The sequence below is a fragment of the Ceratotherium simum genome, chromosome 39, assembly GCF_057802395.1.
Source record: "Ceratotherium simum simum isolate JZ-2026a chromosome 39, ASM5780239v1, whole genome shotgun sequence".
NCBI lineage: Eukaryota > Metazoa > Chordata > Mammalia > Perissodactyla > Rhinocerotidae > Ceratotherium > Ceratotherium simum.
Window position 1 is genome coordinate 6,684,094 of NC_141938.1, and position 269,259 is coordinate 6,953,352.

The 269,259-nt window shown below is 40.5% G+C and overlaps 6 protein-coding genes and 1 long non-coding RNA gene across 18 annotated transcripts in view; 6 read left to right on the forward strand and 1 right to left on the reverse strand.

Moving 5' to 3' along the window:
• Positions 1 to 6,260, forward strand: part of ZNF846 (zinc finger protein 846) — a 12,517-nt gene extending 6,257 nt beyond the window's left edge. For all 3 annotated transcript variants that reach the window (XM_087425497.1, XM_087425496.1, XM_087425498.1), the window contains 2 exons: positions 3,414 to 3,496; positions 3,999 to 6,260. In XM_087425497.1, coding sequence (XP_087281623.1) covers positions 3,414 to 3,496; positions 3,999 to 5,111 — 1,196 coding nt within the window. In that variant the 3' untranslated portion in view covers positions 5,112 to 6,260. The remainder of the gene's footprint in view (positions 1 to 3,413; positions 3,497 to 3,998) is intronic.
• A 22,759-nt stretch (positions 6,261 to 29,019) lies between these two features.
• On the forward strand, positions 29,020 to 111,112 carry LOC101401550 (uncharacterized). 7 transcript variants are annotated; one of them, XM_087425504.1, is made up of 8 exons: positions 88,666 to 88,736; positions 88,966 to 89,053; positions 100,146 to 100,294; positions 105,560 to 105,648; positions 106,285 to 106,411; positions 107,025 to 107,108; positions 107,886 to 107,968; positions 108,454 to 111,112. In XM_087425504.1, exons 4-8 carry the CDS (start codon positions 105,616 to 105,618, stop codon positions 110,320 to 110,322), a joined length of 2,196 nt encoding a protein of 731 aa, XP_087281630.1. In that variant the 5' UTR covers positions 88,666 to 88,736; positions 88,966 to 89,053; positions 100,146 to 100,294; positions 105,560 to 105,615; the 3' UTR covers positions 110,323 to 111,112. The 7 variants fall into 7 exon arrangements, with proteins under 7 accessions (XP_087281634.1, XP_087281630.1, XP_087281631.1 ...); XM_087425505.1 differs by lacking the exon at positions 100,146 to 100,294 and adding an exon at positions 103,711 to 103,807; XM_087425508.1 differs by lacking the exons at positions 88,666 to 88,736; positions 100,146 to 100,294 and adding an exon at positions 29,020 to 29,118.
• On the forward strand, positions 29,127 to 50,826 carry LOC101401804 (uncharacterized). Of its 3 annotated transcripts, XM_087425499.1 has the most exons (5): positions 29,127 to 29,380; positions 43,537 to 43,625; positions 44,240 to 44,366; positions 45,560 to 45,648; positions 46,128 to 50,826. In XM_087425499.1, exons 2-5 carry the CDS (start codon positions 43,593 to 43,595, stop codon positions 48,237 to 48,239), a joined length of 2,361 nt encoding a protein of 786 aa, XP_087281625.1. In that variant the 5' UTR covers positions 29,127 to 29,380; positions 43,537 to 43,592; the 3' UTR covers positions 48,240 to 50,826. The 3 variants fall into 3 exon arrangements, with proteins under 3 accessions (XP_087281625.1, XP_087281627.1, XP_087281626.1); XM_087425501.1 differs by lacking the exons at positions 29,127 to 29,380; positions 44,240 to 44,366 and having other exon boundaries at positions 43,579 to 43,625; XM_087425500.1 differs by lacking the exons at positions 29,127 to 29,380; positions 43,537 to 43,625; positions 44,240 to 44,366 and adding an exon at positions 44,373 to 45,052.
• Positions 55,405 to 66,717, forward strand: LOC147912135 (uncharacterized). 2 transcript variants are annotated; one of them, XR_015550193.1, is made up of 4 exons: positions 55,405 to 59,173; positions 60,073 to 60,151; positions 60,641 to 60,732; positions 62,914 to 66,717. It is a non-coding gene; the product is annotated as an uncharacterized LOC147912135 (long non-coding RNA). The 2 variants fall into 2 exon arrangements; XR_015550192.1 differs by having other exon boundaries at positions 55,409 to 60,151.
• A 33,132-nt stretch (positions 111,113 to 144,244) lies between the features above and the next one.
• On the reverse strand, positions 144,245 to 145,189 carry LOC101405046 (olfactory receptor 7D4-like). Its single transcript, XM_004442605.3, has one exon. It carries the CDS (start codon positions 145,181 to 145,183, stop codon positions 144,245 to 144,247), a length of 939 nt encoding a protein of 312 aa, XP_004442662.1. The 5' UTR covers positions 145,184 to 145,189.
• Positions 145,190 to 155,821: 10,632 nt separating this feature from the next.
• Positions 155,822 to 188,812, forward strand: LOC101401286 (uncharacterized). The gene is given in 9 exon segments (XM_087425279.1): positions 155,822 to 156,096; positions 175,058 to 175,163; positions 175,336 to 175,410; positions 176,029 to 176,156; positions 176,727 to 176,809; positions 177,320 to 177,402; positions 178,223 to 178,770; positions 178,858 to 179,397; positions 179,399 to 188,812. Coding segments are annotated over 8 exon segments (2,493 nt in total). The 5' UTR covers positions 155,822 to 156,096; positions 175,058 to 175,124; the 3' UTR covers positions 180,396 to 188,812.
• A 30,670-nt stretch (positions 188,813 to 219,482) lies between these two features.
• LOC101401015 (uncharacterized) lies at positions 219,483 to 243,938 on the forward strand. Its single transcript, XM_014796910.2, has 7 exons — positions 219,483 to 219,538; positions 219,768 to 219,852; positions 238,460 to 238,544; positions 239,157 to 239,283; positions 239,889 to 239,969; positions 240,477 to 240,559; positions 241,030 to 243,938. Exons 3-7 carry the CDS (start codon positions 238,512 to 238,514, stop codon positions 242,371 to 242,373), a joined length of 1,668 nt encoding a protein of 555 aa, XP_014652396.2. The 5' UTR covers positions 219,483 to 219,538; positions 219,768 to 219,852; positions 238,460 to 238,511; the 3' UTR covers positions 242,374 to 243,938.
• The last annotated feature ends 25,321 nt before the right edge of the window (positions 243,939 to 269,259 follow it).

The window sequence follows — 269,259 nt, forward strand, 5'->3', positions numbered from 1 at the left end:
GAGGCCGTACCATATTACATTCCCATCAGCAATTTAGAAGAGTTCCAGTTACTCCACATCCTTGCCAACACTTATTTTCTTTTTTTTTTTGGTGAGGAAGATTGGCCGTGACTAACATCTGTGCCCATCTTTCTCTATTTTGTATGTGGGATGCTGCCACAGCATGGCTTGATGAGCGTTGCGTATGTCCATGCCCGGGATCCGAACCCATGAATCCTGTGCCACCAAACCAGAGCATGCGTAGTTAACCACTATGCCACCAGGCTGTCCCCTCTTTTTTATTTATTTATTTATTTATTTATTTATTTATTTATTTTTCCCCCAAAGCCCCAGTGGATAGTTGTATGTCATAGCTGCACATCCTTCTAGTTGCTGTATGTGGGATGCTGCCTCAGCATGGCCGGAGAAGTGGTGCATCGGTGTGTGCCCAGGATCCGAACTCGGGCTGCCAGCAGCGGAGCGCACGCACTTAACCACTAAGCCACCGGGCCGGCCCTGTTTTTTTTAAATACTAACACTTCTAGCAGATATGAAGTGGTATCTTATTGTGGTTTTGATTTGCATTTCCCTAAAACAAATGATGTTGAGCATCTTTTCATGTGCTTGTTGGCTATTTCTGTATCTTCTTTGGAAAAATGCTGATTCAAGTCCTTTGCCCATTTTTTACATTGGGTTGTTTGTCTTCTTGTTGTTGAAGTGTAGGAGTTCTTTATGTACTTTTAATAGTGGACTCTTATCAGATACATGATTTGCCAAATTTTCCTCCCACTCTTTAGGTTGTCCTTTCACTTTTTTAAAATAGTGTTCTTTGATGCACAAACATTTTTAATTTTGATGACATCCAGTTTATCTATTGTTTTCTTGGGTGCTTTTGGTGTCATATCTAAGAATAATAAGATTCCATCTAATATCTAATAATATTTCTATCTAATAAGATAGAAATATTGGATATTGTCAAATCCAAGGTCATGAAGATTTACCCCCATGTTTTTGTCTAAATGTTTTATAGTTTTAGCTTTTATGTTAGGTTTTTCTCATTTTGAGTTAATTTGTGTATATGGGGTGAAGTAGCTTTCTTTTTTTTTTTTTTTGTGAGGAAGATCAGCCCTAAGCTAACATCCATGCCAATCCTCCTCTTTTTGCTGAGGAAGACTGGCCCTGGGCTAACATCCATGCCCATCTTCCTCTACTTTATGTGTGACCCTGCCACAGCATGACCTGATGAGCGGTGCGTCGGTGCGCTCCCGGGATCTGAACCCGGCCACCAGCAGCAGAGTGCACGCACTTAACCGCTATGCCACGGGGCTGGCCCCTGAAGTAGCTTTCTTATTTGATTCTTTTGCATGTGGATATCTAGCTATCCCAGCATTATGTGTTGAAGAGACAATAGTTATGGCATGCTTGTTGACAGTCTGTTGATCCTAGATGTACGGGTTTATTTCTAGATGCTCAGTTCTAGTCCATTCGTGTATATGTCTGTCCTGTTCCACATGTTTAATATTGTACTTTTCAGCTCCAGAATTTTATTTGGTTCTTTTTGTACTTTCTATCTTTTTTATTGATAATCTCTCTTTGGTGAGACATCATTCTCCTGGTTTCGTTTAGTTCTTTGTCCATGGTTTCCATGAGCTCTTTGGGTGTGTTTAAACAAATTGTTTTAAGTCTTTATCTAGTAAGTCCAATGCCTTGGCTTTCAGGGACAGTTTCTATTAATTTTTTTCCTTGTTCCTTAGAGTTTTATTTTAAAATGTAAATTTTAGATATAATAATGTGGCAATAGTAAAATCTGATTCTCCTCTCTCCCTGGGCTTTGCTGTTGCTCCCTGTCATGGATTGCTGATGTCTGTTGAGTGACTTTTGTCAATTATTTTTGTATATTCTGCATTCTTTTTAGTGTAGCCCCTGAAATCTGTGTTTTGTTAGCTTGGTGGTCACCTTTGAGTGACAGAAATTCCTTCAATGTCTGGAGCCAAGGAAAGAAAATAAAATACTCTCTTTTAGTATTTGTCAGTTGGCTGTGGACTGGGCTACTCCTTCAGTGCTTAGCCAGGCTGTTTACAACTTTTTCTTTTTTTTATTTTTTATATAATTTTATCTTTTTTTAAATTTAATTTGATTAATTAATTTATTTTTTTGTGAGGAAGGTCAGCCCTATGCTAACATCTGTCAATCCTCCTCTTTTTGCTGAGGAAGACTGGCCCTGGGCTAACATCCGTGCCCATCTTCCTCCACTTTATGTGGGACGCCGCCACAGTATGGCTTGACAAGCGGTGCGTTGGTGCATGCCCGGGATCCAAACCTGCGAACCCCGGACTGCTGCAGCAGAGCGCACGCACTTAACCGCTTGCACCACTGGGCTGGCCCCTACAACTTTTTCTTAGCCTTTCTTTCCTGCTTGAGTGGATGCTGAAGGAAAACTGGGCAGATGAAAGCTTTCGGTCCTCTGGCCTGTCTGAGCATGCTTGTGGACTTCTTGATTCCCCGGTCAGTGCTTGAGTTTTTAAAAGCCCTTATTCGGGGCTGGCCTCATGGTGTAGCGGTTAAGTGCGCTCACTCCACTGCTGGCGGCCTGGGTTCGGATCCTGGGTGCGCACCGATGCACCAACGCACCGCTTGTCAAGCCATGCTGTGGTGGCATCCCCATATAAAGTGAAGGAAGATGGGCACGGATGTTAGCCCAGGGCCAGTCTTCCTCAGCAAAAAGAGGAGGATTGGCATGAATGTTAGCTCAGGGCTGATATTCCTCACACACAAAAAAATAAAAAAAAATAAAAGCCCTTATTCACTTGCATATAACATTCCCCACTTGTTCCTTCCAAGACTTTTCAGTCTGTCTACTGTTTGTCGCAACCATTTTCCCCCTTCCTCAGGCTGCTGTGGCCAATACTTCCCCTGTATATGCTTTCAGCAGATGCTACCTGGGGTGCTGCCTCACTCCTGGGAACTCTGAGTTGGTGAAATTAAGGGAAGCCCTTGCACTGATACTTGAGGAAGCTGCCAGGCAGATCGAAACACACAATGGGCAGTTCTTTGAGAACAAGGTCCATATTGCTCCTTCTGACACTAGCAATTTGCTCAAGTAGTACATCCTGCCATCTCTCGTGGCTGCAGCTGATCTGGAAAGTGTGGATGGTAGGCAGAAAGTTAAAATGCCACAGCACTCTCTTGGTGAAATACAGCCTCTTCTTTCTTCCTTAAGTGTTCCCTTGGTTGTACGTTTTTGACTAGATTCCAAATTCTGCAAGAGTTGATTCTGATAGTTTTTGTAAGCTTATTAGTTGTTTTCTGGTGTGCAAGAGCACTAGAGTCCCCTATCTACCATATCTTGTGATGTCATTCTCTGTGCCATATGCTTTGAAACAATTTTATCTCCAAATTTTCCCCCAAACTCAAATTTTTCCACTTTATTTCAGAATTGGATTTGCAAGTGAAAACCAAAGTTTCCACACACCTTCAAGATATTTCTGTGGAAAAAACGTCAAATGGAATGCAATTGGTAAGATCTCCAAGAAGCAATTTTGTTCCTCCACATCAGGACTAGAAACCTAAAATCCATGAGAATTATATGAGATAAATGCTATGTACCTACAGCAGAAAGCAGAGTCTATGAAGAGATTCTGAATATCAAGAAGTTGAGGAGTATTCTAAACTTACTTCAAACCTGTTTCTCCTCAGAGATCTCACAAATGAATGTCCACACATGTGTAACTCTGATATCCAGTTTTTGAAACACAATTTAGTCTAAATGATTATCAGAAAAAAATCTCTTAAGATGCTTTGTAAGGGTGGAGAATATAGTACAGGGTCCTGGCCTTATAGCCAGCTTATTCAACTCAAAATTCAACTCAAAAACAGGGCAGAAACTCTGTACACTTAATGGAAATGGAAAAAAATTCAGTTATGGTAATGTTTCTAATGCGTAACAGTTGTGATGGGGGGAAATTCTATTTTTATAATGAATGTGAAAAAGTCTTTAATTAGCATTTATATCTTAACAGGAGAGAAGCAGTTCTGGAGTGGAACAATATGGCTCTAACCTGTGTGGAAAAATATTTGGTGAACACTCGTTTCTTATGGTTCACCTTAGACAGAAAACTTCTAAGGATAATCAGAATAGAAAAGCCTTCAAAAAAAACTTTATTCCTACTTTGTTCAAGGAAATCCATGTTGGGGAGAGACCTTCTGAGTGTGTTCAAGATGAAAAAGCCTCCGGTCAGCTTTCAGATCTTACTGGGCACAAGAAAACTCAGACACCAGGGAAACTTTGTGAACGCAAAGATTGTCGGAGAACTTTTGTTGATCAGTCATCCCTTAAGGTACATACAAGCCACCACACTGGCGAAAAACCATATGAATGTAAAGAATGTGGGAAAGCCTTCACTCATTCCTCATACCTTGCAGACCATATAAGAATTCACAGTGGAAACAAGCCCTATGTATGTATGGAATGTGGGAAAGCCTTTACTCGATCCACAGGACTTATTTTACACATACGAATTCACACTGGAGAAAAACCTTACGAATGTAAGGAATGTGGAAAAGCCTTTATTCATTCTTCTTATCTTACAAAACACATAAGAATTCACAGTGGAGAGAAGCCATATCTCTGTAAGGAGTGTGGGAAAAGTTTTACTCGTTCCTCAGGGCTTGTCTTACACATGCGAACACACACTGGAGAAAAACCCTACATCTGTAAGGAATGTGGGAAAGCCTTTAATAATTCTTCAATGCTTAATCAACACCTAAGAACACATACTGGAGAGAAGCCATATGAATGCAAGCAATGTGGGAAAGCCTTCACTCAGTCTTCAGGCCTTACTACACATTTAAGAACTCACACTGGAGAAAAGGCGTATGAATGTAAAGAATGTGGGAAAGCCTTTGCCCGTTCCACAAACCTTAATATGCACATGCGAACGCACACTGGAGAAAAGCCGTATAAATGTCAAGAATGTGGGAAAACCTTTAGATACTCCACATGCCTTAATATTCACATGAGAACTCACACTGGAGAGAAACCATACAAATGTAAGGAATGTGAGAAAACTTTCACTCAATCTTCAGCACTTGCTAAACATCTGAGAACTAAGGCATGTGAAAAAAACCTGTAAATGATCTCAGACCTTAGTATTCACATCTAAACTCATCTGGATAAAGACCTTATGAAATTAAAGAATGTGAGAAGGCTTTACTCAATTTTCATCCTTACATGATATGTGAGAACATACCCCAGGGGAGAATTCGCATTTGTATAAGGTATATGGGAGAGCAGTAATTGTTCATAGCTTACAGAATGTGTAAGAACTCACACTTGAGAGAAAAACCTTCTGGTTGTAAGGCATGTGGGTAAGCCTTTTTGTTTTTGTTGTCCTAAGTTTGATTTTATGCATCTGAAGTTACTGCAAAAGCCATGTGAAGGTAAGAATGAGATACAGCCTTAAAATATTTCACATGTTTTAATAGCACATGATAACTTACACTGGGGAAAAACCATCTGTATGTAGGGAATGTGGTAAAATCTTTACTTATTGTTGAGGGCTTACTATCCACATAAGACATTGTACTGGCATAAAACTCTATGAATGTAAAGGATATAGGAAGACCTATACTTGCTTCTCCTATCTTATAAGAACTTAACATTTAAGAACTCACAGTGGAGAGATGCTCTATAGATATAAGAAATCTGAGAAAGCCTTCAGAGATTCCTGACAGCTTTGTGTGCAAGAAGACTCACGAATGTAAGAAATGGTAAAAAGTGGTCAGGTGTTAATAAGCCATGCAGTGGAGAGAAACCCTAGGAAGGTAAGGTATGTGGGAAAGCTTTACTTCCGGCTCATCCATTAATATTTTTTGATAATCTCACAGAGGCAAAAAATTATGAATGTTAGAAATATGAGAATACCTTGTATGTATGTGTGTGTGTGCACATGTGTGTGTATTTTGGTTTTCAACCTTTAGTAAAAATGATACTTCACACTGGAGAGAAATTGTGATTGTAGGGTCCATGGGAAATGGTGTACCCATTTTACAAATCTTACTCTACATGTGAAAACCCACCCTGGAAAGAAGCCATATGAATGTAAAAATGCAGGAATGATTTTTGGTAAATATACATCCCTTCAGAGACTCATAAAATACGCACTGGAGGGCTAAACTATGAATGTGAGGAATTTTGGAAAGCTTTCAGGAACTTTCTTCGTTTATTGTATCCAAGAGAATCCATACTAGAGGAGAAATTTAAATAAATGACATGAAAATGAGATTACCCTTCTGTGTGTCTTATTCTCATAAAAGTGCCTGACTCCTGAATTTTTTTTTTTTTTTTGTGAGGAAGATCAGCCCTGTGCTAACATGTGCCAATCCTCCTCTTTTTCCTGAGGAAGACTGGCCCTGGGCTAACATCTGTGTCCATCTTCCTCCACTTTATATGGGAAGCCTCCACAGCATGGCTTGCCAAGCGGTGCGTCAGTGCACGCCCAGGATCCAAACTGGCAAACCGTGGGCCGCCGCAGCGGAGCACGAGCACTTAACTGCTTGCACCACTGGGCCAGCCCCTGACTCCTGAATTTTATGTGGTGGTTTTGTTGTCATAAAGTTTCATTGCTTTTCCAGTGACTGTAAGTAGAATTTCTGCTATGTTATACTCATTTCATATAATGGTGTTTTCATCATGGCTCAGCTCTGAAGACTTCCTCATCTACATTATAATGTCTTCACTGAGTTATGAGATATTTGGAAGTTTGGTCAGCAAGGTGAGGGCATTTTATAATGATTTTTGGGTACTGCTTTCTAATGTATTTGCAAGTGGGTTGTAAAATGGACTCTTTATGATATTCTTTTGTGTTATTTATAGGAAATTCTCTCTGGCCTTGTATGGCAAGTAGTATCTAGCTGTCTCTTCAATATTCCTTGTCCTCTGGTCCCTTATAAATAGAATCCAGACTATCTTCAAGCAGGTAGTTAAAAAACATTCCATTTATCAGTTTTCCTTGGACTTATGGGAGAGTATATTCATAGTCCTGGCTAATAAGAAGTAGGCGGAAGTCATTGATGTGGATTCAGAGAAGGCTGTTAAAAAGGAGACAGTCTCTTATGGCCTTTTCTCTAATTATTGCCCTTCATCCTTCCCCCTTCCTTCCTGGAAATCAGATATATTCCTGGAATTTGGATGATTAAATTCTGTGCTATGAGGACAAAGGCCACAGACAAATATGGTTTGGCTAAAAAACACAGGGACAGTGTCCCCCGTGGTCTCTTTGCACCAGCCATTAGACTGCTTGTTTGAAGACTTCTTGGTTCATGAGAAAAATCATCTCCTTGTCAGGCTGAGCACTTAACGTTTGATGTCATCAGGGTATAGATGGCACTTAATGCCATTCTACTAGATGATTTCACCAGAGGATTGGCAAGCCCTAGGACTCCTCTAGCTTTAGCAGTTGGGGTCATGGGAGGAAGTAGCAAATATATTGAGAATTAATGACCCAGGAAATAGATGGTGCTCCTTAAATGGAACAATTCTTCTCTTACTCTGGTGGATAAACAAGTCTGAGGTAAATAAGGTCCTTCGTTGACAGGCCATCAGAAGCGTCATTGACTCTCTGTCTCCTGAGCATTTCAACCCTCGGCAGACACTCACTCATTTGATTCCATATTTGGATAGACCCTTCCCACTGGTCAGTAGCTAGGTGTAGCCTGCCCCAGGCCCCTCCTCAAAAACCATGGCTTCCGAAAAGTTTAAATGATACTTTAAGTGCACATCTCTCTGTTGCTTGCTTTTACTGTTAAAATTCACTCCCAGATGTAGTAGGATAGAAAGGATCCCATCCACGGAGACCACGGCTCAATGTTTAATGAAGAAGGAACATTTTCTTCTTGCTTCCCCTAAGACACATGGTGGGGTTCTCAGCTCACGTGAGGTTGTAAATCTCCAGGTCAGTGTACTTGGGCTCTCTTGAGTGCTGCTATCAGCATGCTGAGAGCATCCTCCTGAAAACCAAATTATCACAGAATCAGGATTTCAACGTCATTGTTCTCGTGGATGTAACCCCCAGCCCCTCTGAAGTTGATGGGGACACCCTAGAAGGGGGGGGGCACTGGTCACAGCGTCACAGCAGGGGCCACTCAGGACCACCAGGAGCTTATCAGCTAAATACCAAAAAAGAAAAAAACAACCCACAAAACAGTCATCTCAGGATCAGACAGGAGACAAAAGGAAAGAAAAAAAGTAAAAAGGCTATGGATTTAGGTGACTACAAGCATCTCTCCCTCCCCAAAAGGAAACTTGAAGTCTTATGTATGAAGAAAATGCCAGGGGTAGCAAACATAAAGCTAGTCTTAGATTACTGATTTAAAAATGACAATGACAAACCCTAGATACCGGGGAAGAAGACCAAGATTAACTACATAAATTATATACATATGTATCTGCGTTTATATGATGTATAGATGTAAAATACTTTAATATAGATGCATAATAAATTACTACATTGTATATATTGTAAATTAAAAGAGAGATCCATGGTTGACCAAAATGGAAATCCAAAATTTACATACAGTCATGTGCAACATAATGACATTTTGTTCAAGGATGGACCGCATACCCAATGGTGCTCTCATAAGATTAGTAGCATATAGCCTAGGTGTGTAGTTGGCTATGCCATCTAGCTTTGTGTAAGTACACTCTATGATGTCACAATGGCAAAGTCACCTAATGATGCATTTCTCAGAATGTACCCCCATCGTTAAGTGATGTATGACTGTACTTCTTTTTTCTGCCTCTAAAATGAAATGCATAGCTCATTATTTTTCAGACTTTCTTCTTTCCTATTATGTAATCATTTCAGGCTTTGACTATCCTTATACTGATGTAGCTGAATCTCCAACAAATTTTGGTTAAGTGCGTTTTTTTTCGCTTTTCAATTATAAATATCTAATTTCTACTAGTTTGTCCTTTGACAGGTGGGTTGTTTCAAAATGTTTCTTTCTTTCTTTTTTTTTTTTTTGAGGAAGAGCAGCCCTGAGCTAACGTCCATGCCAATCCTCTTTCTGCTGAAGAAGACAGGCCCTGAGCTAACATCCATGCCCATCTTCCTCCACTTTATGTGGGATTCCGCCACAGCATGGCCTGATAAGCGGAGCATTGGTGCATGCCCGGGATCCGAACCCAGGCCGCCAGCAGTGGAGCGCATGCACTTAACTGCTACGCCAGGGGCCGGCCCTCAAAATGTGTTTCTAGATTTCCAACATATGGTGTTTTTATTATTGATTGCTACCTGAATTGCATTCTGTTTAGGGAATTATATTGACCTGTGGAAATGTTTGTGCTATGCTTTCTGGGCCTGTTTGTGTTCAATTTTCATAAGTGTCCCATGTGAGCTTGAAAAGAATGTGTATTTTATCCTTGTAGTCAGCAGTGCGCTCTGTGTCTATAGGTCCAGCTTGTACATTGTTTTGCTGAAGTCTTTGATGGCTATTGAATGTTTGTTCCTCTGCACTATCTATTGCAGAGAGTGGTGTATTAAAATATTCTACTCCAATGGTGGCTTTTGTAATTCTCCTTTCATTTGGTCCATTTTTGTTTGCTATATTTTGAAGGCTGTGTTATTAAGTGCATACCATTTTAGAGTTGCTATAGTTTTTTTCATGAATTGAAACTTTGAAAAATTATCTGTAACCTCTTTAAGTGTGAGAATGTGCATTCCACTAAAATCTGTTTTGTCAGACTTTTATGTAGCTATATCATATTGTTTTCCTTTTATTTCTCAATGTTACTGTATCATTATTTTTTAAATGTCTTTAAAAGCATCATAGAGGTGATTTTAAAATCATGACTTTTAATATACTTCCCATGTTGAAATAAAATTAGGCATCCAGAGAGGTTGTAAAAATAGGACAGTGTGTTCCTGTATATCTTTCCCTGAGCTACCCTAGGGTTAACATTTTAGGTAACCATAGTATAATTATTGAAACCCAGAAATTATCATTGATAAAATACTATTAACTAGTTGACAGACCTCATTCAAATTTCACATTTTCTCTTGTCCTTTATGTGGGCTAGGATTCAATTCAGATTCTTACATTGCATGAATCTTGATATTTATAAAATCCACACTAATAATACTTACCACTGATGGAAGCATTTAGTCCATTTATAAGTAATGTAAGTGTAATAAGTTTGGATTTCATGTAGTCATGTTATTTTATGTTTTCCATTTGTCTTATTTTTTTCTTTCTTTGAATTGAACTTATCAGCTGATTTAAACTTACTACAAATTTACAGTGATCAAAACATTATGTTACTGGCTTAAGAACAGACATATAAATTAATGGAATAGAATTGGGATTCCAGAAGTAAGCCCTCACATATATACTCAATTGAGTTCTGAGAAGGGTGCCAGGAGAATTCAGTGGGGAAGAAAATAATCTTTTCCTCAAATGGTACTGGGACAACTGTATATCCACATACAATAGAAAACAGTTGGACCCTTACCTTACACCATATACAAAAATTAATTCAAAATGGACCAAAGACCTAAATGTAAGACCAAAAACTATAAAACTGCTAAATAAAAAATAGGAGAGGGGCCAGCCCTGTGGCTGAGTGGTTAAAGTTTCACACACTCTGCTTCAGTGGCCCAGGTTCACTGGTTTGGATCCCGGGTGTGGACCTACATCACTCACCAGCCATGCTGTGGTGGCATCCCACATACAAAAAATAGAGGAAGGTTGGCACAGTTGTGAGCTGAGGGCTGATCTTGCTCAAGCAAAAAAAAAAAAAAAGATTGGTGTGAGTGACGTCAGTATCATGGTGGAATGAGCTTCCCCCATTGAACTCTCCCCCTCTAAGACACAACAGAAAGGACATTCATATTCCAACAAAAGCTATTCACGCTACACAGGTGACGTCTGAGGCACCCAGGCAACTGTACACCCAAGGACGGAGGTGCTGGAATCCCCAGAGGAAGTGGAAGGAGGTAAGAAGAGCTCCTTTCCTTCCCCAAGGACTGCAACCCAGAGACAGACCACGTGGCTCTCAGCAGAGGGGGAGGGGCAGCTTGCCACATGAAAACTGGCACTCTCCAAGACCCCTCACAGCCCGAGGGGATCCCCATACAGAGGGAGCAGAACTGTTGCGAGGGTAGTTTCGACAAGCTAGCCCCTCAGGAGAGCAGAGAGCAACAGCGAGGTGAGAAACCTCTGAGATAGGGGAGGCAAAAGTAAGCGCCCCTCCCCCACTCGGCCCACCTGACTGGTGCTTCAGCACAGCGGTGCTTCAGCTCAGCCCTGTCCCCAGATGCAGTGGCCTCTAGGCACTTGGGCCCGACCAGCAGCGAGGTGAGCCTGTGTCCCCGCACCAGAGGCAGTGGCAGCTTAGGCCCACCATGCCACAGCCCCAGCTGCTCTGGCTGGACAAAGCCATGGCCCCAGCTCCTTTGGCTGGACTTTGCCCCACCCCCAGCTCCTTCAGCGTGACCGCCCCCCCCCACTCCTGGCTCCAGTGGCTTCGGCTTGGTCTGTGCTCCAGTCTCAGCTGTTCCCATGCTCCAGCTGTTCCCATGCTCCCCCCCAGCAGCCTCCACTCAGCCACGCCTCAGATCAGCCAGGGGCTGACGAGAGTGTCTGCGGATTGAGGTGGGGCAGAATACACAGCCCTTGACCCCCACCCAGTGGCAGCAAGAGGAAACTGTGACCATATATTTTCACTATGAGGAAAAGTAAGCCAACACCAACAGGCACCATGCAAAGATATATAAAATCTCCAGACCAAAAGGAAAATGACAAGCACCCAGAAGTCAACCCAGAAAGCACAGAAATGTATAACCTTAACAACAGAGAATTGAAAATAGCCATCATAAAAAAGCTTAATGAAACACAAGAAAACACAGACAGACAATTCAATGAAATCAGGAGTTTCTTCACAAAAGAGATTGAAACTAAAAAAAAACCAATCAGAAATCTTAGAGATGAAAAACACAGTAGAGGAGATAAAGACACATCTGGAAGCCTTAAGCATCAGAGCTGACAATATGGAGGAAAGAATTAGCAATATTGAGGACAACAATGCAGAAATGCTCCATACGGAGGAGGAAAGAGAACTAAGACTAAAAAGAAATGAAGAAACTCTCCGAGAAATATCCAATTCAATTAGGAAATCCAATATAAGGATTATAGGTATTCCAGAGGGAGAAGAGAGGGAAAAAGGAGCAGAGAACTTGTTCAAAGAAATAATATCTGAGAACTTCCCAAACCTGGGGAAGGAGCTGGAAAGACCAGTGAATGAAATCAATAGATCTCCTAAATATATCAACACGAAAAGACCCTCTCCAAGGCATATAGTAGTAAATCTGGCAAAAGTCGATGACAAAAAATATTAAGGGCAGCTAGACAAAAAAAAAAAATAATAATAACATACAAAGTATTTCCTATCAGGGTCTCAGCCGATTTCTCAACAGAAACTCTACAGGCTAGGAGAGAGTGCAACGATATATTCAAAATTCTAAAGGACAAAAACTTTCAGCCAAGAATACTCTATCTGCAAAAATATAGTTCAGATATGATGGAGAAATAACTATCCCAGATAAACAAAAGCTAAGGGAGTTCGTTGCCACAAGACCCCCACTACAAGAAGTGCTCAAGAAGGCCCTCATCCCTCAGGCCGGCCCTGTGGCTTAGCAGTTAAGTGCACGCACTCTGCTGCTGGTGGCCTGGGTTCGGATGCCAGGCGCGCACCGACGCACTGCTTCTCTGGCCATGCTGAGGCCGCGTCCCACATACAGCAACTAGAAGGATGTGCAGCTATGACATACAACTATCTACTGGGGCTTTGGGGGAAAAAAATAAATAAAAATTAAAAAAAAAAAAAGAAGGCCCGCATCCCTGAGGAAAAAAAGAGAAAGGGGATTCAAAGTTTTGAACAAGGGGGAAAATAGGTCTACAAAACCAGAAAAATTGCAGTCATCTATCAAAATAGATTAGCAAACACTTAAATATAAAGCCAAAGATCAAGGGAAGGTAAGCACCAAGCATAAATATAACCTCATCATGTTAAACACGAACTCACAACACAAGAAGGAATAAGATGTGACAACAATAACTTAGAAGGGGAAGAGGAAAGGGGTCAAATCGACTTAGTCTAAGGGAATAAGAGGCCATCAAAAAATGGACTATCACATCCACGACATTTTTTATACAAACCTCATGGTAACCACTAACCAAATAATCAGAAAAGAGTCACACACAATAAAGAAAGAGAAAGCTAAGAGAACCCCCATACAGAACTACCAAACTAAATTGGTAGTCTGAAACACACGGGATGAGAAACAAAAGAAATGCAAAAGAACCAGAAAAAGAGTGATAAAATAACAACAAGCCCCCATATATCAATAATTACCCTAAATGTAAATGGACTGAACTCTCCAATCAAAAGACACAGAGTGGTGAGATGGATTAAAAAACAAGACCCAACAATATGCTGCCTCCAGGAAATACATCTCAGCTCTAAAGACAAACACAGGCTCAGAGTGAAAGGATGGAAGACAATACTCCAAGCTAATGGCAAACAAAAGAAAGCAGGTGTTGCCATACTTAGACAAAGTTGACTTCAAGATAAAACAGGTAATGAGAGACAAAGAGGGGCATTATATAATGATAAAAGGGACACTCCACCAAGAAGACATATCACTTTTAAATATATATGCACCCAATACAGGAGTACCAAGGTACATAAAGCAACTATTAACAAACCTAAAAGGAGATATTAACAACAACACAATAATAGTAGGGGATCTTAACACCGCACTCTCATCAATGGACAGATCATCCAGACAGGAAATAAATAAGGAAATAATGGACCTAAATGAAAAACTAGATGAGATGGACTTAATAGATATATACAGAGCACTCCATCCAAACACAGCAATATTACACATTCTTCTCAAGCGTGCATGGAACATTCTCAAGAATAGACCATATGTTGGGAAACAAGGTATGCTTAAATAAATTTAAGCAGATTGAAATAATAACAAGCATCTTTTCAGACCATAATGCCATAAAGTTGGAAATCAACTACAAGGAAAAAACCGAGAAAGTGACAAAGCTGTGGAGACTCAACAACATGCTACTAAACCACCAATGGATCATTGATGAAATTAAAGGAGAAATCAAAGCATACCTGGAGACAAATGAAAATGAAAACACACCATACCAACTCATTTGGGATGCAAGCAACGTGGTCCTGAGAGGGAAACTCATAGCAATACAGGCCCACCTTAACAAACAAGAAAAAGCCCAAATAAGCAACCTCACACAACGCCTAACAGAGTTATAAAAAGAGGAACAAACAAAGTCTAAAGTTAGCAGAAGGAGGGAAACAATAAAAATCAGAGCAGAAATAAATGAAATTGAAATTAAAAAACCAGTAGAAAGGATCAATGAAACAAAGAGCTGGTTCTTTGAGAAGATAAACAAAATTGACAAACCCTTAGCCAGACTCACCATGAAAAAAAGAGAGAAGGCTCAAATAAATAAAATTAGAAATGAAAAAGGAGACATTACAACAGACACCAGAGAAATACAAAGGATTATAAGAGAATACTATGAAAAACTATATTCCAACAAATTGGACAATCTAGAAGAAATGGATAAATTCCTAGACTCATACAACCTCCCAAAACTGAATCAAGAAGAAATAGAGAACCTGAATAGACCAATCACAAGTAAAGAGATTGAAACAGTAATCAAAAACCTCCCAAAAAATAAAAGTCCAGGACCAGATGGCTTCTCTGGAGAACTTTACCAAACATTTAAAGAAAAATACCTATCCTTCTCAAACTATTCCAAAAAATAGAGGAAGATGGAACACTTCCCAACACATGCTACGAGGCCAACATCACCCTGATACCAAAGCCAGGCAAAGACGATACTAAGAAGGAAAACTACAGGCCAATATCCCTGATGAACATAAATGCAAAAATCTTCAACAAAATATTGGCAAACCGAATACAACAATACATTAAAAAGATCATACACCATGATCAAGTGGGATTTATACCAGGGACACAGGGATGGTTCAACATCTGCAAATCAATCAATGTGATACACCACATTAACAAAACGAGGAATAAAAACCATATGATCATCTCAATAGATGCAGAGAAGGCTTTTGACAAGATCCAACATCCATTTATGATAAAAACTCTCAACAAAATGGGTATAGAAGGAAAGTACCTTAACATAATAAAGGCCATATATGACAAACCCACAGCCAACATCATACTCAATGGGGAAAAACTGAAAGCCATCTTTCTGAAAACAGGGACAAGACAAGGGTGCCCACTCTCGCCACTCTTATTCAACACAGTACTGGAAGTTATGGCCAGACCCATTAGGCAAGAAAAGGGAATAAAAGAAATCCAAATAGGCAACGAAGAAGTGAAACTCTCACTGTTTGCAGATGACATGATCTTATATATAGAAAACCCTAAAGAATCCATTGCAAAACTATTAGAAATAATCAACAACTACAGCCAAGTGGCAGGGTACAAAATCAACTTACAGAAATCAGTTGCATTTCTATATACCAACAATGAACTAACAGAAAGAGAACTCAAGAAGACAATCCCATCTACAATTGCAACAAAAAGAATAAAATATCTAGGAGTAAATTTAACCAAGGAAGCGAAAGACCTACACAATGAAAACTATTAGACGTTATTAAGCAAAATCAATGATGACATAAGGAAATGGAAAAATATTCCATGCACTTGGATTAGAAGCATAAACATAGTTAAAATGTCCATACTACCTAAAGCAATCTACAGATTCAATGCAATCCCAATCAGAATCCCAAGGACATTCTTCACAGAAATAGAACAAAGAATACTAACATTCATATGGGGCAAGAAAAGACCCCGTATAGCTAAAGCAATCCTGAAAAAGAAGATCAAGGCTGGAGTCATCACAATCCCTGACTTCAAAACATACTACAAAACGATAGTAATTAAAACAGCATGGTACTGGTACAAAAACAGACACACAGATCAATGGAACAGAATTGCAAGTCCCAAAATAAAACCTCATATCTATGGGCAGCTAATCTTTGACAAAGGAGCTAAGGACATACAGTGGAGAAAGGAAAGTCTCTTCAATAAGTGGTGCTGGCAAAACTGGACAGCCACTTGCAAAAGAATGAAAGTGGACCATCTTCTTTTGCCATACACAAAAATTAACTCAAAATGTTTCAAAGACCTGAAGGTGAGACCTGAAACTATAAAATGCCTGGAGAAAAATATAGGTAGTACACTACTCGTCATCAACCATAAAGGGATCTTTTTGAATTCCATGTCTACTCAGACAAGGGAAACAAAAGAAAAAATAAACAACTGGGACTTCATCCGATTAAAGAGCTTCTGCAAGGCAAATGAAACCAGGATCAAAATGAATAGGGAACCCACTAGCTGGGAAAAATATTTGCAAACCATATATCTGACAAGGGATTAATCTCCATAATATATAAGGAACTCACACAACTGAATAACAAAAAACCAAAACCCAATCAAAAAATTGGCAGAGGAAATGAACAGACACTTCTCCAAAGAAGTTATATAGATGGCCAATAGGCACATGAAAAGATGCTCAACATCACTAATCATCAGGGAAATGCAAATGAAAACAACACTAAGATATCATCTTACACCCGTTAGATGGCTATAATCACCAAGACAAAAAGCAACAAATGCTGGAGAGGCTGTGGAGAAATGGGAACCCTAATCCACTGCTGGTGGGAATGCAAACTGGTGCAGCCTCTATGGAAAACAGTATGGAGATTCCTCAAAAATTAAAAATAGAAATACCTTATGATCCAGCTATCCCACTACTGGGTATCTATCCAACGAACCTGAAATCAACAATCCAAAGAGGCTTATGCACCCCTATGTTCATCATAGCATTCTTCACAATAGCCAAGACATGGAAGCAACCCTAGTGTCCCTCAACTGATGATTGGATAAAGAAGATGTGGTGTATATATATATATATATATATATATATATATATATATATATATATATATATACACCATGGAACACTACTCAGCCATAAAAAAAGACAAAGTCGTCCCATTTGCAACAACATGGATGGACGTGGAGGGTATTATATTAAGTGAAATAAGCCAGAAAGAGAAAGACAAACAGTGCATGATTTCACTCATAGGTGGAAGATAAACCAACACACGGACAGATAGAACTGTTTGGTGGTTACCAGGGGCTAGGGGGGTGGGGGGTGGACACAAGTGGTGGAGGGATGCACTTATATGGTGACTGATAAAAATTAATGTACAACAAAAATTTCACAATAAAAAAAAGTAACTCAAAAAAAAAGGAAGATTGGCAACAGATGTGAGTGCAGGGTGAATCTTCCTCAGGCAAAATAAAATAAAATAAAATAAAGGGTGGGAGTAGCTTCATGACATTGCATTTGGCAATGGCAGCTTAGATGTGATACCTAAAGCAACCAAAAAAAAAAAAAAGTAGATAAATGGGAGTCATCAAAATTAAGAGCTTTTGTACTTTAAAGGACACTCATCAACATTAAATACTTTTGTAATCCAAAGGACACATTCTACTCAAGAAAGTGGAAGACAACCGTGGAATGGGAGAAATAGTTGCAATTCATATACGTGATAAGGAACTTATATACAGAACACATAAAGAACTCTCACAACTCAACAATAAAAAGACAAGTAACCTAATTTTAAAATGAAGAAAAGATTTGAACAGATATTTCTCCATAGAAAGCATAGAAATGGTCATAAGCACACGAAAAGATGCTTCACATCAGTCATTAGGGAAATGCAAATTATATTCATAATAAGATATCAATTCACATCACTGGATAGTTACAATGTAAAAGAAAGACAATAACAAGTGTTAGCAAGGATGTGGAGAAATTGGAACCCTCATATGTTGGTGGTGGGATTGTAAATGATGCAGCCACTTTGGGAAACAGTCTGGTAGTTCTAAATGTTGAACATATAGTTGCTATATGTCCCGGCAACTCCACTCGTAGGTGGAAGTTAATTGATAGTTAATTTTATGTGTCAACTTGACTGTATCACAGAATGTCTAGATATCTGGGAATACATTATTTCTGGGTGCAACTGTGAGGGTGTTTTGGAAGGAGAGTAGCATTGAATCAGTAGACTCAGTAAAGCGGATTGCCCTCTCCAATGTGGGTGGGCATTATCTAATCTGATTTAGGGCCTGAATAGGACAAAAAGGTGGAGGCAAGTTGAATTCTTTCTCTGCCTCACTGTTGAGCTGGGATAATGTTCCCATGCCCTTGGTGCTCCTAGTTCTCAGGACCTGAGACATGGAATGGAATTGATGCCATATCTCTCTAGCTTTCAGGCCTTTGAACTGTACCACTGGGTTTCCTGAGTCTCCAATTTGGGGACAGCAGATCACAGGACTTTTCAGCCTCCATAGTTGCATGAGTCAGTTCCTTAAAATAAATTTCATTATATATATATATGTTTTTAATGAATTTCATTATATTATTTTTATATGTATAAATGATCTTTCTCATCTTACAATATGGTCCAGGGCTATATGTTCTGTTTCTCTGGAGGACTCTGACTAATACAATACCCAAGGGAAATGAAAATATGTCTGCACAAAAAGATACACATGAATTTTCATAGCAGCGTTACTCATAGTATCCACAAAGTAGACACAACCCAAATGTCCATCAACAGACGAATAGACAAATAAAATGCAGTGTATCCATACAACGGACTATCATTCAGCAATAAAAAGGAATGATGTATGCTACAATACAAAAGAACCTAGAAAAATATAGTAAGTGAAAAGAAACCATTAACAAAAGGTTGTATGATTTCATTTACATGAAATGTTTTGAAAACAAATCTATATATAGAGAAAGTAAATTCATGAAAGCTTAGATGTTGAACGAGTAGGAAAATGGGGTTATGACAGTCAAAGGGTACTTTTGCAGTAATGAAGTGGTTGTAAAATAGTGATGGTTGCATAACTCTATGAACATACTACAAAACATTGAATGGTATAGTTTTAAATGGGGAAATTGTATGGCATGTGAATTACTTTTCAATATAGTTCCAAAACACAAACAAAAGGGAAAATCATGAGAGTAGCACACCATTAGGAGCAGAGAACATTTAATGTCTCTCAAGCACCTAGAGCAATAAGATGCAAGAAACATGAGGTACCATTATATTTTAACTACTAAATATTAAAACTTAATATAAAACTATTTTTTTAAAAATTTTATTTATTTATTTTTTCCCCCAAAGCCCCAGTAGATAGTCGTATGTCATAGCTGCACATCCTTCTAGTTGCTGTATGTGGGACCCAGCCTCAGGATGGACGGAGAAGCGGTGCCTCGGTGCGCGCCCGGGATCCGAACCTGGGCCTCCGGGATCCGAACCTGGGCCTCCAGCATCGCAGCGCACGCACTCAACCACCAAGCCACGGGGCCGGCCCAATATAAAACTATTGTAACCAAAAGAGTGTGCTGTGGGCATGATACCGGCTCAAGAAAAGGTTGACATGAGGGAAGCCATATTGTAGAAAAGAAAAACTCTATTGTAACTTTGACTGACCTCTGACAGACTAACCCAGCTGGATATGCAACCTCCAGGAAATCTAACTGCTCTGTAGATTTTACGGCCCTTGCTTGTGCATGTGCCTCCCAGCTGCGAGAAGATGATAACTTTGTTTTTTTGAGTTCCTTAGGAATGTGATGACTTCTGAACAGAGAATCTATGCTGATAGCCATCATCAGTGAAAACTGAAAGATCTGGTGTGGCACTCCCAGTCTGTAACACCAGAAGGTCAACATTCCTAACCCCCTCCCCAATAACCCAATGGCCTATATAACTGCTGTAAGATATCGTGCCCCCTTAAGATGGTTCTTTTGGACATGAGTCAGCCATTTTCTCTCTTGCTAGCAAACTGTAATAAAGTCCTTTTTCTCCTACCACCTTGCCTCTTGACTGTTGGCATGTCTTGAAGGGAGCAGAAGGCCCAACGTTGGGCGGTAACAATTTGGCACTCCAGATAGGACGTTAAGTCCTGCTTGTGGCCAGCCAACCTCGGACAGGCGGCCTGTTGGGTGAGTCCCTAGTGGCTGCTGAGGCTCTCTTTGTCTCGGGGATCTGCCCTACCTGCTCTCCCGTGCCAACGCTGGCTGCTTCCTAACGCTGATGTGGTAGGAAGAGAAATGGCTACATCTGGTGAGCCGACGGGCTCACATCTGGAGTAGGGTGAGTCACCTTGGGGGTCCACCACCGAGAACTTTCCTTCCCCTACATCTGGGATCCTCTCTTTGAAAAGGGGGACCATCTGGTAAATAGGGTGCCCTGCCAGAGTGGGAAGAAGAATAGGACTTCACCCAGAATCTAGGAACCAGTGTCTAGTTTGTCTGTGTCTGTAAAGAGCTCCAGGATCAGGCATCTTTTGGATTTGGGTGAGTGACCTTGTTGAAATGGGCTTGTGCCTAAAATTGTCTAATATTTTGTCAGGATTGTGGGTTAGAGGCCCCACTGGTGAGATTTGGTTGCTGGGTTAAAGTCCCAAGGCTAGGATTGTTGGAGACAATAAAAAGTTTACAGCCACTGGGGCACTCAAAAGGATCGGGTTAGACTACTGAACTCTGGGGTAGGGTCCCAGAGTACCCTGGGTTAGAGTCCCAGAGATTGGATTTCTGTATCTGTTCATATTTGTCTATGTTTGACTGTGTTATTTGTTAAAATTGGCTGCTTGGGGACTGAGTTTCTTGGTGACTGTAACAAACTGCCTTTTAGACTAATCTTATGAGGGTCTTCTGACTCCGAGGAAAAGAGGCACTGTTCCTGCTGGTCCTTTGGGCCTTTCCCAGGTGACTGGGGACTTTATAGAGGTGTCAGGGTGTCTGCCCATGATGTGCAATGGCCTCATAGGGACCCCTCCTGAAGAACATATCTTACCTCATTGTTCATGGTGAGGCAATCGGCAGTGGCAGCTCGTCCGGGGCTTAAATCAGCTGCACTTTGTGGGTGCCAGGACACATAAGGGAATGAGCTGACCCCTAGGTTATTCTTAGGGGAGCTGCTCCCACTAGCTCACTATCAGACCTTGTTTGTTGCGGCCACCTTGATAAAGCCCCCCCCCCCAAAAGGGAGATAACTGTAAACAGCTGGCTAGATAACCTGGGACAATTTAAAATTACAATGGCCACTTTGGGCTCTTTTTGAGCCTCGAAACCAAGGAACAAGGAAAAATCTTTAATCTTTAATGAGTTGAGGGCTCCACCTTTCCACTAAAAGTTTCCAAAAGTTGTAGATGTTTACAGAGAACAGCATAATCTTACCAAGCTTGTTTTGTGTCCTAAGAGCTTGGCTTGGTAATTGTCAGGTTGTGGGGGGATCCCAAAATACTGTCAGATGAAAATAGGGTGCAGCTCATTTTGCAGTCAGAGATAGTAGGACAGAAATGCTGGTTGCACTCCTGTTTGTGGCTAAGAGTCCTACGAAACTGCCATCAGCATCAGGGGAATTACATTGGCTATTTGAAGAAAGCCTTGGTTGGGCCTTCATTGTAAGGGTCTTGATTTTAGGGATGCTTTAAATTTTCACAATCTGATTCTAGCTGCAGCATACATATACTTTTGACCAGTCGTGTCTAAATTCTGAAACAATGGGAAACACTAATTCGATCCCCACCTGAAACCCCTTAGGCTGTATTCTCCTGAATTGGGCGACTTTCAGCTACAGGTAAGTAGTAGAAGCTACTGAATATTCATTGGTTTATTGATCCTTCTCCTCCCAGAGATGGTTGCTATTTTCCCTTGTTTCTGTTTTTTCGTGTCATTTGTCATAAAGGAAAACCCGTAGAGCAAGATGCAGGCAGCTCCACAAGCCTGTTGTCTGGGCAGGCCCGCAGTAGACTTTGCCGTAGGGTCCACCTGTGGAGTATGTGCATAAGGTGGAAGCTATTGCTAACAGGGCAACTTGGAAACCAAAAGAGCCGCAATATTGGTGGGCAAGGGTCAAGCAGTTAAAAGCCATTAGGGTGCTTGCCACCTCCAGAAGTCTCCCGTGAAATGATAAGTTGGGTCACAAATGGGGTAGATAACCCAGGTCCCCAGCCAACTTCAAGAAAATGTCTGGGGGGCTGGCCCCATGGCTTAGTGCACCACTTGTCCGGCCATGCTGAGGCGGCATCCCACATACAGCAACTAGAAGGATGTGCAACTATGACATACAACTATCTACTGGGGCTTTGGGGAGAAAAAGGGAAAAAAAGGAGAAGGATTGGCAATAGATGTTAGCTCAGGGCTGGTCTTCCTCAGCAAAAAGAAAGAAAGAAAGAAAATGTCCATGCAACGACAAGGCACCCTGTAAAGCCCAGAGTCCCAAACCCTGCAGCACCTCCCCGCTAGGTATTAGTCTGGCTCCAAGAGACCCAAAGCATAGCGAAAGCTGTTAATGTGCATATAAGATGAGGGTTTTTTTTCTTCCTCTTTTTGTCTTGTTCTATGTCTTGAGAACTTGGCTTTGTGTTCTCTTTGGTCACGAGGGTTCCCAGTCCATTGGGGACCTTTGTTGTCTCAATCTTTGTTGTTTGTTGGTGCGCTACCCCCTGTGCAGCGAAGGCCTTTGCTTTTTTGTGTGTGTGTGTGAGGAAGATCAGCCCTGAGCTAACATCCATGCCAATCCTCCTCTTTTTGCTGAGGAAGATTGGCCCTGGGCTAACATCCATGCCTATCTTCCTCTACTTTATATGGGACGCCGTCACAGCATGGCCTGACAAGCAGTAAGTTGGTGCGTGTCTGGGATCCGAACGTGGGCCACCAGCAGCGGAGCACGTGCACTTAACCGCTATGCCACAGGGCCGACCCCAGCCTTTGCTTCCTTGAGCTGTTTTTTTTTGGAGTGAACTTTCTGGATCTTATGAGGGCTACTCCTTTTGCACTCTCTTTTGGGGACGCCTCGTGTCCATAGTTAAGCCATAAATGCTTGTAGATATTGGGATATTAAAAACTGGCAAGGCAGATATCCCCCAGAAACTCCATCTTGGGGAAAAATTGAGTGGCTTCTCTGTGCCTTTATGATGTAGCTGGACAGGTAGATCAACCTATAATGTCTTTTCAGTTACAACCCAATTTCTGAGAAATTAAGAGCAATTGTCCTTAAAAAAAATCCTTGTAAGACTGGAAAAGCAGCTCTAGAGGCAGTCCAGATTCCACCCAATTCCTTTATCTCAGAAAGGATTATCGCCTCGCCCCTCTCTGGGAAGTATTATCTAGCTCATCACCAATTTCTAAGACTGAAGGAAAAAAATAAAGAGTAAAAAGGCCAAAAACAAAACAGCCACAGGAGTGCGCCTGGCAAAAAAAATCTAGCATCTCGAGTGTCTTCTCCACAAATATTGGTAAAAAGGCTTAGAACAAAAATTTGAATTCATAATTGGGGGGCCTGGTACCTGACTCACGGCAGTAACAGCTGTGCAGTCTCTGTGTATGTGTCTACATGTATGTTACCTATGTGTGATATTTTACCTCCGGATGGTATGGTCAAAATTAAGAGCTCTATTCAATTAACTTGAAGTAAGCGCTTACAAAAATTATTTCTCAATACAATTCATCCAAATGTCTTTCAAGTTAACATGATATAAATTAATCTTTGGTAAATTAAAGCTGGTTTAAGTTTGTTTGTTTGACAATTGTTGAAAACAAATGATTTAGGTAGATAAAAATAAGTAAGAGTTTTTGGGTACAATAATTATGTTTTGTGGTCTGCATACTTGGGAAAAACAGCTTCCAAAATTCCTTTTGGTAGCTTAAAACTTGAGAGTTTTTGATAAAAGTTCGTTGAGTATCTGGGTCATTTTCAAATAAGGTAAAATACTAAAACATTATTGCTAAACATATCTAAGTTTATCTACTTTTGGCTTATTACAGAAAACTAGAAGGTGTTTTGGGTCTATTAGTAAACATGTCTTGTGTTTTATTAAAAGATTGTAGTATAAAGTAACATGTTTCCAGAAATTATGAAAAGTGTTACCAATAATTTGCCAAGAAATAAATTTGCCAAGCCACAGAATGCTACTATAAAAGAAAGTTTATAACTGCTTACTTAGTTTTTACTTAGAAGTCAAAGTCTAAAAGGGTTAAAAAAAATTCTAATTAATATATGTGATTAAAGTTACTAAAAATGAATAAGGAAAACAGTTCTGTATACAAAGAAAGTAAGATGTGTATAGTAAAGAAGGTACCAAGAATGAAAATATTTTGTTTGGTTGGTTAAGAAAGATAAATTTATCCCAAAGTACTAGAAGCGAAGAAAGGAAGACATGGGACAAATTCTGAATGTAAAAAGAAAGTTATAGAAGGTTTGTGGAAGAGGAGTTCTGGAAAAAGTTTTATGCATGGTCAAGTTGGCTGAGATTAAAGTAAATCCAATTAAGTAAATGAGTTTTAATATCAGAAGTAAGCTGGTACAAAATTAAAATTTGGTCTTCTTTCTCTTTTTTTTTTTTTTTTTTGTGAGAGAGATCAGCCCTGAGCTAACATCTGTGCCAATCCTCCTCTTTTTGCTGAGGAAGACTGGCTCTGAACTAACATCTATTGCCAATCCTCCTCCTTTTTTTCTTCCCCAAAGCCCCAGTAGATAGTTGTATGTCATAGCTGCACATCCTTCCAGTTGCTGCATGTGGGATGTGGCCTCAGCATGGCCAGAGAAGTGGTGTGTCGGTGCGCGCCCGGGATCCGAACCCGGGCCGCCAGCAGCGGAGAGCGTGCACTTAACCGCTAAGCCACCAGGCCAGCCCCGGTCTTCTTTCTCTTAAAAGGATAATTTTCTTGAACTTGATGAAGAGGTTATAAGAGATTTTTCTTTACCTTCGAGTAAGTCTACCTAAAAGACAGAAAAACAGTGTTGAAATAACCTCCTATGTTTAAAAGGACGGGAGTCTCTCTAGTAAGGCTTTTTTGGACAAGCTCCCCAAAATTCATATCTGAAGTAAAGTCTTTCAGGCCAGCCCCGTGGCTTAGCCGTTAAGTGCGCGCTCCGCTGCTGGCGGCCCGGGTTCGGATCCTAGGCGCACACCGATGCACCGCTTCTCCAGCCATGCTGAGGCCGTGTCCCACATACAGCAACTAGAAGGATGTGCAGCTATGACATACAACTATCTACTGGGGCTTTGGGGAGAAAAATAAATAAATAAAATTATGAAATAAAGTCTTTCTTTTGACTTTTTCTTTGAGAATTTTCAAAGGGCCCCTGGAACATCTCAAAGAAATTTGCTCTCTTCCTATAAGGAGGAAGATACTAAACTTATTAGGCTTATTCAGTATGTTAAATTACATGGGAAACATTGTCAAATAAGTGATGATAAACCTTCTTAGGTGATATTGTGTTGGTGAATGTTATTGATATAGATGCTTTGAAATTGTATATAACACCACTGAAATTCTGATCTGTCCTGGTTATCAGTCTGGTTCTGGTTATTGAAGTATTGTATGTTACAAAATTAACCAAATTTCTTTGTCAATTGCCATTTTGGGGTCTTGTTGTTTACAGACAGTTATTGTTTGATGCTTTTGCAAAATATGTTTCATCTTCAGAGACATTTATGGAAAGGACTCTGGTGCTTACTTTAGAATACAGGTTTCTGATAAACTTTCAGATTATAAAACTGAACTGGGTAAGAAATAACAGAACTCCAACAGAGAAAGTGCAGACTTCCTGAAACTGCTAACAGACGATTAAGATCAAGAATCAATTGGGCCAGGGCCGGCCCCGTGGCTTAGGGGTTAAGTGCGCGCGCTCCGCTACTGGCGGCCCGGGTTCGGATCCTGGGTGCGCACCAACGCACTGCTTCTCCCGCCATGCTGAGGCCACGTCCCACATACAGCAACTAGAAGGATGTGCAGCTGTGGCATACAACTATCTACTGGGGCTTTGGGGGAAAAATAAATAAATAAAATTTAAAAAAAAGTAAGAATCAATTACACTGGACTGAATGAACTGATGGGGATGATTATAATTTTTATGACTTTTGTTTGAAATATGCTGATTTTTTTAATTTTTTTTTTTTTTTTGTGAGGAAGATCAGCCCTGAGTTAACATCTGTGCTAATCCTCCTCTTTTTGCTGAGGAAGACCGGCTCTGAGCTAACATCTATTGCCAACCCTCCTCCTTTTTTTTCCCCCAAAGACCCAGTAGATAGTTGTATGTCATAGTTACACATCCTTCTAGTTGCTGTATGTGGGACTAGGCCTCAGCATGGCCAGAGAAGCAGTGTGTTGGTGCGCGCCCGGGATCTGAACCCGGGCCGCCAGTAGCAGAGCGCGCACACTTAACCGCTAAGCCACGGGGCCGGCCCTAATGTTTTGTTTTTTTAGATTTAAGGAAAACTTTTTGTCTTTTCTCCTGAGATAGCTATGACTTATGGCAATTTGGTAAATTACACCTTTGTAAGCAGAATTGAAACATTTATCTTTTTCCCTACCTGATCCCTCTAGGATTTGGAAAGTCTTAGTAAGTGAGTATTGTTTTCATGGCAAGATAGTTATTTGCATAAGTTCAATAAGAATCTGTTCTCCTTATAACAGGACACAATTGGAAACATTGATTGTATTACCAAAGCTTTGACTGGAATGTGACAAGACAGCTTCTGAGAGACAAAGATTGGACTTTATGGAACAAAGCCACATGGAAGTATTGGCCTGGTACCTTATGTTCAGTGTTCCAAGCAGCATTTACTGGATAAGTAAGGAATGTCACTTATCTGGCAGGTGCAAGGAACCTCTAAATATTTGGGGGGACCTCGAGAAGAGAGGAATTCACCCAAATCTGTAGGTATTGCCGGCAAAGGCTGATGACAAAGTCCTTGGCTTGGCTTTCCTGGCCTTGAGAGGCCTTTAAAGTTCAATGTGAGATTCCTATAAAGAGTTCCAGCAAAGCAGATTTAATCAATGGCTATTCTTGCTGTACTTATGTAAATAATTGGGCCAAGTTTATTTTCTTTTGCAAACCAGTTAGTTTCAATTTGGCTATCTTTGATAAAATGAGGGTGATTTTAGAGAGAAAAATATATGTTTCAATAGAAGCTATAGTACACATTCACGGATATTAGGTTTTAGTTCTGATAATTGTCTTTGAGGTTTCTGTTTTATATCCATTAACTACACTGGATCCTGAATTCTTCTAGTCTCTTGAAATATCTGGGTACAAATCTCCAAACTAATGTTTTCAATTTTTTCCATCATTTTCACTTGGAATCACTGAGAACTGAACCTGCCCTTTTTCCTGAAGCCTTGCAAATTGAAGCTGGTGGACTTGAGATAAACTTGAGAGATTCATGTCTGTTGCTAATGTAAGCCACTCCAAAAGGTATCTGAATACCCGATGACATCATCAGGGACATTTAAGCTGCAAAAGATGCTTTGGCGCTGACATCTAGAAATTTTCTTGACTTGCTGTCCCCTGGACTCAGAAACTGGTTTATAATTTGCTCCCACCATTAACTTTGTTTTTCTTTTTGTCTTATTAATTACCTGGTTGCTTGCTTCCGCAATGTAAGCCTAAATTTGGGAGCCCACCTGCATCACTGTCTTACTAAGAGACTCGTTCAATAAGATGAAACAACAGGACATCCCTCAAGATTGAGGGGCTAAACAGCAAAGGGGGGGACTTGATACTGGCCCCACGTTGGGCGGTAACAGGCATAAGTAAATATTACTGGCACAGGAGAGTCTAGAAACTGATACAGGTATATATAGGAATTTACTGTTTAATCTGGAATTTCAGATCAGTAGATCAAGGATAGTTTATCATAAACGATACCATAACAATTGACCATCTTACCGCAGGAAAAAAAAATTGCATCCACTACTGCACACCACATGCCAAAATACACTCTTTGAGGATTAAAGATTAAAATGCCATTAAAAATAAAAACTTTTAGAGGAAAATTAGGAAATCTGTGTGTAATCTAGAATTTGAAGAGAATTTTTGAGGGCAGGCAGTAAACCCAGAAATTATTTTTTGAAAAAGACTTTCATGGCTACATAAAAATCAAGTATTTTGTACAGCAACACATGCAACATTGACGTAGCAAAATAGCTATCAATTCAAGAGATGCATAAAACACATTTAATAATGCACAGGAACAATTCTTGGTAAAATGTGCTAGTAAATTAGGATTTTAAAAGATCTCTGTTATGTCCACAAAGGCCACCCAGTGAACCCTACAACCGAATTTACGATTACTGGAGAAACTTGAGAACCATTCCTGAGTTAAGAAAGCCTGGTATCAGTGCTATTTCACAATTTAGTATGGGAGGCCACAGACCGCGGTAAGATAGGAAAAATAAAAAACGGAAATACATATTTGAAGAAGAAAAACATAAAACTTACAGAAAAATGTCATTACACTGAAAACGCAAAGGAATCAATGATTACAGTTTATCGCAGTGTCCAACATAAATAAAAGGAAATAAGGGGAATAAAGGTTAAATTCGGAATTGGCTGAATGGTGGAGATAGACCATGTCAGGGACTGGCAGCCATATTATTACGGGAGAATCATTGTCAGGGCTCTAGGAACTTGGAGAGGACGGCAGAAAGGCTTTTGACGAGCACCGGGCGACCTGAGGCCCCGCCGCCAGCCTCTGCCTGCCGACGTCTAAACCTGGCGCCGGGCCTGGTCCTCCAACCCCGCCTCCGGGCATGGACCCCGCCCTCCGCCCGTAGCCCCGCCCACTGACCTGCTTCCATCCACAACCTGGTCGACAGGGCCGGTTTCCGTCCCCCGCCCCCGCGCGGAGCAGACCCCAGGGGCATCCGCACCCACGTGGAGAGAACTGCAATTTCTCTGCCTGAAACGGTCGGACGTGATTGGCAGCCCGAGCCCTGGAGCCCCGCCCTTTACCTCCGGAGGCAGGAAGCGGAAGTGGCGTCACCGATTCGCGCGGCCTTTTTGTCTCGTGACCTCGCGCCTCGTGGAGCTGTCGCGTCGGTCCTGTTGCGGTGACCCCGTTCCTCGTGAGGCCCGCGTGCAGGGAGCGCCCTGGGAGGCAGGAGGACGCTAAAGGACAGGTGTCGCCGGGACCCCGAGGGGCCTCCTTAGAGAGGCCGGGCCCCTCCGCTCGCGTCCGCCCGGCCGCTGTGCCGCGCGGAGCCGGGGCGGGAAGGGCGCGTGTGCGGGGGGTTTTCATCCCCTGGGCTCCCCTGTTCAGAAGCCTCCGAAGTAACCTCGGGACTTTTCTCCGGAAGGAGAAGAATTTCCGCTGCTCGAGTCGCGTTGCTCAGGCCCCGCGCGCTCCGGTTCTCACGGCCCTGGCGACCCCGTCGTGTTCCCGTGAGTCCGGGGGAAAGTTGGCTCAGGGGCCTCTTCTGCTTTTCCTGTGCAAACGAATGTGGCTTCTGAGAATCTGCCTTTGTCTTTGCTTGTTCTTTATTTTTGAACGTTACATAAAGGCGAAAGGGAAGATAGTTTCTCAGGTGTGTAAACCTAAAAGTAAAGGGCCAGTATGAGAGGCAGAGAGGCGTTTATTTGGGGCTCGTGGAACTGCAATTCCGGGAGCAGAGATTCAGGTAGAAACCCCCATAGTGTCCGCTAGGGAGGAAAAGGGGCTTTTAAAGAAGGGGGTTTGCGTTACACAGAATGTTAATTGGCGTTGGCGGCGGGAAGCTCCTCTTGGCTAAACGTAGTTCATCGCTGAGGCAGCTGGTGGGAGGCAGAAGTCCGTCACTGGGGGGGGCTGCAGGTTTCTCCAGGGTCCTCAGTTCAGAGTTCCTGTTCTGCTCCACGAGGCCTCGCGTGACACCCGTTTCCTTAATGGCTTCCCAGCGCCATTTTAAAGCCCTTAGACGTGAGTGACTCCGTTGTTTCACATTTCACAGATGTCAGGGGTTTGCATATTTCTGTATATAAATATAAACGTATGTGGACCAGAAGTCTTTCTCCCAAAGAAAAGCAAGAATACTCAGCTATCTTGTTACCTGAATTTCCTAGACCCGTGCATCCCCACAGGACTTCAAAACGGGCCTCCAGGAGAAAAAGATGGGGACTTTGTGACACTAGTTCTAGAATAAATGAGTTTTCCATTAACAGGAATTTGCACTGTTTTTTTTTTCTGTATTTTTCTTTTGTAAAATTTTTTTGTGTGTGAGGAAGATTAGCCCTGAGCTGACATCTTTCGCTAATCCTCCTCTTTTTGCTGAGGAAGACTGGCCCTGGGCTAACATCCGTGCCCATCTGCTTCTGCTTTATATGGGACGCCACCACAGCATGGCTTGAGAAGCAGTACGTGGGTGCGCGCCTGGGATCCGAACCTGCGAATGCTGGGCCGCCTACTGCGAGCGCTTAACTGCCACGCCGCCAACCCGGCCCCTCGTAAAATGTTAAATCTACAGAAAATGTGAACATCTGGTACAATGATTGTTTTTTGTAGTAGATTCACCCATTTGTAGGATTTTGCAAGTTTACTCTCCATAGATAAATAAAAACATTTTATGGTGAACTATTTGAGGGTAAGTTAGTTAAAAATAAATTGCATTCATGGTACTTGATCTTTAAAGACTTGGTAATGTGACTCCTAAACACAAGGACATTGTCCTTCTAAAACCACAATACTGTTATTCCACCCAAGAGAATTAAAAGTAATGATGTCTAGGGCTGGCCCGGTGGCGCAAGCGGTTAAGTGCGCGTGCTCTGCTGCTGTGGCCCGGGGTTTGACGGTTGGAACCCTCGGAACCGTGGGCCCGCACCGACCCACCGCTTGTCAAGCCATGTGTGGTGGCGTCCCATATAAAGTAGAGGAAGATGGGCATGGATGTTAGCCCAGGGCCAGTCTTCCTCAGCAAAAAGAGGAGCATTCGCAGATGTTAGCTCAGGGCTGATCTTCCTCGCAAAAAAAAAAAAAATGAAAAAATAGAAGTAATGGTGTCATATCTACTCTGTGTAAAAACTAAACTTATCCACTTTGTTTCAAAAAACGTTTTTGTGTCTAGGACCCTATCAAGATTTATATATGGCACTTTTTAATTTCTTTTATTCTTTTTTTTTTTTTTTTTAATTTATTTTTTCCCCCAAAACCTCAGTAGATAGTTGTATGTCATAGATGCACATTCTTCTAGTTGCTGTACGTGGGACGTGGCCCCAGCATGGCCGGAGAAGCGGTGCGTCCATGCGCGCCCGGAATCCGAACCCGGGCCACCAGCAGCAGAGCACGCGCACTTAACCACTAAGCCACAGGGCTGGCCCCACTTTTATTCTTTTTAGTAATAGATCAGTTGACATTGTTTGTCCCATTATGTCGACTTTTAGAAAAGACACAAGTGTTCTTTTGGAAAGTCACATAGTGTGATGTTTCTGATTTTATTTTCACAGTGTGTTTAAATATTTCCTCTGTTTCTTGCCAACTGGTGATTGGGTCTGGAGCAGAGGTTGGCAAACATCTTGTCTGAAAGGTCCAGACAGTAAGTACTTGATGCTTTGCAGGCCATAAGGTGTCAGAATTACTCAGCTCTGCCTTTGTAGTGGGCAAGCAGACACAGACCTAAGTAAGCAAATGGGCATAGCTGTGTTCCAACAAAGTTTTATTTACACCAATAGGCCTGTGACCAAAGTGCCAACTCCTGGTGTAGAGGCTTCAAAAGATCATTTAAAAAAATGTTGTAGGTGATGTGTGCATCAAATTGCATTCCATCAGGAAGATGGAAATGTATGCCATCCCTCAGTTAGTGATGCCCACTTTGATTACTTGCTTACGGTAGTGATCACCAGAGCACTCTGTTTTAAAGGTAGGCTTTTCCTTGTGAATAAAAAAGTCCTGTATGGGGTGATATTTTGATACTCAGAATATGTTGTTCCCAGCAAGCTTCCTAACAATTGTTTTAGCACCTGTTAATCACCTACAGTGAGTAAACTTCTGTTTGTGTGGGTATATTTTCAGGATAAGTTTCTCACGTTGGTTTTCTAGTCAAATGCAAATGTAGATTTCCTTTTGCTGGGTATTATAAGTTTCCTTCCATAGGTCTTGTCCCATTCGAAGTTTCTGAATCAACTTTTTTTTTTTTTTTGGTGAGGAAGACTAGCCCTGAGCTAACATCCGATGCCAATCCTCTTCTTTTTTGCTGAGGAGGATTGGCCCTGGGCTAACATCTGCCAATCCTCTTTTTGCTGAGGAAGACTGGCCCTGGGCTAACATCCGTGCCCATCTTCCTCCACTTTATATGGGACTTTGCCACAGCATGGCTTGACAAGCGGTGCATTGGTGCGCGCCCGGGATCTGAACCGGCGAACCCCGGGCAGCTGAAGCGGAGCGCGCACTTGACCACTGTGCCACTGGGCCGGCCCCTGAATCAACTTTTTAAAAACATATCTAAAAATTATGGAGAAACATAAGGAACAATTTTTAATTTTAACTGAAAAAGCACTTGTTTTCAAAAAGAATATCCCATCCACTGTCATTCTGAGTAAAAATGCACAAATACTTTTTCAAACATACCGTGTTTGAGTTTATATTATATTGTGTGTGGACATTTTGTGTGAGTCTTCTTTGATTTTATGTTGTAATTCTATTTTTTTGGTTCTGTTATTTGTGTGTACAATACCATGACATTTTTGTGGGGAATGGCAGTTGCCTGAGAATCCGCAAATGGTCATTGAATTCATTTAATGAGCTAGGAACAGTGCAGGGACAGGGAAACAGAGGCCATCAAAATGGACATAGTACTGCCCCTGTGGGGCTTCCAGTCTGTTTGGGAGTACAGATCTTAAATGAATAGTGGCAGGTTTGTGATATGGGCGTCAGAATGGCTTAATATGAGGTGGTGATATGTATCGGGAGGGGTTGATATTTAAGTTGTGAAGCAAAGCCTGAGTGGGATTGACCTGGTCAGGTCTTTGAGCTGTTGTGAGGATTTGTAAAGTGGGTGAGAACATTTCAGGTGAAGGGAACTAGATGAGCAAAATCCAGCATAGTTGAGACCTTGGTGTATTTCTTAACCGGAGGAAAGAGTGTTGGCAGAAGCAGAACAGACAGAGTGGAGGGAGATAGAGTGGAGAGCAGGGACAGGACCAGGGGAGTGAGGTGCTCTGGACAATATTCTAAGGCATGGGAACTTCTGAGATGTTTTAGCAGGAGAGTGACTTGAATCCATTTACAACTTAAATAGAACCCACTAACTCCTGCTTTGGGAATGGACTTCAGGAAACATGAGCGTGAAGGCGTGGAATCAAGATAGAATTTTATGATGAATAAGTTTTAAAACATGATCATGGAACCTAGATGTGGATGATTGTTATGAAAAAGAAAATAAAGGAAATGACTTGAGAGTTTTGTAGAACATACAAGTGAAAGAAGCCAGACATTTTGAAACTTGACGTTTTCATTTACTGGAGATTGTACCCTCACTTAATGAATGTTTGAATGCTTGATTAGTCCTTAGTGAAAAAATTCACCCCAGGGCTGTTATTAGGAAACTTGTAAACTATTGGAGGAGGCAAACATCTCTCCAAGAAAATAAATGTAAGGTTACAGATTGATTAGGGTTCTGGAACTAAAGTAGAGACAGTATTATTTTCTTTGTCACTATATTTGAGTAGGTGAAGGTAAGAGAGTTGATAAATATTTAAGTCATAAATGGAAAAGGCATAGGAGTTAGCCTAGTTGGAAGGGGTGGGAGTAGGAGATGGGGAAAGGGTTCTGTATTTGGTTGATTACATTTCTAGGGTGAGAGGGGAGAGCATCAAGGGTTACTCCCAGATTTGACAGTAGAGACCTTTTATTTGGTTGGGGAAAATGCTGAAGGAGGATTCTAATCTTCCGTGTATACCTAACAGGAAAAATAAGTGACATCTGTTCAAAGGATGTGAACCAAGAGAAAATAGGAGAAAGTATGAAAGTGTTTTAATTTTACGAATAGCAAATTCATTCAAGGAATTAATCAGAATCAGTAATTCACTTAACGTTATTATCAGTCTTAGGACGTGTTTATGTTAATAAACATATAGTGGTTTTGTCCACCTGGAGGTTCCTTCTCCTACCCAGATTAGGCCTTTGATTCCCTGGTGGAACATCCGGAGTAACCCATCCTGTTTGACATTTATAGACATTGATGCATTTAAGGGGCTAGAATCACTCCACCGGTAAAGGACAAGAAGACTCCCGTGACAATGCAGGTTGCCAGAAAGCACTGAAGGCTCCATGTGTCTTGGTAATATGCATGTTACCCTCTCTGTTTGCCACCTGGGTGTCCCAATGAGCTAGCTGTGCCATAGTGAGACAGTTCATGAGGGTTCTGAGGATGAAGTTGGTGAGGATGTGTAGATTCTGTGAATGCCTTTCCTCTTGGCAAGGAGCTCAGCTCATTGCTCAGGTATAAAAGCTCGACTAAACGTGTCTCCAAATCTTCTCTTTACTCGTTTGTCCCCAGGGGTCCTTGTTCTTCTCAATTGTTTGTGAGTCTGCGTGAAATCAGAAGACAGAAGTCACACTTCAATTTAAACAAGTATAACGTAAAGATGTAAGGAGAATTGTAACAGATATCCTAGAGTTGATGTAGAGTCCCTAAGGAAAGCCAAACTTGTAGGGGTGCCCTCTCCCCAAGGCTGGACTTAAGACCTTGTTGGAGAAGGTATCAGGCAGCCCATTGGATGGTGAAGCAGTTCCCTAGGTTGCCAGGACCAGAGCTGGTCAGCAGTCCCTGGGCAGGCAGTAAGCAATCCTCTGGATGCAGACAAGTCTTGGCTGGTGGGTAGACCGGGAGAGGGAATTGGGTGACACTGTCCTTGCAAGACCTCGAGCACTAAGTATCCATATAAGGAGGCCATGGGAAACAACTGACGGGTGTGCAGAGAAGCCAAGGCTGGTGGATGAGGGCACAGAAGAAGACAGTGTTCCTCCCACCTTTACAGTCTTAGAGCAATTAAATATATTTCTGAAAAGTGGGGTATATTGTGTTATGAACATTATTTAGCTATAATCTAGGAACACATGAAGAGTGGTGTGAAGGATCTGTGTTGTCTGTTGATCACCAACCAGTGGTGCCTTCAGTGAGCCAGGCTCTGTGCCACTCTTTGTACTGGCAAATGTTGGCAACCAGACATAAGGCTGCCCATGAAATGCAAAACAACCTCTTCAAAACAAGCTGATCCTGATGTCAGACAGCAGTGTCCAAAAGCAGTAGTACAGCTACAGAGGTCATTGTGATAAAAGGTTGTGTTTCAGGGCCGGCCCCATGGCATAGTGGTTAAGTTCGGTGGCGCTTTGGTCCAGCGGCCTGGGTTTGCTGGCCCAGATCCTGGGCATGGACCTGCACTACTTGTCAGTCATGCTATGGCAGTGACCCACATACAAAATAGAGGAAGACTGGCTAGGAATGTTATCTCAGGGTGAGTCTTCCTTACCAAAAAAAAAGTGTTTCTCCAAAAATTTAAATGTATATCCATGGGCCGGCCCCATGGCTTTGCGGTTAAGTGCGTGCGTTCCGCTGCTGGTGGCCCGGGGGTGGATCCTGGGCGTGCACTGACGCACTGCTTCTCCGGCCATGCTGAGGCCGCGTCCCACATACAGCAACTAGAAGAATATGCAGCTATGACATACAACTATCTACTGGGGCTTTGGGGGGGGGAATAAATAAAATCTTTAAAAAAAATGTATACCCACTCAATAATTGTTGCAAATATATAAAACTCTATTGACAATCAGAAGAAGAAATAGACAAACCAAGAATTCTAGTGGGAAGTTTTAATGTATTTTGCCCATATCGTTTCTTTTTTGTCTTTTTTTTTTTAAATATTTATTTATTTATTTAGAGTGTGTGTGTGTGTGTGTGTGTGTGTGTGTGTGTGTGTGTGTGTGAGAGTGAGAGGAAGATGAGCCCTGAGCTATCATCCATGCCAATCCTCCTCTTTTTGCTGAGGAAGACTGGCCCTGAGCTAACATCGTGCCCGTCTTCCTCCACTTTATTTGGGACACCGCCACAGTGTGGCCTGACAAGCGGTGTGTGGGTGCACGCCCGGGATCCAAACCTGGGCCGCCAGTAGCAGAGCGTGCGCACCTAACCGCTACACCATGGGGCTGGCCCCTTTGCCCATATTGTTAAACTAAAGAATAGAAAAAAAATAATTTGCGACGTACTGTGGAAATGCTATGTGAATTGTCTAATGTACCTATACAGAATAGCGTGTCTAGTAACTGATTGAACTCAGAAATTGCTTGTGGGAGCAAGGGAGTGGAAAGAGCAAGAAGGCTTTTTAGGGAGGTAACTATGTTGTGTATCTTGTTTTGGCTGGTTTTTACAAGTGTATGCAACTGTCAAACTCATCCAGGAACTGCTTAAGCTCTGTGTATTTAAGTGTCCGTTAATTATATCTCAATTAGGAAATGAAAGTTGAAACATTCTGTGTAGGCACTTACTGACTAAACACGTTGGTGCTTCTATGTAGCACAAGGACCCCCAGTTTGCGACCTCTGGTAGTAAGGACAGTTGTACTGTGAGGCTACACACATGGTTTTGTAACCATGTGTGTTTCTGAGTTTTAGTCTTCTGAACTGTAGAATAAGGACTGTGGGATTGTGAGGGTGATATTGGTTCAAAGATAATGAATTGTGGAACTTTCAGTGGTTGAGACCAGGCAAAAATCATTTTGTAGATCAGCATTTCGCCGTCTGCTCTTTGATTTATGAAAGTTATTATTTTTTTTTAATTGAGGTCACATTGGTTTATAATGTATCCATTTCAATTTTACATCATATTTCCAATTTTGTACAGACTGCATTGTGTTCACCACCAAAAGTCTAGTTGTCATCCATCACCTTACACATGGGCCCCTTACTCCTTTTGCCTTCCCCACCCCCTTTCCCTCTAGTAACCACCAGTCTGTTCTCCAAGTGTATTTGTTTGATTATCTTCCGCATGTAAGTGAAGTCATACGGTCATTGTCTTGGGCCGGCCCCGTGGTGCAGCGTTTAAGTGCACACGCTCTGCTGCTGGCGGCCCGGGTTCAGATCCCAGGCACGCACCGATGCACCGCTTGTCAGGCCATGCTGTGGTGGCATCCCACATAACGTGGAGGAAGATGGGCATGGATGTTAGCTCAGGGCCAGTCTTCCTCAGCAAAAAAGAGGAGGAGGATTGGCATGGATGTTAGCTCAGGGCTGATCTTCCTCAAAAAAAAAAAAAGTGGGGCTGGCCCCATGGCGTAGCGGTTATGTGCGCACGTTCTGCTGCTGGCGGCCTGGGTTTGGATCCCTGGCGTGCACCAACGCACTGCTTGTCAGGCCATGCTGTGGCGGCATCCCACATAAAATGGAGGAAGATGGTCATGGATGTTAGCTCAGGGCCAGTCTTCCTCAGCAAAAAAAGAAGATTGGCATGGATGTTAGCTCAGGGCCAGTCTTCCTCACAAAAAAAAAGGAAAAAAAAATGAAGTCATACGGTGATTGTCTTTCCATCTGACTCATTTCACTTAGCATGATACCCTCCACCTAGGTCCATCCACCTAGTCGCAAATGGCAAGATTTTGTCTTTTTTTATGGCTGAGAAATATTCCATTGTATATATAACACATCTTCTTTATCCATTCATCAGTTGATGGGCAGTTGGGTTGCTTCCAAGCTGTGGCTGTTGGAATAATGCTGTGATGAATATAGGTGTGCATGTATGTTTTTGAATTAGTGATTTTATGTTTGGATAAATACCCAGTAGTGGAATAGCTGGATCATATGGTATTTCTGTTTTTACTTTTTTGAGAAATCTCCATACTGTTTTCCATGGTGGCTGCACCAGTTTGCAATCCCTCCAGCAATGTATGAGGGTTTCCTTTTCTCTACATTCTCTCCAACACTTATTTGTTAACTATACCCATTCTGATGGACGTGGGGTGATAATGTCATTATAGTTTTGATTTACATTTCCCTAATAATTAGTGATGTTGAACATCTTTTCATGTGCCTGTTGGCCATCTGGATATCTGTGGAAAAATATGTGTTCATATCCTCTTCCTGCTTTTCAATTGGATGTTTGTTTTTATCTTGTTTACTTGTATGAGTTCTTTGTGTATGTTGAATATTAACCCCTTATCAGATATATGATTTGCAAATATCTTCTCCCAAGTGGTAGGTTGTCTTTTCATTTTGTGGATGGTTTCTTTTGCCATGCAGAGTTTTTTTAGTCTGGTGTCATCCCACTTGTTTATTTTTTCTTTTGATTCCCTTGCCTGAGGAGATATGATATTCAAAGTAATTCCTTTGTATGTCAAAGAGCTTACTCCCTATGTTTTCTTTTAGGAGTTTTATGGTTTCAGGTCTTACAATTCAATTTTTTGATCTACTTTGAGTTAATTTTTGTGTATGGTGTAAGATAATGGTCTACTTTCATTCTTTTTTTGTGTGGCTCTCCAGTTTTCCCCACATCATTTATTGAAGAGACTTTCCTTTCTCTGTTGTATGTTCTTTGCTCCTTTGTTGAGGATTAGCTGTCCATAGATGTGTGGTTTTATTTTAGGGCTCTCACTTCTATTCCATTGATCTGTGTGTCTGGTTTTTTGCCAGTACCATGCTGGTTTGATTACTATAGCTTTGTAGTATATTTTGAATTCAGGGCATGTGATACCTCCAACTTTGTTCCTTTTTCTCAGGATTGCTTTGGCTGTTTGTCGGCTTTTCTTGTTTCATGTAAATTTTAGCATTCTTTGTTCTATTTCCATGAAGAATGTCATTGGGATTCTGATTGGGATTTACATTGAATCTGTAGATTGGTTTAGGTAATACGGATGTTTTAACTATGTGAACTTTTTATGTGTGTCTATTCTGTGTATTTATCACCTTGCTCAAAGCTTTGGATACCTCTGTCTTTTTGTTCAGGAAGGAGGGCATTTTTCAACATTTTTTTAAGGCAAGTCTAGTGGCAAACTCCCTCAGCTTTTGTCTGTCTGGGATAGCCATTATTTTTCTTTCATATGTGAAGGACAACCTTGCTGGAGAGAGTATTCTTGGCTGACAGTGTGTGTCTTTGAATATTTTGAACATGTCATTTCACTCTTTCTTAGCCTGTAGAGTTTCTGCTGAGAAATCCACTGATGACCTAATGGGGCTTCCTAAATTATTTTCTTTTCTATGGCCTCCCTTAATATTCTTTCTTTGTCATTGACTTTTGGTACTTTTTTTTTTTTTTTTTGAGGAAGATCAGCCCTGAGCTAACATCCATGCTAATCCTCCTCTTTTTGCTGAGGAAGACCGGCTCTGAGCTAACATCTATTGCCAATGCTCCTCCTTTTTTTTCCCCCAAAGCCCCAGTAGATAGTTGCATGTCATAGTTGCACATCCTTCTAGTTGCTGTATGTGGGACGTGGCCTCAGCATGGCGGAGAAGCGGTGCATTGATGCGCGCCCAGGATCTGAACCCGGGCCGCCAGTAGCGGAGCGCGCGCACTTAACCGCTAAGCCACAGGGCCAGCCCGACTTTTGATGCTTTTAATATAATGTGTCTTGGAGGAGGTCTTTTTGTATTGAGACAATTAAGTGTTTTCTTAGCTTCCTGTCTTTGTATATCCAGTTCCTTCCCCGGGTTTGGGAAGTTCTCAGCTCTTTTCTCTTTAAATAAGCTATCTACTCCTTTCTCCCTCTCTTCTCCTTTTGGGATACCCATTATTCTTATTTTGCTTTTCCCAGTTGAGTCAAATATTTCTCATACAATTGCTCCATATTTAAAAAGTCTTAGTTCTCTTTCCTCTTCCATCTGAAACTTTCCTAGATTTCTATCTTTGAGCTCAGTAATTCTCTCTTCCATATCGTCTGCTCCATTTCCAATGCTTTCTACTTTATTCTTAATCTTGTTTGTTGTGTTCTTCAGATGCAAAATTTCTGAGTTTGTTTTTTTTTTTTTTTAGAGTTTCAGTCTCTTTGGTGAAGTTGATTAATTTTGTTAATTAATTTTATTCCTGTGCCCAGTGAACTGTCTTTCTGAGTATTTTTGTAACCTGTTGAGTGTATTCATGATAGGTATTTTGAACTTTATGTCAGTTAGTTCACGGTCTTTTGTGACTACAAGTTTGATTTCTAGAGAAATGTCGTTTTCTTTTTGTGTGTGTGTGTGTGAGGAAGATCAGCCCTGAGGTAACATTCATGCCAATCCTCCTCTTTTTGCTGAGGAAGGCCGGCTCTGAGCTAACATCTATTGCCAGTCCTCCTCCTTTTTTGCCCCAAAGCCCCAGTAGATAGTTGTGTGTCATAGATGCACATTCTTCTAGTTGCTGTATGTGGGACATGGCCTCAGCATGGCCGGAGAAGCGGTGCTGCGCCCGGGATCCGAACCTGGGCTGCCAGTAGCGGAGCACGCACACTTAACCGCTAAGCCACTGGGCCGGCCCTCATTTTCTTTTTATGGTATTGAGTGTCTGTAGTTTTTCACAGTGCTTCATGAGTTGTTCCTCTGCTGCTGCATTTGGGTAGCAAACACCTTTCTTCCTTTTTTTTTTTAATTGATGTCTTAATAGTTTATAACATACTGAAATTTTAGTTGTACGTTATTATTTGTCCGTCATCATATACATGCCTCCCTTTACCCCTTGTGCCCCCGCCCCCAACCCCTTTGCCCCTGGTAACCACCAAACAGTTCTCTTTGTGTGTTGGTTTATATTCCACATGTGAGTGAAATCATGCGGTGGCAAACACCTTTATTACTTGGGTAAGGCTTTGCTTATTTTGATTCTGAGCTACTTCTGGTTGTGTTTGAGAGCCTGAGCTTTCCACCTCCACTGTCTTATCAGAGGAGTTGTCACTGTCCTCCTTGTGCTCCTTGTGCCTCTGAGGTTGCTGGTACCTTGCTGCTTACAATACTGCTGCAGTTGTGGGTGTCACGCCCAAGATCACCAGGGTGCAAGCACCTCTGCTGCCTCTGGGGTTGCCTAGGTCATGGGTTCCACCATTGTGGTGGGGGTATTGGGGAGAGTGCGGTGAGGGCCAGGGTCATGGGAATCTCTGTGACATCCGGGTGCCTGCAGGCACCACTGCTATGGGTGGGGGGGCTGAAGTTGCGGGCACTTCTAAAGCTGGAAGGCATGGGGCTCATGCACCCTGTTGTTGCTGTTGCTTGCAGGCTCTCTGTGGGCTCATGCACTGCTGCTGTGTGTGCCCTCTGCACTGTTGCTCCTGAGTTATCTGCGGGTGTGGCAGTGTGCTTCTGGGGATGCTTGGTTTGTGAGTTTTGCTGCTGCTGCTGAGTGGTACAAGGTCATAGGTGGCACTGCCACTGCCACAAGGGGAGGGTTCCGTAGGTCATGAGCACTGCTGTGGCTTTCTTATTTTCTGGTTTCTAGTGCTTATGCAGTTCCTGGAATCTCAGGTCACTGGCACTGCCACTGTTACCTGGGGCCCAGGGTATTGTATGCAACACTCATTGCTGGCAGGACTATTGTTGGGTGCATTCCTGTTGGGGTCTGAGTCACAGGCACGACTGTGGCTCTTGCAGCCTCTGGTCTCAGGTGCTGGTGGGAATCCTGGAATTTCAGGTTATGGGCTACACCACTGCTGCTGGGTGGCAGGGTCTTGGATGCAGCCCCTGCTGCTGGCCGGACCAGTGTCGGAAGGTGCTGCCACCAGGGTCGGTGGAGGGGGCTCATTTTCAGGTATCATTGAAATTTCTGGAGCCTCTGATGGTGGGCCTGCAGTGACTCCTGGTGCCTCTGGAGCATGAGCTGCCTGAATTCCTCTGGTTTCTGTTCATAAGTGTTACCTCAGTTCCTGGCGCCTCTAGTTGGAGGTGTGGCCATAGTCCCTGGAACTTCCTATCTTGGGAGCTGCCACTGCTGCTTCCCTGGTTCTACACGTCTGAGAAGTGCAGTCAACCCACTTTCAGATGTGTAGATGTGTGGATCTCTCAGGCATTTTAGTGTGCTGTGCAGAGTCATTTGTTGGTATGGATGTCCTATTGGTTATTTAGAGAGAAGGGACAAAGGGAACAACTCACTCTACCATGACACTGACATCACTCTAAAGTTTGTTGATTTTTAACAAAAAAAAGTTAGCCTTCATATACTACACAATTAAACATGAAGAAAGTCTGGAAGAAATGAATAAATCTAAAAGTCTTATGGCTAGGAAATGGAACTGGTAAGTAAAATGAAAAGGTGGTTATCTGAAAAGACACATAAAATAGACAAGTGTTGGGCAAAGTATGATATGGCACTGCCCCTTTCCCAAGGCAAAGTGACAGCACAGACCTGTTGATTTGAGTGTTTCCAACTAAGACCTGTGGGGCCTTCCCAGTACTTTAATGTATTCTGAGTTCTTTTGAAAAACCATTGATGTACTTTTTCTCATCTTTTAGAGTCAGATGTGGAAGACGTAATCATTATTTCCTTCCATTTTCTTATTCAGGAACCAGTTGAGTATATGTGCTGTCTGTGTGTGTCTGTAGGACACCCTTTATTTTCTCACCTGCTCTGTTGTTTTCTCATATCAGTTATGAATTGGTATGTCAGTTATTACTTTATTGTCTATATTCTCCAGTAAGAGTGTTGGATCTTTAATGCCTAGGACATTTTTTTTATATGAGTGCTCTCAACTGAGTGCCTAGTCCAGGACATAAATTCTTTATTATTTACTGTGAGAATAAAAGTGTAAGGCAGGAATAATAACTTAAAAGGAGGCCCAGAGCTTCAAACTTCTTCAGTATCCATCAGGGAAGCTCAAGAATGTTGACCAAATGAAATGCATCATTTTTCTTCCCTGCATATGTGCAGTACCAGTCTTGACCAGTGCTGTCCAGTGGAATTGTAGATCATGTATATAGTGAAAATACTTAAGCATGTAAGTAATATAAAAACATTGTGATAGTTTACATTATTTTGTACATTCAAAGCATTCTAAATTTACTGCACACTAAAATTTTTATCATACATTCTTGATTTGTATTCAGAAAATTTAAAGGTGAAAGACTAGTTTCCAATACTGAAGTTGTTCAAAATATATAAGTGAGTTATAAGATTCCAGTGAGACCTCTGGTGCAGATGGTCCTCAGTAAATGGCAATTGATGTTACTGATACTCTTGGTATAGAGAATACTGTTTTAGTAGCTTTGAGGTTCATACTTCAAAACACAGAGTCCTTTGGTCTGGACCTGAGCAGTCATGCTGGTTGTTTGTGTAGGGGAAGCTTAAGTGAGCCAGAGAATGCTGTTCTCTATGTCAGCTTCCTGGTATATTCATCAATTTTGTTGCCTTAACAAATGAAGAGTCAGGTTCCTCAGGGCTTAAGTTTCCTTCCCTGTAAGATGAAACAGTTATGTTTTTTCTCATGGGCAGCGTGACTCACAATTCCACTTTGTGGCTTCAGATGAGACAGAACTCCTCTGACATTTGATGGCAGTAGTGTGTATTTGTGTGAGATTTCTTGAGTTGCAGGGATATTTGAGAATTTCAAGCTAGAATGGACTGACTTCCAGGCCTTTGAATGTGAGAATTATGGTCATCTCTGGGTCCTCATGCCTTCTTTCTTTCCCCCAGGTCTTCTTTCTAAGGACCCTTTCTGCCTTCCTGAGGAAAAGATACAGGCAGAAAGGATGGTGACGGAGTGTTTGACAAATTGTTCTCAGGTAATTTGAAAGTGTATCCTTCTACAAAATGACATAGCACACCCATCGGATAGACACATTTCTTTCTAGGTACACCTGTTGCCAGGGCTTCTTAAGGAAATCAAGCTAGTCAAGGACTGAGTCCCTCTTGAATTCCCACCCAACACGGAGCCTCTCATTGGTTCATGTAAATAATCTCAGTATTGCGATAATTACCTTCTACTGTTGTTTCATGATGGCAATCACAAATTTCTTTGTTTTGCTGCCTGCTCTGTCATGGTAACAAAGATGAAAGTGGGTATTTCTCACGGAATTTATTCATTGATTGCCTTTTTCAGGTGCCTACAATTTGCTTAGGACTGTGCTGCCAGGGGGAATTAAGATGAGAAAAGCTTTTAGTCTAGTTCTTGTGAGATAAGTTTGTGTTTTAGAGGTTCACTTCAAGCCATAACTGGAGGATATCAACCGTGAGTGAATGTAGACAGAGAGCAGAGTACACAGGAGCATTGCACCCTGGGGGAGATGATGAGAGACCTTGAAACCCTCTTTTGCTGTTGGGTCTCCCATCTGCATTTCCTGGTGGACACTGGCGAAGATGTTACTTTACTGAAGCCAGCTTGTATGTGATGGTTTAGGACTCAGTTAACTTTGCTGATGTGGCTGTGCACTTCACCCGAGAGGAGTGGACTTTACTGGACCCACCTCAGAAAAATCTATACAGAGATGTGATGCTGGAGAACTACAAGAACCTGAACACAGTAGGTAAGGCTGCCATCATTCCTGTAGCCTCTTAAGGAACAGATATATATGATGTATTTACCGTGTTCCAGGATTGGTGACTGCACATAATGGAAACTAAGAGATACAAGTCTCGACACTAATGGGTTTTAACCTAGTGTGGTTTCTGTAAAATTGTAGTTCTAGGAATAATGCCATCCCCATAGCTCTCTTAGAAATGTGTATTCTCAGACTCTACCTTTGACACAGTGAATGAAACTCTAGCCTTATCCCCAGACATCTCTATTTTAATGAAAACAGTGGACATGATTCTGATGGACAACACAGTTTGACAACCACTGTTGTAGTGATTTCTCCATGAGAATGAACATGTGTTTTTGCATTTACTTTATTTCCTGTTTCAACAAATGTCTTAATACTTTTTAATGTATGTGTATATCTGAACATGGGTTTCAGGGACCAGAGACAACCAATTCTTTGATATACAGAAAGAGAGCATATTTGCATTTTTATCTCTTTTAAAATAATGTTACTGTGTTCAGTAGAAATATAGGAGTTGATTCATGGGAACATTAGTCATCTTGTGCAGAGGCCTTTTCTGTGTATATATCTTTGCCTGTGAACAGAGTATCAATTGTTCAAACCCAATCTGATCTCTTGGTTGGAACAAGAAGAAGAGTTGAGTACAGTAGAGAGAGGAGTCTTTGAAGGTGAGTGAGTGTGAAGAACTTCCCTGGTCAGTGAAAATTTCAGTATGTTTGGAATGACAATGAGGAAACTTTAAGACATGCTTTCTCTAGAAGGCTGAGGTCATTGGTCTCTGATGCTTTGGGATATCATCACCTTCTCATACATTCTTACTTTACATTTACTTACAATTTCCTATGAACTGAGAAAAAAACCTGTTCTGTGTCTGTGTTGAGTTAATCATTTGGTGTTTGTTGTTTGTCCAGAACTTGCCAACATTCTTTCCCTGATAATATTGTCTCTTTTCCTATCATATTTAATTTTCATAGAATCATTTTAATCAACTGCTGAATTTTTGACTATACATCCTTATCATTGCAAAATTTTTGACATAGCGAAGCTCCTCTCATCTGTCTTGCCTTTTATTTACTATGTTTAACTTAGAAATAATACAAATGAGCCTTACTGTTTTTAACTCCTTTAATGTACATTTCTTTCTGTAAATTCCTACATATTTTATTCTTTTTTAGTTTTAGAATGGGAAACTCCACTTAAAACCAAAGACTCAGCAATGCAGCAGGACACTTTTTGGGAAAAGGCATCCAATAGGATAGAAATGGTAAGTTTGAAAAGACGTATTTCTTATTTCCACATTTAGAAAAGATTGGGATTTTCATCAGATAGAACCTGTGTGCAAGTGATAGATGGATGGGATGAGTGGCATTCACCCAAGAGAGAGCCGTGGTTCTGGAGAGGTAGTCTGAAAATGTTGAGTTTGGGAATATTTTAAACCTAGCTTGAAAGTTGTTGCCTCAGAATTCCCACAAGGACTCATTCTCAATTATATAACTTGCTGTTGAGTTTCTAAACAACTCCATGAAACTGTACAGGAATCTTTGAAGATTAGAGTTTATGGCATATCATTCTGGCAGAAAAATTCCATATTTAAGTTGAAAGAAATGAGCATGGTAGGAAGTGTATGAATGTAATAGAAATGGTAAAAATCATCATCATGATGATGTTTCTGTTTTGAGATGGGTAGGATAAATTAATGAATTTGAGAAATATTTGAATTCTCATTCTTTCATTCATCAATAGGAAAGAATCCACAATGGTTGGGAGCTCTATGATTGTGAGCAATGTGGGAAAGTCTTCAGTGAACGTTCATGCATTAAGACACACAGGAGAACTCAAAATGGAGTGAATACTTATGAGGATAATCAGCATGAAAAATGCTTCCTTGCTCTGCACAAGAAAACATCCACTGGAGAGAAACTTTCTGGGTCTAATCAGTGGGGAAAAGCCATCAGCCTGACTCCAGATGTTGTGTATTGGAAAACTAGCATGCAGGAGAAAACCATTGAATTCAGTGACAGTGGGAAAGCCTTTGTTCATCAGTCTTACTTTCAGGCACAAACGAGAACTCATAATGGTGAAAAACTTTCTGAATGGAAGGAATGTGGGAGATCTATTCATTCCACAAGCCTTGGTGTGTGTGCACAAACTCACACTGGAAACAGTCTTTATGATTGTAAGGAATGGGGAAAATCTTTTAAAGGAACGTCATTCCTTAATGCTTATGATCAAATTCACACTGGAATAAAACTCTCTATGTGTAAAGAATGTGGGAAAGGCTTTAAACGTTCTGTACATCTTAGTGTTTACTTGGGAAGTCACAATGGAGAGAAACCCTATGAGTGTAAGGACTGCGGGAAAGCCTTCACTCGATTCTCAGGCCTTACTGGACATACAAAAACTCACACTGGAGAGAATCCTTTGAAATGTGATACATGTGGGATAGCCTTTGCTACTTCCTCAAAACTTACTAACCATTTGAGAACTCATATTGGAAAGAAGCCTTTTGAGTGTAGTATATGTGAAAAACGATTTACAAGTTCTTCATACTTAATCATTCACAAGCGTACTCATACTGGAGAGAAACCCTGTAAATGCGAGGAATGTGGGAAAGGCTTTAGTTGTTTTCTGTACCTTAAACGTCACCAGCAGACTCACACTGGAGAGAAACCCTATGAATGTAAGGAATGTGGGAAAGCCTTCACTCAATCCTCAGGCCTTATTAACCACAGAAAAACTCACACTGGACAGAAGCCTTTTAAATGTGATACATGTGGGAAAGCCTTTGCTGCTTCCTCAAAGCTCAGTTACCATTTGAGAACTCACAGTGGAGAGAAGCCTTTTGAATGTAATGTATGTGAAAAAAGATTTACAAGGTCTTTGTACTTAATCATTCACAAGCGTACTCACACTGGAGAGAAACCTTATAAATGCAAGGAATGTGGGAAAGGCTTTAGTTGTCGTCTGTACCTTAAACGTCACCAGCAAACTCACACTGGAGAGAAACCCTATGAATGTAAGGAATGTGGGAAAGCTTTCAGTCGATCCTCAGGCCTTGTTGACCACATAAAAACGCACAGTGGAAAGAAGCCTTTTAAATGTGACACATGTGGGAAAGCCTTTACTGCTTCCTCAAATCTAAGTTACCATTTGAGAACTCACAGTGGAGAGAAGGCTTTTGAGTGTAATATATGTAAAAAAAGATTTACAACTTCTTCATACTTAATCATTCATAAGCGTGCTCATACTGGAGAGAAACCTTATAAGTGCAAGGAGTGTGGGAAAGGCTTTAGTTGTCTTGTGGGTCTTAAATGTCACAAGCGAACTCACAGTGGTGAGAAACCCTATGAGTGTAAAGAATGTGGGAAAGCCTTCACTCAATCCTCAAGCCTTCTTCACCACATAAATACTCACAGTGGAGAGAAGCCTTTTAAATGTGACACATGTGGGAAAACCTTTACTGCTTCCTCAAATCTCAGGTACCATTTGAGAACTCACAGTGGAGAGAAGCCTTTTGAGTGTAATATATGTGAAAAAAGATTTACAAGTTCTTCATACTTAATCATTCACAAGCGTACTCACACTGGAGAGAAACCCTATAAATGCAAGGAATGTGGGAAAGGCTTTAGTTGTCTTCTGTACCTTAAATGTCACCAGCGAACTCACACAGGAGAGAAACCCTATGAATGTAAAGAATGTGGGAAAGCCTTCACTCAATCCTCAGGCCTTCTTCACCACATAAATACTCACAGTGGAGAGAAGCCTTTTAAATGTGACACATGTGGGAAAGCCTTTGCTACTTCCTCAAAACTGAGTAGCCATTCTAGAATTCACACTGGAGAGAAGCCCTTTTAAGTGCAGTGTATGTGGGAAAAGATTTACCAGTTCTTTGTACTGAATCATTTGCAAGCATGCTCACACTGGAGAGAAACCCTATGAATGTAAGGAATTGGATAAAGCCTTCACTCAATCCTCACGCCTTATTGACCACATAAAACTCAGATTGAATTGAAGCCTTTTAAAAGTGACATGTGCAAAAGCCTTTGATACTTTTTCACGTCTTAATAAACATTTTAGAACTCACAGTATATAGAAGCCTATTGAGTGTAATATGTTGGAAAACATTGACCAGTTCTTTGTATTATCATTCACAAGCTTAAACTAAAGAGAAACCTTAAAAATGGAAGGAATGTGGAAAAGTCTTCAATTTTCCCACTTCTTTCAGTGTTATTAAAGAACTCACCTGGAGAGAAGTCCTCTTGATGTAAGGAATGTGGTAAAGCCCTCAGTAGTCCCAATTCACTTCAAAGACATGAAAGGCCCACAATACGGAGATGCTCTCCAAATGTAGGGAACAAGGGAAAGCCATCAGAATATCCTCACAAACCAACACATAAAGACTGACAGTGAAGCCATACTATTAATAAATATGGAAAGCACTTCCATAGTTCTTTAGTGAAATATGTATCTTTCATATATAAGAGATCTTGCAGTGGAGAGAGATCCAAGTGATGTAAGATGTGTGGAAAAATTGTTCTGCTAATGTTCACTTGTGATCTCACTGTGGAGAAAAACTTGATGAATGTAAAAAATGTTGTAGAGTCATCATCATTTTCCATTTGATTCTTTCTCATCTGTAATAAACATGGGGTGATTCACAGTCAAGTGAAACTGAATATAGGAAATACGGGAAGTGCTACCCTGAGTGTGAATCTTAGGATCTTCCGAGATACATAGCCTTCTAGGTGGTTCTATAGCTCACTTTTCAGCCTTCGTTATTAGGCCCTGATCATTCCTGCGCACAATATGTTTTTCTTTCCAGTGATAGGGCAGTCTAGTTGCTACACCTTCCATGTTGCAGCCTGTTTAAAAGTGGGTCTACAGAATTCACACTTAATTCTCTCCTTACCACCTGGATCCTCTTAATGGATTGACATGGACTTACGTTGTGAAGACAGCGAATGCTTGACTGTGTACAGTGCTCACCAAACTCATTTCAAGTGAGTCACACCAGCCAATGTGGTGGTTAAAATACATCTTCATAAATTTTGTAAAATTACCTTGTTCCTCTCACACCTGATGCTTTCAGATAAAACGTCAGTTTGAAGCATGGGATCAGTGGGGAGAAAAGTGAGATTACACCTATGATGTGTAACACCCTGATTTAATGACCTTTATGGGTGAACAACATCTCTACCACCTGCGGAGGACCTTTAACCTCAAGCCCATACAGGATGATGGTGAGAATAATGGATGCTCTCTTTCACACCATACCCCACAACGCAGCCTGGGGAAACAGTGATATTTGTCTGAGTCAACTGACAGCTGTTGCTGGTGATATGATCTGCTTGTGTTTGTCATTTTATCTGTGGGCTGTGAAAATAGAAAAACTCATGTGTATGTAGCTGGTCCAGAGAATCGGCTGTGCTTGATGCCCTCACTGTGGGATCCTGAATATGAACCTTGGGTGTGGACACAGATCAGCACAATATGGTTTCAGCTTCAGTGATACAAATTCACATAGTTTGGATGCTCAAGCAGCCTTGTCAAGTATAGCCATTAGGTGTGCTGCTGCTTAATGACACTTCCTGAGATGTCATCAAAGCATTGTATGAATATCTAAATAAAGCTTAACAATAAATCCTGAACAAGAATTCTCTGCACGTTTGTGTTACATGTTTGTATGTGGAGGAACATGTCATGTTGTGGTTCACTTTTGGGTGTGTACATTGTTATTTAGCCCATCTGTTGCGTCTTTAATTACTGGCAACACCACCAAAGATCAGCAGATTAGTTTTAACCTTTTATGTACAGTATAAAGGTCATAGATTGGCCTTAGATGATTTCCTAATTGTCTGAAAGGAGACAAGACCTCTGGGCCCTATCAGAATTTGCCACCATTGCCTGAGTCTAGCCCCTTGTGGGTAGTGTCTGAGGTCACTCCTGCAGATTGGCCTCATTTTGCTGCTGGCACTCCTAGTGACAGCATCCTCAATAATTGCTGTACAAGAGAAATGGAGCTCATTTGGTCCCAGCTTTTGTTGGTCAATGGCTGACAAAGTGGCATGTTCATGTGAACAAACTCCAAAAGCCAAGATGATGTGAGCCATGTATGCTATCACACGGTGAGCCTTTAAAATATTCTCAGTGAAAAGAAGCTTTTGGTAAAAGATTGTATGATTTTATTTATGTGCAGTGTCTAGACAATGTGAATCTTAGAGACAGGAGATTCTGTTCACCTAGAAATTGAGAGAAGGGAAATGGGGGATTTGATAGGCAAAGGCTGCTTTTGAAGTGATAACATGGTTCTAAAATTATGATTTTACACACGTCTGTGTATTTACTAAACATTGAATTGTATTGTTTTAAATGGACGAATTGTATATGAATTATATCTCAATAAATCTGTTCCAAGAAACAAAAGAGAAAATTATGATATACCTACACTATTGGGTAGTTAATGAGCATAATGAATTAAATGTCTGTGAAGCATCTAGCGTGGTAACATGCAGCAAACATTAGCTACCATTGTATTTTTGCCACTAAGCATTAAAACTTAAAGCTTATAATCAAAGGGTATGCTATGGGCATAAGGAAATATATTACTGGGCAGAAGAGTCTAGATATGAGTACAGGTATTTATAGGAATTTATTGTTTAATGAGGGTGTAATTACAAATCAGTGGGTCAAGGATAGTTTATCAATAAGTACCAGTATAGGGGCCGGCCCCATGGAGTAGCGGTTACGTGTGTGCACTCCGCTGCTGGCGGCCCGGGTTTGGATCCTGGGTATGCACTGACGCACTGCTTGTCCAGCCATGCTGTGGCAGCGTCCCACATAAAGTGGAGGTAGATGAGCCACGGATGTTAGCTCCGGGCCAGTCTTCCTCAGCAAAAAAAAAAAAAAAAAGTACCAGTACAGTAATTGGCCTTCTTTTGGAGGAAGCAAAATTGGATCCAGTACCCAGCACCATATGTCAAAATACGTTGGATGTGGAATAAAGAGTTAAATGTCTTTAAAATAGTAAATTTAAGGAGAAAATTATGGAATCTCCATATAATGTAGAGTTTGAAGAGATGTTTTAAGGCAAGGTGGGAAATCCAGAAACTATTTTACAAAATGGTGTCCTTTGAGTATATAAATATTTAAAGATTTTATTTATTTTATTTTTTCCCCCCAAAGCCCCAGTAGATAGTTGTATGTCATAGCTGCACATCCTTCTAGTTGCTGTATGTGGGACTCGGCCTCAGGATGGACGGAGAAGTGGTGCCTCGATGCGCACCCGGGATCCGAACCCGGGCCACCAGCATTGCAGCGCGCGCACTTAACCACCAAGCCACAGGGCCGGCCCAGAGTATATAAATATTTAATAGTTTGTACAGCAACAGATGAAACATTAACATAGCAAAATAGTTATCAATTCCATAGATGGCATAAAATACATTGGATAACGTCCTTAAAGAAGCCTTCATAAAATGTGTTTGTAAATCATGATTTAAGAAGATCTTTATTAACTTAGCCACAGCCACGCATTGAAATCCACAGCGAACATGGTTACTAGAGAAGCTTTAGAATCATTTCCAAGTGATGAATTTCTGGTATTGGTCCTATTTCATGACATAGTATGGAAGGCTCTGGACCATAGGGTAAAATCAGAAAAATGAAAACAAATATTTGAAAAATATTTGAAAAAGCTGAGAGATTTATAGGAAATGTCATCACATTAAAAACGCAAAGGAATCAATAGGCTTTAGCATGGTGTCCAAGGTAAATCAAAAGAAATAATGGGAAATAAAGACCTAAGGATAGGATTCATTGAGTGGAAGAAATAGACTACTTCATGGATTGTCAGGCACATCATTAGGGGGAATCATAAGGGCTCTAGGAAGGGGAGGCGAAGCAGGTAGAAAAGCTTTTGATGAACATTCTCACCACTTACCACGACCCCGGGTATGTGCCCTTCCCTCTGCCCGTTGCCCTCCTACAGGCCTGGTTTTAGCCTCAATATTATCTCAGGCTGTTTCTGCCTCCAGCCCCCGCGCTGAGCGAACCCCAGCCCATCTCCACCCAGGTGGTGGTTAAGTACAATCTCAGTCTGAAGTGATCTATCTTGGGTGACAGCCTGAGCCACAGAGCTCCACCCCTTCCGACCCCAGGGAGGAAGCGGAAGTGTGGTCACGTGTTCATTGGGGCTTTTCGCCTGCTTGCTCCCAGTGTCTTGGATACTTTGACCTTGGTGGTGGTCCAGCGCAGCCTGGCTTTGGTGATGCCAGTGCGAAGAGGAGGATATGGGGCTTGAAGGAGGGAGTCCAAGGGCGTGTTTGGTCCAGGCTGCCAAGGGGCCTGCTTAGAGAGTCTTGACGTGCACCGCTCTCTTTTGCTGGGGCCTCCCAGCACTGCCAGGCCCCAGGGCCAGTTGGGGCATTCAGTCCTCGAAAAGATTTGAGTTGAGAAGTGCTGTGAGTGTGCGTTCCCGAGGGCTCTTCATCCACTGTGCTTCCCTCTTCAAAAGCCCCCAAAGCAACCTTTGTGACTTGTCTCCAGAAGGAAAAGAATTTGCACTGTTGGAGTGACGTTGACTCAGCTCCCACATCCTCTGGTCCTCACGAATCTGGCAATTATGGCCTATTTTGGGGATCAGTGGGTGAATGTTGGTTCCAGAGGGCCTCTTTTTCCTTCTATGTATATGCAGAAGAATGTTTCTTCTGGGAATTTAGTTTTGTTTTTGCACGTCCTTTGTTTGACAAGTTACATTCAGGTAGAAAGATACTTTCTTAAATGTCTGTGATGCACATATTTCTGTATATAAATATAATCGTATGTAGACAAGTCTTTCTTCTCAAGACAAAAGGAATCCTCACCTCTTTCTCCATCTGAACTTCCTAGGCCTGTACCTCTCCATAGAGCTTCAAAACGGGCCTCCAGGACAAAAGGATGGAGACTTTATTACACTAGTTGGAGAATAATTGAATTTACCATTCACAGGATGTTTGGACTAAGTGTATTTTTTTCCACATTCTTCTGAAAAATCTCAAACCTAAGAAAATTTGAACATTCAGTACAACACACAGTCTGCTGTATAAATTTAATATCAGCAATAAAACCCCAAGCATTTTGACGTCCTTCTCTTTATGGGTGGGTATTTCTTTCTTTTTTTTGGTGAAGAAGATCAGCCCTGAGCTAACATCCATGCCAATCCTCCTCCTCTTTTTTCTTTTTTTCTCCCCAAAGCCCCAGTAGATAGTTGTATGTCATAGTTGCACATCCTTCTAGTTGCTGTATGTGGGACGCCACCTCAGCATTGCCGGACAGACGGTGCGTTGGTGCGTGCCCAGGATCGGAACCCTGGCTGCCAGTAGCGGAGCGTGCGCACTTAACCTCTAAGCCGTGGGGCTGGCCCCTGGGTGGGTATTGCTGATAGGGTCTCTGCTATAGGCACTGTCAGCCAAACTGGATGTGAATTTCTTTTACCCCAGATCTCTGATCTGAGAGGCTCCATTATTTAAAACTAATAATCATCCCCCATTCACTTATTTTACTGTGGTAAAATATACATACTGTAAAATTAGCCACTTTAGATGGACATTTCTGTGGCATGTGCACTCACATTGTTGTGCAGCCATCACCTACATCCATCTCCAGAACTTTTTCATCTTCCCAAACTGGAACTGTACCCATTAAACTCTAATTCCCCATTCCTCTCTCTTCTCAATCCCTGGGAGTGTCTATTCTCACTACTCTAGGTTCCTTATATAAGCAGAGCATACGGTATTTGTCTTTTTGTGTCTGGCTTATTTCATTCAGCATGGTGTCTTCAAAGTTCATCTGTGTTGCAGCATGTGTCAGAATTTCTTACTTTTTAAAGGCTGAATAATACCCCATGGTGCGTATATATCACATTCCTATGTCAGTGGACAGCCAGGTTGTTTCCACTTTTCGGGTATTGTTACAAATGCTGCTATAAACACGGGTGTACAAATATGTATTCAAGGCTCTGCTTTCAATTCTTTTGAGTATATATGCCCAGAAGTGAAATTGGTTGATCATATGGTAATTCTGTGTGTATCCCATTCACTTATTAATCCTATCATATCTTGGCAGATGTTTTATTCTTACACATATTTGAAAATTCACAATAAAGGGTTTTATTTTTTTTTTAAAGATTTTATTTATTTATTTTTCCCCCCAAAGCCCCAGTAGATAGTTGTATGTCATGGCTGCACATCCTTCTAGTTGCTGTATGTGGGACGCGGCCTCAGCATGGCCAGAGAAGCGGCGCGTCAGTGCGTGCCCGGGATCCGAACCCAGGCTGCCAGCATTGGAGCGCGCACGCTTAACCGTTAAGCCACGAAGCCGGCCCACAATAAAGGGTTTTAAATTGTGGTAAAGAACACTTCAGATAGAGTTACCATCTTAACTGTTTTAAGGGTACAGTTCAGTAGTGTTACGTATATGCACATTGTTGTGCAATAGATCTCCAGAACTTTTTCAACTTTCAAAAGCAAGACTCTGTACATCCCTATTCGCCTCTCCTTACAGACCCTGCTAACCTCCATTCTACTTTTTGTCTCTATGAATTTGGTTACTGTAGGGACCTCATAGAAGTGAAATGATGCAGTATTTGTCTTTTTGTTAAAGGGATTTTTTGAGATGTAAGAAGTCCCAGGTCTGTGTATTTAAATATAGTAATAGCAATCAAAGTACCAATACAATTTTAACTCCTTTTATGTTTCCCCTCCTTTGCCCCTAGATTGATATTTATATAGAAGCGTCCTCTGGAGGACGCTGCAAGGTGTCAAGCGACCTAGGATTTACTTCCAGTGGCCCTTTTTTTAATGGGCTTGGTGAACATGGGCACTTACTTGATCGTTCTGTGCCTGTTTCCTCATTTATACAGTGGGAAAAATAAAAACGTCCTTACCCTGGTGGGAGGAGGAAGGCCCCCTCCTCCGCCGCAATTGCACCTGTGGGCGCTCCGGGTTTTCTTCTGGCTTGGGAAGGTCACAGGGTTCCCATTCCCTCTACCCGAGCGGCCTCTCCGCGCCCTCTGTTCCGGGAGCCCCTCCCCTCGCCGCCCGGAGACCGGAAGCGGAAGTGCTCGCCCCTCAGGCTCGCTTCTCTTGGCCGCTCCTTCTCTGTCTGGTCCTGGGGTCCGGGCTCCGGTGAACCTCGCGGGACCGGAAGGACGCGCGGGGTCAAAGTGCGGCCGCCGTCGTTCCGCGTGGACCCCAGGCCGCGCTAGAGCCGCCGCCATCTTCCCGCGGGGCCGGGCTCCGCACCTGCTGCCGCGGGGTCTATTCTGACGGCTCCCGCCCGGGACCTCCTCCCGCTGCCGCCTTTGCTCTGCGATCCCCCGCCTGCTCTCTGCTCTGGGGCCACGGCCTCTCCCCGAGGCGACAGGGGCCGGGGGGCCGCCAGGAGCGTCTGTCCCGGGGAGGCGGCGGATCGGGAACTGCGGTCAGGGAGCCTCCGCGGGGCCTGTTCAGCCGCTGTGCTCCCCTTTGCAAATAGCATCCTAAGCAACCTTTGTTGTCCCATCTCCAGAAGGAAAAGCATCTCAGTCCTTCACCGACCTGGGGATGCCAGCAGTATGGGTGAGCTCTGGGTGAATTTGTTCGGGTTGTGGCGTCAGTTATTTGTTTGGTTCATTATATTCAGGTGGGAAGAAAAGAAGCGTTCTTGGAGTATTAGGGAGGACACGTATCTGATATTATTAAGCGCGTGAGTGAATGAACACCTGTAAATACGAAATTTACTATCACGGAAAAGCCGGGCTACTCAGCTCCACCTGAGCTCGCCTGACCTCCAGAGCCCTGCCAGTCTCCCAGAACTTCAAAATATGAGTGTTTACAAAAAAAAGACGATATAAGCTTCTTTCCGTTAGTATCAGCACTTGGAATTGAATTTCCTATAATTTAGGAAGAGTAATTACTAAGCAGGGGACCGAGGCTTGGCACTATGGGAATATCCTGTTTCCTGAGATTTTTGATGTCTTCCTGGATCACGTGTTGTATTGAGGGTTACTGAATGTTGTTTTTCTGGTGCATTCATTCTTAGCTGCCAGTTTCTTCTCCTCTTTTATCTTTTTTTCTACCTTTCCATTATTACTGTGTGCTCCTGAATTCTGTCTCAATGTGCTGCAATCCATATATTATCATTCTTTTTGATAGTTCAACTTTATCTAGGGGTAGCTCCTTTCAGCTCTCTCCATTCCACACAACCCCGTGGATGTTTGAGGACCTCATTGCTTTCTGACTCAACAAGATGTTACAGGTTCATTTGGTACATTCCTACCCCACGTGTGGAGGCAGACATTTCTCCCAGAGAGCCTAGTTCTTTGTAGAAATCAACATCTGTTTCCCTGGGGTAAATTCTGTTTCAATGTCATTGGTTCAAGGCCCTTCCAGAACTAGAAAACATTTTTTAAAATCGTAAGTTTGTGTTCAAGTTACCAATGCAAAGGTAACATTGTATTTTTTCTCTTACCTCCTCAGGTTTCAAATTTGTGTTTTTTTCTGTCTTGGTTCCTAATAACATTAGTTTATTTCTTATTTGCCTTATCCTACATGACACATCCTGAAAATGCAATATTACAATACTACTATTATGAAAGTTTCATGTTTCTTAATAGTTCTTTTTGTACTAAGTTTATATTCTTTTTATTCTTGTTACCATTTTGGAAGTCATTTTACTTCCTGAGCATATAAAACTTTTATGTGGTTCAAAACTCAAAACGACATGAGAAAGTATACTCAGAAGTTTTCCATCCGTATCTGTTGTGTTTCATTAACATGTTCCCAGTGTTTTTTTCCTTTCAGAAATACGCAATATATATGTGTTCTCATGCATATTTGTGCGTCTTCTTATCTCCTTACAATCTTACACAAACATAACAACATTCTGCACTTCATGTTTTCACTTAAATATATATATGCTGGAAATCACTCACCTTGCCTCATAGAGATCTTCTTTTTCCATTAGTTTCCCATTAAGGGGTACAATATTTAAGGAGTTATCTATGGATACAATTTGAGTTTTTTCTATTTTTCGTTCTTAGTAATCTTGCCGAATATCCTCTACTTGTATTGTATCATTTTGCCATTTCAGGTGCATTTTTTTAAAGCAAAGTTTAAAGTAATTGTGCAGAAAAATAATCAACATTTTTGTTAACTGCAAGCACTTATTTTCCTCCACCTTCCCCTCCAAATAATCCCGGCTCTGTATTGTTAGAGTAATTAAGTATAATTCCTGAAAACTCAGATTTATATTGTGTCATGAACAGTTAGTTGTAATCTAGATACATTTTAACGATCTTGAGAAGGATTTTTGTTGCCCATCAGTCCACAATCTCTGGGTGCCTTCAGTGAGTGCCCTGCAGTGATCTTGACGTCAAGGAAAGGAGTATTCAGGCAGATTTTACCATCAGCCTCACAGGATGGTGGCTACTGATGTGTTGTATGGTAAGTCCTAGGTGATGCTTTCAGACTCTCTTTAGGTCACCCCTGCACAATATGGCTTTGGATTTTATAGGACAGCAGAACTGCTCTGGTGCCTTTAGGAGGAAGAGCTGAAAGCGGCCTGAGAATGCTGTTTTTTAAGTCAGCTGCTCCTATATGTCCTTTGGAAAAGGTGCTACATAATCTCCTTCAGGAGTCTTCTCATCAGGGGAGATCAGGAGTTCCCAGTTCTCAGGGCTGAAGTTTCCTTACCTGTAAAGTAAGACTATCACCCTTTTTCTCTTAGGCAGCCAGGCTCACAATCCCCTTTTCTGGCTCTAGGTGAGGCACAACTACTCTGACATTTGATGGCAGTAGTGTATATTTATGTGAGTTTTCCTGAGCGTGCAGGGATATACAGGAATTTCAAATGGGGATGCAATGACTTCCAGGGAGGTGAATGTGGGAATTACAGTCAGCTCTGGATCCTCTTGCATACTTTATTTTCCCTAAGTTCTTACTACAGACACTTTTGTCCTTCCTGAGGAAAAGACAGAGGATGAAAGAATGGGGGCTGGCTGACTGAAAAATTGTTATTAGGTAAAAACAAAGCTTACCCTTCTATAAAATGACATACTTGCATCTACCAGGTAGACACATTTTCTTCTGGGTAGTCCTTCCTCTAGAGCTTCTCAAAGGAAATAAGGCCCCATTCAATGAACTCTGCAGTTGAATTTTCCACATAGTGGATTTGCTCCTATTGTGAGGGATTATCCTGAAAGTCATCCCAGTAGTTCAGTCATTCCTAATGAATCTTGACCCTCATGCTGTCAACTGCATGTCTCTTATTTTGCTGAGGGCTCTGACAGCAGGTAAGGAAGATGAAAGGGTGTTTTTCTCAAAGGATTTGTTTATTCATCAGCATTTATCAGTAGTGTGCAGTGTCCTCAAGGATATGCTTCAATAGACAGAAATAAATCAAGAAGATCCTCTAGTTGTAGTGAGATAAGTTCATTTGTAAGAGGTGCAATTAAAGGCTTGGGACTGGAGGAGATAAACAGTGGGTGAGTGTAGATACGGTGAAGAGTACCTAGGACCACTGAACCCTGGGGGAGATAATGGGAGACCTGAGAACCCTGTATTGGCTTTGAGTCTCCCATCCTCATTATCCAGTAAACATTGGTGGAGATTTTACTTTCTCGCTTCAGCCTATTTGTGATGGTTTAGGATTTAGTGACCTTTGAGGATGTTGTTGGGGACTTCACCCAGGAGGAGTGGACATTACTGGACCTCACTTAGAGAAACCTATTTAGAGATGTGATGCTGGAGACTACAAGAACCTGGTCACAATAGGTAAATCTGGCGTCATTCCTTGTACCCTATTATAGATCAGATATGTGTTATGTACTTACTGTGTTTCGGAATTGGTGATTCAAATCTGAATACAGTGAGAAAGAACACACATACTCCCGGCACTCATGGGTTTGAATCTACTGTTGCTGTTCTCAAAATGTGGTCACAGGACCAACAGCATCACCATCACTGTGTTAGAGATGTACATTTTTAGACTCCACCTTTTTTTGTGTGTGTGTGAGGAAGATCAGCCCTGAGCTAACATCCGTGCTAATCCTTTTTTGCTGAGGAAGACTGGCTCTGAGCTAACATCCATCACCAATCCCCCTCCTTTTTCTCCCCAAAGTCCCAGTAGATAGTTGTATGTCATAGTTGCACATCCTTCTAGTTGCTGTATGTGGGACGCGGCCTCAGCATGGCCGGGGAAGCGGTGCGTCAGTGCGCGCCCGGGATCCGAACCCGGGCCTCCAGTAGCGGAGCACACGCACTTAACCTCTAAGCCACGGGGCCGGCCCTAGACTCCACCTTTGACATAGTGAATCAGAAAGCTGTGATTGTTGCCGCGTCTTCTTTTAGCTGAATCCCTCCAGGTGATTACAATGCACTCTAAATTTGAGAGCCACTACTTGAGTGGTTTCCCCATCAGAATGAGGATCTCTTTGTTGCAGTCTCTTTATTTCTTCAAATCAAAGCCTTAGGGCCCTGTAAATGTGTACCTAATCCTGAAAGTGGATTTCAAGGGTCAGTGATAACCTATTTTATGGGGGCCCAGAAAAGGCCTTTGCAGCCCTTTTGAAATAAATTTAATGCTTCATTAGAAATATACTTCCTAATTTGTGGGAAGATTTGTCACCTCTTGCAAGAGCCTGTTCCATGAATATATCTTTCCCTGTGGACAGGGTATCAACTGTTCAAACCAAGTCTGATCTCTTGTTTGGAACAAGAAGAATTGAGGACAGTAGAGATAGGTTCTCCAAGGTGAGTGTCTGCAAAATACAACCATGGTCAATGAGAAGTTCACTATGTTTAGAAGTATAATGAGGCGAATTTTTAACGTGCACTCTTTTTTCAGAAGGCTGATTCCATTTGTTTCTGACACTTGGGGATATCTTCAGCTTCCCTTACTCTTGTTTTACGTTTACTCAAACTTTCCAATGATCGCAAAATGTTCTCTAAATTTACCATTTTGATGTCAGCTCATTGTCCAGATTTTGTGATATTTTCTTTTTCTATTCACCATCATTTTTAATTTTTATAGAATCATTTTGTAATAAACTACTTGAAATTTTGACTCCGTGTCCTTATCATTGCTAAATTTTTGATATAGCCATACTTCTCAAATCTGTTTCCCTTATTTTTTTCTCTATGTATTTAGAAAAGTAATACAAATGAGCCTGACCATTTTGAACTTCTTTAACCTAACATTTCTTTCTAAACTTTCAAATTTGTTTATCTGTTTTACCACAGAATGAGAAATGGGACTTATAAATAAAGAATTAGCACTTCATCAGGATATATTCTGGGGGGAAACAGCCAGCCCCCCAAATAGGATACAAGTGGTAAGATCAATAAGTGACATTTATCTTTCAAATTCAGAAAAGATTGGGAATTAGATTAGATAGAAAAGCAGCACAAATGGGAGATATTTGAAAAAAGTGGGACAGCCCAAAAGAGCGATGCCTCTAGGGAAATACTCTGAATATGGTGAATTTGGGGACATACTAAAGATAGCTTGAAACTTGGTGCTTCAGGGTTCCCACAAGTGTACAGTCACACATATTTAAAGAAGTTGAGTTTTAAAAACAATTTTATAAAACACTACAAGAATCATTTTAAAAAATAGAGTAGATGGCACAGCATTCTGCCACAAGAGTTACATCATTCAATTGGAAAGAAATCAAGAGGGCAGGATTGTATGCTTGTAATGAAAATGATAAAAATCATAATAATGTTTCTGTCTTGACATAGGAGTAACCTATTAATCAGTCTGAAACATCCTTCAGTTATCATTCATACCTTCATCAATAAGAAAGAACCCAAAATGGAGGGGAACTCGATAACTGTAAACAATGTAGGAAAGTCTTCAGTGAACACTCGTGTCTTAAGACACACATGAGTATTCAGAATAGAGGGAACACTTACAAGGAAAATCATTATGGAAAAGGCTTTCTGACTCTGCCCAAGAAAACGTATACCAGAGGGAAATATTCTAAGCCTAATCAGTCTGGAAAAGCCATCAGCCTGTCTCCAAATACCATGTACCAGAGAATATGCACACCAGAGAAACCCTTTGATGCAGTGACTTTGGGAAAGCCTTTGTTAATAACTCATACCTTCAGGCATACGTGAGAACTGACAATGGAGAAGAACTCTATAAGTGGAAGGAATATGAGAGATCTTGTATTCACTCCATAAGCCTTTCTGTGCATATACAAGCTTACATCGCAAAAAAAAATTCTATGAAAAGAATGTCGAAAAGGTTTTAGGTATTCTGCATATCTTAATATTCACATGTTATCCCACACTAGAGAGAAGCCCTTTGAGTGTAAGATATGTGGGAAAGCAGTTATGTATTCCTCCTGCCTGAATATGCACTTGTGGCCTCACAGTGCTGAAAAGGTATATGTGTGTAAGGAATGCAGCATTGCCTTTAAATGTTCCACAAACCTTAATATGCACATATGAACCCACACTGGTGAGAAACCCTATGAGTGGCATGTGGGAAAACTTCCACTGTTTCCTCACACCTAACTCAACATTTAAGAATTTGTACTGGAAAGAAACTCTATAAATGGAAAGAATGTGGCAAAGTTTCTACTAGTTCTTCTCAACTTACAGAAGGTATAAGAAAACACAGTGCAGAGAAGCATTTTGAATGTAAAGAATGTGGGAAAACCTTCACTCAATCCTCACACCTTTCTGGACATCAGATAACTCATACCAGTGAGATGCCCTTTGAGTGTAAGCTATGTAGGAAAGCTTTACGTATTCCTTGTACCTGAATAAGCAGTTGTGGAATCACAGTGCAGAAAACCATACATATGTAAGGAATCTGGCAAGGCATTTACATGTTTCACAAACTTTAACATCCACATGTGAGCTCACATTAGCGAAACGCCCTAATACTGTAAACAATGTGGGAAAGCCTTTAGTTATTTTAAATCATTTCAAATTTATGAAAGCATTCATACAGGAGAGAAACCCTATGAATGTACACTGTGGTAAAGCTTTCGATTCTCCCACTTTTGAAGTCATGAAAGAAGTCACACTGGGGAGAAACTCTATCAATGTAAGGAATGTGGAAAATCCCTTAATTGTCCTCATTTACTTTGAAGCCATGAAGGAATTTGTACCAGAGAGGAACACTATCAATTATAGGAATGCGGAAACATTGTCAGTAATATCTCAGGTTTTAATTAACATGTAAGAATTTACAGTGGAGAGAAGCCTTATGTCTGTAGAGATTGTGAGAAAGCCTTCAGTAAATCCTCAGGACTTAGCTCATGTAGAATTCACGCTGGGGAGAAACCATATGAATGTATACAAATGTGGGAAGGGCCACACTTCTTCCTGAAGCCTTGATGAACATGTAAGAATACACAGTGGAGAGAAGGTATGTCAGTGTTAGGAATGTGGGGAAGCCTGTAGTTGGTACTTGGTCATTATTAATCATATAAGAACTCATGCTATAGACAAGATTTATGAATTAAATAATGTGTGGAAACCTTTTCTCATTTCAGAAGCCTTCTTATGGACATGCAAACTAACACAGGATTGAAAACTAAGACTAAAGTATGGCTGGAATTCTGCCCCCCCGTAATTCATATGTTAAAGCCCTAACCCATAATTCCTCAAAATGTATCCATCTTTAGAGATGTTTGTTAAAGAAGTGATTAAGTTAAAGTGAGGTCTTTTGTGGGGGTCTCTAATTCAGTATCACTGGTGTCCTAATAAGAAGTGAAAGAGACACCAGGGATGCATACACACAGAGAGAGAACCATGTGAAGATACTAGAAGATGGCCATCTGCAAGCCAAGGAAAGAGGCCTGGAACAGATTCTTCAATAAAACCTTCCCGAGAAACCCATCCGTGTTGGCACCTTGATTTTGGACTTCTGGTCTCCAGATTTGTGGGAAAATATATTTCTGCTGTTTTAGTCATCAAGTCTGTGGTACTTCTTTCTGTAAGGAACATGGTCAACATCTGCATATTGCTCAAGCTTTGGTATCCACGTGAGAATATGCACTGTGTAAAACCCTGTGAATGTAAAGTGTACAGGAAAACTTTCACGCTCCTCATAACTTACTGTTTAGGAACTCACAGTCAAGGGGTGCAGTATAAATTTAAGGAGTGTGGGAAAGCCATCAGAATATCCTCATAAACCAGCATATAAGAACTCACACTGAAGCCATACCATGTAAGAAATGTGGAAAACCCTTTACTATTTGCTCAGTTTTTACTAAATAAGTTAGATCTTGTAGTGGAGAGAAATCCTAATATTATAAGATGTGGAAAGTTGTAGTTCTGCTAAATACTTTAATATTCACTTGTACTTTTTCAGCGGAGAAAAACTTGATGAATATCAGAAAGGGTTGAAAGTCATTCTTCCATTAGATTGTACCTCATACTTTAATAAACACGGGATGATTCACGCTCTAAAAATGGGATAACTTACACGCAAGAGAAATTGTGAATGTAGGGAATATAAGAAAGGTTTCCCTTAGTCCTGCAATCTTATGGTATGCTGAGAGAAACATTGCTTTCTGGGTGGTTCTGTAGATCTATTTTGAACAGTTATGATTATGTCCTGACCATTTTGGGGCACAATGTGTCTTTCTTTCTTGTGATAACCATGGCAAGCCAGTCTAGTTGCTACACCTTCTGGTTTGCAACCAGGCCAAAGTGGGCCAATAAGATTTACACTTAATCCTATTCTAGCCACCTGGATTCACTTGTTGGATTGACATGGTTTTACATTGTGAAGACAGTGACTGTTTGAATTCACTGCTCATGGAGTGCATTTACTTTGGCTCACACTGGCCAAGGTGGGGACATAATACATCTCTAAATTTTCTAAAAAAGCCCTCCTCCTTCTCTCCTTATCCATTCACATAAAAGGCCAGTGTGCAAGCAGAATGTGAGTGGAGAAAAGGTGAGGTCATACACCCAGATTTCATGGCCATGAGGGAGAACAACAACCCCAGCACTTGGGGAGAGAATACTTTTGACCTCAGGCAGTGTAGGGAGGCGCTCAAAAAAAATACAGCACCACAGCCTGGAAAAACAACGATACCGTCTGCCTGAGGCAAGCCACAGCTGGAGCTGGAAATATGACGGGCTGCTGGGTTGTCACTCCATCCATGTGCTATGAAAAAAGAAAAACTTATTAGTGTGACCTGTCCTGATAATCTGCTGTGCTTGAAGCCATCACTGGCAGTTCCTGATTGCAGTCCCTGAGAACAGACAGAGACCAGCACATCCTCATTTCAGTCTGTATGAGACAAAATCATATACTTCTGATGCTGGAGCAGCCTTGAGTTATGTCATGACTGGCCACCGAGGATGCAGCTGCTTGATGACACTTTCCATGGGGATTATCAAAGCTGTGTAATGGTAATCCACATCAAGCTTAAATATAAAACCTGAGAAGGAATGACCTGTGTCTTTTATGTTATATGTTTGCAGAGCAAAATGGGTTGTGGAGTGGTTATCTACCTGTATGAGTTGCTGTTTAGCCTGTGTTTTACGGCATTTAGTTCTTAGGAACAACATAAAATATAGCTGATTAGTCTTTACTCCCTTGTGTGGGCTGTAAGTGATAATCCACTGGCCTTAGATGACATCTTTTTTTTTTTTTTTTTTGAGGGGAAAAAACTACCTTTAATAAAGAAAAAAAGGGAAAAAGTAAACAAGCCTGCACAGCCCCACTAACATACTTGGAAACCTTAATTTCAATAAACAACAGATTTGGCTCTCTTTCTGAGATGACATCTTGATTGTCTGAAATAAGACCTATCAGTCCTCACTGGAACTTGTTCACAGTTGACTGAATCTGAAATTTTGATGTCATGGGTGAGGTTAATACTACAGGTTGGCCTCATCCTGCTTCCTGGACTCCTAGTGATAGTAGCACTAATAAATGCTGTATGACATAATCTGAGCAGATTTGTTCCCAACTTTTGTTGGTCAGTGTCTGGCAGAGTGGCATATTCATGTGAAAAATGATCAGAGGCCACGTTGGATTGTTGAAAAATACTCCTCCATGAGTCTTTGCTTCCACTCATCTTCCTGAGCATGCCAAGAATGCAAGGCCCTGACCACTCTTTACCCACCATTTCTCAGGATCATGTTTGCAGTGAGCAACTGTGAAGGATGAGGTCCTTTCTCCTGTTGGACAAAGAGCAGGCTTGCTTACTAACTTGCTATAAAAGAATGACTTTCCCAAAACTCATCATTCCTCTCCGGTAACACCCAGTATATGTGCAAACATCCATGTGGGCCCTGTGTGTCACTCCTGAGGGACTTGGGGACAAAGAGAACCAATACAAACATGCTGATGCTCATACTGCTTTCTGCCCCATAAGTAATCATCTCATGCTATCTGACTCCAAAGTCTAGGTCCTCTGCTGGCATCCATGAAGTAGGAACAGGCTAACTTATTAGCTTGCAAGTAGGATCCATTTGATTCTGGCTCCAGCAGTTTTGGCAATGAAAATGGCATGCTGAGAGAGGCACAGCTTTGTGACAAAGGACAAGGTTCCACAGGCTGGGTTTGGAGATGTAAGACTGCCTAGAATCCAGTAATGAAGCCCCTTGTGCAAGAGGTTTGCCCAAGTTGTGTGCAAGAAGAGGGGAATAAGAATCCCGCTATGGTCCTGCGTATTCATGAGGCTTAGTGGCAAGAGATAGGATTGGGACAAGCCACCCAAATGGAGCCTTTGTTGTTCTCTTTCCTCTGGGCACGTGTAGGAGGAGATGGTATGAGTATGGGACAGTAAGCTGTGCTGCTGTCCAAAGAGTGTGGCTGCTGGGTCAGTAGGTCAAAGTTTAAACAAATTGTGTCAGCAATGAGGATCTTCTATTTGATTTAGTACTTTGGGTGAACTGAGAACAGAATTTTCTTTGGTTAAGGTGTGAATGAGAAGCCACTTGAAACAGAAAGTGAAGGCAAAACCTTGCTAACTGCTACTTTGCCACTCTCTTTCTGCATGCTTTTGATCACTTTCTCTGTATTAGAAGGGCCACAGGCCATATGCACACATCTGGTATGTTGAGAAACTTCAGAGAGAGAAGGGACTTGAACTTTTATGGTTCTACTGGATATGGGCATTGAATTATCACCCTGCCTGTTATTATTGCAGAAAGGGCTTTGGGTACATGGGTGGCCAGCATGCCAGGGACTCTGGAGCAAAAAGAAAGGGGCACCTGGGCCTGGAAGCTTGCCTAATGCTGGCAGATACATCCACTGCCCATGAGAGAGGAAGCAACAGTGGCACTTGAGCACAGACCCTGTGCTACCTTCTCCTTACCCCAGAGGTTACCCACCCTCATCACCCTACACAGCTCTTCTCTTGCTCTTTGTCAATGGATAGTGTAATCTCCCAGTAACTGTAGTTGGTGTCACTAGTCTATGACACATTCATTTCAGACACCTTGGTCCATGTCTCTGTAAGGATTTGGGAAAATATGGGAGTAGGAAGAGAAAATTTAAGTGACCTTGTGGGCAAGCTCCTATGTGCCCAGTCACTCTACTGTTGTGGTTTCTGCTGGATGTATCCTTGGTACAGATGTGTCATATGCTTGCAATTCCTTGTCCTGTGTGTGATATTTCTGAAAATGCCACGTGTTCTGTCCGTTCCAGGTGGTCTAACAAAAATCATATAGAATCCCAGGAGGAGGGCCGGCCCCATGGCTTAGCGGTTAAGTGCGTGCGCTCTGCTACTGGTGGCCCAGGTTCGGATCCTGGGCACACACCGATACACTGCTTCTCTGGCCACGCTGAGCCGGCGTCCCACATACAGCAACTAGAAGGATGTGCAACTACGACATACAACTATCTACTGGGGCTTTGGGGGAAAACAAAGGAGGAGGATTGGCAATAGATGTTAGCTCAGGGCTGATCTTCCTCAGCAAAAAGAGGAGGATGAGCATGGATGTTAGCTCAGGGCTGATCTTCCTCACAAAAAAAAAAGAATCCCAGGAGGAGAAGGGTGTTTTTGGAGTATGCACAGAGGCCATTTCCCCCTACAATAGCACCATATGCCTGTTGTAGCCACCAAGCACACTCCTTTTTAAAAAAAGTCAGCTATGAATGTGTTACTAATCTCTTTCTGAAACTGAATGCCTGACTCAAGGGGGACTTGTGACTCCAGCCTGGCATCCCCATAGAACGCAGAGATCCACAAGGGAAAGTGTAACAGGCTTTGCTAGTCAAATGGAAATGGTATATTAGGATGCAGCAGCCTGGCCAGAAGCATTTTGATTTTACCTTTAGAGAGCTACCACTTTTGGAGAAACTTCATACTCCATTCCAACACCTAAAACTAAGCCACTGGCTCAGTGGGGTCCTTAATTCGTAGGCTGGGTTCACTGATGGTTGGGCTAAGCTGAGAGCTGGTGGTTGCCACTGGGTGGATATAAGTACCTACATTAAAGAAGAAGATATATATAAGCTCTATACATTGAGGCCCTAGAAAAGAATAACAAACTAAATGATAATCTAACAGAAGGAAGGAAATATTAAAAGTTAGAAGGGAAATAAATGAAATGGAGAATAGAAAAACAGTGGAGCAATGAAACCAAAAGTTGTTTCATTAAAAAGGTCAACAAAATTGACAACCTTTAGCTAGTCTAAGGAAAAAGAAGATGCAAGTAACTAAAATTGTTTCTACTGATCATTCAGAAATAAAAAGGATTATAACAGAATATTATGAGCAATTGTATGGCAACAAATTACATAACCTATATTAAATGGAGAAATTCCTAGTAACACACATATTACCTGTGGTGGCTCAAGAAGAAATGAAAAATCTCAGCAGACCTATGAGAAGTAAAGAGATTGAATGGGTAGTTCAAAACCTCTCAACAAAGAAACATGGAGGACCAGATGGCTTCCATGATGAATTGTGCCACACATTTACAGAAGAATCAACAATAATTTTTTAAACCCTTCCAAAAAGTAGAAGAGGAGAGAATACTTCCTAACTCATTGTAAGAGGCCAGCATTACACAAATCCAGATAAAACCATCACAAGAAAAGAACATTACAAACTAATATATTTCATGAACATAGATACAAAAATTCATAACAAAATACTGGCAAACCAAATTCAACAGCACATTAAAAGGATTAAACATCATGAGCAAGTGAAATTTATCTCAGGAATGCAAGAGTGGTTCAGCATAAGTAAGTAGAAAAATGTATTACACCACATTAATAGATCAAAGTGGGTAAAACTCAATATATCCTTCTGATGCAGTAAAAGCATTTGACCAAATCTGATTTCCTGTTCTTATAAAAACAGGAAACTAGGAGTAGAAGGAAAGTTATTAAACATGATAAAGGGCGTTTATGAAAAATCCACAGCTAGCATCAAACTCTAGCTTTGAAAGTGAAAGACTGAAAGGTTTCCCCCTGAGATCATGATGTGCAATTTCACTGCTGCTATTCAACGTTGTACTGGAAATTCTAGGGAGAGCAATTAGACAAGAAAAAGAAATGAAAGGCTTGCAAATTGGAAGGAAAGGAGGACACTGTCTTTATTTGGGGGTGACATGATCCTATACAGAAGAAATCCCAAAGAATCTACAAGTAGTTACTACAGTTATAATGAATCAGCAAAGTTGCAGGATACAAGATCAATACCCCCAAATTAGTCGTGTTTCCATACAGCAGCAACGAACAACCAGAAAAGGAAATTAAGAAGGCAATTCCGTTTACAATAGCATCTTAAAGTACAAGTTACTGGGGAATAAATTTGGCCAAGGAAATGAAAGCTTTCTGCACTGAAAACTACAAAACATTGCTGAAAGGATTTAAAGAAGACCTAAATAAATGGAAAGATATCCTGTGCTCATGGATAGGAAGATCATATTAACATGTCAAGACTGCCCAAAGTGATCTATACATTCAATGCAATCAAAGTTCCAATGGCATTTTTCTGCAGAGATGGAAAAGCCAAACTTCAAATTGATATGGAATGACACATGGCCTGGAATAGACAAAACAATCTTGAAAAGGGAATAAGAAAGTTGGAAGACTCACAATTCCAAATTTTAAAACTATGGTAATCGAAATTGTGTGGTACTCTCTTTTAATCATGTTACTTTGGGTGAGGAGAGATGCAGATCAAGAGAAAAACTAGAAAGAGTTTTATGGTTTGGTTATATTGACAGTTTCCTGGGGAGAATACAGCACAGAGGGCCATTCAGGGAAGCATCGGGGTGCCCAGGAGGCAGGGAGAGGGAGCAGAACTGTGAAAATGCACCTTCATTGTGGTTTCCACAGGAAAAAATGGGCAAGGCAGGGTAAGCAGGCTTAGCATTGGCTAGCTGTGTTGGAAAGTTTGGCACTTGAGAAATTTGCATTCAATTTGACTTTTAGACCATATGGTTTGAGGCTATCTAAAGTCTCCAGATGTTAATGGGTAAGCCAGGATTTACTTGGAACAGCTAGTGGCCATTTTATAGATGTTAAACTATGAATTTACAGAAACTAAAAGTATAGTTAATACAGCTGGCCTGTGAGGCTTTAACATCACTATTTGCATTATGTGTATTTGGGGTACTGGTTGAGATTACATAGGAGACCAAGTAGTTGAGACCTGTGTTGTAGAAGACACTTGTGTAAGGTGAGATCCAGCTAAACATATTTCCATAAAATTTAAGTAAAGCAGAGCATAGCCTATTTCTAGGATAGTTATTATGACCCCTTGAAGCAGAGCACATGGCCACACTCCTGATTTGATGTGTAGGAACCATGAAAATAAGTCCATGACAAATTGAGAGATGTCCAGGGCATGGAGCAATGTGATAGTACAACTGTAAAGTGTAATTATGTGAAACTTCTTTAATAATAGTCATAGGAGTATTAATATTTTTGATGAACTGGGCCACTTGGCACATGTTATTAATGGACATGTACCAGGAAGTTACTATAATTTTGCAAACACCTCCATGGTTAGCCAGCACTATGTCAAGGGATAAACAGTTGTTAAGAATCATTTTAGCTAGTGATCTTTGACCTTAATTTAAGAGATCAAGGGCTGGTTGTGTTTGTGTCACTTGAGAGAAAAATACTTGGAGCATTTGCTGGTTGCCCTCTTTAAGTTGCCCTGCTGTGTCAGTCCCACTGTGGAATGGGCAGTGCCTTACATGCCAAGGATTATACCTTGAATAGGTATAATTATTATTGTATCCTAAATGTAATGAATAAGTCTTGCTGGCAATGGAGAGATGATGTAGGAAGGCCAGGGGTATCTTCAATGAGAATAGACAATCTACAGTGAGAGGGAAGCAGTTGATTGAGAGCTGGCCTGTGGGAAAGGGGACTACAAAGTAAGTGGAGTACTGAGGGGGTGAAGTGGAGGTGTCAGTTCTACAGAACAACCTGACAGCCCTGTCTTTGGAGTGATATATGAGAGAGGTGATGTAAATGGACTATGTGATATGGTTCAAGAGTTGAGGTGGGCATGACAGTACATGGTGTGGCATAGAGAGGACTGTGTATAGCTAGTACTGTCCCTGAGTGGGGACTTGAAATGTTACCCTTAGGGAGGAATATTGTGAGCAATTAGTTATAGCCTGAAGTAAGTGAGAGGAATAAATGGTGGGGGACAGATGGGCATTGGCTGTGAAGTTAATAGTCCAATATTTGTCATTGCTGATACAGACATCGGCTGGGTAGATGTGTATGGCTGATTCAGTAAAGAGAGTGATCATGGCAAGTCCAACAGCCTCCTGAGTTTAAAGCACTAGCCATGGTCTGTGCAAGCTGGATGTAGAGGTTGGTGTTGTTGCTGTGGCAGTGGAGAAGAGCAGGAGTGGGAGGGGATAAGTTTAGTGTTTCTGTGGTGTGATGTGACACAGAAGTGTTGGGATGCATTATACTCTAGTGCTAGAAAGAGAGTAGGTGTTAGTGGAGGCCTCATTTTAGTATGCTGTGGGTGCCAACAGAGTCTCCTGTAATTTTTAGGAGTGCACAGAGGGAAGGGGCTTCCTCTAACGAGCTACGTAGCCAAAATAGAGTAATAATGGTGATGGGCACCATTGTTTTAAGAGTGTTGCAAAGGATTTCAACTTGAAGCCAAAGAGGCTGGGCATAAGTTATGATGGAGTCACAGTTATGAGGGACAAAACTCATGGTTTTGCAGGTGTTCTTGAACAAAGCAGGGTCAGAAGGCAAGTAAGCAGCAATATATGGAAAGTCAGTCATGTCACTTGGGTCCCATTCTTTGAGGCAGTGCTCCATGGTAAAGTTGGTCACTGAGGGGGCGCAGGGTTGTAGTTTCACGTGGGTGGCATGGGATCCTCTGTGGTGATGCCAGGTAATGGAGGAGTGGCATTGGAGATGACATCTGAGATGCTGTCATCTCCAGCAGTGAGCTCTTGGGCTAGGGTGATGATAGCCTTCCCAAGTCAGTGTACGTTCAGGTTGTTAGGGGTTCCTAACTTTAGGATCTCTAAGATTCAAATGTCCCTGGGTAATCTGGGGGACCTGCTGGCATTGTTGGGCTGGACTGCCGATGTCAGTGAGATCTTGTGGGTTATCCAGCGTGCATTTGGCAAAGGCCTGGCCTGCTTGCACATGCTTCCTGAGTCTGACCACAGAGCTTGTTCACCAGAAGCACATTGAAAAGCCAATGTAAATGAGGTGGCATGAAGGTTTTTAAAAGAAATCCATGATTTTGCCCAGTAATGTCATGATGGAAATCCCACTGCAAACTAAGACTATGTCTCTTGGGGTGAACTGGGCACGTGTCAATAAGTGTGAACTCAGAGCCACCTCCGCTAAGATGTGTTCATGTTTACTAACTTGGCCTTGTGAGTGGGCCTGTATGCAGACTGTCCAGGCTGGCCGTTTGCTATGTGCCCTTTGTCTTAGGGTGATGTTCTGCTGTGCTTACTAAGGTGCCAACTTAGCTACAGGCAGTGGGTCTGTGGAAATTTAGGAGAGGCTCATTATATTTCCAATTTTGAAATATCTGATTGTTATGGCAGCATGTTTGGTTGTCCAGAGGCTTGGAGTAATCTTTGGGTCAAAATTATTGAGCGTGAGGCTCCCAAACTATTCCAAGCACCCAGACCAAACAGACAAACACAGCTAGCCCCCATAAGGGGCAACAACAGTATTTGATGAATTTGTTCTTTGTCATTTTTGTATCCTCTCTCCCAGAGAGCTGTTCCATTACTGGGGGAAGGAGCGGGGGTCATGGCTGTGGAAGGTGTTTATCTGCATATCCATAGGAGTGTGGCCCAGCTGACTGTGTGTAGTTTACGGGCTCTGCAGAAAGCATAAGGATTTCTTCCCTGGTCATTTTTGAATACAGTCGGCATTCACTAAATGGAGTTTCTTGTCTACTCCTGTAGTGGTCCACACAGTTCCTGATGTTGTTTTTGAGACTCTTATTTCTATTTCCTGAAAGGGATAAAGGGGGCATTAGGATTTATACCAGCCTTTGTATCCTGAGAAATCTGACAAGGCTTTTGGAGCAGGGAAATCAGAGGTGTGCTCTGCCCTGTGATCCCAAAACAGGGCTTTCAGGGGTCCCTCAGGGCATCCTGTTGTTGCTGGATAATAGGATGTTATCTGCCCCTGATCAGGTAGCCAACATTTTTGGGAGACCAGAATGGTTGAAAAATGGAAATTAAAGGGGGAAGTGGGTGAGTACAGTTAAATGTAGACATAGTTTCAGTGAACATGGAATCCTTTTAAGTCTCCTTTAACAAGAAGGGGAGACATTGCAGCTTGTAAAGGTTGGTATGGGTTCTGTTAAGACCCCCCAGTCTAGAATTTAATGGGATCAAGGCCTGAGACAGGAAAGAGAGCCATTTAAAAGGGGACAGTCTATGGATGTTAACTAAACTTATTGGGGTGATCATTTTGCAATATATACAAATATTGATTCATTATGTTGTACACCTGAAACTAATGTAACGTTATATGTCAGTTATACCTCAATAAAAAATAAAAATAAAAAAATAAAATCTTAAAAAAGGAGAGAGACAGTATCATCTGGCATTTTCTCTTTATTGCCCGTCATATTTCTCCCCTTTTTCTTGTAAATCAGATACATTTCCTGGAATATGGATGTTAACTCTTGTACTATGAAGACAAAAGCCACAGACAAATATGGTTTGGCTAAAAAATATAGGAACACTTTCCTCCCATGACACCACTGAACCTAGCATTTGACTGCTTCTTTGAAGACTTATTGGTACATGAGAAAAATCAGTTCCTTATCAGGCTGAGCCCTTACTTTTGATGACATCGGTGTATAGATGGCACCTAATGTCATTAGGTTAGATGATTTCCCCAAGGATTGACAATCCCTGGGAACCTTCTAGATTTAGCAGTTGGGGTCATGGGAGGAAGTACCATATATATTGATAAGTAGTGGCCCATGAAATAGGAATAGAATTAAGATGGGTGTCCATGAATCCAAGGCAAGGAGCAGTGACTGATCGACTGTACCAAATGCTGATTGGGTGAGAAATGAGGATGGGATTTGACCATGACAATTGTCGGGGACCTTTTCAAAATCTGACTTTGTGAAGCAAGATGTGCCGAGGTTTCCTCGAAATAGATTCCTGAGAAAAGAGGATGGATCGACTTTGCAGACAATAAAGACAGGTACTCCCTTTTGACCTTACAGTCTGTACCTTAATATTCTCACTTTCCATTGTGTATTACTTTTCTGTTGCTGCTGTTACAAATTACTACAAAGTTAATGGCATAAAACAAGAATAATTTGCTGTCTTATGGTTTTGGTGATCAGAACTCCTGATCAAGTTGTCAGTAGGACTGTGTTCAGGCAAGGGTGACTTTGTTTACCTGCTTTTTCCAGCTTCTAGATGCCTTTTGTCTCAGTTTTCTTTCATCTTCAATGACAGCAACATCAGTCACACTTCTTCTCATGCTGCCATATCTTTGATTCTCCTAGTCTGCTTCCCTCTTCTACTTTTAAGGACCTTTGGGATTCCATTGGGCCCAGCTGCATGGTCCAGGATACTCTCCCTATTTTAAGGTCAGCTGTTGTAACAACTTTAATTCCCTTTGCCATGTAACCTCGCATTCTGTTTAAAGGTTCCCTGGGACTTGTCCTAATCGTGTATGGTAAGACACACAGACATGGAAATGACTGTCAAGAAGCAAGAAGTTTATCCTACACAATAGTTCTCTAGAAACAGGAGGCACAGGAGGCCATGCAGTGGGGTCTACCTGGGGAATCACTGGGGCTGGTGAGGATGCAGTTTCAACAAGGGGGAAGTGTGGCCAAGAGCCTTTATTGTGGTTGTCATGAGGAACGAATAGGTGTGGCAGGGTAAGCAAGTTTAATATTTGCTAGTTTGAATAATATCAGCAGGCTCTTGGGCACAGGGGCTGTCCCTGGATGGTACCCGGCCCTGGGGTGATTAATGCAGGTTGATAGTTGTCCACAGTTTGAGAGCCCAGTAGAGGAGGGGTTTGGGGGTGTAGGCTCTGGATTGGTTGGTTTGCATGTGAAAGGGGTGTTCTTGGGGGAGTCTTTTTTAACTATCTCTAGGAGTTGGTTAACCCTGGGAGGGGCAGTCCCTCCAGGTTCAAGACAGCCTCTTAGATGTCAAACCATCAGAATACAAAAATTAAAGATGTAGCTAATACACCTATTCACAGACTCCGGAAATGACAACATAAACATCTTTTGGAGACCATTATTCTGCCTACCACACGTCATTCATGTTTGTTACGTTATTTTTTAATATTTTATTTTCTATCTTTCTGGTTTTAGTTATTGTGATCGTAAACAACATTTTAACGGGATTTTAAAGTCCAATCTGAAATGTTAGCTACAGATTAAATTATTTTATCTTTCTTCTGATTACTAATACAGTGTTTTCACTTCTACCTTATTTTTATGTTGCTTTCCTGTGATATTTCCCATTCTTAAATTTTATAATTATAGCATACAGAAAATTGTGTGAGAGTGCATATGTGCTGATAATAAACTGAATGCTGAGCCCCTAGGTACACAGCTTCCAGACCAAGGAATGGAAGATTACCTTACCCTTGAGTGTCTCCTTTATATTCCATCACATTCTTCCATCCAAGAGGAAACCTTGGTGTTTGAACTTTGTGTTAACCATTGTATTGATCATGTTTTCAATTCTCTGTATATTAAGATTTTTTGACATCTTTAGAGACTTTGTGGATGGAGAGAAACTGCCCCTTCCAGGGCTAGCTACTTCCTAAAAAGAGTAAACCAGTGGCTTGGGAGCACGCCTTTCAGATGCAAACTAACCAATCCAGAGCCCATACTCCAACAATCTCCTTCATCTAATTGTCACACACCAATATTTCCCCTGCCCTAAATCAACCCAGAGCCAGGTAGCAGACAACTAGGGACAGCCATTATGCCTCAGAGCCCACTGGAATTATTCATACAGGCCAATAGTAAGCTGTACCCTGCCCTGCCTTGCCTTCCCTTGCAGAAACCCCAATAAAGCTCTCCTCTCATTCCTGCTTTCCCTCCTGACTGACCTGGTGCTTCCCCATGTGGCCCTGTGTTGTGTGGTGCCCCCTTCTCTTGGGATTGTGTAACTAATAAACTTTCCATGGCATTAACATCTCTGTGTCATCACTCAGTCACCTTTATAAATTAAGACTCAGGCACAAATCAGTTCACATAGCAAGCAGGGTGACTCACTGCTGAATGGAAGGGCATGCTTCTAGACTTCTCTTGGCTGACTAACTGCCTATACCAAACACCAAGATCTGCCTGGGAGGGTACTTCTGACTGTTGGAGCCCTTGTGCTTTAGCCCTCACTACCTGGTGCTGTGTCAGCCTTGTTCTGTCATGGTTTTCCAACCTAAATTGTGACAAGAGAGTGACCTACATTCTTGCTTAGTGTATGTAGTAAGACAAGGGATATGAGAAGTCCCCAGTCATACCTTACTGGTGACAAAATGTCATACTAGACAAGAGGTCACAAGGGTATCTGGGGCTAATTGGCATAGGTTGAAAGAGGCACAGTGAATTCTTCTTGGAAAGGGAAGCAAGGAGAGTTTCCCTCAGATACCTTGAGGACACTGAGACTGATCCACTGGTCTGGCCCCCATTAGACCATCATCAGGGGCCACCATGGGAGGATTAGGACCTGGGCATTGAGCCATAGGCAGTGTTCCTTAAGTGGATGATTCTTCTTTTACTGTGGTGGACAAACAAGTCCGAGGTAAATAAGGTCCCCTGTTGAGAGGCCATTGGAAACATCATTAACTCTCTGTCTCTTGAGAATTGTGACCCTTGGTAGACACTCACCCATTTGATTCCAAATTTGGGCAGGCCCTTCTCACTGGTTGGTAGCTGGTGTAGCCCCCACCCCTGAAAACCATGGCTTTTGAAAAGTTTAAATTCTGCTTTAAGGGCTCATCTCTCTGTTGCTTGCTTTTTCTGTCACAATTCACTCACAGACATGGTGGGATAGAAGGGAACCCCTATATGGAGACCATGGCTCAATGTTCAATGAAAAAGGAAAAGGAGAAGAAACATTTTGTTCTTGTATTCCCTAAGACACACAAGGAGGTTTCGCAACTCGTGAGGTTGTAAATCTCCTGGTCAGTGTACTTGGACACTCTTGAGTGCTGCTGTCTATCAGCATGCTAAGAGCATCCTCCTGAAAACCAAATTATCACAGAAGCGGAATTTCACCACCACTGTTCCCCTGGATGTAACCCCCAGCCCCTCTGAGGTTGAGGGAGACACCCTAGAAACTTATATCAGTCAACGCCTTGACCCTCTGGGGAGAGGACTACTCTCTTCCCAGTGCCTTCTACTACACCTTTCCAGTTTTCCACCACGACCTCCTGTCCTGCATATCCAGTCGCAAATACGCCTTCCCCTTGGTTACACACAAAACCACTAACCTTTTCATACACTTCATTAACTTAGTTCATACCCTCCAACAATGTAACTAACAGACTTGCCGATTTGATCATTGTCAGCCTCATACTTTTAACACATTTTATTACTCCACCAAGATATTGTTAGACACTCCAAAAAATTTTCACATCTTTTTTCTTGATTAATCCCATACGTAATGAAAAAGATGAACATAGACTGGCCCGCAGTGACTCCTTATTCTTCCAACTCCTTCTTACTCTCATAGTAAAGTGTTTTCTATGGTGTTTAGGGCAACTTAAGCCCTCCTCTAAAAAATCTGCACTATCATCACCCCACGGTTTCCTCAGTATGGTGTCAAACAATCAGAAGACCAATTTTATTAATCATAAATTTAATTTGCTGTATAGTATGATGCTTTCACATTTTGGGGGTCAGGTTGGCTGGTGAGAGACTGCCCCTTCCAAGGCTAGCTCATTCCTAAAGATAGTAAGCAGTGTGCTTCGGTGTCTATCATTCATGTGCAAACCAAGTAATCCAAAGCCTACATACTCAATCACTTCCTCTATCTAACTATTACACCCTGAGCCAGTACTTCCTCTGCCCTAAATCAACCCAGGGCCAGGAATCAGACAACCATGGACCTCCCGTATGCCCCAAAGACTGCCAGAACTACTCAAAGTAGCCAATCCTAAGCTGTTTACTCTGCCCTGCCTTGCCTTTCCTGTGGACACTCCAATAAAGTCTGTGACCTGTGCTTTTTCTTCTCTCCTACTTCTGCCTCCTGACCGACTCTGGTGGTCCCATATTTAATCCTGCATGGCTTCCCATGACCCTTCTCTTGGGATTGTAAGTAATAATCTTTTCTTTCAATAGCATTAATCTATTCGTGTCTTCACTGTATCACCTTCACATATTGAGATCCAGGTACAAATCTCCCACTTCTTCCTGGGTTTTGCTGCTGATGTACATACCCCATAACAATGTGTTACTTACCTTACGTGATTTTTGAACTATTTATGAAAGCTGTCGTTATTGATTCATTCCTTTGTAATTTGATTATCTTTGTATGTGTTCACCCTTATTAGATAATTATGATGTTTTGTTCAAAGCAGCTGTGCATCACATTGTGGTTTTAACTTGCCTTTCCCTGATTGCTGACGGCATAAACATGTTTACAAGTAGTTTGGCTACTTGAAGAAATACTTAGTCATGTATTCTGCTGATTTCTAATAATAAGTCTTTTTAAAAATAACTTTTAAGGCTTTTGTTAGACAATGTGGGACTCATTTGCGAATTACATGATTGCAGTAGTTTCCACTTTTTTTTTTAATGTTTATTGAATTCATTGCTACCCTTTTTTTTTTTCTTCCCCCCCGAAGCCCCAGTAGATAGTTGTATGTCATAGTTGCACATCCTTCTAGTTGCTGTATGTGGGACATGGCCTCAGCATGGCTGGGGAAGCTGTGCGTCGGTGCACGCCCGGGATCCGAACCCGGGCTGCCAGTAGCCGAGCACGCACACTTAACCGCTAAGCCACAGGGCCGGCCCAGTAGTTTCCGCTTTTTGTGTCTTCAGTTTTATATTTTCTTAAGGAAAAGGATTTCTTAATTTGGGCGTAGTCAAATTTATTCAACCTTTCCTTTATCCTGTCTTAGACATTGTCTTTTACTCTGATCTTGTAAATACGTTCTACTACCTTGCCTTTCAAAATTTTTATAGCTTTTGTTGCAATTGTATGTCCTTAATCCATCTGGGATTGATTTTTGTGTATAGTATCAATATATGTCTAATTTAATTTTTCCTCCAATGGACAAAACATTTTCACAGGACAGTGTATTGAGAAGCTCAAATTTTCCTGCTGATTTGCAGGGCCAGATCAGCTGTTGAAAAAATTCTGTATTTATATGGGTGTGTTTCAGGGCTTGATGTTGTGTTCCTGTGGTCAGTTGCTGTAATCTCTGCATCAATACCACTTGTATTTGTCATATTAACTCGACTATATTTCTTAATGCCTGAAAGGGCTATTCACCTATGCTGTTGTTCCTCTTTAAGAGTGTCTGTCTTGGGCCGGCCCTGTGGCTTGGTGGTTAAGTGCGCGCGCTGCGATGCTGGCGGCCCGGGTTCGGATCCCGGGTGCGCATCAAGGCACCACTTCTCTGTCCATCCTGAGGCCGAGTCCCACATACAGCAACTAGAAGGGTGTGCAGCTATGACATACAACTATCTACTGGGGCTTTGGGGGCAAAAAATAAAATAAATAAAATCTTTAAAAAAAAAAAACAATTTAAGAGTGTCTGTCTGTTCTTGGCTCTTTTTTAAACTTTTCAAATTAATCCAAACATAGAGAAAAAGTTGGTAGACTAGTATAAGGGACTCCAGTATAGCTCTAGCTCTACCCAGCTTCCGTAATTTTTAACATTTTGGTACTTTTCCTTTCTCATTCATTCTCTCTCTCTCTCAATCTCTCCCCCCTCCCCCCCGCCTCTCTCCTTCTCTCCCTCTCTCTCCTCCACCGTGATGTGATTTTTTCCTGAATCATTTGAGGGTAAGTTGCATACATCATGCCTCTTTACCCTTTAATATTTTCAGTATGCATTTCCCAGGAATGAGTATATTATCTGATTTATAGTCCACGTTCCTGTTTTATTAGCCATCCCATGTCCTTTATTGCAAAATGTCCCCTTTAGTCCAGGGTCATGTACTGTTTTTAGTGGTCATGTTTCTTCAATCAATTTCAAGCATTTCCTTAGTGTTTATTTTATGATATGGACAATTTTTAAGAATACAGCCATTTCCTTTAGAGAAGACTAGTCACTTAGGGTTTCTCTGAAGTTTCCTCACAATTAGATTCAGGTTTTGAATTTTGGGTTGAATACCAAAAAAGTGATGGATATCTCAAGAGTGTCACATACAGACAGGCCTGTGATTTCATTTTTCCCATCATTGGTAATGTTAATTTTGATCACCTGGTGTAAAGTGGGTCACATGTCCCGTGTTTGCATTGTTCAGTTCCTTTTTTTATGTGATCAGTAGGTTGTGGGGAGATCTCTATATATTTTGTGTCAGCTTGTGAGCTTCCTCCAATAATAGTAGGTGTACCTTTTATTAGACATTTGCTGAAACTCTAAATCATTTTAAGGGGAACTGGAATGTTTCCTGTATTGGACTTTCCAATCCATGAAGAAAGTTTCATTGAGGAGACTCAAAGGAGTTCAGAATCTTACAGTTTTCTCCGAAAAACACTCTACACATTTTGATTAGATTATTCTTAACCATTTTATAATTTTCTTACTTGTAAATGTTATACTTGTTAAATTTAATTGTTCTGATTGTCGATATATAAAATGCAGTTGATCTTTGCATGTTGAATTTTACCTAGCAGACTTGCTAAACTTCCTTGAAAATATTAATTTTTAAAATATTCTTTTGGGGGCCGCCCCATGGCATAGTGGTTAAGTGTGCACACTCAGCTGCTGGTGGCCTGGGTTCAGATCCTGGGCACGTACCGACGCGCTGCTTGTCAAGCCATGCTATGGCGGCGTCCCACATAAAGTAGAGGAAGATGGCCACAGATGTTAGCCCAGGGCCAGTCTTCCTCAGCAAAAAGAGGAGGATTGGCATGGATGTTAGCTCAGGGCTGATCTTCCTCACCAAAAAAAAAAAAAAGATATTAAAATATTCTTTTGAATTTTCTGCATAAACAATCATATCTTTTGTAATCAATGGCAGTTTTATTTTTCCATTTCAATCCTTAGGTCATTTATATGTTTTTCTGACTGAACAAGACCTCCGTACAATAATGACTAGAAGTAGTAAAAGCAGTTTCCCTGGCTTCTTCCTAATGCTAATGGGCTGTGCTTTCCCTCTTTACCATTCACTGCACTGGTTCTTATAGATTTTACAAGGTTAAGGCTTTATCCTACTTTTCATAGTTTGAGAGCTGGCTTTCTCATAAATGCCTTCTGAATTTATTAATTGCTTTCCCCTGATTCTTCTGAGATGATCCTATTTGTTTACTGATCTCATCCAAGTTTCTAGAACTGTATCTGCCTATGATAGATACCTAATATTTCAGTGAATCAACAAGTAAAAGAAATTAAAAAAAATAAATGTGGCAAGATAATTCATATCCAAGGTTATAGTAACCTTATAATTCTAGAAAAACTGAACTTGGACATAATGGATTATCTTTTTTTATACTTGAATCTATTCTATGTACTGATATGTTACAGAAGTTTTTTACAAGTGCTTTTGAGTAACCTTGGCATGTCATATTCTTTTCTTACTCTATTCTTGCCTGACTTTGTATAAAGATGAGAGTATCTCCTCCTTTTCTAAACTCTTAACCAATTTCTATACAAGAAGATTTGTTTCTCTTATATAGGTCAAAATTCACTGGCAAAATCATCTTTATCAGAATTACTTGTTGTTTGTTAGTAGTTTTTTTTTTTTTAAATGGGCCAATGAGAATTTTTTTTTTAATAATTTTATTTATATATTTTTTCCCCCAAAGCTCCAGTAGATAGTTGTATGTCATAGCTGCACATCCTTCTAGTTGCTGTATGTGGGATGCGGCCTCAGCATGGCCGGAGAAGCGGTGCGTCGGTGCACGCCCGGGATCGAACCCGGGCCGACAGCAGCGGAGCGCGCGCTCTTAACCGCTAAGCCACGGGGCCGGCCCTGTTAGTAGTTTTGTATTCCTATTTTGGAATTATTTAAAAGCAAGGATTAAGTTGTTTTTATGTTTGAAGGACTGCTAAGTTTTGCAGTTAAGCAAGTTATATCAGTTAAGCAAGTTATGTTTTACAGGAATTTTTCTATTTTCAAATTTATAGTTTCTTATGTTTTTAGTATTTGTGGTTCTGTAATTATATACCATTTCGTTTGTATCCCCTTTTTCATTCCTACTATCATTTACTTGTGACGTTTCCCTTTTCTTCTATTAATCTTGCCAGAATTTATTCAGTTCTGTCAATTCATTTTAAAGAAAATTGGTTTGATTAATCTACTGCATATCTCCTTTGTGTTCTATGTTATTAGCAGGCTCAGGTGCCATAACAAAATACCATAGACTGAATGGCTTAAAAAGAAATTTATTTTCTGGAGGCTGAATTCCAAGATCTGATGCCAGCAAGGTAGTTTCCTAGTGAGAGCTCTCTTCCTGGCTTGTAGATGACTGCCTTCTCTCTGTCCTCACATGGCAGAGAGAAAGCCAGCAAGCTCTCTGGTGTTGTGACCAGGGAACCAGGCAAAGAAAGGGTTTTTCAGATAAGAAGGAACTAAGTGTTCTGTTTTGCAGAAGTTGCTGTCTCCATTTTGCAGATGTTGCTATCCTGCAGAGAAACTCACACATTTGCAGGAAGACCTCTGTGAATTGGTCCACCACCAGTTGTCCTGAAGTTACCTTAACTCATTTGCATCCTAAATCCTCCTCCTCTAGGAGGGTCCAAATAGCCATTTTTAGATCATGTGATGTATGTCATAACATGTATGCATGCTACACATGTGCTTTAAATGAACAAAATTGTTACACAGTTGTTACAAATAAACTTTGTATTTTCTACTTCCTCATGTATAAACTCTCCACCAGCACTGTGCTCTGACAGACACTGCTTTGGGTGATGCCCTGGTGTTCTCCATTGCTTGGGGAAGCAATAAAACTTTTCTTCACATACTTCTGCCTTAGTTGTGCTTTTTGGCTCTGCACTCATCAAGAGATGAACCCAGTGAATTCAGCTACAATGTCTCTTCTTATCAGGGCACTAATACCATCTTGGGGTCCTACCCTCATGACCTCATCTAAACCTAATTACTTCTGAATGCCCCATCTCCAACTACCACCGTCTTGCAGATTAGGGCTTCAAAAGATGAATCTTGTGGGGGACACGTTTCAATCCATTGAATGTTTTATTTTGTTAATTTCTGTTCTTATCTTTATTTTTACTTTCATTCTAGTTTTGTTGTGTTTACAGTCATGCACCACATAACGTCTAGGTCAATGATGAACCACATATATGACATATGTGGCCGAACATATATATAGGTGGTCCCATAGGATTAGTACCATATAGCCTAGCTGTGTAGTAGGCTGTACCATCTAATTTTGTGTAAGTATATTCTGTGCTGTTTGCACAAGGACAAACTCACCTAATGATGCATTTCTCAGAATGTATCTCTATCATTAAGAAATGTATGACCATGTTTTGTTGTTCTTTTCCTACCTCTAAAATGAAATGCATAGGTTATTATTTTTCAGACTTCTTTCCTACTATGTAATCATTTGAGGCTTTGACTATTTTTATATTGCTGTAGCTGAATCTCCAACAAAGTTTGGTTAAGAAGGTTTGTTTTTTTTTAAATTTTCAGTTATACATATCTATTTTCTACTACAGTTTGTGCTTTGAGAGGTGGCTTCTTTTAAAATGTGTTCCTAAATTTCCAACATACGGTGTTTTTATTATGTTTTTGTTATTGATTGCTAACTGAATTGCATTGTGTTTAGGGAATTATATTAATGTTTGTAAATGCTTGAGATATACTTTCTGGGCCTGTTTGCACTCAATTTTCATAACTGTCTCATGTGAGCTTGAAAAGAATGTGTATTTTATCCTTGCAGTCAGCAGTGCTATATGTGTCTGGGGGTCCAACTTGTTCATTGTTTTGTTCAAGTGTTTGGTGGCTATTGAACATGTGTTCCTCTGCGGTATCTAGTCCAGAGAGTGGTGTATTAAAATATTCCACTCTAATGGTGGCTTTGGTAATTCTCCTTTCATTTGGTCCATTTTTGTTTGCTGTATTTTGAACGCTGTATTATTAGGTGCATACCATTTTAGAATTGCTATAGTTTTTTGGTGAATTGAAACTTTCAAAAATTATCTAACTTTTTATGCATAAGAATGTGCATTCCACTAAAATCTATTTTGTCAGATTTTTATGTAGCTATATCATATTGTTTTCCTTTTATTTCTCTTTTTTTTTTTTTAAAGATTTTATTTATTTTATTTTTTCCCCCCAAAGCCCCAGTGGATAGTTGTATGTCGTAGCTGCACATCCTTCTAGTTGCTGTATGCGGGACTTGGCCTCAGGATGAACGGAGAAGTGGTGCCTTGATGCGCACCCGGGATCTGAACCCGGGCCACCAGCATCGCAGCGCGCGCACTTAATCACCAAGCCACAGGGCCGGCCCATCCTTTTATTTCTCAATGTTACTGTATCGGTTTTTAGATGTCTTTTTAAAAAATATCATAGAAGTGGAAGTCTTAAAATCTAGGTTTGTAGTAAACTGCATGTTGAAGGATAATTATGCATCCAGAGAGTTTGTAAAAATAGGACAGTGTGTTCCTCTGTATCCTTCTCTGGGCTATCCCTAGGGTTAAGCATCATTATTGAAGCCCAGCAATTATCATTGATGAAATACTATTAAATAATTGACAGACCTCATTCAAATTTCACATTTTCTCATACTTTTGGTCAAGATACAATTCAAATTCTTACACTGCATGAATCTTGATATTTATGAAACTCACACTAATAATCCTTACCATTGATGGAAGCCTTTAGTCCATTTATAAGTAATGTAAGTGTAATACGTTTGGATATCATTTAGTCATCTTATTTTATGTTTTCCATTTCCCTCATTTTTTTCTTTCTTTGAATTCAACTTATCAGCTGATTTAAACTTACCACAAATTTACAGTAATCAAAGAGTGTTTACTGGCTTATGGACAGGCATATAGATTAACGGAATGAATTGAGAGTCCAGAAATAAGTCCTCACATGTATTCTCAATTGATTTCTGAGAACGGTGCCAGGAGAATTCAATGGGGAAAGAAAATAATCTTTTCCTCAAATGGTACTGAGACAACTGGATATCCACATGCAAAAGCATATAATTAGGCCCTTACTTTACGCTATATACAAAAATTAATTCAAAATGCATCAAAGATCTAAATGTAAGACAAAAAACTATAAAACTGATAAATAAAAAAATAGGTGAAAATGTTCACTGAGTTTGGCAATGGCTTATTAGACATGATATCTAAAACACCTTGCAAGCAAAGAAAAAATAGATAAATTAGACTTCAGCAAAATTAAGAACTTCTGTACTCCAAAGGACACTTATTAACATTAAATGCTTTTGTAATACAAAGGACACACTTGAGAAAGTGGAGAAGACCATGGAATGGGAGAAAATATTTGCAATTCACATATATGATAGGGATCATATACAGAATATATAAAGAACTCTTACAACTCAATAAAAAGACAAATAATCTAATTTTAAAATGAACAAAGGATCTGAATAGACATTTCTTCGTAGAAAACATAGAAATGGTCACAAGCACATGAAAAGATGCTTAACGTCACTAATCATTAGGGAAATGCAAATCATATTCACAATGAGATATTTCATATCAATGAATGGTTAAAATGTAAAACACAGACAACAAGAAGTGTGAGCAAGGATGTGGAGAAATTGGAACCCTCAGACATTAGTGGGGGGTTGTAAATGATGCAGCCACTTAGGAAAACAGTCTAGTAGTTATTCTAAATGTTAAACATCTATTTGCTATATGTTCCAGCAATTCCACTGCTTGGTAGATAACTGCGATAGTTAATTTTATGTGTCACTTGACTGCATCACAGAATATCTTGATATCTGGGAACACATTCTTTTTGAGTGTGACCATGAGGTTGTTTTGGAAGCAGAGTAGCATTTGAATCAGTAGGTTGAGTAAAGCAGATTGCCCTCTCCAATGTGGGTGGGCATTATCCAATCTGATTTAGGGCCTGAATAGAATGAAAAGGCGGTGGAAAGTTGAATTTTCTTTCTCTGCCTCACTGTTGAGCTGGGATAATGTTCCCCTGCTTTTGGTGCTCCTGGTTCTCAGGCCTTGAGACATGGACTGGAATCCATGCCATTGGCTCTCTAGCTTTCAGGCCTTTGAACTGCACCACAGGCTTTCCAGGGTCTCCAGCTTGGGGACAACAGATAGTGTGACTTGCAGCATCCATAGTCACATGAGTCACTTCCTTATAATAAATTTCATTAGCTATATATTTACATAATTTTAATTAGATATATATTTATATAAATTTCATTAGATATGTATTTATGTAAATTTCGTTATATTATTTTTATATGTATAAATGATCTTTCTGATCTTACAGTATGGTCCAGGGCCATATGTTCTGTTTCTCTGGAGAACCCTGACCGAAACAATACCCAAGGGAAATGAAAATATGTCTGCACAAAAAGATACACGTGAATTTTCATAGCAGCATTACTCATAGTATCCACAAAATGGAAACAAACCAAATGTCCATCAACAGATGAATAGATAAATACAATGCATTATATCCATACAATGGAATATCATTCAGCGATAAAAAGGAATGACATATGCTACAATACATATGAACCTTGAAAAACATACTAAGCAAAAAGAAACTATTGACAAAAGATTGTATGATTTCCTTTACATGAAATGTGTTGAAAACACAACTCTATAGGGAGAGAAAGGAAATTCATGGCAGCTTAGATGTTGAGGGAGTAGGAAAAGGGGGGTATGACAGTCAAAGGGTACTTTTGGAGTAATGAAAAGGTTGTAAAATTGTGATGGTTGCATAACTGTTTGAACATAATGAAAAACATTCAATGGTATAGTTTTAAATGGGTAAATTGTGTGGCATGTGAATTATTTTTCAATATTGCTGTTCTAAAACACAAACAAAAGAAAAAATCATGAGAGTAGCTACATCATGAGGAGGATAACAAATTTACTGTTTCTGAAGCACCTAGAGCAGTAAGATGCAAGAAACATGAGGTACCATTATATTTTAACCACTAAATATTAAAACTTAACATAAAACTATCGGAACCGAAAGCGTGTGCTATGGGTATTAGTAAATATTACTGGCACAGAAAACTTTAGAAACTGATACAGGTATTTATTGTTTAATAAAGGTGGAATTTCAAATCAGTAGTTCAAGTGTAGTTTATCAATAAACGATACTATACCTATTGAACATCTTACTGGAGGAAAGAAGTAATTGCATCCACTACCCCACACCACCTGCCAAAATACACTCTGTGAGGATTCAAGATTAAAGTGTCATTAAAAATAAAAACTTTTAGAAGGCAATTAGGAGATCTGACTGTAATCTAGAGATTGAAGGGAATTTTTAAGGCAAATCAGGAAACCCAGAAATTATTTTATTTATTTATTTATTTATTTTTGTGAGGAGGACCAGCCCTGAGCTAACATCCAATGCCAATCCTCCTCTTTTTTGCTGAGGAAGACTGGCCCTGGGCTAACATCCATGCCCATCTTCCGCCACTTTATATGGGACACCACCACAGCATGGCTTAACAAGCGGTGCGTCGGTGCGCAGCCGGGATCCGAACTGGCGAACCCCGGGCCGCCACAGCGGAACGTGCGCACTTAACCGCTTGCGCCACCGGGCTGGCCCCCAGAAATTATTGTTTAAAACAGACTTCCTTGGCTACACAAAAATTAAATATTTTGTACAGCAACAGATGAAACATTGACCTAGCAAAATAGTTGTCAGTTCAATAGATGGATGAAACACATTAATAATGCACATGAGCAATTCTTGGTAAAATGTACCAGAAAATCAGGATTTAAAAAGACCTTTACCAACTTGATACAGGCCACTCACTGAAACCCACAGTAAACTCGGATTCCCAGAGAAACTTGAGACCCACTCCTGAGTGAAAGCCTGGTATCAGTGCTATTTCACACTTTAGTACGGGAGGCCATGGACCGTATGGTAAGATAGGAAAAATATAAAGAAAGAAATACATATTTGAAAAAGAAAAACATAAATGTTACAAAGAAATGTCATTATATTGAAAATGCAAAAGATTCAATGATTAGAGTTAAGCAAGGTGTCCAAAGCAAATATAAAGAAATAAGGGGAAATAAAGGTTAAATACGGGATTGACTGAATGCAGGAGATAGACTATATCATGGACTGGCAGGCACATCATTACGGGAGAATCATTGTAAGGGCTCTAGGAACCTGGAGAGACCGGTAGGAAAACTTTTGATGAGCACGAGGCGGCGCCACTCCCCAGTGCCAGCCTCCCCATGCCAACATCTAAACCCGGCGCTGGGCCTCGTTGCGCCCCAACCTCGCCTCCGACCGTAACCCCACCCACAGGCCGGCTTCCATCCTCAACCTCGGCGGCTGCGCTCTTTTCTGCTGCCAGTACTGCGCGGAGGCGACCCCAGCCCCGTCCGCACCCACGCGGCGAGAACTGCAGTTTCTCTGCCCGAAATGGTCGGACGTGATTGGCAGCCCAAGCCCTGGAGCCCCGCCCTTTACTTCCGGAGGAAGGAGGCGGAAGTGGCGTCACGGGTTCGCGCCGTCTTTTTGTCCGGTGACTCCGCGCGTCTCGGAGCGGTCACGTCGGTCCTCTCGCGGTGTCCTCGTCCCTGGTGAGGCCCGCGTGCAGGGAGCGCCCTGGGGGGCAGGAGGGCGGTAAAGGACAGGTGTGGCCGGGACCCCGAGGGGCCTCCTTAGAGAGGCCGGGCCCCTCCGCTCGCGTCCGCCCGGCCGCTGTCCCCGCGCGGAGCCGGGGCGGGAAGGGCGCGTGTGCGGGGGGTTTTCATCCCCTGGGCTCCCCTGTTCAGAAGCCTCCGAAGTAACCTCGGGACTTTTCTCCAGAAGGAGAAGAATTTCCGCTGCTCGAGTCCCGTTGCTCAGGCCCCGCGCGCTCCGGTTCTCACGGCCCTGGCGACCCCGTCGTGTTCCCGTGAGTCCGGGGGAAAGTTGGCTCAGGGGCCTCTTCTGCTTTTCCTGTGCGAACGAATGGGGCTTCTGAGAATTTGGCCATATCTTTCCGCGTTTTTTTTTTTTTTGAACATTACATAAAGATAAAAAGATAAGATAGTTTCTTAGGTGTCAAGAGTGAGCATGTTTGTCTAGGTAATTATAAGCATATGTTGACTACAAATCTTGCATCTCAAGACAAAGTGAGAATACTCAGCTGTCTCTTCATCTGAACTTCCTAGGTCCGTAGGTCCCACAGAGCTTTTAAACAGGGGCCTCCAGGAGAAAAAGATGGAGGCTTTATGACACCAGTTCTAGAATAATTCAGTTTAGCATTAGCAGGCTATGTGGACTGTGTTTTTTTCCCCCATGATTTTCTTTTGTGAAATCTTAAACCTACAGAAAATTTGAACATCCAGTACCATGAGTGTTCATTGTAGTAGATTCACCCATTTTTAGCATTTTGCATGTTTGCTCTCTCCATAGGTAAATACATTTTATGGTGACTATTTGAGAGTAAGTTGACAATAAATTGCAGACGTGATACTTGACCTTTAAAGATTTTATTTATTTATTTATTTTCCCTCAAAGCCCCAGTAGGTAGTTGTATGTCATAGTTGCACATCCTTCTAGTTGCTGTATGTGGGATGCGGCCTCAGCATGGCCGGAGAAGCGATGCGTCGGTGCGCGCCCAGGATCCGAACCCGGGCCTCCAGCAGCGGAGCGCGCGCACTTAACTGCTAAGCCACGGGGCCGGCCCGATACTTGACCTTTAAATGCTTGATAATCCATCTCCCAGAAAGAAGGACATTATCCTAAAACTACAATGCTATTATTTCATCCAAGAAAATTAAAAAGAATAATGTCATCAGATATCCACTCTATGTAAAAACTAAAATTCTTCACATTGTTCCCGGTATGTTTTTCTGTCTAGGATTCAATCAAGGTTATATATGGCAATTGTTCATCTTTTAATCTTTAATCTAGGTCAGTCACTATTGTTTGTCAACTATATTGTCTTTTTGAAGAATCACACGTTTCTTTAGAAAGTCACACATTTTGATATTTCAGATTTTATTTTCATGGTGTGTTTGAATGTTTCCTCCATTTTTTGCGTTTCCTGTCAACTGGTAATTGGGTCCGGAGTAGTAAGTACTTGATGCTTTGCAGGCCATAAGGTGTGAGAATTACTCAGCTCTGCCTTTGCAATGGGCAAGCAGCCGTAGACCTAAGTAAACAAATGGGCATAGCCGTGTTCCAACAAAGCTTTATTTACACAAACAGACCTGTGACCAAAGTGTGCCAGCTCCTGGTGTAGAGGCTTCAAAAGATCATTTCAGGGCCGGCCCGTGGCTTAGTGGTTAAGTGCACGCACTCCGCTACTGGCGGCCTGGGTTTGGATCCCGGGCGCACACCGACCCACCACTTCTCTGGCCATGCTGAGGCCGCATCCCACATACAGCAACTAGAAGGATGTGCAACTATGACATACAACTATCTACTGGGGCTTTGGGGAGAAAAAAAAAAAGGAGGAGGATTGGCAACAGATGTTAGCTCAGAGCCAGTCTTCCTCAGCAAAAAAAAAAAGGATTAGCATGGATGTTAGCTCAGGGCTGATCTTCCTCACACACACACACACACACACAAAAAGATCGTTTCAAAATATTTTGTAGGTGATGTGTATATGAAATTGCATTCCATAGGGAAGACAGAAATTTATGCCATCCCTCAGTTAGTGATGCCCACTTTGATTACTTGCTTAAGGTAGTGATCAGCAGAGCACTCTGTTTTAAAGGTAGACTTTTCCTTGTGAATAAAAAAGTCATATGTGGGGTGATATTTTGATACTCAGAATATCTTGTTCCCCAACAAATTTTCTAACAACTGTCTTGTCATCTATTACTGACATGCAGTCAATAAACTTCTGTATATATTGTCTCACATTTGTGGGGGTGTGTTTTCAGGGTAAGCTGCTCAGATTGGATTTCTAGGCCAAAGGACAAATACACGTTTGCTTTTGCTGGATGTTATAAATTTCCTTCTATAGGTCTTGTGCCATTTGTAGTTTTTGAATGAACTTTTTAAAAAGTGCAAAAATTATGGAGGAACATCAGGAATAAGTTTTAACTTCAAGCACTAGTTTTCAAGAAGAATATCCTGTCCACTGTTATTCTGAGTAAAAATAGTCAAATACGTTTTCAAAAGTACTGTGTTTTGGTTTCTATTATATTGTGTGTAGACACTTTCTGTGTCTTAATTTGATTTTCATGTTGTAATTCTATTTTTCTGTTCCTTTTATTTGTGCATACTATACTGTAACATTTTTGTGGGGAATGGCAATTGTCTGAGAATCCACAAATAGTGATTGAAATCATTTAATGAGATCGGAACTGTGCCAGGGACAGAGAAACAAAGGCCATCAGAGCATAGTACTGCCCCCATGGGGCTTCCGGTCTATCTGGGAATACAGAATTTCAGTGAATACTGACAAGTTTGTAATATGGACATCAGAATGGCTTAATACGAGGTAATACGTTTTGAGAGGTATCAAAATATTTAAGTTGTCAATGAAAGCCTGAGTAGGATTGACCTAGTGTGGTCATTGAACTATTGTGAGATTTGTAGGTGGCTGAGAAAATTTCAGATGAAGGGAACTTGATAAGCAAAATTCAGCATAGTTTAGACCTTCGTGTATTTCTTAAACCGAAGAGGGAGGTTTGGCAGAAGCAGAACAGACAGTGTTGGGAGATAGAGTGGAGAGCAGGGACAGGACCAGGGGAGTGAGGTGCTCTGGACAAGACTCTAAGGCCATGGAAACTTCTGAAATATTTTAGCAGGAGAGAGACTTGAATCCATTACAACTTAAATACAACCCACTAACTCATACTTTGGGACTGGACTTCAGGAAACATGGTCATGAAGGCATGGAATCAAGGTAGAATCTTATGATGAATATTCAAGTTTTAAAACTTGATCATGGAACCTAGATGTGGATGATTGTTATGGAAAAATAATAAATGAAATGATTTGAGAGTTTTGTATAAGGTGACAGTGAAAGAATCCAGGCATTTCCTTTCTTTACTCTTTTACTAGAGGATATACCCCTACTTAATGACTGTTTGAATGCTCGATTAGGGCTTGGTGAAAAAATTCAACCCAGGGGTGTTCTCAGGAAACTTGTAAACTATTGGAGGAGGCAAATGTCTCTCCAAGAAAATAAATGTATTGTTACCAATTGATTAGGGTTCTGGAGCTAAGTGGAGGGCAATATTATTTTCTCTTTCTTTATATGGGAATAGGTGAAGGTAAGAAGTAAAGTTGATAAGTATTTAAGTGATAAAAAGACAAGACATAGGAGTTAGCCATGTTGGAAGAGACGGGAGTAGGAGATGAGGAAAGCATTCTCTATTTGGTTGATTACATTTCTAGGGTGAGAGAGGGGAGAGCATCAAGGGTTACTCCCAGATTTGACAGTAGAGACCTTTTATTTGGTTGGGGAAAATGCTGAGGGAGGATTCTAATCTTGAGTGTATACCTGAGGAGAAATATGTGATATCTGTTCAAATGATGTGAACCCAGAGTAAATAGGAGAAAGTGTGAATGTGTTTTAATGTTATGCATAACAGATTCATTCAAGGAGTTAATCAGAATCAGTAATTCACTTGTGTTGTTATGAATCTTAGGAAATGTTTATGTTAATAAACATAGTGGTTTTGTAGTCCACCTGGAGATTCCTTCTCCCACCTGGTTTAGGCCTTTGATTCCCTGACTGAAATCCAAAGTAACTCCTTCTCTTGGACTTTTTATGGACGCTGACATATCTAGGGGTCAGAATCACTCCACAGGTAAAGGACTACAAGATCCCCTGACAATGCAGGTTGCCAGAAAGCACTGAAGACTCCATGTGTCTTGGTAATATCCATGTTACCCCCTCTGTTTGCCACTTGGGTGTCCCAATGAGCTAGCTGTGCCATAGTGAGACAATTGATGAAGGTTCTGAGGATGAAGTTGGTGAGGATGTGCAGATTCTGTGAATGTCTTTCCTATTGGCAAGGAGCTCAGCTCCTTGCTCAGGTCCAAAGGCTTGGCTAAACGTGTCTCCAAATCTCCTCTTTACTTATTTGTCTCCAGGTATCACTGTTCTTCTCAATTGGATGTGAGTCTACGTGAAATCAGGAGACAGAAATGACACTTTAAACAAGAGAAGTGTAATATAAAGATGTAAGGAGAATTCTAACAGATATTCTAGAGTTGATGGAGAGTCCCAAAGGAAAGCCAAACTTGGGGGCCCCTCTCCCTTAGACTGGACTTCAGACCTTGTTGGGAAAGGTATCATGGAGCCCACTGGATGGTGAAGCAGTTCACTAGGTTGCCAGGACCAGAGGTAGTCAGCAGTCACTGGGCAGGCAGTAAGCAACCCTCTGGATGCAGACAAGTCATGACTGGTGGGTAGATTGGGAGTGGGAATCGGGTGACACTGTCCTTGCAAGACCTTACTAGAGCACTAAGTATCCATATAAGGAGGCCATGGGAAACAACTGACTGGTGTGCAGAGAAGCTGAGGCTAGGTGGATGAGTGCACAGAAGAAGACAGTGTTCCTCCCACCCTCACATTCTTAGAGTAATTAAATATTTTTTGAAAACTGAGATATATTCTGTTATGAACATTATTGAGCTATAATCTAGGAACACATGAAGAGTGGGGTGAAGGATCTGTGTTTGTTGATCACCAACCAGTGGTGCCTTCAGTGAGCCAGGCTCTGTGCCACTCTTTGTACTGGCAAACATTGGCATCCAAAAGAGACGTAATGCTACCCATCAGATGCAAAAAAAACCTCTCCAAAAGAAGCTGATCCTAATGTCAGACAGCAGTGTCCAAACGCAGTAGTACAGCTACAGAGGTCATTATGATAAAAGATTCTGTTTCTCCAAAAATATAAAAATTTAAGTATATATCCACTCAAGTATATTGTTTCACATGTATAAAGCTTTGCTTGACAGAATTAGAAGAAGAAATAGACAAGTTCACAATTTCAGTGAGAGATTTTAAAGATTTTATTTATTTATTTTTCCCCCAAAGCCCCAGTACATAGTCGTCTGTCATAGCTGCACATCCTTCCAGTCGCTGCATGTGGGACGCGGCCCCAGCATGGCCGGAGGAGCGGTGCCTCGGTGCGCACCCGGGATCCGAACCCGGGCCGCCGGCAGCGGAGCGCATGCACCTAACCACTAAGCCACGGGGCCGGCCCGACAGTGAGAGATTTTAATATATTTTGCCCATATTGTTAAACAATGGAAGAAAAATCATTTAGGCTATTCTTTGGAAATGCTGTGTAAACTGCCTAATGTACACATGCGGAATAGTGTGTCTAGTATCTGATGGAACTCAGAAATTACTTCTCTGGGAAGGAGGGGAAAGGAATGGACTGGAAGGAGCAAGAAGGCTTTGTAGGGAGATAACTATGTTGTGTATCTTGTTTAGCCTGGCGATTACATGAGAACATGAGATTGTCATAACTCATCCACTGAATACTTTTAAGATGTGTGTATTTAATTGTACATTAATTACATCTCAGTTACAAAATGAAAAGAAAAGTAAAATATTCTATTTAGGCACCACCTGACTAAACACATTGGTGGGCCTGTTTAGCCCAAAGACCCCCAGTTTGAGACCCCTGGTAGTAAAGACAGTTATACTGTGAGGCTAGGCACATGGATTTTGTGACCATATGTGTTTCTGGGTTTTAGTCTTCTGAACTGTAGAATAAGAACTGTGGGGTTGTGAGGGTGATATTGGTTCATAGATAATGAAGTGTGGAATTTTCAGTGGTTGTCGTCATTCAAATACCATTTTATTTTATTTTTTATTTATTTTTATTTTTTAAATTTTTTGTCAGGAAGATCGGCCCTGAGCTAACATCTGCCAATCTTCCTCTTTTTGCTCAGGAAGACTGGCCCTGGGCTAACATGCATGCCCATCTTCCTCTACTTTATATGGGACACCACCACAGCATGGCTTGACAAGTGGTGCGTCGGTGTGTGCTCAGGATCCGAACTGGCGAACCCCGGGCTGCCACAGCGGAGCACGTGCACTTAACCGCTTGTGCCACCGGGCCGGCCCCTCAAATACCATTTTATAGATCAGCATTTGGCCTGTTGGTCTCTGTTTGATTTATTACAGGTTATTATTTTTTGTTTTTTTTTAATTGAGGTCACATTGATTTATAACTTATAAATTTCAGATGTACATCATTATATTTTTCTTTTGCGTAGAGTGCGTTATGTTCACCACCAAAAATCTAGCCGTCATCTGTCACCGTACTCCTTTCACCCTCCCCCCACGTGATCCCCCCTGGTAACCACCAGTCTGTTTTCTCCATATGTATATGTTTGTTTATTTTCCACATATAAGTGAAGTCATGTGGTAATTATATTTCTCTGGCTGACTTATTTCACTTAGCATACTACCCTCAAGGTCTGTCCACCTTGTTGCAAGGGCAAGATTTCATCTTTTTTTGTGGCTGAGTAGTATTCCATTGTGTATATATGCACCACATCTTTATCCATTCATCTGTTGATGGGCACTTAGATTGCCTCCAATTCTGGGCTATTGTGTATGATGCTGCAGTGAACATCAGGGTGCATGTATCTTTTTGAATTCCTGTTTTTGAGTTCTTTGGATAAATACCCAGAGGTGGAAGAGCTGGATCATATGGTATTTCTATTTTTAATGTTTGGAGGAATCTCCATACTGTTTTCCATAGTGGCTGCTCCAATTCACATTCCCACCAGCAGTGAATGAGGATTCCCTTTTCTCCACATCCTCTCCAATGCCTGTTACATCTTGTCTTTTTAATAATAGCCATTCTTACAGGCCAGAGGTAGTATGTCACTGTAGTTTTGATTTGCATTTCCCTAACAATTAGTGATGTTGGACATCTTTTCATGTGCTGGTTGGCCATCGGTACATTATCTGTAGAAGCTGTCTTTCATATTTTCTGCCCATTTAAAAAAAATTATTAAGATCATATTGGCTTATAATGTGTAAATTTCGGGTGTATGTTATTCTATTTCAGCTTCTGTATATACTGCATCTTGTTTACCACCAATAGTCTAGTTTTTATCCATCACCAAACTCATGTGCCCCTTTACCCCTTTCACCTTCTCCCTACCCTTCCCCTTCCCCTGTGTTAACCACCAATCTGTTCTCCTAATATATGTGTGTGTTTGTTTTCTGTGTATGAGTGAAATCATACGGTATTTGTTTTTTTCTGTGTGACTCATTTCACTTAGCATAATACCCTCAAAGTCCATCCATGTTGTCACAAATGGCACTATTTTGTTTTTTTTTATGGCTGAGTAGTTTTCCGTTGTATATATACGACATCTTCTTATCCATTCATCCATTGATGGGCACTTGGGTTGCTTCCACATCTTGGCTATTTTTTTTTTTCTCCCCCCACCCCAAAGTCCCAGTAGATAGTTGTATGTCATAGCTGCACATTCTTCTAGTTGCTGTATGTGGGACGCGGCCTCAGCATGGCCGGAGAAGCAGTGAGTCGGTGCACGCCCGGGATCTGAACCCGGGCTGCCAGCAGTGGAGTGTGCGCACTTAACCGCTAAGCCACAGGGCTGGCCCTTGGCTATTGTGAATAATAATAATGCTGCAATGAATGTAGAGGTTATATATCTTTTTGAATTAGTCATTTTATGTTCTTTGGATAGATAGTGGAATAGCTGAATCATATGGTATTTCTTTTTTTTAATTTTTTGAGAACTGTTTTCCATAGAGGCTGCACCAGTTTGCATTCCCACCAACAGTGTGTGAGGGTTCTCTTTTCTCCACATCTTCTCTAACACTTGTTACTTCTTGTTAATTATACCCATTCTGGCAGGTGTGACTTGATAATCAATGTAGTTTTGATTTGCATTTCCTTAGTAATTAGTGATGTTGAATATCTTTTCAAATGCATGTTGGCCATCTGTATATCATCTTTGGAAAAATGTCTGTTCATATTCTTTGCTCATTTTTTGATCGGGTTGTTCCTTTTGTTGTTGTTGAGCTCTATGACTTCTTTATATATTTTGGAAATTAACCCCTTGTCAGATATATGACTTGTAAATATTTTCTCCCAGTTAGTTGGTTGTCTTTTTATTTTGTTGATGGTTTCCTTTGCTGTGCAGAAGCTTTTTAACCTGAGGCAGTCTCATTGGTTTATTTTTTCTTCTTTTTCCTTTGGTTGAGTAGACATGGTATTTGAAAAGATACTGCTAAGACTGATGTCAAAAGTGTACTGCCTGTGTTTTCTTCTAGGAGTTATATGGTTTCAGGTCTTTCATTCAAGTCTTGAATCCATTTTGAGTAAGTTTTTGTGTATGGTGTAAGATAAGGGTCTACTTTCATTCTTTTGCACGTGGCTGTTCAGTTTTCCCCAACACCATTTACTGAAGAGACTTTACTTTCTCTATTGTATGTTCTTGGCTCCTTTGTCAAAAATCAGCTGTCCCTAGATGTGTGGGTTTATTTCTGGGCTCTCAGTTCTTTTTTTTTTTTTTTTTTTTTTTTAAAGATTTTATTTATTTATTTTTTCCCCCCAAAGCCCCAGTAGATAGTTGTATGTCATAGCTGCACATCCTTCCAGTTGCTGTATGTGGGACTCGGCCCCAGGATGAACGGAGAAGTGGTGCCTCGGTGCGCACCCGGGATCCGAACCCGGGCCGCCAGCATCGGAGTGCGTGCACTTGACCACCAAGCCACAGGGCCGGCCCCAAGGGCTCTCAGTTCTGTTCCATTTATCTGTGTGTCTGTTTTTGTACCAGTACCGTGCTGTTTTGATTACTGTAGCTTTGTAGTACATTTTAAAATTGGGGAGTGTGATACCCCCAGCTTTGGTCTTTTTTCTCAGAATTGCTCTGGGTATTTGGGGTCTTGTGTTGTCCCATATAAATTTTCAGATTCTTTGTTCTGTTTACAAGAAGAATGTCCTTGGGATTCTGATTGAGATTGCATTGAATCTGTAGATTGCTTTAGGTAATATGCACATTTTAACCAGGTTAATTTTCCCAATCCATGAGCATGGAATATCTTTCCGTGTCTTAAACCTTCTTCACTTTCTTTCGACAACATCTCAGAGTTTTCAGTGTACAGGTTTTTCACATCCCTGGTTAAATTTATTCCTAGTTATTGTATTCTTTTTGTCGTGATTATAAATGGGATTATATTCTTGATTTCTCTTTCTGGTAGTTTGTGAGTGTATAGAAATGTTACTGGGGGCCGGCCCGGTGGCGCAAGCTGTTAAGTGCTTGCGCTCTGCTGCGGCAGCCCGGGGTTTGCCAGTTCGGATCCCGGGCACGCACTGACGCACTGCTTGGCAAGCCGTGCTGTGGCAGCGTCCCACATAAAGTGGAGGAAGATGGGCACGGATGTTAGCCCAGGGCCCGTCTTCCTCAGCAAAAAAAGAGGAGAATTGGCAGATGTTAGCACAGGGCTGATCTCCTCACAAAAAAAAAAAAAAAAAGAAATGTAACTGATTTTTGTATATTGATTTGGTACTCTGGAATTTTTCTGTATTTGTTAATTATTTCTAATAGTTTTTTGGTGGATTCTTTAGGGTTTTTATGTATAGAATCATGTCATCTGCAAATACCGACAGTTTTACTTATTCCTTTCCAATTTGGATCCCTTTTATTTCTTTTACTTCCCTAGTTACTCTGGCTAGGACATAGGATTTTCAATGTTATGTTGAGTAAGAGTGGTGAGAGTGGGCATCCTTGGCTTGGTCCTGTTGTTAGAGGAATAGCTGTGCTTTTCAGTGTTAAGTATGACAGTGGCAGTGGGATTGTGGTATATGGCCGTTATTATGTTGAGGTACTTTTCATCTATACCCATTTGATTGAAACTTCTTATCATAAACAGAGATTGAATCTTGTCAAATGGTTTCTCAGCATTTATTGAGATGGTCTTGTGATTTTTAGTCTTCATTTTGTTCATGTGGTTGTCAGTGTTTTAATGTGCTTGATTTGTGGGTGTTGAACCATCCCTGTGTCCCTGGAATAAATCCCACTTTATCATGGTGTATGATCCTTTTAAGGTACTGTTGTATTCAGTTTGGTACCGTTCCGTTGAGGAGTTTTACATCTATGTTCATCAGTGATATTGGTCTGTAGTTTTCCTTTTTGTGTTGTCATCAGGTTTTGGTATCGGGGTAATGCTGGCCTTGTAAAATAAGTTAGAAAGCATACTTTCTTCTTCAGTTTTTTGGAAGGCTTTGAGAAGGATAGCTACTAAATCTTTGAATGTTTCGTAGAATTCACCAGAAAAGCCGTCTGGTCCTGGCCTTTTGTTTTGGGGGAGGTTTTTGATTATTGTTTCAATCTCTCTGCTTGTGGTAGGTCTATTCAGAATTTCTGTTTCTTCTTGATTCAGTTTTGGGAGGTTGTGTGATTCTAAGAATTTATCTGTTTCTTCCAGGGTATCTAATTTGTTGGCGTATAGCTTTTCGTAGTAGTTTCTTATGATCCTTTGTGTTTCTTTCTGTGGTGTCTGTTGTAATTTCTCCTCTTTCATTTCTTTTTTCTTTTCTTTCTTTTTTGCTGAAGAAGATTCACCGTGAGCTAATATGTTGCTAATCTTCCTCTTTTTAGATGTGAGCCTCCACCACAGCATGGCCCCTGGCAGTTGAGTGCTGTAGGTCCCTGAAGTGGAGGGTGTCGAACTTAACCACTAGGCCACCAGAGCTGACCCATTCTTTTTCATTTCTGACTTTGTTTATTTGAGCCTTTTTTTTTTTTGTAGTCAGTCTAGCTAAGAGTATGTCAGTTTTGTTCATCATTTTAAAGAACCGGCTCTTAGTTTCATTGACGTTTCCTGTTGTCTTTTTAGTCTTATTTCATTCATTTTCCTCCTTCTAGTGACTTTGGGGCTTCTTTGTTCTTCTTTTAATACTTCTTTGAGGTGTAGTGTTAGATTATTTGGATTTGTCCTATTTCTTTTTTTTTTTTTTTTAATAATTTTATTTATTTTTCCCCCAAAGCCCCAGTAGATAGTTGTATGTCATAGCTGCACATTCTTCTAGTTGCTGTATGTGGGACGTGACCTCAGCATGGCCGGAGAAGCGGTGCGTGGCTGCGTGCCCGGAATCTGAACCCAGGCCGCCAGCAGCGGAGCACGCGCACTTAACCACTAAGCCACGGGGCCGGCCCTGGATTTGTCTTATTTCTTGAGGTAGGTCTGTCTTGCTATAAACTTTCCTTTTAATACCACTTTTCCTGAAACTCATAAGTTTTGATATGTTGTGTTTTGTTTTTTGTCTCCAGGTAATTTTTGATTTCTTCTTTGATTCCTAGCTGTTGATTAGCATTGTTTAGTCTCCACATAATTTGTGACTTTTCCAGCTGTCTTATAGTTGATTTCTAGTTTCATAGCATTGTGGTCAGAAAAGATGCTTGATATGCTTTCAGTCTTCTTAAATTCATGGAGACTTGTTTTGTTTTCCAACATATAACCTATCTTTGAGAATGTTCCATGTGCGCTGGAGAGAAATGTATATTCTGCTACTTTTGGATGGAATATTTTATATCTGTCTTGTCGGTCTGGTCTTTTGTTTCATTTAAGGCCAACGTTTCCTTGTGAACGCTCTTTCAGGATGATCTATCTGTTGATGTTAATGGGTTATTGTAGTCTCCTACTATTGTTGTGTTGCTTTAGGTCTGTTAATGGCTGCTTTGTATACTTTGCTACCCTTACGTTAGGTGCATATATATTAATAAAATTTTTGTCTTCTTGGTGGAATGGCCCCTTTATCATTATATAATGTCCATCTTTGTTTCTTGTTCTCTTTTTTGGCTTGAGGTCTATTTTGTCTGATATAAGTATGGCTTCACCTGCTTGTTTTAGATTGCCATTTGCTTTGAGTATCATCATCCACCCCTTCACTCAGCTGATGTTTGTCTTTAGAGCTGTGGTGAGTCTCCTGGAGGCAGCCTTTTATTGGGTCTTGTTTTTTAATCCATCCAGTCACTGTGTGTCATTTGATTGGTGAATGCAGTCCATTTACATTTAGGGTGATTATTGATGTAGGAGGCTTAGTACTTGCGTTTTTTCTTGTGTTTTCTGGTTTTTCTATATTTCCATTGTTTCTTCTTGTGTGCTGTCTGCCATTGCAGTTTGGTGGTTTTCTGCGATGTGTTTCTTAGTTTCCTGCTTTTTTGTTTTGTGACTCTGCTCTGAGTTTTTCTCTTTGGTTATCGTGAAGTTTGTATAAAAGATTTCATAGATGAGATAGCGCTTTTTGTGCTCATAGCATCTTATCTCCATTTGCTTCTGCAGGTTCCCTCTTTTTCCTCTTCCCATTTTATATTTTTGTTGTCACAAGGTATCCCTTTTTGCACTGTGAGTTTGTGACTAAATTGAAATGCTTATAGTTATTTTTAATGTTTTCTTTTCCTTTAGCCTTTATATTATAACTACATAGTAACCTATTTTGATATAGAGTTGCAATTTTCTCATGTTGTTTGTTTCTTTATCATGTTGCTCAAAGCTTTGTATACCTTCGCCTTTTTATTTCAGGTAGGAGAGCTCCTTTCAACATTTCTTGTAAGGCAGGTCTAGTGATGACCTCTCTCAGCTTTTGTTTGTCTGGGATAGCCTTTTTTCTCCTTCATATGTGTGCAATAACTTTGCTAGATAGAATATTCTTGGCTTCCGGTGTTTGTCTTTGACTATATCATTTCTCTGTCTCTTGGCCTGTAAAGTTTCTGCTGAGAAATCTGTTGGTAGCTTAATGAGGGTTCTTTTGTAAGTTATTTCCTTCTTTTGGGGCACTCTTAATATTCTTTGTCTGTCATTGACTTGTGACACTTTTAATATAATGTACCTTGGAGAAGGTCTTGTTTTGAGAGAATTAGGTGTTCTATTAGCTTCATGCCCTTGTATATCCACTTCCTTCCCCAGGTTTGGGAAGTTCTCAGCTCTTATTTTTTTAAATAAGCTCTCTGCTGCTTTCTCCCTCTCTTCTCTTTTTGGGATATACATTATCTTTGTGTTACTTTTCCTAATTGTCGGATATTTCTTGTAGAATTTCTCCAATTTTTAAAAATCTTAGTGCTCTATCCTTTCCACTGGAATCATTTCTAGATTTCCATTTTTTGAGCTTGTTAATCCTCTCTTCCATATGGTCTGCTCTGTTTCCAATGGTTTCTACTTTAATCTCATTTATTGTGTTCTTCAGCTCCAGAATTTCTGTTTCTCCTTAGAGTTTTAATCTTTTTGGTGAAGTATTCTTTCCGTTCATTAATTTTATTCCTGAGCTCAATGAACTGTCCTTTTGAGTTTTCTTGTAAGCCGTTGTGTTTTCTCATGACAGGTATGTTGCATTCTCTTTCAGTTAGATCACAATTTTCCATGACAGAAAGTTTGGTTTCTGGAGAAATGTCATTTTCTTTTTATGCTACCTAGTTATTGTTGTTTTTCATGGCCCTTGAAGAGGTGTTCCTCTGCCAGTGCGTTTTGGATAGGAAACACTTTTCTTATTTGGGTAAGGCTTTGTTTATTTTGATTCTGAGCTGCTTCCTGCTGTATTTGAGAGCCTGAGCTTCCCGTCCTCCACTCTCTCTGCCAGAGGAGACATCAGTACCCTCATTATGATGCTTGTGCCTCTGAAGTTGCTGATACTCTTCTGCCTATGATGTCACTGCACTTGTAGATGTCACCCCCACAGTTACCAGCCTGTGAGCACCTCTTCTGCTTCTGGGGTCACCTGGGTCACAGGTTCCCTCCCTACAGCAGGGAGCACAGGGAGTGTGGGGCAGGAATGGGGGTCACAACCACCTCCACCATGTCTGGTTTGTTGGTTCTGCAGGCATTGCTGCTATGGGGGCGGGGAGCAGAAATTGCAGGTGCCTCTGCAGCTGAGGAGGGCTGGAGTGGTTGGTTCCATCGTCACTGTTAGTTGCTGCTCCATGGCTTACATTCCTGCTGCCACCTGCACCCACAGATCTGCTTCTGGGTTATTTGGGGTGCTGGCAGCACTGCTGCTGGGGATGTTAGATTTGCAAGTGTTCTCACTGCTTCCTGGTTGCCCTGGTTCATGGACGACACTGCCACAGGGGAAGGAGTACCTGGGTCACAAGTGCCACTGAGGCTCCCTAAGTTTTGGTCTCTGACGTCTTTGTGGTTCCTGGAACTTCAGGTCACAGGTCCTGCCACTGCTGCCAGGGACCTGGGGTGTTGTATGCAGCACCCACTGCTGGCAGGACGGGTATTGGGGGCGATGCCACTGAGGGCTGAGTTGTGGGCACCACTTTGACTCTGAAACCTCAGGTCATGGGTGCCACCTGTCTGTGCTTGGGGACACGAGGGTTGAGCCATGAGTGCCACTTGAAGCATCTGGTCACAGGCACCGCTGTCACTGCCACAGGTATCTGGGTGTTGGATGCAACCCCTGCTGCTGGAAAGGCCAGTGTTGGATGTGTGGCCACCAGGGTAGGGGGCTGGGTTACAGGTATCATTGCGGTTCTCAGAGGCTCCAGTCACAGGCCTGCAGTGCTTCGTGGCACCTACAGCAGCGTGGGCTGCCTGCATTCCTGGGGCTTCCTTCCATTCACATGTGTTATCTCAGTTCTTAGAGCCTCTGGTTGCAGGTGCAGCCACAGTTCCTGGACCTTCCAGTCTCCGGAGCTGCCACCTCTGCTCCCCTGGTTCCACCACATCCAGGAAGTTGACTCAACCCACCTTCAGGTGTATAGATATATGGATCACTTCGGCGTTCTGGTGTGCTGTGCAGAGAGTCCTTTATTGGTCTATGAATGTGCTACTGGTTTTAACTTAGAGGGGAGCTACAAAGGGAACAACTCAATTGCCATGATGCTGATGTCACCCCAAAGATTACTGAGTTTTAACAGCAGCAAGTTAACCTTCAAATGAAAAATATTAAAAGACAGTTTGAGAAACATGAAGGAAGTCTATGGAAGAAATGAATAAATATAAAAGCCAATTGGGTGGAAATTGGAACTGATAAGTAAAATGGAAAGGTGGTTGTCTGAAAAGACTCATAAAATATAAAAATGTTGGGGAAAGTATGATGTGGCATTGTCCCGTTCCCAAGGGCAGGGTAGAGCACTGACCTGTTTGATGTGAGTGTTTCTAACCAAGACCTATGGGGCTTCCCAGGACTTTAAATGTATTCTGAGTTCTTTTGTCTAAAGATTCACATTCTTTTTCTAATCTTTTAGATCAGATGTGAAAGACTTAATGATTATTTCCCTTTTCTTTCATTTTCTTGTTCAGGAACCAACAGAATATATGTGCTTTCTGTGTGCGTGTGTGTATGTGTATGTAAGACACCCTTTATTTTCTTACCTGTTTGATTATTTTCCTATATCAATGTTGAATTGGTGTATCGATTATTACTGTTTTGTATCGGAATGTTGAATTTTTAATGCCCAGGACATTTTTTTGTATACACATTATTGCTCTAAACTGAGTGACTATACAGGGACATAACTTCTTCATTATTTATTGATAGAATCAAGAAATAAAGGAGCATTAAGAACTTAAGAGGAGCTTCAGACTTCTCCAACCTCCATCAAGGGAAGCTCAAAAGGGTTGACCAAATAAAATATTTCCTTTTTCTTCCCTTCACATGCCCAGAAGCAGTCTCGACCAGGGCCATCCAGTGGAGTGTGTAGATCATGTATATAATGAAAATATTTACTTAAGCGTGTAAAGAATATTAACTTGAGATATTTTACATCATTTTCTACATTCAAAGTGCTCTAAATTCGTTAGACTCATTTTTCGTCAGATATACTTGATTTGTGTTCAGATATACAAAATTCAGAGTTGAAAAAGTGGATTAAAATATTAAAGTTATTCCAGATATGGAAGTGAGCTATAAGCTCCCAGTGAGACGTCTGGTGCAGATGGTCCTCAGTAAATGGCAATGATGTTACTGATGCTCTTGGTATAGAGCATACTGTTTTAGTAGCTTAGGTTCTCCCTGCAGAGCATACTGTTTTAGTAGCTTAGGTTCTCCCTGCACAATATAGAATCCTTTGGTCTGGACCTGAGGAGTCTTGCTGATGGTTTATCTAAGAGGAGCTTAAGTGGGCCAGAGAATGCTATGCTCTAAGTCAGCTTCCTGGTGTATATGCCTTAGGTAGAATTGCTGCATAATCTCATTCATCGATATTATGTTCTTGACAAATGAACAGTTAACATTCTTCAGGGCTTAAGTTTTCTTACCTATAAAATGAAGCCATTATGCTTTTCCTGATGGACAGCATTGCTTACAGTCCCCTTTTGAGGCTCCAGGTGAGACAGTCTCCTCTGGGATTTGATGGCAGTAGTGTGTATTTGTGTGAGATTTCTTGAGATTGCAGGAATATTTGTGAATTTCAAGCTAGAATGGAATGACTTCCAGGCAGGTGAATGTGAATGTGGGAATTATGGTCACCTCTGCATCCTCATACTTTCTTTCTTTTCTCCTAGGTATTCTTTCTAAGGACCCTTTCTGCCTGCCTGAGGAAAAGATAGAGGCAGAAAGGATGGTGACTGACTGTTTGACAAGTTGTTCTCAGGTAATTAGAAAGTGTGTACAAAAAAACAAGACAGTGTATACTTGTACAAAATGACATACCACATCCACCAAACACATTTCCTTCTAGGTAGACCTGTCTCAAGAGGTTTTTAAAGAAATCAAGCCACTCAGGGACTGAGTCCCTGTTGAATTCCCTCCAAAAGCGGAGCCTCTCATATTGGTTCCTGTGAATAATCTCAGTATTTTGATAATTATTTTCTGCTATTGTCTCTTATGATGGCAACTGCATATTTTTTTGTTTTGCTGCCTGTTATGACACGGTAATGAAGATGAAAGTGTGCATTTCTCAAAGAATGTATTCATTCATCAGCTTTTAAAAGTGTCTTTAATTTGCTTAGGACTGTGCTACCAGAGGAAATTAAGATGAGAAGAGTTTTTAGTCTAGTTGTGGTGAGATAAGTTCATGTGTTAGAAGTTCCATTAAAGCCGTAAGTGGAGGATGTCAAGGGTGAGTGAGTGTAGATAGAGAGGAGAAAACCTAGGACTGTCGCACCCTGGGGGAGACGATGAGAGACCTTGAAACCCTCTGTTGCCATCGGGTCTGCCATCTTCATTCCCCAGTGAACACTGGTGGAGATGTTACTTTGCTGAAGCCACCTTGTATGTGATGGTTTAGGACTCAGTGACCTTCACTGATGTGGCTGTGCACTTCACCCGAAGGGAGTGGACTTTACTGGACTCAGCTCAGAAAAATCTGTACAGAGATGTGATGCTGGAGAACTACGAGAACCTGACCACAGTAGGTAAGGCTGCCATCATTCCTGTATTCTCTTATGGAAGAGATATGTATGATGTATTTACTATGTTCCAGTATTGGTGACGTGAAATCCGCTCATAATGGAAACTAACAGACACTAGTCTCTACACTAATGGGTTTTTATCCAGTGTGGTTTCTGTAAAACTGTGGTTCTAGAACTAACACCATCCTCGTCACTCTCTTAGAAATGTGCATTCTCAGTCTCTACCTTTGACATAGTGAATGAATCTTTGGAATTGAGGCCAAACATCTGTGTTTTTAACAAAAACAATGGACATAATTCTGCTGGGCAACAAAGTTTGACAACCATTGGTGTATTAGTTTTTCCATGAGAATGAACATTTCTTTTTGCATTTACTCTATTTCCTATTTCAATAGAAGTCTTAGTGCTTTGTAATATGTATGTATACATCTGAACATGGGTTTCAGGGACCGGAGATAACTGATCTCTTTGATGCACAGAAAGAGGGAATATTTGCATTTTTATCTCTTTTGAAATACTTTTACTGCATTCATTAGAAATATACGAGCTGATTCTTGGAAAGTTTATCATCTTTTGTGGGGGCCTTTTGCATTAATAAATCTTTTCCTGTGAATAGGGTATCAGTTGTTCAAACCCAGTCTGATCTCTTGGTTGGAACAAGAGGAAGAGTCGAGGACAGTGGAGAGAGGAGTCTTCGAAGGTGAGTGAGTGTGAAGAACTTCCCTGGTGAATGAAAATTTCAGTATGTTTGCAATGACAATGAGGAAACTTTAAGACATGCTTTCTCTAGAAGGCTGAGGTCATTGGTCTCTGATGCTTTGGGATATTGTCCGCTTGTCATATGTTCTTACTTTACATTGACTCAAAAGTTCCTATGATCTCACAAAAAGACTTGTTCTGTTTGTTTTTTAAGTTCATCATTTTGATATATGCTCTTTTTCCAGGACTTTCCTACTTTCTATTCCTGGTAATATTCTGTTCTTTTCCCCATCATATTTAATTTTCACAAAATCATTTTAATCAGCTGCTGAATTTTTTTTATTTTTTGACAAAGATTAGCCCTGAGCTAATAACATCTGTTGCCAATCCTTCTCTTTTTGCTGAGGAAGATTGGCACTGGGCTAACATCTGTGCCCATCTCCCTCTACTTTATATGTGGGATACCTGCCACAGCATGGCTTGATATGTGGTGTGTAGGTCTGCACCCAGGATCTGAACCCGCGAACCCTGGGCTGCTGAAGTGGCGCGCAAACTTAACTGCTACGCCACCGGGCTGGCCCCTCAACAACTAAATTTTTGCCTACACGTCCTTATCGTTGTAAACTTTTTGACATAGCCAAACTCCTCAAATCTATCTTGCCTCTTGTTTAGTATGTTTAATTGAGAAATAATACAAATGAGCCTTACTGTTTTTAACTCCTTTAATGTACATTTCTGTCTGTAAATTCCTACATTTTGTTATTCTTTTTTATTTTAGAATGGGAAATGCAGCTTAAAACCACAGACTCTGCAATTCAGCAGGATATTTTTGGTGAAAAAACATCCAATAGGATAGAAATGGTAAGATCAGTAAGTTTGAAAAGAGGTAGCTCTTATTTTCCACATGTAGAAAAGATTGGGATTTTCATTAGATAGAGCATGAGGACAAGTGATAGATATTTGAGATGAGAGGCATTCACCCAAGAGAAAGCAGTGTCTCTGGAGAGGTATTCTGAATATGATGAATTTTGGAATATACCTAGCCTGAAAGTTGTTGCTTTAGAATTCCCACAAGGACTCATTCCCACTTATGTAACTGGACGTTGAGTAGTGAAACAGTTCCATGAAAGTGTACAGGAATCATTTAACAGTAGAGTAGATGGCGTATCATTCTAGTGGAAGGATTCCCACATTCAAGTTGAAAGAAATCACGGTAGAAAGTGTATGAATATAATGGAAATAATAGAAATCATCATCATCGTAATGATGTTTCTGTTTTGAGATGGGTAGGATTAAGTAATGAGTTCGAAAAATCTTTGAATCATCCTTCTTTTGTTCATCAACAGGAAAGAATCCACAATGGTTGGGAGCTCAATGATTGTGAGGAATCTGGCAAAGTCTTCAGTGAGCAGTCATGCCTTAAGACACACAGGAGAACTCAAAATGGAGGAAACCCTCATGAGGATAATCAGGATAGAAAAAGCTTTACTCTGCACAAGAAAACCTCTACTGTAGAGAAACTTTCCATGTTTAATCAGTGGGGAGAAGCCTTCAGACCGACTCCAGATGCTGAGTACTGGAAAACTACCATGCAAGAGAAAGCCTTTGAATGCAGTGATAGTGGGAAAGCCTTTGCTGATCAATCCTACCTTAAGGTCCAAATGAGAACTCACAATGGAGAAAAACTCCGTGAAGGGAAGGAAGGTGGGAGATCTTTAATTCACTCCACAAACTTTGGTGTGCATATACAAACTTACACTGGTAACAGTCATTATGAATGTAAGGAATGCGGAAAATCTTTTAAAGGCTCCTCACACCTGAACACTCACGTTCAGGTTCACACTGGAATAAAACCCTTTAAGTGTAAGGAATGTGGGAAAGGCTTTAAAAGATATGTGCATCTTAACATACACATGCGAACTCACAATAGAGAGAAGCCCTATAAATGTAAGGAATGTGGGAAAGCCTTCAGTCGATATGCATACCTTATTGACCATAGAAGAACTCACTCTGGAGAGAAGCCTTTTAAATGTGACAAATGTGGAAAAGCCTTTGCTTCCTCCTCAAATCGTAGTAAACATTTTAGAACTCACACTGGAGAGAAGCCTTTTGAGTGTAACGTATGTGAAAAAAGATTTGCCAGTTCTTCGTCCTTAATGATTCATAAGCGTACTCACACTGGAGGGAATCTCTATAAATGCAAGGACTGTGGGAAAGAATTTAGTTGTTTTAAGTACCTTGAGAGTCACAGACAAACTCACACCAGAGAGAAACCCTATGAATGTAAGAAATGTGGGAAAGGCTTTAAACGTTCTGCACATCTTATCGTTCACATGCAAACTCACACTGGAGAGAAACCCTATGAATGTAAGGATTGTGGGAAAGCCTTCACTCGATACGCATCCCTTATTGAACATAGAAGAACTCACACTGGAGAGAAGCCTTTTAAATGTGACAGATGCGGGAAAGCTTTTGCTACTTCTTCAAATCTTGGTAAACATTTTAGAATTCATACTGGAGAGAAGCGTTTTGGGTGTAATATATGTGGGAAAAGATTTACCAGGTCTTCATCCATAGTCATACACATGCGTACTCACACTGGAGAGAAACCCTATAAATGTAAGCAATGTGGGAAAGCCTTCATTCGATCTTCACACCTCATTGACCATGTGAAAACTCACACTGGAGAGAAGTTCTTTAAATGTGACACATGTGGGAAAGCCTTTTCTACTTCCTCATATCTCAATAAACATTTTAGAGCTCATAGTGGAGAAAAGCCTATTGAGTGTAACATATGTGAGAAAACATTTACCAGTTATTGGCCCTTTATCATTCACAAGCGTATTCACACTGGAGAGAAGCCCTATAAATGTAGAGAATGTGGGAAAGACTTTAGTAGCTTTATGGACCTTGAAAGTCACAAGCAAACTCACGCTAGAGAGAAACCCTATGAATGTACGGAATGTGGGAAGGCCTTTACTCAATATGCAAGCCTTATTGACCATAGAACAGCTCACACTAGAGAGAAGCCTTTTAAATGTGACAAATGTGGGAGGACCTTTGCTACTTCCTCAAATCGTAGTAAACATTTTAGAACTCACATTGGAGAGAAGCCTTTTGAGTGTAATCTGTGTGAGAAAAGATATACCAGTTCCAGGTACTTAATCATTCACAAGCGGACTCACAGTGGAGAGAAGCGCTATAAATGTAAGTAATGTGGAAAGGACTTTCCATGTTCTTTGCACCTTAGCGTTCAGAAGCAAAGTCATATTGGAGAAAAACTCTATTAATATAAGCAGTTTGGGAAAGCCTTCACTCAATCCTCAGGCCTTAGTGACCACATGAAAGCTCACAGTGGAGACAAGCCTTTTAAATGTGACACGTGAGAAAGCCTTTGATACTTCCTCAAATTTTAATAAACATTTTTTAAACAGAAGCCCTTTTGACTGTAATATATGTGGGAAAACTATTTATGAATTCTTGGTACTTTATCATTCACAAGCATGCTCACATTGGAGATAAATCTTAGAAATGTAAGGAATCTGGGAAATCCTTCAGTTTCTCACTTCCTTTTGGTGTCAGGAAAGAACTCCCCTGGAGAGAAATTTTCTCAGTGTGAGGAATGTGGTAAAGCCGTCAGGAGTCCTGATTCACTCCAAAGACATGAAAGCACCACGCTGCAGAGATGCTCTCCAATGTGAGAAATGAGAGAAAGCCATCAGACTCCTCATAGCATAGCGTGTAAGGACTCACAAGGAAGCCATCCTGTTAAGAAGCATGGAAAGCCCTTCCCCATTTCCTCAGTGAAATATATATTTCCTATATGTGAAAGAGCTTGCAGTGGAGAGAAATCTAACTGATATAAGATATATGGAAAAATTGTTGTGCTAATGTTCACTTGTCACTTTGCTTTGGAGAAAAGCTTTATGAATGGAAGAAATGTAGAGTCATCCTTATTTTCCATTGGATTGATTTTCATGCTTAATAAACATGGGATGATTCACAGTCAAGAGAAACTGAATATAGGAAATATGGTAAGTGCTGCCCTCAGTGTGAATTTTAGGGTCTTCTGAGAGTCAGCATTCTGGGTGGTTCTATAGGTCTATGTTAAGCCTTTGTGATTAGGCCCTGAGCATTCCTGTGCATAATGTGTTTTTCTTTCTGCTGATAGGCCAGTGTTGTTTGTCCACCTTCCACGTTGCAGCCTGGTTAAAAGTGGATTTATGGAATGCACACACAATCCTATTCTAACTACCTTGGTTCTCTTGTTGGGTTGACATGCCCTTGTGTTGTGAAGACACCGACTGCTTGACTGTGTACAGTGCTCACCAAACTCATTTACAATGAGTCACTGTGGCCAAGGTGGTGAGCAAAATATGTCTAAATTTTGTAAAATTACCTTTTCCCTCTCACACCTGATCTTTTCAGATAAAAAGTCAGTGTCAAGCATGGGATGAGTGAGAGAAAAGTGAGATTACACTTAGAATATGTGACACCCTGATTTCATGACCTTTTTGGGTGAACAATGACGTGACCACTGGGGGAGGACCTTAAAGCTCAAGCCCATACAGGAGGATGGTGAGAAGAATGGATGTTCTCTTTCACACCACACCCCACAACACAGCCTGGGAAAAGAATGATGTCATTTGTCTGCATCAAGCAACAGCTGTCACTGGTGATAATGACCTGCTTCTGTGTTTTCCATTCTATCCCTGGGTGTGGAAATAGAAAAACTCACGTGAATATAGCTGGCCCTGGTAATCTGCTGTGCTTGATGCCCTCACTGGCAGTCCCTGAATGTGAACCTTGGGTGTAGACAGCAGCACCACCTTTCAGCTTCAGTGATACAAATTCACATAGTTCAGATGCTTAATGAGCTTTGGGTTGTGTCATGTATGGCCACCAGGTGTGCAGCTGCTTAACGTCACTCTCTTGAGGGTTAATCCGTGCACTGTATGATAATCTAAATCCAGCTTAGGGCCGGCCCCGTGGCTTGGTGGTTAAGTGAGCGCGCTCCACTGCTGGCGACCCGGGTTCAGATCCCGGGCTCGCACCGACGCGCTGCTTCTCCGGCCATGCTGAGGCCGCGTCCCACATACAGCAACTAGAAGGATGTGCAGCTGTGACACACAACTATTTACTGGGGCTTTGGGGGGAAAAAATAAATAAATAAGATCTTTAAAAAAAAAAAAATAAAAAAAAAAAAAATCCAGCTTAACAATAACTTCAGAACAAGAATTCTCTGCATGTATGTGTTACATCTTTGTATATGTGGAGGAGTATGTCATGTGGTTCACCATTGGGTATGTATATTGTTATTTAGTCCATCTGTTGCCTCTTTCATTATTGGCAATAACACCAAAGATCAGCAGATTAGCGGAGCGCGTGCACTTAACTGCTACGCCATGGGGCCAGCCCTCAGCAGGTTAATCTTAACCTTTTGTGTGCAGTGTAAGGTCATGGGTTGGCCTTAGATGAGATCCTAATTGAAAGACCACCTATGGGTCCTATCAGAATTTGTCACCATTGCCTGAGTCTGAGAGCTTGTGGGTAGTGTTTGAAGTCACTCCTGCAGATTGGCCTCATTCTGCTCCTGCCCTCCTAGTAACAGCATCCTCAATAAGTGCTGTTCAAGAGAAACGGAGCAGATTTGGTGCCAGCTTTTGTTAGTCACTGACAAAGTGGCATATTCATGTCAATAAACTCCAAAAGCCAAGATGATGTGAGCCATATGTGCTCCACCATAGCCTTTAAAAACATTCTAAGTGAAAAGAAGCTATTGATAAAAGATTGTATGATTTCATATTGATGAAGTCTCTAGAAAATACAAATCTATTGAGACAGGAGATTTGTGTTCACCTATATGTTAAGAGAGAAGGGAAATCGGGGTTTTGACAGCCAAAGGCTGCTTTTGAAGTGATGAAAAGGTGGTTCTAAAATAATTTTACACCAGTCTGTGCATTTACTAAACAATATTATATAGATATAAATGGGTGAATTATGTGGTATGTAAATTAATAAAGCTGTTTCAGGAAACATTAGAGAAAATTATGATAGTACCTACACCATTGGGAAGTTATGAGCATAATAATGTCTATGAGGCATCTAGCATGGTAAGATGCAGCAAAGATTAGCTTCCATATTTTGCCACTAAATATTAAACCAATACCTTATAATCAAAGGGTATGATATGGGCGTAAGTAAATATATTACTATAGAGAAGAGTCTCAATACTAGTACATATAGGAATTTACTGTTTCATAAACGTGGAATTTCAAATCAGTAGGTCAAGGATATTTTATCAATAAGTGCTACTGAAACAATGGGCCTTTTGGAGGGAAAAATGTTGGATCCACTACCCCACACCACATGCCAAAATATATTGGAGGAAGATTAAAGGTTTAGATATCTTTAGAAGTAGTAAATTTCAGAAGAAAATTATGAAATCTGCATATAATGTAGGGTTTGAAGAGGTGTTTTAAGGCAAGAGAGGAAATCCAGAAATTATTTTAAAAAACACTCCTTTGGCTACATAGGCATTTAATAATTTGTACAGCAACAGAGTAAACACTAAGAAAAATAGTTACCAGTTCAATAGATGCATAAAATACATATGATAAGGTCCATAAACAATTCTTTACAAAATGTGTTGGTAAATCAGGATTTTAAAAGATGTTTATTAACTCCACTATGGCCACCCACTGAAATCCACTGCAAACATGGTTACCAGAAAAACTTTAGAATCATTCCTAAGTGAAAAATTTCTGGTATTGGTGCTATTTCACAACAGTATGGGAGGCCCTGGACCATATGGTAAAATTAGAAAAATGAAAACAGTCATTTGAAAAGGAGAAAAACTAAGAGATTTATAGAAAATGTCATTACAATAAAAATGCAAAGGAATCAGAGTTTAGCATGGTGTCCAACATGCATAAAAAGAAATAAGGGGAAAGAGATCTAAGGCTGGGATCGATTGAATGGAGGAAATGACTATTTCATAGATTGGCTGGCATATTATGGGAAACCATTTTAAGCGCTTTAGGAAGGTGAGGTAAAACAGGTAAAAAGAGCTTTTGATGAATATTCCCAGATCCAACCACCACCCCTGGGTAAGGGCCCTGCCCTCTGCCTGTATCCCTGTCTAGAGCCCTGGTTCTAGACTCAATATTGTCCGGGGCTGTTTCTGCCTCCAGCCCCGAGCTGAGCTAACCTCAATCCATCTCCACCCACACGGTTGAGTAGAATTTCTCAGTCTGAAGTGGTCTCTCTTGGCTGACAGCTTGATGCTCGGAGCTCCACCCCCTCCAACCCCAGGCAGGAAGCGGAAGTGTGGTTCATAAAGGCTTTTCGCCTGCCTGCTCCCAGTATCTCGGAGACTTGCACGTTGGTGGTGGTCCAACCTGGCCCAGCTTCGGTGAGGCCTGCAGAAAGGGGAGGATACGGAGGTTGAAGGGGGGAGTCAAAGGGCGTTTGGTCCAGGCCACTGAGGGGCCCGCTTAGAGAGTCCTTGCGTGCTCCGCTCGCTTCCACTGGGGCTCTGGGGCCTCCCAGCACCGCTCGGTCCCAGAGCCCATTCAGGCGTTCATTCCCGCAAAGATTTGAGTCGAGAAATGCTGTGAGGGTGTGTGCCTGGGGTGTTTTGGTCCACTGAGCTTCCCACTACAAAGGCCTTCTAGGCAACCTTTGTGACTTGTCTCCACAAGCAAAAGAATTTCGGCTGTTGGAGGGAAATTGACTCAGTCTCCACATCCTCTTGTCCTCACCCATCTGGCAATTCTGGCCTATTCTGGGGAGCACTGGGTGAATATTTGTTCCAGAGGGTCTCTTTCCTTTTATATGCAAAAGAATGTTTACTCTGGGAATTTGGTTTTGTCTTTGCACGTCCTTCATTTACTTTTGACACCTTCGGGTAGAAAGATACTTTCTTAGACGTCTATGATGTGCATATTTCTCTGTATAAATATAATCGTATGTAGACAAGTCTTTCTACTAAAGAAAAGCAAGAACACTCACCTCTCTTCATCTGAACTTCCTAGGCCTGTACATCTCCATAGAGCTTCAAAACAGGGTTCTACAGGAGAAAAGGATGGAGACTTTATTACACCAGTTCTAGCATAATTGAGTTTACCATTCACAGGATGTTTGGACTAAGTGTATTTTTTCCACATTATTCTTTTGAAAAATCTGAAACCTAAGAAAATGAGAACATCCACTAACAACACACAGTCTGAAGTACAAATTTTTTAAAAATTATTTTACGGAGGTCATACTGGCTTATAACTGTGTAAATTTCAGGTATACATTATTACATATCGGTTTCTGTATAGACTGCATCATGTTCACCACCAATAGGCTAGTTTTTATCCATCACCATACATATGTGCCCCTTTACCCCATTCGCCCTCCCTCTACACCCTTCCCCTCTGGTAACCACAGATTAGTGGTTATCTTCCACATATGAGTGAAATCATATTGCGTTTATCTTTCTCTGTCGGGTTTATTTTGCTTAGCATAATACTCTCAAGGTCCATCCGTGTTGTCGCAAATGGTGTGATTTTGTCTTTTTATGGCTGAGTAGTATTCCATTATATATATTTATATATCACATCTTTATCCGGTCATCCGTTGGTGGGCACTTGGGTTGCTTTCAAGTCTTGGCTGTTGTGAATAATGCTGCAATGAACATAGGGGTGCATGTATCTTTTTGAATTAGTGATTTCATATTCTTTGGATAAATACCCAGTAGTGGAATAGCTGGATCATATGGTATTTCCATTTATAGTTTTTTGAGAATTCTCCACACTCTTCCATAGTGGCTGCACCAGTTTGCATTCAGATGAGTGGTGTATGAGGGTTTGCTTTTCTCCACATCCTCTCCAACATTTGTTATTTCTTGTCTTGTTAATTATAGCCATTTTGACGGATATAAGGTGATATCTCATTGTGGGTTTTTTTTTTTTTTTTTTTTTTTTTTGTGAGGGAGATCAGCCGTGAGCTAACATCCGTGCTAATCCTCCTCTTTTTGGTGAGGAAGACTGGCTCTGAGCTAACATCTGTTGTCAATCCTCCTCCTTTTTTTCTTCCCCAAAGCCCCAGTAGATAGTTGTATGTCACAGTTGGACATCCTTCTAGTTGCTGTATGTGGGACGCAGCCTCAGCATGGCCGGAGAAGCGGTGTGTTGGTGTGCGCCTGGGATCCGAACCTGGGCCGCCGGTAGCGGAGCACGTGCACTTAACCGCTAAGCCACCGGGCCGGCCCCCTCATTGAGGTTTTGATTTGCATTTCCCTAATGATTAGTGGTGTCAAACCTCTTTTCTTGTGCCTGTTGCACATCTGTCTATCCTCTTTGGAAAAATATGTTTATATCCTCTACCCATTTTTTGATCAGGTTGTTTGTTTTTTTGTTGTTGAGTTGTATGAGTTCTTTATATAGTTTGGAATTAACCCCTTGTTAGATACATGATTTGCAAATATTTTCTCCCAGTTGGTGGGTTGTCGTTTTATTTTGTTCATGGTTTCCTTTGCCTTGCAGAAGCTTTTTAGTCTGATGCAGTCTCATTTGTTTTTTTCTTCTTTTTCCTTTGGTTGAGTAGACATGGTATTTGAAAAGATACTGCTAAGACCCATGTCAAAATCTGTACTGCCTATATTTTCTTCTAGGAGTTATGTGGTTTCAGGTCTTACATTTAAGTCTTGAATCCATTTTGAGTAAGTTTTTGTGTATGGTGTAAGATAAGGGTCTACTTTCATTGTTTTGCACCTGGCCGTTCAGTTTTCCCAACACTATTTATTGAAGAGACTTTACTTTCTCTATTGTATGTTCTTGACTCTTATGTCAAAAATCAGCTCTCCATAGATGTGTGGGTTTATTTTGAAATCAGGGATTGTGAAACTTGCAGCTTTGTTGTTTTTTCTCAGGATTGCTTTGGCTATTTGGAGTCTGTTTTTGTTCCATATAAATTTTAGGATTCTTTGTTCTATTTCCATGAAGAATGTCATTGGGATTCTGATTGGGATTGCATTGAATCTGTAGATTGCTTTAGGTGATAGGGACATTTTAACTATGCTTATTCTTCCAATTCATGAGCATGGAATCTGTTTCCATTTCTTTATGTCTTCTTCAATTTCTTTTAATAATGTCTTATAGTTTTCACTATATAGGTCTTTTATCTCCTTGGTTTAATTTATTCCTAGGTGTTTTATTCTTTTTGTTGCAATTCTAAATGGGATTGTGTTCTTGTCTTCTCTTTCTGGTAGTTCGTTGTTAGTGTATAGAAATGCAACTGATTTTTCTATGTTGATCTTGTATCCTGCAACTTTGCTGTAGTTGTTTATTATTTCTAATAATTTTCTTTTTTTTTTTTTAAACTTTATTTTTCCCCCCAAAGCCCCAGTAGATAGTTGTATGTCATAGCTGCACATCCTTCTAGTTGCTGTATGTGGGACGCAGCCTCAGCATGGCCGGAGAAGCAGTGCGTCGGTGCGCGCCCGGGATCCGAACCTGGGCGGCCAGCAGCGGAGTGCAAACACTTAACCGCTAAGCCACGGGGCCGGCCCTCTAATAATTTTCTGATGGATTCTTTAGAGTTTTCTGTGTATATGGAATCATATAATCTGCACTGAGAGTTTTACTTCTTCCTTTATAATGTGTATCCCTTTTATTTCTTTGTTTTGCTTAATCACTCTGGCCAAAACTGCCAGTACTATGTTGAATAAGGGTGATGAGAGTGGACACGCTTGTCTTGTTCCTATTCTCATAGGAAAGGCTTTCATCTTTTCATGTTAAGTATGATGCTGGCTGTAGGTATGTCATATATGGCCTTTATTATGTTGAGGTAATTTCCTTCTATACCCATTTTATTGAGAGTTTTTATCATAAATGGATGTTGAATCTTGTCAAATGCTTTCTCTGCATCTATTGAGATGATCATGCAATTTTTATTCCTCATTTTGTTAATTTGGTGTATCACATTCAACTCTCACACATTTCCCATACCTTAAATAAACCCAGACAACCAGGGACAGCCATTATGCCCCAGAGCCCACTGGAATTATTCATACAGGCCAATAGTAAGCTGTACCCTGCCCTGCCTTGCCTTTTCCTTGCAGAAACCCCAATAAAGCTCTCGTCTAATTCCTGCTTTCCCTCCTGACTAACCTGGTGCTTCCCCATGTGGCCCTGTGTTGTTTGGTGCCCCCTTCTCTTGGGATTGTGTAACTAGTAAACTTTACATGGCATTAACCCCTCTGTGTCATCACTTAGTCCTCTTTATAGATTAAGACTCAGACACAAATCAGTTGACCCTGCAAGCAGGATTACTCACTGCTGAATGGATGGGCATGCCTCTAGACTGCTCTTGGCTGACTAACTGCCTGTACCGAACACCAACCTCTGCCTGGGAGGGTACTGCTGGCTGTTGGAGCCCTTGTGCTTTAGCCCTCACTGCCTGGTGCTGTGTCAGCTTTGTCCTGCCATGGTTTTCCATCCTAAATTGTGACAAGAGAGTGACCCAGATTCTTGCTTAGTGTATGTAGTAAGACAAGGGATATGAGAAGTCCCCAGTCATACCTTATTGGTGACAAAATGTCCTGCCAGACAAGAGGTCACAGGGGTATCTGGGGCTAATTGGCAGAGGTTGAAAGAGGCACAGTGAATTCTTCTTGGAAAGGGAAGCAAGGAGAGTTTCCCTCAGATACCTTAAGGACACTGAGACTGATCCACTGGTCTGGCCCCCATTAGACCATCACCAGGGGCCACCATGGAAGGATTAGGACCTGGGCATTGAGCCCTAGGCATTGCCCCTTAAATGGACAATTCTTTTACTTGGTGGACAAACATGTCCAAGGTAAATAAGGTCCCCTGTTGAGAGGCCACCAGAAACATCATTAACTCTCTGTCCCCTGAGCATTCCAACCCTTGGCAGACACTCACCTATTTGATTTGGACAGGCCCTTCCCACTGGTCAGAAGCTAGTGTAGCCCCACCCCAGAAAATCATGGCTTTTGAAAAGTTTAAATTCGGTGCTAAATGCTCATCTCTCTGTTGCTTGCCTTTTCTGTCACAATTCACTCACAAACATAGTGGGATAGAGGGGATCCCCTCCATGGAGACCATGGCTCAATGAAAAAGTAAAAGGAGAAAGAACACTTTGTTCTTCCTTCCCCTAAGACACATTAGGGGGTTTTCAGCTCATGTGAGGTTGTAAATCTCTTGGTCAGTGTACTTGGGCACTCTTGAGTGCTGCTGTCTATCAACATACTAAGAGCATCCTCTTGAAAACCAAATTATCACAGATTCAGGATTCCAGCGCTATTCTCTTGGATGTAATCCCAAGCCACTCTAGGTTGATAGGGATACCTTAGAAAGGGGAGGTCACCAGTCACAGCAGGGGCCACTTATTTGGTATTCCTCAAATACCAAAGAAAAAAAGGAAACAAATATTCATCTCAGGATCAGACAGCAGACAAAAGGAAAGAAAAGTAAAAAGGCTGTGGATTTATGTGACTACAAGCATCCCTCCCTCTCAAAAAGGAAACTTGAAATCATCCAGGAACTTATTTGGTATTCCTCAAATACCAAAGAAAAAAAGGAAACAAATATTCATCTCAGGATCAGACAGCAGACAAAAGGAAAGAAAAGTAAAAAGGCTGTGGATTTATGTGACTACAAGCATCCCTCCCTCTCAAAAAGGAAACTTGAAATCATCAGTATGGAGAAGATGCCAGATCTAGCAAACGTAACACTGGTCTTATTTTACTTACTAATTTAAAAATAACAATGATAGATAAACCCCTAGATACTGGGGAAGAAAAATAAAGGTTAACTACATACATTTTATGTGTGTGTGTTTATATAATTTATATATATATGTATATGTATATATTTTAGTATATATGCATAATAAATTATTAATTTGTATGTAAATTGTAAGCTAAGAGATCCATGATTTGACCAAATTGGAAATCCAAAATTTATATATTAAAATGTATATACTAATAACTTATATGATGAGTTATATATAATTATGATATATGTAAGAAATATGTAACAAAATTTACATACTATAAATGTATATAACAAGAAAATAAAAAGTGCACTGACTGACTTTTTTGCCTCTACAACATAACTTCTAAATTAACTTTAACATTTGCTAAAATGCATTAATTGACAAATCTTCATCGATCTAATCAATACCGAGACTCAAATTACAGTTATACCTGGGATCCCAGTACATTTAAACATTATACTCCCCTCTAATTTTTCAAAAGTAACTACAAATAAAGTAGGGGAAAAATAGGTGTGCCTCACTTTAATTGTAGCTTTGCTTAAATTTCCCATAGTCATAGTACCCATTTCCCTAAAATAGCCCATCTTGGATGTAGATGCCCTGACACAATAATAAATTTAACTTAAGGTAAGTCTTTGGCACTTACTAAGAGTCCTGATAAGACAGGACCTCAGGGACCCCTTGTTAAAATAATTATTACGTCCCAATGTGCATTAAAACAGGGCCCTCAAAGTTTAAAACTTATTATACGGGCCGGTCCCGTGGCTTAGCAGTTGAGTGCGTGTGCTCCGCTGCTGGCAGCCTGGGTTTGGATCCCGGGCCACACTGATGCACCGCTTCTCCGGCCATGCTGAGGCTGCGTCCCACATACAGCAACTAGAAGGATGTGCAACTATGACATACAACTATCTACTGGGGCTTTGGGGAAAAAACAAAAAAAGGAGGAGGATTGATGATAGATGTTAGCTCAGAGCCGGTCTTCCTCAGCAAAAAGAGGAGGATTAGCATGGATGTTAGCTCAGGGCTAATCTTCCTCACAAATAAATAAATAAATAAATAAAACTTATTATACGAACCTATTAATAAAGAAGTGATTGTCTCCACTACTCCATTGAATAACCCAATTTTGCATGTTCTATTTTTGCATAATCAGTAAATAGGTAATCTCTCCTTTGGCTACTTGCGGTACCCCTTGGGATTAACCAAGTAAATAGCAATGAGAATTTGTGGACTATGTGGTTGGCACTACTGACCATTATACATGATGGAGCACAGTGGAATGTTACCGCTTTCCATCTCTTACCCAGGATGTCCCTAATAAAAAACAGGAATCCAAAAAACAATACCCTTATCCAGACTTCAGGCAGTGATCTTGGCTCTCGATGCCCTGGCCAACAAATGTCCCCATCTTCACATTTATCATGAACTGTTGGGTCGTTGCCTAAAAGTTGTCCATTCAGGGTCAAGAACTCTGGGAATCTCTTGCCTTATAGATACTCCAATTCTAAATCTAAATTACACATATTTCTATACATACTGAGGCCACAATTCTTGGCCTTCTCAGGACACTCCTTATTCCCTTTTGAGTTATACGCATTACTAATAATTACCAAGGCACACATTTCACTTCTTAAAATACACAATACTAGGCTCTTAGAAAAGGCATTCAGGGACTGGACCAGTGGCATAGTGGATAAGTTCATGCATTCCGCTTTGGTGGACCAGGGTATGCTGGTTCAGATCCTGGGCATGGACCTGCTCACAGCTCATCAAGCTATGCTGAGGTGGCATCCCACATAGAACAACTAGAAGGACCTACAACTAGGATATACAAATATGTACTGGGACTTTGGGGAGAAAAAAGAAAAAGAGGAAGATTGACAACAGATGTTAGCTCAGAGTCAATCTCCCTCAAAAAAAAAAAGAAGCATTCAACAAAACTTTCAAGTTCCTGATAGATCACACACAGCCAGTTAAACTGGGAGACAATGATCTCCTCAGATAACTCCTTTGAAAACTCCTGTTCAACCAATGGACCCTTACGTAGGTCTCTATCTTGCCCTTAGCCCTAACCTATTTTTATAAATTATCAATTCCATAAGAGCTGGAGGTCAGATCAAGGGTGCATACTCTCCTGGGACCCATCAACCATAAAGTGTCTTATGGGCCAGGCAGTTGCTCATCTGATATGGGGACCCATTTCAGGCTAAACTTCCAAGGAAAAAAAACAAACAGAAAAAAAATTGTCAAGCACAGGTACACACTATTCTGTTTCCTGTTGGTCATACGGCTATTGGTTTGGGTGCTTTCATTGATTTTCAATCCAGAGGCCCAAACCCTCCATATATGTCACTGTTTCAATCAAACATGGCAAACGCTGAGGCCCACATCAACCTGAGTCGGGTATCATTTCCCAGATGATGCCCCAGTCCCACATCCTAGATGACATCACCCTGGGCCAGAGGCTCATTGTTGGCAAAGATATCACTTCAGATGACGTTACCCCAGCGCAACACCTTGCCATCGGAGAAGACTTCACACAGTTCATGACACTCTTGGACTCCCTCAACTAAGGCGCAAATTAGACTCAGGACATTTTTGCTTTTCTTCCTTTCATATTACAGATTCTATTATGTTTCTGAGCCTGCTGCTTAGCCCATGATCTTGGCATGTTCCCTGCTCTCTGCCAAAACATACATCCCTACATGCCATTCCTCTGGGGAAATCTGATAGAGGTTACTCCTGTCTGTGCCGTTCTAAAAATTAATGAAAATTACTGCCTTTGTCAGGAGATAACTGACTCATATCTGTCAACCCCTTGACCCCCTGGAGAGAGGACCACTCTCCTCCCAGGGCCTTCTACTCCTACACCCCTCCAGCTTTCCTTTGACCACAGATACTCCTTTCCCTTGGTGACACACAAAACCACTAATCTTTTCCTATTCTTCATTATCTTAGTTCGTACCCTCCAACAACATCACTACCAGACTTGCCACTTTGATGATTGTCAGACTCATACTTTTAACACACTTTGCAACTCCACCAAGATATTGTTAGATACCAAAAAAAAAAAAAAGTTCATATCTTTTTTCTTGACTAATGCTGTACATAATGCAAAAATGAACATGAGCTGGCCCACAATGACTCTTTTCTTCTACCGATGTTCGGCCTTCTTACTCTCATAATAAAATATTTTCTAGGGAGTTTAGGGCAACTTATGCCTTACTCTAAAAGTCTCCACTATCATCACCCCACACTTTCCTTAGTATGGTGTCAAATAATCAGAGGACCAATTTTATTAATCATGATTTTAATTTGCTGTATAGTATGATGCTTTCACATTTTGGGGGTCAGGTTGGCTAGTGAGAGACTGCCTTTCTCAGGGTGAGCTAATTCCTAAAGGTAGTAAGCATTATGCTTTGGTGTATATCTTTCATGTGGAAACAAAGCAATTGAAAGCCCACATGCCCAACCACCTCCTTTATCTAACTCTTACACACCAAACCAATTTTCCCCTGCCCCACATCAATCCAGGACCAGGTACCAGACAACTAGGGACCTCCCTTATGCTCCCAAAGACTGCCAGAATTATTCGAACTAGCCAACCCTAAGCTGTTTACTCTGCCCTGCCTTGTCTTTCCTGCAGATACCCCAATAAAGTCTGTGACCTATGCTTTCCCCTCACTTCTACTTCTGCCTGCTGACTGACTCTGATGCCTCCACGTTGAGCCCTGCATGGCTTCCCATGAGCCTTCTCTTGGGATTGTAAATAATAAACTTTTCTTCAATGGCGTTAATGTATTCGTGTCTGCACTCTGTTACCTTTACAAATTAAAATCCAGATAAATCCAACATTTCTTTGTTTTTCTTTATAGGTTTTACTACCTAGGTACATAAACCATAAAAAGATATTACCTACCATGGGTAATATTTGGACTATTTATTGAAGCTGTCATTATTGATTTTTGCCTTTGTAATTTTTTTAAATTGTGGTAACATTGGTTTATAACATTATATAAATTTCAGGTGTACATAATTATATTTCAATTTCTGTATAGATTACATCATGTTCACCACCCAAAGACTAATTACAATCCATCACCATACACATGTGCCTAATCATCCCTTTTGTCCTCCTCCCCCCTCCCTTCCCCTCTGGTAACCACCAATCCAATCTCTGTCTATATATGATTGTTTGTTGTTGTTTTCATCTTCTACTGATGAATGAGATCATACAGTATTTGACTTTCTCCCTCTGACTTATGTCATTTAGCATAATACTCTCAAGGTCTGTCCATGTTGTCACAAACGGCTGGATTTCATCACTTCTTATGGCTGAGTAGTATTCCATTGTGTATATACCACATCTTCTTTATCCATTTGTTCCTTGATGGGCACTTAGGTTGCTTCCAAGTCTTGACTATAGTGAGTAATGCTGCAATGAACATAGGGGTGCATGTATCTTTACACATTCGTGTTTTCATGTTCTCTGGATAAATACCCAGCAGTGGAATAGCTGGATCATATGGTAGTTCTATTCTTTATTTTTTGAGGAATCTCCATACTGTTTTCCATAGTGGCTGCACCAGTTTCCACTCCCACCAGCAGTTTATGAGAGTTCCCTTCTCTCCGTATCTTCTCCAACATTTGTTGTTTCCCGTCTTGTTAATTATAGCCATTCTGATGGGTGCATGGTGATATCTGGTTGTAGTTTTGATTTTAATTTCCCTGATAGTTAATGATGTTGAACATCTTTTCATGTGCCCGGTGTCCATTTGTATATCTTCTTTGGAGAAATGTCTGTTCAGATCTTTTGCCCATTTTTTAATTAGGTTGTTAGTTTTTTGTTGCTGAGATGTATGAGTTCTTCATATTCTTTGGATATTAACCCCAATCAGATACATGGTTTGCAAACATCTTCTCCCAATTGTTAGGTTGTTTTCTCATTTTGTTGATGGTTTCCTTTGCTGTGCAGAAGGTTTTTAGTTTGATAAAGTCCCATTTGTTTATTTTTTCTGTTGTTTCGCTTGCCTGGTCAGACATGGTACTTGAAAATATGTTTCTAAGACAGATATCATAAAGCATACTATGTTTTCTTCTAGAATTTTTATGGTTTGAGGTCTTACATTCAAGTCTTTAATACATTTTGAGTTAATTTTTGTGTATGGTGTAAGATAATGGTCTACTTTCGTTCTTTTGTGTGTGGCTGTCCAGTTTTCCCAACACAATTTATTGAAGAGACTTTCTCCATTGTATGTTCTTGGCTCCCTTGTTGAAAATTAGCTGTCCATAGATGTGTGGGTTTATTTCTGGGCTCTCAATTCTGTTCCATTGATCTCTATGTCTGTTTTTGTGCCAGTACCATACTATTTTGGTTACTATCACTTTGTAGTATATTTTGAAATCAGGGATTGAGATACCTCCAGCTTTGTTCTTCTTTCTCAGAATTCCTTTGGCTATTCGGGGTCTTTTGTTGCATATAAATTTTAGGATTCTTTGTTCTTTTTCTGTGAAAAAATGTTGTTGGGACTTTGACAGGGATTGCATTAAATTTATAGGTTGCTTTAGGAAGTATGGACATTTTAACTATGTTAATTCTTCCAATCTAAGAGCATGGAATATCTTTCCATTTCTTTGTGTCATCTTCAATTTATTTCACCAATGTTTTATAATTTTCAGTGTACAGATCTTTCACCTCTTTGGTTAGGTTTATTCCTAGGTATTTTATTCTTTTTATTGCAGTTGTAAATGGCATTGTATTCTTTTTTTTTTTTAAGATTTTATTTATTTATTTATTTTTCCCCCAAAGCCCCAGTAGATAGTTGTATGTCGTAGTTGCACATCCTTCTAGTTGCTGTATGTGGGACGTGGCCTCAGCATGGCCAGAGAAGCGGTGCGTCGGTGCTCGCCTGGGATCCGAACCTGGGCCGCCAGCATCGGAGCGCACGCACTTAACTGCTAAGCCACGGGGCCAGCCCTGGGATTGTATTCTTAATTTCTCTTTCTGCTACTTCATTGCTAGTGTTTAGAAACACAATTGATTTTTGACGTTGATTTTGTATCCTGCAACTTTACTGCATTCATTTATTATTTCTTAAAGTTTTTTGGTGGATTCTTTAGGGTTTTCTATATATAAAATCATGTAATCTGCAAATAGTGACAGTTTCACTTCTTCCTTTCCAGTTTGGATCCTTTTTATTTCTTTTTCTTGCCTGATTGCTCTGGCTAGGACTTCTAGTACTATGTTAAATAGGAGTGGTGAGAGTGGGCATCCTTGTCTGGTTCCTGTTCTTAGAAGGATAGCTTTCAGTTTTTCACTATTGAGAATGATGTTAGCTGTCAGTTTGTCATATATGGCCTTTATTATGTTCCCTCTATACCAATTTTATTCAGAGTTTTTATCATAAATGGATGCTGTATCTTTTCAAATGCTTTCTCTGCATCTATTGAGATGATCATGTGATTTTTAGTCTTCATTTTGTTAAGGTGGTGTATCATGTGGATTGATTTGTGCATGTTGAACCATCCCTGCATCCCTGGAATAAATCCCACTTGATCATGGTGTATGATCTTTTGAATTTATTGTGGTATTTGATTTGCTAGTATTTTGTTGAAGATTTTTACATCGATGTTCATCAGTGATATTTGCCTATAATTTTCTTTTTTTGTGAAATGGGTAAGGAAGCTTTCCCTCCTCTTCAATTTTTTGGAAGAGTTTGAGAAGTATAGGTATTAAGTCTTTGTTGAATGTTTGGTAGAATTCACCAGGGAAGCTGTCTGGTCCTGGACTTTTATTTTGGGGGAGGTTTTTGATTACTGTTTCGATATTCTTACTGGTGATTAGTCTATTCAAATTCTCTATTTCTTCTTGATTCAGTTTTGGAAGGTTGTATGATTCTAACAATTTATCCATTTCTTCTAGATTACCCAATTTCTTGGTGTGTAGTTTTTCATAGTATTCTCTTATAATCTTTTGCATTCCTGAGGTGTCCATTGTAATTTCTCTTCTTTCATTTCTGATTTTATTTATTTCAGCCTTCTCTCTCTCTCTCTGTCTTTTTTTTTTTTTTTTTTTTTTGGTGAGTCTAGCTAAAGCTTTGTCAATTGTATTCATCTTTTCAAAGAACCAGCTCTTGGTTTCATTGACTTTTTCTATTGTTTTTTTAGACTCTATATCATTTATTTCTGCTCTAATTTTTATTATTTCTCTCCTTCTACTGATTTGGGCCTTTGTTTGTTCTTCTTTTTCCAGTTCTTTTAGGTGCATTGTTAGATTGTTTATTTGAGATTTTTCTTGTTTGTTGAGGTAGGCCTGTATTGATACAAACTTCCCTCTTAAAACCACTTTTCTGTATCCCATAAATTCTGTCATGTTGTATTTTTATTTTCCTTTGCCTCCAGGTACTTTTTGATTTCTCCTTTGATTTCTTCATTGACCCCATAATTGTTCAGTAGCATTTCGTTTAATCTCCATGTATTTGTGGCTTTTCTGATTTTCTTTCTGTACTTGATTTCTAGTTTCATACCATTGTGGTCAGAAAAGATGCTTGGTGTTATTTCAATCTTCTTAGAAGTATTGAGACTTGTTTTGTGGCCTAACATGAGATAAATCCTGGAGATGGTCCATTTGCATTTGAAAAGAATGTGTATTCTTTGGTTTTTGGATGGAATGTTCTGTATGTATCTACTAAGTCCATCTTTTCTAGTGTGTCATTTAAGGCCAATGTTTCCTTATTGAAATTCTGTTTGGATGATCTATCCATTGGTGTGAGTGGACTATTAAAAGCCCCTACTATTATTGTGTTACTGTCTATTTCTCCTTTTATGTCTGTTAGTAGTTGCTTTATATATTTAGATGCTTATATATTGGGTGCATAGATATTTATAAGTGTTATATCCTCTTTTTGGATTGTTTCCTTCATCATTATGTAGTGCCCTTCTTTGTGTCTTGTTACAGTTTTTGTCTTAAAGTCTATTTTGTCTGATATGAGTATTGCTACCCCAGCTTTATTTTCATTGCCATTTGCATGGAATATCTTTTTCCATCCGTTCACTTTCAGTTTGTGAGTGTCTTTAGGTCTGAAGTGTGTCTCTTGTATGCAGCACATATATGGGTCTTGTTTTTTTAATCTAATCAGCCACTCTATGCCTTTTTATTGGAGCATTTAGTCCATTGACATTTAAAGTAGCTATTGATAAGTGTATACTTATTGCCATTTTGTTACTTTTTTTCTGGGTGTTTTGGTAGTTCTTCTCTGTTCCTTTCTTCTTCTCTTGCTCTCTTCCCTTGTGGTTTGATGGATTTCTTTAGTATTATGTTTGAGTTCCCTTCTCTTAGTTTTTTGTGTATTTATAATAGGTTTCTGGTTTGTGATTACCATGAGGTTCATATATAATAATCTACGTGTATAGTAATCTATAGTAAGTTTATGGTCTTTTTAGTTTGACCTCTTCCTAAAAGCTCTACCCCTTACTCCCCTCCTCCCACATTTCATGTTTTTGATATCATATCTAATGTCTTTTGTGTTTGTGTATCTGTTACCCTCTTAACATGGAAATAGTTAATTCTTTCCTGTTTGTGGTCTTCTTTTTCCTCCTTAAATAGTGCGTTTAGCATTTCTTGTAGGACTGGTTTCTTGGTGATAAACTCCTTTAATTTTTGCTTGTCTGGGAAATTCTCTCCCTCTCCTTCCATTCTGAATGATAAACTTGCTGGGTAGAGTATTCTTGGCTGTAGGGTTTTCCTTTTAGCACTTTAAATATATCATGCCACTCCCTTCTAGCCTGTAAGGTTTCTGCTGAGAAGTCAGCTGATAGCCTTATGGGATTTCCTTTGTATGTAATTTGTTGCCTTTCTCTTGTGGCTTTTAGGATTCTCTCTTTATCTTTAATTTTAGACTTTTTAATTATGATGTGTCTTGGTGTGGGCCTCTTTTGGTTTATCTTGTTTGGTACTCTCTATGCTTCCTGTACATGGATGTCTATTTCCTTCCTTAGGCTAAGAAAGTTTTCAGTGATTATTTCTTCAAATAGATTCTCTGCCCCTTTGTCTCTCTCTTCTCCTTCTGGGACACCTATGACCTGGATATTAGTATGCTTAATGTTGTCCCAGAGGTCCCTTGGCCTGTCTTTGTTATTTTTAATTCTTTTTTCTTTTAGCTGTTCAGCTTGGGCGATTTCCTCTAGTCTTTTGTCCAGCTTGCTGATCCATTCTTCTGTATCATCTACTCTGTTATCAAGTCCCTTTAGTGAATTTTTCATTTCCAGTATTCCTCATTTCTGATTGGTTATTTTTGATATTTTCCAATTCTTTGTTGATGTTCTCACCCAGTTCATCCCTTCTTCTCCCAAGATCAGTGAGCATCCTTATGACTTTTAGTTTGAACTCTTTATAAGGTAGATTGCTCTTTTCTGTTTCATTTAGTTCTTTTTCTGGGGTTTTTGTCCTGTTCCCTTACTTAGAACGTGTTCCTTTGCCTCCTCATTTTGCCACTTTCTCTGTGCTTGTATCTATGTGTTAGGTATGTCAGCTACAACTCCTGATCTTGGAGAGGTGCCCTTAGGTAAGAGATGCCTTATGAGGCCCAGCAGTGTGCTTCCCTCTTGTCACCAGTTCCAAATGTCCCAGGAGAGACTCCTGTGGGGGCTATGTGTTTCCTTCTGTTGTGACAGAGCTGCTCTTGCTGCAGGTGCCCAGGGAATCTGGGCTGTCCATCTGGCCAGATGGTTGTATTGCTCAGCTGTGTGTGGCTGCTGTGGACCCTTCAGTCACTTTATTGGGTGTGGGGGGGCCCCAGCACATTTGGCTGCAAGGTCTAATAGCACACTCCTGTTGCAGTTTTTCTGTTAAGTGAGTAGGCCCCAGAGTGGCTTGTTGTTAGGCTCAGGGGCTTACAATTGCTGTAGGCCTCTGACCCACAAGGCTCTTGTCAGCTCTCTCAGGATTGCAGCTGTGTGGGGCTGGCCCCAGGCACAGGAGCACTCAGTTGTTTCAGGCTTTGGGAGGTGGGGTGGATCCCCTATGTGGCTGTTTGATAAACACAAGCCTTCTGCAGCTGACAAGGCCCACCACCCACAGGGCCACATACCCCATCAACACAGTCCTGCCCCATGCATACACCCCAACACCCTGAAGTGGACCCAGTCACCCTACTGCAGAGGCCCCACACACTTCACCTGCTCCTCATGCACACCCTGCCCTGCAGAGTTGGACCCACTCACCCGGCTGCAGGGGACCCAGGCACCCAACATATGCAGGTCCACAAGTTGCCCAAGTGCTTGCTGTTGGGTGGGGACAGTCCCTAGGGTGGGCTGCATGCCCTGCCTGAGCTGGATTAAATTGGTGCTCTAGTGGGTGGGGCAGACCTTGGGCTAGCAGGCCACCAGGAGAAATCCAATGGCATCTGCCAGCATCTGTATCAACATGCCCACACCAGGTCACAACAATGGCTGCCGCCAATGTCTCAGTCCTTGGAGAGGTCTCACCTCTCACCGAGATGAACCCAGAGCATATCAGGTGAGACTTTTTTCACCAAAGGACTGTGCACCTTTCTTTCTGGTGATTTTAGGTTGCTTTCCAGAATGGGTGACTTTGTGCATGTGCCCTTTAAGAGCTAGCTTTTTTTCCCTTATGTCTGATTGCTTTTCTGGGGGTATTTCCTGTTGTTGTTAGTAGCCAGCAAAACCAGATATTATGACACTTGTCTCGGTTGTGCTGGGACCAAAAGAATCTTACAGCAGTAACGCTCCCCCGCTGAGGTCCCCCACTCCTCCAGGGAATGCTGTGTACCTTTGGATTGCTCCCAAGTAGCCATGAAGCACTGCGGCTTGCAAAGGTGGCCTTTTTTCTCTACAGAAAGGGATTTCTGCCTCTTCTGCCTCAGTCAGGGCTGTCTCTTGTTGTGGGGGTTCTTTTTATCCAGTTTTCAGTTCTCTCTCAGGGGTAGTTGTTCCAAGAGTAGCTGTGAATTTGTTGTGTTCATGAGAGGAGGTGAGTTCAGAGTCCACCTAGGCTGCTATCTTGACAGCATCCCTTGAAGGGCTTATTAAAACACAGAAGATGGGGCAACAGATCCAGCTTTATTATTCAGTATGTCAAAAGTGAAGTCTGAGAATGTAAATTCCTGACAGAGTGATGGTCTTGCTGTTGGTCCCAGAAACACATTTACACAACAACCACAGCAGATTAAAACCCTATTAGTGCAGGGACTATGTATCTATTTCCCATTATACGCAGATTTGGGATCATGAAAACAGGAACACAGTAAGTACATAACATATATCTGTTCTCTAAGAGGTGACGAGGAATGATGGCAGCCTTACCTACTGTGACCAGGTTCTGGTAGTTCTCCAGCATCAGACCTCTGTATAGGTTTCTCTGAGTGAGGTCCAGTAATGTCCACTCCTCCTGGTTGAAGTCCACAGTCACACTGTCAAAGGTCACTGAATCCTAAACCATCACACACATGCTGGCACTAGCCAAGAAATATCTCCATTGATGTTCACTGGGGAATGAGGACAGAAGACCAAATACCTATACAGGGTTACGAGGTCTCTCATTATCTTCGCAGGGTTCTATGGTTCTATGTATTTTCCTCTATCTAGACTCACTCACTGCTGATCTCCTCCACTCATATGGCTTTAACGGCATCTCTTAAACATGACTTTACCTCAGCATAACCAAAGTAACAGGTCTTCTTGTCTTATTTCCCTCTATTGCAGCACACTCCTGAGTACACTACAGACTCTTGGTAACAGTGTAGAGTGACTGAATTCTTTGAGAAAGAGACACTTACATCTTCTTTACCATCTGTCAGAGCATGCAGTGAGTAAGAAACATGCAGTTAGCATCCATGAGGTTCAAGGTTGATTATCGAGATTAATTTCTGAGTAATCCCTCTTCAATACGAGAAGTTCCACTACCTGGGGAAATACAACTGGGGATTCAGTCCCTGTGTGGGGCTTTATTTGCTTTAGGAAGCTCTGGACACAGGTATGTCTAAAGGAATGTATCCACCTAGTGGATTTAGGTATGTCATTCTGTAGGGTATGGGTTTTTCTTACCTCTTGACAATTTTTCAGCTGGATGGTCACCATTATTTCTGCCTTTAGGTTTTCTTTATTATGGGACAAAGGATCCCTAGAAAGAAAATCTCAGGAGAAAAGAAGGAATATGTCGTAAAACAGAATGACCATATTTCCCAGATTTACCTACCTGAAAATCAGTCCATCCTAGTTTGAGATGCCCATATATCCCTACACACTCAAGCAATCTCACACAAATCCATAAGACTGCCATAAAATGCCAGAGTAGTCCTGTCTCACCTGGAGCAAGAAAAGGGGATTTTGACCCATGCTGCCCATGAGGAAAAGGATATTATTTTACAGGTGCAGAAACTAAAACCCTGAGAAATGAGATTCTTCATTTGCCCAAGATGATAAAATTCATGAATGAAATTATGTGACACTGATTCCCAAAGTACACATACTAGGAAGCTGACTAAAATAACAGCATTCTCTGGCATACTTCAGCTTCTTCCAAATGAACCAGCAGCATGACTGCTCAGACACAGACCACTGGAATCTATATTGTGCAGGGGTGACATTTAGCATACTCTGAAAATGAGAATCAACAAGGACATACCAAGGGTCAAATCAACGGCTGCCATCCTGGGAGAGTAATGCTAAGGTGTGCCTGATGGGAAATTTGATGCCAAGGTCCCTTCAGTGCAATTTATGAATAAGTGGATATGACAGTCTTTGTCACTCTTGACACAGGGTTATCTAGAGGCCTGTTTCAGATCAATCATTAATCAATAGGCATTACTTATTAGTCATCGGACATCATACATTAGCTGTCTCTGTAGATGATATGCATGAAATTCACTAAGAACAGTATACTCTGCAGCATGAATGTTAGTAACATCAATTACCATTTACTGAAAATGAGCACATGACAGAAGTCCCACTAGAAGCTTTACATACATAAGCTCACTTAATTATTATAAGAACCCTTTATAATAGATATCATTACCCCCATTTAATAGCTGAAAAAAGCTAGATTCTGATAACACTAATAATTACTTAACGTCATCCAGTTATGAAATAGAGAACCAGAACTTGAATGCAGGTAAGTTTGTCTCAAAAGCTTGATCTCCTGAGGTTGTTCTTATTCAAAATACGACTAGATGCTGGTGTCAACCTGCACTGTCCATTATGGTAGCCATTTGCCACATATTGTATTGAGCACTTGATATGCCTATCAAAACAGGATTTTAAATTTTCTTTATTTTAATTAAATAAATTTTATATTTAAAAATTGGTACATTTGAATCATTTATTTGAAAACTTAAATATGTTGGGAAAAACTTGGATACTTGCATCTCCTTTCTCAACTGTAGTTTTAACATGACGCTAACAGAAATCTAGCACGTGATGAAAATTTCATGTACGAAGTGTTCTAGACCAAGAAGGGTGGAATATAACGAAAGATTGAGCCAAATTCATTGACACAGGTGCACTTAACAGACAGTCTGGATTTAATATATTAGCTCATGGACCTTGGAATGGCTCTAACAGCTTACTTGCTTAGATTGAAACTTAGACTCAATGGGGACCTACAGTAATGAGTTGATATGCCAGAGCTTCCCCAGAAAAATGTGAGAGAGCAAATCTAGAGAGAAAGAATGTTGCACTGGATTTATCATGTGTGTACAGCCCCCACTCCCCATTATATTTTGAGGGAACAAAAGACACTCTCTTCACAAAGATATTGAGAAATAAATTAATAAGTAGAGAACATCCATCCTTGAAAAGCTCTGTGAATATATTCCTTTATAGGCCAATTATGACTGTAGAGGATACCTTCATTGAGATGAATTCCTTGGTTTCATAGGGGATGATGAGAACCCAGAGTAGCAGAAATCAAGTGGATAGCACTTAGTCTCCAAAGACAAGGTGGCATGTAAACCGTTAAGGGCAGTCTGAATGAAGCAGGAATCAGAATGCTTTGGCCTGCTGAGACCTTTAATGGTGGGTAACTGACCCCAGGCTAATTGGCTCCTAGGAATGAAATAGATAATAACCCCCCTATTAAAGGAGGGGTTAACAAACCCAGCTGCAAAGGTCCCTATAGCAAATTTCAGGCTTTGTGAGCCAGTCTCTGTAGCTAAACTCAACTCTGCTATTGTAGTATGAAAGAAGCCACAAACAATATGTAAACAAATGAATACAGTTTTGTTCATATTAAAATTTATTTACAAAAACAAGTGGAGGGCCAGATTTGGCCCAGGGTCTATAGTTTGCCAACTTGTATACTAGACTTTTGCTTGGTGTTTGCAACAAGAAATCTCATGTCTGGTAACCAAAAGTCTGACTTAAGTCACTATCGTGGAAAAATACAGCCCAACAACGCAATTGTAAGAGATAGATCAATTCACAAATTTAGAACCCCTTCATCAAAGGAAAGACCCTACACCATCACCACCATCAATAGTATAAATCTTCCTTCAAACCCTCCACAAAGGGACTTGCAGTCATTTACTAGAGTGAGTATGCATTGGGGAAAAGGAAGCACCCAAATGGACTCTAAGGTGACACTAATTCCTGGGGATCCAAAATACCATAGTGGCCCACTAGCAGTCAGTGTGGAGGCTTATGCTAGGCAGGTGATGGATGAAGGGTTAGCTCCACTGAACTCATATTGGAGCCAGCTGAACCAAGGACCCACATTGTGGTTATTTCCCCAGTTCCTAAATGTATAATTGGAAGATAGACATTCTTGGCAATTGGGAATCCAATCAGACAAGCCTCTAGATTTCCGGGTTGGCAGAATTTTGTTTGTTTGTTTTCTGTTTGTTTGTTTGTTTAAGTGCACTCTTTATTTTTAATCTTTTTGTGTGTGTGTGAGGAAGATAGGCCCTGAGCTAACATCTGCCAATCCTCCTCTTTTTGCTGAGGAAGACTGGCCCTGGACTAACATCCATGCCCATCTTCCTCCACTTTATATGGGACGCCGCCACAGCATGGCTTGACAAGCAGTGTGTCAGTGCACGCCTGGGATCTGAACTGGGGAACCCTGGGCTGCCAGAGCGGAGCACGTGCGCTTAACCGCTTGCACCACTGGGCCGGCCCATACGTACACTCTTTAAATGATCTTATCTAATCAGAACTTTCCTTTTAAAGCCCAATGTAATTACCCTGAGGCTGATGGAAGTTTGGTAGGTCTCTTATTTGTATCAGGTCTAATCGAGCTTTGCTACGTCCATCCAAGAGCCAACCTCTATCAGCCAATTTTAACAAATAAGTCAGTTAGACATAGACAAACATAAACAAACATATCTGATATGCTGGACTCTAATCCATGGTTTGGGACTCTAACCCAACCCTTTGAGAACCTCAGCTGTTGTAGCCTTTTATATTGTCTCCCTAGGGTGGGACTGTAACCCATAATCTTGGGTTGGTATGGATGTTAGCTCAGGGCTGATCTTCCTCACAAAAAAACAAAACGAAAGAAAACAAAACAAAAGACTGTACCTAAAAGAAAAGCCTACTAGGTCATGGCTTTACAGACATTACATAAGCTACTTTCAAAGGAGGGCCCAATATGAGCCCCTCCCAGAGTTAACAAGACTTTGAGAGATTTTCTGGGAAACTGCTTTCTTAAAGATTAATGGAGTTGTCCAATACTGCCAAGTATAATTACTGTTTGTCCAGGCTAGAACCTGACAATATATTTGAAAGGATTTAGCGACTTACAATCAGAAATTTGGCAAAATTGGAAGCTGATATACAAAGGCTGAGAGGAATTTTTTAGGCCTTCTGCCCTAAGTTAAAATAAAACTAAGCACCCAGGGGGATGATGTAGTTGGATGGGTAGATCAACCTAAAATGTCATTTTTGTTACAACCCAATTTCTGAGGAATTAAGAGCAACTGTCCTTAATTTAGAAATCTTTGCAAAACTGGAAATGTAGCTCTAGAGGTAGTTCAGATTCCACCCATTTACTTGATCTCAAAGAGCTTATAACCTTTCTAGGAACTGTCATGTAGCCCATCACCAATTCCTAATACTGATGAAAAAATAAAAAGGGAAAAAGGAAAGAAAAACACCTATAGAATTGCCCTTGTCCAAAATCTAGCATCTTAAATGTCTTCTCCACAAATATTAGTATAAAGGGCTTAAAACAAAATTGGGATTTAATTATTCTTTCACAATTAGTGAGCTTTACATTACTGTACCTGATTCATGACAGTAATTTTTAAACAATAACTGTGGAGCCTCTCTATATATGTGTCTTTGTATGTGTGATTTTTTTTTTTTTTTACCTCTGGATGGTATAATTTCTACAAGAGCCCTATTTAATTGGCTTCAAGTAAGTGCTTATATAAATGGAATGGAAAAACCCAAAGGTGTTTCAAGTAAATGTGATATAAAACAATCTTTGATAAATGAAAGTTATTTGTTTGTTTAAAATAAACATTTCAATCCAGAAATGTTAATAATTATTAACAAATCTAAATAATTATTGGGAAGATGGCGGCGTAGGCAGACTCTGAACTCACCTCCTCCCGTGGACACAGCCAATTTACAACTACTCGTGGAAAAATTACCCCTGAGACAGAACTGAAAACTGGATGAGAGGAACTCCTGCAACAACGGACAATCCTAACTGGGGTGGAAGAGGCAGAGACTCCCTTCCGGAGAGGAAGCGCCTTCGCCTTCACAAGCCGCCAGCTTCACGGCGCCGGAGCAGCCCCCAGGTACGCAGCCTCCCTGGAGGCGTGGGGCCCTGAGCCGGGGAGCGCCCCCGCTGGGGGCATTTTGTGGACCCAGCACAATCGACACCAGTGGCATAATATCTGACTTTGCCTGCTACTAAAGCATTGGGGAGCACCCCCAGAAAACCCGGTTCACAAAGAAACTAAAACTGGCTCTTAAAGGGCCCGCGCACAAACTCACCCATTCCAGAAAGCATCCTAAAATCACCAGAAAGAAAGGTGCACACTGCTTTGGTGACAAGAGACTCACCTAATAGGCCCTGAGTGCATCTCGTGAGGTGAGACCTCTCCAGGGACTGGGACATTGGCGGCGGCCATTGTTGTGGCCTGGTGTGGCGTGCTGACACAGGCCATTGGAGTTTTCCCTGAGACCTGCTAGCCCAGGGTCTGCTCCACCGCTAGAGCACCGATTTAATCCCAGCTCAGCCAAGGCAGGCAGCCCACCTAGAGACTGGCCCCACCTAACAACAAGCCCTCAGGCAACGTGTGGGCCTGCATAGATTGGTGACTGGATTTTCTGCAGCCTGGCAACTGAGCCGACTTGGCGGGCAGGGTGTGCACAAGGGGCGGGTGGAGAGTGTGGGGAGGTGGCGGAGTGTGTGGGGCTCCGCCGTGGAGAGACTGGGTCCGCTTGGGGAGGTCAGGGGGCACTCACATCGAGGCAGGACTGTGTTGACTGTGTGTGTGGACCTCTGGGCAGCAGGGCTTGTCAGCTGCAGAAGACTTGTGCTTCTCAAAGACCCACATAGGAGGTTTGCCCCACCTTCCAAAGCCTGAAACAATTGGGTGCTCCTGTGCCTGAGGCCAGCCCACCCAGCTGCAATCCTCAGAGAGCGGACAAGGGACCTAATAGGCTAGAGGTTTACAGCAATTGTAAGGCCCAGAGCCTAACAACCTGCCACACTGGGGGCCTACTCACCTAAAAGAAATGCTGCAACACAACTGTGGTATTAGACCTTACAGCCAACTGTGCTGGGGCTCCCCACACCTGGTAAAGAGACTGAAGGGCCCACAACAACTACAAGCAGCTGAGCATTACAACAGCTGGCCAGGAGCATAACTCAGCCTCCCTGGGCGCCTATAGGGAGAGCTAACAGGCCACAATAGAAGGACACACGTAGCCCACATAGGGGGCCACCCTGGAACATTGAGAACTGAGGGAAGCACACTGGAAGCCTCCTAAGCCATCACTTACATATGGGTCACCTATCCAAGAGCAGGAGGCGTAGCTGACCTACCTAATACGTAGACACAAGCACAGGAAAGAGGCAAAATGAGGAGGCAAAAGAATACATTCCAAGTAAGGAACAGGACAAAACCCCAGAAAAGGAACTAAGTGAAACAGAAATGAGCAACCTACCTGACAGAGAGTTCAAACTAAGAGTGTTAAGGATGCTCACTGATCTGGGGAGAAGAATAGATGAACTCAGTGAGAATGTCAACAAAGAAATGGAAGATATAAAAAAGAACCAATCAGAAATGAAGAATACAATACTGAAAATGAAAGAACTCATTAGAGGGACTCAAAAGCAGAGTAGAGGATACAGAAGAACAGGATCAGTGAGCTGGAAGAAAGACTAGAAGAAATTACCCAAGGTGAACAGGTAAAAGAGAAAAAGAATTAAAAAAGAGTGAGGACAGTCTAAGGGACCTCTGGGACAACATCAAAGCGCACTAACATCCGTTGTTATAGGTGTCCCGGAAGGAGAAGAGAACGAGACAAGGGGGCAGAGAATCTATTTCCAAGAAATAATAGATGAAAACTTCCTAACCTAAGGAAGGAAACAGACATCCAGGTACAGGAGGCACAGAGAGCCCCAAACAAGATAAATCCAAAGAGGCCCACACCAAGACACATCATAATCAAAATGTCCAGAATTAAAGATAAAGAGAGAATCCTAAAAGCACTTAAAGAAGAATGTCAAGTTACATACAAAGAAACCCATAAGGCTATCAGCTGACTTCTCAGCAGAAACCTTACAGGCTAGAAGAGAATGTACGATATATTTAAAGTGCTAAAAGGAAAAAACTTACAGCCCAGAATACTCTACCCGGCAAGGTTATCGTTCAAAATGGAAGGAGAGATCAAAATTTTCCCAGATAAGCAAAAATTAAAGGAGTTTGTCACCAAGAAACCAGTGTTACAAGAAATGTTAAAGGGACTGATTTAAGGGGAAAAGAGAAGACCACAAATAGGAAAAATTATCTATTTCCACGATTAGAACGTAATGGATACAAATGCACAAAAAAGAGGTTAGATATGATATCAAAAACATAAAAGGAGGGAGGAGGGTAGATAAATAATTATTGGGTACAAGTCAACTAAATAGATGCAAAAAAGATAAAAATGATGGATGAATTTTTTAACAATAATTATGTTACGGTATATGCACTTAAAATAACTTCAAAATCTTTTGGTAACTTGAAACCTTAGAGTTTTGCTAAATTAAATGATAAAATTTATTGAGTATCTAGGTCATTTCCACCTAAGATAAAATGTTAGATATTTATTACTAAGCATAGATTTATCTACCTTTGTCTCCTAATTACTAAAAAATACTTGGGTTTACTGATAAATGTGTTTTGTGTCATGCTGAGATTTTTGATGAACACACACACGTTTCTAGTCAGTACTTGTGCATCTGCCACTCAGTAGGATGCCAATGTAAAAAATTAACGAAAGCAGGATGTATGTTTTCAGTAAAGAAGATATAAGAAATGGAAATGTTCTGTTTGTTCTGTTAATAAAAATAAATTTGTCCTAGAGTACTAGGAAGGAGGGAAGTCATAGGACAAATTCTGAATGTAAAAAGAAAGTTATAAAAGGTTTGTGAGAGAGGAACCCAGAGGAAAGGGTTTTGTGCGTGGGTTAAAATAAATTTAATTAAGTGAATGAGTTTTAATATCAAAGCTAAACTGGTGCAAAATTAGAATTTGATTTTCTTTCTTTTAAAAGGATAATTTCCCTGGACTTTTAGTATACTCTTGATAAAGAGATTATGAAAGGTTTTTTTCATTACCATTAAGTAGTCTATCAGAAGGGTAAACATTTTATGTTTTATCAAAATAAATTTCCTGTATTGTTTTTATCAGGTTTTAATCACAGGAGCTAAGGTTTTTCTTACAGCTATTTAGTTTTCTGTATTTGCCTGAAAATCTTTAATTGTCACCATGCTTAAATGGATAACTAAGCATTGTTTCACAGTGATCTATAATTTTATTTGACCAAGTGTTTTTATACCTTCTGATATTTTTGACAAGCTCCCCCAAAATTCAAATCCTAAATGAAGTCTCTTTTTGACCTAAAAATAACTTTGAGACTTTCCAGCAGGCCCCTGGGACTTCTCAAAGAATTTTTTCTCTCTTCCTATAAAGAGGAAATACTAAACTAATTAGGTTTATTTGGTATGTTAAATTCCATGGGAAGCATTGTATAGTAAATGATGATAAACCTTCTTAGGTTATATTGCGTGGGTGAATATTATTCATTATCTTAACTCTCCTACCTTGCTTCCAGTACCATAGGAGGAAAATGACCATGACTGCATTTTATTATCTAATTTGGTTTACAGGTGGGTCTTACTTAAATGATGAGCAATGACATTATCAGGTTGAATGTGCTGTCCAGCCTTGAGAATGCCTGCTACTTCCTACTAACTCTACTAAACCAGTACAAGATTTCCTTCCACAGGCTCAAGAAATCACCATGGAAGAAAAGAAACACATATAGCAACGAAAAGGGGGAATTTCTGACACCACTCTGCAGATGTAGTCGAGGCCTGATAAAAAACCCTTAGTGTCTATTGCAGCACAATTGCCACTGCTCCAGCATATACATCAACTAACCTGTTGAGCACCTGCAAAGATGATTTTATGGAGAAAACAATACTTTTGGAAATTTTCTCCTACAATGACTCATAAAGCTTATGCTCGTTGTGCCATATGCCCAAAGTATAATCCAGGGAAACCACTTCATGCATCACAAAGCCACTTTCCCCTTTCTAAGAGACCCTTTGAGGTATGGCAATTGGACTTTGTTCAAATGCCACCATCTCAAGGATATAAATATACCTTGGTAATTATCTGCATGTTCTCACATTGGGTTGATGCCATTCCTTACAGAAGAGCAACAGCTTTAGCAGTAGGTAAATTATTATGGGAAAGGATAATTCCTGTTTGGGAATTCCTATTGAGTTACAATAGGAATAGTTCCTATTGAGTACCCAAGAAACTCATTCCACCAGGAAAATGTTTAAATCTGTTTGTGATGTCTGGCCAATAATGCAACATTTTAACTAATGGCACAAGCCAAACTCAATTGGCAAAGCTTTAAGAAGCTCTTAATCTCTTAATGCCAAAAGCTCTTCTGCTAATACTCATCAATTGTAGATCTACACCATTTGGGAAACATCAACTATCTTGTTTTGAAATAATAACAATATGGCCTATGCAATTAGGTGAAGGAATGTATGAACCAACTTTACTTAAAGGAGAAATCTTACATTGTTTTCAATGTCTCACTGAGACACTAAATAAAAAAGAAATGTTGGTAGCTGATTCCTTTCAGAGCAGGCTCTCAGGAGACGAAGACCTTAAGCATCAAGGACTACCACCTGGAGATTTTGTTTATTGGAAAAGACACCAGATAAACGACTCTTTGCAGCCCCATTGGAAAGGACCATACCAGATACTCTTCACCAATTCATGCACTGCAAAATCAAAAGGCATAGACTCATGGATTCACATTTCTCATTTCAAAAGTCTTCTCCACCTGAGTGGGTTTCAGTTCCTATTTCTGATATTCAACGTCAACTGACCAAGACAAATATCTCCAAACCAGCATGAGAAGAAGATGGCATCTACTGTAGAGAGCTGTCCCGAGACTCCAGACCACACCCATATTCCCAACCTTATATCTCCTCATTTAAACCTTTGTCATACTTAAACCATATAACCACTTTACAATTGTTCCATTTAAGTTTTCCAGAATCCTATCATACTGAAAAAATGTCATTGGTTTGGAACAGACTGGTTTCAAAGGCGAGGCAATGATTGGGTGGCTCCTAATGAAACTCAATGGTTATGTGGAACAAACCTCTGGCCTTGGCTCCACCCAGATGGCTAGCACACTGCACCCCAGGCTTCTCTTGGATGCAGGGAAGGATTCACCCTGATCTAACACCAATCTTCCTCTCCTTAATGCCAGATAGACTCATTCAGTATTCCACTGGTCTGACCACCTAGTGGTCATAACTGTTCCTTCCTTGGGGCTAGAAGATGTCACATCACATACAGAGGCCCTGACTAAATTTACTCTAAATCTCTAACCTTAGTCAAGCAGTAATAGCCTTATTAAATACTGAAATGTCTTTAATGAGGAAGGCCATCCTTTAAAATACAATGGCCTTAGGTATTCTAACTGTATCCCAAAGTGGTACGTGTGCAATCATTCAAACTGAATGCTGTGTTTTTATACCTGATGAATCTTCCAATGTGTCGTTTCTGCTAATGCACATTAAAAAGCAGGCGAATGCCCTTAAGCACAAGAAGTGATGTAAAAGCACACGTACAATGTCTGTGTGACAATCTAAACTTAATTGAAAAATTACATAACCTATCAAATGCTTCCTCTGATAATGTATACCTCTATACTGGTCAACTATAACCCCTAACATGGATAACTGGGCAAAAAAATGCATAACTCTATAAATTTACTAAAATCATTGAATTTACATTATCATGAGTGAATGTCATGTATGTAAACTACACTTCAAGGAAAATGATCAAAGATAAATGTCTGAAGAGATTTTCCTGGAATTACTCAAGGCTAGTTGAAAAATTTAACCTTCATTTTCCACTGGATCTGTTACACATCAATTTTATTTGCTCACCCCTCTCTATTGCAATCATTTGTACCTCTCTGGTCCCCTCCTCAACTTGTACACAGTAGATAACAAATACACTTTGGGTCAAACTTAATGGAATCAAAGTGAACTGAAGCCATATCGAATAAGTCTTTCATCTTTAACAAATTAAAATTTTTGAGTAATTTTGCAGTTCTTACAATATCTCCAATAATTACTTTCTTTTTTCCTCTCAAAGCCCAAAATATTTTCATGATATTGTCTTGAGACATCAAGTAATTATTACCTGTATTGGTTTTAGTTCCCACAGAAGCAGATGCTGAACCAAGGATTCAGATACAATCACTTTATTGGAAGGAGCAATGAATGGATGGGACAGAGGAGAAGTGGACATGGGGAAGAAAATACATCCAATAAAGCTTGCATTAAGTCAGCTATCACAGGAAATGAGCAGAGTTTTCATCCTGTGGGGAAATTCTGGAGAAGGCTACAAATTCCAAACCTCAAAATTACCCCAGTTAAAGGGTGAAGGCAATGTCATCCTCCACATGTCTCCCTCAAGGGCTGTGTCTGATGTGGTATAATTTCTTGTCACTTCTGCCACCACATATTGGGCAAAGTAGGTTCCAGCTGGTTCTCGCCATTGGCAGTCAGGCAATGGAGATGGTGAGTGGACCCCAGGGAATGTAAGACTAATGTTCATGGCATCTACTTCTCCATCTTTCCCTGTAGACTCAATTCTATCACCATTCTTCTATAGAGGTGAGCTAAGTTCTCAACACTTTATACATGTGTATAACTATGTTTTCTGTTGGCAACTCCAGGGATTCCCAGAAAAAAATTAAACCATTTGAGAACACAACTGTGATTCTATTGTAGTCACTACTATATGTTTTAGGATCTTAGACAGTGTATCTCAAAATTGCAATGTTGAGGAAAATGTCAAAGGAAGGAAGGGAAGAAAGGAATGAAGGAGGGAAGGTAGGATCACAAAGAATGAAGCAACATCTCAGAGTTATTCTAGATGGGTCACTACTATGAATCATCTGAACAAACCAGCTCTTAAATCTATATTCCTACTTTGAAGTTGAAAATCACATCACTGTTCTTATGAAAAGTAGGATAGCAAAGTCAATGTCAGCTAGCCAGATTAGAGTACAATTCAATCTCAGTCTCTTCTTTTGAAAAGTGGGGTGAAGTGGGGAAAATATCTCACAGGAATGTTTTTGAGGTGAAATAAAATCATAGTTGTGAAGAAACAAGAACAGACCTGATGTGGTAAGCAGTTGTTGTGATGACTGTATTATTTTCATTCCATTTGTTCCGGAAAAATAAGCCCACAACCAAATGAAGGTGAAGAAAATCAACATTTGAGAGGATAATCTTGGGGGAAACCACGTCAGCACTTGACATGATAAATACTTTAAATCTAAAGTTAGAAATATGAAGAATTGTGGCAAAAAAGCTGATGAAAAATGGAACTTTAATGGATAGCATATAAGCAAGAAGAGTCAAAAAGGAATTACTGAGGAGAATTGTTGAGGAGAAATTAACACATCCTACACATAAAGCTGAAGTCATAGGTGCTTTGGGAATTGAAGAAATCTAGCATCTGTTTTAGGGGAGAAAAAGAACCAGGAGATTTAAGTTTGCAACATTTGCCTTGGGGACCCACAATGTCCACTTAGTTCTGCGGCCAGCGATGATCACAGACAAGAGGCTGCTTGTCTGAGGAGCCTTCCCAGGGCCCTCTTCACATCCTTGTTCCTCAGGCTGTAGATGAAAGGGTTCAGCATGGGGGTGACTATGGTGTACATCACTGAGGCGATCGAGCTTCTCTGGGAAGAACGGGTCACAGCAGAACTGAAGTAGACCCCGAGGCCTGTCCCATAGAACAAGGAGACTGTAGATAGGTGAGACCCACAAGTGGAAAATGCTTTATACCTTTCCTCAGTGGAGGCCATCCTCATTAAGGAGGAGACAATTTGAGAGTAGGAAAAGAGGATCCCAGTGAGAGGAAACACACACAGCAGGGTAGTGACCACATACAAGGAGATGTCATTGATGAAGGTGTCAGAGCAGGCTAATTTGAGAACCTGAGCCAGTTCACAGAAGAAATGTGGGATTTCAGTGCCTATACAGAAGGTCAGCTGCACCATCAGTAGAATATGAAACAGGGAGATACAGAAAATAATGACCCAAGACATCAGAACCAAGAGGCCACAGAAGCGTGGGTTCATGATGACCATGTAGTGTAGGGGGTGACAGATGGCCACAAACCGGTCATAGGCCATCACAGTCAGGAGGCAATTATCCATTCCACCAAAAACCATAAAAAAATACATCTGAGTGAGACATCCTCTGTAGGAGATATTTTTGTTCTGTGTCTGGATGTTCACTAGCATCGTCAGGACAGTGGTAGAGATGAAGCAGATGTCTACAAAAGACAGGTTGGAGAGGAAGAAATACATGGGGGTGTGGAGGTGGGAGTCAGAGCTGATGGCCAGGATGATGAGCAGATTTCCAAGCATGGTGACCAGGTACATGGACAGGAACACTCCAAAGAGGAAGGGCTGCAGTTGAGGATCCTCTGAGAGACCCAGGAGAAGGAATTCTGATATTTCTGTATGGTTTCCTGATTCCATGTAGGTGGTGTGCCTTCCGGAAAAGGAGGCAAATGCAACGTTCAGTGAATAGCCAACTGACAACTGAGCTAGTCAGCACCTCTTAATTCCACCTTCAGGAGGACAAACTTTGCCCTCAGTTGAGTCTTTCCAAAGTAAGGTATTCACTCAGTCAATGGTAGTCCATTTACATTTTAAATGTGTGTAATCATCCAGACCTTCTGTAATTTAGCAGAAATCTCTCTCTCTTTTTATCTCCTACTCACTGATTCTCATTCTCGTATTCAAATCTATGGACATAAACCAATTTCTTCTTTGATATGACTCTTCTAAAATAATTAAAGATATTGAAGAAGACCTTCTTTAAGTAGTGGCAATCTCCATACTTCCTTCATTCTAATAGCTCTGTAATAATGATTAAGACGTGGGTTTTCAACTCAAACAACCTTAATTCTGTGACTTGATGCTCCCTATTGATGTCAAAATTAACTCTCATGTGTCTTATTTTTTTCCTTAAAAAAAGTGGTTACTGCTATTACCTTTTTTGTGATGTTTAGAAATACCTTTGTGCACAGTAGGATATCAATAAGTGATAGCTATTATTATCATTATTAATCTGTTCCTTTTATGACAATCATTTCTGATATATAACTCTCCCAAAGTACAAAATAGAGCCAGGATTTAGAAAATGGGATCTTGAGTCAGACTTCCTACAATAGAATTTAGCTCCTCTAACTTACCATCTGTGTGACCTTGAAGGATTTATTTAATCTCTCTTAGCTACAGATACCTCACCTCAACAATGGGGCTAGTAAATATGCCCTACATTCTATGACTGATGAGTAAATTAAATGAGATGATGCATGTAATTTTTCTTGTGATTCCTGTGACATACAGTGGACACTTGATAAATGTCAGCTTCTGTTCTTAACATCACAATAAATCTGTCCTGCATGGGTATCATTTATCAGATTTTCCTTAAACTAGGGCAGTCATCAAAGATGGAATTCTGATCATTATAAACACAACTCTTTTTTTATTATTATTTTTTATTTTATTTTTATTATTTTTATTTTTTGTGAGGAAGATCAGCCCCGAGCTAACACCCGTGCTAACACTCCTCTTTTTGCTGCGGAAGACCGGTTCTGAGCTATCATCTATCGCCAATCCTCCTCCTTTTTTTTTTCCCCAAAGCACAAGTAGATGTTGTATGTCATAGTTGCACATCCTTCTAGTTGCTGTATGTGGGACGCGGCCTCAGCATGGCCTGAGAAGCGGTGCATTGGTGCGTGCTGGGGATCTGAACCTGGGCCGCCAGTAGCGGAGCGTGAGCACTTAACCGCTAAGCCACGGGGCCAGCCCTAAACACAACTCTTTTAACCACCACATAGCACTAATTAATGAAGATCCCTATAGCTTTCTGTTTCAGAGACTGTCTGTCAGGTGGATTCTTCCAGAAGAGGGACAAGCATGCGGACTACATAGATAAGGGAAGAGAACAAAATCACAGAACCATTAAAACAAAATACAAATCATGTGGGAGAGTGTATGCTCATGTGTACATGCTCAGAAGTGGGGATATGTTGTATTAAAAATCAGTGCAGTTATTATCAAAAACAAATGATTGATAGATTTGATAAAAAACTTATTCAAAGCTTCTACAAATCAAGTCATCCTAAAAAGTGAAAGGCAAGTTTTAGGTTTGATAATAAATGTTGACATTCTCTGTGATAGAAAAAAGGCCAGTGTTATTAATGCCTAGAGAATCCTAATTAATTAAGAGAGAAAAAAATAATTGATGGCCAATTTAGCCTGGGGAGGTGGGTGGAAAAGGCTTCTCTGAAATATGAATATTTGAGGTGTGAGAGGAAGAATGGGTAATTGTTAACCAGGGGAAATAAGGAAAGGACAAGCATTTTGGGGCCAAGAGAACAGAATTCATGGTTGCCCTGTGGGTCAGTGAGCTCGGGAATGGAAGGGATTTGAGAGGCCAGTGAGACGGAAAACAGAGAGTGAGGGTCAGGAGGACAGAGTGGGTGAGCCCCACAAGTCCAGCATCCTGTACTTTTCCTTGATGTGCCCCTCATGATGGTAATTTTATGTTCATTTGTGTGTCAGAGGACCTGAATGTTTCTGCTCACCATTGTCTTTCCAAGGACTTACACGGTGCCTTGCACATGGTACATGCTCAACACATGCAAATGGCAGATGTGTAAAGATTGAGACCTAATGCAACAACTGTTAACACAAAAAGGAAATGTTCAAGCTCATGTATGCCTGAATATAGCCACAAAATTGAATGATAAAGTTAAAGCAAACGCATTCCCATCTATTTTAAGAGAATAATACATCATGAATAAGTAATACCTATTCTAGGAATGGGGAGCTGGTTTAACACTGTGATGTTAGTTAATATAATTCATTATGAAAATAGGTCACTGAAGAGAAATCACAACCATAATCACAGTAGAAAATGCATTTGAGAAAATGCAACAACCATTACTGTGGTTAGCACCCAGACAGAGCCTCTTGCTAAATGAAGACACTAAAGAAAATTTCTTAAACTATTAGGGAGTGATTGTTTTATAACCTCAGCCAATAGGATATCTACATTAAAACACTAAAATATTTGTGTTAGATTCATGAACAGACCAAAGCAGTCTACCCCAACTTTAATCATTCGCTATTCTCCTGAAGATTTAAGAGATTGTTAAGATGAGAAAAGGAAATTGGGCTGAGTATCAAACATCAGAAATAATTACATTTTTGGAGATGATATTGTGAACACTAAGGTGAAACAACAACAAGAAATACAGAAATAGTCAATGCTATCAGTGAGTCAAATCTGCTGCAAAATAGTTGGGGAATATAATAGAAAAAACCAATCACATTAGGAATTAAGTAGACAATACCTGGTGCATGATAGATTTCCAGTGAGTAGTTAGTGAATAAATGATTGGACACAGGAAATCCAATAGGAGCCTACAATTAGGGGAAAGAGTAGAGAAGAGGTAGAGACTCTCCAGAAACCAACTCTTATTGGAGAGATGCTCTAGATTCCAGAAGAGAGAGAAGAAAACTGAACAAGTGCTGGAAAAGACTGGTTTCAGTAGAAACTAAAGTATCTCCAAAGTACAGAGACTGCACCATCATAGATTAAATAAATATGGGACTGTCCCAGTCTCATTACTGCAGAGGTAAATCCCAGTACTCACTATGTCTGCTCTTTTCCGTTTTACTCCACCAGCCCTCACTGGATACTATGACCCTCACTGAAGCTTTCTGCTCTCTGAGATCTGCCCCTGGGAGCCCACTGGGGTTTTGACCTAGGCAGGAATCAGAGAAGTATAGGAAAAGGGCAACAGGGACAAGTTCTTATCATCTAAAGGGTTGAATTCTCAAAGCTCCTCATTAAGTAAATTGTCCTATTGACTTTCCTTTTTTCAAACAACTCGGCTCCCTTGGGGTACAAAGATAAGAGAATGGAAAATTTTCAGCCAATGTTGTGTCTGTGCAGGCAACTGGGAAAAAGGAAGGTATATTCTCCAAAGAAAAAAATCTCCTTTGTTTGGTTTGACTTAAATATGACAAGGTGTCCCCTAGGAACGTTTAATTTCTACAGGAACTGAACACAGGAACCAACTTTCTGCGATGTTCTTTTCCCAAAGAATTTTTGGAGATTTCAAGGATCACTTAGTGTCCACAATGTCATAGAGGCAAAGAGGTCCTTTCTGAAGAAAACCAGAGTACTTACTAGCTTTGGTTCTGTTGAAAGGGCTAACCAAATGAGGACTGAAAAATATCCCTTGACATTTGCTGGTGACGTGGAAGCTTTTGTCAAAATTAGGGAGGGCTCCATTTATTACCTCTAAATAGAGGAGCAGGGGCAGAAATAATCCATGTAGAGTGAGTGGAAGAGTGAGTATTGAAGCAACGTAGGTGGCAGATATAAATCACCTATAAAATATTTGTAAGGGAAAGGGAGGACAGAGGTAAAACTTCACCTAAAAAGAGTATGGAGTATGGTTAGTTCTAAAATAAATTAATGGAAGGTATGGGAAGATGATTTAACTTGAAAGAGAATGATCATATTTATTGCAGGCATTTGAATACATAGGATATTCTGGCTACATAATTCACAGGATGCAGTATATACACCAAATCAATGACAATTATCATGTGGTGTATCTCCATTTTATAGAATCCATGGGTCCAGAAATCAGAAGTTGGAAGTAGAAGTGGCCTCACTTAACAGCACTCCCAGTGAGTCACCTGGGGAGTTTGTGCTTCAGGTCTCCACACCTCTGGACTCTGCATGTTTAGAGGTCTTCACGCCTCAAGGGATAACAAATCCAGAGACATGGCAAAATCCCATTGAACTTCTGCTGCCCGGCACTTCAGGTCCCTCATGCCAAGAAGAGGAGTCACTGTCCTGGCAGGTGTAACTGACTCTGGTCACCACTATGATTGTGTGACCATGGCTATCGGCATATACTTGTACCCTGCCTTGCTTAGTCAGTGGCTGGGAGCAGCCCAGGAGCAACCTCAGTGCAAACACAGTGGTGGATATGGATGGCTGTCAGTCAGTTATGCTCCCACAGCAAGAGATCTGAGTGGTGTGACCCTGAGTGGCAGAGGTTCCTTTAGCTTAGAGCAATTCTCAACAAGGGCTGAAGACTGAGTGCTGTCAGATGGCTGCACTCCCTGCACTTGGAAGAATAAACCTTTAATTCTGAAGGGAGAAGTGGGCCACACAGCACAGAATTCACTACAGTCCACACCTGTGTTACGAGAGGTTCGGGGATTCGATCAGAGACGTAAAAGAAACTTTCCACTCCAAACAAATGAACTGAAGGTATATTTTATTATATAGAGCATAGTAAAGGCGATAGTCTGCAAACAGATTCAAATAGGTCAAATATTAAGAGGGAAAAACATCAGCTCGACTGGAAAGGGAAAACATCCACATCGACTGAAGAGAAATAACACAAATCAACCGGAAAGAGAAACACCAGGTTGACCGAAAAGAGAACACATCAGATCAATTACTTCACATCACATCAATTACTTCACATCACATCAATTACTCACAACATCCACGCCCCACTGCCAGGAGAGTCCTGTCAATTGACACGGCTGGGCAGGGATCACACGTCCTGGGCAAGGCGACCTTTCCACAGGTGGGACTCTCACTAGGGCTCAGTTTCCAGCAGTTTTTATACCATCAGTAATTTTCAGAGTAAGCAATTAGAGTTTGCAGAGCAAGCATTTAGTGTTTGCAGAGCAAGCATTTAGTGTTTCCACGCACAAATGGTTATCAGTGGCGTATGTGCACCGAGCCCCCTGGCTAATGTCCCAGCCCAGTAGTTGTGTACGTGCATTGTTCTCTCTGGTTATTGTCCTAGTGCAGCACAGATGGCCAGTCCGTCCCGTGCTATGATGCCCAAAGAGCCTTGAAATGTTACAACTTGCAACTCTCTCCATGGGAGAAAGGCCAGTTCCCACCACACAGAAAGCAGTTTTGTATTTCTTTGTGTGCTGGTGGCTATAGGTCAATGGAATGGCCAAACATGGCTGTACTTATGTCAAGACAACCTGCCATTTGGATAGTGACCTGCGACAACATGTACAGTGTCCCATGAGAGCTTATTTGCGATGCACGAGGGTCGGGAGTTGGAAAGGACTTTCCTTAGGAAGTGAGAGCTAAACTGAGAATTGAAGGATCATGAGTAAGGCTCAGCCAAGCATAATCTTGTCTTTCTGACCTCCTTCTCTGTAAACTCAATTCTCTCTCCTGCTACTGCCATTAGGACAGAACACCAGACCAACACATGCCACTGTCAAGTGGATATTATTAGTGGGGTGTTTCACAGGCACATCAAACTAAACTTTTACAAGAACAAACTCAATGATTTTCCTTCATTCCCTCTTTCCTTCCTTCCAAACATGTTACATCAGAGAGAGTTACACCATCGACAGCATCAACAGATCCACACGTGGAATTGTCCTAGATGGTTAAGTAACAATAACAGTATGTTAAAATAGGTTTCCTAATTAGTCTTTACTTTTTTATTAGCACTTACCACAGTCTTTATTTTTGCTACTTATTTACACATTAGTTTATTATCTTTCTCCCTATAGAATATAAGCTCTATGAAACTTGGGCATTTATTCTGTTTCAAACTTCATACCAGTGCCTATTAGATATCGGGTAGTAGATATTTAAAGGCAAAGATCAATCACACCGATTATAGTACTAGAATTAGAAATGAACATGGGGGTGCAGATGTTTCCAATTTGCTCTACCAGTCTTTGCCTGATACTGAACATCATCTACACCAACTGAACATTTGTAACTGTCAGAAACTTATACAGTGGATTTCCCCTTCTTTCCTCTATTAATCCATCTTCTAATTTCAGAATGTCTTGTTTTTCATATACATTTACTGACATGTAAAATTTAGGTAATTTACCTCTTTAAAACAAAAACCCAGATCTAACAGCACTGTAAATAATGGAATAGAAAAGGAAACAAGAACTATGGTTGAGATAGTATGTTTCCCACATGATTAATAAAAGGGAATAGTTACAGAAGGGTATGTTACACACATCTTGGGCACTGTTATGGGCTGAGTTGTTTGCCCCCAAAATTCATACGTTGAAACTCTAATCCCCAGTACCTCAGAATGAAGCTTATGTGGAGAAAGGGCCTTTAAAGGGGTAATTAAGTTAAAATGGGCTCATTAGAGTGGGCCCTAATCCAATCTGACTGATGTCTTCATAAGAAGAGGAGATAAGGTCACACAGAGAGATACCTGAGGTTTTTGTGCACAGAGAGATGACCTGATGAAGAGGCAGCAAGAGGGCGGCCATCTGCTAGCCAAGGAGAGAGGCCTCAGAGGAAACCAACCTTGCTGGTACCTTGATCTTGGGCTTCCAGCCTCCAGGATGGTGAGAAAATAAGTGTCTATGGGTTAAGTCACCTAGCCTTTAGTATTTGTTATGGCAGCCCTAGCTGACTAAGAGAGGCACCAATTCAAAATCCTCTTGCCCCATCTTTTTGTTCCAGCCATGTCTTCTTTAATTATTTCAATGGAAGCTGTGAAAAGCTTTGCACAGCCGCAATTGGACAGCACCTGCGTCAGGCCCATGTCATATTCCTCCTGCTTCCTGCCCTGAAGCTTCTCTGATACCACAATATGGGACACCTGAGGGAATCTGCTCTGTATTCATAAACGTGCAACTCAGAAATATGGTGATGTTAATCCCTCTAGGATCACCCTAGGCAAATAGAAGATATAATCTGTTGTCTTTTCATCTACCTACTGGAAAATTCTGAGACACATTTCATAAAGCACCTCAGAAGGGTTTGGTGGCATTGAGCACCAGTTACCCATAGAGAGATCAAAATGATAATGATTCCTTCATTGACTTTGCTTCCTTCTCTGTTTCACTCCCTTTATTGGTACTCCTGCTCCCTGGGATCAAATTTGCCCCCCTTCCCCCCAAAAAACATTTGCACAAAGCCTTTGTGTTGAAGGCCTGTGTTCAAGGAAATACATCATAAGATGGGAGAACGGCAGCGAAATAACGCTTTGGCTTATGAAATTATAATAAAATTGTTACAGTTAATGAAATAATGATAAACCGTTTACAATTATATTAACATGCTTTGTTGTTATACCTCAATGTCCTCATGTCGGCTGTTTCTGATTTTTTAATTGACTCAACAATTTTAATGAGAAGAATTTATCATTCAGGTACACTCATATTCATGCAAAATGTTCTATGTACAAGGTTATTCACTGCAGCATTGTTGGTTCTATAAAAATATCAAGAACAACCTACCTATCAGTCACTAGGGAACTACTTAGATAAATGAGGGAGCACTTGTACAATGAAATACTGTGCAGCCAAAGAAAAGCAAGATGTATGGTTAATACACACACCTACACAAACTACTCTAGTCAAATTCAGCAAGTTCACAGGGTACAATATCAACACAGAAAAATCAGTGTTTCTATACACTACAATGAACAATCTGAAAAGTAAATTTGAAAAACTCCACTTACAATTGCATCAAAAAGAATAAAATACCTAAGGATATATTTAACCAAGGAGGTAAACGACTTGTATACTGAAAACTATACAACTTTGCTTTAAAAAATTACAGAGGGAGGGGCTGGCCCAGTGGTGCAAGTGGTTAAGTGCGCACACTCTGCTGCGGCGCCCGGGGTTCGCCGGTTCGGATCCCGGGCGCGCACCGATGCACTGCTTGGCAGGCCATGCTGTGGCGGCGTCCCATATAAAGTGGAGGAAGATGGGTACGGATGTTAGCCCAGGGCCAGTCTTCCTCAGCAAAAAAAGAGGAGGATTGGCAGATGTTAGCACAGGGCTGATCTCCTCACACACACACACACAAATTACAGAGGGGGCCAGCCCGGTGGCACAGCAGTTAAGAGCGCACGCTCTGCTTTGGTGGCCTGAGGATTCGCAGGTTCAGATCCTGGGCCCCCACTGATGCACCGCTTGTCAAGCCATGCTGTGGCGGCATCCCATATAAAGTAGACGAAGATGGGCATGGATGTTAGCCTAGGGCCAATCTTCCTCAGCAGAAAGAGGAGGATTGGCATCGGATGTTAGCTCAGGGCTGATCTTCCTCATGAAAAAAAAAAATTACAGAGGATCAAATAAAACAATGATGATATATCACCACATACCAATTAGAAAGAAAGTATTGTATGATTTAATTTACACGAAATGTCTAGAAAACGCAAATCTATAGAGATAGAAAGAAGGTTCTTGGCAGCTTAGACGTGAAGGGAGTAGGAAAATAGGGGTATGACAGCCAAATGGTAATTTCGTAGTGATGTAGATGTTCTAAAATTGTGATAGTTGCACTACTGTGAACATACTAAAAAAACAGAATGGTATAGTTTTAAATGGGTCAATTGTATGGCATGCGAATTACATCTCACTATAGCTGTTGCAGAAAACAAAGAAAAGAGAAAATCATGAGTAACTACATCATTAGCATAAAAAATTTAATGTCTCTGAAGCACCTAGACTAGTAAGATGCAACAAACTTTAGCAACCGTTACATTTTTAATTCTAAATGTTAAAACTTAATATAAAACTATTGTAATTAAAAGAGTATGATACAGGCATAAGTAAATATTACTGGCCTGGGAGAGTCTAGAAATTGATACAGGTATATACAGGAATTTGTTGTTTAATAAAGGTGGAATTTGAAATCAGTAGGTCAAGGATAGTTTATCAATAAATGATACTATACCAAGCGGCCATCTTTCTGGAGGAAAAAAAAATTGGATCCACTACCCAACACCACATGCCAAAATACATTCTTTGAGGATTAAAGATTAAAATGTCATCAAAAATAATAAATTTTGGAACAAAACTAGGAAATTTGAACGTAATCTAGAGTGTGTAGAGAATTTTTAAGGCAAGGTAGGAAAGCCAGAAATCGTTTTTCAAAAAACAATTTCTTGGCTTCATAAAAATTAAATATTTTGTACAGCAACAGAAGAAACATTAATATAGCAAAATAGTTATCAATTCAACAGATGTCTAAAACACATTTAATAATACACATGAACAATTCTTGATAAAATGTTTTAGTAAATTAGGATTTAAAAAGAACTTTTATCTACTCCACAAAGGCCACCCACTGAAACGCAAAGCAAGCATGATCACCCGAGAAACTGTAGAACCATTCCTGAGTTAAGAAGCCTGGCATCAGTGCTATTACACAATTTGGTACGGGAGGCCCTGGACCATATGGTAAAACTGGAAATATAAAAATCAGAAATACATATTTCAAGTAGAAAAAATAAAAGCTACAGAAAAATGTCATTACACTGAAAACGCAAAGGAATCAATGATTAGAGTTTAGCTTGGTCCCCAAGGTAAATAAAACGAAAGGAGGGGAAATAAACCTTAAATATGAGATTGATTGAATGGAGGAGATAGACCATCTCATGGACTGGCAGGCATATTATTAGGGGAGAATCATGGTAAGGGCTCTAGGAAGGTGAGGACAGACAGGCAGGCAAAGAAGCGTTGACGAGCACCCGGCGGCGTGAGTCTCCAGCCCCATCCTCTCTCTTCCGACATCTAAACTCCCCGCGGGGCCTCATCCCGCCCCAACCTCGCCTCTGGGTATGATCCCCGTCCTCTACCCGTAGCCCCGCCCACAGGCCTGCTTCCGTCCTCAACCTGATCGGCTCGGCGTGTTTTTGTCCCCCGCCCCCGCGCGGAGCCGAGCCCAGGGTCATCCGCACCCACGCGGGGAGAACTGCAATTTCTCTGCCTGACACTGTCGGACGTGATCGGCAGCCCGAGCCCTGGAGCCCCGCCCCTTACCTCCGCAGGCAGGAAGCGGAAGTGGCGTCATCGGTTCGCGCGGTCTTTTTGTTCGTTTACCCCCCGCATCCTGGAGCGGTCTCATCGGTCCTCCTGCGGTGTCCCCGTCCCTTGTGAGGCCCGCGTGCAGGGAGCGCCCTGGGGGGCAGGAGGGCGGTAAAGGACAGGTGTGGCCGGGACCCCGAGGGGCCTCCTTAGAGAGGCCGGGCCCCTCCGCTCGCGTCCGCCCGGCCGCTGTCCCCGCGCGGAGCCGGGGCGGGAAGGGCGCGTGTGCGGGGGTTTCATCCCCTGGGCTCCCCTGTTCAGAAGCCTCCGAAGTAACCTCGGGACTTTTCTCCAGAAGGAGAAGAATTTCCGCTGCTCGAGTCCCGTTGCTCAGGCCCCGCGCGCTCCGGTTCTCACGGCCCTGGCGACCCCGTCGTGTTCCCGTGAGTCCGGGGGAAAGTTGGCTCAGGGGCCTCTTCTGCTTTTCCTGTGCGAACGAATGTGTCGTCTGAGAATTTGGCCTTGTCCTTGCGCGTTATTTTTGAACGTTACATGAAGGTAGAAAGGTAGGATAGTTTCTTAGGTGTCGAGGGTGAGCATATTTGTGCATATAATTATAAGCATATGTTGACCACAAGTCTTGCATCTAAAGGAAAGAAAGATACTCAGCTGTCCCGTCGTCTGAGCTTCTAGGCCCGCACATCCCCGCAGAGCTTTTAAACAGGGGCCTCCAGGAGAAAAAGATGGGGACTTTACGACACCAGTACTAGAATAAGTGCGTTTGCCGTTAACAGGATATTTGGACTAAATGTGTTCTTTCCCCACGTTTTTACTTTGTAAAATCTTAAATCTACAGAAAATGTGAACATCGTGTACAATGAGTGTTCATTGTAGTAGATTCACCCATTTTTAGCATTTTGCGTGTTTGCTGTCTCCATAGATAAATACGTTTTATGGTAACTATTTGAAAGTAAGTTGAAAATAAATTGCAGACATGATACTTGACCTTTAAATACTTGGTAATTCATCTCCCAAAGATAAGGATATTATCTTGTTAAAACCACAATAGTATTATTTTACCCAAGAAAGTTGAAAAGAATAATGTCATCAAATATCCGCTCTATGTAAAAACTAAAATTCTCCACGTTGTTCTAAAATATGTTTTTGCACCTAGGACTCAATTAAGGTTTATATTTGGCCGTTGTTTATGTCTTTTAATCTTTAACCTAGATCAGTTGCTATTGTTTGTCCATTGCATTGACTCTTTAAAGAAGCATACACATTCTTACAGAAAGTCACACATTTTGATATTTCTGATTTTATTTTCATGGTGTGTTTAAATATTTTCTCCATGTCTTGTATTTCCTGTCAACTGGTAATTGAGTCCAGAGCAGAGGTTGGCAAACTTTTTGTCTGAAAAGGTCCGGATAGTAAGTACTAGATAAACTTTGCAGGCTATAAGGTGTCAGAATTACTCAGCTCTGCCTTTGTAGTGGGCAAGCAGCCATAAACGTAAGTAAACAAATGGGCATAGCTGTGTTGCAGCAAAGCTTTATTTACACAAACAGGCCTGTGACCAAAGTGTGCCAACTCCTGGTGTAGAGACTTCAAAAGATCATTTAAAAATATTTTGTAGGTGATGTGTCCATCAAATTGCATTACACAGGGAAGACAGAAATGTATGCCATCCCTCAGTTAGTGATGCTCACTTTGATTACTGGCGTAAGGTAGTGATCAGCAGAGTGCTCTGTTTTTAAAGGTGGACTTTTCCCTGTGAATAAAAATGTCCTATGTGGGGTGATATTTTGATTCTCGGAATATCTTGTTCCCCACCAACATCTCTAACAATTATCTTAGCATCTGTTAATCACGGGCAGTGAATAAACTTCTGTATGTGTTGTCTCACATTTGTGGGGGTGTGTTTTCAGGGTAACCTGCTCAGGTTGGTTTTCTAGGTCAAAGGGCAAATGTACATTTACTTTTGCTGGAGATTATAAATTTCCTTCTACAGGTCTTTTGTGCCGTTTGGTAGTTTCTGAATGAATTTTTTAAAAACGTGTCTAAAAATATGGAGAAACATAAGGAAAAAATTTTAGTTTCAACTTCAAGGCACTTGTTTTCAAAGAGAATATCTTGTCCCGTTTCATCTTGAGTAAAAATATTCAGATATTTTTTCAAAAGTGCAGTGTTTTGGTTTATATTATATTCTGCGCAGACACTTTATATGAGTCTTACTTGATTCTTAGGTTGTAATTCTATTTTTGTGTTCCTTTTATTTGTGCATACTGTACTGTAACATTCTTGTGGGTAATGGCAGTTCAATCCACGAGTGGTCGTTGAATTCCTTTAATGAGCTAGGATCTGTACCAGGGACAGAGAAACAGTGGCCATCCAAGTGGACAGAGGACTGCCACCATGGGGCTTCCAGAGTGAGTTGAATCCATAGCAACTTAAATAGAACCCACTAACTCCTGCTTTGGGAATGGACTGCAGGAAAGATGAGAATGAAGGCGTGGAGTCAAGATAGAATCTTATGATAAATAAGTTTTAAAACTTGGTCATGGAACCTAGATGTGGATGATTATTATGGAAAAATGAAATGATATGAAAGTTGTGTAGAAGGTAAAAGTGAAAGAATCCAGGCATTTCTTTCATCTATTCCTTTATTAGAGGATATACCCCCACTTAATGAATGTTTGAATGGTTAGTGCTTAGTGAAAAATTTCAACCCCTGGCTGTTCTTAGGAAACTTGTAAGCTAGCGGAGGAGGCAAATATCTCTCCAAGAAAATAAATGTATTGTTAAAAATTGATTAGGGTTCTGGAGCTAAATTAGAGAATGGTATTATTTTCTCTTTTTATATGAGAGTAGATGAATGTAAGAGAGGTGATAAATATTTCAGTCGTAAAAAGACAAGGCATTGGAGTTAGTGGTGTGGGAAGGGACACTAGTAGGAGATGGGGAAAGCGTTGTGTATTTGGTTGATTACATTTCTAGGGTGAGAGAGGGGAGAGCATCAAGGGTTACGCCCAGATTTGACAGTAGAGATGTTTTATGTGGTTGGGAAAATGCTGAGGGAGGATTCTAGTCTTCAATGTATACCTGACAGGAGAAATAAGTAATATCTGTTCACGTGATGTGAATCGAGAGAAAATAAGAGAAAGTATGGATGTGTTTTAATATTATGAGTAGCAAATTCATTCAAGGAATTAATCCAATTCAGTAATTCACTTGTGTTATTATCAATCTTAGCAAATGTTTATGTTAATAAACATATTATGGTTTTGTAGTCCACCTTGAGATTCCTTCTCCTGCCCAGATTAGGCCTTTGATTCCCTGACTGAATGTCCAGAATAACCAGTCCTGTTTGACTTTTTATAGACACTGACACATTTAAGGGGCTAGAGTCACTCCACAGGTAAAGGACCAGAAAACTCCCCTGACAATGCAGGTTGCCAGAAAGCACTGAAGGCTCCATGTGTCTTGGTAATATGCATGTTACACTCTCTGTTTGCCACTTGGGTGTCCCAATGAGCTAGCTGTGCCATAGTGAGACAATTGATGAGTGTTCTGAAGATAAAGTTGTTGCAGATGTGCAGATACTGTGATTCTGTGAATGTCTTCCCCCTTGGCAGGAAGTGGTGTGAAGGATCTCTGTTGTCTGTTGATCACCAGTCACCGGGTGCCTTCACTGAGCCAGGCTCTGTGCTGCTCTCTGTACTGGCAAACCTTGGCATCCAAAACAGACACAATGCAAAAAACCTCTCCAAAACAAGCTGATCCTGATGTCAGATGACAGTGTCGAAAAGCATTAGTACAGCTACAGAGGTCATTTTGATAAAAGATTCTGTTTCTCTGAAAATATAAAACTTTAAATATATATCCACTCAATAATATTGTTTCAAATATGTAAAGCTCTGCTTGACAGAAGTAGAAGAAGAAATAGACAGGTCCCCAATTCTAGGGGGAGATTTTAATATATTTTGCCCATATTGTTCAACTAAACAATAGAGGAAAACTCAATTAGGACATACTTTGGAAATACTGTGTAAACTGCCTAGTATATGTATACACAATAGCGTGTCTAGTAACTGATTGCTCATCTGGGAGCGGGGGGAAGGAATGGACTGGAAGGAGCAAGAAGGCTTTGCAGGGAGATAACTATGTTGTGGATCTTGTTTAGGCTGGCGATTACATGAGAATATGAGATTGTTATAACACATCCAGTAAATACTTAAGATGTGTGTATTTAATTGTATATTTTTAAAATCTCAATTACAAAAAACAAAGAAAAGTAAAGCATTCTATGCTGGCCCCACCTGACTAAACAGATTCTTGGGCCTGTTGAGCCCAGCGACCCCCAGTTTGAGACCCCTGGTAGTAAGGACAGTTATACTGTGAGTCTAGACACACGGTTTTTGTGACCATATATGTTTCTGGTTTTAGTCTTCTGAGCTGTAGAATAAGGACTGTGGGGTTGTGAGGGTGATATTGGTTCATAGATAATGACTGTGGGACTTTCAGTGGTTGTCATCATTCAAATGCCATTTTGTAGATCAGCTTTTGGCTTGTTGGTCTGTGTTTGATTTATTAAAGGTTTTTTTTAATAGAAGTCACATTGGTTTATAACATATGTTTCAGGTGTACATCACTATATTTTGACTTTCGTGTAGACTGCAACGTTTTCATCACCAAAAGTCTAGTTGCCATCCATCACCATACACATATGCCCCTTTACTCCTTTCGCCCTTCCCCTCTGGTAACCACTGATCTGTTATTTGTATATATGTGTGTTTGTTTATCTTCCACATATAAGTGAGGTCATACAGTAATTATCTTTCTCCATCTGACTTATTTCACTTAGCATACTACCCTCAAGGTTCATCCACCTATTCGCAAATGGAAGATTTTGTCTTTTTCTATGACTGAGTAGTAGTCCATTGTGTACATATATACACCACTTCTTTATCCATTCATCCCTTGATGGGCACTTAGGTTGTTTCCAAGTCTTGGCTATTGTGTATGGTGCTGCAAGAACATAGGGGTGCATATATCTTTTCAAATTAGTGTTTTCCTGTTCTTTGAAGAAATACTCAGAAGTGGAATTGCTGGATCATATGATATTTCTGTTTTTAGTTCTTCGAGCAATCTCCATACTCTTTTCTGTGGTGGCTGCTTCTGCCTTCCCACCAGCAGTGTATGAAGGTTCCTTTTTCTCCACATCCTCTCCAACACTTGTTGTATCTTGTCTTTTTAATAGTAGATATTCTGGGGGCCGGCCCCCTGTCCTAGTGGTTAAGTTTGACACGTTCTGCTTTGGTGGCCCGGTTTGGTTCCCGGGCGTGGACCTACACCACTCATCAGTGGTTATGCTGTGTGGTGGCGACCCGCTCAGGGTGAACCTTCCTCAGTTAAAAAAAAAAATTAAAAAAGTAGACATTCTGATGGATGTCAGGTGACATCTCATTATAGTTTTGATTTGCATTTCCCTAATAATTAGTGATGTTGAACATCTTTTCATGTGCCTGTTGGCCCTCTGTATATCCTCTTTGGAAAATGTCTGTTCATATCCTCTGCCCATTTTTAAAAGAAATTATTTTATTAAGGTCCTATTGGCTTATAACATTGTGTAAATTTTGGGAGTACGTCATTATGTTTCAGCTTCTCTATAGACTGCATCGTATTCATGACCAGTAGTCTTGTTTTTATCCATCACCATACATGTTTGCCCTTTTACTCCTTTGGCCATCTCCCCACACCTTCCCCTCAATCTGTTCATCTTATCAGTGTGTTTGTTTATTTTCCACATATGACTGAAATCATATGGTATTTGTCTTTCTGAGTCTGACTTATTTTGCTTAGCATAATAATACCCTCAAGGTCCATCCATGTTGTTGCAAATGCAACAATTTTGTGTTTTTTATGGCTGAGTAATAGTCCATTTTGTGTATATACCGTATCTTCTTTCTCCATTCATCTGTTGATGGGCACTTGGGTTGCTTCCAAGTCTTGGCTATAGTCGATAATGTTGGAGTGAACAAAGGGATGCATATATCTTTTTGGATTAGTGATTTCATGTTCTTTGAATAAATACTAGTTGTGAGTTAGCTGGGCCATATGGTATATATGACCAAATATATTCTATTTTTAATTTTTTGAGAAATCTCCATACTGTTTTCCATGGTAGCTGCGCCAGTTTGCAGTCTCACCAGCAGTGTATGAGGGTTCCGTTTTCTCCACATCCTCGCCAACACTTGTTATTTCTTGTCTTGTTAATTGTAGTCATTCTCAGGGGTGTGAGGTGATATCTCCTTGTAATTTTAATTTGCATTTCCCTAATAATTAGTGATGTTGAATGTCTTTTCATGTGCCTGTTGACCATTGATATCTCTTCTTTGGAGAAATGTGTGTTCATGTCCTCGGCTCATTTTCTGGTGGGGTTGTTCAGTTTTCTGTTGTTGAGTTGTATGAGTTCTTTGTATATTTTGGAAATTAACGTGTTTTTGGATATAGGATTTGTAAATATTTTCTCCCAGTTGGTGGTTTGTCTTTTCATTTTGTTGATGGTTTCGTTTGCCTTGCAGAAGCTTTTTAGTCTGATGTAGACCCATTTGTTTATTTTTTCTTTTGTTTCCCTCGACTGAGTAGACATGGTATTCAAAAAGATACAGCTAAGACCGATATCAAAGAGTAGTGCCTATGTTTTCTTCCATGAGTTTTATGATTTTAGGTGTTACATTCAAATCCTTAATCCATTTTCAGTTAATTTTTGTGTGTGGTGTAAGATAATGGTCTAATTTCATTCTTTTGCACGTGGCTGTCCACTTTTCCCAACACTATTTATTTTTTTATTTTTTTAAGTCTTTTGTTTATTGCAGAAACATTGGTTTAAAACATTGTATAAATTTCAGGTTTACATCATTATACTTCTATTTCTGCATAGATTACATCACGTTCACCACCCAAATAGTAATTACAACCCATCATCACACCCATGTGCTGAATTATCCCTTTCACCCTCCTCCCTCCCCCCTTTCCCTCTGGGAACCACCAATCCAATCTCTGTCTCTATGTGTTTGTTTGTTGTTGTTATTATCTGCTACTTAATGAGTGAGATCATACGGTATTTGCCTTCTCTCTCTGACTTATTTCACTTTGCATAATACCCTCAATGTCCATCCATGTTGTCACAAATGGCTGGATTTCATCGTTTCTTATGGCTGAGTAGTATTCCATTGTGTATATATACCACATCTTCTTTATCCATTTGTCCCTTGATGGGCACTTAGGTTGATTCCAAGTCTTGGCTATTGTGAATAACGCTGCAATGAACACAGAGGTGCATGTATCTTTATGCATTGGTGTTTTCATGTTCTTTGGATAAATACCCAGCAGTGGAATAGCTGGATCATATGGTAGTTCTATCCTTAATTTTTTGAGGAATCTCCATAGTGTTTTCCATAGTGGCTGCACCAGTTTGCACTCCCACCAGCAGTGTATGAGAGTTCCCTTCTGTCCACATCCTCTCCAGCACATGTTGTTTCCTGTCTTGTTAATTATAGCCATTCTGACAGGCGTGAGGTGTTATCTCATTGTAGTTTTGATTTGCGTTTCCCTGATAGTTAATGATGTTTAACATCTTTTCATGTGCCCGTTGGCCATCTGTATATCTTCTTTGGAGAAATGTCTGTTCAGGTCTTTTGCCCATTTTTTAATTGGGTTGTTAGTTTTCTTGTTGTTGAGATGCATGAGTTCTGTATATATTTTGGAGATTAACCTTTTATCAGATGTTTGGTTTGAAAGTATCTTCTCCCAATTGTTGGGTTGTCTTTTCGTTTTGTTGATGTTTTCCTGTGCTGTGCAGAAGCTTTTTAGTTTGATGTAGTCCCATTTATTTTTTCTGTTGTTTCTCTTGCCCGGTCAGACATAGTACTTGAAAATATGTTGCTAAGACCAGTGTCGAAGAGCGTATTGCCTATGTTTTCTTCTAGAAGTTTCATAGCTTCAGGTCTTACATTCAAGTCTTTAATCCATTTTGAGTTAATTTTTGTGTATGGTGTAAGGTAAGGGTCTACTTTCATTTTTTTTGCATGTGGCTGTCCAGTTTTCCCAGCACCATTTGTTGAAGAGACTTTCTTTTCTCCATTGTATGTTCTTGGCTCCTTTGTCGAAAATTAGCAGTCCATAGATGTGTGGGTTTATTTCTGGGCTTTCAATTCTATTCCATTGATCTGTGTGTCTGTTTTTGTGGCAGTACCATGCTGTTTTGGTTACTAAAGCTTTGTAGTATATTTTGAAATCAGGGAGTGTGACACCTCCAGCTTTGTTCTTTTTTCTCAGGATTCCTTTAGCTATTCGGGGTCTTTTGTTGTTCCATATAAATTTTAGGATTCTTTGTTCTATTTCTGTGAAAAATGTTGTTGGAACTTTGATAGGGATTGCATTGAATCCATAGATTGCTTTAGGAAGTATGGACATCTTAACTATGTTAATTCTTCCAATCCAAGAGCACGGAATATCTTTCCATTTCTTTGTGTCGTCTTCAATTTCTTTCAGCAATGTTTTATAGTTTTCGGTGTACAGATCTTTCACCTCTTTGGTTAAGTCTGTTCCTAGGTTTGTATTCTTTTTGTTGCAATTGTAAATGGGATTGTATTCTTAATTTCTCTTTCTGCTACTTCATTGTTAGTGTATAGAAATGCAACTGATTTTTGTATGTTGATTTTGTATCCTGCAACTTTATCATATTCGTTTATTACTTCTAAAAGTTTTCTGGTGGATTCTTTAGGGTTTTCTATATATAAAATCATGTCATTTGCAAATAGTGAGAGTTTCACTTCTTCCTTTCCAGTTTGGATCCCTTTTATTTCTTTTTCTTGCCTGATTGCTCTGGCTAGGACTTCCAGTACTAGGTTAAATAGGAGTGGTAGGAGTGGGCATCCTTGTCTGGTTCCTGTTCTTAGAGGTAGCTTTCAGTTTTTCACCATTGAGGATGATATTAGCTGTGGGTTTGTCATATATGGCCTTTGTTATGTTGAGATACTTTTCCTCTATACCCATTTTATTCAGAGTGTTTATCATAAATGGATGCTGTATCTTGTCAAATAGTTTCTCTGCATCTATTGAGATTATCATGTGATTTTTATTCTTCATTTTATTAATGTAGTGTATTACATTGATTGATTTGCAGATGTTGAACCGTCCCTGCATACCTGGAATAAATAAACCTGATCATGGTGTATAATCTTTTTAATGTGGTTGTATGTGACTTGCTAGTATTTTGTTGAGGATTTTTGCATCGATGTTCATCAGTGATATTGGCCTGTAATTTTCTTTTTTTGTGTTGTCCTTGTCTGGTTTTGGTATCAGGGTAATGTTGGCTTTGTAGAATGAGTTAGGGAGCTTCCCCTCATCTTCAATTTTTTGAAAGAGTTTGAGAAGGATAAGTATTAAGTCTTCTTTGAATGTTTGGTGGAATTCACCAGGGAAGACGTCTGGCCCTGGACTTTTATTTTTCGGAAGGTTTTTGATTACTGTTTCGATCTCTTTTCTGGTGATTGGTCTATTCAAATCTCTATTTTTTCTTGACCCAGTTTTGGAAGGTTGTATGATTCTAAGAATTTATCCGTTTCTTCCAGATTGTCAAATTTGTTGGCATATAGCTTTTCATAGTATTCTCTTATAATCTTTTGCATTTCTGAGGTGTCTGTTGTAATTTCTGCTTTTTCATTTCTGATTTTATTTATTTGAGCCTTCTCTCTTTTTTTCTTGGTGAGTCTAGCTAAAGGTTTGTCAATTTTGTTTATCTTTCCAAAGAACCGGCTTTTGGTGTTATTAATTTTTTCAATTGTTTTTTTGGTCTTTATTTCATTTATTTCTGCTCTGATTTTTATCATTTCCCTTCTTCTACTGATTTTGGGCTTTGTTCTTCTTTTTCTAGTTCCTTTGGGTGCATTGTTAGATTGTTTATTTGAGATTTTTCTTGTTTGTTGAGATAGACCTGTATTGCTATAAACTTCCCTCTTAGAACCGCTTTTGCTGTATCCCATAAATTCTGGCGTGTCGTGTTTTCATTTTCATTTGTCTCCAGGTATTTTTTTTTATTTCTCCTTTGATTTCTTCGTTGACCCAATCGTTTTTCAGTAGCATATTTCGTTTAATCTCCACGTATTTGTGGCTTTTCTGATTTTCTTCCTATAGTTGATTTCTAGTTTCATACCATTGTGGTCAGAAAAGATACTTGGTACTATTTAAATTTTCTTAAATTTATGTAGACTTGTTTTGTGGCCTAATATGTGATCAATCCTGGAGAAGGTTCCCTGTGCATTTGAAAAGAACATGTATTCTTCGGTTTTTGGATGGAATGCTCTGTATATATCAATGTGTTCAAGTGTGTCATATAAGGCCAATGTTTCCTTATTGATCTTCTGTTTGGATGATCTATCCTTGGTGTAAATGGAGTGTTAAAGTCCCCTACTATTATTGTGTTATGTCTGTTTCTCTTTTTATGTCTGTTAATAATTGCTTTATATATTTAGGTGTTCTTATCTTGGGTGCGTAGATATTTACAAGTGTTATATCCTTTTTTTGGATTGTTCCCTTGATCATTATGTAATGCCCTTGTCTCTTTTTACAGTTTTTGTTTTAAAGTCTATTTTGTCTGATATGATTATTGCTACCCCAGCTTTCTTTTCATTGCTATTTGCATGGAGTATCTTTTTCCATCCTTTCATTTTCAGTTTGTGAGTTTCTTTAGGTCTGAAGTGTGTCTCTTGTATGCAGCATATATATCGGTCTTGTTTTTTTATCCAATCAGCCACCCTGTGCCTTTTAATTGGAGCATTTAGTCCATTGATGTTTAAAGTAGCTATTGATAAGTGTGTACTTACTGTCATTTTTAAACTCTTTTTTTCTCAGTGTGTTATTAGTCCTCTATACAGAATTGATGAACTCTTTAGTTTGATCTCTGTCTGAAAGCTCTACTCTAACTCCCTTCCTCTCTCATTTTATGTTTTTGACATCATATCTAATCTATTTTTTGTGCATTTGTATCCATTACCCTCTTATCATGGAAATAGATAATTTTTCCTATTGGTGGTCTCCTCTTTTCCCCTGAAATCAGTCCCTTTAACATTTCTTGTAGCACTGGTTTCTTGGTGACAAACTCCTTTCATTTTTGCTTGTCTGGGAATCTTTTTATCTCTCCATGCATTTTGAGTGATAACCTTGCTGGGTAGAGTATTCTTCGCTGTAAGTTTTTTCCTTTTAGCATTTTAAATATATCATGTCACTCCCTTCTAGCCTGTAAGGTTTCTGCTGAGAAGTCAGCTGATAGCCTTATGGGGTTTCTTTTGTATGTAACTTGTCTTTCTCTTGCGGCTTTTAGGTTTCTTTTTTTATCTTTAACTCTGGACATTTTGTTTATGATGTGTCTTGGTGTTGGCCTCTTTGGGTTTATCTTTTTTGGTGCTCTCTGTGCTTCCTGTACCTGGATATTTGTTTTCTTCCTTAGGTTAGGGAAGTTTTCATCTATTATTTCATCAAATAGATTCTCTGCCCCTTTGTCTCACTCTTCTCCTTCTGGGACACCTGTAACACGGATGTTAGTGCGCTTGATGTTGCCCTAGAGGTCCCTTAGACTGTCCTCACTCTTTTTAATTCTTTTTTCTTTTAGCTGTTCAGCTTGGGTAATTTCTTCTAGTGTTTTGTCCAGCTCACAGATCCGTTCTTCTGTATTCTCTACTCTGCTTTTGAGTTCCTCTGGTGAATTTTTCATTTCCAGTAGTGTATTTTTCATTTCTGATTTTTTTTTTATATCTTGCATTTCTTTGTTGACATTCTCACGGAGTTCATCTGTTCTTCTCCCCAGCTAAGTGAGTATCCTTAACACTCTTTGTTTGAACTCTCTGTTGGGTTGGTTGCTCATTTCTGTTTCATTTAGTTCCTTTTCTGGGGTTTTGTCCTGTTCCCTTGCTTGGAATGGGTTCCTTTGCCTTCTCAGTTTGCCTCTTTCCCTGTGATTGTGTCTGTGTATTAGGTAGGTCAGCTACATCTTCTGCTCTTGGATAGGTGACCTTATATAAGTGATGCCTTAGGAGGTCTGTAGTGTGCTTCCCTCAGTTCTCAATGTTCCAGGAGTGACCCCTTTGTTGGCTACATGTGTCCTTCTGTTGTGGTGTGTTTGCTCTCCCTGTAGGCGCCCAGGGAGGCTGAGTTATGTTCCTGGCCAGTTGTTGTAATGCTCAGCTGCTTGTAGTTGTTGTGGACCCTTCAGTCTCTTTATCAGGTGTGGGGAGCCCCAGCACAGTTGGCTACAAGTTCTAATACCACATTTGTGTTGCAGTATTTCTTTTAAGTGAGTAGGCCCCCAGCGTCGCAGGTTGTTTAGGTTCAGGGGCTTACAATTGCTATAAGCCTCCAGCCTTTAGGTCTCTTGTCAGCTCTCTGAGGATTGCAGCTGGGTGGGGCTGGCCTCAGGCATGGGAGCACCCAGTTGTTTCAGGCTTTGGAAGGTGGGGCAAACCCCCTATGTGGGTCTTTGAGAAGCACAAGTCTTCTGCAGCTGACAAGCCCCGCTGCTCACAGGTCCACACACATACAGTCAACACAGTCCTGCCCCCTGTGCGCGCCCCGACATCTTGAAGTGGACCCAGTCTCTCCACAGTGGGAGCCCCACACACTCCACCACCACCCCACACTCTCCACCTGCTCCTTGTGCACGCCCTGCCACGCTGAAGTGGGCTCAGTCGCCAGGCTGCAGAGAATCCAGTCACCAATCTGCAGGCCCACAAGTTCCCTGAGAGCTTGTTGTTGGGTGGGGCCAGTCCCTAGGGTGGGCTGCCTGCCCTGGCTGAGCTGGATTAAATCGGTGCTCTGGTGGGTGGAGCAGACTCTGGGCTAGCAGGCCCCAGGGAGAACTCCAATGGTGTCTGTGGCAGCATGCCCACACTAGGCCACAACAATGGCCACCGCCAATGTCCCAGTCCCTGGAGAGGTCTCACCTCTCACTGCAATGCACTCAGAGCCTGTCAGGTGAGTCTTTTTTCACCAAAGCACTGTGCTCCTTTCTTTCTGGTGATTTTCGGTTGCTTTCTGAAACGGGTGAATTTGCGTGTGGGCCCTTTAAGAGCCGGTTTTAATTTTTTTGTGAATCAGCTTTTCTGGGGGTACTCCCCAATGTTTTAGTAGCAGGCAAAGTCAGATATTATGCCACTTGTCTCGATTGTGCTGGATCTACAAAATGCCTCCCTGGCTCCGGGCCCTGTTCCTCCAGGGAGAGCTGCGTACCTTTGGGCTGCTCCCGGGCAGCCATAAAGCACTGCAGGTTGTGAAGGTGGCGTTTTTTCTCTCCAGAAGGCAGTTTCTGCCTCTTCCACTTCAATTAGGATTGTCCTTTGGTGCAGGAGTTCCTCTTATCCAGTTTTCAGTTCTCTCTCAGGGGTAATTTTTCCACGAGTAGTTGTGAATTGGCTGTGTTTGCGGGAGGAGGTGAGTTCAGAGTCTGCCTATGCTGCCATCTTGACTTTTTCTGTCCCCAACACTATTTATTGAAGAGACTTTCTTTTCTCCATTTTATGTTCTTGGCTCATTTGTCAAAGATTAGCTGTCCATAGGTGTGTGGTTTCATTTCTGGGCTCTCAGTTCTGTTCCATTGATCTGTGTGTCAGTTTTTCTGCAAGTACCATGCTGTTTTGATTACAATAGGTTTGTAGTATATTTTGAAATCAGGGAGTGTGATATCTCCAGCTTTGTTCTTTTTTCTCAGGATTCCTTTTGCTATTCAGTGTCTTTTGTTTTTCCATATAAATTTTAGGAATGTTCTATATCTGTGAAGAATGTCATTGAGATTCTGATTGGGATTGCATTGACTCTGTAGATTGTTTTAGGTAATATGGACAGTTTAACTGTGTTAATTTTTGCAATCCATAAGCATAGAATCTCCATTTTTTTCTGTCTTCTTCCAGTTCTTTCAACAATGTCTTACAGTTTTGAATGTACAATTTTTCACATCCTTGGTTAAATTTATTTCTAGGTATTCTTTTTGTTGCGGTTGTAGATGGGATGTTATTCTTGATTTCTCTTTCTGCTAGTTGTTTGTTAGTGCATACAAATGCAACTGATTTTTGTATGTTGATTTTGTACCCTGTAACATTACGGTATTTGTTCATTATTTCTAATAGTTTCTTGCTGGATTCTTTAGGGTTTTGTATGTGTAGAATCACGCTGTCTGCAAATACTGACACTTTTACTTCTTTTCCACTTTGGATTCCTTCTTTTTCTTTTTCTTGCCTTATTTCTTTGGCTAGGACTTTCACTACTATGTTGAATAAGATTGGTGAGAGTGAGCATCCTTCTCTTGTTCCTATTCATAGAGGAATAGCTTTGTATTTCAGCATGAAGTATGACAATGGCCGTGGGTTTGTGGTATATGGCTTTCATTATGTTAATGTACTTTTTTTCTTTACCTGTTTTATTGACATTTTTTTATCATAAACAGAGAGTGAATCTTGTCAGATTCTTTTTCTGCATCTATTGAGATGATCATGTGATTTTTATTCTTCGTTTCTTTAATGTGGTGTATTGCACTGATTTGCCAGTGTTTAACCATCCTTGCGTCCCTGGCATAAATCCTACTTGATGGTGGTGTATTATCCTTTTACACCAAATTGTTGTATTCAATTTGCTAATATTTTGTTGAGGATTTGTGCATCCATGTTCATCAATGATATTGTTCTGTAATTTTCCTTTTTTGTGTTATTCTTGTCAGGTTTTGGTATCAGGGTAATGTTGGTCTTGTAAAATGAGTTAGGGAGCATCCCATCTTCTTCAGTTTTTTGGAAGGGTTTGAGAAAGATAGGTATTAACTTGTCTTTGCGTATTTGGGAGAAGTCACCAGAGAAGCCATCCAGTCCTGGATTTTTGCTTTTGTGGAGGTTTTTTATTACTGTTTCAGTCTATTTACTTGTGATAGGTCTATTCAGATTCTCTATTTCTTCTTGATTTCGTTTTGGGAGGTTGTATGATTCTAAGAATTTATTTATTTCTTCTAGGTTATCCAATTTGTTGGTGTATAGCTTTTTATTGTATTGTCTTAATCCTTCGTATTTCTGTGGTATCCATTGTAATTTTTTCTATTGCATTTGTGATTTTATTTGAACCTTTTTTTTTTGAAGTGAGTCTAGCTAAGGGTTTGTCAATTTTGTGTAGCTTTTTAAAGAGCAAGATCTAAGTTTCATTGATCTTTTGTCGTCTTTATCGTCTCTGTTTTATTCATTTCTGTTCTTATTTTTATTATTTCCTTCCTTCTACCGACTGTGGACCTCATTTGTTCTTTTTCTAGTTCTTTTAGGTGCAGTGTTAAACTTTATTTGAGGTTTGTCTTGTTCTTTGCTGTAGGTCTGTATTGCTATAAATTTCCCTGTAAGTACTGCTTTTGCTGCATCTCATAGGTTTTGGTATATTGTGTTTTCATTTTGTTTTGTCTCTAGGTATTTTTTTATTTCTTCCTTGATTTCTTCATTGAACCAATACTTGTTCAGTAGCATGTTGTTTAGTCTCCACATATTTGTGACTTTTCCAGCTTTCTTCTTGTAGTTGATTTCTGCTTTCATACCATTGTGGTCTGAAAAGATGCTTGATAGGATTTGTCTTTCCCTAAATTTATTGAGATTTGTTTTGTTTCCCAGCATATGGTCTATCTTAGAGAATGTTCCATGTGTACTCAAGAAGAATATGTATTATGCTGATTTTGGATGGAATGTTCTATATTTATCTGTCAAGTCCATCTGGTCTGGAGTTTCATGCAAGGCCAGTGTTTCATTCTTGACTCTGTCTGGATGATCTATCCATTGATGTTAGTGCAGTATTAATGTCTCTACTATTATTGTGTTGCTGTCATTTTCTTGTATGTTTGTTAATGGTTGCTTTATATACTTTTGTTCATGTATGTTAGGTGCATATATATTAGTAAAAGTTCTATTTTCTTGGTGGAATCGCCCCTTGATCAGTATATAATGTCCATCTTTGTCTCTTGTTCCCTTTTTTGGCTTGAAGTCTATTTTGTCTCATATGAGTATGGATACACATTGTCTTTTGGTTGCCATTTGCTTGGAGTATCATCTCCCATTCCATCACTCTCAGCCTATGTTTGTATTTAGAGCTGGGGTGGGTCTCCTGGAGGCAGCATATTGTCAGGTCTTGTTCTGTTATCCAGCCACTATGTGTATTTTGATTGGTGAATTCAATCTATTTACATTCAGAGTGATTTTTGATATATGATGGCTTAATATTGCCATTTTATCATTTATTCTCTAGTTTTTCTGTGTTTGCAGTGTTTCTTTCTCCTTGTGTTTCTGTCTGCCATTTCAGTTTGGTGGTTTTCTGTCTTGTGTTTCTCAGTTTCCACTTTTTATGTTTTGTGACTCTGCTCTGAATTATTGTTTTGTCTTTACCACGAGGTTTGTATACAAGATCTCATAGATGAGATAGTCGTTTTTCTGCTGATAGCATCTTATGTCCATTTGCCTATGTAGGTTCCATGCTTTTCCTCTTCCTGGTGTGTTTTTGTTGTCACAAGTTATTTCTTTTTGTATTGCAAGTTTATGACCAGATTGAAGTGTTTAGTTATTATTAACATCTTTTTTCTCCTGAGCATTTGTGTTATGATTGTTTGCTAACTTATTCTGATGTTGAGTTGCAGTTTTCTGATTGTCTATTTATCACCTTGTTCAAAGCTTTGTATACTTTTGCCTTTTTGTTTCAGGTAGGAGGGCTCCTTTCAACCTTTCTTGTAAGGCAGATCTGGTGGTGATGAACTTCCTCACCTTTTGTTTGTTGGGGATAGCCTTTATTTCTGATTCATACGTGAAGGATAACTTTGCTGAATAGAGTATTTTTAGCTGGCAGTGTTTTTTGATTTTTTTAAAATTTTTTTGTGTGTGTGTGTGAGGAACATCAGTCCTGAGCTAACATCCATGCTAATCCTCCTCTTTTTGCTGAGGAAGACCGGCTCTGAGCTAACATCTATTGCCAGTCCTCCTCCTTTTTTTTCCCCCAAAGCCTCAGTAGATAGTTGTGTGTCGTAGTTGCACATCCTTCTAGGTGCTGTAAAGCTGGCAGTGTTTAATTTTGAATATTTTAAATATATCATTTCACTCTTTCCTAGCCTGTAGATTTTCTGCTGAGAAATCCATTGATAGCCTAATAGGGCTTCCTTTGTAAGTTATTTTCTTCTCCCAGTCTGCCCTTAATATTTTTCCTTTGTCATTGACTTGTGACAATTTTAATTTAGTGTGCAATGGAGAAGATCTGTTTGTGTTGAGATAATTAGATGTTCTATTAGCCTCATGTCCTTCTGTATCCAGTTCCTTCCCCAGGTTTGGGAAGTTCTCAGCTACTGTTTCTTTGAATAAGCTCTCTGCTCCTTTCTCTCTCTCTTCTCCTTTTGGGATACCCGTTGTCCATGTGTTGCTTTTCTTAATTGAGTTGGATATTTCTCATAGCATTTCTCCATCTTTTGAAAATTTTACTTCTCTCTCCTCTTCCACCTAAATCATTTCTGGATTTCTTTGAACTTGTTCATTCTCTTTTCTGTATGTTCTTTTCTATTTCCAATGCTTTTTTTAAATTCTTAATCTCATTTATGTGCTCCTCAGCTCCCAAATTTTTTTTTTTTTTTTTCAATTTACATCTCTTTGGTGAAGTATTCCTTCTGGTTGTTAATTTTATTCTTGAGTTCAGTAAACTGTCTTTCTGAGTATTCTTGTAAGCCTTGGTGTTTTTTCATGACAGCTATCTTGAATTCTTTAGATTGCAGTCTTCCATGACTTGAAGTTCAGCTTCTAGAGAAATGTCATTTTTTTCTTATTCTACTGGGTTACTTTTGTTGTTCTTGGTGGCTAGTGAGTTGTTCCTCTACCGGTGCATTTGGGGTACAAAATATTTTTCTTATTTGGGTAAGCTTTATTTTGATTCTGAGCTGCTTCTATTGTATTTGAGAGCCTGCAATTTCCACCCTCCACTGTCTCTGCCAGACAAGTCATGAGTAATCTCATTGAGCTGCTTGTGCCTCTGAAGTTGCTGGTTCTTTGCTGCCTACAATGTTGCTGCAGTTGTGGGTGTCACTGTAGGGTCACTGGAGTGAGAGCACTTCTGCTGATTCTGGTGTTGCCTGGGCAGCCCAGGGCCAATCTTCCTCAGCAAAAAGAGGAGGATTGGCAATGGGTGTTATCTCAGGGCTAATCTTCCTCACCAAAAAACAACAAATAATTGTGAAATACAGAATGTTAAGAGATAATTGGAGAAACATGAAGGAAGTTTATGAAAGAAACAAATAAATATAAACGCCAATTGTGTACAAAATGGAACTGATAAGTAAAATGAAGAGGTGCTTGTTGGAAAAAGACTCATAAAATAGATAGATGTTGGGGAAAGTGTGATATGGCACTTTTTGCCAAGGAAAGGGGATAGTGCAGACCTGTTTGATTTGAATGCTTCCCACAAAGACTTGTGTGGGCATCCCAGGACTTGAATGTATTCTGAGTTCTTTTGTATAATCATTGACATACTTTTTCTAATCTTTTAGGGTCAGATGTGAAAGACCTAATGATTATTTTCCTTTTTTCCATTTTTGTATTCAGGAACCAGTGGAATATATGTGTTTTTGTGTGTGTGCAGGACACTTGTTATTTTCTCACTTCCTTGATTGTTTTCCATTATCAGTGATGAATTTGTATATCAATTATTATTTTAATGTCTGTATTCTCCAGCAGGGTTGTTGGACCTTTAATGACTAGGATGTTGTCTGTATAGGTTAGTACCCTCAACTGAGTGTCTACTACATTTTCATTATCTAGTGAAAGCGTCAAGGAGTAAGGCGGGGATAAGAACTTAAAAGGAAGGCCATGCAGAGCTTCAGACTTCACCAGCGTCCATCAAAGGAGGCTCCAGAGTGTTGAGCTAATAAAAGATTTCATTTTTCTTCTCTTCATATGCCCAGGAGCAGTCTTGACCAGTGCCGTCTGGTAGAATTTGTAGATCATGTATATATTGAAAATATTTACTTAAGCATATAAGCAATATAAGAAAAATTAAGATATTTTACGTTATTATCTATATTGAAAGTGTTCTGAATTGACCGGACACTAATTTTTTGTGAGATGTATTTGCTTTGTGTTTAGATCATACGGAATTTACAGTTGAAAGATTAGGTTCAGATATTCAAGTTGTTCCAAATACATAAATGAGTTATATAAGCTCTCAGTGAGATACCTGATACAGATGGTACTCAGTAAATGGTAATTGATGTTACTGATACTCTTGGTATAGAGCATACTGTTTTAGTAGCTTTTAGGTCCTCCCTGTACAATATAGAGTCCTTTGGTCTGGACCTGAGTAGTCATGCTGCTGGTTTATCTAGGAGGATGTGAAGTGGGCCAGAGAATGCTGTTCTCTAAGTCAACTCCTGGTATATATGCATTAGGTAGAGTGGTTGCATAATCTCATTCATCAAGTTTATTGCCTTGACAGATGAAGAGTCACATTCTTCAGGACTTAAGTTTCTTTCCCTGTAAAATGAAACCATTAGGATTTCCTGATGGACATCATGGCTCACAGTCCTATTTTGTGGCTTCAGGTGAGACAAGACTCTTCTGACATTTGATGGCAGTAGTGTGTATTTGTGTGAGATTTCCTGAGTGTGAAGGGGGATATTTGGGAATTTCAAGCTAGAATGGAATGACTTCCAGGCAAGTGAATGTGAGAACTATGGTCACCTCTAGATCCTCATGCCTTTTTTTCTTTCTAAGATCTCTTTCTCCTTTCCTGAGGAAAAGATAGAATCAGAAAGGATGGCAACTGACTGTTTGACAAATTTTTCTCAGGTAATTAGAAAGTATATCTTTCTACAAAGTGATATATTGCATCCACCAGTTAGACACATTTCCTTCTAGGTAGATCTGTCTCTAGAGTTTCTTAAAGAAATCAAGCCACTCAAGGACTGAGTCCCTGTTGCATTCTCTCCTAAATTGGAGCCTCTTGTATTGGTTCCTGTGAACCAATACAAGTATTTCAGTATTTCAATAATTACTTTCTAATAGTCTTTTATGTTGGTGACTGCATTTTTTTTTATTTTGCTATGTGCTCTGGCGTGGTAATGAATTTGAAAGTGTGCATTTCTCAAAGAATTTATTCATTCAGCTTTTCCAAGTGTCTGCAATTTACTTAGAACCATGCTGCAAGAGGGAAATAAAATGAAAGGAGCTTCTAGTGTAGTTGTTGTGAGGTAAGTTCATGTGTTAGAGGTTCCATTAAAGGCTTAACTGGAGGGTATCAACCATGAGTGAGTGTAGACAGAAGAGTACACAGGAGCATTGTATCCTGGGGGAGGTAACGAGAGACCTTGAAATCCTTTGTTGCCATTGGGTCTGCCATCGTCATTCCCCAATGAACACTGGTGGAAATGTTACTTTACTGAAGCCAGCTTGTGTCTGATGGTTTAGGACTCAGTTACCTTTCCTGATGTGACTGTGCACTTCACCCGAGAGGAGTGGACTTTACTGGACCCAGCTCAGAAAAATCTGTACAGAGATGTGATGCTGGAGAACTACAAGAACCTGACCACAGTAGGTAAGGCTGCCATCATTCCTGTAAGCTCTTATGCAACAGATATTGGTGATGTGAAATGTGCACACAGTGGAAACAGACACTAGTCTTTACACTAGTGGGTTTTAACCAAGTGTGGATTCTGTAAAAATGTGGTTCTAGGACTAGCACCATCCCCATCACTCTCCCAGAAATGTGAATTCTCAGCCTCTACCTTTGACATCATGAATGAATCTCTGGCATTGGGCCCAGACATCTGTGTTTAATGAAGACACTGCACATGATTCCAGTGGACAGTAAAGTGTGACAACCACTGGTGTAGTTGTTTCTCCATGAGAATGAATATCTTTTACTCTTACTGTATTTCCTGTATCAATAAAAAGTCTTAATGTTCTGTAATATGTATATCTATGTCTGAACATGGGTTTCAGTAGCAAGTGATAACTAATCTGTGATGCACAGAGGGGATATTTGCATTTTTATCTCTTGAAGTAATTTTACTGCATTCATTGGAAATATAGGACCTGATTCATGCGATAGTGTGTCATCTTTTGCAGAGGCCCTTTCTATTAATACATCTTTCCCTGTGAACATAATATCACTTGTCCAAACCCAGTCTGATCGCTTGGTTGGAACAAGAAGTGGAGTTGAGGACAGTGGAGAGAGGAGTCTTCCAAGGTGAGTGATTGTGAAGATCTTCCGTGATCAATGAAAATTTCAGTGTATTTAGTTATAATGAGTAAACTTGAAGATGCACTTTCTTTAGAAGGCTGAGGTCACTGGTCTCTGAAACTTTGGGATATTGTCGACTTCTCATATGTTCTTATTTTACATATTTAATCACAATTTTCTGTGATATCACAGAATGACTTTTTCTGCTTTTTTAACTTTATGATTTGGATATATGGTCTTTTCTATAACTGTCCTACTTTCTTTCTCTGATAGTATTCTGTTTCTTTTCCCCATCATTTTTTGATTTTCATGGAATCATTTTAATCAACTACTGAATTTTGACTGCACATTTTTATCATAGCAAAATTTTTGACATAGCTGCACTCCTCTGTCTTGCCCTTTTTTTATTTAATATGTTTAATTTGGAAATAATACAATGAGCCTCATTGTTTTTAACTCCTTTAGCCTGCACTTCTTTTTGTAAATTCCTACATTTGTTATTCTTTTTTATTTTAGAATGGCAAATGCAACTTAAAACCAAAGATTCAACAATTCCACAGGATATTTTTGGGGAGAAAACACCCAATAGGCTAGAAATGGTAAGATCAGTAAGTTTAAAAAGAGATATTTCTTTTTTTTTTTTTTTTTTTTTTTTTTTTTTTGTGAGGAAGATCAGCCCTGAGCTAACATCCACGCTAATCCTCCTCTTTTTGCTGAGGAAGACAGGCTCTGAGCTAACATCTATTGCCAATCCTTCTCCTTTTTTTTTTCCCCCCCAAAGCCCCAGTAGATAGTTGTACATCATAGCTGCACATCCTTCTGGTTGCTGTATGTGGGACACGGCCTCAGCATGGCCGGAGAAGCGGTGCGTCGGTGCGCACCCGGGATCCGAACCCGGGCCGCCAGCATCGGAGTGCGCGCACTTAACCGCTAAGCCACGGGGCCGGCCCAAAAAGAGATATTTCTTATTTTCGACATTCAGCAAAGATTGAGATTTTCATTAGATAGAAGATGAGCACACCTTATAAATATTTGAGATAAGTTGCAGTTGTCCAAGAGAGAGCAACGTCTGAAAGATATTCTGAGTATGATGAATTGGGCAATATCCTAAACCTTGCTTGAAAGGTCTTGCTTCAGAATTCCCACAAGGACTCATTTCCACTTATATAACTAGACATTGACTTTTTAAAACAATTCTATGAAACTGTACAGGAATCTTTTAAAATTAGAGTAGATGGCATATCATTCTGGCAGAAGGATCCATCATTCAATGTGAAACAAATGAACAGGGTAGGAAGTGCATGAATGTAGTGGAAATGGTAATCATCATCATCATTGTAATGATGTTTGTATTTAATGGGTGGTATCAATTAGGGAGTTTGAAAAATCTTTGAATCATCATTTCTCATTCTTCATCAGGAAAGAATCCACCATCAGTGGGAACTCTGTGATTGTGAACAGTGGGGGAAAGTCTTCAGTGAAGATTCATGTCTTAAGACCCAGAGGAGAACTCATAATGGAGGGAACAGTTATGAGGATAATCAGCATGGAAAAAGCTTCCTTACTCTACACAAGAAAACCTCACCTGCAGAGAAACTTTCCATGTTTAATCAGCGGAGAAAAGCCATCAACCTGACTCCACATATCTTGTACTGGAAAACTAACATGCAAGACAAAGCCTTTGTTAATCATTCTTACCTTCAAGTGCCAATAAGAACTCACAATGGAGAAAAATTCTATGAATGGAAGGAATGTTCGAGATCTTTTTTTCAGTCCACAAGCTGTGGTGTGTGTGTGTACAACTGTTACCCACTGCTAACAGTCATTACAAATATAAAGAATGCAGAAAATCCTTTAAACGATGTGCATACCTTAATGCTCATGTTCAATTTCACAGTGGAAGAAAACCCTTTAAATGTAAGGAATGTGGGAAGGCCTTTATTAAGTCTTTTGAACTTACTGAACATGTAAAAACACACAGGAGAGAAGCCCTGTCTTGGTGAGTTATGTGGAAAATCGTTTAGAAGTTCCTCATACCTTCAGGTTCACAGTTGAATTCATACTGGAGTAAAACTTTATAAATGTAAGAAATGTGGGAAAGGCTTTAAACATTCTGTGCACCTTAACCTTCACATGCGAACCTACACTAGAGAGACACCCTATGAGTGTAAGGAATGTGGGAATGCCTTCACTCCATCCTCAGATCTCATTTACCACAATAAAATACACACTGGAGAGAAGCCTTTTAAATGTGACACATGTGGGAAAACCTTTGCTACTTCCTCAAAACTGATTAGCCATTTTAGAACTCACACTGGAGAGAAGCCTTTTGAGTGTAACATATGTAGGAAAAGATTTAGCAGTTCTTCATCCTTAGTGATTCACAAGCGTACTCACACTGGAGAGAAACCCTATAAATGCAAGGAATGTGGGAGAGCCTTTAGTTGTCTTCTGTACCTTAAATGTCACCAGTGAAGTCATACTGGAGAGAAACCCTATGAATGTAAGGAATGTGGGAAAGCCTTCACTCAATCCTCAGGCCTTAATAAGCACATAAAAACTCACAGTGGAGAGAAGCCTTTTAAATGTGACACGTGGGAAAGCCTTTGCTACTTCCTCAAATCTCAGTTACCATTTGAGAACTCACAGTGGAGAGAAGCCTTTTGAGTGTAATATATGTGAGAAAAGATTTATAAGTCCCTCACACTTAATCATTCACAAATGTACTCACACTGGAGAGAAGCCCTATAAATGCAAGGAATGTAGGAAAGGGTTTGGTTGTTTTTGGGGACTTAAATGTCACCAGCGAAGTCATACTGGAGAGAAGCCCTATGAATGTAAGGAATGTGGGAAAGCCGTCACTCAATCCTCAGGCCTTAATGAGCACATAAAAACTCACAGTGGAGAGAAGCCTTTTAAATGTAACACATGTGGGAAAGCCTTTACTGCTTTCTCAACTCTCAGGTACCATTTGAGAACTCACAGTGGAGAGAAGCCTTTTGAGTGTAATACATGTGAAAAAAGATTTACAAGTTCTTCATACTTAATCATTCACAAGCGTATTCACACTGGTGAGAAGCCCTATAAATGCAAGGAATGTGGGAAAGGCTTTAGTTGTTTTGTGGGCCTTAAATGTCACAAGCGAACTCACAGTGAAGAGAAATCCTATGAGTGTAAGGAATATGGGAAAGCCTTCTCTTGCTCCTCAGGCTTTATTCACCACAAACTTACTCACACTGGAGAGAAGCCTTTTAAATGTGACACTTATGGGAAAGCCTTTGGTACTTCCTCTAAACTCAATTACCATTTGAGAACTCACAGTGGAGAGAAGCCTTTTGAGTGTAACATATGTGAAAAAAGATTTAGAACTTTTTCATACTTACTCATTCACAAGCAAACTCACACTGGAGAGAAACCCTATGAATGTAAGGAATGTGGGAAAGCCTTCAGTGGATTCTCAGACCTTATTGTCCATACAAAAACTCACAATGGAAAGAAGCCTTTTAAATGTGATACATGTGGGAAAGCCTTTGCTACTTCCTCGAAACTTGCTAGCCATATTAGAACTCACACTGGAGAGAAGCTCTTTTGAGTGTAATATATGTGGGAAAAGATTTACCAATTGTTACTTAATCATTCACAATCGTGCTCACACTGGAGAGAAACCCAATGAATGTACAGAATTGGAGAAAACCTTCACTCAATCCTCAGGCCTTATTGCCCACATAAAATCTCAGACTGGAGAGGAGCCTTCTAAATGTCACACATGTGGGAAAGCCTGTGATACTTCCTCACATCTTAATAAACATTTTAGAACTGACACTATATAAAAGCCTATTGAGTGTAACATGTTGGAAAACATTGACCAGTTTTTTTGTATTATCATTCACAAGCTCACACTGGAGAGAAACCTTATAAATGGAAGAAATGTGGAAAAGCCTTCACTTTTGTTACTTCCTTTCAGTGTAATTAAAGAACTCACATGGAGAGAAGTCCTATAAATGTAAAGAATGTGGTAAAGCCCTCAATAGTCCCAATTCACTTCAACAACATGAAAGGTCCACACTGCAGAGATGTTCTCCAAATGTATGGAATGAGGGAAATCCATCAACATCTCCTCACAGCCCAGCATATAAGGACGGACAGTGAAGCCATACTATTAAGAAACGTGGAAAGTCCTTCACTATTTTTGAAGTGAAATATATATCTCTTATATCTGAGAGATCTTGCAGTGGAGAGAAATCCAACTAATGTGAGATATGTAGAAAAATTTTTCTGGTAATATTCACTTGTGATCTCACCGTGGAGAAAAACTTCATGAATGTAAAAACTGTTGTGGAGTCACCATCATTTTCCATTGGATTCCTTCTCATCTGTAATAAACATTGAGTGATTCACAGTCAAGAGAAACTGAATATGGGAAGTGTGGGAAGGGCTACTCTGAGTTTGAATCTTAGAGTTTTCTGAGATGCATAGTGTCCTAGTTGGTTCTATAGATCTTTTTTAAGACTTTGTGATGAGGCCCTGTGCATGGTGTGTTTTTCTTTCCAGTGATAGGGCAGTCTAGTTGCTACACTTTGCATGTTGCATCCTGGTTAAAAGTGGGTCTACAGAATTCACACCTAATCCTCTTCTAACCATCTGGATTCTCTTAATGGATTGAGATGAACTTATATTGTGGACAGTGACTGCTTGATTGTGTACAGTGCTCACCAAACTCATTTACAGTGAGTCACAGCAGCCAACATGGTGGTTAAAGTACATCTTCATAAATTTTGTAAGATTACTTTGTCTCTCTCACACCTGATCCTTTCAGGTAAAAAATCAGATTCAAGCATGGGATGAGTGGGGGGAGAAGTGAGATTACACCTACAATGTGTGACACCCTGTTTTCGTGACCTTTGTTGGTAAACAACAACTCTACCACCTGGGGAGGACCTTTAATCTCAAGCCCATACAGGATGATGGTGAGAATAATGAATGCTCTCTCACGTCAAACCTAACACCACAGCCTGGGAAAACAATGGTATTTTTCTGAGTCAAGCAGCAGCTGTTGCTGATGAATCACCTGCTTCTGTGTTTGTCATTCTATCCGTGAACTGTGAAAAAAGAAAAACTCATGTGAATGTAGCTGGTCCAGAGAATCTGCTGTGCTTGATGCCCTCACTGGGAATTCCTGAGTGCGAATCTTGGGTGTAGACACAGACCAGCACAACATGGCCTCAGTGATACAAATTCACATAATATGGATGCTCAAGCAGCCTTGGGTTATATCAAGTGTGGCCATTCAATGTGCAGCTGCTTAATGATACTTTCTTGAGGCTTAATCAAAGAACCGTATGAATATCTAAATCAAGCTTAATAAATCCAGAAGAAGAATTCTCTGTGCATGTTTGTGTGTGTGGAGGAGTATGTCCCATTGTGGTTCACTTTGGGTATGTATATTGTTATTTAGTCCATCTGTTGCCTCTTTAATTATTGGCAAGAACACAAAGATCAGCAGATTAGTCTTAACTTTTTATGTGCAGCGTAAGGGTCATAGATTGGCCTTTGATGATTTCCTCATTGTCTGAAAGAAGACCTAGGGGTCCTATGAGAATGTGTCACAGTTGCCTGAGTGTAGGACCTTGTTGGTAGTGTTTGAGGTCACTCCTGCTGATTGACCACATTCTGCTCCTTGTGCTCCGAGTGACAGCATCCTCAGTAATTGCTGTACAAGAAAAATCGAGGAGATTTGATCCCAGCTTTTGTTGGTCAGTGGTTGACAAATTGGTATATTCATGTGAACCAACTCCAAAAGCCAAGATGATGTGAGGCATGTATGCTTCAACACAGATGAGCCTTTAAAATATTCTAAGTGGAGAAACTATTGATAAAAGATTGTATGATCTCATTTATATAAAGTGTCTAGAAAAATCAAATTTATAGAGACAGAAAGATTGTGTTCACAGAGATATTAAGAGAGAAGGGAAATGGGGGATTTGACAGCCAAAGGCTGCTTTTGAAGTGATGAAAAAGTTCTGAAATTAACGATGGTTACCCAAGTCTGTGTTTTTACTAAACAACATTGAAGTGTATAAATCTAAATGGATGCATGGTATGGCACATGACCTATATCTCAATAAAGTTGTTCCAAGAAATAAATGAGAAAATTATGATAGTACCTACATCATAGGGTAGTTAGGAGCATAATGTAATGTCTGAAGCATCTAGCATGGTAAGATGCAGCAAACTTTAGCTACCATTATGTTTTTGCCACTAAATGTTAAAACTTAAAACTATGAAAATCGAAGGGTATGAGATGGGCATAAGTAAGTATATTACTGGACAGAAGATTCTTGATATGAATATAGGGATTTATAGGAATTTGTTGTTTAATGTGGAATTTCAAATCAGTAGATCAATGACAGTTTATTGATAAGGACTAGTAAAACAATTGGCCACCTTTTGGAGGAAAAAAAATTGGATCGACTACCCCACACCACATGTGAAAATACATTTGATGAGGATTAAAGATTTAAACGTCTTTAGAAGTAGTAAACTTAAGAAAATTATGAAATTTGTGTCTAATCTAGTGTTTGAAGAGACGTTTTAAGGCAAGGCAGGAAATCCAGAAATTATTTTACAGAACAGACTCCTTTGGCTACATAAACATTTAATATTTTGTAAAGCAAGGGAACAAACATTAACATAGCAAAATAGTTATGAATTCAATAGATGCTAAACATATTTGTTAATGTCCATAAACAATTTTTGGTAAAACATTATTTGAAAAAGAAAAAATTATTCAAAAGTCATCACATTTAAAACGTAAAGGAAACTGATTAGAGTTCAGCATGGTGTCCAATGTAAACAAATAAGTGGAAATAAAGGCTTAAGGATGGTATTAACAGAATGGAGGAAATCTACTATTTCATGGATTGGCAGGCATATCATTACTGGACAATACTTGTAAGGGTTCTAGGAACTTGAGGTGAAGTAGGTAGAAAAGCTTTTGATGAAAAATACCACCTCCAGCCGCAACCCTGGGTATGTGCCCTGCCCTCTGCTGGTAGCTCTGCCTACAACTTGGGTTCTAGCCTCAACCTTGTCTCGAGTTGTTTTCTACCTTCAGCCCACACACTGAGAAGGCTCAGGGCCCATCTGCGCCCATGCAGTTAACTAGAATTTCTCAGTCTTAAGTGGTCTGTCTTGGCTGACAGCCTGACCCTCAGAGCTCAGCCCCTCCGACCCCAGGCAGGAAGAGGAAGTGGCTGACTTGTTCATCTGTGGTTTTCTCCTGCCTGCTCCTAGTGTCTTGGAAACTTTTGCCTTGGTGGTGGTCTAGCCCAGCCTGACTTTGGGGAGGCCAGGACGAAGGAGAGGGGGGGTTGAAGGAGGAGTCAAAGGGCATTTGTTCTGGGCTGCTGAGAAGTTCACTTAGTTCTGGCCTGTGCCCCTCACTTCCACTAAGGTCCCAGTGCCTCCCAGCACCGCAAGGCCCCAGACACCTTTTGGGCCCTCGTTCCCCGCTAAGAATTGTATTGGGAAATAGTGTAAGGGCCTGTGGGCAGAGTCTCTTCATCCACTATGCTTCCGTCTTCAGAAGCCTCCAAAACAACCTTTGTCACTTGTCTCCAGAAGGAAAAGAACTTCCACTGTTTGAGTAACATTGACTCAGCCCATGCATCCTCCAGTCCTCAGGGATCTGGCAATTCTGGCTGATCCTGGGGAGCACTGGGTGAATGTTGGTTCTAGAGGGCCTCTGTTTCCTTTTATATGAAGAAGAATGTTTCATCTGAGAATTTTGTTTAGTCTTTGCAACTCTTTCACTTATTTTTGACACATTACATTCTGGTAAAAAGATATTTTCCTGGATGTCTATGATGTGCATACTTATATGTATGTAAATATAATCTTATGTAGACAGCAAGACTTTACTCAAGAAAAGACAAGAATACTCACCTCTCTGTTCATCTGAACTTCCTAGGCGTATACATCTCCATAGGGCTTCAAAACAGGGTCCTCCAGGACAAAAGGATGGAAACTTTATTACCCCACTTATAGAATAATTGAATTTACCATTCACAGGAAGTTTGGACTATGTATTTTTTCCACATTCTTTTGAGAAATCTCAAACAGAATATTTGAACATCCAGTACAATACACAGGCTTTGAGTTTTCTTCTGGCCTACGAAGGTCACTGTTTAGGTTTCCTTCCTACCCCAGCCCCCTTTCCATGCCCTCTATTACTGTAGCTCTTCTGTCCGCCACCCAGAGACCGGAAACGGAAGTGCCCGCATCCTCCTGGTTCGCTTCTCTCGACTGTTGCGTCTCTGGTCTGGAGATCCTGGGTTCAGGTGATCCTCGCGAGAGTGGGAGAACGGGCGGGGTCAAAGGGCGGCTGCCTGAGTTCCGCGTGGACGCCGGGCAGCTCCAGAGCCCGAGCTCCCCTTCCCGCGAGGCGGGGCTCCGCACCTGCTGCCGCGGGGTCTATTCTGACGGCTCCCGCCCAGGACCTCCTGCCGCTGCCGCCTTTGCTCTGCGATCCCCCGCCTGCTCTCTGCTCTGGGGCCACGGCCTCTCCCCGAGGCGACAGGGGCCGGGGGGGCCGCCAGGAGTGTCCCGGGGAGGAGGCGGATCGGGAACTGCAGTCAGGGAGCTCCGCTGGGCCTTTTCATCCGCTGTGCTCCGCTTTGCAAAAAGCCTCCTAAGCAACGTTGATCTTGCCATCTCCAGAAGGAAAAGCATGTCAGTCCTTCACCGACCTGGGGATGCCGGCAGTTTGGGAGAGCTCTGGGTCAACTTGTTCGGGTTGTGGCGTCAGTTATTTGTTCGGTTCATTATATTCAGGTGGGAAGATAAGAAGCGTTCTTAGACTATCAGGGCGGACGAGTACTTGATATCATTGACTGCATGAATGAATGAATGCCTATTAGTACAAAATTTGCAACCACGGAAAAGCTAGTCTACTCAGCTTCACTTGGTCTCGCCTTACCTCCAGAGCCCTGTCAGTCTCCCAGAACTTCAAAATATAGGAGTGTTTACAAAAAAAAAAGACGATGTAAGTCTCTTTCTGTTAGTAGCAGCGCTTGGAATTGAATTTACTATAATTTAGGAAAAATAGTTAGTAAGCAGGGGGCTGTGGGTCGGCACTATGGGAATATCCTGTTTCCTGACACTTTTGATGTCTTCCTGGATCACGTGTTGTATTGAGGGTTACCGAATGTTGTTTTTCTGGTGCATTCATTCTTAGCTGGCAGTTTCTTCTCTTTTATCTTTTTTTCTACCTTTCGATCATTACTGTGTACTCCTGGATTCTCTCTCAATGTACTACAATCCATATATTATCATTCTTTTTGATAGTTCACCTTTAGGGGTAGCTCCTTTCAGCTCCCTCCATTCCACACAACCCCATGGATGTTTGAGGACTAGATTGTTTTCCAAGCCAACAAGGTGTTGCAGGTTCATTTTGTACATTCCTGCCCCAGATGTTGAGGCAGACACTTCTCCCAATGAGCCTGGTTTTTTGTAGAAAGCAACATCTGTTTGCTCCCTGCGCTAAATTCTAATTCAATATCATTGCCTCAAGGCCCTTCCAGAACTAGAAAACATTTTTTAAAATCGTAAGTTTGTGTTCATATTACCATTGGAAAGTTAATATTGTGTTTTTTCTCTTACCTCCTCAGGTTTTAAATTTGTGTCTTTTTCTAAATCGTGGTTCTTAATAACATTAGTTTCTTTGTTATTTGCCTTATCCTACATGACACATGCCCAAAATGCAATATTACAATACTACTGTTATGAAAGTTTCATGTTTCTTAGTAGTTCTTTTTGTACTAAGTCTATATTCTTTTTATTCTTGTTTCTGTTTTTGAAGTCATTTTACTTCCTAAGCATTATAAAACTTGCACGGTTCAAAACTCAAAACAATATGAGAAAGTATACTCAGAAGTTTTCCATCCATATCTGTTGTGTTTCATTAACATCTTTCCAGTGTTTTTTTTCCTTTCAGAAACAAGCAATATATGTGTGTATATGTGTTTCCATGCACATTTGTGCATCTTCTTATTTCCTTACAATCTCACACAAACATACAATGTCTTGAACTTCATGTTTTCACTTAGATATATACACGCTGGAAATCACTCACTTTGCTTCATGGAGATCTTTCTGCTTCTTTTTCCATTAGTTTCCCTTTAATGGGTACCATATTTAAGAAGTTACCTATAGATAGAATTTTGGTTACTAGTAACCTTGCCAAATACCCTCTACTTGAATTGTATCATTTTGCCATTTTAGAGTGTGTTTATTTAAATCAAAGTTAAAAATAATTGTCCAGAAAAATAATCAACATTTTTGTTTTAACTGCAACCACTTATTTTCCCTCCACCCTACCCCAAATCATCCCAGCCCTGTATACCTACAGTAATTAATTATATTACTGAAAACTCAGATTTATATTGTAGGTCATGAACAGTTAGTCATAATCTAGGTATATCTTAACAATCTTGAGAAGGATGTTTGTTGCCCATCAGTCCACAATCTCTGGGTGCCTTCAGTGAGTGCCCTGCAATGATCTTGACGTCAAGGAAAGGAGTATTCAGGTAGATTTTACCATCAGCCTCACAGGATGGAGGCTATTGATGTGATGTATGGTAAGTCCTATGTGATGCTCCTTTTCAGACAGTTTAGGTCACCCCTGCACATATGGCATCAGATGGTCTAGGACTGAGCAGTACTGCTCTGGTGCCTTTGGGAAGAGCTAAAATTGGCCTGAGAATGCTGTTTTTTAAGTCAGCTGCTCCTATATGTCCTTTGGAAAAGGTGCTACATAATCTCCTTCAGGAGTCTTCTCATCAGGGGAGATCAAGAGTCTCAGTTCTCAGGGCTGAAGTTTTCTTACCTGTAAAGTAGGACTATCACCCTTTTTCTCTTAGGCAGCCTGGCTCACAATCCCCTTTTCTGGCTCTAGTTGAGACACAACAACTCTACTATTTCATGGCAGTAGTGTATATTTATGTGAGTTTTCCTGAGCGTGCGGGGATATATAGTAATTTAAAACTGGGATTGAATGACTTCCAGGGAGGTGAATGTGGGAATTATAGTCAGCTCTGGGTTCTCTTGCATTCTCTCTTTTCTCTGAGTTCTTACTACGGACACTTTTTTCCTTCCTGAGGAGAAGGCAGACAATGAAAGAATGGTGTTTGACTGCCTGACAAATTGTTATTAGGTAAAGAAAAAGCTTTTCCTTCTAGTAAATGACATATTTGTATATACCAGGTAGACCCATTTTCTTCTAGGTAGACCTGTCTGTAGAGCCTGTCAAAGGAAATTAGGCCCCATTCAATGAAGTCCGCAGTTGAATTTCCCCACATAGTGGATTCTCTCCTATTGGTGAGGGATATCCTGAAAATCATCCCAGTGGTTCGGTCATTGCTAATTGATCTTTACCCTCGTGGTGTCATCTGCCTGCTTCTTATTTTTCTGAGTGCTCTGACAGCAGTTAAGGAAGATGGAAGTGTCTTTTTCTCAAAGAATTTGTTCACCCTTCAGCGTTTATCAGTAGTGTGCAGTGTGCTCAAGAGTATGCTAAAATAGAAATAAAGTGAGATGATCTCCTAGTCTGGTTGTAGTGAGATACGTTCATGTGTAAGAGGTGTAATTAAAGCCTTGTGACTGGAGGAGATAAACAGTGGGTGAGTGTAAATAGTGTGAGGAGTATCTAGGACCATTGGACACTGGGGGAGATAATGGAAGACCTGAAAACCCTATATTGGCTTTGGATCTCCCATCCTCATTCTCCAGTAAACATTGGTGGAGATGTTACTTGTGTAAGTCAGCCTGTGTGTGTTGGTTTAGGATTTAGTGACCTTTGATGATGTGGCTCGGTACTTCACCCAGGAGGAGTGGACTTTACTGGACCTCACTCAGAGAAACCTATACAGAGATGTGACGCTGGAGAACTACCAGAACCTGGTCACAGTAGGTAAATCTGGCATCGTTCCTTGTACCCTATTATGGATCAGATATATATTATGTACTTACTGTGTTCCAGAATTGATGATTCAAATCTGAATACAATGAGAAAGAACAAACACATACTCCCTTCACTCATAGGTTTGAATCTACTATTGTTCTCAAAATGTGGCCACAGGACCAACAGCATCACCATCCCTCTGTTAGAAGTATACAGTTTTAGACTCCACCTTTGACACAGTGAATCAGAAAGCTGTGGCTGTTGCCATCTTCTGTTTTACGAAGCCCTCCAGATGATTGTGATGCACTCTGAAGTTTGATAACCACTGCTCTAGTGGTTTTCCAATCAGAACAAAGATCTATTTGTTGCACTTTATTTTTTTGAATCAAAGCCTTAGGGCTTGTCAATGTGTACATAAGCCTGAATGTGGGTTTCAAGGGTCAAAGATAACCAGTTTTGTGGGGGTACAGAAAGGGGGTTGTTTGCTGTTGCAGGCCTTTTGAAATAAAATTAATGGTTCATTAGAAATAGAGTTCCTGGTTTGTGGAAAATTTGTCATCTCTTGCTTGAGCCTCTCCCATTAATGTATCTTTCCCTGTGGATGGAGTGGCAACTGTTCAAACTGAGTCTGATCTCTTGGAGCAAGAATTGAGGACAGTACAGAAATAGGTGTTCTCCAACGTGAATGTTTGCAAAATACAACCCTGGGTAAATGAGAAGTTCAGTAGGTTTAGAAGTATAATGAGGAAAGTTTTTAAGATGTGCTCTTCTCAAAAATCTGAGGCCGTTTGTCTCTGATGTTTGGGGCTATCTTCAGCTTCCCTCACTCTTGTTTTACGTTTACTCAAATGATCACAAAATGTCCTGTTTTTTTCTCCTTTAAATTTTTCATTTTGCTGTCAGCTCACTGCCCTGATCTTTCAAAGTTACTTCCTTGATATTTTTCTCTTTCTGCTCATCATTATTTTTAATTTTTTATCATCATTTTGTAATAAAACCTTCTTAAAATTTTGACCCCATGTCGTTATCATTGTTAAATTTTTGATATAACCATACTCCTCAAATCTCTCTTTCCTTGATTTTTTTTTTTTTTTTACTGCATTTAGTTTAAAAAGTAATACTAATGAGGCTGATCATTTTGAACTTCTTTACTGGTAACAATTCTTTCCAAGTTCTCACATTTGTTTATTTGTTTTATCACAGAATGAGATATTGGACTTAAAACTAAAGCATCAGCACTTCAGCAGGATATTGTTGGGGGTGGGGAAACAGCCTCCCAAATAGGATACAGATAGTAAGATGGATAAACGATATCTCTTATTTTCCACATGTGGAAAGGATTGAGAATTAGATTAGATAGAAAATCAGTGCAAATCAGAGATATTTGAAACAAATGGCATAGCCCAAGAGAGTGATACCTCTAGGGAGATACTCGGAATATAATGAATTTGGGGATGTCCTACACCTAGCTTGAAACTTGGTGCTTCAGGGTTCACACAAGTACATAATCACACATATTTAGAGATGTTGAGTTTTAAAAATAATTTCATGAAATACTAGAAGAATCATTTTAAAATTAGAGTAGATAGCACAACATTCTGGTTGTGAATGAAGGGTTCCATCATTCAATTGGAAAGAAATCAACACGGGGGCCGGCCCCGTGGCTTGGCGGTTAAGTGCGCGCGCTCCGCTGCTGGCGGCCCGGGTTCAGATCCCGCGCACCGACGCATCGCTTCTCCGGCCATGCTGAGGCCGCATCCCACATATAGCAACTAGAAGGATGTGCAGCTATGACATGCAACTATCTACTGGGGCTTTGGGGAAAAAAATAAATAAATAAATAAAATCTTTAAAAAAAAAAAAAGAAATAAACACGGTAGTATTCTATGCTTGTAATGAAAATGGTAAATATCGTAATAATGATTCTGTCTTGAGATAGGTGTCTTCTATTAATGAGTCAGAAAATTTGTTTATTCATCATTCATACCTTCATCAACAGGAAAGAACCCTAGTAGAGGGGAACTCTATAACTGTAAACAATGTGGAAATTCTTCAGTGAACACTCATGTCTTAAGACACAAATGATTATTCACAATAGAGGGAGTACTTGTGAGGATAATCATTATGGAAAAAGTTTCTGACTCTGTCCAAGAAAACCTATACCAGAGAGAAACATTCTGAGCTTAATCAGTCTGGAAAAGCCATCAGCCTGACCCCGAATACTGTGTACTAGAGAATATGTACACAAGAGAAACCCTTTGATGCAGTGACTGTGGGAAAGCGTTTGTTAATCACTCAGGCCTTCAGGCACATGTGAGAACTCAAAATGGAGAAAATTGTATGAATGGAGGGAATGTGGGAGAATCTTGTCTTCACAAACCTTACTGTGCGTATACAACTCACTGCAAAAAACATTCCTATGAAAGTAAAGAATGTGGGAAAGACTTTAGGTATTTTGCCTACCTTAATATTCACATGTGATCCCACAGTGGCGAGAAGCATTTATGCATTCCTCTTGCATGAATATGCCCTTTTGGACTCACAGTGCTGAAAAACCATACACAAGTAAGGAATGTGGCAAGACCTTTAAATGTTCCAGAAACCTTAATATGCACATGTGAACCCATAGTGGTGAGAACCCCTATGAATGGAAGGAATGTGAGAAAAATTTCACTGCTTCCTCCCACCCAACTCAACATTTAAGAATTTGTAGTGGAGAGAAACTCTATACATATAAACAATGTGGCAAAGTTTTCCTGAAAAAAGAAAAACTTGTTAACATGACTGGTCCTGATAATTTGCTGTTCCTAATGCCATCAATGGCATTTCACGGTTGTTGCCACTGAGTAGAGACACAGAGACCAGCACATCCTCATTTCAGTCTGTATGATACAAATTCATATACTTCTGAAGGTCAAGCAGCCTTGAGTTATGTGATGACTGGCCATCGAGGATGCAGCTGCTTGATGACACTTTACATGGGGCTTAGTCAAACCTGTGTAATGCTAATGCATACAAAGCTTAAAAATAAAACATGAAAAAGAATGACCTGTGCCCTTTTGTGTTATATGTTTGTGGAGGAGAATGGATTGTGGACTGATTGTCTATGTGTATGAGTGTTGCTGTCACAGCCTTTAGTTATTAGGAACAACATGAAATATAGCAGATTAGTCTTTAATCCCTTCTCTGGGTTGTAGGGTATAATAGACTGGCCTTAGATGACATCTCGATTATCTGAAATAAGATCTACCAGTCCTCATAGCAACTTAGTCACAGTTGACTGAATCTGAGATTTTGATGTCATGGGTGAGGTTAATACTACAGTTTGGCCTCATCCTGCTTTCTGGACTCCTAGTGATAGTAGCATTAATAAATGCTGTATGAGATAAACAAAGCAGATTTGGTCCCAGCCTCTGTTGGTCTGTGTTTGGCAGTGGCATATTCATGTGAAAAATCACCAGAGGCCATGATGGATTGCTGAAAAATACTCCTCCATTGGTCTTTGCTCCCACTCATCTTGCTGAGCATGCCAAGAATGCAAGGTCCTGACCAATCTTTATCCAAAGCATTTCTCAGGATTATGTTTGCAGTGAGCAACTGAAGGATAAGATCTCCTCTCCTGTTGGGGCAAAGAGAAGGCTTGCTACTAACATAAAAGAATGGGTTTCCCCAAACTCATCATTCTTTTCCTGTATCACAACACAGTGTACGTGCAGACGTCCATGTGAGCCCTGTGCATCACTCCTGAGGGACTTGGGGACAAAGAGAACCAATACAAACATGCTGATGCTCATACTGCTTGCTGCCCCATGAATAAGCATCTCATGCTATCTGACTGCAAAGTCTCAGGTCCTCTGCTGGCATCCATGAAGTAGGAACAGGCTAACTTATTAGCTTGCAAGTAGCGACCATTTGATTCTGGCTTCAGCAGTTTTGGCAATGAAAATGGCATGCTGGGAGAGACACAGCTTTGTGACATAGGGCAAGGTTCCTCCGGCTGGGTTGGTAATGTAAGCCTCCCTGGAATCCAGCAATGAAATCCCTTGTGCCACAGTCTTGCCCGAGTTGTGGGCAAGAAGAGGGGAAGAAGGATCCCTCTACTGTCCTACAAGTTCATGGAGCTTAGTGGCAAGAGGTAGGATTGGAACAAGCCACCCAATGGTGCCTTAGTGGTATCAGCAATGAGGACCTTTTATTTGATTTAGTATTTTGGGTGAACTGAAAACCAAATTGTCTTTGGTTGAGGTGTGAGTGAGAAGCCATTTGAAATGGAAAGTGAATGCAAGACCTTGCTGCTGTGAGGCCACTCTTTCTCCATGCTCCTGATCACTTTCCCTGTAATAAGGAGGATTGCAGACCTTAGGCACATATCTGGTATGCTGGGAAACTTCAGGGAGAGAAAGGACTCAGATTTTTATGGTTCTGTTGGATATGGGCATTGAGTTATCATCCTGCCCATGTTTGTGGAAGAAAGGGCTTTGGGTACAGGGGTGGCCAACATGCCACAGACTGTGGAACAGAAAGAAAGGAGCACCTGGGCCTGGGAGCTTGCCAAATGCTGGGAGATACATCCACTGCCCTTGAGAGGAAGCACCAGTGGCACTTGAGTAGAGACTGTGCCACCTTCTCCTCACCCCACAGGTTACCCACCCTCATCACCCTACACTGCTCTTGCTCTCTGTCAATGGACAGTATAATCTGCCAGTAACTGTAGTTGTTGCTGTCGCTAGCCTATGACACATGCATTTCAGACCCCTGGTCCATGTTTCTGTAAGGAGTTGGGCAAATTTGGCAGTAAGAAGAAAAAGCTTAAGTGACCTTGGGGGAAGGTCCTGTGGGCCCAGTCACTGTACTGTTGTGGTTTCTGCTGGATGTATCATTGGAATGGATGTGTTACATGCTTGTAATTCCATGTCCTGTCTCAGATGTTTCTGAAATTGTCACGTGTTCTGTCCATTCTTTGTGGTCTAACAGGAACCATATAGAATCCCGGGAGGAGAAAGCTTTTTTTGAAGTATATACAGGGGCCCTTTCCCCATACAGTGGCACCATATGCCTGATGTTGCCACCAAGCACACTCCTTTTTTAAAAAGGCAGCTATGAATGTGCTACTAATCTTTTGCTGAAACTGAATGCCTGACTCAAGGGGGTCTTGTGACTCTGGCCTGCCATCCCCATAGAACTTAGTGTGATCCACAAGGGAAAGTGTAACAGGCTTCACTAGTCAAGTGGAAATGGTATATTAGAATGCAGCAGGGCCGGCGCCGTGGCTTAGCGGTTAACTGCGCGCGCTCCGCTGCTGGCAACCCGGGTTCGGATCCCGGGCACTCACCGACGCGCCGCTTCTCCGGCCATGCTGAGGCCGTGTCCCACATACAGCAACTAGAAGGATGTGCAGCTATGACATACAACTATCTACTGGGGCTTTGGGGGGGAAAAAATAAATAAAATAAATAAAATCTTTAAAAAAAAAAAAAAGAATGCAGCAGCCTGGCCAGAAGTATTTGATTTTACCTGTAGGTAGCTACCCCTTCTGAATGGAGTGGAGGAACTTCATCCTCCATTCTGCCACCTAAAGCTAAGCCACCTGCTCAGTAGTGTCCTTAATTCCTGGGCTGGGTTCCCCAATGGTTGGGCTCAGCTGAGAGCTGATGGTAGCCACTGGGTGGATATAAATACCCATATTAAAAAAAGAAGATATATATCTTAACTCTATACATTGATGACTTAGAAAAGAACAAACTAAACAGTAATCTAATAGGAAGAAAGAAATATTAAAATTATAGGGCAATAAATGAAATGGAGAATAGAAAAATAATAAAGCAATGAAAACAAAATTTGCTTCGTTGAAAAGGTCAAGAAAATTGACAAGCTTTAGCTAGTCTGACAAAGGAAAAAGAAGATGCAGGTAACTAAAATTGTTACTACTGACCGTTGGGAAATGAAAAGGATTCTAGTAGAAGATTATGAGCAATTGCATGTGAACAAATTACATAACCTACATAAATTGAATAATTCCTAGTAACACACATATTACCTAAGCTGGATCAAGAAGAAATGAAAACTATTAACAGACCTACGAGAAGTAAAGAGTTTGAATGGGTAATTCAAAACCTCCCAACAAAGAAATATGGAGGACCAGATGGCTACCATGATGAATTCTACAACACATTTACAGAAGAATCAACAATACTTTTTAAAATTCTTCCAAAAAGTAGAATAGGAGAGAATACTTCCTAACTCCTTCTAGGAGGCCAACACTACACTGACACCAAATCCAGAGAAAACCATCACAAGAAAAGAACGTTACAAACTAGTATATATCATGAATATAGATATAAAAATTCTTAACAAAACACTAACAAACCAAATCCAACAGCACATTGAAAGGATTAAACATCATGACAAAGTGAGATTTATCTCAGGAATTCATGGGTGGTTCACCGTTAAGTAAATACAAAAATGTAATAACGTCACTTTAATAGATGAAAGGGGGAATCCCAATATATCACTCCAATGCAGTAAAGGCATTTGACCAAATCTGATATCCTTTCATTATAAAAAATCATAAAAGTAGGAATAGAAGGAAAGTTATTCAAAACGGCAAAGGGCATTTATGAAAAATCCACAGCTAACAACAAACTCAATGGCGCAAGACGGAAAATTCTCCCCCGGAGATCATGATGCCCAATTTCCCTACTGCCTTTCAACATTGTACTGGAAATTCTAGTGAGAGCCTTTAGACAAGTAAATGAAATGAAAGGCTTCCAAATTGGAAGGAAAGAAGAAAACTATCTTTATTTGGAGATGATATGATCCTATATAGAGGAAATCCTGAAGAATCTACAAAAGTTACAGGTTATAATGAATTCAGCAAAGTTGCAGGATACGAGGTGAATACCAGAAAAATTAGTTGTGTTTCCATACAGCAGCAATGAGCAACAAGAAAAGGAAATTAAGAAGGCAATTCCGTTTACAATAGCATCTAAAAGAATAAATTAGTAGGGAATAAATTTAGCCAAGGAAGTGAAAGCTTTGTGCACTGAAAATTACAAAACATTGCTAAAAGGATTTAAAGAAGACCTAAATAAATGGAAAGATATCCTGTACTCACAGATAGGAAGATATCATCATGTCAAGACTAGCCAAAGTGATCCAAATATTCAATGCAATCAAAATTCCAACGACCATGTTTTTGCAGAAATGGAAAAGCCAAAATTCAAATTCATATGGAATCACAAGTAGCCCCGAATAGACAAAACGATCTTGAAAACAAAATAAGAAAGTTGGAAGACTTCAAAACATACTACAAAGCAATAGCAATCAAAACAGCATGGTACTGGTACAAAAACAGACACACAGATCAATGGAACAGAATTGAAAGCCCAGAAATAAAACCACACATATACGGACAGCTAATTTTCGACAAAGGTGCTAAGAACATGCAATGGAGAAAGGAAAGTCTCTTCAATAAATGGTTTTGGGAAAACTGGACAGCCACATGCAAAAGAATGAAAGTGGACCATGTGCTATCGCCATTCACAAAAATTAACTCAAAATGGATCAAAGACCTGAAGGTGAGACCTGAAACTATAAAACTCATAGAAGAAAATATAGGCAACACACTATTTGACATTGGTTTTAAAGGAATCTTTTCAGATGACATGCCTACCCAGACTAGGGAAACTAAAGAAAAAATAAACAAGTGGGACTTTATCAGATTAAAGAGCTTTTATAAGACAAATGAAACCAGAATCAAGATGAACAAACAACCAACCAGCTGGGAGAGAATATTTGCAAAACATACATCTGACAAGGGGTTGATCTCCATAATATATAAAGAACTCACACAGTTGAACAACAAAAAAACAAACAACCCGATCCAAAAATGGGCAGAGGAAATGAACAGACACTTCTCCAAGGAAGATATACAGATGGCCAATAGGCACATGAAAAGATGCTCAACATCACTAATCATCAGGGAAATGCAAATCAAAACAACACTAAGATACCACCTCACGCCCGTTAGAATGGCTATAATCACCAAGACAAAAAACAACAAATGTTGGAGAGGATGTGGAGAAACAGGAACCCTCATACACAGCTGGTGGGAATGCAAATTGGTGCAGCCTCTATGGAAAACGGTATGGAGATTCCTCAAAGAATTAAAAATAGAGATGCCCTATGATCCAGCCATCCCACTACTGGGAATCTATCCAACGCACCTGAAATCAACAATCCAAAGAGGCTTATGCACCCCTATGTTCATTGCAGCATTATTCACCATAGCCAAGAAGTGGAAGCAACCTAAGTGTTCCTCAACTGACGATTGGATTAGGAAAATGTGGTATATATAGACAATGGAATACTACTCAGCCATAAAAAAAGACAAAATCGTCCCATTTGCAACAACATGGATGGGCCTGGAGCGTATTATGTTAAGTGAAAGAAGCCAGAAAGAGAAAGACAAACACTACATGATCTCACTCATATGTGGAATATAAACCAACACATGGACAGAGAAAACTGGACTGTGGTTACCAGGGCAGTGGGGGTGGGGGGTGGGCACAAGGGGTGAAGGGAGTCATATGTGTGGTGATGGACAAACAAAAATGTACAACCCAAAATTTCACAATGTTAGAAACCATTAAAACATCAATAAAAAAAAAAAAAAAAAAAGAAAGTTGGAAGACTCACAATTCCCAGGTTCAAAACTATGGTAATCTAAATTGTATGGTACTTCCTTTTAATCATATTCCTTTGGATGAGGTATTGTGAGGTCAGATGCACATCAACAGAGAGAAACTGGAAAGAGTTTTATGATTTTGTTACACTCAGTTTCCTGGAGAGAACACATCACAGACCACAGAGGGACCCTCAGGGAAGCAGTGGGGTGCTCCTGAGGCAGGGAGAGGGAGCACAACTATGGAAATGCACTTTTATTGTGGTTTCCACAGGAAGCAATGGGCAAGGCAGGGTAAGCAGGCTTAGGATTGGCTAGCTATGTTTCAAAGTGTTGCCCCTGAGAAATTCATGTTCAAGTGAACTTTTAGGCCATGTGGTTTGAAGTTACCTAAAGTCTCTAGATGTTAATGGGTAAGCTTGGATTTACTTGGAACAACTAGTGGCCATTTTATAGATGATAAAGCATCAATTTACAGAAACTAAAAATATACCTAATACAACTGGCCTGTGATGCTTTAACATCACTATTTGCATTATGTGTATTTGAGGTACAGTTGAGATTACATGGGAGACTTGGGTAGTTGAGACCTGTATCTCAGAAGACACTTGTATAAGTTGAGATCCAGCTAAACATACATCCACAATATTTAAGTAAAGCAGAGCATAGGCTATTTCTAGGATAGGAATTATGACCTATTGAAGCAGAGCACATAGGCAAGCTCCCCATTTGATGTGTAGGAATCATGAAAATAAGTCCATGACAAATTGAGAGAAGTCCAGGGCATGGAGCAATGTGATAGTACAATTGTAAAGTGTAATTATGTGAAACTTCTTTAATAATAGTCATAGGAGTGTTCATATATTTGATGAACTGGGCCACTTGGCACATGTTATTAATGGACATACACCAGGAAGTTACTACAATTTTGCAAACACCTCCATGGTCAGCCAGTAGTAAGTGAAGTGCTAAACAGTTGTTAGGAATCATTTTGGTTAGTGAGCCTTGAGCTTAATTCAAGAGGCCAGGGGTCAGGTTTTTTTTGTAGTTATTTATTTATTTATTTATATTGATGTTTTAAAAGTTTTTAACATTGTGAAATTTTGGGTTGTACATTTTTGTTTGTCCATCACCATATATATGTCTCCCTTCACCTGCCAGGGGTTAGTTTTGTTTGTGTCATTTGAGAGATGAAAGCCTGGAGCATTTTCTGATTGGCCTCTGTAAGTTTGTGCTGCTGTGCCAGTCCCACTGTGGAATGGGCAGTGCCTTACATTCCAAGGATTGTACCTTAAATAGGTATAATGATTATTATATCTTAAATGTAATGAATAGGCCTTGCTGGTGGCGATGGAGAGATGGTCTGGGAAGGCCAGGGTTATCTTCAATGAGAATACACAATCTGCAGTGATGGGGAAGTGGTATATGGAGAGCTGGCCTGTGGGAAAGGGGATTGCAAAAGAGATCAACTATTGAGGGGGTGAAGTGGAGGTGTCAGTTCTACAGAACAATCTGATGACCCTCTCTCTGGAGTGATATATCATGAGGATGACTGTAAATGGACTATGTGATATGATTCAAGAGTTGAGGTGGTCATGACAGTAGATAGTGTAGTACAGAAGTGGACTCTGTCTACCTAGCACCATCCCTGAGTGTGGATTTGAAATGTTACCCTTAGGGAGGAGTTAGTGAGCTATTAATGATAGCCTGAATGGAGTGAGAGGAATACAACATGGTGGGGGACAGGTTGGCATTGGCTGTGAGGTTGATAGTCCAATATTTGTCATTGCTGATACAGACATCAACTTGGTAGATGTGTATGGCTGGTTTGGTAAAGAGAGTAATCATTGCCAGTCCATGGTGCCCTAGGTTTAAAGCACTAGCCATGGTCTCAGCAAGCTGGATATAGAGGTTGGTGTTGTTGCTGTGGCAGTAGGGAAGAGCAGGAGTGGGAGGGGATGAGTTTAGGGCTGTTGTGGTGTGATGTGGCACAGAAGTGCTGGGATGCATTATACTCTAGTGCTAGAGAGAGAGTAGGTGTTAGTGGAGGCCTCATGGTAGTACGTGGTGGGGGCCAGCAGAGTCTCCTGTACTTTTTTAGGAGTGCACAGGAGGAGACTTCCTCTAGGGGGCCAAGTTGGCAAAAAAGGCTAATAATGGTGGTGGGCAATTTTGTATTAAGAGAGTTGCAAAGACTTTGAACTTGAAGCCAAAGAGGCTGGGCATAAGTTACAATGGAGTCATAGTTATGAGGCGCAAAACTCTTGGTTTTGCAGGTGTTCTTGAGCAAGGCAAGTTCGGAAGGTAAGTAAGCAGCAAGATCTGGAGTCAGTCATGTCCATTGGGTCCCATTCTTTGAGGCACTGCTCCATGGAAAAGTTGATCACTGAGGGGGTGCAAGGTTGTCATTTAATGTGGGTGGCATGAGATCTTCTGTGGTGGTCCCAGGGAATGGAGGAGTGGCATTCCATATGACATCTGAGATGCTGTCATCTCCAGCAGTGAGCTCTCGGGCTAAGTTGATGATAGCCTTCCCAAGTCAGTATTCATTCAGGTTGGTAGGGGTTCCTAATTTGAGGATCTCTAAGATTCAAATGTCTCTGGGCAATCTGGAGAACCTGCTGGCATTGTTGGGCTGGACTGCAGATGTCAGTGAGATCCTGTGGCTTATCCAGTGTGCATCTGGCGGAGGCCTGGCCTGCTTGTGCATGCTTCCTTGGCCTGACTATAGAGCTTGTTCACAAGAAGCACATTGAAAAGCCAATGTAAGTGAGGCAGAATGAAGGTTTTTAAAAGAAATTGACAATTTTGCCCAGATAGGTCATGATGGGAGCCCGGCTGCAAATTAAGGCCATATCTGTTGGGACAATCTGGATATAGGTCAGTGAGTGTGAACTCAGAGCCACCTCAGCTAAAATGTGTTCCTGTTTACTAACTTGGCCTTGTGAGTGGGCCTGCATTGAGTCTGTCCAGGCCAGCCATTTAGCATGTGCCCTTTGTCTTAGGATGAGGTTCTGCTGTGCTCGCCGAGTTGTCAGCATAGCTACATGCAGTGGCAAGTGGGTCTGTGGAAACTTAGGAGAAGCTCGATAGATTTCCAATTTTTAAATATCCAATTGTTATGGCAGCACGTTTGATTTTCCAGTAGCTTGTAATAATCCTTGGGTCGAAATTATTGAGCCTGATTTTCTCAAACTATCTTGAGCTTCCAGACCAATCAAGCACAACTAGCCCACCTAAGAGGGAACAGCTGCATTTGATAAATTTGTTTTGTCATTTTTGTAGCCTCTCTCCCAGAGAGCTGTTCCATTCACAGGGGAAAATTGGGCAGTCGTGGCTGTGGAAGGCTTCCATCTCCATATCCATAGGGGTGTGGTCCAGCTGACTGTCTGTGTGTACTTTGGGGGCTCCACAGGAAGCATAAGAATTTCTTTTCTGGTCATTTTTTGGATATATTTTTCATTCACTAAGTGGAGTTTGTTGTCTGCTCTTGTAGTGTCCACACTGTTTCTGGTGTTGTTCCTGAGGCTATTATTTTTATTTCCTGCAGGGGATCACAGGGGACATTAGGATTTATTAACCAAACTTTATATCCTGAGATGTCTGGCAAAGGTTTTGGAGCAGGGAAATCAGAAGTAGGCTCTGCCTGATAGTCCTAAAACAGAGCTGTCAGGGGTCTCTCAGGGCATCTTATTGTTGCTGGATCATAGGATATCTCCCCCTGTTCAGGTAGCCAATCTTTGTAGGAGAGCAGAACGGGTGAAAAATATAAGTGGAAGGGGGAACTCGGTGAGTACAGCTAAATATAGAAATAGTCTCAGTGAGGGGGCCGGCCCTGTGGCTTAGCAGTTGGGTGCACACGCTCTGCTGCTGGCGGCCCGGGTTCGGATCCCGGGCGCGTACCGATGCACCGCTTCTCCGGCCATGCTGAGGCGGCATCCCACATACAGCAACTAGAAGGATGTACAACTATCTACTGGGGCTTTGGGGGGAAATAAAATAAATAAATAAAATCTTTAAAAAAAAAAAAAGAAATAGTCTCAGTGAACATGGAACCCTTTTAAGTCTCCTTTAATAATAAGGGGAGACATGGCAACTTTTAAAAGTTGGTATGTGTTTTTTAAGACACCCGACAGTCTAGAATTTAATAGGATCAAGGCCTGGTACAGGAGGGAGAGCCATTTAAATGGGGACTGTCTATAGATATTAACTAGACTTCCTGTGGTGATCATTTTGCAATTTATACAAATATCAAATCATTATGTTTTATACCTGAAACTAATAAAATGTTATACCTCAATTATCCCTCAATAAAAAAATAAAATAAAATCTTTAAAAAAATGGGGAGACAATGTCCTCTGGATTTTTCTCCTTAATTATTGCCCTTCATTCTCATCTTTTGCTTCCTGGAAATGAGATAAATTCCTGGAATTTGGATGATATATTTTATACTCTGAGGAGAAAAGCCACAGACAAATATGTTTTCGTTAAAAGACGTAGGAACACTTTCCCCCCATGATATCATTGTACCTGCCATGGGATTCCTTATGTGAAGAATTCTTGGTCCATGAGAAAAACCAGTTCCTTATCAAGCTGAGCACTTATATTTGAGTCATCAGTGTATAGAGGGCATTTATTGCTCTTACATTAGATGATTTCACTAGAGGATTGACAAGCCTGGGAAACCTCTATCTTTAGCAGTTGGGGTCATGGGAGGAAGCAGCAAATATATCGAGAAGCAGTGGCTCATGAAATAGGAATAGAATTAAGATTAGTGTTCATGAATCCAAGACAAGGAGCAGTGACTGATTGACTGTACCAAATGCTGATTGGGTGAGGTAAATGAGGATGGGATTTGACCATAACAGTCATTGGGGATCTGTTCAAAAGCTGACTTTGTGGAGCAGGGTGTGCCAAGTTCTCCTTGGAATAGATTCTTGAGTTTAAAACAGGATGGATAGGCATTGCAGACAATAAAGATAGGTGCTCCTCTTTGACCTTAGAGTCTATAACTTAATAGACTTTCCATTGTGCATTAGTTTTCTATTGCTGCTGTAACAAATCACCATAATATTGATGGCATAAAAGAGCAATAATTTGCTATCTTACAGTTTTGGAGATCAGAACTCCTAAAGGATCTCACTGAGGTGACTGTGTTTACTTGCATTTTCTAGCCTCTAGATGCCTTTTGTTTCATTTTGCTTCCAGCTTCAAAGCCAGCAAGATCAGTCAAACTTCTCATGCTGCCATATCTTTGATTCTCCTAGTCTGCTTCCCTCTTCTCCTGTTAAGGACCCTTGGGATTCCACTGGGCCCAGCTGTGTAGTCCATGATAATCTCCAGGTTTTAAGGCCAGCTGTTGTACAACCTTAATTTCCCTTTGCCTTGTGACCTCACATATTGTTTAAAGGGTCCCTGGGATTTGTCCTAATTGGGTATGGTAAGACATACAGACATGGAAATGACTGTCAAGAAGGAAGAAGTTTATCATACTCGATAGTTCTCTAGAAACAGGAGTCACAGCAAGCCGTGCAGTGGGGTCCACCCAGGGAAGTGCTGGGGCTGGTCAGGAGGCAGTGTGAGCAAGGGGAGAAATGCAGCCAAGAACCATTTTTGTTCCAGAGAAGGAATAGGGGAGGCAGGGTAAGCATGTTTAAGATTTGCTAGTTTGAATAATTTCAGCAAGCTCTTGGGCACAGTGGCTATCCCTGGATGGTACCTGGCCCAGAACTGAGTAATGCAGGTGGATAGTTGCCTAGAGTTTGAGAGCCCAATAAAGGAGGGGGTCCAGGGTATAGGCTCTGGATGGGTTGGTTTGCATATGAAAGATGTGTCCTTGGGTGAGTTTTCTTTATCTATCTCTAGTAGTTGGTTAACCCTAGGAGGGGCAGTCCCTCCAGGGTCAGGAATGCCTCCAAAGGTCAACCCATTGGAATACAGAAAATTAAAGACATGGTTAATACACACAATTCACAGGTTCCAGGAATTAGAACATGGGTACCTTTGAAGATGATTATCCTGCCTACCTCACATCAGTCATATTTGTTATAATATTTTTTAATATTTTCTACTTTTCTGTTTTTAGTTATTGTGATTATGAGCAATATTTTAACAGGATTTAAACTCCAATGTGAAACATCAGGTACAATTTAAATTATTTTATACTTGTTCCTATGAGTAATGCATTGTTTTTATTTCTATGACCATATTTTTATGCTTCAGCAGTCATCTTCTCTTCTGAAACACATAGATTTGGAAGTACTACATATAGTTAAATCCCATATTTTGAGTCCATATTTAATCAAACAACCTTCAAATATTTGTTGTCCTGTGATTTTTCCCATTCTTAAATTTTGTAATTATAGCATACATACAGAAAATTGTGTGAAAGTGCATATATACTGATAATAAACCACAGAATGCTGAGCCCCTGGGTACGCACCTTCGAAATCAAGAAATGGAAAATTACCTTACCCTTGAGTGTCTCCTTTATATTCCATCACATTCTTCCATCCAAGAAGGAACCTTGGTGTTTGAACATTGTGTTAACCATTGTATTGATCATGTTTGAAATTCTCTGTATATTATGATTCTTTGATATCTTTGGAGTCTTTGTGGCTAGAGAGAAACTGCCCCTCTCAGGGCTAGCTACTCTTACAGAGTAAACCATTCACTTGGGAACACATCTTTCTGATGCAAACCAATCCAGAGACCATACTCCAAACACCCCCTCCATCTAACTTTCACACACTATTTCCCCTGTCTTAAATCAACCCAGAGCCAGGTAGTAGACGACAAGGGTCAGCCATTATGCCCAAGAGCCCCCTGGAGTTATTCAAACAGGCTAATACTAAGCTGTACCCTGCTCTACCTTGCTTTCCCTTGCAGAAACCCCAATAAAGCTCTTCTCTCATTCCTGCTTTTCCTTCCTAATGACCTGGTGCATCTTCATGTGGCCCTGTGTTGTGTGGTGTCCCACTTTCTTGGGATTGTGTAATTAATAAACTTTCCATGGCATTAACCTCTCTGTGTCATCACTCAGTCACCTTTATAAATTAAGACTCAGGCACTAATCATTTTATGCAGCAAGCAGGCTGACTTGCTGGTCTACAGAGGGGCATGGCTCTAGACTGCTCTTGGCTGACGAACTGCCTGTACTGAACAGCAAGCTCTGCCTGGGAGGTGCTGCTGGCTGTTGGAGCCCTTGTGCTTTAGCCCTCGCTGCCTGGTGCTGTGTCAGCCTTGTTCTGTCATGGTTTTCCAACCTAACTTGTGACAAGAGAGTGACCCAGATTCTTCCTTAGTAGGAATTAAGACTGGGAGAATGAGAAGTCCCCAATGACACCTTATTGGTGACAGAATGTCCTACCAGATGAGAGGTCATGGGGGAATCTAGGGCGAATTGGCATAGGTTGACAGGCACGGTGAAGGCTTCTTGGAAAGGGAAGCAAGGAGTGTTACCCTCAGAGTGCTTTGAAGGCACTGAGACTGATCCACTGGCCTGGCAACCCCATTAGACCACCATCAGGAGCCACCAGGGTGGGCTTAGGAGCTGGGCATTGAGCCCCTGGCAGTATTCCTTAATGGGCAATTCTTCTGTTACTCTGGGGGACAAACAAGTCTGAGGTAAATAAGGTCCCTTGTTGATAGGCCATCAGAAACATCATTAACTCTCTGTCCCATGAGCATTGCAACCCTAGGCAGATACCCATTTGATTACAAATTTGGATAGGCCCTTTCCACTAGTCAGTAGCTAGATGAACCCCCATTCATAAAACCATAGGTTCCAAAAACTTTAAAACAGTGTTTCAAAGGCACATCTCTCTGTTGCTTGCTTTTACTGTTACAATTCACTCCCAGGCATAGTAGGATAGAAGGGATCCCATCCATGGAGACCATGGCTCAATGTTTAATGAAAAAGGAAAAGAAGAAGGCACACTTTGTTCTTGCTTCCCCTAAGGCACATGAGGGGTGTTCTTAGCCCTACATGAGGTTGTAAATCTCCTGGGCAATGTACTTGGGCACTCTTGAGTTTCGCTGTCTATCAACATGTTAAGAGCATCCTCCTGCAAACCAAATTATCACAGAATCAGGATTTCACCACCATTGTTCTCTTGGATATAACCCCCAGACTCTCTGAAGTTGATAAGGACACCCTAGAAAGTGAGGCCACCACTCACAGCTTGGGCCACTCAGGACCACCAGGCGCTTATCAGGTAAATACCAAAAAAAAAAAAAAAAAGAACAAAATGGTCATCTCAGGATCAGATAAGAGACAACAGGAAAGAAAAAAAGTAAAAAGGCTCTGGATTTTGGTAACTACAAGTAACCTTTCCTGCCCAGAAGGAAACTTGAAATTTTAAGTATCAAGGAAATGCCATGTCTAGCAACATAATGCTGGTCTTATGTTACTTACTGACTTAAAATCAACAACAACAGGGGCCGGCTCAGTGGCGTAGCAGTTAAGTTCATGTGCTCTGCTTTGGTGGCCCGGGGTTCCCAGGTTCAGATCCCAGGTGCGGACCTACACACCACTTATCAAGTCATGATGCAATGATGTCCCATATAAAGTAGAGGAAGATGGGTATGGATGTTAGCCCAGGGCCAATCTTCCTTAGAAAAAGAATTTAAAAAGTAGGATTGGCAACAGATGTTAGCTCAGGGCTAAACTTCCTCAAAAAATAAATTAATTAATTAATTAAATAAAATCAACAATGACAAACCCCTAGATACCAGGGAAGAAAATAAAGGTTAACTACATAAATTATATATATATATGTGTGTGTGTTTATATAATTTATATATGTATATGTGTAATATTTTAATATAGGTGCATAATAAATAAATTACTAAATTGTATATAAACTGTAAATTAAAAGAGATACATGATTTGACCAAACTGGAAATCCAAATTTTATACATTCATATATATATACTAATAACTTATATAGTAAGTTATATATAATTATGATATATGTAACAAAATTTCTATACTAAATAATGCATATAACAAATAGGTAAAAAGTGCACTGATTGGCTTTTGTGCCTCTACAACATAACTTCTAAATTAACATTTGCTAAAATGCACTAATTGACAAACCTTCATTAATCAATATTGCCGCTCAAATTACAGTTATACCTGGGGATCCCACTACATTTAAACATTATACTCCCCTATAATTTTTAAAAAGTAACTAAAAATAGAGGAAAAAGTTGTCCTCACTTTAATTGTAGCCTTGCTTAAATTTCCCATAGTGATAGTTCCCATTTCCCTAAAATATGCCATCTTGGACATAGATGCCCTGACACAATAACAAATTTAAGTCTTTGATACTTACTAATTGTCTTGATAGGATAGGCCCCCAGGGAACCCTCAATAAAATAATTATTATGTCCCAATTTGAGTTAAAATAGGGCCTTCAATGTTTAAAACTTATTATACAAACCTAATTATTAAGAGATGATTATCTCTACTCCTCCATTGACTAACCCAATTCTGCATGTTCTTAAAACTGAAATAAGTAATAAGTACATAAATAATCCATCTCTCGGCCACCTGAGGAACATTTTCGGATTAACTGAATAAACAGCAGTGAGAGTTGTGGACTCTGTGGATGGCACTACCGACCACCGTATGTGATGGAGCACAGTGGAATGTTACCACTTGCCATCTCTTAACCAGGATGTCCCTAATAAAAAACAAGATTCCAAAAACAACACACTTGGCCAAACTTCAGGCAGTCATCTTGGCTCTTGATACCCAAGCCAACAAATGGCCCCATCTTCACATTGTTATGAACTGTTGGGCCATTGCCTAAAAATTCTCCATTCAGGGTCAAGAACTCCGGGAATCTCTTGCCTCACAGACACTCAAATTCAAAATTACACATGTCTATACATATACTGAGGCCACAATACAAGGCCTTGTCAGAACACTCCTTATTCCCTTCAGAATTATAGACATTACTAATAGTAACCAAGGCACACATTTGACTTCTCAAAATACACCATACTAGGCTTTTGGGAAAAGCATTCAATAAAACTTTCATGTTCCTAATAGATCCCAGGCAGCCAGTTTAACTGGGAGACATAATGATCTCCTCAAACAATTCTTTTAAAATTCAGTCGGACCAATGGACCCCTAAGCGGGTCTCTATCTTGCCCTGAGTCTTAACCTGTCTTTATACATTTTCTATCCCATAAGAACTGGAGGCAGGTCAGGGGTGCATACTCTCCTGGGACCCATCAAACAAAATTGTCCCATGGGCCAGGCAGCTGCTCATCTGATATGGGACCCATTTAAGGCTAAACTTTCACAAAAATTTAAAACCAGAAACCTGGGGCTGGCCCGGTGGCACAAGCGGTTGAGTGCGTGCGCTCTACTGCAGCAGCCCGGGGTTCGCCGGTTCGGATCCCGGGCACGCACCAATGCACCGCTAGTCGAGCCATGCTGTGGCGGCGTCCCATATAAAATAGAGGAAGATGGGCACAGATGTTAGCTCAGCGCCGATCTTCCTCGCAAAAAAATTAAAAATAAATAAATAAATAAATAAATAAATAAATAAAGCCAGAAACCTGTCTAGCACAGCTGCATACCATTCTGTTGCCTGTTGGTCTTATGATTACTGGTCTGGGTGTTTTCATTGATTTACAAACCAGAGGCCCAAACTCTCCAAGTATGTCACTGTTTCAATCAAACATGGCAAATGATGAGACCACAACAACCTGAGTGGGGTATCAACCAGGAAAAGATACCCCAGTCCCACATCCTAGGTGACATCACCCTGACCCAGAAGCTCACTACTGCTGATGATGACATCACTTCGGATTACATTGCCCCAGCACAAGACCTTGCCACTAGAGAAGACTTCACCCCGTTCATCACTCTCTTGGACTCCGTCAATTAAGGCACAAGTGGACACAGGACATTTTTAATTTTAGTATTGATATTATGGATTCTGTTGTCTTTCTGAGCTTGCTGCGTAGCCCATGATCCTAGCATGCTCCCTGCCCTCTGCCAAAACCTACATCCCTGCACTGCCACACCTATGAGGAAATCTGATAGAGGTTGCTCCTGTCTGTGTGATTCTAACAATTAATGAAAATTCCTGCTTTCTTCAGGAGATACCTCACTCGTTAAACTCAATGCCTTGACCCCCTGGGGAGATGACCACTCTCTTCCCAGTGCCTTCTCCTACTACACCGCTCCAGCTTTCCACCATGACCTCCTGTCTTGCATCTTCAACCACAAATACTCCTTCCCCTTGGTTACACACAAAACCACTAATCTTTTCATATACTTGATTAACTTAGTTCGTACCCTCCAATAACATAACTAACAGACTTCCCAATTTGATCATTGTCAGCCTCATACTTATAACACACTTTATGACTCCACCAAGATATTGTTAGATGCTCCAAAAAATTTTCACATCTTTATTCTTGATTAATGCCAGTGTAATGAAAAATATGAACATGGACTGGCCCACAATGACTCCTTATTCTTCCAACTCCTTCTTACTCTCATAGTAAAGTGTTTTCTATGGTGTTTAGGGCAACTTCTGCTCCCCTTTAAAAATCTCGACTATTATCACCCCACAGTTTCCTCAGTATGGTGTCAAACAATCAGAAGACCAATTTTATTAATCATGATTTTGATTTTCTGTATAGTATGATGCTTTCACATGTTGGGGGCCAGGTTGGCTGATGAGAAACTGCCCCTCCCAGGGCTATCTGATTCCTACAGATAGTAAGCAATGTGCTCTGGCATCTATCTTTCAGATGTAAAGCAAGTAATCCAAAGCTAGCATACACAACCACCACCTCTTTTATCTAACTCTTACACACCAAGTCAATATTTCCCCTGCCCTAAATCAACCCAAGATCAGGTACCAGACAACTATGGACCTCCTTTTGCCCCAAAGAATGCCAGAATTATTCCAAGTAGCCAATCCTAAACTGTTTACTCTGCCTTGCCTTTCCTTTCCTGTGGACACCCCAATAAAGTGTGACCTATGCTTTCCCCTCACTTCTGCCTCCTGACTGACTCTTGTGCTCCCACATTTAGCCCTGCATGACTTCCCATGAGCCTTTTCTTGGGATTGCAAGTAATAAACTTTTCTAATGGCACTAATCTAGTCACATCTTCACTCAGTCACCTTTATAAATTAAGATCCAGGCACAAACCCTCCATTTCTTCATTTTTCTTCCTACGTTTTACTACTTATGTGCATATACCATAACAGGTATTACCTTCCTTGGGTGATTTTTAAACTGTTAATGAAAGCTGTCATTATTGATTTATGCCTTTGTAATTTGATTCATACCCTTTGTACATGTTCAACCTTATTAGTTAATTACAATATTTTCACAAAGTGGTTGTGCAGTGATATCTCATTGTAGTTTTAATTTGCCTTACCATGATGACTGATGACATGAACATGTTTACAAGTACTTTGGCTATTTGGAGAAATACCTGGTCATGTCTTTTGCTGATTATTTCTAAAAATGAGTCTTTTTAAAAATAATTTTTAAGGCTTTTGTAAGACAATGTGAAACTCATCCTTTGTGAGTTATGTGATTGCAATAGTTTCCACTTTACGTGTCTTCAGTGTTATGTTTCCTTAAGGAAAATAATTTCTTAATTTGGGCATAGCCAAATTTATTCAACCTTTCCTTTATGTTGTTTTAGAAATTTTTTTTTCCGTGGACATTATAAATATGTTCTAATACCTTGCCTTACAAAATTTTTTTAGTTTTTGTTGCAAATGTATGTCCTTAATCCATCTGGGATTGATTTTTTCTGTGTGGGATCAATATATGTCTAATTTAATTTTTCCTCCAGTGGACATAAAATTTTCCCAATATCCTGTATTGAGAAGCTCAACTTTCCCCGCTGATCTGCAGTGTTGGATCAGCCATTGAAAAAATTCCATATTTATTTGAGTGTGTTTCAGGGCTTGATGTTGTTTTCCTTTGGTCACTTGGCCTAATCTTTGTGTAATTGCCAATTGTCCTTGTTGTATTGACTCTACAATATTTCTTAATGCCTGATAGAGCTCCTTCCTATGCCATTGTTCCTGAGGAGTGTCCTTCCTGTTGCCTTCTTTTTAAAATTTTGAACTTAATTCAGACATAGAGAAAAAGTTGGTAGACTAGTAAAAAGGACTCCAGTATGCCTCTACCCAGATTCCCTATTTTTAAATATTTTGCTACTTTTCCTTTCTCATTCTTTCTCTCTCTCTCCTTCTCCCAGTGTCTGTGATTTTTTTCCTGAATCATTTGAGGGTAAGTTGCATACTTCATGCCTTTTTACTTCTTAATATTTTCAGTGTGTGTTTCCCAAGAACAAGAGTATTATCTGTTCTGTAGTCCACATTCCTATTTCATCAGCTGTCCCACGTCCTTTGTTGCAAAATGTCCCCTTTAGTCCAGGGTCATGTACTGTTTTTAGTGGTCCTGTTTCTTTAATCAATTTCAAGCATTTCCTTACTCTTTCTTTGTCTTTTATGATATGGACGATTTTTATGAATACACCCATTTCCTTTAGAGAGCTTCTGTCCCTTAGAGTTTCTTTGAAGTTACTTCACAGTTAGATTCAGCTTTTGAATTTGGGGTTGAATATGAAAAAAGACATGTATATTTCAAAGGTGTCACTACAGAGAGGCCTGTGATTTCATTTTTCCCATCATTGGTGATGTTAGTTTTGATCACCTGGTGTAAAGTGGTGCAAATGTCCGGTGTTTGCACTGTGCAGTTCCTGTTTTTCTTTTGTGATCAGTAACTTGTGGGGAGATCTGTATATATTTTGCATCAGCTTGTGAGGCTCCTCTAATAATAGTAGGTCTACTTTTTATTAGACATTTGCTGAAACTCTAAATAAATCATTTTAAGGGGAATGGTGTGTTTTCTGGATTGGACTTTCCAATCGATGAACAGAGTATTTTTTCCCCACACATTTAAGTCTTCCTCAGAGGTGTTCAGTATCTTACAATTTTCTCCAAAAAACTCTGCACATTTTGATTAGATTATTCTTAAGCACTTTATAATTTTCTTGTAAATGTTATACTTTTTAAATTTAGTTGTTCTGATTGTCGATATATAAAATGCATTTGATCTTTGTATATTGAATTTTGTCTAGCAGCCTTGCTACACTTTCTTAAAAATATTAATTTTTGAAATATTCTTTTGAATTTTCTGCATAGGCCATCATATCTTCTGTAATTAATGTGGATTTTTTTCTATTTCAATCTTTAGATCATTTACATATTTTTCTTGCTTTACCAACCCAACAAGACCTCCCATACAATAATGACTAGAGTTAGTAAAGGTAGCATCCCTGGCTTCTTCCTAATGCGAATGGGCTATGCTTTCCATCTTCACCATTCACTGTATTGGTTGTTGTAGATTTTACAAGGTTAAGGCTTTATCCTACTTTTAACAGTTTGAGAGTTGGCTTTCTCATAAATGCCCTCTGAATTTATTAAATGCTTTCCCCTGATTCCTCTGAGATGATCCTATTTGTTCATGAATCTTATTCAAATACCTAGAACTGTATATGCCTATGATAGATACCTAATATTTGAGTGAATTAATAAATAAGAGAAATTTTAAAAATAAATGTGAGTTAATTGATATCGTATGTTATAGCAACCTTGTAATGCTAGAAAAACTGAGCTTGGACAAAGTGAATTGTCTTTTTTATATGTGAATGTATTCTATGTACTGATACATTAGAAAAGTTTTTAACAAGTATGTTTCAGTAACTTTGGCATTTCATTTCCTTTTCTCTATTCTTTCCTGGTTTTTGTATAAATATAGGAGTACCTCCTCCTTTTCTAAACTCTTAAGCAATTTCTACATTAGGAGAACTGATTCTGTTATGTAGGTCAAAATTCACTAGCAGAAGTATCTGAATCTCGATTATTTGTTGCCACTATTACTAGATTTGTTTTCGTATTTTGCTGTAATTTAAAGCAAGGTTTGAATTGGTTTTATGTTTGTAGGACTGCTAAGTTTTCCGATTTCATCATCAGTCAGTTAAGCAAGTTATGTTTTAGAGGAATTTTTCTATTTTCAAATTTATTGTTTCTTGTTTTTAGTATTTCTGGCTTTTATAATTATATATCTTTTGTATCCCCTTTTATATCCTACTATCATTTGCTTGTGACTCTTCATTTTTCTTATATTAATCCTGCCAGAATTTATTGAGTTTTGTTAATTCATTTCAAAGAAAACTCGTTTGATTAATCTACTGTATATCTAGTTTGTGTTCTATATTAGTAGGCTCAAGGGCCATAACACAATACCATACACTGAGTGGCTTAAACAATACGAATTCATTTTCTGGAGGCTGAATTCCAAGATCTGATGCCAGCAAGGTAGGTTCCCAGTGAGAGCTCTCTTCCTGGCTTGCTGTTGACTGCCTCCTCTCTGTCCTCACATGGCAGAGAGAAAGCCAGCAAGCTCCCTGGTGTCCCTTCTTATCAGGGCACTAATACTATCATGGGGCTCCACCCTCACAACTGCATCTAAACCTAATTACCTCTCAAGGCCCCATCTCCAAAGACAATTACCTTGGGAATTCGGGCTTCAAGAGACGAATTTTGGGGGCCACACTTCAGTTCATTGAATGATTTATTTTCTTAAGTTCTTTTCTTACCTTATTTTTACTTTCATCCTAGTTTTGCTGTATTTACAGTCACACGCTGGAGAACAACATTTTGTCAACTACAAACAACACCTATATGACAGTAGTCCCATAAGATTAGTACAATATAACCTAGATGTGTAGTAGCTGATACCATCTGGGTTTTTGTAATATTCTATGATGTTCACACAATAATGAAATTGCCTAATAATGCATTTCTCAGAATGTATTTCCGTTGATATGTGATGCATGACTGTACTTTGTTATTCCTTTTTCACTACTAAAATGAAATGCATAGCTCATTGCTTTTCCAGACTTTCTTCTTTCTTATTATGTAATCACTTCAGGTTTTAACTATCTTTATATTGCTATAACTGAATCTCCAACAAAGGTTGGTTAAGTTGTTTTTTTTTTCTTACTTTCAATCATAAATAGCTAGTTTCTACTACAGTTTGTGGTTTGTCAGGTGGGTTGTTTCAAAATATGTTTCTAATTATAGCAGCATTATTTACAATAGCCAAGATGTGGAAGCAACCCAAGTGCCCATCAACAGATGAATGGATAAAAAAGACGTGCTATATATATATACAATGGAATACTACTCAGTCAAAAAAAAACCATGCCATTTGTTACAATATGGATGGAACTTGAGGGTATTATCCTAAGCAAAATAAGTCAGAGAAAGACAAATACCATATGATTTCACTCACATGTAGAAGATAAATGAACACATAAATAAGAACAGATTAGTGGTTACCAGAGTGGAAGGGGTGGAGGGAGGGCAAAAAGGGTAAAGGGGCACATATGTATGGTGGTGGATAAAAACTGGACTATCTCTGGTGAACACAAGGCAGTCTATACAGACACTGAAATATAACATACAACTGAAATGTACCCAATGTCATAAGCCAATATGACCTCAATAAAATAAAGAAAAATATGTGTTTCCAAATTTCCAACGTGTAGTGTTTTTATGTTTTTGTTATTGACTGATAACTTAATTCCATTGTGTTTAGGGAATTATATTAACATGTGGAAATGTTTGAGATATGCCTTCTTGGCCTCTTTGTGCTCAATTTTCATAAGTTCTCCATATAAGCTTGGAAACAATGTGTATTTTATCCTTGCAGTCAGCAGTGCTTTATGCGTTTATGGGCCCAGCATGTTCATTGTTTTGCTGAAGTCTTTGATGCTATTGGATTTTTGTTCCTCTGTACTATCTGTTCCAGAGAGTGGTGTATTAAAATATTCCACTCCAATGGTGGCTTTTGTAATTCTCCTTTCATTTGGTCTATTTTTGTTTGCTATATTTTGAAGGCTGTGTTATTAGGTGCATAGCATTTTAGAATTGCTGTAGATTTTTGGTGAATTGAACCTTTCAAAAATTATCTGTAACTTTTTTAAGTGTAAGAATGTACAATCCACTAAAATCTGTTTTGTCAGATTTTTATGTAGCAATATTATTGTTTTCCTTTTATTTCTCAATCTTACTGTATCATTAGTTTTTAGATGTCTCTTTAAAAACATCATCGAGGAGAAACCTTTAAAATCTGGATTTTCAATAAACTTTGCATGCTGAAATAAAATTAGGCATCCAGAGAGGCTGTAAAAATAGGACAGTATATTCCTGTATATCCTTCACTGAGCTACCCTAGGGTTAACATCTTAGGCAACCATAGTATTATTGAAACCAAGGAATTAACATTGATAAAATACTATTAACTAATCTACTGACCTCATTCAAATTTCACATTTTCTCACTCTTTTCCTTTAATGAGCTAGGATTCAATTCAGGTTCTTACATTGCATGAATCTTGATATTTCTAAAATCCACACTAAAAATCCTTATCCATCAGGGAAGCAGTTAGTCCATTTGTAACTGGTAATAAGTTTGGATTTCATTTAGTCATCTTATTTTATACTTTCTATTTGTGTCATTTCTTTTCTTTGTTTTAATTGAACTTATCAGCTGATTACAAAACTTACTGCAGATATACAGTAGTCAAAACAGTGTGTTACTGGCTTAAGGACAGACATATAGATTAATGGAATAGAATTGAGAGATCAGAAATAAGCCCTCACATATATACTCAACTGATTTCTGAGAAGGGTGCCAGGAGAATTCAATGGGGAAAGAAAATAAGCTTTTCATCAAATGGTACTGAGACAACTGGATACCTACATACAAAAAAATATAGTTAATCTTTTACCTTACACCATATACAAAAATTAATTCAAAGTGGATCAAAGACCTAAATGTAGGACCAAAAATTATAAAATTGCTAAATAAAAAATAAGAGAACAGCTTCATGACACTGCATTTGGCAATTGCTTCTTAGATGTGATACCTAAAGCACTCTGCAACCAAAAATAAAAATAGATAAATTGGACTTCATCAAAATTACAATCTTTTGTACTTCAACAGACACTCATCAATATTAAATCCTTTTGTAATCCAAAGGACACACTCTAGAGAGTGGAAGACAACCGTGGAATGGGAGAAAATATTTGCAATTCACATATATGTGATAAGGAACTTAAATAGAGAAAATATAAAGAACACTCACAACTCAACAATAAAAAGACAACCAATCTAATTTTAAAATGAACCAAAGATTTGAACAGACATTTCTCCATAGAAAACAGAGAAATGGTCGACAAGCACATGGGAAAAGATGTTTAACATCAGAAGTCAGTGGGGAAATACAAATCATCTTCAGAATGAAACATCACATCACATCACTGGGCAGTTAACATGTGAAAGACAGACAGGAACAAGTGTTAGCAAGCATGTGGGGAAATTTTAACCCTCATACATTGATGGTGGGATTGTAGATGATACAGCCACCTCCACCACATGATGATGGAAAACCGTCTGGTAGTTTTTCTAAATATTAAACAGATACTTGCTGTATGTCCCAGCAATTCTACTCCTAGTATATACCTGTGATAGTTAATATTGTGTCAACTTGACCGCAACACACAATGTCTAGATATCTGGGAATACATTACTTTGGGGTGCAACCGTGAGGGTGTTCTGGAAGGAGAGTAGCATTTGAATCAGTAGGCTGAGTAAAGCAGATTGCCCTCTCCAATGTGGGTGGGCATTATCTAATCTGATTTAGGGCCTGAATAGAACGAAAAGGTGGAGGCAAGATGAATTCTCTTTCTCCGCCTCACTATTGAGCTGGGATAATGTTCCCCTGCTTTTGGTGCTCCTGGTTCTCAGGCCTTGTGACATGGACTGTAATCTATGCCATTGGCTCTCTAGCTTTCAGGCCTTTGAAATGCACCCCCGAGTTTCCTGAGTCTCCAGCTTTTTTTTTTTCCCCCCCACCTTTTGTGATTTATTATTGCATGCTTATCAGCAGAAAAAAAACTTTACTCAGGGGGCCGGCCCGGTGGTGCAAGCGGTTAAGTGCTCACACTCTGCTGTGGCGGCCCGGGGTTCGCCGGTTCGGATCCCGGGCACGCACCAACGCACCGCTTGTCAAGCCATGCTGTGGCGGCGTCCCATATAAAGTAGAGGAAGATGGGCACGGATGTTAGCCCAGGGCCAGTCTTCCTCAGCAAAAAAGAGGAGGATTGGCATTGGATGTTAGCTCAGGGCTGGTCCTCCTCACAAAAAAAAACCAAAAAAAAATTTTACTCAGAAAATGTTTATATGAATTGATTTTATATTAGTTTTTCCACATGACTCTTTAGGGCATTCACATCAGCTGCACAGAGCTGGGACTCCTTCTTCTCTTGCTGTTTTATTCTAATAAAGCTTCATGTGGTGGAGGTAATACATGGTATAATTTTTTTTTTAATTTTATTTATTTATTTTTTCCCCCAAAGCCCCAGTAGATAGTTGCATGTCACAGCTGCACATCCTTCTAGCCGCTGCATGTGGGACGTGGCCTCAGCGTGGCCGGAGAAGCGGTGTGTTGGTGCGCGCCCGGGATCCGAACCCGGGCCGCCAGCAGCAGAGCGCGCGCACTTAACCGCTAAGCCACAGGGCCGGCCCCTCCTTCTTCTCTTGCTGTTTTATTCTAATAAAGCTTCATGTGGTGGAGGTAATACATGGTATGAATTCAGTAAATAAAGCTGACATGATGAAGTTTGGTTGATTTCTCTAATCTGTGAAGCTTGCAGGATAGCAGGTAAAAACTTTGAGTATTGAGTTGTAGATGAGACAATCACTGGGGACGTTTTGTCTTACATTTTGTCTGCAACTGCAAACAGATTGTGGGACTTTTCAGTCTCCATCGTCACATGAGTCAGTTCCTTATAATAAGCTTCATTATATATATATTTATATAAATTTCATTATATATATTATTTATATAGGTATACATGATCTTTCTGATCTTACAGTACTGTCCGGGGCCATATGTTCTGTTTTTCTGGAGGACGCTAATACAGTACCCAAGGGAAATGAAAATGTGTCTGCAGAAAAGATACACATGAATTTTCATAGCAGCATTATTCATAGTATCCACAAAGTGGAAACAACACAAATGTCCATCAACTGATCAATAAATAATATCCATACAATGGAATATCATTCAGCAATAAAAAGGAATGATATATGCTAGAATATATATGAACTTTGAAAAAGACACTAAGTGAAAAGAAACTATTAAGAGAAGATTGTATGATTTCAGTTACATGAAATCTTTTGAAAACACAAACCTATATACAAAGTAAATTCACGGCAGCTTAAATGTTAAGGGAGTAGGAAAATGGGGATATGACAGTTGAAGGGTATTTTTGGTGAAATGAAAAGGTTATAAAATTTTCCTGGTCACAGAACTCTTTGAAGATACTAAAAAACATTGAATGCTATAGTTTTAAAGATTTTATTTATTTATTTTTTGCCCCCCAAAGCCCCAGTAGATAGTTGTATGTCATAGCTGCACATCCTTCTAGTTGCTGTATGTGGGACGCGGCCTCAGCATGGCCGGAGAAGCGGTGCATCAGTGCGCACCCGGGATCCGAACCTGGGCCGCCAGCAGCGGAGCACGCGCACTTAACCGCTAAGCCATGGGGCGGGCCCGTGAATGCTATAGTTTTAAATGGGGAAATTGTATGGCATTTGAATTATTTTTCAATACAGCTGTTGAAAAACACAAAAAAGAAATCATGAGAGTAGGTACATCATTAGGAGAAAAAAAAATTAATGTCTCTGAAGCACTTAGAGCAGTAAGATGCAACAAACATTAGCTACCATTATATTTTTACCATGAAACCTTAAAAATTAATATAAAACTATTGTAACCAAAAGAATGTGCTATGGGCATAAGTAAATATTACTGGCACAGAAGAGTCTAGAAACTGATACAGGTATATATAGGAATTTATGGTTTAATGAAGATGGAATTTCAAATCAATAGGTCAAGGATAGTTTGTCAGTAAATGATACTATAACAATTCACCACTACCCCACACAACAAGCCAAAATACACTCTCAGGATTAAAGATTAAAAAGTAATTAGAAATTTAAAAAAATTAGAAGAAAATTAGGAGATCTGACTGTAACCGACAGTTTGAAGAGAATTTTTAAGGCAAACCAGGAAACCCAGAAATTAGTTTTTAGAACAGACTTTCTCGGCTACATAAAAATTAAATATTTTTTACAGCAACAGCTAAAACATTGACGTAGTGAAATAGCTATCAATTAAATTGATGAATGAAACACATTTAATAATGCACATGAGCAATTCTTGGTAAAACGTGCTAGTAAATCAGGATTTAAAAAGACTTTAACTCCACAAAGGCCACCCACAGAAACCCACAGCAAACTTGATTACTAGAGAATCTTTACAACCGTTCCTGAGTTAAAAACGCCTGGTATCAGTGCTATTTCACAATTTAGTATGGGAAGCCCTGGTCCGTACAATAAGATAGGAAAAATAAAAGACAGAATACATATTTGAAGAAGAAAAACATAAAAGTTACAAGAAAATGTTATTACACTGAAAACGCAAAGGAATCAAGGATTAAAGTTTAGGATAGTGTCCAACGTAAAGAAAAGCAAATAAGGGGAAACTAACGTTAAATATGGGATTGATTGAATGGAGGAGATAGACCATCATGGATTGGCGGGCATATTATTACGGGAGAATCATTATAAACGCGCCAGGAAGATGAACACAGGCCCCAGCCCGTAGCCCAGCCCACAGGCCTGCTTCCATCCTCAACCTGGTCGACAAGGCCTGTTTCCGCCCCCAGCCTGCGCGGAGCCGACTCCAGGCCCCTCCGCACCCACGCGGGGAGAACCGCAATTTCTCTGCCTGAAATGGTCTAACGTGATTGGCAGCCCGAGCCCTGGAGCCCCGCCCCTTACCTCCGCAGGCAGGAAGCGGAAGTGGCGTCACTTGTACGCGCGATCTTTTTGTCCGTTGACCCTGCACCTCGTGGAGCGGGCAAGAAGGTCCTCTCGCGGTGACCCCGTCCCTGGTGAGGCCCGCGTGCAGGGAGCGCCCTGGGAGGCAGGAGGGCGGTAAAGGACAGGTGTGGCCGGGACCCCGAGGGGCCTCCTTAGAGAGGCCGGGCCCCTCCGCTCGCGTCCGCCCGGCCGCTGTCGCCGCGCGGAGCCGGGGCGGGAAGGGCTCTTGTGCGGGGGGTTTTCGTCCACTGGGCTCCCCTGTTGAGAAGCCTCCGAAGTAACCTCGGGACTTTTCTCCAGGAGAAGAATTTCCGCTGCTCGAGTCCCGTTGCTCAGGCCCCGCGCGCTCCGGTTCTCACGGCCCTGGCGACCCCGTCGTGTTCCCGTGAGTCCGGGGGAAAGTTGGCTCAGGGGCCTCTTCTGCTTCTCCTGTGCATACGAATGTGTCGTCTGAGAATTTGTCTTTAACTTTACTTGTTCTTTATTTTTGAACATTACCTAAAGGTGAAAGGGAAGATAGTTTCTCAGGTGTGAAATAAAACGGAGAAAAGTAAAGGGCCAGTATGAGAGGCAGAGAGGCGTTTATTTCGGGCTCGTGGAACTGCAATTCCGGGAGCAGAGATTCAGGTAGAAACCCCCATAGTGGCCGCTAGGGAGGAAAAGGGGCTTTTAAAGAAGGGGGTTTGCGTTACACAGAATGTTAATTGGCGTTGGCGGCGGGAAGCTCCTCTTGGCTAAACGTAGTTCATCGCTGAGGCAGCTGGTGGGAGGCAGAAGTCCGTCACTGGGAGGGACTGCAGGTTTCTCCAGGGTCCTCAGTTCAGAGTTCCTGTTCTGCTCCACGAGGCCTCGCGTGACACCCGTTTCCTTAATGGCTTCCCAGCGCCATTTTAAAGCCCTTAGATGTAAGGGACTCCGTTGTTTCACATTTCACAGCTGTCAAGGGTTTGCATATTTCTGTATATAAATATAAACGTATGTGGACCGAAAGTCTTTCTTCTAAAGAAAAACAAGAATACTCAGCTACTTGTCGTCTGAACTTCCTAGCCCCTATATCATCCTCACAGAACTTTAAAACAGGGGCCTTTGGGAGAAAAAGATGGGGGCTTTGTGACACTAGTTCTAGAATTGGTGTTTTCCATTGACAGGAATTTGCACTAGGTGTGTTTTTCTTTCATATTTTTCTTTCGTAAAACCTTAAACTTAACAGAAAATGTGAACATCCAGTGCAGTGAGTGTTTTTTATAGACAATTTACCATTTGTAGCATTTTGTGTGTTTAATCTCTCCATAGATAGAGAAATACATTTTATGGTGAACTTATTTGAGAGTAAGTTAAAAATAAATTGCATTCATGGTACTTGACCTTTAAATACTTTAATGCATCTCCCAAACATAAGGACATTGTTCTTCTAAAACCACAGTACTATTCCACCCAAGAAAATTAAAAATAATGTCATCTCATAGCTACTCTGTGTAAAAACTCATCCTCCACTTAGTTCCAAAAAAATATTTTTGTATCTTGGACCCTATCAAGATTTATATATGGCAATTGTTTATTTCTTTTAGTCTTATAATAGATCAGTTGACATTGTTTGTCCCATTATGTTGACTTTTAGAAAAGGCACAAGTGTTCTTTTGGGAAGTCACGTAGTGTGATGTTTCTGATTATATTTTCACAGTGTGTTTAAATATTTCCTCTATTTGTATTTCTTGACAACTGGTGATTGGGTCTGGAGCAGAGGTTGGCAAACATCTTGTCTGAAAGGTCCAGATAGTAAGTACTTGATGCTTTGCAGGCCATAAGGTGTCAGAATTACTCAGCTCTGCCTTTGTAGTGGGCAAGCAGACACAGACCTAAGTAACCAAAAGGGCATAGCTGTGTTGCGACAAAGCTTTATTTACACAAACAGGCCTGTGACCAAAGTGTTCCAACTCCTGGTGTAGAGGCTTCAAAAGATCATTTCAAAGGATGTTGTAGGTGATGTGTGCATCAAATTGCATTGCATCAGGAAGATGGAAATTTATGCCATCCCTCAGTTAGTGATGCCAACTTTGATTACTTGTTTCTGTAGTGATCAGCAGAGCCCTCTTTTATTTTTGTTTATTTATTTATTTTTTGAGGGAGATCAGCCCTGAGCTAACATCTGTGCTAATCCTCCTCTTTTTACTGAGGAAGACTGGCTCTGAGCTAACATCTATTGCTAATCCTCCTCCTTTTTTTCCCCCAAAGCCCCAGTAGATAGTTGTCATAGTTGCACATCCTTCTAGTTGCCGTGTGTGGGATGCGGCCTCAGCATGGCCAGAGAAGCGATGCGTCGGTGCGCGCACAGGATCCGAACCTGGGCCGCCAGTAGTGGAGCGCGTGCACTTAACTGCTAAGCCACCAGGCCAGCCCAGAGTACTCTGTTATAAAGGTAGACTTTTCCTTGTGAATAAAAAAATTCTGTGTGGTGTGATTTTTTTAATTGATTTCATAATAGTTTATAACATTGTGAAATTTTAGTTTTACATTATTATCTTTCAGTCACCATATAAATGCACCCCTTCACCTCTTGTGCCCACCCTCCAACCCCCTACCCCCTGGTCACCATCAAACTGTTCTCTCTGTCCATATGTTAGTTTATCTTCCCCATATGAATGAAATCATGTGGTGATTGTCTTTCTCTGTCTGGCTTATTTCATTTGACATAATACCCTCCAGGTCTATCCATGTTGTTGCAACTGGGACAATTTTGTCTTTTTTCATGGCCGGGTAGTGTTCCATTGTATGTATGTATGTATATGTGTGGGTATATATATATATATATTTCTTTCTCTCTCTCTCTATATATATATACACACTCCGCATCATCTTTATCCAATTATCAGTCTAAGAACACTTGAGTTGCTTCCATGTCTTGGCTATAGTGAATAATGCTGCAGTGAACATAGGGGTGCATAAGCCTCTTTGGGTTGTTGATTTCAGTTCTTTGGATAGATACCCAGTAGTGGAATAGCTGGATCATAAGATATGCCTATTTTTTATTTTATGAGGAATCTTCATACTGTTTTCCATAGAGGCTGCACCAGTTTGCATTCCCATCAGCAGTGAATGAGGGTTCCCTTTTCTCCACAACCTCTCCAACATTTGTTATTTTTTGTCTGTGATTATAGCCATTCTAATGTGTATAAGGTGGTATCTTAGTGTTGTTTTGATTTGCATTTCCCTGATGACTAGTGATGTTGAGCATCTTTTCATGTGCCTATTGGCCATCTGTATATCTTCCTTGGAAAAAATGTCTGTTTGCATCCTCTGCCCATTTTTTGATCGGGTTGTTTGTTTTTTTGTTGTTCAGTTGTGTGAGTTCTTTATATATTATTGAGATTAACCCCTGCTTGGATATATGATTTGCGAATACTCTCTCCCACCTGGTGGGTTGTCTTTTCATTTTGATCCTGGTTTCATTTGCCTTGCAGAAGCTCTTTAGTCTGATGAAGATTCACTGTTTATTTTTTCTTTTGTTTCCCTTGTCCGAGTAGACATGGAATTCAAAAAGATCTCTGTGACTGATGTCAAAGAGTGTACTACCTATATTTTCCTCCAGGAGTTTTATAGTTTCAGGTCTCACCTTCAGGTCTTTGATCCATTTTGAGTTAATTTCTGTGTATGGCGAATGAAGATGGTCTACTTTCATTCTTTTGCCTGTGGCTTTCCAGTTTTCCCAGCACCATTTATGAAGAGATTTTTGTTTCTCCATTGTATGTTCTTGGCTCCTTTGTCAAAGATTAGCTGTCTGTAGATGTGTGCTTTTGTTTCTGGGCTTTCAGTTCTGTTCCATTGATCTGTATGTCTGTTTTTGTACCAGTACCATGCTGTTTTAATTATTGTAGCTTTGTAGTATATTTTGAAGTCAGGGATTGTGGTGCCTCCAGCTTTGTTCTTTTTTCTCAGGGTTGTTTTAGCTATTTGAGGTCTTTTGTTGCCCTGTAGGAATTTTAGTATTCTTTGTTCTATTTCCGTGAAGAATGTCGTTGGGATTCTGATTGGGATTGCATGGAATCTGTAGATTGCTTTAGGTGATATGGACATTTTAACTATGTTTATTCTTCCAATCCATGTGCATGGGATGTCTTTCCATTTCTTGGTGTCATCATTGATTTCTTACAATAATGTCTTATAGTTAGTCATTGTATAGGTCTTCCACCTCCTTGGTTAAATGTATTCCTAGATATTTTATTCTTTTAGTTGTGATTGTAAGTGGGACTGTCTTCTTGAGTTCTCTTTCTGTTAGTTCATTATTAGAATATAGAAATGCAACTGAATTTTTTTGTGTGTGTGAGGAAGATTAGCCCTGAGCTAACATCCATTGCCAATCCTCCTCTTTTTGCTGAGGAAGATTGGCCCTGGGCTAACATCCATCCCCATCTTCCTCTGCTTTATATGGGACGCCGCCACAGTATGGCTTGACAGCCAGTGCGTGGGTCCTTGCCTGGGATCTGAACCTGTGAACCCCAGGCTACCGAAGCAGTGCATGTGACCTTAACTGCTGTGCCACCAGGCCAGCCCCAACGTGCAGCTGATTTTTGTAAGTTGATTTTGTATCCTGCAACTTTGCTGTAGTTGTTGATTATTTCTCATAGTTTTCTGATAGATTCTTTAGGGCTTTCTACATATAAAATTGTGTTGTCTGTAAACAGTGAGTGTTTCACTTCTTCATTGCCTATTTGGATTCCTTTTATTCTTTTTTCTTGCCTAATTGCTCTGGCCCAAACCTCCAGTACTGTGTTGAATAAGAGTGGTGAGAGTGGGCAGCCTTGTCTCGTTCCTGTTCTCAGAGGAATGGCTTTCAGTTTTTCCCCATTGAGTGTGATGTTGGCTGTGGGTTTGTCATATATGGCCTTTATTATGTTGAGGTAATTTCCTTCTATACCCATTTTGTTGAGAGTTTTTGTCATGAATGGATGTCGGATCTTGTCAAATGCCTTCTCTGCATCTATTGAGATGATCATGTGGTTTTTATTCCTTGTTTTGTCAATGTGTATCATATTGATTGATTTGTGGATGTTGAACCATACCTGCATCCATGGTATAAATCCCGCTTGATCATGGTGTATGATCTTTTTATTTTTTTATTTATTTTTTTTTTTGTGAGGAGATCAGCCCTGTGCTAACATCCGCCAGTCCTCCTCTGTTTTTGCTGAGGAAGGCTGGCCCTGGGCTAACATCCATGCCCATCTTCCTCTACTTTATATAGGACGCCGCCACAGCATGGCCTGCCAAGCAGTGCGTTGGTGCGAGCCTGGGACCCGAACCGGCGGGGCATGCGCACTTAACCGCTTGCGCCACCGGGCCGTCCCCTATGATCTTTTTAATGTATTGCTGTATTCGGTTTACCAGTATTTTGTGGAGGATTTTTGCATTGATGTTCATCAGCGATATTGGCCTGTAATTTTCCTTTGTATTGTCCTTGACTGGCTTTAGTATCAGAGTGGTCGGCCTCGTAGAATGTGTTAGAAAGCGTTCCGTTTTCCTTTTTTTTTTCTGGAATAGTTTGAGAAGGATAGGTATTAAATCTTCTTTGAATATTTGGTGAAATTCTTCAGAGGAGCCATCTGGTTCGGGACATTTTATTTTTTGGGAGGTTTTTGATTACTGTTTCAATCTCTTGTGGTTGGTCTATTCAGATTCTCTATTTCTTCTTGATTCAGTTTTGGGAGGTTATATGAGTCAAAGGATTTATCCATTTCTTCTAGATTGTCCAATTTTTTGGCATATAGTTTGTCATAGTATTCTCATAATTCTTTGTTGTTCTGTGTTATCCATTGTAATTTCTCCTTTTTCATTTCTAAGTTTATTTATTTGAGCCTTCTCTTTTTCTTCGTGAGTCTGGCTAAGGGTTTGTCAATCTTGTTTATCTTCTCAAAGAACTTGCTCTTTGTTTCATTGATCCTTTCTGCTGTTTTTAGTTTTAATTTCATTTATTTCTGCTCTGATGTTTATTATTTCCCTCCTTCTGCTGACTTTTGGCTTTGTTTTTCTTTTTCTAATTCTGTTAGGTGTGGTTTAATATTGCTTTTTGGGATTTTTCTTGTTAGGGTGGGCCTGTATTGCTGTGAGTTTCCCTCAGGACTGCTTTTGCTGCATCCCATATGAGTTGGTATGGTGTATTCTCATTTTCATTTGTCTCCAGATATTTTTTGATTTCTCTTTTAATTTCTTCAGTGATCCATTTGTTGTTCAGTAGCATATTGTTTAGTCTCCATATCTTTCTCACTTTCCCACTTTTTTTCTTGTACTTGATTTCTAGTTTCATAGCATTATGGTCGGAAATGATGCTTGTTTTCAGTCTTCTTCTTCTTCTTCTTTTTTTTTTTTTTGTGAGGAAGATTGGCCCTGAGCTAACATCTGCCAATCCTTCTGTTTTTGCTTGAGGACTGGCCCTGGGCTAACATCCATGCCCATCCTCCTCCACTTTATATGGGATGCCGCCACAGCATGGCCTGACAAGTAGTGTGTCAGTGCACGCCCAGGATCTGAACCGTCGAACCCCAGGCCACCACAGCGGAGTGCGTGCACTTAACTGCTCGTGCCACCAGGCCAGCTCCTGATTTCAATCTTCTTAAGTTTATAGAGGCTTGCCTTGTTTGCCAACATATGGTCTATCCTTGAGAATATTCCATGCACACTTGAGAAGAATGTGTAATCTGCTGTGTTTGGACGGAGTGCTCTATATATTTCTATTAATTCCACCTTGTCTGGTTTTTCATTTAAGTCCAGTATTTCCTTATTGATGTTCTGTCTGGATGATCTATCCGTTGATGTAAGTCAGGTATTAAGATCCCCTACTATTATTGTGTTGTTGTTAATATCTACTTTTAGGTTTGTCAGTAGTTGCTTTTTGTACTTTGGTGCTCCTGTGTTGGATACATATATATTTATAAGTGATATGTCTTCTTGGTGGAGTGTCCTGTTTATCGTTATATATTGCCCCTCTTTGTCTTTCCTTACCTGTTTTATTTTGAAGTCTACTTGGTCGGATATAAGTATGGCAACACCTGCTTTCTTTTGTTTACCATTAGCTTGGAGTATTGTCTTCCATCCTTTCACTCTGAGCCTGTGTTTGTCTTTAGAGCTGAGATGTTTCTTGGAGACAGCATATTGTTGGATCTTGTTTTTCTAATCCATCCCTCCACTGTGTCCTTTGGACAATAAAATCCATTTACGTTTAGAGTGATTATTGATATATGAGGGCTTAATCTTGCTATTTTATCGCTCATTTTCCAGTTCATTTGCATTTGCTTACCTTCTCTTCATGTGTGTTTTGGACTACCAATTCAGTTTCATAGTTCTGTATGATGGTTTTCTTAGTTTTCTCTTTATTTATCATATGTGTCTCTGTTCTGATTGTTTTAGTGGTTACCATGAACTTTGTATAAAAAAATCTTGTAGATAGTCCATTTTTTGATGGCCTCTTATTTCCTTAGACTAAGTCAATTCCATCCTTTTCCTCTTCCCCTTCTAAGTTATTATTGTCACAGCTTATTCTGTCTTGTGTTGTGAGTTTGTGTTTAAGGTGATGAGATTATATTCACTTTTGGTGTTTTCCTTCCCTTAATCTTTGATGTTATGATCATTTGCTAACCTATTCTGATAGAGCGCTGCAGTTTTCCTCATGTTGTTTACCTGTTTTTCTCCTTGCTCAAATGTTTCTATCCCCTTTCTCTTTTTTTTTTCAGGCATGAGGGCCTGCTTGAGTATTTCTTGTAGTGGGGGTCATGTGGCAATGAACTGCCTTAGCTTTTGTTCATCTGGGATAGTTATTATTTCTTCATTATATCTGAAGGATATTTTCACTTGATAGAGTATTTTTAACTAAAAGTTTTTGTTTCAGAATTTTGAATATATCATTCCACTCTCTCCTAGCCTGTAAAGTTTCTGCTGAGAAATTGGCTGACAGTCTGATTGAAATTCTTTTTTTTTTTTTTTGTTTTGCTGCCCTTAATGTTTTTTCTGTGTCATTGGGTTTTGGAGGCTTTACTACTACATGCCTTGGGAGAGGGTCTTTTTATGTTGATATATTTAGGACATCTGTTGAGTTCAGTAACTTGTATTTCCAACTCCTTCCCCAGGTTTGGGAAGTTCTCAGCTATTATTTCTTTGAACAAGCTCCCTACTCCTTCCCTCTCTTTTCCCTCTGGAATACCCATAATCCTTATGTTGCATTTCCTAATTAGGGATATTTCTTGGAGAATGTTTTGATTTCTTTTTAGTCTTAGTTTTCTCTCCTCCTCCATCTGGAGTATTTCTGCATTCCTGTCCTTGATAATGCTAATTCTTTCCTCCATATTGTCAATTCTGTTCTTTAAAGTTGCTGGATTTTTGTTTATCTCCTCCATTGTGTTTTTTATCTCCAACATTTCTGATTTGTTTCTGTTTATAGTTTCAATCTCTTTTGTGCAGAAGCTCCTCATTTCATTGAATTATCTGTATTTGTAATTTGTTGAGCTTTTTTATGATAGCTATTTTGAATTCTCTGTCATTTAGGTTATAAATTTCTGTGTCTTCAGGATTGATTTCTGGGTGCTTGTCATTTTCCTTCTGTCTTAGGTTGAATATATTTTTGCATACTGCTTGAGGGCATGGGTTTATTTTTCCTCATGGTGAAAATATCTGGTCACAGCTTCTACTTGCCACCACTAGGTGGGGATCAAGAGCTGTGTATTCTGAGCCTGCCGCAATCTGCAGGCATGCTGGCTGGCTGGCTGTGCTGGAGTGGCAGGTGGGGGGAGGGGCTTTTTCTTTTGCCTGCCCAATCCTGGGGCTGCTTGTTCTTCCCTCGCTGTCTGCTCTCTTGGAGTGCTAGCTTGTTGAAGACACCCCCACAACTGTTCAGTCCCTTCCGTATGGGAATTTCCTACAGGCTGAGACAACTTGGAGAGTGACAGTGCTGCCCCTCTGCCTTCTCTCCCTGAGAGCCACACAGACCCAGAGTAGCTGCCATTGGGGAAGGAGGAGAGTTCTCCTTAACTTCTTCCACTTTCTCCAGGGGTTCTAGCACCTCCACCTTCAGATGTAAGGCTGTGTGGGTCTCTCAGATGTCTTTCGTGTTGTGTGAATGTCGTCTGTTGGTATATGAATATAATGTCCTTTTTGTTCTGTCTAACAGGGAAAGCTCACTCTGCCAGGATGCTGACGTCACTCTCCAGAGTGATATTTTGATACTCAGAATATGTTGCTCCCAGCAAGCTTTATAACAATTGTCTTAGCACGTTTTAATCACCTACAGTGAATAAACTTTTGTTTGTGGGAGTATATTTTCAGGATAAGTTTGTCAGGTTAGTTTTCTCGTCAAAGGGCAAACGTTACTTTTGCTGGGTATTATAAATTCTCTTCTGTAGGTCTTGTGCCATTTATAGTTTCTGAATCAACTTTTTAAAAACATGTCTAGAAATTATGGAAAAACCATAAGGAACAAATTTTAATTTTAACTTCAGGCACTTGTTTTCAAAAAACCCTATCCACTGTCATTCTGAGTAAAAATACAAAAATACTTTTTAAGAAATACTGTCTTTTGGTTTAAATTATATTGTGTGCAGACATTTTGTATGAGTTTCCTTTGATTTTTATGTTGTAATTCTATTTTTTTGTTCTTTTATTTGTGCATATATTACTGTGACATTTTTGTGGGGAATGGCAATTGTGGGGGAATCCACAGATGGTCATTGAATTCATTTAATGAGCTAGGAACTGTGCTGGGACAGGGAAACAAAGGCCATCAAAATGGACATAGTACTGCCACTGTGGGGCTTCCAGTCTGTTTGGGAATACAGATCTTAAATGAATAGTGGCAAGTTTGTGATATGGGCATCAGAATGGCTTGACATGAGGTGGTAATATGTAGTGGGAGAGATTGATACTTAAGTTGTGAACCAAAGCCTGAGTAGGATTAACCTAGTCAGTTTATTGAGTTACTGTGAGGATTTGTAGAGGGGATGAGGAAATGTCAGGTGAAGGGAACCTAATGAGAAAATGCAGCATAGTTGAGACCTTGGTGTATTTCTTGAACTGAAGAAACAAGGTTGGCAGAAGCACAACAGACAGAGTGGTGGGAGATGGAGTGGAGAGCAGGGACAGGCCCAGGGGAATGAGGTGCTCTGGACAATATTCTAAGGCCATGGAAACTTCTGAGATGTTTCAGCAGGAAAAGTGACTTGAATCCATTTACAACTTACAACCCACTAACTCCTGCTTTGGGAGTGGGCTTCAGGAAACATGAGCATGAAGGCATGAAATCAAGATAGAATCTTATAATGAATAAGTTTTAAAACACGATCATGGACCCTAGATGAGGGTGATTGTTACGGGAAAAAATAATAAAGGAAATGACTTGAGAGTTTTGTGGGAGGTAAAAATGAAAGAATCCAGGCGTTTTCAAACTTCATGCGTTCATTTACTAGAGGTTATACCACTGCTTAATGGATGTTTGAATGCTTAATTAGTGCTTCGTGAAAAAATTCAACCCAGGGTTGTAATTAGAAAACTTGTAAACTGTTGGAGGAGGCAAACATCTCTCCAAGAAAATATGTTGGTACAAATTGGTTAGGGTTCTGGAACTAAAGTAGAGGACAGTATTATTTTCTATTTTTTTGTATTTGAGTATGTGAAGGTAGGAGAGTTGATAAATATCTAAGTCATAAATGGAAAAGGCATAGGACCTAGCCATGTTGGAAGGGATGGGAGTAGGAGATGGGGAAAGCATTCTGTATTTGGTTGATTACATTTCTAGAGTGAGAGAAGGGAGTGCATCAAGGGTTACTCCTAGATTTCACAGTAGACGCCTTTTACATTGGTTGAGGAAAATGCTGAAGGAGGATTCTAATCTTCCATGTATACCTGACAGGAAAAAGAAGTGACATCTTTTCAAGTGATGTGAATCAAGAGAAAATAGGAGAAGGTATGAATGTGTTTTAATTCTATGAGTAGCAAATTCATTCAAAGAAATTAATTAGAATCAATAAGTCACTTGTGTTATTATCAATCTTAGCAAATGTTTATGTTGATAAATGTATAGTGGTTTTGTAGTCCACCTGGAGATTCCTTCTCCTACTCAGATTAGGCCTTTGATTCCCTGACTGATCATCCAGAGTAACCCCCCCTGTTTGACGTTTTATAGACACTGACACGTTTAGTGGGCTAGAATCACTCCACAGGTAAAGGACCAGAAGACTTCCCTGACAATGCAGGTTGCCAGAAACCACTGAAGGGTCTGTGTGACGTGGTAATGTCCACATTACTCCCTCTGTTTGCCATTTGGGTCTCCCAATGAGCTAGCTGTGCCATAGTGAAACAATTGATGAGGATTCTGAAGACAAAGTTGGTGAGGATGTGCAGATCCCGTGATTCTCTGAATGTCTTTCCTGTTGGCAAGGAGCTCCGCTCATTGCTCAGGTCCAAAGGCTTGACCAAATGTATCCCCAAATCTCCTCTTTACTCATTTGTCCCCAGGGATCATTGTTCTTCTCAATTGTATATGAGTCTGTATGAAATCAGGAGACAGAAATAACAGGTTGATTTATACAAGAGAACTGTAATTTGAAGATGTAAGGAGAGTTGTAACAGATAGCCGAGAGTTGATGGAGAGTCCCTAAGAAAAGCGAAACTTGTATGGGGGCCCTCTCTCCAAGGCTGGACTTCAGACCTTGTTGGAAAAGGCAGCCAACTGGATAGTGAAGAAATTTGCCTGGTTGCCAGGACCAGAGGTAGTCAACAGTCACTGGGCAGGCAGTAAGCAACCTTTCGGATGCAGACAAGTCATGAGTGGTGGGTAAGTGGAGAGAGGGAATTGGGTGACACTGTCCTTGCAACACCTAGAGCACTAAGTATCCGTATAAGGAGGCCATGGGAGACAACTGACTGGTGTGCAGAGAAGCCGAGGCTGCTGGATGAGTGCACGGAAGAAGACAGTGTTCCTCCCACCTTTATAATCTTAGAGTAACTAAATATATTTTAATAAGATATATTGTGTTATGAACAGCTGTTTAGCTATAATGTAGGTATATTAAAGAGTGGTGTGAAGGATCTGTGTTGTCTGTTGATCACCAATCACTGGGTGCCTTCAGTGAGCGAGGCTCTGTGCCACACTCTGTACTGGTAAATGTTGGTAAACTGGTAAACATTATCCCAAACAGACATAAGGCTGCCCATGAAATGAAAAAAAACCCTCTCCAAAACAAGCTGATCCTAATGTCAGCCAACAGTGTGGAAAAGCAGTAGCACAGCTGCAGAGGTCATTATGGTAAAAGCTTGTGTTTCAAGGCCAGGCCTGTTGTGTAGTGGTTAAGTTCACCATGCTTGGCTTCAGTGGCCTGAGTTTGTGGGCCCACATCCCGGGCATGGACTTGCACCACTCATCAACCATGATGTGGTGGCACCCCACATACAAAATAGAGGAAGACTGGCACAGATGGTAGCTCAGGGTGAATCTTCCTCAGCAAAATGGAGAAAAAAGGTTGTGTTTCTCCAAAAATTTAAAGGTATGTCCACTCAATAATAATTGTTGCAAATATATAAAACTTTTCTTGACAGAATTAGAAGAAGAAATAGACAAATCCACACTTCTAGTGGGAGATTTTAATATATTTTGCCCATATTGTTGTTAAACTAAATAATAGTAGAAAAATCAATAGGGATATACTCAGGAAATGCTATGTGAACTCCTTAATGTACGTATACAGAATAGTGTGTCTAGTAACTGATCGAACTCAAAAATTGCTTATCTCGGAGCAAGGGGTAAGGAATGGACTGGAAAGAGCAAGAAGGCTTTGTAGAGAGAGAACTATGTCCTGTATCTTGTTTCAGCTGGTTTTTACTGCTAGTGTATGCAGTTGTCAAAACTCATCCAGCAAATGCTTAAGGTGTGTGTATTTCAGTGTCTATTAATTATACCTCAATTAGAAAATGAAAGGAAAGGTAAAACATGTAGGCACTTAGTGAGTGAACACATTGGTGCCCCTATTTAGTCCAAGGAACCTCAGTTTGAGAACCCTGATAGTAAGGAGAGTTATACTGTGAGGCTAGATGGTTTTTGTGACCAAATGTGTTTCTTGGTTTTAGTCTTCTGAAATGCAGAATAAGGACTGTGGGGTTGTGAGGTTGATATTGGTTCAAAGATAATGAACCGTGGAACATTCAGTGGTTGACACCATTCAAAAAAAAACCATTTTGTAGATCAGCCTTTGGCCTGTTGCTGTGTGTTTGATTTATTAAAGTGATTTTCCTTTAAATTGAGGTCACATTGGTTTATAATGTATCCATTTCCAGTTTACATCATATTTCAAGCTTTTACAGACTGCATCATGTTCACCACGAAAAGTCTAGTTGCCATCTGCCACCTTACACATGTGCCACTTACTCCTTTTGCTCTCACCCATCCCATTTCCCTCTGGTTACCACCAGTCTGTTCTCCCAAGTGTATGAATTTGTTTTACACATGTAAGTGAAGTCGTGCGGTGATTGTCTTTCTATCTGACTCATTTCACTTAGCATGATACCCTCAAGGTCCATCCACCTAGTCACAAATGGCAAGATTTTGTGTTTTTTATGGCTGAGAAGTATTCTGTACTATATACCAGATCTTCCTTATCCATCCATCTGTTGATGGGCAGTTGGGTTGCTTCTAAGTCTTGGCTGTTGGAATAATGCTGCAGTGAACATAGGTTTGCATATATCTTTTTGAATTAGTGATTTCCTGTTCTTTGGATAAATACCCAGTAGTGGAATAGCTGGGTCATATGGTATTTCTCTTTTTAACTTTTTGAGAAATCTCCATACTGTTTTCCATAGTGGTTGCACCAGTTTACAATCCCTCCAGCAGTGTATGAGGGTTCCTTTTTCTCTACATCCTCGCTGACACTTGTGATTTCTTGCCTTTTTAATTATCCCCATTCTCATGGGTGTGAAGTGGTATGTCATTGTAGATTTGATTTGCATTTTCCTAATAATTAGTGATGTTGAACATCTTTTCATGTGTCTATTGGCCATTTGGATATCTTCTTTGAAAAAATATCCGTCATATTTTCTTTTGATTTTTCAGTTGAGTTGTTTTTTTCTTATTTGTATGAGTTTTTCGTGTATTTTGAATATTAATCCCCTATCAGATGTATGACTTGCAAATATGTTCTGCCAACTCGTAGGTTGTCCTTTCATTTTGTAGGTGGTTTCTTTTGCCATGGAGAGGCTTTTTAGTCTGATGTCGCCCCACTTGTTTTTTCTTTTGATTCCCTTGCCTGAGGAGATATGATATTCAAAGTAATACCTTTAAGACGTATGTCAAAGAGCGTACTGCCTATGTTTTCTTCTTGGAGTTTTATGGTTTCAGGTTGTACATTCAATTTTTTTAACCTATTTTAAGTTAATTTTTGTCTGTGGCATAAGATAATGGTCTACTTTCATTCTTTTGTGTGTGGCTGTCTAGTTTTCTCAACATCATTTATTGAAGAGAATTTTCCTTCTCTATTCTATGTTCCTCACTCCTTTGTTGAAGATTAGCTGTCCATAGATGTGTGGTTTTATTTTGGGGCTCTCAGTTCTGTGCCATTGATCTGTGTGTCTGGTCTGCCAGTACCATGCTGTTTTGGTGACTATAGCTTTGTAGTATATTTTGAATTCAGGGCATGTGATACCTCCGGCATTGTTCTTTTTTCTCAGGATTGCTTAGGCCATTTAGAGTGTTTTGTAGTTCCATGTAAATTTTAGCATTCTTTGTTCTATTTCCATGAAGAATGTCTTTGGGATTCTGATTGGGATTGCATTGTATCTGTAGATTGGTTTAGGTAAGATGGAAATTTTAACTATGTTAATTTTTTCTGTGTGTTCTGTGTATTTATCACCTTGCTCAAAGCCTTAGATTTCTTTTTCTTTATGTTCAGGATGGAGGGCATCTTTCAACATCTTTTTTAAGGCAAGTCTAGTGGTGAACTCCCTCAGCTTGTCTGTCTGGGATAGCCATTAATTCTCCTTCATATGTGAAGGACAGCCTTGCTGGGGAGAGAGTATGCTGACAGTGTTTATCTTTGAATATTTTGAATATCTCATTTCACTCTTTCTTGGCCTGTAGATTTTCTGCTGAGAAATCCACTGATGACTTAATGGGGTTTCCTTTGTAAGTTATTTTCTTTTCTATGGCCACCCTTAATGTTCTTCCTTTGTCATTGCCTTTCTTTTTCTTTATCGTGAAATTTTTATTGTACATTACTGTTTGTCAGTTACCATATAAATGCATCCCTTCGTCCCTAGTACTTACTGTCATTGATTTTTGATACATTTAATATAATGTGTCTTGGAGGAGGTCGTTTTGCTTTGAGACAATTAAGTGTTCTGTTAGCTTCATGTCCTTATATTTCCAGTTCCTTCCTCTGGTTTGAGAAGTTCTTAGCTCTTATTTCTTTCAATAAGCTCTCTTCTCCTTTCTCCCTCTCTTTTCCTTTTGGGATACCCATTATCCTTATTTTGCTTTTCCCTACTGAGTCAAATATTTCTTGTACAATTGCTCTACTTTTTAAAAATCTTAGTTCTCTCTCCTCTTCCACCTGAATCTTTTCTAGATTTCTATCTTTGAGCTTGGTAATGCTCTCTTCCATATGGTCTGCTCTATTTTTAATGCTTTCTAGTTTATTTTTAATGTCACTTATTGTGTTCTTAACTTGCAGAATTTCTGAGTTCTTTTTTTTTTCTGAGTGTCAATCTTTTTGGTTAGGTACTCTTTCTATTCGTTAATTTTATTCCTGTGCTTAGTGAACTGTCTTTCTGAGTTCCCGTTAACCCATTGAGTGTCTTCATGATAGATATTTTGAATACTCTGTCAGTTAGTTCACAGGCTTCTGTGACTGCAAGTTTGGTTTCTGGAGAAATGTCTTCCTTTTTATTGTACCGAGTTTCTGTGGATTTTAACAGTGCTTGCTGAGTTTTTCCCCTGCTGGTGCATTTGGGTAGCAAACCCCCTTTGACTTGAGTAAGGCTTCCTTATTTTGATTCTGGAGCTACTTCTGGTTATATTTGAGAGCCTGAGCTTTCCACCTCTGTCTGTCAGAGGAGTTGTCAGTGTCCTTGTGCTCCTTGTGCCTCTGAGATTGCTGGTACCTTGCTGCTTATTATACTGCTGCAGTTGTTGGTGTCATCTCTGAGGTCACCAGGCTGTAACCACCTCTGCTGCCTCTGGGGTTGCCTAGGTTGTGGGTTCTACCACTAGAGTGAGGGCAATGGGGAGAGTGGTGTGATGGCCAGGGTCACGGGAATCTCTGTGACATCTTGAGTGTCTGCCGGCACTGCTGCAATGGGTAGGGGGGCTGAAGTTGTGGGCACTTATAAGGCTGGAAGGGTCGTGCACCCTGTTGTTGCTGTCGCCTGGCTCTCCACAGGCTCTCCCTGGGCTCATGCGCTGCTGCCATGTGTGCTCTCTGCACTGTTGCTCCTGGGTTGTCTGAGGGTGCTGGCGATGTACTTCTGGGGATACTTGGTTTGTGAGTTTTGCTGCTGCTGCTCAGTGGGCCGGGGTTATAGGTGACACTGCTACTGCAACAGCCACAAAGGGGAGGGTTACCTAGGTTACAAGCACCACCATGGCTTCCTAAGCCTCTGGTAAGTGCCTACATAGTTCCTGGAATTTCGGGTCACTGGCACTGCCACCACTGCCACCACTGCCTTGGCCCCAGGGTATTGTATGCAACACTGGTAGGGCTGTTGTCGGGGCCACCACTGTTGGGGTCTGAGTCACAGGCACTACTGTGGCTTTTGCAGCCTCCAGTCTCAGGTGCTGGTGGGAATCCTGGAATCTCAGGTTATGGGCTACACCACTGCTGCTGGATGGCAGAGTCTTGGATGCAGCCCCTGCTGCTGGCTGGACCAGTGTGGGAAGGTGCTGCCACCAGGGTTGGTGGAGGGGCCTCATTTTCAGGTATCATTGCAGTTCCCAGAGCCTCTGGTGGTGTGCCTGCAGTGACTCCTGGTGCCTCCAGGAGCATGCACTGCTTGGATTCCTGGGGCTTCTATTGATGAGTGTTACCTCAGTTGTTGGGGCCTCCAGTTCCAGGTGTGGCCATAGTTCCTGGAACTCCTGGTCTTGTGAACTGCTGCCACTGCTTCACTGGTTCCACCACATATGAGAAGTCCAGTCAGCCCACTTCCAGATGTATAGATGTATGGATCTCTCAGGCATTCTAGTATGCTGTGCAGAGTCCTTTTTTGGTCCATGGATGTCCTACTGGTTGTAATTTAGAGAGAAGAGACAAAGGGAACAACTCGGCCGCGAGACGGACATTATTCCAAAAGTGTTCTTTTTTTATTTGATGTCACAACAGTTTATAACGTTGTCAAAGGTTGTTGAATTTTTAACATAAAGTAGTTAACCTTTAAATACAGAACGTAAAAAGACAAACACGAAGAAAGTCTGTGGAAGAAATGAGTAAATATAAAAGACATGGCTAGAACATAGAACTGATGAGTAGAATGAAAAGGTGGTTCCTGAAAAGATGCATAAAAGAGACAAATGTTGAGTTAAGTATGATATGGTATTGCCCTTTTCCCAAGGCAAGGTGAGAGCACAGACCTACTAATTTGAGTGTTTCCAACGAAGATCTGTGGGGGCTTCCCAGTACTTTAGTGTATTCTGAGTTCTTTTGTAAAAACATTGATGTACTTTTTCTAATCTTTTAGTGTCAGATGTAGAAGAGCTAATGATTATTTCCCTATTCTTCCATTGTCTTGATCCAGAACCAATAGAATATATGTGCTTGTGCTCACTCTCTCCCCCTCTCTCCCTCTCTCCCTCTCTCCCTCTCTCCCTCCCTCTCCCCCTCTCCCTCCTCCCTCCCTCCCTCTCTTCCTCTCTCTCTCTCTCTTTCTGTGTGTGTGTATGTTAGGACACCCTTTATTTTCTTACCAGCTTGATTTTTTTTCCCCATAGCAGTTATGAATTGGTATGTCACTTATTACTTTATTGTCTCTATTCTCCAGTGAGAGTGTGGGGCCTTTAATACCTAGGACATTTTCTTTATAGTTACTGCTCTCAACTGAGTGCCTAGTACAGGGACATAAGATCACTGTTATTTACTGTGAGACTATAAGAATAAGGCAGCAATAAGAACTTAAAAGGAGGCCCAGAGCTTCAGACTTCTTCAGTATCTATCAGGGAAGCTCAAGAACGTTGACCAAATAAAATACATCGTTTTTCTTCCCTTCAAATGCCCAGGGGCAGTCTTGACCAGTGCTGTCCAGTAAAATGTGTAGTTCCTATATATAGTGAGAATATTTACTTAGAAGTAGCATAAAAATATTGCGATAGTTTACATTATTTTGTACATTCAAAGCATTCTAATTTTACTGCACACTAAATTTTTATCAGGCATACTTGTTTTGTGTTCAGAAAACACAAAATTTAAAGACAAAAGACTGGATTCAAATACTCAGGTTGTTCCAAATATATAAGTGAGCTATAAGATTCCAGTGAGACATCTAGTACAGATGGTCTTCCGTAAATGATGATGTCACTGATACTCTTGCTATAGAGCATATTGTTTTAGTAGCTTTGAGGTTCACATTTCACAACACAGAGTCCTTTGGTCTGGACCTGAGCAGTCATGCTGCTGGTTTGTCTAGGAGAAGCTTAAGTGGGCCAGGGAATGCTGTTCTCTATGTCAGCTATGTAGAAAGGCTGCATAATCTCATTCATCAATTTTATTGCCTTGATAAATGAAGAGTCACATTCCTCAGGGCTTAAGTTTTGATCCCTGTAAAATGAAACAATTTCATTTCTCCTGATAGCATGACTCACAATTCCCTGTTGTGGCTTCAGGTGAGACAGGACTACTCTGACAGTTGATGGCAGTAGTGTGTATTTATGTGAGATTTCTTGAGTGTGTGGGAATATTTGAGAATTTCAGGCTAGAATGGAATGACTTCCAGGTCTGTGAATGTGGGAATTATGGTCATCTCATGCTTTCTTTCTTTTCTCCTAGGTCTTCTAAGGACCCTTTCTGCCTTCCTGAGTCAAAGATAGAAGCAGAAAGGATGGTGACTGAGTGTTGGACAAATTATTCTCAGGTAATTAGAAAGTGTATGCTTCTACAAAATGACATACCGCACCCACTGGATAGACACCTTTCTTTCTAGGTACACTTCTCTCCAGGGTTCTTCAGGAAGTCAGGCCACTGATGGACTGAGTCCCCGTTGTTTTCCCACCGAAAGTGGACCCTCTCATTGGTTCATGTAAATAATCTCAGTATTTTTATAATTACCTCCTACTGTTGTTTCATAATGGCAATTGCACATTTTTTTGTTTTGCTGCCTGCTCTGGGATGGTAATGAAGATGAACATGTGCATTTCTCAAAGAACTTGTACATTCATCAGCTTTTTAAAGTGTCCACAATTTGCCTAGGACTGTTCCGCCAGAGGGAATTAAGATGAGAAGAGCTTTTAGTCTAGTTGTGGTGAGATAAGTTCATGCGTTAGAGGTTCCATTAAAGCCATAAGTGGAGGATATCAACCATGAGTGAGTCTAGATAGAGAGGAGAAAACCTAGGACCATTGAACCCTGGGGGAGATGATGAGAGACCTTGAAATCCTTTCTTGCCCTTTGGTCTCCCATGTTCATCACCCAGTGAACACTGGTGGAGATGTTACTTTACTGAAGCCAGCTTGCATGTGATGGTTAGGACTCAGTTACCTTCGCTGATGTGGCTGTGAACTTCACCCGAGAGGAGTGGGCTTTACTGGACCGAGCTCAGAAAAATCTATACAGAGGTGTGATGCTGGAGAACTACAAGAACCTGATCACAGTAGGTAAGGTTGCTATCATTCCTGTAGTCTCTTATGGAACAGACATATATGATTTATTTACTATGTTCCAATATTGGTGATGTGAAATCTGCACATAATGGAAACTAAGGTACAAGTCTCTACACTAATGGGTTTTAATGTAGTGTGGTTTCTGTAAAATTGTGGTTCGAGGAATAACACTATCCCCGTCACTCTCTTAGAAATATGCATTCTCAGAATCCACTTTTGACATAATGAATGAATCTCTGGCATTATACCCAGACATCTCTATTTTAATGAAAACGGTGGACATGATTCTGATGGACAACAGAGTTTGACAACCACTGGTGTAGTGATTTCTCCATGACAATGAACATTTCTTTTTGCATTTACTTTATTTCCTGTTTCAATAAAAGTTTTAATACTTTTTAATGTATATATATCTGAACAGGGGTTTCAGGGGCTGGAGACAAGAAATCTCTTTGATACACAGAAAGAGCGTATTTGCGTTTTTATCTCTTTTGAAATAATGTTACTATGTTCACTGGAAATATAGGAGTTGATTCATGGGAATATTTGTCATCTTTTGCAGAGGGCTTTACCATTAATATATCTTTTCCCATGAACAGAGTATCAGTTGTTCAAACCCAACCTGATTTCTTGGTTGGAACAGGAAGAGTTGAGAATAGTGGAGACAGGAGCCTTCCAAGGTGAGAAATTCTGAAGAACTTCCCTGGTCAATGAAAATGTCCCTATGTTTGGAATTAGCAGTGAGAAAGCTTTACGAGGTGATTTCTCTAGAAGGCCAAAGTCATTGGTCTCTAATGCTGTGAGATATCATCAGCTTCTCATACGTACTTTACACTTACTGAGAATTTCCTATGAACTCAGAAAAAAACTTGTTCTGTGTCTGTTTTAAGTTAATCATTTGGTGTATGTTGTTTATCCAGAACTTTGCTACATTCTTTCCTTGATCATATTCTGTCCCTTTTCATCATATTTAATTTTCATAGGATCATTTTAATAAACTGAATTTTTGACTACACATCCTTATGATTGCAAAATTTTTGACATAGCAAAACTCTTCTCCTATGTCTTGCCTTTTATTTAGTATGTTTAACTTAGAAATAATACAGATGAGCCTTACTGTTTTTAACCACTTTAATGTACATTTCTTTCTGTATATTCCTACACGTTTCATTCTTTTTTTATTTTAGAATGGGAAACGCCACTTAAAACCAAAGACTCAGCAATTTGCCAGGATATTTTTTGGGAAAAAGCATCCAATAGGATAGAAATGGTGAGTTTGAAAAGATGTATTTCTTATTTTCCACATTTAGAAAAGATTGAGATTTTCATCAGATAGAACATGTGAGCAAGCGCTAGATATTTGGGATGAGTGGCATTCGCCCAAGACAGAGCAATGGTCCTGTAGAGGTTCTCTGAATATGTTGAATTTGGGAATATTTTAAACCTATCTTAAAAGTTGTTGCTTCAGAATTCCCAGAAGATCTCATTCTCCCTTATATGACTTGCTGTTGAGTTTTTAAACAACTCCATGAAACTACAGGAATCTTTTAAGATTAGAGTAGATGGCATATCCTTCTGGCAGAAGGATTCCATCATTCAAGTTCAAAGAAATGAACAGGGTAGGAAGTGTATACAAATGATAAAAATTGTCATCGTAATGGTGTTTTTGCTTTGAGATGGGTGAGATAAATTAATGAATTTGAGAAATCTTTGAATTATCGTTCATTTTTTCATCAACAGGAAAGCATACACAATGGGTGGGAACTCGGTGATTCTGAGCAATGTGGGAAAGTCTGCAGTGAACATTCAGGCCTGAAGACACACAGGAGAGCTCAAAATGGTGGGAATACTCATAAGGATAATCAGCATGAAAAATGCTTCATTGCTCTGTCCAAGAAAACCTCTACTGAAGAGAAACTTGCAATGTTTTATCCGTGGGGAAAAGCCATCAGCCCAACTCCAGATGTGTACTGGAAAACTAGCATGCAAGAGAAAGCCTTTGAATGCAGTGTGGGTGGGAAAGCCTTTGTTAATCAATCTTACTTTCAGGTGCAAAGAAAAACTCACAATGGAGAAAAATTCTATGAATGTAAGAAATGTGGGAAAGCCTTCACTGAATCCTCAGGCCTTGTTCGCCACATAAAAACTCACAGTGGAGAGAAGCCTTTTGAGTGTAATATATGTGAGAAAAGGTTTATAAGTCCTTCCCACTTAATCATTCACAAGCGTACTCACACTGGAGAGAAACCTTACAAGTGCGAAGAATGTGGGAAAGGCTTTAGTTGTTCTGTGCACCTTAACTGTCACAAGCGAACTCACACTGGGGAGAAACCCTATGAATGTAAGGAGTGTGGGAAACGCTTCAGTCATTCCTCAGGCCTTATTAGCCACATAAATACGCACACTGGAGAGAAGCCGTTTCAGTGTGACACATGTGGGAGAGCCTTTGCTGCTTCGTCAAATCTCAGTAACCATTTGAGAACTCACAGGGGATGGCAGCCTTTTGAGTGTAATATATGTGAAAAGAGATTTGCAAGTTCTTCATATTTAGTCATTCACAAACGTACTCACACTGGAGAGAAACCCTATAAATGCACCGAGTGTGGGAAAGGCTTTAATTGTCTTTTGGGCCTTAACAGTCATAAGCGAACTCACAGTGGAGAGAAACCCTATGAGTGTAAGGAATGTGGGAAAGCCTTCAGTCGATCCTCAAGCCTTATTGTCCATATAAATACTCATAATGGAGAGAAGCCTTTTAAATGTGACAAATGTGAGAAAGCCTTTGCTACTTCCTCACAACTGACTAATCATTTTAGAACTCACACTGGAGAGAAGCCTTTTGTATGTAATATATGTGGGAAACGATTTACCACTTCTTGGTACTTAATCATTCACAAGCGTACTCATACTGGAGAGAAACCCTATAAATGTAAGGGATGTGGGAAAGCCTACAGTCATTCCTCAGGACTTAATGACCATATAAAAACTCACAGTGGAGAGAAACCTTTTAAATGTGACATATGTGGCAAAGCCTTTGCTACTTCCTCAAAAGTGACTAGACATTTTAGAACTCACAGTGTTTAGAAGTCTGTTTAGTGTAGTATATGTGGGAAAACATTGGCTAGTTCTTTGTACTTTGTCATTTATAAGGTGACATTGGAAACAAACCTTATAAATGAAAGGAATGTGGGAAAACTGAAGGTTTTCCCACTCCCTTTCAGTGTAATTAAAGAACTCACCTGGAGAGACATCCTATCAGTGTAAGGAATGTGCTAAAGCCCTCAGTAGTCCCAGTTCACTTCAAAGACATGAAAGGCCCACACTGCAGAGATGCTGTCCAAATGTAAGGACTGAGGGAAAACCATCAGCATCTACTCACAGCCTAGCATGTAAGGCTTGACAGTGAAGCTATACTATTAAGAAACATGGAAAGCCCTTCCCTGTTTCTTCAGTGAAATATATATCTCTTATATATAAGAGATCTTGTGGTGGAGAGAAATCCAACTAATGTGAGATACGGAGGAAAATTGAACTGCTTATGTTCACTTGTGATCTCACTGTGGAGAAAAACTTTATAGTTGTAAAATATGTTGTAGAGTCATCATTTTCCATTGGATTCTTTCTCGTCTGTAATAAAGTTGGGGTGATTCACAGTCAAGAAACTGAATATGGGAAGTGTGTGAAGTGCTATCCTGTGTGTGAATCTTAGGGTCTTCTGAGATGCATAGTGTTCTAGTTGGTTCTATAGATCTGTTTTAATCCTTTATGAGTAGGCCCTGAGCATTTCTGTGCATGTGTTTCTCTCCAGTGATAGGGCAGTCTAGTTGCTACACTTTCCATGTTGCAGCCTGGTTAAAAGTGGGTCCACAGACTTCACACTTAAGCCTCTTCTAACCACCTGGATTCTCTTAATGGATTGAAACGGACTTACATTGTGAAGACAGCAACTGCTTGACTGTGTATGGTGCTCACCAAACTCATTTAGAGTGAGTCACACCAGCCAACATGATGGTTAAAATACATCTTCATAAATTTTGTAAAATTACCTTGTTCCTCTCACACATGATCCTTTCAGATAAAAAATCAGTTTCAAGCATGGGATGAGTGGGAAAAGTGAGATTACACCTACCATGTGTGACACCCTGTTTTTGTGACCTTTCTGGGGGAACAACAACCCTGCCACCTGGGGAGGACCTTTGACTTCAAGCCCATACAAGATGATTGTGAGAATAATGAATGCTCTCTTTCACACCATACCCAACACCACGGCCTGGGAAAACAATGATATTTGAGTCAAGCGACAGCTGTTGCTGGTGAATCACCTGCTTCTGTGTTTGTCATTCTATCTGCGGGCTGTGAAAAAAGAACAACTCGTGAATGTAGCTGGTCCTGATAATCTGCTATGCTTCATGCCCTCACTGGGAGATCCTGAATATGAACCTTGGGTGTAGACACAGATCAGCACAGTATGGTTTCAGCCTCAGTGATACAAATTCACATAGTTTGGATGGTCAAGAAGCCTTGGGTTATGTCAAATATGGCCTTTAGGTGTGCAGCTGCTTAATGACACTTTCTTGAGGATTAATCAAAGCACTGTATGAATATCTAAATCAAGCTTAATAATAAATCCAGAAGAAGGATTCTCTGTACACATTTGTGTTACATATTTGTATGTGTGGAGTATGTCATGTTGTGGTTCACTTTGGGTATGTATATTGTTATTCAGTCCATCTGTTGCCTTTTTAACTATTGGCAAGAACACCAAAGATCAGCAGATTAGTCTTAACCTTTTGTGTGCGGTGTAAGGCTCATAGATTGTCCTCAAACAACTTAGTAATTGTGTGAAAGAAGACTTAGGGGTCCTATAAGAATTTGTCATAGTTGCCTCAGTGTAGGACCTTGTTGGTAGTGTTTGAGGTCACTCCTGCAGATTGGCTGCATTCCGCTCCCTGCACTCTGAGTGATAGCATCCTCAATAATTGCTGTACAAGAACAATAGAGCAGATTTAAAAATAGAGCAAAATAGTCCAAGCTTTTGTTGGTCAGCAGGTTGGTCAGCAGCTGACAAAGTGGTATGTTCATGTGGACAAACTCCAAAAGCCAAGCTGATGTGAGCCATTTATGCTCCAACACAGGTGAGCCTTTAAAAACATTCTAAGTGGGCCTAGCGCAGTGGCACAGTGGTTAAGTGGGCATGCTCTGCTTTGGTAGCCCAAGGTTCGCCGTTTCGGATCCCGGGCACGCACTGACGCACCGCTTGTTAAGCCCTGCTGTGGTGGTGCCCCACATAAAGAAGAGGAAGATGGGCACCGATGTTAGCACAGGGCTAGTCTTCCTCACCAAAAAATAAATAAATAAATAAAAACATTGTAAGTGAAGAGAAGCTATTGATAAAAGATTGTATGATTTCATTTATATGAAGTGTCTAGAAAAGTCAAATCTATAGAGACAGAAAGATTGTGTTCACTTAGATATTAAGAGAGAAGGGAAATGGGGGATTTGAGAGCCAAAGGCTGCTTTTGAATTGATGAAGAAGTTCTAAAATTACGATGATTACCCAAGTCTGTGCTTTTGCTAAACAACATTGAAGTGTATAGATCTAAATGGATGCATTGTGTGGTACGTGAATTATATCTCAATGAAGTTGCAAGAAACAAGAGAAAATTATGATAGTCCCTACACCATTGGGTAGTTCTGAGCATAATATAATGCCTGTGAAGCATCTAGCATGGTAAGATGCAGCAAACTTTAGCTACCATTGTGTTTTTACCAGTATATATTAAACCTTAAGATAGGGCCGGCCCTGTGGCTTAGTGGTTAACTGCGCACGCTCCGCTGCTGGCAGCCCAGGTTCGGATCCCGGGCACACCGATGCACTGCTTCTCCGGCCATGCTGGGGCCGTGTCCCACATGCATCAACTAGAGGAATGTGCAGCTATGACATACAACTATCTGCTGGGGCTTTGGGGGCAAAAAAATAAATAAAATCTTTAAAAAAAAATGAAAATAAAAAATAAACCTTAAGGTAAAACTGTTATAATCAAAGCATATGATATGGGCAGAAGTAAGTATTACTGGAAAGAAGAATCTAGATGTGAATACTGGTGGATATGTAGGAATTGTTTAATGTGGAATTGCAAATCAATAGATCAAGAACAGTTTATTGATAAGTACAACAATTGGCTGCCTTGTTGAGGAAACAAAATTGGATCCACTACCCCACACCACATGTGAAAATACATTTGATGGGGAATAAGATTAAAACGTCTTTAGAAGTAGTAAACTTAAGAAGAAAATTAGGAAATCTGTGTGTAATCTGGTGTTTGAGAGACATTTTAAGGCAAGGCAGGAAACCGAGAAATTATTTTACAGAACAGACTCCTTTAGTTACAAAAAAATTTAGTATTTTGTAAAGCAACAGAATATTAACATAGCAAAATAGTTATTAATTCAGTAGATGCAAAACATACACTTGTTTCTGTCCATAAACAATTCTTGGTAAAATGTATTAGTAAATCAGAATTTAAAAAGATTTTTATTAATTTCACCATGGCCACTTACTGAAATCCACTGCAAACATGATTAGCAGAGAAACTTTAAAACCATTTCTAACCGACAAATTCCTGGTGTTGCTATTTCATAGTGTGGGAGGTTCTCGACCATATGTAAAATTAGAAATAATTATTTGAAGAAGAAAAAAAAAGATTATTTGAAAGTCATCATAGTAAAGATATAAAGGAAACGATTAGAGTTTAGTGTGGTGTCTGATGTAAACAAAATAAATAAGGGGAAATAAAGACCTAAGGATGGGATTGATAGAAGGGAGGAAATCTATTTCATGGATTGTCAGGCATACCATTGCTGAAGAATTCTAAGGGCTCTAGGAATGTGAGGTGAAACAGGTAGAAAAGCTTTTGATGAAAACTCCCACCTCCAATCACAACCATGGGCATGTGCCCGGCCCTCTGCCTGTAGCTCAGCCTACCAGCTTGGTTCAAGCCTCAACCCTGTGTCCAGCTGTCTTCTGTCTCCAGCCCACATGCTGAGAAAGCTCAGGGCCCATCTGCGTCCGTGCAGTTGTTAACTAGAATTTCTCAGTCTTTTTTTTTTTTTATAATTTTATTTATTTATTTTTCCCCCAAAGCCCCAGTAGATAGTTGTATGTCATAGTTGCACATCCTTCTAGTTGCTGTATGTGGGACGCGGCCTCAGCATGGCCCGAGAAGCGGTGTGTCGGTGCGCGCCCGGGATCCGAACCCCGGGCCGCCAGCAGCCAAGCGCACGCACTTAACCGCTAAGCCACTGGGCTGGCCGAATTTCTCAGTCTTGAGTGGTCTAACTTGGCTGACAGCCTGATCCTCAGAGCTCAGCTCCTCTGACCCCAGGCAGGAAGAGGAAGTGGTTGACTTGTTCATCAGTGTTTTTCTCCTGTCTGCTTCTGGTGTCTTGGAGACTTCCACCTTGATGGTAGTGCAGCCCAGCCCGGCTTTGGTGAGGCCAGCACAAAAGGGAGGGGCGTTGAAGGAGGAGACAAAGGGTGTGTTTGCTCCGGGCTGCTGAGAGGACCACTTAGGGAGTCCTGGCATGTGCCCTTCGCTTCCACCATGGTCCCAGGTTCTACCAGCACCGCAAGGTCCTAGAACCCTTTTGGGGCCTTGTTCCCTGCTAGGAATTGTGTTGGGAAATACTGCAAGGGCCTGTGGGCAGGGTCTCTTCATCCACTATGCTTCCCTCTTCAAAAGCCTCTTAAACAATCTTTGTGACTTGACTCCAGAAGGAAAAGAACTGCTGGTGGAGTGACATTGACTCAGCCCACACATCGTCTTGTCCTCAGGGATCTGGCAATTCTGGCTGATCCTGGGGAGCACTGGGTGAATGTTGGTTCCAGAGGGCCTCTGTTTCCTTCTATACACAGAAGAATGTTTCATCTGGGAATTCTGTTTAGTCTTTGCATGTCCTTCACTTATTTTTGACACATTACATTCAGGTAGAAAGATATTTTCTTAGATGTCTATGATGTGCGTACTTATGTATATAAATATAATAGCATAAAGAATGTGGGAAAGCCTTCGTTCAATTTTCAGCCCTTGCTAAACACGTAAGAATTCATGCTGGAGAGAAGTTCTGGCAATGGAAGTCATGTGTAAAAGTTTTCACATGTTCACCAGCCATTGATAGTCACATCCAGATCACCTGGTGAAAGACCCTGTGAAATTAATGGGAAAAATAAAATAAAGAAATCAAAGGTTCTTTTACTGTGAGGGTAAAGAATGTGACCTTATAGAATATGTAAGAACTTGGAGTAGGCTTACTATAAGGTATGAAGAAGAGCTTTCATTAATATGTCGTACCTTACAGAAGGTGTAAAAACTGACACTGGAGAGAAGCCTTCTGCTTGTAAGGCATATGGGAAAGCTTTCATTCGTTCCACAAGTCTTATTTTACACATCTGAAATTGCTGCAAAAGCCCTGGGAACATAAAGAAGGTGGTACAACCCTTAGATATTTCACATGTGATATTCACATGAAGTTTCATATTGGAGAAAGACCTTATGTCTGTAGAGAAGATGGTCAACATCTCCATACTGCTCAAGCCTTAATATCCAGATGAGAATTCACACTGTGTAAGAATGCTGTGTATATAAAGGGTATAGGAAAAATTTTACTTTCTCCTCATATCTTACCACTTAGGAACTCGCAGTCGAGAGTTGATGTAAAAATCTAAGGAGTGTGGGAAAGCCATCAGACTATCCTCACAACTCAACATATAAGAACTCACACTGAAGCCGTACCATGTAAGAAATGTGGAAAACCCTTTATTATTTGCTCATTTTTTACCAAATAAAGGAGATCTTGCATTGGGGACCAACCCTAATAATATAAGATGAGGAACGTTGTAGTTTTGCTAAATACTTTAATATTCACTTGTAATCGCACAGTGAAGAAAAACCTGATGAATGTCAGAAATGCTTGAAAGTCATTATTTTCCATTAGGTTGTCCCTCTTACTCTAATAAACATGGTGTGATTCACAGTCTAAACATGGGATGACTCACACTCAAAAGAAATTGTGAATGTAGGGAATATGGGAAATGTTTCCCTTAGTCCTGAAATCTTATGGGATGCTGAAAGAAACATTGCTTTCTTGATGGTTCTTTAGATCTATTTTGAACATTTGTGATTCTTTGCTGACCATTTTTGGGCACAATGTGTCTTTCCTTACTCTGATAGCCATGCCAGGCCAGTCTAATTGTTACACCTTCTAGGTTGCAAACTGGCCAATGTGGACTGACAGGATTCACACCTAATCCTGTTATAGCCACCTGCATTCTCTTGTTGGATTGACATGGTCTTACATTATGAAGACAGTGACTGCTTGACTGAATTCACTGCTCACAGAGTGCATCTACAGTGGCTCACATTGGCCAAGGTGGGGCTAGAATACATCTCTAAGTTTTCTAAAAATGCCCTTATTCTCTCACACCTTATCCATTCAGATGAAATGTCAGTGTGCAAGCAGAAGGTGAGTGGAGAAAAGGTGAAGTTATACACCCAAATTTCATGGCCCTGAGGGAGAGCAACAACCCCAGCACTTGGAGAGAGAATACACTGGACCTCAGGCAGTGTAGGGAGGGAGTCAAAAAAATCCAGCACCACAGCCTGTAAAAACAACCATATTGTCTGCCTGAGTCATGTAACAGCTGAAGTTTGAAATATGACTGGCTGCTGGATTTGTCATTCCATCCATGTGGTATGAAAAAAGAAAAACTTATTAACATGAGCGGTCCTGATAATCTGCTCTGCCTAATGCCATCAATGGCATTTCCTGATTGTTGCCCCTGAGTAGAGACACAGAGACCAGCACATCGTCATTTCAGTCTGCAGGATACAAATTCATATACTTCTGAAGTTCAAGCAGCCTTGAGTTATGTCATGACTGGCCATCGAGGATGCAGCTGCTTGATGACACTTTGCATGGGGCTTAATCAAACCTGTGTAATGCTAATGCGTATCAAGCTTAAAAATAAAATGTGAAAAAGAATGACCTGTGCCCTTTTGTGTTATGGGTTTGTGGAGGAGAATGGATTGTGGACTGATTGTCTATGTGTATGAGTGTTGCTGTCTAGCCTCTGTTGCACAGCCTTTCGTTATTAGGAACAACATGAAATACAGCAGATAGTCTTTACTCCCTTGTGTGGGTTGTAAGGTATGAGAGACTGGCATTAGATGACATCTTAATTGTCTGAAATAAGATCTACAAGTCTTCACGGGAACTTGCTCAGAGTTGACTGAATCTGAGATTTTGGGGTCATGAGTGAGATTAATACTACAGGCTCACCTCATCCTGCTTTCTGGACTCCTGGTGATAGTAGCATTAATAAATGCTGTATGAGATAAAGCGAGCAGATTTGGTCCCAACCTTTGTTGGTCTGTGTCTGGCAGAGTGGCATATTCATATGAAAAATCACCAGAGCCGATGATGGATTGTTGATAGATACTGTTTCATGGGTCTTTGCTCCCACTCATCTTGCTGAGCATGCCAAGAATAAAAGGCCCTTACCACTCTTTATCCAAAGCATTTCTCAGGATTATGTTTGCAGGGAGCAACTGTGAAGGATGAGATCCTCTTTCCTTTGGGGACAAAGAGCAGGCTTACTACTAACTTGTAAAAGAATGGGTTTCCTCAAACTCATTCTCCGTTAGTATAACCCAGTATATGTGCAAAAGCTATGTGGGCCCTGTGTGTCACTTCTGATAGACTTGGGGACAAAGAACTAATACAAACATGCTGATGCTCTTACTGCTTGCTGCCCCATGAGGAATCATCTCATGCTCTCTGACTCCAAAGTCTCAGGTCTTCTGCCATCCATGAAACAGGAACAGGCTAACTTATTATCTTGCAAGTAGGGTCCATTTGATTCTGGCTCCAGCAGTTTTGGCAATGAAAATGGCATGCTGAGATAGACACAGCTTTGTGACAAAGGATGAGTTTCCTCAGGCTGGGTTTGGTGATGTAAGACTGCCTGGAATCCAGCAACAAACTCCGTTTTGAAAGAGGTTTGCCAGAGTTGTGGGCAAGAAGAGGGGAATAAGGATCCCTCTATTGTCCTACATATTCATGAGGCTTAGTGGCAAGAGGTAGGATTTGAACTAGCCACCCAAATAGTGCCTTAGTGGTTCTCTTCTCTCTGGCCATGTGTAAGAGGAGATGGTATGATTATGGGGCAGTAAGCCCTGATGTTGCAGTTGAAAGAGTGTGGCAATGGATCAGTAGGTCAAAGGTTAAACAATTGGTATCAGCAATGAGGGCCTTCTGTTTAATTTAGTATTTTGGGTGAACTGAAAACAGAATTTTCTTTAGTTGAGGTCTGAGTAAGGAGCCATTTGAAATGGAAAGTGAATGCAAGACCTTGCTCACTGCTGTGAGGCCACTCTTTCTTCATGTTCCTGATAACTTTCCCTGTAATAAGGAGGACTATAGGCCATGTGCACACATCTGGTATGCCGGGAAACTTCAGGGAGAGAAGAGACCCAGATTTTTACTGTTCTGTTGGATATGGGCATTGAGTTATCATCCTGCCCATGTTTGTGGGAGAAAGGGCTTTGGGTACAGGGGTGGCCAACATGCCAGGGACTGTGGAACAAAAAGAAAGAGGCACCTGTGCGTGGGAGCTTGCCCAATGCCGGGAGATACATCCACTGCCCTTGAGAGAGGAAGCAACAGTTGTGCTTGAGCACAGACCCTGTGCCACCTTCCACTTACCCGACATGTTACCCACCCTCATCACCCTACACTGCTCTTAACTCTCTGTCAATGGATAATGTAATCTCCCAGTAATGGCAGTTGTTGCTGTCAGTAGCCTATGACATGCATTTCAGACTCTTTGGTCCATGTCTCTGTAAGGAGTTGGGCAAATTTGGCAGTAGCAAGAAAAACTTAAGTGACCTTGGGGGAAGGTCCTATGGACCCAGTCACTGTACTGTTGTGGTTTCTGCTGGATGTATAATTGGAATGGATGTGTCACATGCTTGTAATTCCTTGTCCTGTGTCAGATGTTTCTGAAATTGCCACTTTTTCTGTCCATTCTAGGTGGTCTAACAGAAACCATGTTGAATCCCAGGAAGAGAAAGCTGATTTTGGAGTATACACAGTTGTGGGCATTTCCCCATACAGTAGCAGCATATGCCTGATGTTGCCACCAAGCACACTCCTTTTTTTTACAAAGGCAGCTATGAATGTGCTACTAATCTCTTTCTGAAACTGAATGCCTGACTCAGGGGGGTCTTGTGACTCTGGCCTGGCATTTCCACAGAACCTAGTGATCAGTAAGGGGAGTTTGAACAGGCTTTGCTAGTCAAATGGAAATGGTATAGAATGCAGCAGCCTGGCCACAAGCATTTGATTTTACTTGTAGCTAGCTACCCTTTTTTGGAGAAACTTCATCCTCCATTCCACCACCTAAAGCTAAGCCACTGGCTCAGTGGTGTCCTTAAATCCTGGGTTGGGTTCATCAATGGTTGGGCTCAGCTGAGCGCTGATGGTAGCCACTGGGTTGGTATAAATACCTACATTAAAAAAAGAAGATATATATGTTAAGTGTATACATTGATGACTTAGAAAAGAAGAATAAACTAAACAATAATCTAATAGAAAGAAGGAAATATTAAAAATTACAAGAGAAATAAATGAAATGGAGAATAGAAAGACAAGCAATGACAACAAAATTTGTTTTTTTTTTAATATGATGGTTTTATTTTATTTATTATTTGGTGAGGCAGATTGGCCCTGAGCTAACATCTGTCGCCAGTCTTTTTCTTTTTGCTTGAGGAAGATTGTCCCTGAGCTAACATCTGTGCCAATCTTCCTCTATTTTGTATGTGGGACGCCGCCACAGAATGGCTGGATGAGTGGAGCATAGGTCCATGCCCAGGAGCCGAACACTTGAACCAGGACTACCGAAGTGGAGTGCATTAACCACTACGCCACCTGGCCAGCACCCCAAAATTTGTTTTATTAAAAAGGTCAACAAAATTGACAAACTTTAGCTAGCCTGACGAAGGAAAAAAAAAAGATGCAGGTGACTAAAATTACTACTGACCATTGGGAAATGAAAAGGATTATAGTAGAAGATTATGAGCAATTGCATGTGAACAAATTATATAACCTATACAAATGGAATAACTCCTAGTAACACACATATTACCTAAGCTGGCTCAAGAAGAAATGAAAACTACTAACAGACCTATCAGAAGTAAAGAATTTGAATTGGTAATTCAAGACCTCCCAACAAAGAAAGGAGGAGGACCAGGTAGCTTCCATGAGGAATTGCAGCACACAATTACAGAAGAATCAACAATAATTTTTTGTGTGTGTGTGAGGAAGATCAGCCCTGAGCTAACATCCGTGCTAATTCTCCTCTTTTTGCTGATGAAGACCTGCTCTGAGCTAACATCTATTGCCAATCCTCCTTTTTTCCCCCAAAGCCCCAGTAGATAGTTGTAAGTCATAGTTGCACATCCTTCTAGTTGCTGTATGTGGGACGCGGCCTCAGCATGGCTGGAGAAGCAGTGCGTCAGTGCACGCCTGGGATCCGAACTCGGGACGCCAGTAGCGGAGCACGTGCACTTAACTGCTAAGCCACGGGGCCGGCCCTAACAATAATTTTTTAAAACTTCCAAAAAGTAGAAGAGGAGAGAAGACTTCCTAACTCGTTCTAGGATGCCAACATTACACTGACACCAAATCCAGAGAAAACCACAAGAAAAGAACATTACGAACTAGTATGTATCATGAATATAGATATAAAAATTCTTAAGAAAACTCTAGCAACCCAAATCCAACAGCAGATTAAAAAGATTAAACATCATGACCAAGGAAGATTTATCTCAGGAATCCACGAGTGGTTCACCATAAGTACAAAAATGTAATACATCACATTAATAGATCAAAGGGGAAAACCCAATATATCATTCCAATGCAGCAAAGGCATTTGACCAAATCTGATATCCTTTCATTATAAAAACTCAGAAAACTAGGAATGGAAGGGAAGTTATTCAACATGATAAAGGGCTTTTATGAAAAATCCACAGCTGGGGCCGGCCCCGTGGCTTAGCGGTTAAGTGTGCGTGCTCTGCTACTGGCGGCCCGGGTTCGGATCCCGGGTGCCCACTGATGCACCACTTCTCCAGCCATGCTGAGGCCACGTCCCACATACAGCAACTAGAAGGATGTGCAACTATGACATACAACTCTCTACTGGGGCTTTGGGGAAAAAAGGGGGGGAGGATTGGCAATAGATGTTAGCTCAGAGCCCATCTTTCTCAGCAAAAAGAGGAGGATTAGCACGGATGTTAGCTCAGGGCTGATCTTCCTCACCAAAAAAAAAAAAAAAAAAAAAAAACCTCTGAAAAAAAGAAATCCGCAGCTAACAACAAACTCAATGGTGAAAGACTGAAAGATTTCTCCCTGAGATCACGATGCCCAATTTCCCTACTGCTATTCAACATTGTACTGGAAATTCTAGTGAGAATAATTAGACAAGAAAAGGAAATGAAAGGCTTTCATGGGCCGGCCCCGTGGCTTGGCGGTTAAGTGCGTGCGCTCCGCTGCTGGTGGCCCGGGTTCGGATCCCGGTCGTGCACCGAGGCACCGCTTCTCCGGCCATGCTGAGGCCGAGTCCCACATACAGCAACTAGAAGGATGTGCAGCTACGACATACAACTATCTACTGGGGCTTTGGGGGGAAAAAATCAATAAATAAAATCTTTAAAAAAAAAAAAAAGAAAAGGAAATGAAAGGCTTTCAAATTGGAAGGAAAGAAGAAAACTACCTTTATTTGGAGATGATATGATCCTATATAGAGGAAATCCTAACGAATCTACAAAAGTTACTACAGGTTATAATGAATTCAGCAAAGTTGCAGGATATACGATCAATACCCAAAAATTAGTTGTGTTTTCATACAGCAGCAACGAACAACCAGAAAAGGAAATGAAGAAGGCAGTTCCATTAACAATAGCATCTAAAAGAATAAATTACAAGGGAATAAATTTAGCCAAGAAGTAAAAGCTTTGTGCACTGAAAATTACAAAATATTGCTGAAAGGATTTAAAGAAGACCTAAATAAATGGAAAGATATCCTGTGCTCACAGATAGGAAGATAATATAATCATCATGTCACGACTAGCCAAGGCGATCCAAACATTCAATGCAATCAAATTATCAATGGCCATTTTTTTTGCAGAAATGGAAAAGCCAAACTTCAAATTCATATGGACCGACAAGTATCCCTGAATAGAAACAACGGTCTTGAAAACAGAATAAGACACAATTCCCAGTTTCAAAACTATGGCAGTCAAAATTGTATGGTACTCTCTTTTAATCATATTCCTTTGGGTGAGGTATTGTGAGGTCAGATGCAGAACAACAGAGAGAAACTAGAAAGAGTTTTATGATTTTGTTACCCTCAATTTCCTGGAGAGAACACATCACAGACCACAGAGGGACCCTCAGGGAGGCAGTGGGGTGCTCCTGAGGCAGGGAGAGGGAGCACAACTGTGGAAATGCACTTTTATTGTGGTTTCCACAGGAAGCAATGGGCAAGGCAGGATAAGCAGGCTTAGGATTGGCTAGCTATGTTTCAAAGTGTTGCCCCTGAGAAATTCATGTTCAAGTGAACTTTTAGGCCATGTGGTTTGAAGCTATCTAAAGTCTAGATGTTAATGGGTAAGCTTGGATTTACTTGGAACAACTAGTGGCCATTTTATAGATGATAAAGCATCAATTTACAGAAACTAAAAATATACCTAATACAACTGGCCTGTGATGCTTTAACATCACTATTTGCATTATGTGTATTTGAGGTACAGTTGAGATTACATGGGAGACTTGGGTAGTTGAGACCTGTATCTCAGAAGACACTTGTATAAGGTGAGATCCAGCTAAATATGTAAGTAAAGCAGAGCATAGGGTATTTCTAGGACAGTAATTATGACCCACTGAAGCAGAGCACATAGCCAAGCTCCCCATTTGATGTGTAGGAATCACGAAAATAAGTCCATGACAAACTGAGAGATGTCCAGGGCATGCAGCAATGTGATAGTACAATTTTACAGTGTAATTATGTGAAACTTCTTTAATAGTCATAGGAGTGTTCATATCTTTGATGAACTGGGCCACTTGGCACATGTTATTATGGACATACACCAGAAGTTACTACAATTTTGCAAACACCTCTATGGTCAGCCAGTAGTAAGTCAAGTGCTAAACAGTTGTTAAGAATCATTTTAGTTAGTGAGCCTTGAACTTAGTTCAAGAGACCAAGGGTTTGTTGTGTTTGTGTCATTTGAGAAATGAAAGTTTCGAGTATTTGCTGGTTGGCCTCTGTAAGTTTGCTCTGCTGTGCCAGTCCCACTGTGGAATGGGCAGTGCCTTACATTCCAAGGATTTTACCTTGAATAGGTATAATGATTATTATGTCTTGAATGTAATGAATAGGCCTTGCTAGTGGTGATGAAGAGAGAGTCTAGGAAGGCCGAAGGTATCTTCAATGAGAATAGACAATCTACAGTGATGGTGAAGCAGGAGATTGAGAGCTGGCCTGTGGGAAAGGGGATTGCAAAAGAGATCAATTATTGAGAGGGTGAAGTGGAAGTGTCAGCCATACAGAACAATCTGATGACCCTGTCTCTGGAGTGATATATCATGAGGATGACTGTAAATGGACTATGTGATATGATTCAAGAGTTGAGGTGGTCATGACCATAGATTATGTGGCACACAGAGGACTCTGTGTACCTAGCACCATCCCTGAGTGTGGCTTTGAAATGTTACCCTTAGGGAGGAATGAGTGAGCAGTTAATGATAGCCTGAATGGAGTGAGAGGAATACAACATGGTGGGGGACAGATGGGCATTGGCTGTGAAGTTGATAGTCCAATATTTGTCATTGCTGATACAGACATCAGCTAGATAAATGTATATGGCTGATTTGGTAAACAGAGTGATCATGGCAAATCCAACAGTGTCCTGGCTTTAAAGCACTAGCCACGATCTCAGCGAGCTGGATGTAGAGGTTGGTGTTGCTGTGGCAGTAGGGAAGAGCTGGAGTGAGAGGGGATAAGTATAGGGCTTTTGTGGTGTGATGTGGCACAGAAGTGCTGGGATGCATATTCTGTAGCGCTAGAGAGTGGGTGTTAGTGGAGGCCTCATGGTAGTATGTGGTGGGGGCCAGCAGAGTCTCCTGTACTTTTTTAGGAGTGCACAGAAATAGGGGACTTCCTCTAGGGAGCCATGTCAACAAGATTTGGTAACAATGGTGGTGGGCATCTTTGTATTAAGAGAGTTGCAAAGACTTTGAACTTGAAGCCAAAGAGGCTGGGCATAAGTTACAATGGAGTCACAGTTATGAGGGGCAAAACTCTTGGTTTTGCAGGTGTTCTTGGGCAAGGCAGGTTCGGAAGGTAAGTAAGCAGCAATATCTGGAAAGTCAGTCATGTCAGTTGGGCCCCAATCTTTGAGGCAGTGCTCCACGGTAAAGTTGGTCACTGAGGGGGTGCAGAGTTGTAGTTTAATGTGGGTGGCATGAGATATTCTGTGGTGGTCCCAGGTAATGGAGGAGTGGTATTGGAGATGACATCTGAGATGCTGTGATCTCCAGCAGTGAGCTCTTGGGCTAGGGTGATGATAGCCTTCCCAAGTCAGTGTTCATTCAGATTGTTAGTGGTTCCTAACTTTAGGATCTCTAAGATTCAAATGTCCCTGGGCAATCTGTAGAACCTGCTGGCATTGTTGGGCATGAGAACTGGACTGCCGATGTCAGTGAGATCTTGTGGGTTATCCAGCGTGCATTTGGCAGAGGCCTGGCCTGCTTCTGCATGCTTCTTGAGTCTGACCACATAGCCTGTTCACCAGAAGCACGTTGAAAAGCCAATGTAAGTGAGGCAGAATGAAGGTTTTTAAAAGAAATCCACAGTTTTGCCCAGATAGGTCATAATAGGAGCCCGGTTGTAAATTAAGGCCATGTCTCTTGGGGCAATCTGGGTACAGATCAGTAAGTGTGAACTCACAGCCACCTCAGCTAAAATGTGTTCCTGTCTACTAATTTCACCTCATGAGTGGTTCTGCATGCAGGCTGTCCAGGCCAGCCATTTGGCATGTGCCCTTTCTCTTAGGATGAGGTTCTGCTGTGCTAGCCGAGGTGCCAGCCTAGCGACATGCAGTGGCAAGTGGGTCTGTGGAAATTTAGCAAAGGCTCAATAGATTTCCAATTTTTAAATATCCAATTGTTATGGCAGCATGTTTGGTTTTCCAGGGGATCGTATTAATCCTTGGGTCAAAATTATTGAGCCTGAAGCTCTCAAACTATCCCAAGCACCCAGACCAAGCAAACAGCACTTGCCCACATAAGGGCCAACAGCTACATTTGATAAATTTGTTTTTTGTTGTTTTTGTAGCCTCTGTCCCAGAGAGCTATTCCATTCACAGGGGAAAGTGGGGCAGTCGTGGCTGTGGAAGGCTTCTGTCTCCATATCCATAGGAGTGTGGCCCAGCTGACTGTCTGTAGTTTGGGGGCTTCACAAAAAGGATAAGAATTTCTTTCCTGGTCATTTTTGGATATAGTTGGCATTCACTAAGTGGATTTTGTTGTCTCCTCTTGTAGTGGTCCACACGGTTTCTGGTGTTGTCCTCGAGGCTACTATTTTTATTTCCTGCAGGGGATCACAGGGGACATTGGGATTTATGAATCAGCCTTTCTATCCTGAGAAGTTGGGCAAAGCGTTTGGAGCAGGAAATCCGAGGAAGACTCTGCCTGACAGTTCCAAAACTGGGCTTTCAGGGGTCCCTCAGGGCATCCTGTTGTTGCTGGATCGTAGGATGTTATCCTCCCCTGATCAGGTAGCCAACGCTTGTGGGAGACCAGAATGGTTGAAAAATGTAAGTGGAAAGGGGAATTTGATGAGTACAGGTAAAAATAGAAATGGTCTCAGTTAACATGGAATCCTGTTAAGTCTCCTTTAACAACAAGGGGAGACATGGCATCTTTTAAAAGTTGGTGTGGGATTCTTAAGGCACCCCACAGTCTAGAGTTTAATAAGATAAAGTCCTGAGAAAGGAGAGAGCCATTCAAAAGGGGACTGTCTATAGATGTTAACTAGACTTACTGTACGATCATTTTGCAGTGTATACAAATATCGAATCATTATGTTTTACACCTGAAAGTAATATAATGTTATATGTCAATTATACCTCAATAAAAAAATAAAATCTTTAAAAAAATGGGGAGACAATGTCATGTGCATTTTTCTCCTTAATTATTGCCCTACATTCTTCTCCTTTCCTTCCTGGAAATTAGATAAATTCCTGGAATTTGGATGATAAATTTTGTACTACGAGAAAAGCCACAGACAAATATGGTTTGGCTAAAAAACATAAGGACACTTTCCCCCTGATATCATTGTACCTGCCATTGGACTGCTTGTGTGAAGAATTCTTGGTCCCTGAGAAAAATCAGTTCCTTATCAAGCTTTGCACTTATATTTGAGTCATCAGTGTATAAATGGGACTTAATGCTATTATACTAGATGATTTCACTGGAGGATTGGCAAGCCCTGCGACACCTCTATCTTCAGCAGTTGGGGTCATAGCAGGAAGTAGCAAATATATTGAAAAGCAATGGTCCATGAAATAGGAATGGAATTAAGATTGGTGTCCATGAATCCAAGGCAAGGGTCATTGACTGATCAGCTGTACCAAAGGTTGATTGGGTGAGGTAAATGAGGATGGGATTTGTCGATGACAATCATTGGGGATCTTTTCAAAAGCTGACTTTGTAGAGCAGGCCAAGTTCTTCTTGGAATAGATTCTTGAGAAAACAGGATGGATAAGCACTGCAGGCAGTAAAAATAGATACTCCTCTTTGACCTTAGAGCCTATACCTTAATATTCAAGCTTTCCATTGTGTATTTGTTTTCTATTGCTGTTGTAACAAATCATCACAAAATTGATGTAATAAAACAACAAATATATACTATCTTACAGTTTTGGAGATCAGAACTCCTAAAAGGATCTCACTGAGATACAATCAAGGTGTCAGTAGGACTGTATTTGGGGGTGACTCTGTTTACTTGCTTTTTCCAGCTTCTAGATGCCTTTTGTCTCATTTTTCTTCCATCTTCAAAGCCAGCAACATCAATCAAACTTCTCATGCTGCCATATCTTTGATTCTTCTAGTCTGCTTCCCTCTTCTCCTGTTAAGGACCCTTGGGATTCCACTTTGCCCAGCTGCATAGTCCAGGATAATCTCCATGTTTTATGGTTAGCTGTTGTACAACCTTAATTTCCTTTGCCTTGTCACCTCACATATTGTTTAAAGAGTCCCTGAGATTTGTCCTAATTGGGCATGGTAAGACAGACATGGAAATGACTGTCAAGAAGGAAGAAGTTTATCATACTCGATAGTTCTCTAGAAACAGGAGTCACAGCAAGTCATGCAGTGGGGTCCACCCAGGGAAGCACTGGGGCTGGTCAGGAGGCAGTGTGAGCAAGAGGGGATATGCGGCCAAGAGCCCTTTTTCTACCAGAGAAGGAATAGGTGAGGCAGGGTAAGCAAGTTTAAGATTTGCTAGTGTGAATAATATCAGCAGGCTCCGGGGCACAGGGGCTGTCCCTGGATGGTACCTGGCCCAGGAATGCTTAATGCAGGTGGATAGTTGCCTAGAGTTTGAGAGCCCAATAAAGGAGGGGGTCCAGGGTTTAGGCTCTGGATGGGTTGGTTTGCATGTGAAAGATGTGTTCTTGTATAATTCGTCTTTAACTATCTCTAGAAGTTGATTAACCCTAGGAAGGGCAGTCCCTCCAGGGTCAAGAAGGCCTCTAAGATGTCAAACCATTGGAATACAGAAAATTAAAGATATGGTTAATACACATATTTACAGGATCCAGGAATCAGAACATGGATACCTTTTGAGATTATTATCCTGCTTACCACACATCATTCATGTTTATTATGTTATTTTTTAATATTTGGTTTTCTACTTTTCTGTTTTTAGTTACTGTGATTGTGAACAACATTTTAACAGGATTTAAAGTCCAACCTGAAATGTCAGCTACAGGTTAACTTATTTTATATTTCTGAATACTAAAGCAGTGTTTTTATTTCTATGACCATATTTTTATGCTGTTGTCCTGTGATTTTTCCCACTCTTAAATTTTATAATTATAGCACACATACAGAAACTTGTGTGAGGCAAAGGAAATTAAGGTTGTACAACTTGTGTGCACATGTACTGATACTAAACAACAGAATACTGAGCCCCTGGGTACACACCTTCCAGACCAAGAAATGGAAGATTACCTTACCTTTGAGTGTCTCCTTGATATTGCATCACATTCTTCCATCGAAGAAGAAACCTTGGTGTTTGAACGTTGTGTTAACCATTGTATTGATCATGTTTTAAATTCTCTGTATGTTATGATTTGTTGACATCTTTGGATTCTGTGTGGCTAAAGAGAGACTGCCCCTCCCAGGGCCTGCTACTTCCTACAGAGAGGAAACCATTTGTTTGGGAGTATGGCTTTCCTATGTAAACCAACCTATCTAGAGCCCATACTCCAAACACCTCCTTCATCTAACTCTGACACACCAATATTTCCCCTGTCCTTAATCAACCTGGAGCCAGGTAGCAGACAACTAGGGACAGCCATTATGCCCCAGAGCCCACTGGAATTATTCATACAGGCCAATAGTAAGCTGTACCCTGCCCTGCCTTGCCTTCCCTTGCAGAAACCCCAATAAAGCTCTCCTCTCATTCCTGCTTTCCCTCCTGACTGACCTGGTGCTTCCCCTTGTGGCCCTGTGTTGTGTGGTGCCCCCTTCTCTTGGGATTGTGTAACTAATAAACTTTCCATGGCATTAACCTCTCTGTGTCATCACTCAGTCACCTTTCTAAATTAAGACTCAGACACAAATCAGTTGACCCAGCAAGCAGGGTGACTCACTGATCAACAGAGGGCATGGCTCTAGACTGCTCTTGGCTGACTAACTGCCTGTACTGAACAGCAAGCTCTGCCTGGGAGGTGCTGCTGGTTGTTGGAGCCCTTGTGCTTTGGCCCTGACTGCTTGGTACTGTGTCAGCCTTGTCCTGCCATAGTTTTCCAACCTAAATTGTGAGAAGAGAGTGACCCAGATTCTTTCTTAGTATAGGTAGTAAGACTGGGGGTATGAGAAGTCCCAATGACACCTTATTGGTGACAGAATGTCTTACCAGATGAGAGGTCATGGGGACATCTACGGCCAATTGGCATAGGACAAAAGAGGCACAGAGAAGACTTCTTCAAAAGTGAAGTAACGAAGTTTTTATCATAAATGGATGCTGTATCTTGTAAGTAGTAGATAGTAACAACAATAAACAAACACATAGAGACAGAGATTGGATTGGTGGTTACCAGAGGAGAAGGGGGGAGGGAGGAGGGTGAAAGGGATAATTCGGTACATGTGTGTGGTGATGGGTTGTAATTAGTATTTTGGTGGTGAACATGATGTAATCTATGCAGAAATAGAAGTATAATGATGTACACCTGAAATTTTTACAACGTTATAAACCAATGTTATTGCAATAAACAAAAAATTAAAAAAAAAAAAAGTGAAGTAACGTGTGTTACCCTCAGATTGCATGAGGGCACTGAGACTGATCCACTGGCCTGACAACACCATTAGACTATCACCAGGGGCTACTATGGAGGGCTTATGAGCTGGGTAGTGAGCCCCAGGCAGTGCTCCTTAAATGGACAATACTTCTTTTACTGTGGTGGACAAACAATTCTGAGGTAAATAAGGTCCCTCGTCAATAGGCCATCAGAAACATCATTGACTCTCTGTGCCCTGGTCTTTGTGACCCTTGGCAGACACTCAGCCATTTGATTCCAAATTTGGACAGGCCCTTCCCACTGATCAGTAGCTAGTGTAGTCAAACTCTCCAGAAAACCATGGCTTCTGAAAAGTTTAAATGCTGTTTTAAAGGCACAGCTCTCTGTTGCTTGCTTTTACTGTTACAATTCACTCCCAGATGTAGTAGGATAGAAGAGATCCCATCCATGGAGACCAGGGCTCAATATTTACTGAAAAAGGAAAAGGGGAAGGAATAGTTTGTTCTTGCTTCCCCTAAGACACATGAAAAGGTTTCTCAGCTCATGTGAGGTTATAAATCAGTGTACTTGAGTGCTGCTATCAACATGCTAAGAGCATCTTCCTGAAAAGCAAATTATCACAGAATCAGGATTCTACCACCATTCTTCTCTTGGATGTAATCCCGAGGAACTCTGACATTGGTAGGGACACCCTAGAAATGGAGGCCACCGCTCACAGCAGGGGCCACTCAGGACCACCAGGCAGGAGAGAAAAGGAAAGAAAAACAAGTAAAAAGTCTGTGGAGTTAGGTAACTACAAGCATCCTATTCTCCCCAAAAGGAAATTTGAAATTGTAAGTATGGAGAAAATACCAGGTCTAGCAAACATAATGCTAGTCGACTTAATCAGTCTTACTGATTTAAAAACAACAATAACAAACCCCTAGATACTAGGGAAGAAAATAAATGTTACCACAACAAATTATATGTGTGTGTGTGTCTGTGTTTATATATCTTATATAAGTATATGTATAATATTTTAATATAGAAGCATAATTATTAAATTGTATATAAATTGTAAATTAAAATAGATTCATGATTTGACCAAATTGGAAATCCAAAATTTATATATTAAAATGTATATTTTAATAACATACATAATAATTTATATATAATTATGATATATGAAAGAAATATGTAACAAAATTTATATACTAAAAAATATATATAACAACAAGATAAAAAGTGCACTGATTGGCTCTTGTGCCTCTACAACATAACTTCTTTTTTTGTGTGTGTGTGAGGAAGATCAGCCCTGAGCTAACATCCGATGCCAATCTTCCTCTTTTTGCTGAGGAAGACTGGCCCTGGGCTGACATCCGTGCCCATCTTCCTCTACTTTATATGGGATGCCACCATAGCATGGCTTGACAAGCGGTGCATCGGTGTGCAACCAGGATCTGAACCCGCGAACCCCAGGCCGCTGGAGCGGAGTGCGTGCCCTTAACCACTACGCCACAGGGCTGGCCCTACAACATAACATCTAAGTTAACCTTTGCTAAAAGGCATTAATTGACAAACCTTCATAGACTTAATCAATACTGGCACTCAAATTGCAGTTATACCTTGGGATCCCACTACATTTATATATTATACTGCCCTATAGTTTTTAAAAAGTAACTACAAATAAAGTAGAGGAAAGATAAGTGTGCCTCACTTTAATTGTAGCCTTGCTTAAATTTCTCATAGTCATAGTACCCATTTCTCTAAAATAGCCCATCTTGGATATGGACACCCTGACACAATAATAAATTTAAGGTAAGTCTTTGATACTAATTATCTTGATAAGACAGGATCCCCAGGGGCCCCTCATTAAAATAATTATTATGTCCCAGTGTGAGTTATAACAGGGCCTTCAAGGTTTAAAACTTATACAGGGCCAGCCCTGGTGGCCTAGTGGTTAAGTTCAGTGGGCTTGGCTTCAGCAGCCCAGGGTCTGTTCCCAGGCATGGACCTACACCACTCATCAGTGGCCTGCTCTGGTGACAGCTCACATTGAAAATAGAGGAAGATTGGCCACAGATGGGCTCAGGGTGAATCTTCCTCAGCAAAAAAAACACAAAAAACTTATACAAACCTAATTAATAAAGAGGTAATTATCTCCACTCCTTCATTGAGTAACTCAATTTTGCATGTCTTTTTTTTTGTTTTTTTTCTATTTTTTGTGAGGAGGTCAGCCCTGTGCTAACTTCTGCCACTCCTCCTCTTTTTTTGCTGAGGAAGACTGGCCCTGGGCTAACATCTGTGCCCATCTTCCTCCACTTAATATGGGACGCTGCCACAGCGTGGCTTGCCAAGCAGTGTGTCGGTGCGCGCCCGGGATCCGAACCGGCGAACCCCGGGCTGCCGCAGCAGAGCGCACACACTTAACTGCTTGCGCCACAAGGCCGGCCCCTTGCATGTCTTAAAACTGGAATAAGTGGGGCCGGCCCGGTGGCATAGTGGTTAAATTTGCACACTCCACTTTGGTGGACCGGGGTTCACAGGTTTGAATTCTGGGCATGGACTGATGCACTGCTCATCAAGCCATGCTGTGGCAGTGTCCCACATACAAAACACAGGAAGATGGGCAAAGATGTTAGCTCAAAGCCAATCTTCCTCAGCAAAAAGAGGAAGATTCGCAACAGATGTTAGCCCAGGGCCAATCTTCCTCACACACACACAAAAACTGAAGTAAATAATAAGTAAATAAATAATCCATCCCTTGGCTACCTGAGGAACCCCTTGGGATTAACTGAATAAACAGCAATGAGAGTAGTGGACTATGTGGATGGTACTGCTAACAGTCATAGGTGATGGAACACTGCTTTCCATCTCTTAGCCAGGATGTCCTTAATAAAAACCAGAATTCCAAAAATCATTACACTTGGCCAGACTTCAAGCAGTGACCTTGGCTCTCAATGCCCTGGCCCACCAATGGCCCGTCTTCACATTTATTATGAACTCTTGGACCACTGCCTCAAAATCGTCCGTTCAGAGTCAAGATGTCTGGGAATCTCTTGCCTCACAGATACTCAAATTATAAATTGAAATTACGCATCTCTACATATACTGAAGCCACAATACTAGGCCTTCTCATGGTACTCTTTATTGCCTTTGGAGTTATATGCATTACCAATAATAACCAAGGTACACATCTCACTTCTCAAAATACACAATACTAGGCACTTAGAAAAAGCATTCAATAAAACTTGCATGTCTCGGATAGATCCCAGACAGCCAGTTTAACTGGGAGACATAATGATCTCCTCAAATAACTCTTTTTAAAATTCCAGGTCAACCAACGGACCCCTAAGCGGGTCTCTATCTTGCCCTGAACCTTAACCTAGCTTTATAAATTTTCAGTCTGTAAAAGAGCTGGAGGCCAGATCGAGGGTGCTTTCTCTCCTAGAACCCATCAACCAAAACTGTACCACAGGCCAGGCAGCTGCTCTTCTAATAGGGGACCCATTTGTGGCTAAAGTTACACACACACACACACGCACACACACACAAACCATCAAGCACATCTGCACACCATTCCATTGCCTATAGGTCTTATGACTACTGGTCTGGGTGCTTTCACTGATTTACAATCCAGAGGGCCCAAGGCCTCCATATATGTCACTGTTTCAATCAAACATAGCACATAACGAGACCCACATCAACTCAAGTGGTTAACCACCAGGTAAAGATACCCCAGTCCCGTATCGCAGATATCATCACCCTGGCACAGAAGCTCATTGTTGGCGATGACATCACTTCAGATGACATTACCCCAGCCCAAGACCTTGTCATTGGAGAGGACTTCACCCAGTTCACAATGCTCTTGGACTCCCTAAGGCACAACTGGACACAGGAAATTTTTGCTTTTATTATTGATATTAGGGATTCTATTGTGTTTCTGCACTTGCGGCTTAGCCCATGATCCTGGTATGCTCCCTGCTCTCTTCCAAAACGTACAGCCCTACACTGCAACACCTCTGGGGAAATCTGATAGAGGTTGCTCCTGTCTGTGTGATTCTAACAGTTAACAAAATTTACCGCTTTCCTCAGGAGACGCCTGACTCATATTAGTCAACCCCTTGACTCCCTGGGACGAGGACCACTCTCTTCCCAATGCTGTCTCCTACTACACCCCTCCAGCTTTCCTTTGACCACAAATACTCCTTCCCCTTGGTGACACACAAAACCACTAATCTTTTCACATACTTTAGTAACTTAGTTCATACCCTCTAACAACATAACTACCAGACTTATCACTTTAATTATTGTTAGACTGATAATTTTAACACACCATATGACTCCACCACGATACTGTTTGATGCTCCAAAAATTTTCCAGATCTTTTTTCTTGATTAATGCCATATATAAAAAAGGTGAACATGGGCTGGCCCACAGTGACTCTTTATTCTTTTACCAATGTTTCTTCTTTTTACTCTGATAATAAATTGTTTTCTATGATGTTTAGCGCAACTTATGGCTTACTCTAAAAATCTCCGCTCTCATCACTCCACACTTTCCTTAGTATGATGTCAAAACGATCAGAGGACCAATTTTATTAATCATGAATTTAATTTGCTGTATAGTATTATGCTTTCACATTTTGGGGGTCAGGTTGGCTGGTGAGAGACTGCCCCTCCCAAGGCTTTCTAATTCCTAAAGATAGTAAGCAATATGCTTCAGTATCTATCTTTCATATGGAAACCAAACAATCCAAAGCCCACATACCCAACCACCTCCTTTATCTAAATCTTACACACCCAGCCAATATTTCCCCTGCCCTAAATCAACTCAGGGCCAGGGGCAGACAATTATGGACCTCCCTTTGCCCCAAAGACTGCCAGAATTATCCAAACTAGCCAAACCTAAGCTGCCTTGCCTAGCCTTCTCTGTGGACACCCCAATAAAGTGTGTGATCCATGATTTCCCCTCACCTCTGCTTCTGCCTCCTGACTGACTCTGGTGCTCCCACATTTAGCCCTGCATAGATTCCCATGATCCTTCTCTTGGGATTGCAACTAATAAACTTTTCTTTCAATGGCATTAATCTATTCATGTCTTCACTCTGTCACCTTTACAAATTAAGATCCAGGCACAAATCCACCATTTCTTCACTTTTCTTTGTAGGTTTTACTACCTATGTACATAGCCCTGTGGGGGATCAGAATTGGCCACCCCAAAGTGTGTCTCTTTGCCTTGATTATTTTTAAGGACAGAAGATTCTGAAAGAAACTTTGACCTTCCACCCTAACTGCCTAAAATAATTTAAGATAAAAGGCCTGTCCCCAGGACAGGCCATCACCATAGATAATTCGGGGTATCAGTAGACTGGGAAGGTCCTTGCTAAGCCCATTCCTATCAGAGTTTTGTTTAACAAACATTTGCTTTTCTGTCTCCGTGTGAATTGTCTTCCTCTGCTTTGAAGTCGCAGACCACTACCCCCAACATCCTCCTTTGTCTTTAGCTGAAGATGGTATTTAAGTTGATGGCTTTGGCCGTTCTGATGAGTTACTCAGCTTTCCTGGGTTTCTCCCATGTATACATGTTATAAAGCTTTGTTTGATTTTCTCCTGTTATTCTGGCTCGTGTCAGTTAAAGTCTTGGACCAGCCAGAAGGACCTAGAGGGTAAAGGAATTGTCTTCCTCCCCTACACCCCATAACATGGTATTACCTACCTTGGGTGATTTTTGAACTATTTATGAAAGCTGTCATTATTGATTTTTGCCTTAGTAATTTGATTCATTCTCTTTGTATGGTGTTCAACCTTATTAGTTAATTGCAATGTTTTCCCTAAGTGGTTGTGAAATGATATCTCAGTGTGGTTTTAATTTGTCTTTCCCTGATTACTGATGGCATGAATATGTTTACAAGTACTTTGGCTATTTGGAGAAATAACTGGTCATGTCTTTTGATGATTTTTCTAATCATTTGTCTTTTTAAAAATAACTTTTAAGGCTTTTGTTAGACAATGTGGAACTCATCATTTGTGAGTTACATGACTGCAGCAGTTTCCACGTCATGTGTTTTGTTCTATTTTTTCTTAAGGAAAAAGGTTTCTTAATTTGAGCATAGCCAAATTTATTCAACCTTTCCTTTATCTTATCTTAGAAATTTTCTTTTACTCTAATGTTATAAATATGTTCTACTACCTTGCCTTACAAAATTTTTATAGCTTTTGTTGCAAACATATGTCCTTAATCCATCTGGGATTGATTTTTGTGTATAGTATCAATATATGTCAAATTTAATTTTTCCTCCAATGGACGTAACATTTCCATATGTACTCTGTGGACCATGTAGTCGAAAGCTCAACTTTCCCTGCTGAAGTTCAGTGCCAGATCAGCTGTAGAAAAAATTCTGTATTTATCTGAGTATGTTTCAGGGCTTGATGTTGTGTTCCTTTGGTCAGTTGGTCTAATCTCTGCATCAATACCACTTGTATTTATTATAGTAACTCTACCATATTTCTAATGCCTGATAGGGCTATTCACCTATGCAGTTGTTCTTTAGGAGTGACTTGTCTGTTTGTGGCTCCTTTTTAAATTTTTGAACTTAATTCAGACATAGAGAAAAAGTTGGTAGACTAGTATCAGGGGCTTTAGTATAGCTCTGCCCGGATTCCCTAATTTTTAACATCTTGCTACTTTTCCTTCCTCGTTCATTTGCTCTCTCCATCTCCCTGTGTCTGTGATTTTTTTCCTGAATCATTTGAGGGTATGTTGCATATATCATGCCCCTTGACCTATTACTATTTTCAGCATGTGTTTGCCAAGAACAAGGATATTATCTGATCTATAGTCCATATTCCTATTTTATCAGCTGTCCCATGTTGTTTATTACAAAATTTCCTCTTTAGTCCAGGGTCATGTACTGTTTTTAGTGGTTGTTTATTTAATCAATTTCAAGCCTTTCCTTAGTCTTTCTTTGTCTTTTATGTTATGGACAATTTTTAAGAATACAGCCATTTCCTTTAGAGAACATTTGTCACCTAGGATTTCTTTGAAGTTTCCTCACAATTAGATTCAGGTTTTGAATTTGGGGTTGAATATGAAAAAAGAGATGTCTATTTCAAGGGTATCACTATAGAGAAGCCTGTGATTTCATTTTCCCCATCATTGGTGATGTTAATTTTGATCACCTCGTGTAAAGTGGTGCAATTGTCCGGTGTTTGCACCGTGCAGTTTCTGTTTTTACTTTCATGATCAGCAAGTTGTGAGGAGATCTATATACATTTGTATCAGTTTGTGAGGTTCCTCCAATAACAGTAGGTCTACTTTTTATTAGACGTTTGCTGAAACTCTA

Bases quoted from the DNA above. Each gene is read 5' to 3' on its own strand.
- LOC101401804 (XM_087425499.1), top strand. From the start codon at position 43,593: ATGGTGACGGAGTGTTTGACAAATTGTTCTCAG. The intron at 43,626-44,239 runs GTAATTTGAAAG...GTGATGGTTTAG, and splicing joins GTTTGACAAATTGTTCTCAG to GACTCAGTTAACTTTGCTGA. The intron at 45,649-46,127 runs GTAAGTTTGAAA...ATTCATCAATAG, and splicing joins CATCCAATAGGATAGAAATG to GAAAGAATCCACAATGGTTG.
- LOC101405046 (XM_004442605.3), bottom strand. From the start codon at position 145,183: ATGGAATCAGGAAACCATACAGAAATATCAGAATTCCTTCTCCTGGGT.
- LOC101401550 (XM_087425508.1), top strand. From the start codon at position 105,616: ATGGTGACTGACTGTTTGACAAGTTGTTCTCAG. The intron at 105,649-106,284 runs GTAATTAGAAAG...GTGATGGTTTAG, and splicing joins GTTTGACAAGTTGTTCTCAG to GACTCAGTGACCTTCACTGA. The intron at 107,969-108,453 runs GTAAGATCAGTA...GTTCATCAACAG, and splicing joins CATCCAATAGGATAGAAATG to GAAAGAATCCACAATGGTTG.
- LOC101401015 (XM_014796910.2), top strand. From the start codon at position 238,512: ATGGTGACTGAGTGTTGGACAAATTATTCTCAG. The intron at 239,970-240,476 runs GTGAGAAATTCT...TTTTTATTTTAG, and splicing joins GGAGACAGGAGCCTTCCAAG to AATGGGAAACGCCACTTAAA. The intron at 240,560-241,029 runs GTGAGTTTGAAA...TTTCATCAACAG, and splicing joins CATCCAATAGGATAGAAATG to GAAAGCATACACAATGGGTG.